This window comes from Geotrypetes seraphini, chromosome 6 (genome assembly GCF_902459505.1).
Source record: "Geotrypetes seraphini chromosome 6, aGeoSer1.1, whole genome shotgun sequence".
In the NCBI taxonomy this organism is placed as follows: domain Eukaryota; kingdom Metazoa; phylum Chordata; class Amphibia; order Gymnophiona; family Dermophiidae; genus Geotrypetes; species Geotrypetes seraphini.
Genome location: NC_047089.1, coordinates 206,896,916 through 207,164,830, shown reverse-complemented (window position 1 = coordinate 207,164,830; position 267,915 = coordinate 206,896,916). Strand labels below are relative to the sequence as shown.

At 42.5% G+C, this 267,915-nt stretch overlaps 2 protein-coding genes across 2 annotated transcripts; both read right to left on the bottom strand.

Annotated features, from left to right (window-relative positions):
- Positions 1-32,929: 32,929 nt before the first annotated feature.
- Positions 32,930-143,618, bottom strand: GMCL1 (germ cell-less 1, spermatogenesis associated). The gene is made up of 16 exons (XM_033949200.1): positions 143,236-143,618; positions 140,057-140,217; positions 138,263-138,386; positions 122,490-122,586; positions 110,022-110,119; positions 100,758-100,870; positions 90,122-90,187; positions 88,548-88,632; positions 81,163-81,253; positions 80,147-80,236; positions 79,702-79,845; positions 54,175-54,244; positions 44,037-44,112; positions 43,604-43,749; positions 41,112-41,199; positions 32,930-33,371 (listed from the first exon to the last, which is right to left on the bottom strand). Exons 2-16 carry the CDS (start codon positions 140,206-140,208, stop codon positions 33,243-33,245), a joined length of 1,569 nt encoding a protein of 522 aa, XP_033805091.1. The 5' UTR covers positions 140,209-140,217; positions 143,236-143,618; the 3' UTR covers positions 32,930-33,242.
- A 9,645-nt stretch (positions 143,619-153,263) lies between these two features.
- ANXA4 (annexin A4) lies at positions 153,264-226,707 on the bottom strand. Its single transcript, XM_033948898.1, has 13 exons — positions 226,593-226,707; positions 207,101-207,145; positions 198,734-198,824; positions 197,094-197,188; positions 189,786-189,899; positions 188,057-188,147; positions 179,932-180,011; positions 179,246-179,302; positions 175,681-175,774; positions 171,801-171,896; positions 170,941-170,999; positions 155,463-155,585; positions 153,264-155,275 (listed from the first exon to the last, which is right to left on the bottom strand). Exons 2-13 carry the CDS (start codon positions 207,101-207,103, stop codon positions 155,255-155,257), a joined length of 924 nt encoding a protein of 307 aa, XP_033804789.1. The 5' UTR covers positions 207,104-207,145; positions 226,593-226,707; the 3' UTR covers positions 153,264-155,254.
- Positions 226,708-267,915: the final 41,208 nt, after the last annotated feature.

Genomic DNA, 267,915 nt, shown 5'->3' with positions numbered 1-267,915 from the left:
GAATGGCGCCAATGTGTTTTTTCACTGTCCCTGTCCCATTCCTGTAAGCTCTGCCTTAACCGCACAAGCCTCGAACATTTATGATTTTACAGTGTTTGAGGCTTGTGCAAATGAGGATGGAGTTTGCAACAATGGGGGAGGGACAGGAAAAGAACTCTCTGGGACGGGACAGTGAGTTCCCACAGGGACAGGGAAAAATGTGTCCCCGTGTCTTCCTGTAGTCTGATCCATGCACCTCCTTCTTATGCTGCTGCTGTAATTGGAAGCCAGTGGCATGCTTCTAGTCACCGACCTCGAGACTTCTCACGCAAGCTCAGTTCCTGAGGAAGTACTTTTTCACAGAGAGAGTGGTAGATGCCTGGAATGCTTCCCGCAGAAGATTGTTGGAAATGAAAATGGTAACACAATTAAAAAGTACATGGGATAAATACAAAGGAATCCTGTATGGAGGGAATGGGACCCAAAACACTTGATTGAGAAGCGAAGCCAGTGCTGGGTAGACATCTACGGTCTGTGCCCTGATCATGGCCGGACAGAGTCAGTTTCAGTAGCTGGAAAACAAGGAAAGATGTCCATGGTCAGTGCTCTGATCGTGGCTAGACAGATAAACCAGTGCCAAGCAGACTTCTAGGGTCTGTGCCTCGATTGTAGCGGGAGAGATTTAGAAGGGCTAGAGTGGGACTTCAATTACACACCAAATCCTGTGCTTCAGCACAGAACTGAGCATCCACTTTTCAGAAACTAGTTTCAGAAAATGAGCTTCTCGCTGAAACACAGCTTGGGTGATGTGTGTAGTCTGATGTTGTCACACCTCAAATATCTACTGTGGCATCACTGTGTTATAAATTCTCTTCTTTATGTAGTGAAAAGTATGGACTTAGTTATCAGTTGGTTGGGGGGGGGGAACGCATTATTAAGGCCCATGCAGTGATCTGACAGTGACAGTTTGTGCTTCCCTTCCCAGGGGGTGTGTAACATTTTTTTTAAAAAATTTATTTCACTCATCACTCACTTGTTGACCCCAGAGCTAAGAGTACAAAAGTATTTCAAAGAAATACTTGGTTTGCTAGGCGCAGATACTATAGGGATTTCCAACTGTTATTACATTCCTCAAAAGAAAAAAATAACATCTGAACAAGAGGTAGATCAAGTAGAAATAGATATAACTGCTTTTTTTAAAGACTCAAAGGATACCATTTCTACTCGGTCTACTTTGTTGTTTATATGTAGTAATGAATCTGATAAAGGACTCATTATGAGAACTTACTTTAAAAATCAGGTGGCAAAGTTTTGTGGAGATATAATACTTATATTTCCTGATGTGGCAAAAGCCACACAATTGAGGAGGAAATCTTTTTTACAGTTGAAATCTAGGGTATTATCTTTGGGAGCTACTTTTTATGTTTAAATCTGTTTATTCGTTTTAAACAACAGCAAGGAAACAGTACATCAAGTGTAGTAGACAGAAAAACTTCTCCCCCCCAACCACCCACCCTTCCAGCCCACCACCCACCCACCCACCCACGGGAACAGTCAATCCAACATCCAACAATCAGTTAAGCAATCTACTACGTACAGAGGGTTGCAAAGTGGAACAAAAGGGCAACCAACAACGAAGATAAAGGGAGCCAGATTTAGAATCCATATCCGCATTGGCCAGACGTTCATAGCCTGCCAATTGAATCATCTGAGTCCGCCACTGTGACACTGTAGGGGTATTTGGTGACAGCCAACTCTGAAGAATAGTCTTGATGCCTATTACTATAGCTTTCCGGGCAAACGCCGCCACACCCGGACGGACCGGGTGCAAGGACAGTTTCAATGTGAAGATAAAGGTGTCCGTAGGTATCCAGGTTCAGTTCCAAAAAGATGCGAGATGCTGACAGATACGAGTCCAATATGCCCGTATGTCCGGACATAGCCAAAACATATGACCCAACGATGCTCTAGGTGCAGTACACTTGAGACATTGATCAGTAGCACAAAGGCGGGCATGGAAAGCTCGAACAAGAGCAAAATAAGCCAGAACCAAAAATTTATAGTATCGTTCTTTCTCCGCTACAGACACCAAAGATTTTGCCCCCAAGGAAACACTCCGTTTAAGTAGATCAGCAGAGACGGAGAAGTGTAAATCTTGAGTCCATTTAACAGCTAACGCATCATAGTCCAGAGTTCCAGCCAATTCTTGCAAAAAACGGTGATGAAAACGTAGAGGGATAGATATCTGGGCCGTTAAACACAGAGCCTCTGACAATTTTTCCTGTATGTCCTCTGTCAGAGCAGATCCAGGCAGGGAATGTACATAATGTTGCAATTGGCTGAAGAGTCACATAGCATCTGAAAGGACTGAATAGATCCATCAGTTTGGAGTACATGATACAAATAAAACAGACCTCTCCCAGACCATCGAGGATGTGCATCCAGCCCCATACCAGGGAGAAAGTCTCCATTGCCAGTAATAGGGAGACAGGGAGTCACATCGGATCGAATAGCCAATTGAGTGCAAAGTTGTTTCCAAACTTTTCTAATGGGAGAGAGTAGAAAATCCCCGTAATGATGTTCCCTAGGCGGTAAGCATTTCACATGAATCAAATAGCTAAAGTGATAGGGAGCAAAAGCTAAACATTCTACCCCCGTAGCAGAAAAATAATTAGTCCCACAGAACCAATCGTTCACATGTCGAAGCTGACAAGCCACATTAAGGCGACCTAAATGTAATAACCCAAGGCCCCCTTGTGCAGTAGGTAAAGATAAAGTGTGAAAAAGAATTCTAGATCGTTTGCCTCCCCATAAATACAGAAGTAAAGAATGACGATGTAGCCGAAAATGACAGTGCAAAAGAAAAAGAGGTAAAGTTTGGAGCAGATAGAGCCATTTAGGAATGACCATCATGTTATATAAGGCTATCTTACCCATCAAAGTCATGCCATGCTTTCAAACAGTGATTAGTCTTAGACAGCATAGGAAGAATGTTAATAGAGTACAGAGTGGTCAAGTCCCTAGGTATAAGGATGCCCAAATAACGAATTGAGGAGGAGGCCCAAACCAAGGGAAAAACTCCCGGCCACGAATCACGGACTGACAGTTATAATGGAAGCACCAGAGATTTCTGGGAGTTAAGTGTTAATCCAGAAAACAAATGAAACTCATCCAAAAGCTCGAGAGCACGGGACAAAGATCTATGTGGGCGAGCTAAAGTAAGCAGTAAATCATCAGCGAAGGCTAACACTCGGAGTTGGGAAGAACCTTCCGGCAACCCGACCAATACATCGTCTCTCTGAATTGTACGAAGAAGGGGTTCCAAATAAAGAAGGAAAAGTAAGGGTGACAGAGGACAGCCCTGACGCATCCCCCGTCCAACTAAAAAGGGACGAGTATGTAATCCATTCACTAAAACCGAAGCCGTCGGTGCACTATACAACGCCCGGAGAGAAGACCAGAACCATCCCCCCACCCCCACATATTCCAAAACTCGAAATAGGTAATGCCAATTAACCTGATCAAACGCTTTGGCAGCGTCCAGACTGGCCAAAATGCCCAAAGTGGATGTGAATTGAGCTCTGGACACCGCCAACAATACCTGTCGAACGTTCACCACCGAATGCCTGCCCTGTACAAACCCAACTTGTGCGTGGGAAATAGAAGGCAACAAAGGAGTCAGACGGTTCGCCAGTAGACGGGCTAAAATTTTTAAATCAACATTAATAAGAGAGATTGGGCGGTAAGATTCGACTTCATCTCTAGGTTTGCCGGGTTTCGGGATCAGAGTAATCGTGGCCTGGTTAGCATGGAGTGGAAACGAGCCCTTCTCCATCGCCTCCACAAAGTAGCCCAGAAGAGGTTCACATACCTGCAGAGATAACATTTTATAGAACTCAACTGGAAACCCATCAGGGCCCGGAGCCGTACAAGAGCGTAAGTTCTTAATCGCCTTCTGGATCTCCGTGCCCTGAATAGGTCTGTTTAATGCTGACCTCTGCAAGGTAGTGAATTGAGGCATGCTAGCGTCTTCTAAATAATCAACAATATCAGGGCCAGTGTAAGAACTAGGGGTAGCGTAGAAGGTAGAAAAATGTCGAAAAAACGCATCCGCAATCTCTGCAGGCTTAGTGTAATAAGAAGCATTAGCCGCCCGAATTCGGGAACTATAACGATCATCTTGCCAATTCTTAGTCAGGGTAGCCAACAATTTACCCGTTCTGTTACCAAAACGATAAAACCGGTACTTTCTATAGAAAAGCGAGCATTTAATCCGATCATGTAATAAAGCATTAAGGGCTACCTGAGTCGAATGAAGCTCTTCCCGTAGGGCCCGAGTAGGATGTTGCAAAAATTTAGCTTTCAGACGGGAATATTGTTTTTCCAAATGGATAATGCCATGCGATATTCTTTTACGTCGGGCTGAAACGTAAGATATAATCGCTCCCCGAAGGACCGCTTTAGCCGTGTCCCAAAAAAGATCTGGGGTGGATTGGTGCTGGCCATTAGTGAGTAAAAATTCATCCCAACAGGTACGCATGTACGTCAAAAAGTCAGGATCAGTATGTAAGTAGGAAGGAAATCGCCACCGGTAAGTCCCCAGTGGAGGAGAGAACCCCAGTGCAAATAGGACAGTGATCAGAAACCTCCAGGGGCCCTATAGTAGCTTCTGCAATTATGGGGAACAAGGATTCAGAAATCAGGAGATAGTCTATGCGAGAAAAAGACCCATGGGCCCGAGACTGATGGGTATAGTCTCTCTCGAAAGGATGAAGGAGTCGCCAAGGGTCCAGCAGACCAAGGGACTTGCAAAGAAAAGGTATACCTTTAGATAACGCACCCGAGGGCGAGGCTGAGGGAGCCGAGCGGTCGAGTGAGGCATCCATCACCTGATTAAGGTCTCCCGCCACAATCAGTGGGAAGGAAGTATCTAAAAGACCCAGGGAGACCAGTGTATCAAAATAAGTCTGAGAATAAGAATTAGGCCCATAAGTAATCAATAATCGAAAGTCAGAACCCTGTAGAGAAACATGTAAAAGTAAATGGCGACCCTGCGGGTCCTGGTGACATACAGTAACAGCACACTTCAACCCCTTGCGGACTAGCAAACAAACCCGTTTCTTTCCTGAAGAGGCATAGAACACCGTCCCCACCCATCCCCACTGCAGTTTCCTATGTTCATCAGCGGCCAATTTAGTTTCTTGCAGACAGGCCAAATCAGCTCAATGATGTTTCAACTGTTGCAATAACTTGGAACGTTTCACCGGTGAGGTAATACCCGAAACATTCCAAGAAACTATACGAAGTGTGTTGTCACCCAGGAGTCCTAGATATACAATACTGACAATACAGTAGAGAGAAAATCCGCACCCAGGTGCCCAGCCTCACCCAAGTGCAGGTTATAAATTGTCCACCCTGTTCAGTATAGGAAAGAAAACAAAAATACAGTGCAAACCATATAAATAGCAACACTCAAAGAAACAAAGTAAGAGACTGTTCCCAACTCGCCCTCCCATCCCCATCCCAATCCCAATCCCCAATAAACTCAAGAAACATATCCCCGCAGGAATATGACAGAGGTCTGTGAAGACACCGAACAGAACCCCAAACCTCCTAGACAAATGTACAATAAACATATTCAGTAGGCTTTAAGACAAAGTAGCAATACAGGGCATAGCCGGTAACCACCAGTCAGGGAGGGTCCTTAGAAGAACCCAGATGCACATTAATGAAATCCTGCGCTTCAGTGGCCCCCGAGAAAGAGTGCCATGTGCCATCGTGCTGAATTTTCAATAAGGCTGGGAACACAAATAAGAACCGTTGTTTAAGTTCTACTAGCCGTGTGCAAAGCGGGTAAAAAGCTTTACGGCGTTCAGTAAGTGCCAGGGAATAATCTTGACTGAGACGAATAACAGAGTCCCGCAATTTCAAGGAATCTTTCTGGAGCCGGTACTGACGTAGAATTTCCATCTTGTGCCTATAGTTTAAGAATTTAGCAATCACCACTCGGGGTCTGGCATCACGGGCAGGCCGCACTCCCAAACGGTGGGCCCTTTCCAGACATAAGGAGCCCGGAGCCACCACATCCGGGAATTCCATCTCGAGCCAACCTTCCAGTTCCATAAGCAAGCGAGCATCCGGAATAGTTTCAGGAACTCCTAGAAAGCGTAAATTGCTACGGCGTGACTGATTTTCAAGGTCATCAAGCTTAGTAGCCTGTTGCTGTACTGTCTCTTGCAGGGCTGCTATATCCATTTCATGAGAGTTGACCGTGTCCTCCGCAGTAGAAACTCGCTGCTCTAATTCTGTGGTGCGGGTTGTGGTTTCAGTCAGCAGATGTTCCAGTCGGGACATTTGGGAAGTTAAAGTGTCCAAATGGGGTCCCAGCACTTGAGCGACCGCCGCTCTGATATCAGCCAACGCTGTGTCTGTGAATTCAGACACAGCCATTCCCGATGCAGCCGCCATTTTGTTTTTCCGAGGCTGCAAGCGTGGTGCGTCGGATCGGGGAAGTTGTTTGCGGGCAGGCTCTTGCGATCGAGTCAGATACCGGTCCATAGGCTCCCGATCCACTCTGCCACAAAATTATTCGATCGGGGCGACTGTGCAGCAAGTTAAAGCCGTGCGTGGAGGAGCGGGGTCCCGGAGCCGATCGAGAGCACGTCTCTAGTGGCTCATAGTGTCACGTGACCTCCGGAGCTACTTTTTATTTAAAATTTCCCTGTAAGTGTATAACTAAGCTCCATGATCAAGAATATATATTTTTTGATGTTAACAAACTGGAACAATTTGTAATCTTGCGGGAACAACAACAATGCTAATGCTTAACTGCTTTTTGTGAGAAGTTAATGAAAATTTAACACCGGTTTATAGAGTATATACATTTTTTTAAATAGGCTTAGGTTTTTGAAAGAAAAATTTTGTAAATAACTCTTTGATTTACCTGAATAATGATGTGTGTTTTTTTTAAAGACGAATGGCCCTCGGCCCTTCACTAAAGTGGGCTAGAGGGATAATGATTGAAATTACTATTTGTTATATTGGGGGGGGGGGGTTCCCTGTAAGTTTCCATTACCTGTTTGCTATTGTGAAAGAATTGTAATAAAAAGTTTAAATTTAAAAAAATAAATAAATTCTTTCACTCACACAATGGTGGACATGATGAGCTGGTTGGGGACCTGCCCAAGAGCCAGAGAAAACAGAACACTGTTTCTGCTGTTCCTTCCTTAATACTGCTACTGGACAAAAATAGAACAGGGACAGGTGGGATCAAGGAAGTGCTCTAACAAGTAATTTACAGAGTTTAATCATATCCTGAGGCTGCCAGACATCCAACAGGCTGGGACCAATATTTCTATCATACATTAATTTACCTTACAAGGTAGTGTAGACAAGATTAAATTTAACAGACATTGACAAACTGGCATCAGGCAGACTAGGAAAAGCTCAGTGGGTTTGAGCTAAAGTTCTTTAAGCTGTTAAAAAAAGATATATCAAGGTCAGTTAATCAAGTAGCTAATGGGAAGACTGCCTGCACCATACTGGTCTTTATCTGCTATCAGTTACTAAGTTAATGAAGCAGAGCCTGGTTATCATAAGGGTCATGAATATCTGTTATATATCTATACATAACTGTCTCCTGCAGGCCCCTTATACTTTCAGGCATTGTTCTTCAGCCGAGTACTCCAGTACCTGAAATCCGTGTACTGGGACTTGTGCCTGTCAAAAAGTGGCTGACTGGTGTCAGAGACAGTTGCTCCCAAAGTGTGTGATAAACCCCTCTTGCATCACATAATTCACCAAAGAACAGACTGTTTCACATCAGCCAGATTTAATAGCATGTACTTGTTAACTCTACTGTTCAAAGTAGCATAGGAACATAAGAACATTGGGTCAGGCCAAAGGTCCATCAAGCTTAGTAGCCCGTTCTTACGGTGGCCAATCCAGGTCCCTAGTACCTGGCCAAACCCAAGGAGTAGCAATATTCCATGCTACCGATCCAGGGCAAGTAGTGGCTTCCTCCATGACTTTCCTCAATAACAGACTATGGAATTTTCCTCCAGGAAATTGTCCAAACCTTTCTTAAAACCAGCTATGCCAGGGCTGCCCAAGTCCAGTCCTCGAGATCTACTAACAGGCCAGGTTTTCAGGATATCCACAAAGAATATGCATGAGAGAGATTTGCCTGCACTGCCTTCTTGGTATGCAAATCTCTCTCATGCATGTTCATTGTGGATATCCTGAAAACCTGGCCTGCCATTAGATCTCAAGGACCGGACTTGGGCAATCCTGAGCTACGCTATCCGCTCTTACCACAACCTCTGGCAATGCATTCCAGAGCTTAACTATTCTCTGAATAAAAAATATTTCCTCCTCTTGGTTTTAAAAGTGTTTCCCTGTAACTTCGAGTGTCCTCCTAGTAGTGTTTCTCAACTTAGTCCTGGAATACCCTCTTGCCAGTCAGGTTTTCAGGATATCCACAATGAATATGCTTGAAAGAAATTTGCATATAATGGAGGCAGTGTATGCAAATCAAGTTTATGAATATTCATTGTGGCTATTAAGAAAACCTGAATGGCAAGGGGGTACTGCAAGACTGGGTTGAGAAACACTAGTTGTGTGTTGACATATATCCTTTGAATAAATCAGGGGTAGGCAATTCCGGTCCTCGAGAGCTGGAGCCAGGTCAGGTTCTCAGGATATCCACAATGAATATGTATGAGATGGATTTGCATGCACTGCCTCCATGCCTCTCATGCATATTTATTGTGGATATCCTGAAAACCTGACCTGGTTCCAGCTCTCGAGGACCAGAATTGCCTACCCCTGGAATAAATTATGTAACATTAGTAGTCTTTTCTCGCTTTTGTTGGGAGCTTGCTCAAGAACAGTTCCAGCATGGTTTATGTTAAATGTTTTTCCTGTTGAAAATTTGTTACTGAAAAATTAACTAATGTCTTTTTCCTTTTTCTCAGACTCCAATTTAAATGCTGCTCTGGAATGCCTCTGAAGCAACACCACAGGTCCAGGATGCCATGGAAGAAAGTCCCAACTTACCAGAAACAAAGAAATGAAAAAGACACTTAAAAATGAAAATCTCTTTTAAGTTCAAAAAAAATTTTTTTTAATAACAAGCATGCCTAACAATATTTGTTTCAAAATGGTAAAAACCATTTAAAAATGCAAAGCCTACCATAGAGATCAGATCATTACAAGTCAAATAGCAATCCATGGAATTTACAGGTTCTATGATCAGCAACATTCAAAAGAGTAATTGCTGGAGAGAATGTCCAATATTATCTCACTAGTCTTTAAGCCCGTTACATTAACGGGCGCCAGAATAAATGTGTGTCTTTCTTTCTTTCTTTCTCTCTCTCTCCTTGGCTGCTTTCTGTCTGTCTGTCTGTCTTTCTTTCGTTATGTCTCTCTCTTTCCTCGGCTGTCCACCACCACCCCTTGCCTGCTCCCCCTGTCTAGCAGCACCTCTTCCCTGCTCCCCCTGTCCAGCAGCACTCTTTACCTGCTCCCCCTGTCCCTCTTCCCTGCTCCCCCTGTCCAGCAGCACTCCTTACCTGATCCTCCTGTCCCTCTCCCCTGCTCCCCCTGCAGCTGGCTTCCTGGTGTCTTTGAACTGCTGATGCTCCTCTTCAAAGCAGCCTGCCACAAACATCAGCAGGCTGCTTTGAAGAGGAGCAGCGGCGGCGGCAGCGGTTGGTGAGTGAGGGCGGGAGGAGGGAGTCGCTGGCGTATCCCCTGCCTCCGTGTTCGAAAATGGAATTTGGCACTGACCCAGAGACCACGGTGGCAGGGATCATGCCTTCCTAAGTGCACATGCGTGCTTAGGCTTTTATTATAGAGGATGTAAAGTGGAGTCTTTACTGATGAGAGGCAGAGGCTGTGAAAGGATGAATCAATGGACAAAAAGTTCAGTCTTAGCAATCCTCCAAATGATAGGGCACTGAAGATGATGAGCACAGCACAGAAGTGGCTGTAATCTAGAGCAGTAGTTCCCAACCCAGCAAATCTTTTATTAATTCTGGAACACAAATATTTTCCCCAGAAGAGATAACAAGGTGAAATTTGGGCTTGCTATTAAAACCACTTTTATTATTACCACAGTAAGGCAGTATATCAAATGCATTACCCATTACTTAATTTTCTGTCCTTCAATCCTGCCAGAACAGTACAAACAAATGGATTTTATCCGGTCAGTAGCCAAGTGCCAAAGCTTAACAATACAGTTCCAACAAATAGAGAATGACACGGTGACAAAATTCATCACCGTTCCCGTCCCCGCGGATAACCGCGGGAAACCATCTTCATGTCATTCTTTAAGGAAAGATGGAATAATCAGAGTATGAATGGGCTCAGCCACTGATCCGCAAGCTTTGCTTTGAAGAATGCTGATGAGAAGGACTGAGGTTGAAATAGACACTAGAAAATGACATGGGATTATTTCCCGCGGTTATCCGTGGGGACGGGAACGGTGATGAATTTTATCACCGTGTCATTCTCTACCAACAAACTCAAAACTCCAATTCAAGGAATACTTACTCCCAAATAAGAACATAAGTATAAGCTTACTGGGTCAGAGCAATGGTCCATCAAGCCCAGTAGCCCTTTCTCACGGTGGCCAATCCAGGTCACTAGAAACTGGCCAAAACCCAAGGAGTAGCAATATTCCATGCTACCAATCCAGGGCAAGCAGTGGCTTCCCCCATGTCTTTCTCAATAACAGCAGCATGACTTTACCCACTGAAAGATTCACTTGGAATTTTTAGGGCAGAGGAGAATAGCACAGTTACTTACCGTAACAGGTGTTATCCAGGGACAGCAGGCAGATATTCTTAACACATGGGTGACGTCACCGACGGAGCCCTCGGTACGGACCTTTTTAACTAGAAGTTTCTAGTTGGCCGCACCGCGCGTGCGCGAGTGCCTTCCCGCCCGACGGAGGAGTGCGTGGTCCCCAGTTAGGATAAGCCAGCTAAGAAGCCAACCCGGGGAGGTGGGTGGGATGTAAGAATATCTGCCTGCTGTCCCTGGATAACACCTGTTACGGTAAGTAACTGTGCTTTATCCCAGGACAAGCAGGCAGCATATTCTTAACACATGGGTGACCTCCAAGCTAACAAAGAGGGAGGTGGGATGGTTGGCCATTAGGAAAATAAATTTTGTAACACAGATTGGCCGAAGTGTCCATCCCGTCTGGAGAACGCATCCAGACAGTAGTGAGTAGTGAACGTGTGAACTGAGGACCAAGTGGCTGCCTTGCAGATTTCCTCGATGTGCAAATCAAAGAAAAAATAAACCCGAAGGTAAAGAAAGAAAAAATAAGGAAAAAAGCGCGAGCGGGAAGGCAAAAAAGTGGTTTCAACGGCCGTTGAAAAAACACACGCGTCTTCTTCGCTCCGCGGAAACGAAGAAACTGGGGACCACGCACTCCTCCGTCGGGCGGGAAGGCACTCGCGCACGCGCGGTGCGGCCAACTAGAAACTTCTAGTTAAAAAGGTCCGTACCGAGGGCTCCGTCGGTGACGTCACCCATGTGTTAAGAATATGCTGCCTGCTTGTCCTGGGATAATTGCATGTTTCCTTACACTAGACTGTTGTTTGGATTCCGGGTCATAATGATGAATCCATAATTCGTCACACATCAAAATTGATGGCAGGAAATCGGGAATACTCTCCGACATTCGAACAGTGTTCTTTTGCACTCTTCAACTCATCATTGCATCTGCTGTGAGATTTCTGGGTACCTGACACATACGAGTCATTTTCAGTTCCTCTCTCATAATATGTTGAACCCATTCAAATGAAAGTTTGCATAAAGTTAGCCTTCTGTCATTTTGCAACATCTCCGTAGCTTTGGCAATTTTGACTTCCGTAACTGCTGTGGATGGCCTCCCAGAACGTGCTTTGTCAGTCACTCGCAAGTTATCCTCTTTGAAGTGGGTCCACCACCAAAATACTGCAGCACAGCTAATTGTTTCACCACCATGTGCTTGCCGTAACATTGCAAGAGTTTCATTATCACTCTTTCCATGTTTAACACAAAATTCAATCACATGCTTCTGGAATATTCTCACAGACACATCTTCCTCATCTGCAATGACAGAATGTATAAAGTTCTTCCTCTCGCTGTGACCCAACAATGAAGACTACGAAAGTCCAACCGCAGGTTCAGAAACATTAATGTATGAGCTTCATAAGAAAAACAGAGGTGGTCTCATTACTTTTCAATCAACCCTTGTACCATTCCCCTCCCTCTCTCTCTTAATGCATTTCCATATATCACTTCTAAATATATTTTGTAGATTTTACACTGTTGCCTGGATCAACTGATCAGCAATATAGTAAGTTCTAAATAAACTTGGAAACTTGAATCCTTCAGCCATATTCTGGAAGTACCTCAAATTCTCTGGTTTTCTGGGAAATCCATTATGATTATGCACACATTAGAGAGGCAGCCTAAGCAAAACTGCCTCCTGCTTATACTAGTATGACTTAAATATCATATAATCCACTCAATTGGAAGGGTACATTTAACATTCATATAATATGTTAATCAGTTATTCTTCAGGGAAAAAGGCCTCAGAGTTGGAGCATTATGCGGAGTCTTTTCATCGACTAGTTACAATCCATGTTTCTGCTCCATAACCCAGTCATTGGCCAAAAACCTGATTTTCTAGTTAGTCATTTTATTATTTGTTTTATATTATTTGTTTTATATTTTTTTATGTTTTTTCTTTTTTCTCAATTACTTAATATTCAATCACTTAGTATATTCAAAAATTTCTATAGTACACCACCCAAACAATACTGAAAAGAACTAACAGGTGATTACTTATCTTAATCAATATCTTTTCCCATATGTGCCATCTAGTAAGCAGCCGGAACCATAACCGGAGCCGACGTGGCCAGCGTTTCGCGGAACATACTTTAATCCGCTGCTTTAGGGCCAATAATTGGGCACAGTAATTTATCTCTACTTTGTTCTGAAAATTACTGACAGAACAAAGTAGAGATAAATTACTGTGCCCAATTATTGTCCCTGAAGCAGCACATTAAAGTATGTTTTTGGCCAATGACTGAATTATGGAGCAAAAACATGGATTGTAATTACACTGATAACACTAGTCAATGAAAAGACTTCGTGTAGTGCTCCAACTCTAAGGCCTTTTTCCCTGAAGAATAACTGATTAACAAATTATATGAATGTTAAATATACTCTCCAATTGAATGGATTATATGATATTTAAATCATACTGGTTATTTATACCAGTGTTCTTCAACCACCGATCTGTGGACCAGTGCCGGTCCACAGAAATTTCCTGCCTGTCCACAGGGCCGGCACATGCATCAGGCCCAAAACAGTGTTCTTCAACTGCCGGTCCATGGTGTGATCGATGCGGCATTATCTTCGAGCCAGCTCCCTCTTCCTCACTGATTCAGTGCACGGGCAGTGGCTCCTACGCATGTCCTGTGTCTGGACCAGAAGCCTTGGCTTCCAGATGAGATGCGGGATGCGCAAGGAGTCACTGCCCACAGCTTTATGCACTGCATCAGTGAGGAAGAGGGAGCCGGTCTGAAGATAACACCGGAGGCGGCATAAAATGGCCAGGCGGGAGCAGGACAAAAGGTAAGGCATAGCATGGAGGGAGGGAGACAACAAAGGTAGGGGGAATTATTTTATTTTTGAATTTAGTGATTAAATTATGTCAATTCTGAGAATTTACATCTGCTGTCAGTGTGCTTTGTGTAGTTTAATTTTGTGGTTAACCATTATGTGCTGTTAATAAGATTATATTGTGTGTATCTATGAAAAATGAATGGAAAAAATAGTGTTACAATTAGTACTATTATGGAGGCAGCGTCTGGGGTGGAGACTGGGTAAAGATGGGCGGGGTCTGGCTCATGACTTAGCCCAGTGTTCTTTAACCGCCGGTCTGCAGACCGATGCCGGTCCACATAATAATTATTTTATTTCTACCGGACATAGGTGTAAAAAGGTTGAAGAACACTGATTTATACCACTCGGGTAGACAGACTTGAGATATCCTGCATATACTAACTAGGGCAGGGTTGAGAACTGCTACTCTAATCCAGTGGTTCCCAACATTGTCCTGGAGGACCACCAGTCCAATCGGGTTTTCAGGCTATTCCTAATGAATATGCATGAGAAAGATTTGCATATAATGGAAGTGACAGGCACGCAAATCTGCACCCTGCATATTCATTAGGGCTAGCCTGAAAATCCGATTGGCCTGGTGGTCCTCCAGGACAGGGTTGGGAATCACTGCTCTAATTCATAAAGCATGAGTTTCTGTGTGTACAAGCAGGGATGCTGAGGCAGATTCAAATCTCATTTCTCACTGCTTCTCCATGTAGTATCATCCCAGTCACTTTCTCTATTTGTACTCCAGTTTAATCCATTTAGGAAGAGCAGCTCAGAAGTGCCTGCCCTGAGCTCTAATGCAGACCTAAATTACAATCAGATGTTGATTTTTTTTTTTTTTTGGTACCATGCTGTAAATGCTTTCCAGTTGGTCAATTTCCCCTCTCAAGCTGATGAGTCAATGCATATATTGAGTAAATCAAACTTGGAATAGAGGTCATTTCAATCAGAGTATACTATATGTGGACACAGTTAAACATTAGTCAAGTGGCTAGTAAGATGAATAAAAAAGCAATTTCATATTAAGCATGAGAATATTTAACAACCACTGCCAAAGTGACACTAAATGCACTCTCAAATGTATTATTTTGTGCCTCAAATGAGTTAGATGGAGAAGCAAGAGAGCCTTGCCTAATCAAAATGCTATCTTAGGGAAACTAAAATCACTTGCAAAGATGAGGGATTTTATTAACCATGTGCTGATTCCCCCCCCCCCCACCCCCCTTTGACAAATTACAGCCTTTTTTCTAAAAAAGAACAGTATTAAACACTGTATTTACCATCACAGCAGCTTCCAAATAAGTCCTTAAGGACTCTCCTACGAGACACATGCCACAGCTGGAGGAGATACTTCCCAGAAGGGGGTGGGGGAGATTTAATAATGGATGTTACAAAAGCTCTGGGCCATGTTAGCACAAATAAAAGATTTAACAGTTTTTCACCACTATCCAATCTAAATCCTGACGCTAATAGTCATTTTCCCTTATCTTGTGCCAGCTCTATTTCCATCCGTCCCTGGCACCTATCCACTTTGCCAGTTCAGGGTTGCTGTCGCTTTTTTACAAGATGTGACTGCCTAGGAAGCATGGGAAATTTTCTTTCAATGCTTCTTTAAAATTCACAGTTTTCCCCCCAGTTCATCAGTCTCTGTTGGGGTTTGAGATTCCCCCCCCCTCAGCACTTAGCCTCATTTCCAAACTGTCTTCATACACTAGAGAAGTAGCAGAGGTTTGCTCAAAAGCAATCATTTCTATCTCATCTTATCATGAACTTTGAAATCTAAAGGAAGAATGTCTGAAAGCAACCAGATTTATCTTATGCTTGATATGTACTAGAATAGTCTCAGCAACAAGACAGCCGGGACTTGTTAGATCTCAGAGGTAAAGCAGGATTAGCCCTGTCTAATGGTTAGACTGAGAGTAACTACAGAAGACTGGAGGGGGGAATGGGAAAATTCTCATAACTAAAATGTGCCTTTAATGTGCTCACTAAACCAGTTCCAGCAGGTTTTAGTGTACATGTATTTTAGCGATGAATTATCAAAGCATCTTACACCGTGGTCTTTTCCAAGTTTTCTAGCAGTCTCCGATACTGCCATGCAAATGTAGTACGAGGTCATTAATGTTAAAATGAACACTCCGAGTGATTCTCTCTAATCACTGAATGATTCCCTATCCTCGTTTGCAGCCAAAATTTTCTGTCAGGTCTGAGCTGTCATAGCCTTACTTTCTGATCAGTGCTTGAGCACTGAGTGGCCCAGGCATTGCCAGGAAAAGTAAGGTTTGACAGCTCAGAGCTCAGTTCCCAGTTCCCCCCCCCCCCCCCTCCCCGCAAATAAAAACAAAAAACAGAGCACAAATTGAAGATCAGCAGAAGAGATGCCCACTTTCTCCCACTGCATTTGCACAATCCCAACTCTACCCCCTCACCACTGCCTCATGCCATTAATCTTACCCGGCCTTCAGCACTGTTCTAAAAAGGACACTTGGATTGAGTGCTTTGTAGAATAATGCTTAGCACATAGTCCAGCACCAACTCTAGACAAGAGGACTTATACAACTATAACCAAGTATGCAATTTGGGTGAAGCCCCCAAATTCTATGAGACTGTGTGTCATTCTTTGGAACACACCTGACCCACCCATGTCCCTCTCATAGCCACTCCTTCTTTGGGGTTGCATGCAAGAGGATTTGAGTACAGATCGTTATAAAATCACACGCAGGCAGATCCATGCACAAATCCAAATTAGAGCCAACATCAATCATTGTTAACCAACTATGATTAATGGCTCATTAACTCATTTATTGGCACAGATCTCATGAGTGCACACACTTTTGGGTGCTCAAATTTGAGTGCCATTTACAGAATGCAGAGGTTAATGTTCAGTTTACTGCATGCTGATTGCACAAATACAGCAAAGCCTCTTATTGCGGCTTTGCACTAGCAGTTAAAATGGTGTAAACCAGATGGGAAGAGCCTAATATAGCTTAGTTAAAGACCCCATGGTCCAGCTATCATAACCTTTAGTGGGTAGATTTCACACCAAGTATAGAGGAGGCAAAGCTACTGGAAAAGTATCCAGCCTATAAAAGTAATATTTCAGACTCTCAATGGCACATTTTCATGATTTTTTTGCCCAAGGGCCTCACTGTCCTCCTCCATCACACAATCAATGTACAGTAAAACCTTGGATTGCAAGTAACTTGGTTTGCAGGTGTTTTGCAAGACAAGCAAAACATTTTATTAAATTTTAACTTGATATACAAGCAATGTCTTGCAATACAAGTACATACAGTATACACGTGTCACATCACCACAACTGAGCCGATGGTTCTTCTCTCTCTGACACTGCAGGACTGTAGTGACTGTTCTAAACAAGCAAAGTCTTGCAGTACGAGTACATACAGTAAACACACATCACATCATCACAACTGAGATGATGGTTCATCTTTCTCTGATGCTAAAGGAATTTAGTGACTGTTCTAAATGAGCAAAGTCTTGAAATACAAGTACATACAATATTTTGTATTAAAGATTTGGGGTTGTGGAATGAATCGTCTGAGTTTCCATTATTTCCTATGGGGAAATTTGCTTTGATATACGAGTGCTTTGGATTACAAGCATGCTTCTGGAACAAATTATGCTCACAAACCAAGGTTTTACTATACTTCTTATAGCACAGAGCCCTTTGGTTCATCCAAGAAATCCATATTATCTGGTTTTTCTTCCTCAAATCTATATTGGTCATGCCATAATCAAACTGGTACTCTAGTATACCTTCTTTGAGTGTAATAATATGAGTCTTCTGGACAGACATTTGGAACAAGCTTAAAGATATTTTTTTATTTTACAACTCCACTGTCATTAAATGTTATTATATACAGTACAAATCCATTGCAATATCATCTTTTGACTGAAGATAAAGCCTTATTTGATTTTTTTAATCACTAAAGCTCTGAAACTAATCGTTGCTCATTTAAAAGACAATTCACATCTTTTCATATACTTGTGGTCAAATTGGGTTTTACTATACAAAAAATATGGGCATTCTTAGTTTTTTAAAATACATTCAGCACACCATTTAGACTCCCCACATTGAGAACTTTGGATTCTTATCTTTCTAACGTGACTTTATATCATTTAGCCCAACTGTTTAACTTGTCATGTCAGATTGCTGTTGTTACACATGATGACTGTTATATAAAGCACCATAAATATAATTGGAAAAATTTATCTATAATGAGATTTCTTCACAGACAGCACACACAGGGTTGACACCATGACTCAAGGAGCCATGGTGTCAACCATGACACAAACTTTCACGGAATTCAGAGATCCATGAACTTTCTGTGCTCTTATGATCTCACAAGTCCTCTTGCTCTGTTAATTATCAAAGCAGGGAAGGTGCATTGTATTGTGTGTCTATCCTGTTACAGGTAAGCGACTTTGCTTTCTCAGCTAACAAACAGGAAGAATCAGTCAAAAGAATGGGGAAGGAATTGGATAGCCGAGATGCACTCTATTTTGATTTGCTTTGGTTTCTGAAAGCAAACTGGATGGGCAAATGTTGCAGGGGTTGACTATTTTGTATTTTGCTGCATTTTGTTTCATTTCAGTGTATGCAAGTTTGCTTACTATGCACTAAAATTCAACAAAGCAATGTTACTTACCGTAACAGTTGTTATCCAGGGACAGCAGGCAGCTATTCTCACTAGTGGGTGATGTCATCCGACAGAGCCCCGATACGGACATCTTGCAAGCATGTCTTGCTTGAAGAAACTCAGAAGTTTCGAGATGCCCGCACCGCGCATGCGCCAGTGCCTTCCCGCCCGATGCTCCGGGCGTGTCTCCTCAGTTCAGGTAGCTAGCAGAGAAGCCAACCCAGGGGAGGTGGGTGGGACGTGAGAATAGCTGCCTGCTGTCCCTGGATAACAACTGTTACGGTAAGTAACATTGCTTTATCCCAGGACAAGCAGGCAGGTATTCTCACTAGTGGGTGACCTCCAAGCTAACCTCAATGGGATGGAGGGAGAGTTGGCAACTTAGGAGAACAAATTTTGTAACACAGTTTGGCCAAACTGCCCATCCCGTCTGGAGAAAGTATCCAGACAATAATGAGAGGTGAACGTATGCACCGAGGACCAAGTGGCAGCCCTACAAATCTCCTCAATCGGTGTCGATCTGAGGAAGGCTACAGAGGCTGCCATCGCTCTGACCCTATGTGCTGTGACCTTACAGGGAAGGGGTAATCCAGCCTAGGCATAGCAGAAAGAGATACAAGCTGCCATCCAGTTGGAGATGGTGCGCTTCGATACAGGTCGTCCCAACTTGTTTGGATCAAAGGAGACAAAAAGTTGAGGAGCAGTTCTGTGTGGTTTGGTGCGATCCAAGTAGAAAGCCAAAGCACGTTTACAGTCCAGAGTGTGAAGAGCTGATTCTCCAGGATGAGAATGAGGCTTTGGAAAGAACACTGGAAGCACAATGGATTGGTTGAGGTGAAATTCAGAGACCACTTTAGGCAGGAATTTCGGGTGAGTGCGGAGGACCACCTTGTCATGATGGAATACTGTGAAAGGTGGGTCCGTCACCAAGGCCTGAAGCTCACTGACCCTACGAGCAGATGTGAGGGCCACCAGAAAAACCACTTTCCAAGTGAGAAACTTTAGCGGAGCCTTGCTCAGAGGCTCAAAAGGAGGTTTCATAAGCTGAGAAAGGACAACATTTAGATCCCAAACCACTGGAGGCGGTTTGAGAGGAGGATTGACATGAAAAAGTCCTTTCATAAATCTGGAAACCACAGGATGAGAAGAGAGAGGTTTCCCTTGTAGAGGCTGATGGAAAGCCGCAATAGCACTCAGGTGGACTCGTATAGATGTCGACTTGAGACCAGACTGAGACAGATGTAAAAGATAGTCCAAAACAGAGGATAGGGAGGCTCGCTGAGGCTCCTTAGAATTGGAAATACACCATGAAGAAAATCTAGTCCATTTTTGGGAGTAGCATTGACGAGTAGCAGGCTTCCTGGAAGCCTCCAAGACATCCCTCACCGCCTGGGAAAACTGGTGCGGAGTTACGTTGAGAGGAACCAAGCTGTCAGGTGGAGAGACTGCAGGTTGGGATGAAGCAGAGACCCCTGATGCTGAGTAAGCAGTGAAGGAAACACTGGAAGTAGGTACGGTTCCCTGCTGCTGAGTTGAAGTAGAAGGGAGAACCAAGGTTGCCTGGGCCACCGAGGAGCTATCAGAATCATGGTGGCATGGTCGGACTTCAGCTTGACCAGAGTCTTTTGAATGAGAGGGAATGGCGGAAACGCATACAGAAAGCGATTCCCCCAATCCAGCAGAAAAGCATCTGTCTCGAGGCGATGAGGAGCGTAGATCCTGGAGCAAAACTGAGGCAGCTTGAAATTGTGGGGAGCCGCAAAGAGGTCTATCTGAGGCGTTCCCCACTGAGCAAAGATCTGATGAAGGGGCTTGGAGTGGAGTGTCCATTCGTGAGGCTGGAGAAGATGACTCAGTTTGTCCGCCAAGATATTGTCCTTCCTCTGAATGTAGACAGCTTTGAGGAAGGTGTTGTGGTGAACCGCCCAATCCCAAACTCTGAGAGCTTCCTGGCAGAGGGAGGCCGAGCCCGTGCCCCCTTGCTTGTTGACATAATACATGGCGACCTGATTGTCGGTGCGAATGAGGACCACCATGTCGTGAAGCAGATGTTGAAAAGCTTGAAGAGCATTGAAGATGGCTCTGAGCTCCAGAAGATTGATTTGATGGAGTCGGTCCGCACAGGTCCAGAATCCCTGAGTGCGAAGCCCATCCAGATGAGCCCCCCAGGCATAGGTCGAGGAATCGGTAGTGAGAACCTTCTGATGAGGAGGAGTGTGAAACAGCAAACCTCTGGATAGATTCGAAGAGGTCATCCACCAAAGTAGAGACTGCCGAAGAGCAGGAGTGACTATGACGTGTCGAGTCAACGGGTCTGACACTTGAGTCTATTGAGAAGCTAGGGTCCACTGAGGAATTCTGAGATGGAGCCTGGCAAAGGGCGTCACATGAACTGTAGAGGCCATGTGGCCCAGGAGGACCATCATGTGTCTCGCTGAGATGGACTGGCGAGAAGATACAGACTGGCAGAGACGAAGAAGAGCATCCATGCGCTGAGGAGGAAGGAATGCTCGAAGCTGGATGGTGTCCAGTACCGCCCCGATGAAGGGAAGGGACTGGGTAGGCTGCAGATGAGATTTGGGAAAATTGATCTCGAAGCCTAGGCTCTGCAGGAAGCAGATCGTGGTCAAGGTCGCCGAAATGACCTTTGGAGCTGACGGGGCCTTGATGAGCCAGTCGTCGAGGTATGGAAATACCTGAAGACCCCTGTTCCGGAGGGCAGCGGCCACCACCACCAGACACTTCATGAAGACTCTGGGAGACGAGGACAGGCCGAATGGAAGCACTCGATACTGCAGATGTAGATGTCCCACCCGAAATCTGAGGAACTTGCGGGAGGCCGGATGAATGGGAATGTGAGTGTAGGCCTCCTTGAAATCCAGAGAGCATAACCAGTCGTTCTGCTCGAGGAGAGGGTAGAGAGAAGCAAGTGTCAGCATGCGAAACCTCTCCTTGACTAGGAATTTGTTGAGGGCCCTGAGGTCCAAAATGGGTCGCAGGTCGCCCGTCTTCTTTGGAACAAGGAAGTACCGGGAGTAAAACCCCTGGTTCAGTTGGTCCGTCGGGACCGGCTCCACGGCACGAAGCCGGAGCAAAGCCTGAGCTTCCTGGAGAAGAAGGGCGGTCTGAGTCAAGTTGAAAGGATACTCTCTTGGAGGGTGGTCCGGAGGGACCCGATGGAAATGAAGAGAGTATCCCTCCTTGATGATAGTAAGGACCCAGAGGTCGGATGTTATGGCCTCCCAGCGATGATAAAAATGATGGAGGCGCCCTCCGATGGGAAAAACAGGGGGAGGCAGAACGAGGTTGGTTATGCCCTCGACGAGACAGTCAAAAAGGCTGAGTGGTCTTAGGGACAGCAGGCGATTGAGACTTAGGCTGACCCTTTTGGGGAGGCTGACGCTTCGTCGGTTGCCTGGCAGGAGGAGTTTGCCTCGGCTGATAACACCTCTGATAAATCAATGGCGGACGAGAAGGTCGAGACTGCTGAGGCTTCGGCTGAAGGATAGATTGGAAGGACTTTTTGTGGTCAGACAACTTCTTCGTGACAGTCTCGATGGATTCGTCAAAAAGATCCGCCCCAGCACACGGGACGTTTGCCAGGCGGTCCTGAAGATTCGGGTCCATATCAATAGTACGCAACCAGGCCAACCGGCGCATCGCCACCGAGCAGGCCGCCGCTCGGGCGGAGAGCTCGAACGCATCATAGGCAGATTGCATTAACTGAAGCCAAAGTTGGGACAGCGAAGCAACCACTTCCTCAAACTCAAACCTAGCCTGGGATTCGATGTATGGTGTGAACTTCCGAAGCACAGGTAGAAAAAAATTCCAAGTAGGCTGCAAAGTGGAAATTGTAATTCAGGACTCGAGACGCCATCATCGAATTCTGATAGATGCGTCGACCAAACTTATCCATGGTTCTGCCCTCGCGGCCCGGAGGCACTGAAGCATAGATCTGGCCAGGATGAGACCGCTTGAGCGAGGATTCGACCAGGAGGGACTGGTGAGAAAGCTGAGGACCCTCGAAGCCTTTATGATGCACCGTGCGGTACCGCGCATCCAATTTGCCAGGGACCACAGGGATAGAGTAAGGAGACTCGAAGCATCGCATGAAGGTCTGGTCGAGGAGCTTGTGCAGGGGAAGCCGCAAGGACTTTGCCGGAGGACGAGGCAAGTGCATGGTATCGAGGTACTCTTTGGAATATCGAGACCCAGCATCGAGAGTAATGTCCATGTCATCCGCCATCTGCCTGAGGAACGATGAAAAGGACAGTTGGTCTGCCGTCGCCGGTCTGCGAGACGGACTAGAAGAAGAAGAGGCTTCAGGCTCCAGAGAGGCCTGCGAGCAACAGGACGAGTAGAAAACCTCGGGGTCCTCGAACTCCGGGCCCGGAGGAGGAGACCCAGTCGAAGCAGCATACCCCAACCGAGGCAATTTCTTCTGTGGCGAGACGGTCGAGTGTCGAGAGGAATGCTTCGAAGAATGTCTGGATCGATGCCCCTCCCGATACCTGGAAGGGGATCGAGCCCGTCTATGAGAAACTGGCTCAGACGCCTCCAAGGAGCAGATTGGACTCGATGCCGTCGATCGCAGAGGCGGCAGAGTTGGAGGCTCCCCCGACGCCGCCCAGGTTTGATAGGGGGTTCGGAAGAACTCGTCCTGCTTCCTGCTATGCCCAGGACTGGGTGGCCCCGAAGGTGGACGCCACACTGAGTCATGGGGCGGAGTAATCGGTTCCAAGGGAGGCAGGTCACTAAACGAGGCTTTCCTCGAGGGGATGGGCTCCAAGGGAGGCATATCACTAAGGGAGGCCCTCCTCGAGGAAATCGGTTCCAAAGGAGGTACAGCGCTAACGGAGGACCTCCTCGAGGACCCGGACACCGCTCGCCGCTCCTCCTCGCCGAGTAACGAGGTAGTGCGGCAAGGAGGAGGAGGAGGGGGCGGTCCGCCCCTCGAAGCCGAAGCTGGAAGGTCACCCTGGATGGTGGCAATCAGCTGAGGCCCCATGGTCTGCATGAGCTCAACGAACTGAGCCTCCAGGATGGACCGCTACGAAGCCGATATGGAGGGATCCGCACCAAAAGGGGGCCCTTCCGCACGGTCTCCGCGCTCCTTGGGTGCTACGTGCTTCTACTTGCCAGTCTTCGGCACCTTGAGCACCACCGGAGGAACTGTCGGGGTCGATACCTGCTCCGAGGAGACGGATGAAGGCACCGGCGCCGAAGGCGGGGCTGAAACCGGTGTGAACGACGCCAGTTTCAGGAGGCCCGAAGCAGCCGGGGAGGCAGAGGGCTTCACAGAAGGAGTCGAAGCACCTGTCGATGTCGAAGCTGCAGGATCCGATGAAGCTTCCATCTTGAACATGGACTCCCACAGCAGACATCTATGCTTAAACGCTCTCGCCGTCAGAGTGGAGCAAGGCCGGCACGATTTCGGGAAGTGATCCGGTCCCAGACACTGTAAGCAGCGTCGATGAGGGTCCGTGAGCGAAATCACGCGCTGGCACTTGCTACACTTTTTAAAACCGGTGATCAGCCGGGACATAGGCCGGAAAAGCTCCGCCGCAAGGTCGAAGGCGCGGGGCCCCAGCCACGCGGCCGACCCGGTATCGGAAGGAAAAATTTTTTTTTTTGAAAAAGAAATCAAAGAAAGAAATAAATGCACAGGAGAGCCAAAAGAACTCAACCCGCGGCAAAAAAGGAGGCAAAAAAAGAGATTCAATGGGCGCAAATTGAAGATAGACTTCTCAGCTACGCGGAAGAAAAATAACTGAGGAGACACGCCCGGAGCATCGGGCGGGAAGGCACTGGTGTATGCGCGGTGCGGGCATCTCGAAACTTCTGAGTTTCTTCAAGCAAGATATGCTTGCAAGATGTCCGTATCGGGGCTCTGTCGGATCACATCACCCACTAGTGAGAATACCTGCCTGCTTGTCCTGGGATAACTTATGTTACAGGTCTAATTTTATTAGTACATGTCAAAATGAAATAGTGCACACTAAAACAAATCAAAATTAACTTTTCAATCTACTGTTGAAACAAGGCAATAAAAACTTTTCTGTATACCCCTATTGACTATTAAATGAAAAGCTTTGTAGAACTGCTTGTCTGAATGCACAATGGGGCTCATTTTCAAAAAAAGATTCTGATTGGTTCAGTCACCTAAGGCCCCTCCCATAGGAGGGACATTAGGTATCTGAACCAATCAGAGTATTAAGCCCCTCCCAGTGCATCCCTCATAGGCCTAGGTGCCCATTAAAGAAATGCTTTTCTTTTTACTCTACCAGCACCTCCAGAACTGTCAGAGATTTTAGAGTGTTAAAAACTGGTGCATTTTGTGTATCATCTGGGCATCAATTGGCGTGCTCATTTTAATATTGATGAGCTTGTTGTAATTCATTTACATACGATTATCAGAGACTGCTACAAACCACAGAAAAGGCGGCAATTTGCCATTTTAGGCATCAATAGCTGAAATACTTTGATACTAAACCAGACAAAACTGGTTTAGCATCGATCATTAAAGGCATGGTGAGTTTTCAGCATATGGGCCTGAATTGGCTCCTGAATTCAATATGGCATCAGTGACCCTAGAGGTAGTCTCATAGTGCTATAACTAAGGGACAATCTACATACAGTAGAAAGAAGTAAAACCTTCTATGGATGTTGGCCCCCTAGCAGGGAACAAGAGTATTGTTAGGTGTCATAGATACCGTTTTGGATTCAAGCACTAACCTGAGCAGCAGAAGGGTCTTCCTGGCACCACATCCCCACCAATACTGTGGGGTGGGGAGAGAATTTCATAAAGGCAGCTTTGAGGGGCGGGGAAATCATATCAGGAGGGTTGGAACTGCCATGGGAGGGGATTGGAGGGGTGAACATAACATCTGGGGGTACACAAACTGGTTTCACTGCCTCAGCCACCTGCAGGTGTTCAGATAAGCCTTCTGAATTTTCTGAGCTCTATGAGAGCAATCCATAGCCGATTCATCCTGCTTGTTGGGGGATTTTCTTTACACCCACTAAACTGTCCTTAGTTCTATGTAAGGAGATTCAGTTGCCTCACTGTATAGTAGCTGGTAACTTTGCCACCGTAAAGAGTTTTACTTCAATATTCCTTATACATGGCTTTAAAGAGAAAGGCTGCTAAATTGCTATTCTTAAATTCACTCTTTTCTTTAGCAGTCTGTATTAAAAGATAAAGAAGTCACAGTCATACACCGATTTAAACTAAAGAAGTCCAAGAAACAAAGAAAACCTGAAAATAGCTCTGTAGCAGAGGCCTAGATTCTCAAAAATTTACGTTAAAAACATGGGTCGCTGTCGCAGCTGTTATAGTAGAGAAGTAAAAAAAAAAAAAAAAAAAAAAGCGAGTCATTCTACAAAAAACGCTCATGCAGTGAAGATTTGCTAAATTTGCATGTGCCCATTGCTGGTGATAAGTGATGGGCACATGCACAGAATAAGTGCAAAAAACCCACCCCCAACAACAAATTGAGCCGCTGAAGTCAAGCAACCCTCCAACCAACAGCAGGAGAGATTCCCACTCTCTCCTGCTGCCAAGCAACACCCTCCCCTCCAACACCTCCTCAGCAGCGGGAGAGATACCCACTTTCTCCCGCTGCAAACACCACCCTGCCCCTGGCAGTGGGAGAGATGCCCACTCTCTCCCACCACCAAGCAACACATCTCCAACACCACCTTGGCAGCAAGAGATGCCCACTCTCTCCCATCGCAAACAACCCCCCCCCTCCAGCAGTGGGAGAGACATTATTGTAAAATTTTAGTCACCTAGAAGTAGTAAGTATAGTTTTTCAAAACTGATAGCTGCAATTCTCGCAGAAGCTCAAGCAGTAGAGCAGCTGTCTCTTTTGATGCAGAGCATGATTTAAGAATGGATTTAAAGTCTCTTCTGTCACCCATAGGCTGGGATTCACCAGTGAAAGTTTTCAAAATCTTTTATGTAAATTATGAGTAGGCAAATTCCTCTGGGTGTGTGTAAGTGGAACTTCTATTGGGATGAGTTCCCAGTACTTTGTGGTGAGCAGCAGTGCTCTAAAAGCACAGGAGAATGGTGAGAGAACCAAGAGGATGATTAAGAAAGGGAACACTGTGGAGAACAATGTGAATGCAATGTGTCTCAGTTGGTGGACCACTGTGGGAGAGAAGGCATGGAGTCTACGATTGTTAATACAGTAACACTGTACAATTTTTCTTAGCAACTGGAGCAGCACTGATGCTGAAGTGTCTGCTCTATGGGTGGCAAAGAATAAGGGTACTGCAGGACTTAGAAAAGGCATGGATCCCTAATTAGGATGTATGTGGTCAGTCAGTAAGCCTTCGGGCTGGATCAAGAGATTTTACAACTCTTAACCCTTTCAGGACCATAAGGATCGTAGGCCAATTTTTGTGGTTTTGACGACATTTTTATGGTAAAAAGGGCTTGTAGATGCCAAAAAATTGATTTTTTTTGTGAAATATCATTATTTTTATTTAAAAAAAATCACACTTCTGGCTTATGGACAGTGTGGCAAGTGAATCTTCTCGTCAATCTAGCAACGATGCTAATGAATGAATGTCGGAACCAGTTTGTTTACATAAAGGCAGTATCATATGGAATCCGTACATATCAAATTTAGAACTGTAGACTATCCCAATCAAAATTTATAGGATTTTAAAGTTATGGGACAAATATGTCCCTTGGTCCTGAAAGGGTTAAATGCCCTGTCCTGTACCCTGTCCCTCCCTCTGGTGGTCGTGGTAAGAAGGGACAGGGCACAGAGAAGGTCTAGTAGCAGGCAGGCCGGCCTAGTGAGTGGCAGGCAGGCAGGGCTCCCCACCCCGAGGCAACTAAGCAAGCAGGCAGGCAGGCCCCTGTACCTTTTTAAAAATCCTGCCGTCCAGCACTGTATGGCAGGAGCTTTCAGAGCTGACACCCAAACTCTCAAAGCAGTGTCAGAACGGAGCACTTTTTAAAAATCCTGCTATCCAGTGCAGTATGGCAGGAGCTTCCAGCGCTCCTGCCCTTCCCTCAGGTGACTCCCAAACTCTCGCAGCAGCGACAGAGTGGAGACGAGGCAGGCGCAAGCTTTTCGCATTCCTTCCTGGTCCCGCTCCGCTGCGGGCTGCCACCAGTTCTCGCGGGACTGAGGGCAGGAACGCAAAAATCTCATACCTGCCTCGTGGTCGACTCTGACGCTGCCACGAGAGTTCGGGAGTCAGCGGAGGGAAGGGCAGGAGTGCTGAAAGCTTGTGCCATACAGCGCTGGACGACAGAATTTCTTAAAAGGTATGGGAGTACAGGGGGGTATTCGCTCCATTATATGCACTCTTATTTCTACCCACTTTTGGGGGGGACAAAAAATGTGTCTTATGGAGCGAAAAATACGGTACTTAGCTAAAGGTTTCCTTTAATTGGTCAATTTTGGAAAACTGCCTGATTTAACACATCCTCTCATTCTGAGTTATCACATTACCATAAGATACACCAGAAGTGATCACGCTAGCTAAAAATTTACTTATTTCCCAAAAGTAGATTCAGCATTTATTTCTCCATTTGTATAATAAATGAATAACTACCAGTACAAAATACAGTATCAGCTTTCACAGCTGTATCTGTTTACATGTGGAGTCCATGTTCGACAGTGATATAACCTCCATTATTTACAAACTGACCTGCACCATGTTTAAATATACAGTAAAAAGTACAGCAGAGGATTTCAAGTTTTAATAATATATCTATGAACACTTCCTATTTATAGCATTTTATCAAGCATATGAGAGTTTATCCTATACTTTTCTGACTACAAACATAAAAAAAGGCTAGATAAACATAAATCCTACCTTTCAAATTTTAAACCGATTTTTACAGAAAACAACATGTATATATACAAACTCTCCTTTAGATTACACATTTGGCTTTGTTGGGTTTGTTTGTTTTATCTAGACTTCTCTCTCATCTTCGGCTGCTGAGTAAAATTCTTGTAACCTCCCTTTGCTGTCGAATTCATCTCAGTATGTATGAAATACAAAGGCACTGATAAGTCCCAAGCTCCCAAACCTAAGTGGGACACAACATTCCTCAGAAGAAAACATGAAACAAAGCAGACATACTAAATTACACACACAAAAAAAAGGCATGTTTTTCAAGACTATAGATTTTGCACTATGCAGGAACATCAGAATTTAAATTTGACTTCATACAGGTTTACTTTTATTTGGGAGAATGTGTCATTGAAGAGTCTTGGAAGAAAAAAAAAAAAAAAAAAAATATATATATATATATATATATATATATATATAAATAAATGTCTTGACAACTTTGACAAGACACTGTAAGAACAAAGTACAAATTCTGGATTACTATTTTATGCATCACAATGCGTTGGGCAACTCATTTGTACAACATTCTGAGACAAATTATTGAATTATTATAACTGGTGTGAATTTTATGTACAGCCAGAGGGGTTGTTATGTTTTGAACTGTGAATACCACACGCTAAAACTGTGCTTTACAGCCTTATTAAATAGAACTAGAGCAACCCAAATGTTCCTCTTCTGGCTTCAGTCAAGTTAAAACAACAACAAGACGACTGAATGATTTGGATGACATTGCATTGTATTAAAATGTTTTTGATAAAATGAAGATAGTTACACCACTAAAACTTGACACAGTGAGAGCTGCTCACTAACAGGTCTGTTCAACTGTTTCGTTGCTATAAGCTCTAGACCTGGAGGTATTACACAAATGGACTCTTTCAGAGACCTCCCTACATAGAACTTCTAGCCAAAATAAATGAATGCTTAATCCTGCAGTATAATAAGCAGCCTACCTCCTTTACAGTCCCAGTTCTACAGATGGAAGCAGATTGAAGAGGGGCTGCTAATCTTGAGGTATTCCAAACAGAAGATAAATAAGAGAGGACTTGAGTGATATGAAGAAACACAGATTATGTTGACCAGGGCAGCAGTAGCATTAACTAAGGGTCAAGGTTGCAAACAAATCCTATTGGTAAGCCAGCTGGAGTTCACTTCACTTGTTGCCTATTGGTTCTTTAATACTGTTTATGGGCATCGCATTATCCACACACCATTTGAACTAATTCAGAAAGCCAGAACAGGGAGTACCTAGAATATTTTCAAGGATGGTAATTAGTAGAGGCTGGATTAAAGCAGTAGGCACTTTCTCCATGAGGGTCAGTTTAGTTAAAGGAAGACAACTTTATAAGGAAATAATGCAACTGTCTGCCATAAGGAGTGGTAATTCTAGAAAACACAACTTTTTTTAAACATAGATGGTCCTTCATAATTTCACTGTGGTACTGTTATCACTGGAACTTTACTTTGAATGTTATTACGAGCATATGTGCACTTTTTGCAGTGCTATCCAGAGATTCTCCAACAAATAATGTAGGGTTTGGCAAAAACACTAGATTTTCCAGTGGATGCTTCCAAACACAATATCTAGGGTTAAGAAATAGTATAAAAACAAATCACAACAGTAAGTACAGTACCTACTAGAAGCCGAGTGAAGCTTCAGCTCATCACAGTTAGAGAACTAATCCTGCAAGGGATTCTGTAAAAGGCCCTTTCTAAGATTAAAAGCTGCGACTTGCTTAAACTGGATACATTATTACTAAGCACAAGATATACACATCTGCATAGCTTTTTGGATTACTGCTCATAAATTAAAATCACCTTCCTATTTATAAAGATGCGTTTTCAAAAGCCAGCTAAAGCAACTTAATTTATGAACCTAAGTTAAGCACCCATTTTCAGAGCCTCTTAGGTATTCACAGTTTGAAATAAAACTAGATACATAAACAATTTTAGATCAAATATTAATTAGATTATGTTAAGATGCCTAAAGCTGCAAATTTGCACTAACCACCAAATTCTGCACACAGCGCCTAAAGTGCATGCCCAACTTAATTGGCTTAATCGGTGCCAATAAGTGCTAATTAACACCTGGAAATTGAAACGAATTGGCATCGATTAGAAGTTCTACACACATGTTAAGACACATTGCGCAAAGTGTTATGGGCTATGTCCAGTGCATGAACCTAAAGGGGGGCATGGCCAGGGGTAGATTGTGGACATTCCTAAAAGTTATGCACCGACCAATAAGTCACCAGAAGCATTTAGGCCTGATTTTCGCTGGACTAAAAAGTATAACACGCACTGGTGTTAAGCATGATTCTATAATGTGCATGCAACTTTTAGAGAATCGAGCTTAGCGCCATACTAGTTGGCATCGAGTTTTTAGGCGCCAGTAGGCACCCTACTGGTACTTAACAAGGCACCCTACTGGTACTTAAGAAAACGCCATTTAAAACATTTAAAAAAAGCTTTAAAAAAAAAAAAAATGTAGGTGACCACAGGCGCCTAAAAAACAAGAACAGCACCAGAATCGCATCTATGGAGGCATTTTATGATGCCTAATGTCACTGTAGGCGTGGCTAACACTGGAAGTGGCATTAGACATTGTAAAGTGCCTCTGTAGGCGCAAGAAACGTAGGCCTTGAAAACCCTGGCCTGCATTTCCAGCGCCTATCTTTTCTCAAGGTGTGATTCTATAAACGGCACCATTGTGTGAATGACACACGCTGTTTTTAAAGGCAGATGACAACAATGGCGCTGTTTATAGAATCTGGGCCTAAGTGCCCAACTTCATTCTCTCCTAACTCTGCCCAAGCTTTAAGTACCTACTAAATACAGGTACTTCAATTAAGGAACTTAAACGTGGGAGATACTTTATTAGGCGCCTAGGTCTTTTAGAGTTCATGAATGAGGAAAACAGAATATAAAGCTGAGGATGCGTTTCTTGAGCTCATTTCTGATCATTTGGTCAGTACTGTTAGATCAGCCTTTCCAATGGGACAAAATCAATTATAGCACCCTACATTACAGTTTCTATAGTCCATTTAAAATGCACATAGGACTAACCAATGTTAAAACAGAATTGGTACACACAGAGCAGTACAGTATATACCACTTTTATATACCAACTTACCACAGGCTCTATATGTAACTTACCTTTGCTAATCTTCTTTCTTGTAAATCTAAATTCTATTCTGGGACCATTGGGTTATTTTTCTGTACCTGCCAGAACTTGTAGGAAGCCTCATATTTCAAAGGCTTAAGCTCCACCCCTCTTTCACTGTCCTCTCAATAACCAGTTTGTTGTAAAGCAGACAGGAACATTGGCAGAGGACAAAAATAAGAGAGGAGGGGGGGGGGGAATGGGGACACTCCCCGACAAATAAATTTAATCTGCTCATAACAAGAAATCCAAAATAGCAATAATGAAAACAACTGAATTGGGTCATTAAACATCAGAAACTGGAATGACAAAAAACAGTGCGAAAAGGAGACTCAGCCTGCACTGTCTTAAGGGGATGCCTGAACTAGGGACCCCCCAAAACTAAGTGTCAAACCCATTCTGATGACATTCTTATAAAGGCTGGTCAAAAACCAGAAATCGAGATTACCAGAATTTGGAAAGGCAGATAATCGGCAAATCAGCAAGAACAGGGCAGTTTCCCAGAATAGAGTGTGAATTTACAAAAAAGAAGATTAGCAAAGGTAAGAACCTAATTTTTTGTTCTTGTACAATCCCACTCTATTCTGGGACTGTTGGGAAGTCCAGAAGAGTCAAGGTGGGACTGATGAGCCTGCTGCCAAAACAGATGCGGGGAACCTCTGTAGTATGAGGGTGAAACCCACAAATGAAAAGACGGAATTTAAAAGAAAATACAGATGAGCAGAAAAAATACAAGCTCCTAAAGTTTGGCTTGTAGGAAAGAAACTGGTTATTGGTCAAGTTATTTTCCTGTCCCTGCCCCATTCCTACAAGCTCTGTCCTCATTTGCACTAGTCTCAAACACTTTAAAATCATAAGTGCTCGAGGCTTGTGCGGTTAAAGCAGAGCTTACAGGAATGGGACAAAACTTCCAGGGACGGGATGGGGAAATTGAGTTCCTGTGGGGAACGAGGAAAAATTTGTTCCCGAGTCATTCTCTAGGGTGGAGCTTAAGTCTCTGAAATATGAGGCTTCCTACAAGTTCTGGCAGGTACAGGAAAATAACCCAATGGTTCCGGAATAGAATGGGATTGTACAAGAACTGATATCAAAAACACTGCAAGAGGAAAACACCCAGGATCATTTTCCAATAGTTTGTTTCATAAGAGGTATGATTAAGATGTGACCACTGTCTGAAATAATCTTGATAGAAACTGAACTGCAAAGAAAAGTAATCCCAACAGGTATTTAGATCAATAGTTATAACTGATAAAAAAAAAACACCACCATGGTAACACACAGGTTTTACCAATAGAAACTTAGCACCAGGTGACTTTTAAAGCTGTTTTTCTTCTTCAACTTCCACATAAAATTTGTGAAAAAAAGGTCTTTACTTGGCTAGAGTCTTTATCCATATTTCTAACAAGTTTCAAATGTATGCAAAAAAAAAAAAAAAAAAGTTTGATATCATTGCTGCATTCATGCTTCATCAGTCTGGCTGCAGTATAAAACTGAAATTAACGCTAGTATATCTGCCCATGCTCATATGCATTTTCTTCTAAAACAAAGGCAAAAATAACTCAGGCCAAAGTATTGCAATGTATATTTACTGATATGTAAGGCCACCTAGAGTTGTGAGTTCTTTTGAGGAATTTTAACCTCTCGGCCAGTGGTCCAGCTCTTCTCAATGTATGTCAAAACCATCAACATGCTCAGAAGAGTTGTCTCCTTATGAGATAATAGAGCAGTAGTCATCCTTGGGAAGCCTATGGACTACCATGACTTTTTGAATTGGCCTCTGATTTATTAGGTTTACTGTAGAAAGAGGAATTATGAAATTAGAGCAGGCAGACAGGGGTTTAAAAAAACAAACACAAAACTGTTGTATTTTCTGCACCCAGTTTTCAGCTGTCTGTATTCTCTGTCTGTCCATTGCTCTCCATTCTCCTTTCTGGTGATGTACACAAGAAATTACAGCAGATATACAAAGGAAAGACTTGAAGTCTGCTATCCAGGTTCATAACTACTTGTTCCTATGAAACAAAGAGAAAGATAAAACAAATGAAATCAACTTGCCAGATGAGTGCATGCTAACAAGATGGTATGCTTGGGGATTGTCCCAAATATATTTAAAAACCTTACAAAGAGAAATTTCATTATATGTACATTTTTCTAGAGTCTCTGGTTGGGAATAAAAATACAGTGGTACCTTGGTTTTTGAGCATAATTCCTTCCAGAAGCATTCTCTTAATCCAAAGTACTCATAGATCAAAGCAAAGTTCCCCATAGAAAAAAATGGCAATGCAGACGAATTGTTCCACAACCAAAAAAGTGCTAAGGAACTGGAAGGACGTGGCGAGGGGTGGCCCAGGGGTGGGTATCTGTCGGGTGCTGGGTGCTGCAGTTTGTAGGTGGCCAGCCGTGCGCAACCATCGGGGTCCCTGTACAGCTGCAGGCAGCGCCACTTCAGGGAGATGCCTCTTCCTTCCGCCAGCCTTCCGCACCACGTTGGAGAACCCCCGAGCCCACGTAGCCGAGCGCCATCCCACATGCACTTTACGTATAAACACATTGATGAGCGTATCAAAAGTTTGCTGGAGTGTTTTGCTCGTCTTGCAAAACACTCGCAAACTGAGGTTTGACTGTATAGGTAACCTAATCCCAACTGAAGCAAAATTCCAAACTACAAAAATCAACACCATAAAAAGGGGATCTTAAGTTAACCATTAAAAAAAGGATAAGCACCTCAATAACAAAATTTTCATTGTTATAATAAGAAAAGCTTATCTGAAAAGTCCAGAGTTAGCCAGAATAATCTTGCAGCTTATCCTATATAATAAAACGCTAGCCGCACATGCGCACTCAACTGCGTGCTTCCGTTTTCCCTGATCTGTGAGATGTAGGTCCGTGGCCTTGCAGGAGTGCGCATGCGGGAGCCCCAGCCTTACTTTCCAGCACCTACCACTCGCCGCCAGCGCTGGACTTCCTGCTCTCCGTGTCGGTTCCTCTCACCAGCCGCACCAGCGTCTGAGAAGGCTTCCGATGCTGGCGGGATCGAGAGGAGCCATGGTGACACCTCGCGGGGCGGGAAGGAAAGCCCAAAACACTCCAGCTGCGAAGGGATGCCGCGGTCCCAACTCAAAACCAGCTGATTCCAGCAGCGTGTGCAGCACTCTACACACGCTGCTTCGGGGCCTTTTACTGCCCTGATTTGCTCTGCCGCGTCTCTGATGATGTCATCAGGGACGTGCAAGAGTAAATCAAGGCAGTAAAAGGCCCCGAAGCAGCGTGTGTAGAGTGCTGTACACGCTGCTGGAATCGGCAGATGGTCGGACCGCGGGAAGGGAAGGGTGGGGGCGGCAAGGGACTAAGGGAGCAGTCAAGACCGAGGGATGGGAAAGGGGGGTAAGGGAAACGCTGCTGCTGTACAGGGAAGTGGTGTGGGGTGGGAGGGAATGCTGGTGCTGCTGTGGCTGCGGCACAGGGAAGGTGGGGATCTAAATGCTGCTGTACAGGGAAGTAGTGGCAGGGAGGGAATGCTACTGCACAGAGACATGGAGGGGGAGGGAATGCTGCTGTGGCTGCTGCACAGGGAAGTGTGGGGGGGAGAGAGACAGATGGATAGAAAGAAAGCTAGACAGCGAAAGGAAAGAAAAGAAGAAAGGCACAGGGGCAGAGAGAGACACAGAAAGACAGACAGACAAAGGGGGCCAGGGAGAGAGATAGACAAAAAGAAAAACAGCGGGAGGGAGAGAGACACAGAAAGAAAGACAGACAGACATATATTCTAGCACCTGTTAATGTAACGGGCTAAAATACTAGTAAGGATATAATCATCTACTTTCCTACTTCAGAAAAGTCATCCTTTTATAAAGTTCAAAACACCACCAAATGTATAAAAAAAATAATACAACTTTCAATTAAACTTGCCTGAGGTAGCTTCAAGAAATGCAGAATGAAATTCAAGGGGAGTCATGCTGGGTAAAGTTCCATCCATGGTGCTCTCCCCATTCAAAGCAGCACATAGGCCGTGCTGGACTTGAAATGTCTATTTAAACTCTCGAAATATTAACCAAACAAGCTTCTATGAAGAGCTCACCAGCTGGCTCTATACAGACAAGCAGCTTTACAGAAAGATGTGTTGATTCTTCAGTATATAAATTTAACCTTTTTCATGTTTTATAAAGATAAATGTTTAAATGCATCATGAAATATAAAAAAAAACTTAAGGGGTTTTTTACTAAGCTGCAGTAAGCTTAAAGGGGCTTATAATGGGGCACATTGAAGCATCCCACGGTAAATTTCAAATGTGCGCACGCTAACCACACACTAAACATTTTTTTCAAATGTTTTGGCTAAAGGGTGTGTGTCTCAGGAATAAGCGTGGGCATTTCTGCACTAATCACTTAGTGTGTCAGCACTGCACATCTTAACTGGTTAGTGTGTGAGCCCCAACCGCCCACAAAATAGGTGGCAGCAAGGCTCGCACACTAAATTGTTGTTAATGTTTAATGGATGTCATTCATTATTTGTTACAAGAGAGAGTGCTTAAATAAAGCTGAAAGCAGTGCTGGATAAATAGACAAACACAAAAAATCTTTTTGCAAGTTTCAAGCAACAATTTAGAAAATAGATTGCATGATATTTGCTGCTCTTTTGCAAGAAAAAGATAACTTTTATGGGGAGATTTTTTAGCCAATGATTGAGTGACACTGTTTGATACAACCTCTTGGATTTCTAAGACTTTTCCTATCCCTTTAAATACGAGCACTAATTTTGTGGATTATGAATATTTGGATACAATGCAATATTTATTTGGATACCTACCACCAATACCTCTTCAAAGTTCACAGCGGTTCACAAACAATAAAGTATCAAATATTAGGTGCTTTGAAAATATCCCTAATAGGCTCACAATCTGACTAAAGCACCTGTATGAACAATAGCACATCAATGGATGGGAACAAGGAGAGCGTGTGGCGTGTGAACAAGGAGAGCGTGTGGCGCAGTGGTTAAAGTGAGGTTGTGGGTTCAAACCCACGCTGCTTCTTGTGACCCTGGGCAAGACACTTAATTCCTCCATTGCCCCAGGTACATTAGATAGATTGTGGGACAGACAGGGAAAAATGCTTGAGTACCTGAATAAATTCATGTAAACCGTTCTGAGCTCTCCTGGGAGAATGGTATAGAAAATTGAATGAATAAATAAATAAATATGAAGATGTAGAGTCCTGAGTGAAATATTAAACAGTGGTTTATTTAGTTGGATCAGAGACCAGACTGGAGTTGCCATTCAACATATTACTAATAACTGGAAAGATCATACTAGGTTGAACTTTAATTTTTGGTGGAATTCATTATGCCACATATATAGAATGGAAAGATCAATAGCGATACAAAATGGAAATTATAATAATTTTATTAAAATTTGGGAGCCATTAACGTCTTTTTGTCATGATTAAATGCCATTTTTCTATTAGTCATACAACAAATAGTAATGGGAGGGGGGAGGGATACAAATATAGGTTTCTTATTATGAATGAAGAGATTTGAGGGAGGGTGGGGAGAGGGTTACATTTGTATGTTTAGATTATAATGATAAGATATGCAAGTGCTCTGATTAATTGTGTTTATTATGATACGTTGTACACTTGATGAAAGTTTTAAAAATGAATAAAGAATTAAAAAAAATAAAAATAAAAAAAAGAGACCAGACGAAAACAGGAAGGTCAAATCCACAAAATAATAACCAACAAACAGTGGAAATGTCCATTTTCAGCTCTCTGTTGAAAGACATGACTCATTAACCATCGTCTTTCAACAGAGAGAACATAAGAACATAAGAACATAAGCAGTGCCTCCGCCGGGTCAGACCATAGGTCCATCCTGCCCAGCAGTCCGCTCCCGCGGCGGCCCAAACAGGTCACGACCTGTCCAAATCACCAGAAGGGGCCCCCATGCCACCTTGGTTTCCTATTGCGTCCTATCTTCCCATCAAAGTCCTAGCCCTCCGGTCTTGCACATGCACGACCTGGTCGGGTTTCTATACTTATTTTCTGGTTAGCTTTCTCAGTATCCCACGATCCCTTTATCCCTCAGGAATCCGTCCAGTCTCTGTTTGAATCCTTGTACCGTACTCTGCCCAATCACGTCCTCTGGTAGCGCATTCCAAGTGTCCACGACCCTTTGGGTGAAAAAAAACTTTCTTGCATTCGTTTTGAACCTATTTCCCTTCAGTTTCTCCGAATGCCCCCTCGTACCTGTTGTCCCCTTCAGCCTGAAGAATCTGTCCCTATCCACCCTCTCTATGCCCCTCATGATCTTGAAGGTCTCTATCATATCTCCCCTGAGCCTCCTTTTTTCCAGAGAGAAGAGCCCCAGCCTATCCAACCTCTCGGCATATGGGCAGTGTTCCAGCCCTCTTACCAGTTTCGTTGCTCTCCTTTGGACTCTGAATATGCAGTGCTGACATCAGACGCACTTTCGAAACACTTATGAGTAGTATTACGAGCTGTTTGCTTGTCTTTTCACGCACATAGATTCATAGCGTTTCTTAGATGATTTGATTGTTACACAATATACTCTGCAACCGATATATTTTGTTGTTTAGGATGCTCCTGAGGCAGGTCAAAGTGGCTGAAACACATGTTGAGCCACTACATTAATAAAAGCAGAAGTTTGAAATTAGCACCTTGATTTTCTTGGACATTTCCACTGTTTGTCTGTTGGTTATTCCACTGTTTGTCTGTTGGATAACATTAGTGCATAGCCATTAATTCAGAAAATGAAAAAGCTGCCATTTTCCAAGCTGCAATAGAAGGGAAAACTAAGTTCATACCGAGGCACTGTTGTAAGCCCTAAGAGAAGAGCTGAGAAATGAAAATGTTTCTCCAACCACAGATACTGCCTGTGAGCAGGAAAGATAGAACATGCAGATAAGCCCCCATCACATCCAGCAAGGCTAGAAATTCCCCCAGCGTCACTGAGGCAATGACTGATTTCAGAGTCTCCATGCACAAGTGCGGCACCTTTAGTGCTGCGTTGACTGACTTTAGGTCCAGAATTGGCTCCAGTCCTCCAAATCTCTTTTGGACCAATTCTCCATCTGGCATGAACTCTATGGTTCGAATATCTAAGAGTCACTTCACTGTTGCTTGGACCCTGACAGCCTTCCCCAGCCGTCCAGCCAGAGAATCCAAGAATAATACCTGCAGCAGGTGAAAGAACTTGAGTTTATAATCTTCTCAAATTATGTCTAACACCCACTGATCTGAGTAAATCTCCGCTCATGCCTTCCAAAATTCAAGATAGTCTCCCCCCATCTGTGGAGTGACAGCTATTGACCTGGCATCACTGCTGTTTCTTGGAAGCTAGAGAGTTAAGGGCATCTGGTACCCCAAACCTCTGCCTAGACCCCTAGAGGACCCTCCTGTGTATTGGCGACCCGGACAACTGCAACAATCAAGATGTCAGCCACAGAAGCCTAAAAGAATGATTGGAAATTCGTTCCAGTCCATAACATGAAGATATCAGCAATATTTCAATGCCACAATTTGATCTTCTCTCAGAAAGGAGAATGTTCAAGCCATTCACGCTCAAAGTTGGACATGTGTAGGTTGGCCACAGAAGAAGCAAAGATGGCTCCTATCACCACTCTGGAGATCTGTAAAAACAATTGATCCTTAAATAAGAAGACATGCTAGTCCTTGAAGAAATATAGAAGTTATGGCATCTGGTCTGGGACAGTCTTCTAAAGCTTGCCAAATGACCATTAAAGATTCATCCTGTGGAATGGACCAACTTGGAGCCACATAGCCTGTACTTGAGCCCCGGAAAAAATTTCCTGGGTGAGCCAAGTACCTGGGTAATGGTCCCCAGAATGTCCTTAAGGGTTAGAGCAGGCTGGCTAGTCAGGTACCCTGAGATCAGAGAGGTCTGCTAGCAACAGACTTCTTCACTGAGAGCCATCCCAGGAGTACTAGGAACCTCTGCAGTACTAAAAATCTCGAAAAGCAGAAACAAAAGCCAAAAAAAATCAGAGCAGATAGATACCTTCTGAACACGCTTGCAGAAGGGAATTCAGTATACTCCAAAGAAAATGATCAATGCCCTTCTGCAAAAACTCGTGGTTTGAGGGAAACTACCCAGCTGTTCAGGACCTCTACACCTGTTGCACTGGAAGGCACCAGTTGAAGTCCAACACCACAGGCTCCACTAAACCTAAAGAAACAGGAGCACACAACTTCAGAAAAGATCAGAAGCAGATGGAAAGCTGTCCACATCTTGTTGAAGATAGAGGACACAACCTGAACTATGTTATTTAGGACAGCTTGCATTCTGGTCAGTCAATATTCTCTGTTTCCACCTGCTGGTACATGTCTCCACCTGCTGGTACGTTTCTGGATTCATCTGGTCTGATGACAAGGAGGAACTGTTTACCTTTTATCAGAAAGTATGTTCTGCAAATTTAGTATGCACATCTTCAGTTATGCAGTGAATCTGGCAGCAAATCACTGGTAGTTATAGTCTATGACATATCAAAGACAACATCAGCAGAGCAGATGAAAAGGATTCCACACTCAATCTTCCTCAGATAAAATAGCCATTAACTCAGATTGTGTCTGAATGGTAAGACTAGAAGACATCATTCCCTGTAGGGTTTGCATATGCTGTTCCATATACAACTGATATGCAATCCCTTACAGATTGCAAGACTCCATGGAAGTCACTGTTCCTAACATGATCTTATAGTTTTTTTTAAAAAAAAGTTTCTGCATATGTTTGTCCTTTTTCATAGCTGATTCAACTACTAGAGAGGTTATATAAAAACAACTGAAATGAATCAATTAACAAATTCTGCAGATCAAGCTGCCAATTGAATGTTTGTCCTCCACAATTTATGAGAGCAGCGCCAATGGATGTTAGCAGGCCTAAATGGCTTACAGATTCATTATCCATGGTGAATTCCCATGCTGTTTAGGCAACATTATTCTCATGCCTAGTCTGAAAAATAAAAGGGATTCATACTCGGCTTTAACTAATTAGCTCCGGTGGTTTCTATTCTTTTTTGACGGAAACTGAAGGAGAAATTGGTAGCCATTCTATAACAGACTATTTGTAGAAGTACGACATTCTACATGGTTTGCAATCATAATTCCGTAAGAATTTTAATACAGATCAGATGGCATATTACACAATTTTGTCTCTTGAGCGCTTTTGATGTTGTGGATCACAAGATGTTATATATTTTAAATATTATTGGTTTAATGGACATGCTGAAAAGGTTTGAGGGTTATCTTACTAAAAGGTTCTATATGGTAAGGATGAGTGGAGGGTTTTTTTTCTGATAAATGGTCTATATTCTGTGGTGTGCCTCAGGGTTTGCTATTGTCCCCCGTTCTTTTTAATGTCTTTTTATCCTCACTTGATTTTGTACTGGAAAGTTATGGTTTTAAAACATATTTACATGGATGACATCACAGTTCCGATCCCAACATGGATTGATGTGTCTGAGATAATACCTAAAATTGAAAACTGCAAGTGATGTATTTAATTCATATGTTTTATAATTTGTACACTTGATGTAAGATGTAAAAATGAACAAAGAATTAAAAAAAAAAAAAAAAACCAACAAAACTGCTTCTCTATAATCAGCAACTGGATGCTTAATTTTAAGCAATAATTTAACAGCGAAGACTAAACTCCTTGTGCTTCCAGCAAAGGAACCAGTAGAACAAGATATGTCTTTCTCTTTAAATAGTGTTAAGTAATACCTGATCTTTCTCAAGAGACAGAATCTGGTATCCACTTGTTCTGCTGCAAATCACTTTCCCATTGCTGTCAAAAGACGCTAGACGTAACCTAGGAATAAAAGAAACCAAACCTCAATTAGAAGCACTAAACAATATTGAATGCTGCATGCATAAGAAAAGTTATTTCCAAACCAAACAATTTGGAATACTTATAAAAGAACAAACCAAACCATCAAGGGGTCAATATTCAGAGCAAGATAACTGGGAAATACAGCTCCCTTCTAGTTAAACTCATGGTTAGCAAGCCACCTGGGGATATTCAACAGCATTTATCTGGATAATTTCCTAAATGTTTTACTATTACGATGTAGCTAGGTAATTGGGACCTGGGTTGGCCACTGTTGGGACAAGATACTGGGCTTGATAGACCTTTGGTCTTTCCAGTATGGCAATTCTTATGTTCTTATAGTGTTGCGGAATATCCCCTCTGACCATGGCAGTGCTATCTGGGTAGCACTTAGGTGGTCTGTGGATATGGTGGAGGTGGCAGTTAACCACACAGCAGAAAAGCTGTCCTTTTTTTTGTTTTTAATTCTTTATTCATTTTATAATTTACATCAAGTGTACAGTAAATATCACACAATTAAAATACAACATGAAATTCTACAACATCATACAACAAGAAGATTTAACCCACACCCCCCTCCCAAATTCATATACAACTAAAATATACCACATGACTATAATAGCTTTTGTCATTCTTACGTATATAATTAGTGGAAAATCCAACCCCCCACCCCCACCCCGAATCCACATGTATATTAAAATTGGGAAAAATGTAAATTATTCATTATAATAATTTAATAATGGCCCCCACACATCCTTAAATTCATTATAGTATCCTTTTTGAACTGCCAACGCTCTTTCCATTTTATACACGTGAGAAACTGAATTCCACCAGAAACAATAATTCAGTCTTTTACAATCCTTCCAATTATATGTTATTTGTTGAATGGCAACTCCTGTCAATATCATCAAAAGCTTGTTATTATTAGCAGATATTTGACATTTAGCTCTCATAGACATGCCAAATAAAATTGTGTCATATGACAATGCTACATGATTTTCTAACAAGCAATTTTATTTGATCCCAAATAGACTGCCAAAAAACCTTAATGAATGGACAATAAAACAATAAATGATCTAAAGTTCCAGCATCGAGATGACAATGCCAACATCTATTAGACTTAGAGCAATCCAATTTTTGTAAACGAACAGGGGTCCAGAGTGCTCTATGCAACAGGAAAAACCATGTTTGCCTCAGAGACGCAGACATTGTACATTTCATCCTCCAAGACCAAATACGTGTCCATTGAGATGCATTAATTTGATGCTTAATCTCAATGCTCCAAATATCTCTAAGTCCAGTCTTTGGTTTCTTATTTAAATATCCAGATAATAATTTATACCACTGCGCAGCCTGGTGAGTTCCTATGAGCGTTGGGAGCAGCGTGGGCCATTCAGCATGGCTCCCTGCGCTAGAAACTGCTAGCGCAGTTTCATAAGAGGGGGTTAGTATATTTTTATATTGGTAGATGTGTTTGTTGTATACCATATATACTCGAATATAAGTCAATTTGAATATAAGTCGAGACCCCCATTTCCCCCCCAAATAGGAGGGAAAATGGCTGGCTCGAATATAAGTCAGGTGGCTTAATATTCAAGTGCACTGTCCTGCCAGGATCTGTACCCAGCCCCCTTCCCTCCATCCTGTCAGGTTCTGCACACAGCCCCCTCCCTGCCAGGCACTGCACACAGCCCCCTTCCTTCCCTCCCTCCCCAACCTGTCCCCCCCTCCCTGCTCTGTTCATCATACTTCCTCTCCAGCTGGAATCCCTTGTGAGAATTCACGGGAGTCATTCAGGAAGCCGCTCAATGCTGAGTAGCAGGGCTAAATTGCGCTCCTACTCAGTACCGCTCAGTGACTGAAGCTGGAACTTGCGGCAGTGAATGACTAGGTTAGCATCGGGGCAGAAGCACGGAAAGCTCACTCCTGCCCACTACACCTCTTGATCACCAGGGATTCCAGCGGCAGAGGAGGTGAGACGGACAGGGCAAGGAGGTGGAACAGGATACAGAGCCTGGTGGCCCAGCAGAGGCCTGCAATAAATCTGGGAGGGGGAGGGTGCTGGCTCTACCCTGAATATAAACCGGGACCCCCATTTTTAGGACAATTTTTGGGCAAAAAATCCCAGTTTATATTCGCATATATACGGTAATAGAAATTGGTGATGCTGTTTTTTTATTGTATAATTTGTGGATTATATGTACATGATTTGTATTTGAACTGGGTTTTTCTGATAGTGAAATACACAATTCTTAAAAAATTAAACAGAAGTATAGAAGATCTTTAGCATAGAGAATATAGAGAAGTATAGAGAGATCTCAATCTATGGTTTTCTAGTTTATTATACAACCAAATCTGTGATAAGCTAACACTTGGTCTCTCCTACCTAAATGCAATGTTTCTCCGTGGCTGCAGACTGACCGATCCACTGCATGGTTGGTTCAGAGTGTTTCGTTTAAAAATGATGTACCGGTTGGTATAAGTAACAAGCAAGTCAAAGCCAAAGTTGAAGCCTGTCCATCTCCAGCAATACTGTAAGTAGATACACATATTCAAGATCAATCAGAACATTAAATTATATTGGCAACAAGAGATATCTTTCTTATTGGATAAAGACATCTTGGAAACATGTTTTTGTCAGACTTGTTTATAGTCTTGAGAGATGTGCGGGGGGAAATAAAATGTATTCAAATCGCCCCCAAATACATAGTAGTAGGTAGACATGCTTATGATAGCCAAGACATCTTATGTTCTTGTGTATGTTATTCCATATTTAGCAGTCTTAACGTTTATATCAAAAGGATGCCTTTAATACTTACGTCACCATCTTTAGTGAGTTTTCTACCACATCTCATGCTGTTCCCTTCAAATTCCTCTTTATTGATTTCCTGAGGCCTGTAGACACAAAATCTAAAATTGGAATCCCTGCTTAACAGATAAGCCCCCCAAACATCCAATGCAAAATAAAATAGGTGCAACAAAAAGAAAAATAACACATCTTAGTACTCTCAACCCCTTCCCTTACCTGCTTTGAATTTTTGTGCCTTTTTTATGTTGTCAACTCTACAACTATATGAATGTAGAGTAGACTCAGTTAACTGGCACCTACATAGAGATTGATAGATACTGGATAAATATAGTTTCTGGTTGCTTGAGAGTTACTATTTAAAAAATACTAATACCATACCCCATACTATGCCACACCATAAACCGTTCCAGACAAACTACTGGACATGTGGTAGGCAAAGCGTGGGCGTACTCAGGTTTACACTTAAATTTCTGCCAGAAATTGATTTTATTTTCATTTTTATTTACATTACTACAGCATTTCTTTCTTTTGTTTGTTTGATTGAGAATTCTGGTTAATTGAGTTCCAGTTAACAGTCTACTGTATTTGATTGTTCAGGGGAGGGGGAAAGAGGGGGTGGGGAGACACTAGTACTTGTGTTGAAAATATAGATAGCCATGAACTTTGCATACCCTCACAACATCCTCAAATTGGCTGAAAACACCCCCTCCCCCTAAGTATATAGGTGCTCATATTCAAAATGATTACCTGGAAAATAATTGTTTAAAATATTAGTTGATTTTAAAAATTTATATACCGCCTATAACTAGGCAGTTTACAAATAACCATATAAGTCACAAATACAAACACAACGCATACAAAAAGATCTCTGTGATGTCACAGACAATCCAGCATAACACAGTCCAGTGACCTGATAACGTGACAGGACTAAACGTCCTAACAAAAATGACCTGTTTAAAAATGGGTGAAATTGGATGCATGGCAAGGGAAGGTTTTCAATTCTTAATAATGGTGAAATTCAACCAATATTTGGTCAAGGGTTTTATGGATATTCTTATGCTGTGATATTCAGCTATAGCATTGAACATTCACTTAGAAGATAGCCAGATATTGGGAGAGTTTGGAGAGAGAATATCTTGGAAAGAAGAGCACCTATAGGCCAGCCAATCGAGGCGCTATAAAGAAGAGTCTGATGAGAGAAGTTAGCCCCTGACGTCATTTTTTGTGGGCCAACTAAGAATAAAAGTCCAGCAGCCCCTGCAATGCAGCCATAAGGTATGGCCAAAGGGGTGTGCCCTAAGGGGCACACCAGGCTCCTAGGTGAGCCCCTTTAGAGCCCCGGTAGGTCCAAAATCTCTGTTTGAACACTGGAACTTAATTAACAGGTATTTTATTTATTTGATGGGGAAATGGAAAGGAAAGGTAAATGTACCCCTTCACCTTGAGGTCCAATGGAGAAACATCTGAACCCATTTAGCAGAGAAGGTCCTGTGTAACATCAGCACTGGATTCTGGGGCTTCCTTGAGTCCAGGAAGTTCCATTCTCCTTCCTCAAAGGGGTTTATCCTAAAATAGTTTTTCCCTTGTTGAGGGATCTGGTTCCCCTTCTCATTCATTTTTTTTAATACAAAGTGTCACAGGAAACATCTTTGAAACCGGTGTGCTTTCGCTTTCATGAATTAGAGATAGTAGGGGAAGAGACTCCAGTGATTTCCATGTTGAATATCTGGAAAGTGGTAAAGAACTGAGACCATGTTGCTGGAACCAGTACAACAGCCCTGATTTTTTTCCTGACAGGTAGTTTCTAAAATAAATGAAGTGGATACTACATTGTCTCAAGTTGGTTAATGGTTGAAGAAAGAGAACTCCAAATTGGAATTTTGTAAGTAACTGGATCATCAGGACCAGTAGCACAACGAGGGAAGATGGCACCCAGGGTGGAGGCACCTGGCATCGCTGCCCCATGTGCCTTCCCCAATGCTCTCTTCCCCGCTGCCCCGATATCGCCGCACCCCCCCTGCTCTTCCCTGCTATCCTCTTTCCTATCTTCACCAGCAGCATGCAGACTAGAAAAGCCACTATTCACGCCAGTTGAGGCTTTCTTCTGATGTCACTTCCTAAACTCATGCACAGGAACTGTTGCCAAAGGAGGGACGAGGTTAGCATGAGCAGCGGGTAGGACAGCCTGCTCGCTGACAGCAAAGTTGTAAAGAGGTATTGGGGGGGATGTTAATGTCAGGGCAATGGGGACAAGCAGGGGGGAGGGAGTGGTGACAAGGAGAGATGTCAGCCTCCGCAGCAGTCTGCATCCCATGCCCATCCTTACTACACCACTGATCAAGCGTAAAAATAGTTTGTTGTTGATTAGGCAGCTGGAAATTTTTAGAAAACCAAGCTAGAGCTCTTAATTTGAAATTTTTGAATTATCCTGTTTGTTCACGGTTATCTACAGAGATACTTCTCTGGAAATATCTTTAAAGAGATATTATGGTTGACTAATATTGACTCAATTCCTGTTTCAACAAGTTATTTGCCAGTTAAGGTAATGCATAAATACCAAATCAGGGTTGGCTCCTGATGTGTCGCCACTAAAAAGTGATTAATTTTCAAATTTAATTCAATTTCTTGAAGCCAGTCAAGATGATATCAAAGGCCACCTTATTGGTCACCTTTTCTTCGAAGAAGGATAAATCTCTTAAAATCTTATTTTAAGAAAAAAGGATTTCCTGTTTTGTTGGAGAGGGGAGTCAAATATTTCCTGTATGTTTCTATGGTACCCAAGCAACATATAAGCAATGTCTTCCATTTAAGTGGTCTAATTAATAGTGTTTATTATGAATTTTTGTACACTTGATGAAAGTTTAAAAATGAATAAAGAATTTAAAAAATAAAAAAATAAAGCTAAACTCTTGCCATCGGGTACTATTTTTTAAAAAATTTCCCTCCAAATGTTTTGTCGCATTTCCTGATTGTAATTATATTTTCTTTGAGCCTGAGCAGTTAGAGAGGTTGCTGATCACAACTCCAGACTACAAAACCCTCCGAAGAAAAAGAAAAACCCTGTTACTCAGGAACTTTGTTCCTTAATAATCCCTGATCCTGTAACTTCCGCATAAGTCACAGACCTATAATTTGTTCCTGATCCTATAATTTACCTGGAAATGTCCAGATTACCTCTTTTGTAATCCGCCTAGAACCGCAAGGTTAAGCCGGAATAAAAGTCACTAATGTAATATAATAAACAAGTTAGTTAATTATAGGCAGAAATTTAATCAGATTCCCTTATAATTAACCCAGGATGTAAATGGATATTTTATCTTAATTTTTAAGTTTTCTTTATTGTCTCCTTATTCTCCCCTGATGTAGCCATTTTGTTTTCCTATACGACTGCCTTGTTGACTTATTCTCCCCCCTTTTTACTAAGCCGTGGTAGATGTTACTACTGTGGCCCGCAGCGCTAAATGCAGCAATACTGCTCCGACACACATAGTAGCACCCACTAAAAACCTGAAAAACGTCCTGATGAATTATCAGCCTTAAAATGCAGAAACAGGTAAAAATAGATGTCTTAGATATAAAGGAACTGCTGTAGTGGCCACTTGTCGTAGTAATATTTATCCAACCTTAAAATATCACTGAAACTGCATTTACGTAAGTGGTCTGGATATTATGCTTTTAATCCTGACAAATACAGTGTTAGAAAGGACGCCTCAGCCCCACCGCAAAAAAATGTTTACATCGCGGGAAGTCTAGTGTGGTGCTTCATCATTGGCTGTCTTTTCCAATTATAATGTTTTTTCTTTGTTTTTGTGATTTTTTTAAGCATACATCGTTCTCCTGTTGCACTTATTAATAGTAATCCAAAAGTTTAAACAGTACTTATGTCAGCCAAACCTGGGGAGCCAGACCCGACATGTTTCGCACATAAAACGTGCTTTCTCAAGGGTCTCCCTAGAAAAATATAGAAAAGGAGCCATAAACATACAATTGTGTACAGCCCCCTCCCTACAGAAAGTTGCAACATTTAAAACCCACTGTAATAGACTCTGTGCGAAACATGTCGGGTCTGGCTCCCCAGGTTTGGCTGAGATAAGTATTGTTTAAACTTTTGGATTACTATTAATAAGTGCAACAGGAGAACGATGTATGCTTAAAAAAAATCACAAAAACAAAGAAAAAACATTATAATTGGAAAAGACAGCCAATGATGAAGCACCACACTAGACTTCCCGCGATGTAAACATTTTTTTGCGGTGGAGCGGTGGGGCTGAGGCGTCCTTTCTAACACTGTATTTGTCAGGATTAAAAGCATAATATCCAGACCACTTACGTAAATGCAGTTTTAGATATAAAGGAAGCATGTCACTGATCATGAGAACTCATGATGAATAACCTAGAAGAGAAGTAGCAAATCCACACAGTCTTGCTTGTTGGAGGTTTCCAGGTCTCGCTGCGGAAACCCTGAGAGAACATCTAACCCAGCTCCACAGAGAGAACATCTTTAAACCTACCAGAGACTTTTTCCATTTTATGGACTTTCACAACAAAACTCAAAATTTCTGACCAACTGACTTTCCCACCAAAAATTCAAATTGGTGGATTGCCCTGTTCCCAAGCATGTCAGTGAACCCACTTTTTACAAAGTCACACTGCAGACTTCAGAGCATACCCTGAAGAAAGCCACAGCATGGTGGCTGAAACACAAAGATGTAGCGAGACCCGGAATCCTGCAACAGACACAATACCAGTTGTGGAAATCCTGAGAGACCACACAGTCTTCTTTATTATTTTTAATAATAGGGTATGCAACTGATAAAAGGAAAGGGGATATCCAAGATGTTTCACTTTACGCCTTACTAACTGTATTGCAGGCATCAATAAATTAAGAATTTGGCATTTTATTGATCAAAACAAAAACCACCTCACCACCATATTTCTTGTTTTGTTGAATATCCTGGCAAGTTCACTAAGCTGATACCAGGGCTTCTGCTTTTTCTACTGTAGGAATAAAATTGTGGAATACTCTTTCTGGTCAACTGTAGCTGTGTGCCAACAGGCTGGGATTCAAAACGTTACTGAAGACTCAACTTTTTGTGACTGCAGGAAGTTGGAACTTGATGGCATTAGAGAGATTCTTCTGTGTTGTTTTATGTTTTGGCCTATAATCTTGTTATTGTGTTTAGCTGCTTGGAAACTGTCTAGTTTTAGGCAGTGTATAAATTTTTAAAATAAATAAATGTTATGGGGCTTCAGTATAAGTAGAATAATTAAAAAAAACAAAAAACTTCACTCATGGATTTTTATGTTTTGTGTCAACTATGATTTGAAGAAAGTTTTGTGACACTCAAAATCCAGATGAAACTTAAATTAAATTTATAAATATTAGGTGCTATCAATTTGTGCTTGAGTCCTAGCAACTTAATGAATTACAGATCTAAAAAGAAATCGGTTTTCTGCTAGTCCAGTAAGGTCCTCCAATATCAACACCATAGTTGTTTTCAACATGTCCAGTCATCTGTATTTAAAAATGCAGGCCATATATTCAACCTCCCATTTCAGCAATCATTACCACTTAATATAGCACACAAAAATGAGTTTCATCCTAACAAAGAGTGACAACTTAATCAGCAATAAAAGAAAGATTATTCCTCCATTTTATTGTTGTGAATAAGCTAGGGTCACAAGATTTTCCATCTTGAAAATCCAGACCCCTAGACCTACCCCCAGGCTCGCCCAGCCCACCCAACCCTGTCCCGGTTCTGCCCCGTCACGCCCCGATCCCACCTCCAAACCCTCCCCCCGCTGCCTGCTCTCATCAGGCAGAACATCCGCGCATGCGTGGATATGACGCAATGACGTCACGTCATCGCGTCATATCCGCACATGCGCAGATGCCCTCCTGCCCAAAGGAAAGCTTTTCAAAACCCGGACAAAGTGAGGATGAAAGTGTAAATTACAGACCTTGAATTCAAACAGAAGGACAGGACAGGAATCTGATCAATGGTATCGGAGTGAAAATGAAGGGAGAGTCAATACTACTAGGTAACTTGCACCTACCAGAAGTGGATTGGAGTATCCCATCTGCAAACCTGGAGAGAAGTAGAAAGATCGTGTGATGCCCCACAAGGAGCTTTGTTGAGGCAAATGGTAATAGAACCTACTAGGGGAGTGGCGACAGACCTCGCTAGGTCCCTCAAAAAGGGCTAGTTTTCCTCTGAAACCTGCTGAGCTTCAAGGACAACTTCTTCTCTGGCCTACAGTCTTTAAAGCGACAGCAGCTTGAAGGTTCCTCTAAACGACGGCCAAGGCTTTTCTTCTGCAAGTTATTGGTATTCTGACTCATCCAAGTCCTTAAGCCAACTTCTCCAGCATCTCTCCAGACAGCTTGCCTTTGAATGTCAACTTAATGCGATAGGTCTCAGAAGGAAATTTAAAATAAAATCTTTCTGTCCCAGAGTGGAGGTGGCAAAAAGAGGCACTGGAAATACCAGACTACATACAAATTCCACCAACAATCCCATTGTTAAAGACGTAACTTTTCTTCACTGATTCTCTTCCCCAATAAAGGTATCGGCCCAGCTGTCTCTGTAAAACTTCTCTGGTATTAAGGCAAATTGTTTTCATGATGGCAGCTTGAAGTCTGCTAAACAAACATACTTTAACAAGTCATTTCTCTGCAGTTTGAAATAAAGAGCTGCACGAGAACGGGGACGACAGGAATCCCGTGGGACCCGCAGGTTCCCCCTTCGGGTCGCAGGGATCCCGTGGGGAAGCTTCCAAGGGTCGTGGGATTCCTGTGGGGCTGGATGTACTCAGCCGCGAGGCTTATCTCCTTACCTGCCCTGCCGCAGCACAGAGCCAAACAGAAGTCTTCCCGATGTCAGCGCTGACGTCAATACTTCAGCTGCTGTAAGAAGGTAATTTAGATTCGCGGCTACAGGGCAGGGAGGTTTGTCGGACTAGGCCTGTTCTGTTGTCAGTTGGGCAGGGAAGCGCCACAAAGGTAAGGGGCAGGGAGGGAGGAAAGGTGGAGTGGAGAGGAAAAGATGCTTAAGGTAAAACTGAGGGGGGGAGAAGGACGCTGAAAGGACTTGGGGAAGACAAAGGGATGGAGAAGGACGCTGAAAGCACATGGGGAAGACGGGGGGGGGGGGGAGAAGGATGCTGAAAGGAAATGGGGAAGACGGGGGGGAGAAGGACGCTGAAAGTACATGGGGAAGACGTGGGGGAGAAGGACGCTAAAAGGACATGGGGAAGACGAGGGGGAGAAGGACGCTGAAAGGACATGGGGAAAACAGAGGGGGGAGATGGATGCTGACAGAACATGGGGAAGGTGGGGGGGGAGAAGGACGCTGAAAGGAAATGGGGAAGAGAGAGTGGGGAGAAGACGCTGGGAGGGAAGAAGACAGAGATGCCAGACTATGGGGGGACCGGAGGGAATAAGATGGGTGCCAGACCAATTTGGAAGGGGGGAGAAAGGGAGAGGCACAGTAACAAAGCAAATGGAAGACGCAGAGAGACAGTGGATGGAAGGAATTGAATGAGAACATGAGGATAGCAGAAACCAGGCAACAAAGGTAGGAAAAAAATTCTATTCCTTTTTTTTTTGCTTTAGGATAAAGTAATATTAGTTGTGTTGATAAAAATTTATAAACATTAGAGGCTCTGGTAGAAACCCGTTTACAAAGTATGTATTCTTCCCAATTACCGTATTTTCACGCATATAACGCGCGCGTTATACACAATTTTACAAACCGTGCATAACCTTGCGCGTTGTACAAATTTTTACATAGTTCCCTCCCCCGACGTCTGATTCACCCCCCCCGCAGGACCGCTCGCACGCACCCGCACCCTGAAGGACCGCTCGCACGCACTCCCATCCGCACCCGCACCCTGAAGGACCGCTCGCACCCCCACAGCCTCCCGACCCCCCCCATCATGTAGACGCTCCTACCGGTGTCCTGCTACTTCCTCTTGGCGGTCCCGGCCCTTCTGTGAGCCCTGCGCCTGCGCTGCTTTCTCTTCCGGCGGTCCCGCCTTTTGAAAGGGCGGGACCACCGGAAGAGGAAGCAGCGCAGGCGCAGGGCTCACAGAAGGGCCGGGACCGCCAAGAGGAAGCAGCAGGACACCGGTAGGAGCGTCTACATGATGGGGGGGGGGGTCGGGAGGCTGTGGGGGTGCGAGCGGTCCTTCAGGGTGGGGGTGCGGGTGGGAGTGCGTGCGAGCGGTCCTTTGGGGTGGGGGTGTGGGTGCATGCGAGCGGTCCTGCGGGGGGGTGAATCGGACGTCGGGGGGGCATCAGGCTTTCAAGGTGGGGACAGGACTTCAAGGGGGAGAGGAGAGTCGGGGCGGGCGAAAGTAGAGTCGGTGTGGCCAGAGGAGAGTCAGGGCGGGCGAAAGGAGAGTCGGGCGGCGACGGGAGAGTCGGGGCAGCATGCGCGGTATACGGGTGTGCGTGGTATACAAAATTTTTTTTTACATATTTTCGGTTTCCCGCGCACTATACCCGTGTGCACGTTTTACACGGGTGCGCATTATCTACGTGAAAATACGTTAATATTTCCAAATTAATAAAGTCTTTTTGCTTATTTGTAAATGGGTTTCTACCAGAGCCTTTAATTCAGTAGCATAATTAAATGAAATAACTATTTCTGTAGTTTATAGGGATGGATGGGGACGGAGGGGATTCCTCGTGGGGACGGGTGGGACTTTGGCAGGGACGGGTGGGATTTCTGTTCCCGCTCAACTCTCTAGTTTGAAACCTGACTTGTCTGAACTCCTAGCCCCTCCAATGACATGCTTCATCTTTACAGTTTCAGGTAACTGTGCATTCTAGCAAAAACCTCCCAAATCCCCTTAACAGAGGATCTACAGAAAAACAGACAATGTCCCATTTAAAGCTTCAAAGCTCACAGAGAAAATAACTAGTTAGTAAAGCTCTCTCTTGAAGGAGTATGGAATTAGCAGCACAAGCAGCTTTTTAACTGCATGGCAAAAGAAAAAGTCAGTAAAATCAGTTTCTGTTCCGAAAGATATTAACAATGAATACTGCATTACCTAAGGCTACTTGTAATATAGTTAAAAATGGTCTTAAACAGACTGAACTTCGTCTAAAAATAAGTTGTAGAGCTACTGACATTCTTAGAATGGAATGACAAAATACTTATTTCTTCAAAATTTGCTTTTCTTCAAATTTTGTAATATCTAGGTAGGTTACAATAAACTTTTAGAATCATACAATTTTCCCACACCTCCCACATTCCCTTCTTACTTCATTCCAGGCCCGATAAAATAACCTAAATTCACTTAAAAAAAGATGGCTGAAAGCACTATAACATTACCAACTTACAATGGGAAGGAGCAAAACGCTGACCTCGCGGATCTAAAACAGCACATCCTTAAAAATTTTCTGGCGTTTATTGACAAGTCCGCCTTTTAGCTTATTCCACTGCTTTCCCTGCACACTCAGCTCTGGCCCCTGGCTCTGCCTTCCCTAATAGCTAAGGAGGAAGGAGGTACACCGTGGCTTTTGCTAATTAGCCTGATCGTCCCTTCCTCCAGATCTCTCCCTCTGCGCTGATTCCAAGAGCCCCCGCGATATGGCACTGTATGGCAAATAGCTGGGGGTTTTTGGGGGGGAGGGGGGTTTAAAAAAATGTGTGCAAGGTCTGCAGTGCATCTGACCTAGCGGACCTCACAGATCTGAACTGCACATCCTTAAAAAACTGAGTTCTGTGCCACTTTTAGTCTCAGCATAGGTTATGGCTCTGACAGACCTCTATAACATTTTAGCGCTGATGGATGGATCCTAATGCTTTTCCCTCCCTATGCTGAGAATAAAAGTGGCACAGACCTCAGGGCAAAAGTTTTGCCGCTTTTTGTCTCAGCATAGGGAGGGAAAAGCATTAGGATCCGTCAGAGCTAAATAGAGGTCTGTCAGAGCCAGAGTCTACAAGTGGCACAGACCTCAGATTTTTAAGGACGTGCGGTTTTAGATCCGCGAGGTCCGTAAGGTCCGCGTTTTACCCCTTCCCACTTACAATAGCTATGCTTTTCTTCCCTCTTCAGTTTCCAAAACTATTTTACCTGGTAATCTATTTCTATTGTCTATTATAACTATTACAATATAAAACCTGTAACATACATACCCTGTATCATTGTCTTGTTCTGCCCTGAGCATGGTAAACCATTGCTGTTTGTAAACAGAGGACAGCCATTCTATAATTTAAAAAGATACATGCTTATAAATGAAGGCTTTGGGGGGTATAGAAAATTTTAAGAAATAAATGAAGGAACCTAAACAGATAAACGGATTGTAAATTTAATCTCAAATGCAGTAAGCCATGACGTTATCAAGTTTTATCCACAATATTTTAAAAGTGCTAAGATTTGCTGAAATGGAGTATAGATCAGTACAAATAGACACACATTTCAGGAAAACTACAGTATTCCTTGGAGATGTGCACTACAAAATATAATACCTACATCCTCACACTAAGAGCATCATAATTTAAATGTAACTTAAGGCTATGTCCCTCTATGATTTGGCTAGCTAGCACCTCTGTTTCCTCCCTAACCCTGCAAAAACTATCCAGAGGCTCCTTGACAGGGTCTCATATAAAGTCAGAACATAAGAACTTAGCAGTCAAAATGTGTTGCATTCAGAAGAAAATCCCAAAAGGATAATGAAAATATCTTTTTAAAAGATTCCCCCCTCCCCATTTGAGGTCTATAGCACTGTATTTTACCATTGCACTGACAGCAAGGTCAACGTATTCTTAAAGCTACTAATTAGAATGACACATAAATTAAGACAAGAAACAAAACACTAGGGAAAAACATAATTGATCCACTGTTTAAATTTCTTTGTATTTGGAACATCCCTAGTCAACAGTCTTGTTACCGGCTATTTTAATTCACAGAGGAGCCATACCCAGGCCATCGATTAACTTGGAAACAATCAAGATTTATAAATACTCGTATGCCTAGTTGTACTTTTGCTTAATTTTACCTAATAAAAATATCTATGATGAGAAAACTTTTTTTTTTTTTTTTACAAATGCCTTAAGTTTTATGTCAGCCTGACAGCATTAAAAACTTTTCATTGTACCATGGCTAATACTAAGACAGATGCCTGGGTTAGCCAGAGATTTCGTTCTCAGCAAGTAGAAACTTCTTTCACCAAAAAGCATAGCTCCATTATTAACGTTAAGAAACAAGCCACAAGCATGAGTTAAACTAAATGAGCTTTATTATACTTGGGATACATCCTGTTGTTCTGCCCAGATTATGTCACAGGGCTAAAATGCTAGAAAATATAGAAGATACCAATTTCTTTGTCATCCTCAGAAAATCAACTGAAAAAAAAAATGAACCCCTGTTAGTATTTTCTCAGTCATTGACATCTATTGTCTTTGCTTTGGTTCTCTACAGCAATGCTTTTCAACCCTCTCTTGAAGGCATACCTAACCAATCAGGTTTTCTAGATTGCAATGAATATGTATGAAAAATGTGCATATACTGGAGAAAGTAAGCCTGAAAACATGGCCAGCTAGGTGCGCTTTCAGGAGACAGAAGAGAAGCATTGCTCTGTGGAATGAACCCCTTTGCCACCTCCAATGCAAATAATAGTGTGGACTCTGCCTGACCACAGATGGATGCAGCAATAATTTAGTATGCTGGAGAGTTTTGTTCACCAAGACTAATTCAAAAAGAAAGGAAGTTTGCTTTAGTTCAACTTGTGGCCACGGCTGATACAAGGGTATCAGGCACCCTAGTTAAACCTCCACCTCCACCCCCTCCCCTCCCCAAAAACAATCATGATCACCACAACACTACCCCTTTCAGAGTTTCTGGGACTGTCCAGATCTAATGTTTAGCTTTGACTGCACCTGCTTTTTGCTGCTCCCTAGAAGCTACTGCCCTAGGTAACTGCCTAGCCCTGCTTAATTGTTGGGCTGGTCCGTCTTGCAGGGGTGATATGATAGAGACGTTTAAATACCTATGTAATGTAAATGCGCATGAGTCGAGTCTCTTTCATTTGAAAGGAAACTCTGCAATGAGAGGGCATAGGATGAAGTTAAGAGGCGATAGGCTCCGGAGTAATCTAAGGAAATACTTTTTTACGGAAAGGGTGGTAGATGCATAGAACAGTCTCCCAGAAGAGGTGGTGGAGACAGAGACTGTATCTATATTTAAGAAAGCCTGGGATAGGCATGTAGGATCTCTCAGAGAGATAAAGAGAGCGAGACCAGAAGGCTTTGAGCATACGCAAATGCTCAAAGCCAGTACAGCCCAGCCCAGAAGGAGGAGGATCTCTGACGCACCGCCCAGCCGCGCCAGAAGAGGAAGGATCTTCGGGCACCGGCACTGGTGCCAAGTCGGGTAAAGGGTGTCATTGACTGCTCGGGGGGGGGGGGGGAAGTAGGATCGCGGTCGGGGGGGATGCCGGATCACTGGGAGGGATGCCGGATCACGGGGGGAGGGCGCTCGTACAGCAAGGCAAGCTCGGTTTACAAGGCACCAAGTTTGCCGAATTTTTTGCTCGTCTTGCAAAACACTCGCAAACTGGTACACTCGTAAACCGAGGTACCACTGTATTTCTATCTGCAACTGTGGGTCCTACTTCTTCCCAGCTGGCCTAACAGTTTTCTCAGCTGCTTTTATACAGGAACTACCAGCTTCGCCCAGGGCAGGATTAATCTCTCAGTGAACCTGAAGGAAACAAGTCTATTGGCCCCCCATCACAATATAAATGTATTTTAAAACTTCCACAAATGGGGTCCCCTATGGTTCTGACTGTAGATTAACACCAACAGAAAAAGAAACAGTAGATAAAAACATCACTCTCCTGCCAAATGGAGGACATAGCAAAGGAGTAGGGAGAATAAAAAGGCTTGTGTGGCAGTGGTGATTGATCCCCATTCCCTTCCATTTCTGCCAGCAACTAACTTTCCAAAACAAACACATGCCCTAGGAACCATTGAAACTAGCATATTTTGAGAGCCCTTTGTAAAACATTGGGACCATAGACAAGTATCTAGTTTGCCTGTGCCTTAATCATGCCCCGACCCCACCCCCATACTCATTTGCCTAGGAGACTGCTACCTTTTCCTATTTGAATGCATAATAGAATGCATATACTAAGGGAAAATGGTGGTCAGACTACGTCTCCCATAGATCTCAAGAGCTATCAATTATGACCTATTACAATATGTAAGATACCATGATTAAATTGCATATACTATTCATGGTTGAAGGAAACTAAGGCTTGAAGTTCAGTTTTTCTTATAATAATCAGTTTCCATGTTTTATTCTTGGGAGACCTAGATTCCATTGGCTCAAACAACAATTCCATAAGATATGACAGCACAGCATTAGGATTCCATGAACTAGAAGCTTCTAGACTGATGGTTCGACACAAAGTTCTCTCATGAATTTAGAAACAAAAGATCTGATTTTAAGCTTAGCACTTAATATGTATATTCGTTAAAATTATCTGTTTAAATGAGTGTTGCTAAATTATGTGGGGGTGATGAAAAGTTCTCAAACCAACCAACTTCCTAAATTCTGAGCATTATTTTTCTAATGTAGCTGGAAAGAGTGTTATTTTATTTTGCAAAGTGCCAATTTGCAGAATTGTAATTCTCTGTTTTGACATTGTTTCAGATCATTGATTGAGCCACGTCAATGAAAAGTGTGGAATTTTCAAGTGAGGAACTCTGAGCCATCATGAAGTTCCTACTCCTACAGAAGAAAACTCCAAACGGCCCCAAATTAATAAATTATTAGAAAATCATGTTGGACTCTCTTATGACACTATATTATTTGGTACAGCAATGAGTTCAGAGTCCGATTTCTGCAAATAATAATAAGTTATTATTAATATTGACGGGGGTTGCCATGCAACAGATTACTCAAAATTGGAAAGATTATACTAAGCTAAATTATACCTTCTGGTGGAATTCAGTTTGCCACATATATAAGATGGAAAAGTTGATTGCGTTACAACAAGGAAATTTTCATAACTTTAAAAAAATATGGGGACCATTGATTTCTTATTCTAGTGATCAGACATCTTAAGCACATGAATAGTTTATACTTGGATAGGGATGGGATATATGTATAATATTGTCAATTAAGTATTGATCATTGGGGGGAGTATTTATTCTTATTCTATAAGATTATATGATTGTAGTTTCAAGTGTTTTGTAAAAATTGATTTAATATGTGTATCTTCACTTGATGTAAGAGATAAAAATGAATAAAGATTTATTAAAAAAAAAAAAAAGAAGAAAACTCCAAATGAAATCCATGAATGTATGAAGCAAACATTAAGTGTAAAATGCCCATCATACTCCAAAGTGAAGAAGTGGTATGCAAACTTTCAGCATGGAGATTGAGACCGAAGACGCAGCAAGGTCTGGGAGGAATCAAGCGGTGTCAACTCCTGAAATTGTTGACCATGTCCATGACCTGATTTTGGCAGATTGGCAAATATCAGCTAAAACAATTGCTGAGACACTACAGATATCCAAGGATGGGTATGCAGCAGCCGTCAACCAAGTGGGTGCCCAAATGTTTGAATGCCGACAAGAAATGGCGTCGAGTGGACACTTTCATAGACAAATTCTGAATCACTTTGTCATAGTTAATTTTATAAAGATCTGCATAATTTGGACAAATATTTACACCCAAATAGCATATAAATCCCTTAGCCCAACTGAAGGGAAGAGATTATTTCAAATGATGGGATCTAGAGGGTCCAAAGAAATACTCAGTATCTCAGACTTACTAACATTTATTTAAAAAACCAAAAATGTGGTACTAACATTTATTTAAAAAACCAAAAATGTGATAGATGTGATCCTCATTGCCTCAGATCATATATATCTTATTGTATATATATGGGACATTTTAAGGTTTTAACTATTTTGTCTCTTCCTCTGTAAACTGCTCTGAACTGCATGTGGTATATAAAAATAAAGTTATTATTATTATATTAAAATTCTTACATAATGTAAACCCTTCATTGTATCATATCTACAATTGTACCAACCACCATATTTTACAGTTCAGCTGAATTCAAATAATGGGCACTGAATGTTAATATACACAACAGAAGAAGCAACATGAAATCAGAGATCAGGTATTTATTTTAGTAGGATTTAACACAGTAGAGAACCAGATTATTTCTATTTGAATTTAAATCACTATTTAGCCGATTAGTGGGATCCAGGATGTTGATCAAGACGGTTGTTTGACGCTGCGCTCCGCATTGCACCGTTATATTACCTTCTCCCAGGTCTTATTACCAGGAGTTGGCCGAGTTCTTGTACTGATCAACTTTTTCTTTTGCTTCGGGGAAGAAGGGAGCTTCGTGGCCAGGACCTCAAGCAGTCGGAAGCTCCAGAAACTTGATCCAGACGATGCTGGACGCTGGAGTATCGTGCCAGTTGCAGGAGACACTCCAGACCTCGGGAGGAATGCCGATTTCATTGGCGAACCTTAGTGTAGATCGAGCTTCTCTTAGCCCGATTCAGAGGCAGGCTCCTCTCCAGCCTGGGAGAAGAAGCACTGCGGAGGGAGAGGCAACCCAGTCTACCCATGGAGAGGGACAGCTGGTGAACCCCGGAGGAGTGGTGGGCAGAGAGTCTTTGAGGAGACATACCCCCCACTGAAGACAGATCAACGATGTTCAATGTAGAAGCTGGTGAGAACATTTCTTCTCTAAAAGAACAGTTTAAGGAGTTAATTAAGCCTACTACAGTCAATTTAGACGACCTGCGGAAAGCAGCTGTAACCATGCACTCCAACCTTAAAAAGGCAGTATCCTTGGTGTATGCCAATTGTGCTTCTATTAGCTCCCAGGTTAATACACATGGGGTAATGTTAAAAGAACACGAAGACATGAAGAACAGATTAAGTCAAATAAAATGCATGGAGTCGGAGATTGCTAAGGAAAGATCTTCCATTCAGAGAAAACTGGAATATATGGAATATAAGCAAAGAAGAAATAATTTAAGCTTGCTGAACAAATTTAAGGATGTGTGTGGGCCATTAATAAATTATTGTAATGAATAGATATCATTTTCTCATGATTAACATAAATGAAAGAATGGGGAGGGGGGGTTTGGATTTCATTATTTGTTATGAAGGGAAGAATTTACTATATTATATGTATTTAATATTAGTATGGTGGAAGGGAAGGGGACAAATTTTATTTACTAAAAATGTTTGTGGAATTTCAAGTGATGTATTAGTCAAATTGTTGTTACTTTCTGTGCACTTGATGTTAAACATAAAATGAATAAAGAATTTAAAATAAAAAAAGATTGCTGAATTTTCCAAAATCTCTGGTAATCGCTTCGATAGTAATGATGCGGAGATATCTGAAAGAGATCCTCCTAATACCAGAGGAAAGTTTGCCACCAATAACTATAGCTCAGTATATCTATATGAGTGGGAAAAAAACAGATTGCCTCTATTCCTAGTGGAGAAGTGGGAACACAGAAGAGTGATTTAAAATTGACAAACTTTTTGGAGAACTCGCTTGAAGTTATAACTGAGAGAACTACTCTTATAGTGACATATGCCTTGGAGTTTGATAGGGATTTAATACTTTGAACTTATTTCAGGCACATGAATAAGTTTTTTGGCTCAACTATTCGTTTATTTCCAGATTTATCAAAGGAGACACAGAAAAGAAGGAAAGATTTCTTGGGTTATGAACTAAGGGTCTTGGCCTTAGGTGCATTATTTGTATTGAAATTTCCTACAGAATGCTGTATTTCCCTTTATTTTTTTTTGAGCCAAAACAATTAGTTAAATTTATTGTGGCCAAAGAAGGGGGGGTGTTGTTGGGGGCTCCTTTTACTAAGCTGCGATAGCGTTTTTAGCGCGTGCAGAATATTAGCGCATGCTAACCCTGCGCTACGCGGCTAGAACTAACACCAGCTCAATGGTGGCATTAGAGTGTGCGGCAATTCTGTACATGCTAAGCCCGCTATCACAGCTTAGTAAAAGGAGCCCTAGGTCTCCTACTTTGTCTTAGTAAGTTTAGATATTTCTTGCTTTGTTTTAATATCTTTGTTCTTGGATCCAATTTGTGAACTAAATAATTAATTAATCTTCCTTTTTTTGTTACCTTATCAATCATATATATGATTGATCTTTATGCAAGTATATTGACTTGTTATTAATTATAATTTGAATAAAAATAAAATAATTCTAAAAAATCACTATTTAGCCAAAGCCGAATAATGTGTTAGGAGCACTATTCAGAGCTGAATCGAATCGAATATGAATACTCCCATTCTACTCCACAGGATCTATAGCCCACACATCTCAGTACTAGATTCTAGGTGGATAACAATTCATAAAATTATAATGCATGTATACAGCAAATATGACACAATTAGAAGTAAAAAGCCTTGAAGACTTTGTAGAAAATACAATAAAATGTGTTTTTATCAACTCTGTAGGATGATCACTTCATAATTTAGCACACAAAGGATTTATCAATTAAGGACTTCAAATGAATATATTTCACCGATGGATAACCCAGTTTTAAAGACAGCTGAAAACGAGAATTAATTTGATTCACTGGAAAAGATAAGTAACTTATCAAGACCTCTGGACCCATACCATGTAGTAATTTGATTATCACCACAACCACTTTAAAATCAATTCTTCTATTGTCAACTAATGTAATTGTGGAAACAGAGTAATTCTGTTGATTTTCTTTGCTTTGAAATATCAGATTATCCTCTGTATTCTAGAGCAGCTGCAATCTGTTCCTTAAAATTCAACACTGTACTACTATATAAAGAATTATAATAAATCCAACTGAGGCAAAACTGCTTGAACCACCGTTCAAACTGTCAGAGAACAAAAGTGGACAAATCATTCATAATTGACATAGTCGGGGAAAAAATCCTTCTTCCCAATTCATTTATCTGATGGCAATCCATAATCCAATATTACCGTATTTCTCTAAAAATAAGATCTACCCCGAAAATAAGCCCTAGCATGATTTTCGGGGTAGATCTTAATATAAGCCCTACCCTAAAAATAAGCCCTAGTCCCTGGATTCGCCATCAACAGTGCTTCCCCCCGCCCCCCCTGCTGTGCAGCCAAGCCCCCGCTGACTCTCCCATCTTTCCATATCTCCCTCCCATCCGAAACCCGCCGTCCCTCTGACCATGAGACCTACTACCTCCGTCCACAGAGCAGCGTCAGTAGCACTCTAAACAGGCTGCTTCATGGCCTTCTCCGGCCGGGGCATTCCCTCTGCCACATCACTGATGATGTCATCAGCAACGCGGCACATCGCAAAGCAACCTGTTTAGAGTGCTGCTGACGCTGCTCTGTGGAGGGAGGTATGTAGTCGGCATGGTTCGGATGGGAGGGAGAGATGGAAGGATAGGATGGTTAGCGGAGGTTCAGTTGCGCGGCAGAGAGAAGGGCTGCTCAAGGGTTCTGCTGCAGCTGCATGGAAGGGAGGGATAGAAGCTGGGCAAGGGTTCTGCTACACGAGGAATGGGAGGGAGGGATAGAAAGATACTGCAGAGGGAAGGCACAAGGGGATGGGTGAGAGGGGAGGAAAGATGCTGCACATGTGGGGGAGAAGAATGGAAAGAGGAAGAATTGGGGTGGAAGAGAGGAAGGGAGAGATGATCATTGTAAATGAAAAAAATTAAAACCTACCCTGAAAATAAGACCTAGTATATTTTTTGGGCCTAAAATTAATATAAAACATTGTCTTATTTTCAGGGAAACACGGTATTCCCAAAACCTTTGATTTATCCTCTAACTAGCAATCCCCCAGAATATAATGAAATTTTCTGTTCAACAAACCCATATAAATTACTAAAACAAACTAAATTGGTTTTTTGTTTATTCAATTTCAAAAAACTATTACACATCCAATCATAAATTAGTTGAAAGGGGGGGCGTGGCTTGGAGCGCGCACGATATGGCAGCTTAACCGCAGCGCTCCTCGTATCCAGGCAACAAACGGAAAAAAATAAAACTTTCACTTTGTTTGAGCGATATAAAAATAACATAAAACAACATCGGAAATGGCAAGTATGAAGCAGGGAAAATCTGAAAAGCCTTCAACATCGGGTATATCAGCAAAAAGAACAAAAGTAACTCCCCTGTCACCATCGAGTGTGCCGTTCCCGATGGAAGCTGAAGAACTCACTGAAAAGTCCGATATTATGACTGAACTGTTCAAAATAAAACTGATGCTGACTGAAAATGCTAATAAAATCTCTGAAGTTAAAGAAGAACTTCTCAACATGAAACAAGAGATTCAAACCGAAAGACAGAGAATGGCAGTGATGGAAGAAAAAATGGAGCAATTTGAATCCTTCACACAAGAATATGATAAAGATAAAAAAGAAGTAGCAGCTTTAAAAAATCAATTGGTGGATATGGAAAACCGAGGAAAAAGAAAGAACATCAGAATTTTAGGTCTGGCTGAAAATATTGAAGGGGGAGATCCTGTACAATTCTTGGAAAATCTCTTACCTAAACTGCTTCAGCTCAATTCAAAATGGCCGTTAGAGATAGAAAGAGCCCACAGAATCCCCATAAGAAAGCCAGTAAACCAGGCTGCTCCAAGACCTTTGATATTCAAGGTATTAAGGTACCAACATGCTCAGGAAATATTAAAAATGGCAAAAGCAAATAAAAACTTAAATTATAAAGGATCAAAACTGATTTTAGTTCCTGATTTTGCTAAATATACTGCAAATATAAGAAAACAATTCCTCACATTCAGACAGCAGTTAAAAGAAAAAGGTTACATATATGGAATATATTATCCGTCCACTATGAGAGTATCCAGCGGAAATAAATCCATATACTTTCAAGATCCTGCAAAACTGAAAGAATTTTTGACACAAGAAGAACCTATGTTTACATAAAAAACAGAATAAAAGGAACAATTCAGCTGAAGAAAGAAGAAAGAAGATGGAAAAAAGGGAAAAATAAAGAAGATTATTAATAAAAAATAAATAAATAAATAAATAAATAAGACATAAGAATTGTTTACTAACTGGAAAGATAATTTATTGATATATTGGATGCAATAATATAATATTATTTTATCAAATTAATTATTAATAAAATATTTGCATCCACATTCATTAATACTAGTGGAAAAAAAAAAAAATTTTTTTAATTATTAAAATATAAATTAATTATAAAATTAAATTATTTATATAAAAATATATTTTAATCAGAATAGATAGTTTATTCAATTATATAAGCATATTAACTTATTATGATTAATGAATAATGAAAATGATTTACAATGCATTTATTATTAATATTATTAAAAGGAAAATTTGTTATATTGAGAATAAGACTTAAAAATGAAATATATTAATTTATTATAAAAACAATATTCTATGTAAGAAGATTGTAATTTTATGAAATATATATAAGATACGAATTTGATTTATTGAAGGGATTAATTAATAAAATAGGTGTCTATTATAAAATTTATATTTAATTCAATTATTTAGTCATATTAACTTATTATGGAAAAATAAGGAATTGATTAATTGATTGGTAGATAATTAATAAAATAGGAATTCATTATAAAATTTATTTATTGATAAAAATGTATAATTTATTCAAGTATTCATTCAAATTAATTCATTATGAAGATGATTATGAGATGATTGAAATGCATTTATTATTAATATTAATATTTTTATAAAAATGGATATATTTAATTTACATGATGAATAACAGATATATAGAGAATAAGAGCTATATTTGTAATATGTTTATTTATTAAGATTATTATATTACATGTATGCATGATATTGAATTTAATTTTATGAATCAACTATATATAATTCTTAGTAATTTTATAAAATTTTATAGATTAAATGGATATAATTTTCAATTATATAAGAGTGGAAGTATAAAGAATGTATTGAATTTAAAGATATGTTTTTAAATAATATAATGAATTATTAGTTGCTTGGGGATGGAGATTTAGGTTTTGCATGACCAATGCGTGTTCCAGATCAGAATATGATAATGGGTGGGGGGGGAGGGAAAATAATGGGTGGGATAGGGGATAAATTTTTATTGAATGTGCTAGGATCTAATCTTGTAAATTATCATATAATATTGGTTAAAACATAATTATTAATTAGATGGATATAAAAATGTATTCGCTGAATGTCAATGGTTTAAATCATCCTATTAAGAAGAAGAAATTATTATCGTTCCTTAAAAATCAAAATGCGGACATTTACTTCATTCAAGAGACGCATCTTTCGGAAATTGAATCAAAAAAATTATCTGGAGGTTGGATTTCTAAATGTTTATTTGCACCGGCTTTAAAGAAAAAAGCTGGAGTGGCTGTTCTAATAAACAAAAAATGTAATGCAGATTTTAAATTAATTAATTATGATCCCTTAGGTAGATGGGTACATATCGAAATGGTTATGGGAAATACAACCCTGAATTTATTCAATTTATATGCTCCTAATACGAATCAAATTGAGTTTTTTAAACAAATTCAACAAATACTTTTACCACTGGCTACATCTAATTTAATAGTAGCAGGGGATTTCAATGCTGTAATGGATCCGATTTTGGATAAAAAACCAAGTAAAGTTATGAAATCATTAGGCTTAGATAATTTGATACTATCTTGTGATTTAGTAGATATATGGCGAATTCTTCATTTTAATGAACAGGAATTTTCTTTTTGTTCTCAGGTCCATAAATCCTTTTCACGAATTGATTATATATTTGTTTCTAATAATATAGCGCAGCGTGTATTAAAAGCAGTAATTGATCCCATTATAATTTCAGATCATGCTGGTGTGTGGATTAATCTTCAAAATTATGATGTTGAAAACTTTGATTCAATTTGGAGATTTAATAATGATTTACTAGCGGATTCAAAATTTATTGAAGATTTTAAAATAAAAATGCAAGAATTTTTTCAATTTAATGAATCAGATACTATAAATGCTGAGATCTTATGGGATGCTTTTAAAGCAACTATGAGAGGAAATATTATTTCATATTCAACATTTATTAATAAACAAAAAAAAAACAATTTCTTGAGATGGGAAAGCAAATTAAATTATTAGAAAATAAATTAATTGAGAAATGGGAAAATAATACATTACAAGAATTATTAAAATTAAAAGTTAAATATAATGAGATTTCTTCTCAAATTGTGAGGAAAGACATTTTCAATAAACAAGTACAATATTATGGAAATTCAAATAAAGCGGGGAAATTATTAGCAAATTTTCTTAAAGTAAAGAAAAGAAAATCTAAGATTATTGCAATTAAAGATACACAAGGTAACACACATACCAACACAAAAGATATTATAACACAATTTCTTGATTTTTACAAAGAATTATACACTTCTAATTCTTATAAAAATAAAGAACAAGACGGATTAACTTTTTTAAATTCATTTATTGGACCAAATATTCCAGATCATATAAAAGGAAGTTTAGAAGAACCTATATCTTTAAAAGAGTTAGAAACAGCATTGAAGTCTCTTAGAGTTGGATCCGCTCCAGGTGGAGATGGGTATACTGTTGAATTTTATAAATTTTTCCAAAATATCATATTACCACATCTGTTAAATTTGTATCAATATCAAATAAAGAATGAAAATATTTCTGGTACTATGGCAGAATCGATAATTATAGTCTTACCAAAACCAAACAAAGATCCTACTCTGGTTTCAAATTACAGGCCTATTTCATTATTGAATGTGGATAATAAATTAATGGCTAAAGTATTAGCATTAAGATTGGCAAAAGCTCTTCCTTTCATTATTGATGTACATCAAACAGGATTTATTGCTAAAAGACATTCATCAAATAATACTAGATTAGCATTCCACTCATTAAATTTAGCAAAAAATATAAATGATCCAGCTTTTTTAATATCTTTAGATGCAGAAAAAGCCTTTGATAGAGTGGAATGGAATTTTATATACCAAGCTTTACAATGGTTTGGTATAGGATCCGGTTTTATTAAAATGATACAGACATTGTATAGCTCTCCTGGAGCAAGATTATATATTAACAATAATTTATCAAATAGATTTAACTTGCATAGGGGAGTTAGACAAGGATGCCCTCTGTCTCCTTTACTTTTTGATATTGTCCTAGAACCTTTATTAATTGCAATAAACAAAACTAGGGAGATAAAGGGAATATCATTTACCAGTTTTGAATTTAAATTATCTGCATATGCAGATGACATATTATTATATTTAAGAGAACCGGAAACTACTATTCCATGTATACTTAATTTAATAGAAAAATATGGTACTTTTTCTGGATATAAAATTAATTGGAACAAATCTGAAATTCTCCCAATCAATGTTCATTGTACCAAAGGATTATTTGATCCATATTCATTTATTTGGAAAGAAGATGGAATTAAATACTTAGGAATTATGATCAAAAATACAATTGAAGATACAGTCAAAGAGAATGAAAAACTTTTATTAAAAAAAATAACAGAAATGTGTGAGCAATGGAATCCGTTACATCTTTCTTGGTGGGGAAGAATTCAAACAATTAAAATGATGATATTGCCTGTGGTTTGTTACCAAATGAGTATGATACCAATATTTTTTCAGGGGTCATTTTATAAAAAACTTAACAATATTCTTACAAAATTTGTTTGGTGTGGGAAAAGACCAAGAATCGCTTTAGTATCATTACAAAGACCAATTATGGAAGGGGGGTAAATTTTCCAAATTTTTATAGGTATCATCAAGCCTATATTTTAAGACAGGGTATGTATTGGATCCTCCCAGATCTTTTAGAAAATGTACCAGATTGGCTGTATTTAGAATGGCGGCTCCTGTTCCCTTTATATCCAGAACAGTTAATAACTATAACAATGCCTAAAAGATATAAAGACCACAGAATTTTATTTGATACTTGGAAAACATTGAGATACATCAGTAATCTGTCACCAGAACCTATTGCTAAATCTCTAAATCAATCAATATGGGTAAACTCCAGGATCAAAATTGGCGGATTTAAAATCGTCTGGAAACAATGGATAAATGCAGGAATAAGAACATTGAATGATGTCATTTCAGAAGGTTCACTGCTTAGTTTTTCACAATTGCAAAATAAATTTGGATTAAATAAAACACAATATTTTAAATGGATGCAATTGAAGCAGGCCATTCAGGTAGGGTTCCCTGAATGGAAAAATCTTAATAATCAATATAGTTTACAGGTTCTATGTTTCCAGGCGGATTTTTTGGGTCACCAAGCCGCAAAATGGTACAAATTGATATACGGATTTTTAAATAAAAAAAAGAAAACAGGTCTTAGGGATATTTGGAGTATTGAGATTGGACAGACAATTTCTGAGTCTCAATGGCCACGATTTTGGTCCTGGAGATTAAGATCTACAAAGTCAGCATCTATGAATCAAACATGGTTGTTCTTATTACATAGAGTGTTCTGGACCCCAACGCGCCTGCAAAAGATAGATAGTACTAGATCTAATAGATGCTGGCATTGTAAATTGGAAATAGGGACGTTAGATCATTTAATTTTTTTCTGTCCCTGTGTAAACGCATTTTGGAATTCAATTTGGCCCCAAATTAATAAGTTACTAGAGAATTATGTAGGACTCTCATATGATACCATATTATTTGGCACTGCAATGAGAACTAAGAGTCCGATTTCAGCAAATAATAACAAGCTATTATTAATATTGACAGGAGTCGCCATGCAACAAATTACTCAAAATTGGAAAGATTATACCAAATTAAATTATACGTTCTGGTGGAATTCTGTCTGTCATATTTATAAAATGGAAAAAGTATTAGCGTTACAACAAGGGAATCTTCTTAATTTCAAGAAAATTTGGCAACCATTGACTAATTATTCTAATGATTAGATTTCTTAGCACATTGATAAAAATTATATATGACTGGGGTGGGATTTGATTAATTATTGGAAACATGTTATATAAAAAGGGAGAGGGATTTATATTTTTATGATAATGTATAATCTTTATCATATTATATTTTAAAAGCTATGATATATTAATGATAGTATACTAGATATGTAATAATTAATTATATTTACTATGATTCAGATGTTGTAAGAATGGAAAATCTATAAATAAAAATTAAAAAAAAAAAAAATAAAAATTAGTTGAAAGGTAATTTGAAGAAGCACATCGTTTTGCCCAAAGTTCTCAAAATAAAAATGTCAGCAGCACAGGATAGCACAAATAATCCTAAACTTACTAATCATTTACCCAAGGTGCTCATGTACAAATTAAAAAGTAGATGCAAAACAGAAGAACCTTGGGGAACTCTACAATTTGCTCTTCAAAAAGACGAACTTGAATTAAGTCTTTAACACAATGATGAATAAAGTTGTTATTGCTGGTATTTGCTGATCCGGTGCAAGGCCTTGAGCATGTGGGCATACTCAAGGCCTGCTGGCTCCTGCCCCCTCCAAGAACCTCAGAGAAGGCAGGCGCTGGCAGGCCTTGATCATGTGGTGTGGGGCCTTGATCAAGGCCCCACACCAGATCAGCATATACCTACAGTAACAGTTTTATTCACTGTTGTAGCATCAGCTGTGTCTCTGTGGCTGTATTTTAAGCCCTTATTAGGTTGTATCTCTATTAAAAATAAAAATTGGGCAATATATGTTCAGTATCACTATCAAAGTAGCAGGTGAAGCTTATTGCTCTGCAGATGTCTCTAGGAAAGTTGTTAGTCTCATTTTATCAGTATCTAAAACTAGATCCAAAGAATCTGGTAACATGCAAGAGAAAAGAGGTTTAGATTTCTGAGGCAAATAATAATCTTCAAAGTAGAAGGGTCAGCTGATTCTGGGATCTTCAATTTCCAATAAATATTTTCTTAGCATTTCCTTTCAAAAATAATTGATACTTTAGGAAAATTTATAAAATGTAAATTTTTATTCCTCAAAATATTTTACATATATTCTAATTTTTTATGTAATACTAGGGCCCTCTTCTATCAAACTGCGATAGCAGCTTTTAGCGCGGGGAGCCACACTGAATGGCCCGCTCAATGAGCATCAGGAGCAGCGCGGGCCAGTCAGCGTGGCTCCCCGCGCTAAAAACTGCTATTGCAGTTTGATAGAAGAGGGCCTAGATTGATCAGAGCAGAATTTTGTTGAGAGATGGATTCCACCTGGGTTACTGTCATCTTCAATTTGTCTTTCAAGATATTTAGCTCTGTTTGGTAAGACTTCAAATTACCCAGGAACATTTGGGGCTCCTTTTACGAAGGTGCGCTACGGGTTTTACCGCACGCACTGAATTAGCGCACGCTATAGCGCGTGCTAGCAGAAAATCTACCACCTGCTCAAAAGGAGGCGGTAGCGGCTAGTGCACGCAGCATTTTAGCGTGTGCTATTCCGCACGTTAAGGCCCTAGCGTGCCTTTGTAAAAGGAGCCCTTGATTTTGCAAGCCTTGTGAATGGTGTAAAAATTTGTTGAGAGGTTTCAGGGTTATTATTACTGTAGATGTGAATAAATTATGACTTGAATTTCTTCCCATTTAACAGCAGAATTTGAGATGAACCAAATTTTTGGCCCTCATTCCAGCTGTCTTGGTTTCAACAGGGTCTTTGTAGACTCTCTCCCCAGGATCACCCAAACTTCTAACCTCAGTTTATATATTTAAATCAACCTTTTTTCCTCCTTTTGGGGGGGGGGCAAAAAGGTCACCTCAATTTATATTTGGATCGTTTTATATTTGAGTATAATATAAGTGTATAATTTTGAGCACCTATTGCTCAGAAACCAAAGAAGTTTCCCCACTGTAAATTGCCAGGTACCAGCCTCACCATGCAGCATCCTATATAATAAAACCCTAGCCGCGCATGCGCACTCTTACCTGCGTGTTCCGTGATCTCTGATCTGTGATGAGTAGGTCTGTGGCGGTAGGAGTGTGCATGCGCGCATATATCGCTCCCTCTCTCTGTGGCCGCCAGGACTGGCCTGCAGCGCTGGACTCCCTGCTCTTCACCTCCTCAAGCAAAAATTAAAAGCTGCGGTGTCGGCTCCTCAACGAGCCGCACCAGCGTTGGAGAAGGCTTCCGACGCTGGTGGGGATCATGAGACGAGCCGCTGCAACACTTTTAAACTTTAAAAAAAATCTTTGGGGGGCGTGGCTTGGACGCGAACGATGACGGTTGGATGAAGAAAGAGCTCCTGTATAAACAAGCTTAAATTTCAGAAAACTACAAAAAAAAAAAACGATATTAATGGTATAACAAATTGAGTTTACCTCTTTGATTAGATGGGAGAGAAAAATTGAAGGGGAAATCGGGAGAAAGAGGTGCCGTTTTCATTTGATATATGAGAAAAGAGGTGTGAAGGGCTGAATCCGTCTCAACGGCAAAAATAGCAAAATCGGGTCCCTGCTGACAGAGCCGGTAAGATCGGGTCTCCGCTGGCAAAAATAACAAAATCGAGTCCCCCAGGCAGAGCCGGAAAGATCGGGTCCCGCTGACAAAGGTGGCAAGATCAGATCCCTGCTGACAGAGCCGGTAAGATCGGGTCTCCGCTGGCAAAAACAGCAAAATCCCCCAGGCAGAACCGGCAAGATTGGGTCCCCCTGGCAGAGACAACAAGTTTTACTATTAAACGTTACCAGGGTGGGCTGGTCCGGGACGCCGTGAGGCCAAGGAGGCTTTCCTTCCCCTCCTCTTTAGCACGATCTCTGGCAGAGAGCAAGAGGAAAGATTTCCCGAAGGTGGGGGTTAACAGACAGTTGCTCGGTGCACCACGACCGCGGCCATCTTGGATCGGAAAAAAAAAATAAATTTTTACAAAGTCTGGGTCTGCCTAATGACAAGGATTAGTTTTTTGAAATGCCTGATGCCTGTTTAAATCAGGGAATGGGCTTTGAAATAGCTGTCCTCAGCTGGAAATGAGGAGAGATCTGCAGTAAAAGATACTTGGCAACGGTTTTTTTTTTTTTTTTTATTTCCTTGCTGCCAACTTCAAAAATAAACTATGAAAGATCACTATAATTGTTAATCTCTCCTACTATAATTCAAGAGATTCAGATATAAGAGACTATAGGTTTTTGGGCTCTGAGGAAGGTCAAATAAAAGGATTGGTAATTTCTTTGACCTGAAGAAAAGTGACATTGAGACAGTTGAGACAGTTGAGAGACACTGAAATACATATACATGCACATTGAAAGATTAAAGTAAACATATTGGATGGAATATTGCTCTCCTCGGCAAAAGCTGCGATTGGGCTTGTAAGAGGAGAGCTAGAACAAGAAGGCTGCAAAATTTTTTCAGGCTAGATGCCAACAAGAGTCTGTAATAGAGCCTAAGACAAATAACTTACAGTTGCTTTAAGAATACTGAAAAAAAAAAGGGGGTGTGGCTTTGTCGAATGGTTGGATAAACGAATAGCTCCTTATAAGCAAATATATTAAAAATATATTAAAAAGAATTACTACTAAATATTTTAAAGAAACTAAAATATATATTGAAATATGACTTCAACTAAACAAAATAAAGCTGACTTAGGAGCTGGAACATCAGGAAGCAATAAGAGGTCGAAACCTGAGCCAGGTACACCCTCTAAAATCCCATTACCAACAGAAAAAAATCTGGATGTTATGGAAGAACTAAGACAAATAAAAGAAATTGTCTTAGATAGTAACAAAAAACTACAAAAAGCAATGGAAGATGCTGCAATCCTAACTAAAAGAGTGGACATTACAGAGAATAGAATTTCAACATTAGAAGATATTACAGAACAATTAAATACAGACATGAATCACAGCAAAATCATATGGAAAGAAATAACAGAGATAAAAAAAAATCTTGAAGACAGCCGGAATCGTGAAAGACGGAATAATTTAAGAATAATCGGATTACCTGAAGGAGTGGAAAAGAATGATCCGATTGCATTTCTTGAAAAATTTCTACCTAAAATATTACCATTGAAATTTAAAACGGAACTGGAAATTGAAAGAGCCCATAGGATTCCAACACAAAGAAATAACACTCAAACAGGTCCAAGAACTTTAATTTTCAAACTTTTAAGACACCAACAAGCAATTGAAATATGCCAATTAGCCAAGGAAATCAAAAATCTTAAATGCCAAGATTCAAAAATATACATTGTTCCGGACTTTGCAAAAGAAACAGCAAAAAGAAGAAAACTATTCTTAGACATGAGACCACAACTAAGATCTCTAGGAGCTAGATTTGGGCTCCTGTACCCGGCAATTATGAAGGTTACCGTTGCTAACAAAACGCAAAACTTTACAGATCCAGAAAAACTACAGGAATTTATAAATCAACTGGAGCAACCTATGACAATCTAAAGAACAATTAATGGGTTCATACTAAAGTCTATTGACGGTTAAAGATAGATCAAAACGGAAAGCAATGGAAAAAGAACACACAAGGATCAAATTAAAGACTTAAACAACTTGCAACATTCTACATAGAAAACAAGAAAACTGAAAAATATAAAAATTCTATTCAGAATAAATAGAATAAACTGAATGGCAGGAACGTAAACGATTAGAAACACATCTCCGAACTCAAATGATGACGAAGAAAGTTTCTTCAACAAACTTAAAAATGTACTGATTGAATCCGAAATTTTGAAAGCGGAGTAATAGTGAGAAAGAAAATCATCCTTCAATCACAAAGAATATTATAAAAAAAAAAAAAAAAAAAAAAAAAAAAAAAAAGATGAAGTGATTGGTTTGTTGTATTTCCGGTTGAAGGTGGTACTTCAGGTTTAAATTTGCGTTTCAGATACATTAAAATGCATTTCAATACGAAATATATGAAAAGAATAAATCTGAAACGCAAATTTTATGTTCTTTTATTTATTAAGTTTAATTTAGTATCCACAATAGTTCAACCTGGGAATCTTCTATGGGAGATAAAAGGAGAGTTTTTGGCACAGGACTTCACTCTTGTCTGCACAGGCCTCAGATACTTTAAAATCATAGATGTCTAGAGAGTATGCTAATGAGACAAAACTTACAAGAACACTGATGGGAATGTTAGCTCCTCTTAATTGACAATTCTCTCGTGAATCATAAGAAAATAATGAATATAAGAGACGAGTGGATTCCTGTGCTGTAAACTCTTGTTACAGTTCTGAGGAAAGAGGCTAAATTGGAAAGCTTTTTAAAATAAATATAATATACCACCTGAAAAGAAATGAATAGTAATTGAAATGTTATTAGATATAATTGATTTAATATAATCATTCTTATGGATTTAAAGATATACAAATACAGAAAATAATCTTTCAATACATAAGAATGAAAAACTTTTTACTTATTCTTATAATTAATAATAAAATAAAAGAAAATATACAAAAATAGGGGAAAAAATGGTAGTACTTTAGATAATTATTAATAGCTTGTGGGAGTTATCTAAATCTAACCTCAACCTGCGTATCCAAGTTTTCGTAATTAATAAGGGGGGGAAGGGAGGGATAAGAGGGATGGGAGGGAATAAAAGGGAAATATATAAGGAAATCATGGGAATAAAGGAAAAAAGAGAAATGAAATACTTAAAACATTGGGAAAATATACATAATTTAATACCTGAAAATTTAAAAATAAATGGATATTAAAATTATGTCTTTAAATGTTAACGGTCTAAATCATATGATAAAAAGGAAAAAAGCACTATCATTTTTAAAAAGGCAAGATGCTGATATATGCCTTATACAAGAGACCCACCTCTCACATATAGAATCTAAAAAGCTAGAAGGAGGCTGGGTCAAACAGTGTTTTTTCTCACCAGCTATAGGGAAAAAGGCAGGTGTTGCTATTTTAATTAACAAAAAATGCTCTGCTTCATTTAAACTAAAAGCTTCAGATATTCATGGAAGATGGATAATGGTGGAAATGAATATGGGAAATACTACCATGACGTTAATCAATATATACGCCCCTAATTCGAACCAAAACGAATTCTTTAAAACTCTTCAACAACTGATCATACCACTGGCTACTTCAAATCTTATAGTAGCAGGGGACTTCAACGCTGTAATAGATCCTTTATTAGATAAAAACCCAGGTAGAGTTATGAAATCTATGGGACTAGATAATTTGATTCAATCTTGCGATTTAATAGATATATGGAGAATACTTCATTTTGATGGTCGGGAATTTTCTTTCTGTTCTCATGTTCACAATTCTTTTTCAAGAATAGATTATATCTTTACTTCAAAACATCTTGCACATCAAGTGACACAAGCAGCCATTGATCCAATTATTCTATCTGATCATGGTGGAGTGTGGATCAAAATTAAAACTACAGATCAAAATAATAACAGACCAATTTGGAAAATAGATAATACAATGTTGGTTGACAAAAATTTTTGTGAAAATCTTCTAACAAAAATGAAAGAATTTTTTCAAATAAATGATAATGATGATATTAACAGAGAAACTTTATGGGATGCCTTTAAGGCAACCATTAGAGGACAAATAATTTCTTATTCGGCTTTTCTAAAAAAACAAATTAAAAAACAATTTTTAATCTTAGAAAAAGAGATAAAAAATTTAGAATCAAAACTTATAGAAAAATGGGAATATTCTATTCAACAAGAATTATTAAAATTAAAAGGTAAATATAATGAGATCTCATCTAAGATGATTAGGAAAGATTTATTTTCTCAACAAACATTGTACTATGGTAATTCAAACAAATCAGGAAGAATATTGGCAAACTATCTTAAAGCGAAAAAAAGAAAAACAAAATTAATAGCAATAAAAGATGAAAATGGAAATACATATACACAAATTGAACCTATATTAAAACAATTCTTAAAATTCTATAAATCTCTTTATTCTTCTGAAAATTATCCAAATAAAGAAAAAGATGGTTTTGAATTTTTAAAAATGTTAGAGGGTCCAAAAATTCCTGAACATATAAAACGAAGTTTGGAAGAACCAATATCACTAAAAGAATTAGAAACAGCTTTGAAGTCCCTTAGAGTTGGATCCGCTCCAGGTGGTGATGGATATACAGTGGAATTTTATAAAACATTTCAAAACTTTTTATTACCCTATTTATTAAATCTCTATCAATATCAACTCAATAAAGGTTGTATTAAAGGCACTATAGCAGAATCTTTGACTATTGTTTTGCCAAAGTCCAATAAAGATCCCACTTTGGTATCAAACTATAGACCAATATCTTTAATAAATGTAGATGGAAAATTATTAGCAAAAATACTTGCGCTAAGATTAGCTAAAGCTCTCCCCCATATAATTGGTATGCATCAAACAGGATTCGTTGCTCAAAGACATTCATCTCACAATACCAGATTAACATTCCATATGTTATATTTAATAAAGAAAATGAATGAACCTACTTTTGCAATTTCATTAGATGCAGAAAAGGCCTTTGATAGAGTAGAATGGCCTTTTATGTATCAAGCAATGGAATGGTTTGGTATAGGTCCTGGATTTATACAAATGATACAAACAATGTATAGCTCCCCTTCTGCTAGACTATATATTAATAATACGTTTTCAGAAAAATTTAATCTACAGAGAGGAGTTAGACAAGGATGTCCCTTATCCCCTTTGCTGTTTGATATTGTTTTAGAACCCTTAATATTAGCTATCCAACAAGCTAAGGAGATACAGGGTATACCTCATTCAGATAAAGAATATAAGATATCTGCTTACGCAGATGATTTATTACTATATCTGAAAAATCCAGAATCCACCATTCCGCATCTACTTGAATTGATCGAGAAATTTGGAAAATTTTCAGGATATAAAATTAATTGGAATAAATCAGAAATTCTTCCACTAAATATACATTGTACAAAAGGTTTATTTGATACATTCCCTTTTGTTTGGAAGGAAGAATATATTAAATACCTTGGAATTTTGATAACAAAAACAGTAGATGAAACAATGAAAATTAATGAAAAATGCTTATTACAAAAAGTAATAGAAATGTGTGAGCAATGGAATCCTTTGCACTTATCTTGGTGGGGAAGAGTACAAACTGTAAAAATGATGATTTTACCGGTAGTATGTTACCAAATGGGGATGATACCAGTTTTCTTTCAAGATTCGTTTTATACAAAAATAAATAGGACTTTGACAAAATTTATATGGCTTAATAAAAAACCAAGAATTGCTCTAGCGTCATTACAAAGACCAATTAAGGAGGGAGGGGTAAATTTTCCCAACTTTTATAGGTATCATCAAGCCTATATCTTACGTCATGGTATGTATTGGATCCTCCCAGAACCCACAGATAATATTCCAGACTGGTTTTGGCTAGAATGGAGGCTTATGTTTCCATTACGTCTTAATCATGTAATTAGTATCAAAATGCCAAGGTTATACAAAGATCATAAAATATTTATGGATACCTGGAAAACTCTAAAATACATAAGTAATCTTACTCAAATTCCAATTAGCAAATCAACCAACCAAACTATATGGCTAAACCCCAAGATCAAAATTGGCGGTTTTAAAGTCATCTGGAAACATTGGATGATAGCAGGCATTCGCACTTTGGATGATGTAATTAAAAATGATAAATTGCTGGAGTTTTCACAATTGCAACAAAAATTTGGTCTCAATAAAACACAATATTTTAAATGGTTGCAATTGAAGCAATCTATTCAGAAAGGGTTCCCTGAATGGAAAGATCTCGCTAAATATCACAGTTTGGAATTCTTATGTTTCCAGATGGACTCAATAGGTCACAAAGCCGCACAGTGGTATAAATTAATATCCGGATATATAAATAAAAAACCAAAAAATGGTCTTAGAGACATTTGGAGCATTGAGATAAAACACCAAATTAGTGCATCTCAATGGCCACGACTTTGGTCTTGGAGGCTAAAATGTACGGTGTCAGCATCTATGAGACAAACTTGGTTTTTTTCTTCTTCATAGAGCTTTTTGGACCCCTACTCGTTTACAAAAAATAGATAGTTCAAGATCTAATAGATGCTGGCACTGTCATATTGAAATTGGGACACTAGATCATCTTTTATTCTTTTGTCCATTTATCCTATCATTCTGGAAATCAATTTGGCCCCAAATTAACAGAATGTTAGAAAATCCAGTAGCCTTGACATATGATACTATATTATTTGGAACAACTATGAGAGCAAAAAGCCAAATTTCATCCAGTAATAACAAACTTTTATTTATTTTAACTGGAATTGCAATACAACAAATTACATTCAATTGGAAACAACATGATAGATTGAACTATATGTTCTGGTGGAATTCGGTATGCCACATATATAAAATGGAACTTGCTATTGCAACACACAAAGGATACATGAATAAATTTAAAAAAATATGGGGACCATTAACCGATTTTTGTAATGAAGGATAATTTTTCCCATAAATAACACTGGAAACATCTAAAGACCGTTAACATGATTTCTCTAATGAACTTTTCCCATGATAAGAAAATTGTAAAGAGGGAAATGGGGTGGGTTTTTCAATTTTGATTATTATATACTAAATTAATATTTAAAGAATATACAATAAAATTGATTTATGTATTATTGGTTGGGAAGGAGGGTGGGACAGGGGATTATTATATTAATGATAAACTTGATATTAATATATGAGTTAGTCAAGTGTGTATTTAAGTTCCTATTGAGTTTATTTGTAACACTTGTTGTAACACAAAAAATGAATAAAGAATTTAAAAATAAAAAAAAAAAAAAAAAAAATCTTTGGCCACAGCAAGCCAGCCCACGGGAAGGGAAGGAGAGCCGACAAAGAAGAGGACTCCAGCCACAGGAACGCAATAAGGGAAGGGAGGGGCATGGAGCAGGCTAGACCGCGGGAAGGGAGAGGGGCCAAATGGAGCAGGCCAGATCGCGGTAAGAGAAGGGAAGGGAGGGTGGGGGAAAATGCTGCTACTGCTGCACAGGGACCTGGAGGGGAAGGGAAATACCACTGCTGCTTCAGCACAGGAAAGTGGAGGGGGGGAAGGAGGGAAATGCACAGGGAAGTGGGGTGGAAATGCTGCTGCACAGGAAAAGGAGGGAAAGAATGACAGACAGACAGCGGGAGGGAGGGAGACAGAAAGAAAGGAAGAAAGACACAGGGGCAGGGAGAGGGACAACAAGATAGACAGAGAAAGGGGGCCAGGGAGAGAGAGAGAGACAGCGGGAGGGAGAAAGACATATATTCTAGCACCTGTTAATGTAATGGGCTTAATGACTAGTTTCATATAAAGGCAATATCCTTTGGTACGTATGTTATCAAAATGATCACCAAAAGTTTCAAATCTTGTGGTAAAGATTTAACAGAAAATTACATTAGTTAACTCTGTGAAAAACTTAAAAATCATTTTCATTACCAGATTGGTTAATTCTTTTTTTCATTAAAAAAAGCTTCTTTACTTCATTAATTCTAAATTTATACTGTCTATATTTATCTTTCCAATCTAGATAAGATTGATTATCCTTTAATTTCCACCATTTCCTTTCTAATCTTCTACATGTTCTTTTAAGTTCTGATATTTTGGTTCAGCCCTAGTTTCTACCTCTTTAGTTTTATATACACAATGGTGTTCTATACAGCATCACAGTATCTGGATTCCCTTACTGTACATCATTAGTATTGATCTCACCTGAAGGAATAACTGCATCCCGTTCAATGATTCTTGCTGATGCCAGGTCACTGACGATATACTGCAACCTTAAGTGTCTAAACACTGCCACGAATGGACTTCCTAGTGCAGAGTCCAGGAATGCCACTTTTTTCTCTTCACACGCTACGGAACATTGGAAGTTTTAACAGAATTCTTACTAACACGTCCTCTGCTGTGTATCCTGAGAAAAGTTTTAAGTGCTACTAAACAGAATAAAAGTTATCCTACAGTCATGGTTCAATAAAAGTTATGGCTATTACATAGGCCATTCCCATCATTATAATGCGTAAGTAGCTCTCTTACAACTCTTACTTTATCAAAATTTGTCACAATAAAGTAAAATTAGAAGGAAGCTTTGCATTTTCACTTTCCTGTGCCCAAGAATACAAGACAAACTTTTATGATTATGAAAGAGCAGATCAACCTGATAATGTTGTAGGTGGTGTGGCTTCCCTGAGTTGCTCTTCCTTGTTGCTATCCATCTGGATGCTGCGAGCCTGTGACAGTTGAAATTCTGAAATAGATGTTTTAACAACTCTAACATATACCACTTCTTTCAACATACAATGTTAAATTCAAATCTACACAGGAGTGGAGGGCTGTATAAGCATAATATATTGAAAAATTATGTTCTTTCATGTATGTAAAACTAAGGCAGGAAAGGAACTCGGCATTTGGGGCAATTTATGTCATCCAGGTGTATGTACCTTATTTAACCAATCTGTAGATCATAAAACTGATTAAAACCAATAAATCTGGCTCAAAACACATATACACAACTCTAAATTAGACAGGGGAGCAGTTGGTTTCTCCCTCCAAGTGCAATCACAATGCTATCCTGGGGTAAACTACCTGTGTAGCATCCCTTTCCCTGGTACAGTTCTCTTTATTATTCCCCTGCCCCCACTTCCTGTGCAAGCTTCTCCCATTGGCAGAATGATGGCCAATATAATGATCAATATAATAGTGGCAGTTCACCTTCCCTATAATTATGCCACAGCTAAGTCTGTTCCAGCTTCTGTCCCTCCTTCATGTGGCTGATACTGCTGCTGCCATCACCACATCCCTTTTGCCATGCATGGGTGGTGGCAGCAGGTACAGTGCAGGATCCTGAGCAGATTTTTCACTTGCTACCCCTTATGGTCAACGCCTGCATGTTTAACAATCCAGAGCAAATCCTGAAATAGGCCATCTCATTATCAAAGATACTCTATCAAGACATGAAGCTTCTTCTAGACAGGAAGAACGTGGTAGGGGATGGAACCAATATAATCTTATCTCTATGCTTTTTCCTTGACAGGTGATGGGGGCAGCAGGCTCACAGCCACCAAATGAGAGTTAAAATCTACAGAAGATATGCAAGCAACTCTAGAAGAGATCCACCTTGAGCGGAATATTTAAGATGACCTTTCAAAAAAAAAAAACAACAATAATTCTTACCTCTTCTGCGTTTAGAAAGCCAGGAATCTGCTTCAGTTAACAGTTGCTTTAGTGATCCAATCCAAGAAGGCACTAACTGGAGAAACATCCACTAGATTTAAAAATAACAAAAATCTTTTATTTTCTGTCCCTATATATTAGCCTTTTGGAATTCGATCTGGGATCAAATAAATTCTTTATTAGATAATCCTGTAGCATTAACTTATGATACTGTGATATTTGGCATATCTATGAGGAAAAAGAGTCAGATATCGGCAAGTAATAACAAACTTTTATTGATTATGACAGGAGTTGCCATGCAACATATTACTACAAATTGGAAAGATCACACAAGACTTAATTTTAATTTCTGGTGGAATTCACTATGTCACATATATAGAATGGAACGTTCAATAGCAATACAAAATGGAAATTATAAAAGGTTTAATGAAATATGGGGGCCATTGACACTGTTTTGTAATGAATAAACACCATTTTCTTAACATTATTTATGATTGGAAGGGAAAGGGGAGGGTTTATATAAATGAAAAAAAATAAAAATAAAAATGTAAAAAAGAAATATGACAAAGATTGATTCAATTAAATAATTGTATGGAAAGGGAGGGGGGAAGAAGGGTTTAGATATATATACCTTTGTTATGATCTTGATAGATTTATCAAGTGATGTTAGTAAATCTATGTATTACTTATATTGTGCACTTGCTGAAAGTTTAAAAATGAATAAAGAATTATAAAAAAAAAAATAAAAATAACAAAAATCTAGAATTCCATTCAAGAGAATGATGAAGAGAAACCATCCTGAGTGATTCAGGTTGTTATAATAAGGTCACCAGATAAATAAATCAAACAGTGGACAGCAAAAGTAGCACTGGGTTCAGAGAGGTTCACCACTAGCCTTCCAGAATCTTGACGCGAGTTTACACTTTTTGCTCTGACAAGTTACAGAACCCATTAGACATATGAAAGCATTTAACCACTATACATGTCTTTTTGCCATTAGGTGGGCAGTTCACTTCACCCCCACCTCCCATATTTGTGCTTCAAATGTGTTTTGCGCTGAAATAAATGTGTCACAAATAGTAGTCATTTCTTAAAACTAAAAAAGGGCTTTTAAAAGAATGTATTCTGGTTTTGGCTTTGATAACAAATTCTCTCATTTTACATTAAAATTTACAAATGGAAAAATGGATACTGATGAGTTTGCATTTTATTGCTACAATCTTATTAGTGCCTGGAGAACATCTTGGCAGCCAAATCTAGATTTTAAAAAAACCAAAACTTTACATTTTTTATTAATTTTAAACAATACAAATCATCACATACAGCTCACAAGGAATACCATCAACAAAGTGAAAACACCAAATAACCACTGAAGAAAACAGTGAAACAACAAAGAAAGCTTGATGCACTATCCCCAATCCCCACTCGCCCCCCACCACCCCCACCTGCGAAGGATAATAACAGGAGCAATTATTCACCCAACCCTTCAGACATGTAATTTTTGAAGAACAATGTTCCAGGTTTTCATTGATTGTGCAGAAGAACCTCTACGTTTAGCCACATATAATTCCATTTTCCCCATCAAAGACAATTTCACCCTCCATTCACTCAGGTCAGGAACCAAGGTCTGCTTCCAATACGCAGCTATTAGACATTTAATCGCTGCCAATCCCAAACGTAATACCTTGGTTTGCCAGCCCATCTCACAAATATTATGAATCCCCGATAAGCAAGTTTGAGGCGTAAGAGCAAGGGAAACCCCCAGGGTGTTCTCCAAGGACCCCAGCATCGCCCGCCAACACGGAACTAACACTGGACACTCCCACCAGATATGCATAAAAGTGCCCATTGCTACCTGACACCTCCAGCACATGGGTGTCACCTGAGGGTACATCTTATGCAACCGTTCAAATGTATAATACCAGCAACTCAATACTTTATATGTATTCTCTTGTATAAGTGCACAGGAAGACGCTTTACCCACCTCTACACAGATGATCTTCCATTCTTTAGAGGTAAAAGTACAGTGTAGATCTCGCTCCCAATGACTATGAAAACCAAAAGTGGGTAATACCCGTCCCTGACTCCCCTCAAGTATTGGTAGATTACAGAAATAGGTCTTGGTACTCTCTGTAATGTTCCTCAAAGGTGCTCCAGTTGCTCAGTTTCAACCGGGGGAATGGTGACCCATCCTCTAGCCACCATAAAGTGTGTTACTTGAAGATATGCCAAATAATCCCCAGCCTGCACCCCCGACTGATGCTGTAGAGCCTCAAATGGTATCAAGGTCCCCAGACATAAATAATCTCTAAATGTACGCAGTCTCAAGGTTTCCCACCGCTTAAAGACAGGGTTAGTTCTACCCACTCCAAATTCTGGTTCATCCCGTAGGGATGCTAAGGTGGAAGTCCCCCTCTCCTCATTGCAGATCTGTTTAGTTTTAGCCCATAATGTAATTAAATGGAGGCTATATGGATTGTCTGTTTCCAATTCCCACTGACGAACCGTCTGAGATGACCAGAGTTTAGCATCCAATCGACCCTGAGAGACAAAAAACTGTTCCAGCTGGACTCCCCATTTATGTGCACTCAAATCCCATTCTAACAACATCCGAAGCTGCGCCGCCTGATAATACCAAAAAAGGTTAGGAACCCCTTTCCCTCCTCAAATTCTATCAACCCATATCACCCACTGGGAAATCTTGGGAGCCTTATCCTGCCAAATAAATTTGTGAAATTCAGCTTGCAGCAATTTAAACGTCCGATGCGGTATGGAGATAGGCAAAGTCTGAAATAGGAATAAAAATCGAGGTAGAATATTCATCTGAAGCACCGCTATTCGCCCCCCCCCCCCCATGAGAGCCAAAACCCCTGCCATAGTTGAAGGTCCAAACGGACCTTCCAAATGGGCGGGCCATAGTTGACTGCATACAACTTGGTGAGCTCCAAGGGCAATATAATCCCCAAATATTTAAGGCGATGAGGAACCCATTTAAAAGGAAACACTCCCTGAAGGGCACTAACCCGAGCAGTCTCCAAAGTAAGATCCATCAATTCAGTCTTATCTAAATTAATCTTAAAACCAGAAGCCCTCCCATATTCCTCAAAAATTTGGAGCAATTGGGGTATAGCCTGTTCCGGCTTCGTCAGATATAAAAGAACATTGTCAGCAAATAATGCTATATGATGGTCCACACCCCCACTTGAATCCCACATCAGAATCGCCAAGGGTTCTATGGTGAGCGCAAAAAGCAGGGGAGACAACGGGCATCTCTGACGGGTGCCCCTTGCGATGGTGAAAAATTCCGTATAAGATCTATTAATACGCAGACAAGCTTGAGGTAAATGATGTAATGCTCGAACCCATGCCCCAAACGACCCCCCGATGCCCATTTTCCCCATCACTGCCCACAGACCCAATCGAAGGCTTTCTCAGCATCTATTGCCATCAAAGCCGCTGGTTCCTTATCCCGTTTCACTTTCCACATCAAGTGCAAAGTACGTCGAATATTATCCCCCACTTGCCTCTGTTGAATAAACCCCGATTGATCCATATGAATTATCTTGGGAAGCATTCTTCCCAATTGCAATGCCAAGACCTTGGCAATGATTTTAGCATCCACATTCAACAGGGAGATGGGTCTATAAGATCCACAAGAGTTCGGGTCTTTTCCAGGTTTCAATAAAATCATAATCCCCACCTCCCCCATGGTTCCAGGCAAAAGACCACCAGACTGAGCCCCATTAACTAAGCAAACCAACAGAGATCCCACCTGGTCTCTAAATTTTGTACAAAAACGATTGGTGTATCCATCTAGACCAGATTTCCCCGGCTTAATTCCCCGAATGACTTCCAATACTTCCCTCAGCGTCTCCGGTTCATTAAGTTGTGCTTCAGGGGACAGGGTTGGCAGCTCTATTTTATCCAAAAACCCCTCCACCACCCCCTCTTCCCTTCCCTCTCCTGACTGATATAGTAGACGATAATAGTCCAAGAAAGCTTCACCAATTGCAGCATCTGTAACATGCAGATTCCCACTCGGATCTTTAATTTGTGTAATAGTATCTCTAGCTTGTTTAATTTTAATATAATGCGCTAATTGGGCACTGCTTTTATTACTATGCTCATAAAAGACAAGACTGATACTGCTCCCGGATATGGTGATAATCTTCCATCTGAAGCTGTGTCAACTCTCCCCGTACCCGGCAGAGGTGAGCCAACGTCTGAGGATCCGGAGAATGCCTATGTGTCAATTCTAGGGAAATCAAACGCTCCCGCAAGTCAAGCTGCTTTCGGGCCCTCAACCGTTTAAATCTAGCTCCCCCCAATTAATAAATACTCCCCTCAGCACCACTTTCAATGCATCCCAGAGGACTCCATCAGATACCTCCCCAGTATCATTAAACTCCAAGTAGGTATCAATAGTACGGAGAACCTCAGTCTCTACCTCCGGTGAGGTAAGTAGTGAGTCATTCGATCTCCAATACCTGGTACCCCTCCCCCCCCCCCGGGACCACCCCCAGACAATTCACTGAGACCGGAGCATGATCTGAGATCTGGATCCCTCCTATCTCAGCCTCCTTTATCGTACTCCATTGATTCCGGTTTACCCAGATCCCATCTATTCGGGTGTAAGTATTTTGAGCATGAGAATAATAGGTATAATTACGTTGAGTCTCGTGGAGGAGGCACCAACAATCCACCAACCCCAAGATACGCATAAGCCCTTTAAAAGACCTGGCATGCCTCCTATGATAACCTGGAATGATCCAGCATCCCATTTGAGAGCACACTGAAATCTACCCCACAAAACACCACTCCCCGTACAAACTGCAACAAAGCAGTCTTCAATTCTCGGTAGAATGATCCCTAGTCAACATTGAGGCCATACACATTCACAATAGTTACATTTTGTCCCTGCAAGGATCTTGCAGTGCAAGGCATCTCCCCTAAGAATCCCGATACACCTGGTCAACAACCAACCCCAACCCTTGGCAAACCAACCCCAACCCTTGGCGCACCAATATAGCTATCCCACCCTTCCTGTTGGTGTGCGGGCCTTGAAGTGTCCATACTTGCTCATAAGACGGATTATTTAACAATGTGGCATCCCTAGGCCTCAAGTGGGTTTCTTGTAACAAACAAAGAATCCAACCCATTCTTTTCATTTCCCTGTGAACAATACTTCTCTTCCCCGGACTATTCAACCCATTAACGTTCCAGCACCCGATCCCGAGTAATTCCTTCTCCTGTCCATGCCCCTGTATCCCCCCCTTTAGTACTCAACAATATCCCCTCCCCTTTCCCCTCCCCCCCACATTTGCTGACCTAGCAAAGTCCAGATCAGCCACTGAGAAAAGATGAAGTCTCTCTCAAAAGGCATCTAACTCCATAACCTTCCCAACAAAGCCAAAGTCACACTCACTGAGTAATAACTCCCTCCCCTCCATACCCAACAGTATAAAAACCCCTTCCAACAACCTGCAGGCCTCCCAATTTCACCCAGACAATCACTCCAGCAATCCCCAGATCAACCATCCCATACCTACAGAACTGTGTCCCCACCAATCAAACCATGGCCTCTCAAACATACCACCCACCAACCTCCCCCCTAATTCAACACACTCAACCCACATCACACTCATTCAGAACCCCAGTCATCAAATACCCCAAACAGCCAAGTCCAAAAGTCTGAATAAATGATAAAAGCGTCTCGACCAGTCTTCCTGGATTACACTAGTAGACCTCCGGTTCCTCCAACCGCTTCTCCACTCTCCAGCAGGGTCGCCTTTTTAGTAGCACGGGTGACTGTACGCCAGGCTTCCATCGATTTGCTGCCTTTCATCAGGGTTCCCAACACCGATGCCGCAGGTAAATTATTACAGTCCAGGTCCTTCAAGGCCAACCAGGCATCTCCCACCGTTTCCACTTTCCGCGATCTTCCGTTCACCATCATCCAAACCCCAAACGGGAACAGCCACCGATAACGGTGTCCCTCCACTCGCAACACCTGAGTAACCTCCCTGAAGGCCCTCCACTTTTGTAGCATGGAGAAAGCCAGGTCCTGAAAAACTCCAACTTCAAAACCATGCCACTGCAAGTGTGGTTTGCGCCGGGCAGCCTGCAGAAGTTTTTCTTTGAGCAAATAGTCTCCGAAACAAGCAATAATGTCTTTGGGGCCCCTCTAAATCTAGATTTAATATTTAAGCGTTTATCTATGAGGGTCATTTCATAAATAATGCACACTATTTTTTTAATTTACATGTTTTATTTTTTTTTTTTCAAGTATTTCTTTTACAATCCTTCAATATAGTCTCCCTGCTTTGCAATGACCGAGTCTCAACGTCCGTGAAGCTTCATTATTCCATCCAAGACACTGTTTTTGTTCAATTGCCAAATGGCTCGGGTACCGGCGGAAGAAAGCTCTTCCAGAGATGCAAAACGATGTCCACGCATAGGTTGTTTCAACTTTAGAAAAAGTTCAAAGTCTGGTGGTCTCATGTCTGGACTGTAGGGAGCATGAAGTAACACCTCCCAGACGTATTTGTGTAGTTTTTCAATGACATTCCCTATATGCGGGCAAGCGTTGTCATGAAGAATGAGCAACTGAGGTTGGGTTTTGTGCATTTTGCGCAAAAAAATCACGATAATACACTGCTGTGACACATGGAACTTTGTCTGTAATGATGATGCCTTCATGATCATAAGCAAAAATCATCATTTGTTTGACTTTTGATTGAGCTCATTGAAAGTTTTTGGTCGTAGGGAAGATGGAACTCTCCATTCATCATTAAAAAACTACGCGAATACAGCTGGGAGGTGTTATCTCATGCTCCTTACAGTCCAGACATGAGTCCACCAGACTTTGACCTTTTTCCAAAGTTGAAACATCCTATGCGTGGACATCGTTTTGCATCTCTGGAAGAGCTTTCTTCCGCCGGTAACTGAGCCATTCGGCAACTGAACAAAACAGTGTCTTGGATGGAATAATGACGCTTCCCGGACGTTGGGACTTGATCATTGCAAAGCAGGGAGACTATATTGAAGGATTGTAAAGAAATACTTGGAAAAAAAATAAAACATGTAAATTTTTTTTTTTTTAATTCTTTATTGATTTTTAATCAAAAACAATGTCATACAAATGAAAGAACAAACATGTAAATTTTAAAAAATAGTGTGCATTATTTATGAAATGGCCCTCGTACTTTAAGCAGATCCATAGGTCTTCACTTTCTAATGAATGGTAAAATACAGAATGCTGTTCTCATTTATGCAAACCCATGAGGCAAGGATTATAGACCAAATACTTCACTTAGCACAGACAAATCACATTATTCCCTTGCACAATTTGTTCAAATTAAGCATTATTGATTTTACTACAGTACCTTCTTAAGAGCAGTGTACACATCCATTTCCACTTGCATCACAAAGAGGTCAGGAGAGCTGATTAGCTGCTTCATCATCTTTATACTGGAATAGAAAGAAGTATATATTCCACATGAAGTGTCACTCTTTCCAATCACAAGTTTTCGTTTTCTGTACCATCATCTTATTTCACCTGTTAGTTTCAAGTCCAGAAGTGTAGCTTATGCTCCCCTGCCAGCAGATGAATGCTGAGGAGAGGGAAAAAAACAAAACAAACCCACAACTCAGAGCAGCTCCATTTGTGTAGAGGGGCAAAAAGCTAGTTCAGGCCGATTCCACTGTTGCTCCCCTAGCTGAGAGACTGTAGGGAGGCGTTCTGACATGCATGTGATACCACTTGCTGAAATATTAACTCAGCTTGCACATTTCCAGCTCTCATGCCTGAGGGAAAGGAAGCAATAACACTGGCCAACACTCATTTTGGTGCCTCAAATGTTAGACCTCTTTCTGGGTATATCTGACCTGCTGATTCCAAAAATGGCACCAGTTTTCTCCTATCAGCTCTAGTTTTTGAGATACAAACATATACAACTCTTCACTCTGCTTGCCAATTTAAAAAAAAAATCAGGATTTTTAATGTAGTATTTAAATTAATATCTTTTAAGCATTACAGAAACATTAAAAATTAAAAGAAAAGTGTACAACATGAAAATCTACTTATTTCATACCAAAAGAACAAGTTTATGATATAAACTTTCCAGTCATTTGACACACAAATAGCTCTTTTGTAAGACTTTCAAAAGTGGGATCTGCCAGGACAATCCCGCATAAGATTCCAACAACAGTCTGCCATCATGTTTGCATCCCATCTTCCTTGGTATCTGGCTTCCATTGTTTTTATGTCTTGGTAAAATCTTTTACCTTGCTCTTCACTTAAGTCACCAAGGTTCTCTGGAAAGTGATCTAAGTGACTGTGCAGATAATGGACTTTAACATTCAAGTTACAGTCAAATTCTAGGAGCCTACTCAACCAAAGGAATCAGTCCAAGAAATATTGCCCTGGGAGCTCAAACAGGAACTTAATCTGCCAGTGGAGAATAGTCTATATACTACTGTCTTTGAGGCCTATTTAACCTACTGTACCAGCACTATCTACTGGAGACAGCCTCAAGTTTTTCTTTTTCTGCTGGTAGGGGAACAAAAGCCACTTGTGTCTTGCACTAGCATGGACAATAAATGATAAGAAAGAATAAATGTGAATGTATCTGGCCCTGAGCACTATAGTGGAAGAGTGTGTGAGTATAGTATGTTATTCCGTCAACATATTAAGAATAAGTCACTATATCCCGCACCTAATTCCCTAGTATAATGTCAATATACCCTGTCCTATGCCAATATAAAAGTATCCTTACTCGTATACCCAGTCCTATATCAAAATAATGTGTATGTACCCTAAATTGTCTGTCTTGAAAACATTGTGAATGTATAGCTGTAACCTGTTCTGGGCTCCTGGGGAGGACGGTCTAGAAATCTAAATAAAATTATTAAAAAATAATAAAAACAATGTTATCATGCAGTTACTAATAATAATTACCTGAGTTCTTTAAAAAGGTCAACACTCTGATGTGTCATCAGATTATTCAGCAGCCACGCCAGACACCTAATTATGAAAGAAAAACTTTTACTAATTGATGACATATGTTTTGATGTAAAAATTTTAAAACAGGAAAAGATTCAAGACTCTTACAGAATTTTTTTAAATCTTATATTTGAAGACAGGTAAGAAGGGATTCTAAATATTTGCCAAACGCCCTTAGTATACATTCACTTATTCACCACTTATTACCCCATAACAACCCAATTATATAGGGTTCCTTTTACAAAGGTGCGCTAGCATTTTTAGTGCATGCACCGGATTAGCACACGCTATCCGAAAAACTACCGTCTGCTCAAGAGGAGGCGGTAGCGGCTAGCGCACGGCATTTTAGTGCGTGCTATTCCGCACGTTAAGGTCCTAACACACCTTTGTAAAAGGAGCCCATAGTGTTTAGGTTTAGAAGTTATATATAAAATACTCAAAACTATTATACAGATCTTTTTTTTCAAAGTCCTTATTCATTTTTAATCTTACATCAAATACACAATATTACATCATTTAAATTTATACACATCACTTGAATTTCTTTCTATTATTATCTTAAATACATAAATTTATTCCCTCTACACCTACCCTTCCCACAAATATTTTAATCATAAAATTCGTATAAATATTACATTCTTATCAAATGATTAAACCTTAAATAGAACTTTATACCACCCTCCCTCCCCTGTATTATAAATGTACTTTCAATAGAAAAATGTCATCTAATCATTGCAATAAGTTGTTAATGGCCCCCAGATCTTTTTAAAATTATTATAATTTCCTGTTTGCATAGCAATTGTTCTTTCCATTTTGTAAATATGGCACAGATCTTTAAAACTAAACATAGTTAGTTAATTAGACCATATGATGGAAAAGTGGTATAGAGAAAACTGAATTTAAATCATGAACATTTCTACTCAATCAGCACTAACCCCCCCCCCATCCCCTTTACAAAAGTGTAGCATGGTTTTTAGCGCCGGACACAGCTGTAACAGCTCCTATGTTACTGCCGCAGCCAGTGCTAAAATATGCACTATGCTTTGGTAAGGGGGAGGGGTGGAGTAAATGCTTTAATCCATGAATAGACAAAAAAACCCGAGTTACTCTACCAGTTTAAATTTTACTGTTACGGAAAACAGGCCTGGTAGACTGCTGGCAAGGATAATGAAAACCTGACAATGTTCTACCTTTGTTACTTCCCTTGTTAATGGTACTGGTGAACTGAAACATTGTAAAGGGGTATTGCTAAAATGTTTTATGACTATTTTCAAAATATGCACAAAGAGCCATCATCCAATTCAGGGCCATCATTAGATGATTATCTAGAGGGGTTTGCTCAAGCCGACATCAGACCACGTGCTTGTCTTAAATGCTCCTTTACGAGCAAAGGAATTACAATTGGTAGTAAAATTATTGCCTAATGCAACAGATCCAGATCCTGATATGTTCTCCTTAGAATTTTACATAAGAACATAAGAATTGCCGCTGCTGGGTCAGACCAATGGTCCATCATGACCAGCAGTTCGCTCTCACGGTGGCCCCTAGGTCAAAGACCAGCGCCCTAACCGAGACCAGCCCTACCTGCGTACATTCCAATTCCGCAGGAATTCATCTAACTTAGTCTTGAATCCCTGGAGGGTGTTTTCCCCAATAAATTTCTATTTCCCCAATTATGTGATCCACTCCTATCATTATGAAACTGTGATCACCGAGTGTAATTTCCCATTGGGAGCTAATTTGGCTTTAAATTACCCTGCTTCCAAAATCTGGTAAAGATGTACAGCAACCAGAATCATATCAGCCAATATCCTTGTTAAATGTTGACCTAAAGATTTTGTCTCATGTTTTGGCAGATTGTTTGGCACTGTTCTTGTCTAAATAAAATTTGTCAACAAGTGGTAGGGTTTGTCAAAGGTCGTCAATCTGTAGTCAATGTGTGCAAGGTATTGATGTCATAGTAACAGAGTAAATGACAGCAGATAAAGACCCGAATGGTCCATCCAGTCTGCCCAACCTGATTCAATTTAAATTTTTAAATTTTTTTTCTTAGCTATTTCTGGGCAAGAATCCAAAGCTCTACCCGGTACTGTGCTTGGGTTCCAACTGCCGAAATCTCTGTTAAAACCTACTCCAGCCCATCTACACCCTCTCAGCCACTGAAGCCCTCCCCAGTCCATCCCTCACCAAACGGCCATACACAGACACAGACCATGCAAGTCTGCCCAGTACTGGCCTTAGTTCAATATTTAATATTATTTTCTGATTCTAGATCCTCTGTGTTCATCCCACGCTTCTTTGAACTTAGTCACAGTTTTACTCTCTACCACCTCTCTCGGGAGCGCATTCCAGGCATCCACCACCCTCTCCGTAAAATAGAATTTCCTAACATTGCCTTTGAATCTACCACCCCTCAACCTCAAATTATGACCTCTGGTTTTACCATTTTCCTTTCTCTGGAAAAGATTTTGTTCTACGTTAATACCCTTCAAGTATTTGAACGTCTGAATCATATCTCCCCTGTCCCTCCTTTCCTCTAGGGTATACATATTCAGGGCTTCCAGTCTCTCCTCATACGTCTTCTGGCACAAGCCCTCCTATCATTTTCGTCACCCTCCTCTGGACCGCTTCAAGTCTTCTTATGTCCTTCGCCAAATACAGTCTCCAAAACTGAACACAATACTTCAAGTGGGGCCTCACCAATGACCTGTACAGGGGCATCAACACCTTCTTCCTTCTACTGGCTACGCCTCTCTTTATACAGCCCAGCATCCTTCTGGCAGCAGCCACTGCCTTGACACACTGTTTTGTCACCTTTAGATCTTCGGACACTATCATCCCAAGGTCTCTCTCCCCGTCTGTGCATATCAGCTTCTCACCTCCCAGCATATACGGTTCCTTCCGATTATTAATCCCCAAATGCATTACTCTGCATTTCTTTGCATTGAATTTTAGTTGCCAGGCATTATACCATTCCTCTAACTTTTGCAGATCCTTTTTCATATTTTCCACTCCCTCTTCGGTGTCTACTCTGTTACAAATCTTGGTATCATCTGCAAAAAGGCACACTTTTCCTTCTAACCCTTCAGCAATGTCACTCTTGGTTCCAGCAATGTTGGTGAGCCTCAATACTGAAAAGGCATTCAACAAGGTTGATTGGAGGTATCCATTTACAATACTAAAGTATGTGGAATTCTCAGGCTGTTATATGCAGGTCATTAATGCATTATACCATAATCCGGAAGCTGCCATCTTGGTTAATAGGCAGGTCATATCCTGCTTCCCATTCTGGAGAGTCACTCTCTATTACACGATACCCAGTCGGGTTTTCGCTCTCGGTATAGTACAGAAACTGTACTTGCTGTAATTTTGGATTTTCTCCATAATCTTTTCAGTAAAGGCAGTTGTGCCCTTATTTTGCAATTTGATTTGAGTTGTGCATTCGATCTGGTTGATCATTCCAAACTTTTAGAATGCCTCGATGTGTTTGAGATTCAAAATAAGGTACTTTACTTGGTTCCAAGGTTTTTGAAGTCACATACCTACCAAGTCCAAATGGACAATGTCTGTTCTGAAGAGTGGAAAAACCCATGTGGTGTTCCTCAGGGTTCACCACTCTCTCCCCTTCTATTCAATGTTTATCTTTCTTCTTTGGTTAGAAGACTAAGCAATTTGGGAGTAAAGCTTTTCAGCTATGCTGATGACATTACAGTTATAATTCCTTATCTATTTCGGCTCTCTAACATTATTCATATCATTGCCGAAGTAACAGAACTGATTGAGGGTTGGATGTTGGACTTCAGATTAAAATTAAATTCTGAAAAGACCAAGTTTTTCTTTGCCTCACCTCAGCAGAATATATTAGAAGACCCTCTCACTATCAAGAATACACAATATCCTGTTTGTGCCTCGGTCAAAATTTTGTGAGTTATGTTTGACCAGAATTTGTCCATCCAGAGTCATATAATATAATATGGAAATTGCATTCTATTAGAGCTCATTTTGACATAATGGCATTCAAATTACTAGCTCAATCGCTAGTGTTAGGACATCTGGATTGCTGTAACATCGTTTATTTGGACAGGACAAAAAAACGACTCTCTCTAGGCTGTGAGTTATACAAAATACCGTGGTTAGACTTATCTTTGGTTTGAAGAAATATGACCATTTAACTCCCTTCTATTGTGAATTGCATTGGTTGTCTGTTGAGGAACGTATTATTTTTAAGTTGGGCTGTATCTATCATAAAGTCATGTTGGGTCAAGCTCCATCTTATTTGATCAAATCATTCTCTTTTGATACTCAAACACATTCTCGTAAAGCTCATGCTTTTTTTGTTTATCCATCAGTGAAAGGTTGTAAGTTCAAAAGATTCCATGTATGCATGCTTTCATATCAGGCTGCTCGCTGGGATAAAGAATTCAAACAATTACCATGTTTCCCCGAAAATAAGACCTACTCCAAGATTCAAATTAGCGGATTCAAGGTCATCTGGAAGTATCGGATACGTATTTTGGATGATGTTATTTCTAATGGTAAACCGCTTGATTTTTCACAGTTGCAACATAAATATGGTCTTAATAAATCACAAAGCTTCAGATGGTTGCAACTGAAGCAGGCCATTCAGGCGGGGTTCCCTAAATGGAAAAATCTTAACAATCAATATAGTTTGGAGTTCTTATGCTTTCAGGTGGACTTCCTGGGACACCAGGCTGCACAGTGGTATAAATTGATAAACGGATTAGTAAAAAAAGAGATATTTGGAGCATTGAGATTAAGCATCAAATTTCTGCATCTCAATGACTACGAATTTGGTCTTGGAGGATGAGATCCACCATCTATGAGACAAACTTGTTTTTTTCTTCTGCATAGAGCTTTTTGGACCCCAGTTAGATTACAAAAGTTGAATAGCTCTAAGACTAATAGATGCTAATAGCTCTAAGACTAATAGAGGCATTGTTACCTTGAAGTAGGGACTCTAGATCATTTATTATTCTATTGTCCCTTTATTTTAGCCTTTTGGAAATCAATTTGGGGTCAAATAAATTGTCTATTGGAGAATCCTGTGGCATTATCGTATGATACAGTTCTTTTTTTTTTTTAATTCTTTATTCATTTTACATCTTACAATAAGTGTATCATAAAATAACATTTAAACTTATACAATATCACTTGATTCTCTATCAATTTAACTTAAATCATAATATTTAAACCCTCCCTCCCTCCCAACCCTACTAATTCATATGTAGTACATATATCATATAATATATTATATATTCTGTTCTATTAATCTAATCATTTAATATCAAATCAGAAATCCCACCCCCCATACTTTGCAATTATACCTATTAGGGAAAAATGATAATCCAATAATTACTCATTACAATATTCTATTAATGGCCTCCAAACCTCCTGAAGTTATTAAAATTACCTTTCTGCAAGGCTAACATTCTTTCCATCTTGTACATATGACATAATGAATTCTACCAAAAACTATAATTTAATCTATTCCAATTTTTCAAATTAAATGTAATCTGCTGAATGGCAACTCCTGTCATAATAAGTAATAGCTTATTATTCTTTGCAGAAATTTGACTTTTCTTCCTCATTGACATTCCAAATAATATAGTATCATAGGATAGAGCCACAGGATTTTCCAACAAACAATTTATTTGGCCCCAAATCGATTTCCAAAAAGCCAAAATGAATGGACAATAGAACAATAAATGATCTAAAGTCCCCGCTTCGATACATATGATACAGTTCTATATAGTATGTCAATGAGAACACAGAGCCAAATTTCATCAAAAAATAACAGACTTTTATTGATAATGACAGGGGTCGCCATACAACATATCACAACTAATTGGAAGAATTGGAGTAGACTCAATTACTGTTTTTGGTGGAACTCATTGTGCCACATTTATAAAATGGAAAGAATAATAGCTATACAAAAAGGGAATTATAATACATTTAAAGAGATCTGGGGGCCATTGACAAACTACTGTAATGATTAGATACCATTTTCCATTAAAAGTACATTTCTAAATGAGGGGTGGGGTGGGGATTCTAAATTCTATTAAGTGTTTATTGCATTTGAAAAGAATACTTATATATTTGATTGCACATGTTATGTGAGGGGGGAGGGAAGAGATTAAATCTTATATATTAATGTTAAAATGATAGAAATTCAAGTGATGTATTCAATTTCAAATATGTCAATTATTTAAACACTTGATGTCAGATGTAAAAATGAATAAAGAATTAAAAAAAAACCAAAAAAAAACAACCTACTCCAAAAATAAGCCCTAGCATGATTTTCGGGGTAGGTCTTAATATAAGCCGTACCCTCAAAAGTAAGCCCTAGTCGTCGGCAGCAGCTGTGCTCCCCCTCCCCCCCCCCGACCCATCTCTCCCTAACATCCGAACCGCAAGACTGAAATAAATACTTTATAACAAACTGGCAGCGTCGGCAGCAATCTAGACAGGCTGATTCGCGGCCTTCTATCTTTCAGGCATTCCTCTGCCCTGTATCGGTAGCATGGAGTATTGCTACTCCTTGGGTTTTAGCCAGGTACTAGTGACCTGGATTGGCCACCGTGAGAACGGGCTACTGGGCTTGATGGATCATTGGTCTAACCCAGTAAGACTATTCTTATGTTCTTATGTCCTTTCTCCACTTTTGTCCATCCAGGGAATCCTCATTTATTGCCTGGTCTGATGTCGGTCTCTTTTCATAATTTATTTAATTCGTTTTCTATCCCATTGTCCCCAGAGAGCTCAGAACAGGTTACAGTACAAGATTACAATACAAGTTTTTATCCTAACTTGACACATACTAGGGGTCTGATATTAATATACATAAACTACAGTTATCCAGCATCCACCAATCCCCATGGGTGCCAGATAACTGAGATTCTACTATACTCTTATTGCGTTGGCTGAATTCTAAACCACTTGTGTTGCAGCAGTGGACAGCCACTATGATCCAACTCTTACAAATGGAAAGGCAAATGGGTTCTGAAATGGACTCGCCAAGTGGGAGAATTCTGCAGTCTATGTGGGAACCCTTTTGTAATTTATTGACACCTACTGCATGGTACCATTTAGAGCAGTGCCTCTCAAACATTTTTAGCTCTGGAACACTAAATGGAGCAAATGTTTTTCGCAGCACATTATAATTGCAATTATAAAATTGCAAAACCAACAAAAATTTATATATATATATATATATATATATATATATATATATATATATATATATATATATATCTTTATTCATTTTAAATATTACATCAAGTGTATAGAAAAATCAACAATCAATATACAACATCACTTGAAACTCTACCAATTCTCAAAAAGAAGATTTAACCCCAACCCACTCTCCAAAATTGTATTCAAGCAAATACATCCTACATAATATAATAACATATACCATTTGTTCTATAATTTGTTATTAGACTTCAAAACCCAACCCCCCACCCTCCAACAATATATATAGTAAGTAGGGAAAAATGCAAATTAAAGAATGACTTTTTTATCTTGCCGGAGTATTACAGCGTCAGACGTCCCACAGCCGACTTGGATCACTGTTTGTGAGTTACAATATCTTCAAGGGTTGAATGAACTGCACTATCCTAACCAAAGAGCAGAGAATCGAAGCTGGAAGATCTGTGAGCTGTTGAATGTAATGAACAGTAATCTAGAAAATCGAGAAATGCTTCTCTCTGCTTTAAAAAGTGATCCCAGGGCTGATGTGCAAAGCTCGATGATGGCGGTTGCCCAGCTGAAACAGCTAAAGCTCTAGAGACGATAACATTGATGACTGAGGGAAATAAAATCAAGTCCTTCCTGACTTTTGTCCTATTATGTATATTATTTCTATTTCTTTTTATTTCTTTTGTATATTTTTCATTGAAAAAATTTTCCTAGAATTCTATTGCTTAACTGTTTTTCATTCCATTCTATTCATATGCCGTCCTCTACCTTTTCTTTTCTCCTCACTTCAAATGTTTATTTCCTTTCTATATTTCTATATTTGATTAATTTTTAAAATTATTTTCTATTTAATTAGTTTCTTTCTATTACTTTATTATTTTGGTATGTACATTTTGTTTTTCAACAGTATGATATTGAGAGTTCTATGTATTCTTGTTAGGATGCTTTATATCTCATTTCCGCTATCTTTATTTTCTTATCTACTATTTGCTAATTTTGTTTGTCCTTGGTACTTTAGTTAGATTGTGACTAGCCTTCGGGACAGTAAGGGAATTTCAAAGTACCAATTCTTTATTTAATTCATCTTATTTTATTGTATCCTTTATTGTATATTTAATGTATTTTTCTCTGTAAACCGCTTAGAACTTAACGGATTTAGCGGTATATAAGAAATAAATAACATAACATAACATTATAATAACTTATTAATGGCCCCCACACATCCTTAAATTTATTAAAATATCCTTTTTGAACTGCTAATGCTCGTTCCATTTTATACAAGTGACACACCGAGTACCACCAAAAACAGTAGTTTAATCTTTTACAATCTTTCCAGTTATACGTTATTTGTTGAATGGCAACACCTGTTAAAATCATTAAAAGTTTATTATTATTAGAGGATACACGATTTTCCAGCATATAATTTATTTGATTCCAAAATGACTGCCAAAAGGCTTTAATAAATGGACAAAAACAATAAATGATCTAAAGTACCATCCTCGAGATGACAATGCCAACATCTATTAGACTTAGAGCAATCCAATTTTTGTAAACGAACAGAAAAAACCACGTTTGTCTCAGATGCAGATATTGTACATTTCATCCTCCAGGACCAAATACGTGGCCATTGAGATGCATTAATTTGATGCTTAATCTCAATGCTCTAAATATCTCTAAGTCCAATTTCTGGTTTCTTATTCAAATAGCCAGATAATAATTTATACCACTGCGCGGCTCTTCATCAGGAGGGGTCACTATTTAAAATTGTTAAAACAAATAAACATCAACTTTATTTAGATTAATTCACGTTATCATTCTTAAATAATATTACTTCACCATATTCTAAATTACACTTCCCAAATAAACTTAAAATTTTAAATAGTGACTTCTCCTGATGAAGAGCCGAAACTCGAGTCGGGGGGGCCCATGAATTTTAATTCGGTGGTCTAGGCACAGCAGCACTTTTTGAGCACAGCACTGCACGTTGAGAAACTGTGGTTATTGAATTGAATTCCCAACCCGATGGAGTTTTCAGATAAGTTCATTTATATTTTTTCATGTTAAGGGCTGGGCAAGGGACAGTAAAGGCAATGATGGTCCCTATAGTAACCACAGTCAAGTGTTATCATCTAACTAATGGTTATGAGGTCCGAGCACTTTACTACTTAATGAGAAAATTATATTTATACAAAGAGCTGTGATGCATTGGTTATACTGTTGTATGTTCATCACAGACTTTTTCATTCAATATCTCCCTTTATTTATGAAGGTATAGCAACTCCTGTCATAATAAGTAAAAGCTTATTATTTTTTGAAGATATTTGGCTCTTAGCCCTCATTGACATGCCAAATAATACTGTATCTATGATAATGCCACCGGATTTTCTAACAAGCAATTTATTTGGCCCCATATTGATTTCCAAAAAGCTAAAATAAATGGACAATAGAATAATAAATGATCTAAAGTCCCTGCTTCAAGATGACAATGCCAACATCTAATAGACTTAGAGCTATCTAATTTTTGTAAACGAACAGGAGTCCAGAATGCTCTATGTAACAGAAAAAACCAAGTTTGTCTCATAGATGCAGACACTGTGCACCTCAATCTCCAAGACCAAATTCGTGGCCATTGAGATGCAGTAATCTGATGCTTAATCTCAATGCTCCAAATGTCCCTAAGACCAGTTTTTGGTTTTTTTATTCATAAATCCAGATATCAATTTATACCACTGTGTGGCCTGATGTCTCAGGAAGTCCACCTGAAAGCATAAGAACTCTAAACTATATTGATTATTAAGATTTTTCCACCATGCCTGAATGGCCTGCTTCAGTTGCAACCATCTAAAACTTTGTGATTTACCAAGACCAAATTTATGCTGCAACTGTGAAAAGTCAAGCAGCTTACCATTAAATATAACATCGTATGCTGGATCTCTAAGGGAAAGGAGGAGACAGCAGATGGCATGGTTGGACAGACTAGAAAGGCCATATGGCCTTTATCTGCCTTCAGTTTTCTATGTTATGTAGTCATTTGTTGAACTTGTAACAAATAGCACTGTCTACTCTTCCTGCAAATCTCAGCTGCTTAGCACATCTGTTTGTATAGACAGGGAGGGAATGGGAATGTTTGGGACCAAATTACTGTGTGCATTGACTTGTATTGTATTGACTTGTATTGTTCTTGTCATGTTCAAGTTATTTATTTCTTCATTAAGAGATATTTGGTTAATAAATATATATTTTAATAAAAACTATGAACATTTGACTATGCAACACTATAGCACCTAATTATTTCCCTGGAAAACCATTTTTGTAAATTTAAAAAAGTGATAAAAAAAAGAAGACAATATCATTAGAACAATCCGATTCTTACTTTTTCTTCACAGAGTCTAGTCCATAGGTCCCTGCTGCAGTGTGATAGCAACAAACTGTTTTCACACTGATGGTTTCCTTCATCGTCTCACCACATTGCTGTATTAAACCATCCTATAATCAAATGAACAAAAGCAATAACAGCAAATTATTCAAAAACTACTGCTTTGCCAAAGGGGATCTATGTTAGCCCTATCTTCTTAAATAAAAAAAGGGCTGAACCATTATGGTGCAATACCACTCATGAACAGCAAAATAAAGAAAATCCATGCCAAAAAAATCATCTGGTGCTGAACTAGTTCTTACACACACACTCACACAAAACCAGATCCAAAATGGATTACCTGTAGCAAACAAAAAGCATTAAAAGGGATATGGACATCATATGTTATTTGACACATTTCCAAAATATATTCAACTAGTCTTTAAGCCTGTTACATTAATGGGTGCTAGAGTAGATGTCTGTCTGTCTGGGTTTTATTTTTTCTTTGTCTCTCTCTCCTTGCACACTGTCTGTCTGTCATTTTTTTTGTCTGTGTCTCTCCCTATGACCTTAGTGCCCTCAGTGTATCCTTCCTATGTCCTTAGTGCCCCTTCCTATGTCCTTAGTGCCCCTAGTTCCTCCTTCCCATGTCCTTAGTACCCCTTCCTACGCCTTAGTGCCCCCAGTGCCTCCTTCCCGTGTCCTTAGTGCCCCCAGTGCCTCCTTCCCGTATCCTTAGTGCCCTCAGTGTCCCTTTCTATGTCCTTAGTGCCCCCAGTGCCTCCTTCCTATGTCCTCATCATTATCTTCCAGACTTTGTCCCACCCCCACCCCCGATGCCACCTGCCTGCCTGCCGCCCATCCCCCTGAGCAGCATGTTTCCATTTAAACCCCCATCCCCCGATGCCAGCCTGCCTGCCTCCCATCCCCCTGAGCAGCATGTTTCCATTTAACCCCCCCCTGCCAGCCTGCCTGCCTGCTTTCCATCCCCCTGAGCAGCATGTTTCCATTTAAACTCCCCCCACCCTCCCCCTGATGCCAGCCTGCCTCCCATCCCCCTGAGCAGCATGTTTCCATTTAAACCCTCCCTCCCCCCCATGCCAGCCTGGCTGCCTGCCTCCCATCCCCTTGAGCAACATGTATCCATTTAACCCCCACCCGGCACACCTGAAACCCCCGTTGACCCTCCCACCGCTAGATAGCTGACAAACCTCCCAGCTCCAGCAGTGTCCGAAGCACAGTAAACACGCTGCTTCGTGGTCTTCTACTTATCTAATTTCCTCTGCCGTGTCTCCGATGATGTCATCAGGGACGCGGCAGAGGAAATTAGGCCAGTAGAAGAACGTGAAGCAGCGTGTTTACTCTGCCTCGGATGCTGCTGGAGCTGGGAGGTTTGTGTTCATTTCGCGGTGGGTCGGCTGGGAGGGTCAATGGGGGTTTTTGGTGTGCCAGGTAGGGTCGGCGGCGGGGGGGAGGGGGAGTCGCGGCATGTTACTGGTGTGCCGGGTAGGGTCGGCGGCAGGGGGGGAGTCGCAGCGTGTTACCTGTCGCTGGTCCTTAGACGCGCACATGCGTACTCTTACCTGCCACAGCCCGACAGATTAGGGATTAGGGAACACAGGGTAAGAGTGCGCATGCATTCTTAGCATTTTATTATATAGGATGTTATAACTAAATGAACTCCAAATCAACTCTTCGTTTATAAATATTCCCTCCCTTTTACAAAACCTTAACAGCGGTTTTTAGCACAGGCTGGCACACTGAATGCTCTGCGTTGCTCCCAACACTCAAGAGTTCCTATGAGCCTTGGGAGCAGCGCAGAGCATTCAGCACACCGGCCTGCACTAAAAACCGCTTTTTTTTATATTCTTTATTCATTTTTAAAACTTCAATTGTGCACAAAAGATGATGAATTTACATAAATTAATATCATTACAGCACAATATACTTAATAGAATAAAGACAAAACTTATTTTTCCCACCCATTTTCAATTTACAAACATCTCATAAAATACTTGTAATCAACCTTCTATATTTCTTAACAAATACCAAAACATATCCCCCCTCCCCGGATGTGCATGTTTTCCCCAAATTATACAAATAAATCAATCTTTACAATATTTAGTTAATGGTTCCCAAACTTCCATAATTTTTTTTATAATAACCCTTCTGAATGTCCATAAACTTTTCCATTTTAAAGATATAACATAGGGATTCCCACTAGAATGAATAATTTAATCTATCCCAATTTTTCCAATTCTTTAAAATAAGCTGCATGGCAACTCATAGAAACATAGAAGATGACGGCAGAAAAGGGCTACAGTCCATCAAGTCTGCCCACTCTGCTTACCCACCCCCTGTCTATGCCCTAATGACCCAATTTCCTTATCTTGACCCTCGTAGGGATCCCACATGGGTATCCCATTTATTCTTAAAGTCTGGCACGCTGTCTGCCTCGATCACCTGCACTGGAAGCTTGTTCCAATGATCAACCACTCTCTCTGTGAAGAAATACTTTCTGGTGTCGCCATGAAATTTTCCGCCCCTGAGTTTGAGCGGGTGCCCTCTTGTGGCCGAGGGTCCATTGAGAAAGAAAATATCATCTTCCACTTCGACACGTCCCGTGAGGTACTTAAATGTTTCGATCACGTCTCCCCTCTTCCTACGTTCCTCAAGAGTGTAGAGCTGCAATTTGTTCAGTCTCTCTTCGTACGAGAGACCCTTGAGCCCCGAGATCATCCTGGTGGCCGTCCGTTGAACCGATTCAATTCTGCGCACATCTTTACTGTAATGTGGCCTCCAGAATTGCACACAGTACTCCAGATGAGGTCTCACCATGGCCCTGTACAACGGCATTATGACTTCAGGCTTTCGGCTGACGAAACTTCTATTGATACAACCCAATATCTGCCTTGCCTTAGATGAAGCCTTCTCCACTTGATTGGCAGTTTTCATGTCTGCACTGATGATTACTCTTAAATCTCGTTCTGCTGAAGTCCTAGTTAAAGTTTCTCCGTTCAAGAAGTACGTCCTGCATGGATTTCCGCTTCCGAGGTGCATGACCTTACATTTCTTAGCATTGAAGCCTAGCTGCCAGGTTGAGGACCAACTTTCCAATGTAAGCAGGTCCTGCGCCATATAATTCTGTAAACTGCATTCACTTACTATATTACATAGTTTGGCGTCATCGGCGAATAGTGTCATTTTACCTTGAAGCCCTTGAGTCAGATCCCCTATGAATATGTTGAAAAGGAGTGGACCCAGGACCGAGCCCTGCGGCACTCCACTGGTCACCTCCGATGTTTTAGAGAGGGTACCATTAACCACCACCCTCTGAAGTCTGCCACTCAGCCAATCATTGACCCATGCAGTTAGTGTCTCTCCTAACCCCATCGATTCCATCTTGCTTAGCAGCCTGCGGTGTGGGACACTGTCAAAAGCTTTCCTGAAGTCCAGGTACACGACGTCCAAAGACTCTCCCAAGTCCAACTTTCTTGTTACCCAGTCAAAGAAGCTGATGAGATTGGATTGGCAGGACCTACCCTTGGTGAATCCATGCTGACTGGGATCCCGAAGATTCCCTTCATTCAAGATCGTGTCCAATTTGCTTTTAATTAGTGTTTCCATGAGTTTGCACACTATTGATGTGAGACTCACCGGTCTATAATTCGCAGCCTCTGCCCTGCAACCCTTTTTATGCAGAGGAACAACATTAGCTAATTTCCAGTCCAGGGGAACTTTCCCCTTACTTAGGGAGAGATTGAATAGCTCAGCCAACGGTTTCGCCAGGACATCGCTCAATTCTCTGAGCATTCTTGGGTGCAAATTGTCTGGTCCCATGGCTTTGTTCACCTTGAGTCTTGCCAGTTCACTGTAAACTTCACCTGGTGTGAACTCAAAATTCTGAAACGGGACTTCTGTGCTTTGTGTTGCCTTCAACTGGGGACCATGTCCCGGTGCTTCACAGGTGAAGACTGAGCAGAAGTATTCATTCAGTAGTTCGGCTTTATCGGAATCTGCTTCCACGTAACTTCCGTCCGGTCTTCTAAGGCGTACTATCCCGCCTGTGTTCCTTTTTCTGTCACTAATATACCTGAAGAAGGATTTGTCCCCCTTTTTAATGTTTTTTGCCAGAATTTCTTCCACTAGAAGTTTTGCCTCCCTATCTGCCATTTTGACCGCTGTAGACCTGGTCCTATATTCTACTTTTGCCTCTCTTTTCTCCGTGCGCTTGTAGGAGAGAAACGCTTTTTTCTTCTCCTTAATGAGGTGCGAGATCTCCGCGGTGAACCACTGGGGTTTATTGTTTCTTTGTCGTTTATTTACTGATTTTATGAAGCGGCTAGTTGCTTCATGTATGGTTGATTTCAGTGTTAACCACTTAGCTTCTACATCATCGGTCTCCGCTTGGTCCTGCAGCGTCTGATGGACGAAATCTCCCATGCGTGCGAAGTCTGTGCCCCGGAAATTGAGTACCTTTGTTTTCGTGTTTGATCTAGGGAAGCCTTTCCTAAGGTTGAACCATACTATATTGTGGTCGCTGGAGGCTAGCGTATCTCCTACTGAGACCTCTGAAACGCTTTCCCCGTTGGTGAGTACCAGGTCGAGGATCGCCTGGGCCCTAGTGGGCTCCGTTACCATTTGTTTGAGACGTGCTCCCTTTATGGAGGTTAAGAGCCTCCTGCTACCGCTGGTTGTCGCTGAAAATGAGTTCCAGTCTGCATCAGGCATATTGAAGTCCCCTAGCAGTACGGCTTCTCCTCGTAGAGTGATATTCTCTATGTCTTCAATTAATTCTGCGTCCATGTCTTCCAGTTGTCTTGGGGGTCTGTAAACCACACCTAGATACAGGCATTTTTCTCTGCCTCTTGCCAAGTTTACCCAGAGGGACTCCCCGGTGTACTTGACATCTGTGATCCTGGTGGTTTTGATGTCCTCTTTAATGTATAGAGCTACCCCCCTCCTAACCTGCCCTCTCTGTCCTGACGAAGTAGATTGTAGCCCGGTATAGCCATATCCCACCCATGTGAGTCCGTGAACCAAGTTTCAGATATTGCCACCACATCTAGGTCGGCATTCCTTATTTCAGCCTCCAATTCTAGAATTTTGTTACCTAAACTGTGTGCATTGACATACATGGCCCTCCATATCTTGTGTTTGCTAAGTCCCTGTGAGGCGTATCCTACCCGAGTCGGTGTGACTCCCAAAGAACTGTTTGCAATGTGGGTACTTACCTTGGACATGGAAGCGGAGTTTCGACTCACCTCATCAGGATAATTCCTTTCTGCACTAATATGTGAATGGGTACCCTCCCCCGACTTACCTAGTTTAAAGCCCTGTGAAGCAGGCGGGCTAGTCGGTGTCCGAAGACGTTCTTACCCCTACTGGTCAGATGGAGTCCGTCTGGTCCCTGAAGTCCTTGTAGCGCTTCCCCATGGTTTAGGAATCCGAAGTTCATATCCCGGCACCATCCCTGTAGCCACTCGTTCGTCCTCAGGATACGTTCATCTCTGGCTCTTCCCTTGCCTCTAACTGGGAGGATCGATGAGAAAACCTCCTGCGCTCCTGTCTGCTTCAGCCTCTCACCCAGTGCTCCAAAGTCTCTGGTGATGGTCTCCGGTGTGTTCCTGGCAGTGTCGTTGGTTCCTATGTGGACAAGAAGCATAGGAAAGTGGTCTCGGGGCGTGAGTAGTCTATCCAGACTGGCGGTGACATCTCTTATCCTGGCTCCAGGCAGACAGCAGACCTCCCTAGATTTCATATCCGGTCTGCAAATTGGTCCCTCGGTGCCCCTCAGCATGGAATCCCGATGACTATTACTCTGCGCTTCTTTGGGGGGAGCTGGTCAGTTGTCCCTGGAGATGGAGCTGGGTGTTGGGCCTGCTCCTGTTCCTGCTCCTGTTCCTCATCGGCAGTTCCTTCCTGAAGAATCTGGAATCTGTTCCGCAGGACGAGTTGAGGGGTTGATGTATAGCTGCCCTGTTTGTAAGAAGAAGGAGAAGATGAAGAGATTGAAAAAGGGGGGGTGGGGTCTCCTATGTTTGCCCGTGGAGGAGGTCACCAGCTGCCAGGAGTCAGTGCCGCTAGCCATTTCCTGTATCCCAATTGTTGGTTTCAAAGCTGATGATTTGGGTGTCTCGAAGATGGACTTGTCATGGGCCTGCTCAGTGATTTGGGACAGCTCCTGGACGACTCCGTCGATGTAGGCCTCGTCCTCTCGGATGCTTCTCAGGCGTATCACCTCCTCCCTGAGGCTCCTTAGTTCCTGCATGAGATCTCCATCCAGCTGCGCAGCCTCCTCTGTCTGTGTAGAGACTGTAGTGTAGCGCTGGGGGATGGTCTCAGTCTGCACAGAGACCTCTGTCCACCGTCCTGGGTCTTCCTCCTTCTGCACGCAGTCCGTAGTCGCTTCCTGGATCCCCATAGCGACTGGAATACTGGTCTTGATTGTAGACTTCGCGCTTCTTGTCCTCCCTGCCATTGCTGAGTTGTAATTGAGGTCTGCCTGTCAGTAAGGAAGAGAATTAGGAAAATTAGAAAAATCTGTCTGTGAGCAGGTGTGAGATTTTGAAAGTTAGGGTGTCTGAGAGTTGGAAGATTGGGGTATCTAGTGCTTGAAAGATAAGGGTGTCTGAGAGACTGAGAGTTTGAGATGTCTGAGAGGGTTGCTGTCTGTGAGTTAGTATGAGAGCCTGTACGATTAGGGTGAAGGGATAGTGTGTTTGAGAGGTCCGCTTGTTGCCCTAAGGTATCGTTGTCTTATGTAGTTTGGCTCTTCTTAAGGCTCTTCGCAAAGGCGCTCTCGCTAAGGCGAGCGCCTTTGCCGCTCGCCTTCGCCGCGCGCCGAACAGCTGCGCGCCGTTGGCTCGTCCCCTTTTATGGGGGGAGTTTGGCTGGTGATGTCAGGGGTGGGCGGAGTTAGCTCTCGCCTCTTCCCCTGCTAGCACCGCCTTCTCTGCTCCTCTCTCTGCTTCTTCCTGCTAGCACACTCTCCGCTCACTGTTCTGCCATGTGCTCAGAACTCTGCTACCATGTGCTCAGGACTAGCACAGCTCCTACAGTCTCCCTTCGGCTGGCCTTGCACTGTGAACTCTCTGCTGTTGGCTCGTCCCCTTTTAAGGGGGGAGTTTGGCTGGTGATGTCAGGGGTGGGCGGAGTTAGCTCTCGCCTCTTCCCCTGCTAGCACCGCCTTCTCTGCTCCTCTCTCTGCTTCTTCCTGCTAGCACACTCTCCGCTCACTGTTCTGCCATGTGCTCAGAACTCTGCTACCATGTGCTCAGGACTAGGCACAGCTCCTACAGTCTCCCTTCGGCTGGCCTTGCACTCCCGTCATTCTAAACAAAAGTTTGTTATTTTTTGCCAAATTTGACTTTTTGCCCTCAAAGATGTTCCAAATAAAATGGTATCATACGATAGTGCCACTGGATTTTCTAATAAATTATTAACCCTATCCCAAATTGATCTCCAGAATTTTAGTATCAAAGGACAATAGTATAGTAAATGATCTAACATCCCAACTTCCAGATGACAAATAGATTTAGAACTAATTACTCTATGCAAACGAACTGGAGTCCAAAATACTCTATGTAATAAGAAAAAACATGTTTGTCTCATAGATGCAGACATTGTACATCTCATCCTCCAAGACCAAATTCGTGGCCATTGAGACGCAGTAATTTGATGCTTTATCTCAGTGCTCCAAAATGTCACGCAGACCAGTTTTTGGTTTCTTATTCAAAAATCCAGATATTAATTTATATCACTGAGCGGCCTGGTGACCAAGGAAGTCTACCTGAAACATAAGACTGGCAAGCTATTTTGAACCTCCAATTTTTTCCATTCAGGGAACCCTTCCGAATGGCCTGCTTCAACTGCAACCATCTATAATTTTGTGTTTTATTAAGACAAAATTTGCGTTGCAATTGAGAAAAATCAAGCAGCTTACCATCAGAAATAACATCATCTAAAATGCGTATGCCTCCAATCATCCAATATTTCCAGATGACCTTATATCCGCCAATTCTAATCTTGGAGTTAAGCCATATAGTCTGAGATGTAGATTTATTTATAGGAATAGGTGTTAAATTATCTACAAATTTTATAGTTTCCCAAGTATCTACTAAAATTCTATTGTCCTTATATAATCTAGGCATCTTAATACTCATATGACATAATCTCAGTGGTGACAAGAGTTTCCATTCCAACCACAACTAATCAGGCAGAGTTTCCATGAGCTCAGGGAGGATCCAATACATACCCTGCCGCATAATATAGGCTTGATGATACTTAAAGAAATTTGGAAAGTTTACCCCACCCTCCGCAAATGATTTTTGTAGAGATACTAGAGCAATTCTTGCTTTTTTCCCTAGCCAAATAAATTTAGTAAGAATACTATTTAACTTTTTATAAAAGGATCTCTGAAAATATACTGGCAACATTCCCATTTGGTAACAAACTACAGGCAAAATCATCATTTTAACTGTATGGTCTCTCCCCCACCAAGATAAATGTAAAGGGTTCCATTGCTCACACATTTCTGTGACCTTCAACAATAATTTCTTTTTGTTAATTTTAATTGACTCATCCAACGTCACTGTCCCCTGTCCCTGTCCTATTCCTGTAAGCTCTGCCTTAAATGCACAAGCCTTAAACACTTATTATTGTGCAGATGAGGATGGAACTTGCAGGATTGGGGCAGGGACAGGAAAAGAACATGCAGGGACGGGAAAATGAGTTCCTACAGGGACGGGGTCTCTGTGTCATTCTCTAATTCACAGTTCCTGGGGAGAGAAGAAAATCCTAAACATCATTTGGTAGGAAACCTACAGTTCAGCCTAAAGGTACAGTGCTCTACCTGACTACAAATAAAGTTGCGGTCTTATAACCACAGGCCAAAAAACTGTCACTGATATGCCTGGAAAAATAAAAACATTAGGTAGTTGTGAATTAATGCTTTTAGCACTGTTAAATTTAGTAAAGGCAGATTCAAACTGAGCTGGAAACTCACAGCAGCAAACAGGGACTTTCAAGCCTTACTCCACGCCATAAAAATTCCAACATTTTTGTAGATGAAAATCTTCACAAATGTGCTGATATGGCACTGAACAAAAGATTTGATGCAAATGTGTTACAAAATTTTCACTAGCAGATTAATGTGCAGGAAAAAAAAAAGGATATTTCTAAAATGTTTCTGAAAAATACAAGGGGGTACGCATTTATCCTAAAAGAAATAAGCTACCAATGGAACATCATCCTTTCAAGTCAGACATTTCTTATACTCACCAACTGCAGCATGCAGGCTGCAGCGAGGATGGAAATAACTCTGCTGGGCTTTATCAAAACATCATCACGATAAAGGGAACCAAATGCTACCTGGAGAGCTAAGTGCAACAAGTTAAAGAACACTTTAAAAAGATACCACAAAATGTAACAAATACACATACACATTCACTACCAGTTTTATATTTAGCCTTTCAAAGAAATAATGGCATTAAATGCAAACCTTCAAGAAAAATATTCATAGAATGTGTTAACATTTATCTGTTATTGATATGTACAAGTACCAAAAATTAATGCTGCTTACCTTTAACTGGATTCCCCATAGACAGAATAATAAGTTATACACACAAGGATCATCTCATTCATGACATTAGCACAGGCTCTCTCAGAGCTCAAAGTTACTAGGACAGGGTTATCCAACTTCGGTCGAGGGACTCAATCCATCGGGTTTTCAGGATTTCCCCAATGAACTTGCAGATCTATTTGCATGCACTGCTTCAACTATATGCAAACAGATCTCATGCATATTGATTTGGAAAATCTTGAACACCTGACATGGCGAGGGTTAAGGCTGAACGCCCCTAGACTAGAATCTTTTCTAAGAATGATGATGAATTTCTGCATCTCTGCCATTCATAGATTCCCTCAGTCTATGCCAGATCAGAGAGGCAGAAGAGATTGTATTCATATGACTTGTTGTCTATGAAGAAAATGAGAAAAAACTCAAAGTAGGTCGCAAAATGAAAGCTGTAATTCAGGACTCGAGAAGCCATCATCGAGTTCTGGTAGATGTGCCTGCCAAATCTGTCCATGGTTTTGCCCTCCCGGCCAGGAGGAGTGGAGGCATAGACCTGGGAGGGATGAGACCACTTCAGGGAGGATACAACCAAGAGGGACTGGTGAGAGAGCTGCGCCCCGTCAAAGCCCTTATGGTGCACCATGCGGTACCTAGCATCCAACTTCCCTGGGACCGCAGGGATGGAGTATGGAGTCTCGAAGCATCTCATGAAAGTCTGGTCCAGAAGCTTATGTAGAGGCAGACGGAGAGACTCAGCAGGAGGTTGGGGAAGATGCATCGTCTCCAGATATTCCTTAAAAACTTGGAACCCGAATCCAGGATGATGTCCAGATCCACCGCCATCTGCCTCAGGAAGGACGAGAATGACAACTGGTCCGCCAGGGCCGGGCCTTGAGACGGGCTCAAAGAAGATGAGGCGGCCTGGTCCGCCGAGGCCGAGGACCGGCAAGGGGAGAACGAACCCCCGCAGTCCTCGAGTTCTGGCATAGGAGGAGGAGGCGAGTACTCCGGTGAAAACTCCCGAAAAGGTTGCTTTCGACGAGGCGAGGCGTGCCTCGATGAATGCCTCGATCGACGACCGGAGCTGTGTCGAGAAGCAGGCCTCGAGCGTCGAGGCGAGCGAAGCCCAGATGAGGCAGCCACCGAGTAGATGGGACTGGAGGCTGTGGATCGAAGCAGCAGAGGCTGAGACGAAGCCCCCCGAGGCGCTCCCCAAGGCTCGAGGCTCGGCATCGAGGAGGAAATCTCCGATCCAGGCAAGCCATGCATCGAGGGTATCGGTTCCAAAGGTGGCAAGGCCAAAGACTCTGCTCCTTGCAAGGCATGCCCCGAAGCCAGACCAGACACTCACCGAGACTCTGCTCCCAGCAGCGAGAGTGTGCGCCGAGGAGGTACCGGAGGCGGCTCGACCTCGCGGGAGGCTTCCGCGTGCCCAGGCTGGATCTGGGAGAGAAGCGTCAGCCCAATCTTAGTAAAGAGCTCGACAAATCGCTTCTCCATTATGGCATGGAACGAAGCCGGCAAAGAGGGATCCGCATCAGCAATGGGACCTCCCGCACGGACATCGCTACTCGGCCGCCAGGGGGCTTGGACTTAGAAGCCTTGGGCACCTTGAGCACCACTGGAGGAATGGGAGGCTGTGCTACCTGACCCGAGGAGATAGCGGAAGGCACCACAGCAGGCGTCGGAGTCGTAGCCGGCACAAACGAGGCAGGCTTGAGCAGACTCGAGGCCGAAGATGTTGAAGCGGAAGTCGAAGGCGTGGCGCTCTGCAATGAGGGCAGCTCCGGGAACGCCTCCATGCTAAACAGCACCTCCCACAAAATACAGCGACGCTTAAACGCACGTGCTGTAAGTGTGGAGCAATGCCGGCACGATTTCGGAAGATGCTGAGGCCCCAGACACTGAAAACAGCGTCGATAAGGGTCCGTCAACGAAATTGCGCGCTGGCACTTGACACACTTTTTAAAACCGGTAACAGGCCGGGACATAGGCCGAAAAAGCTCTGCCGCAAGATCAAAGCCGCGGGGCCGCGGCCATGCGGCCTGCCCGTTTGAACGATCGAAAGAAATTTTTTTTTTTTTTTTTAAACAAGAAAACACAACGTGAGCCAATGATAATGAGCCCAAAAAAACCTCAAAACCACGGACACAGAAGGAACTTCACGCAGAGAGTTTCGAAGACAAACATCTCAGCTCTGTGGAAGAGAAAGAACTGAGGAGACACGCCCGGTGCATCGGGCGGGAAGGCACTCACGAATGTGCGGTGTGGGCAACTCGAAACTTCTATGCTTGTGAGATGTCCGCATCGGGGCTCTGTTGGATGACGTCACCCCACTAGTGAGAATACCTGCCTGCTTGTCCTGGGATAAAATGGGTTTCCAGGACAGCACAGAATTATACCAGCTTTTATTCTCTGGAAATTTTTTGTTTTATTATAAATGCTTAGGAGTTCTCTCTGCAATTTTTATTCAAGCACTAGTCTTTAAGCCCGTTACATTAACGGGTGCTAGAATAGATGTATGTGTATGTCTTTCTTTCTTTCTTTCTCTCTTTCCCCTTGGCCGCTTTCTGTCTCTCTCTTTCCTTGGCTGTCAACCATCACCCCTTGCCTATTCCACCTGTCCAGCAGTAGGCCTTCTCCCTTCCTTTTACCTCCCCCTGTCCAGCAGCACTCCTTACCTGCTCCCTCTGTGCAGCAGCACTTCTTACCTGCTCCCCTGTTCCTCTTCCCTGCTCTCCCTGTCCAGCAGCACTCCTTCTTTTCTCCCCCTGACCCTCTTCCCTGCTCCCCCTGGCCAGCAGCACTCCTTATTTTCTCCCCCTGACCCTCTTCCCTGCTCCCCCTGTCCAGCAGCACTCCTTACCTGCTCCCCCTGTCCAGCATGCGGCTCCTCTTCTTTAAAACAGCCTACCGGCTGTAACGAACCTCGCAGGCCGCTCTGAGGCACGGTTGACATGGCCACTGTATGGTTGGGGTTTTTTTACTGTCTCTGTCTTTTTAATTGGCTACTGTATGTGTGCCTTTTTTTCCCATCTATCTCCTTGGCTGTTGTTTGGTTGTTTGCCATTTGTTTCCTGTGTCTCTCTCTGTCCTCTGTGTTTTGTAATTTTTTCAATCTGTCTCTTTAGCCCCATGTCCTTCTGTGAGTGTCTGTGTGTCTCTGTCCTTGTCCACTGTTGTTTGTTTGTTTTTTTAAATATCTGTTTAGCTCCTGATCCCCTCTGTTTCCATGGCAACCCTGAGATTGTGGCCCACGGCGTAGACGCTCGCCGCCTCCCCCCTCTCTCCTGGCGCTTGCAGTCCTGTCCCACTGGCATAGCGGGGGCTCCGCCGTTTTTGCAGCCTCAGATCCGGTGCTTCGGTCAGCCATCTAAGCCCTGTGTGCATCATCGGCCTGGAGGAGCTGATCGGGGTGTTGCTCCCGTCCCCACCATCTATGCGTGCCGTGCGTTAGGCCGCCAGTCCCGCCTCCTTTTTCTTCAGTTTGTATCTCCCTCTTCCGCTTCTCCAACCCCCTGCCAGTCCAGCGCGTCTCTCCCCGTCTCCTCCCTGTGCGCGCACGGTCGCTCTCAGGCCTCCGCACCCCACCATCCTAATATCAAACTCATACCTGAGGCCGGCCACCATCACCACCACCACCACTTCCTCAGCTCGCTCGGCTTCGATACCCTGTCCCCTCTGACGCGCCAGGGGCGCGCATGCGCACTCGTATTTTCGCGACGGATCAGGGAACACTTTTTTTAGTGCGCATGTGCGGCCTATCATTTTATTATATTAGATAATACTGTATACACATACACACACGTCAATTTACAGCTCCCAGTGATATAGCTGCTCTAAATCCAGAGGCTTTAAATAGAGTCCTAAGCATGTGCAAATATTACTACACTCCTGACCATCCTTTTCTTACAACAGTCAATGAAAAGCCAGATATATGGAGGCCTACAGAGGATGGCAGGAGGATTAGTATGGCTACTGTCCCCTGCTGTCCATGGAAACTCCATTACAGATAAGCAATCTCACCTTCTCTCTGGACAAAGAAAAGATATACACTCACACATATATGAGTAATTTGCAATTATAGGCGTTTGGAGGTCAGGATAAATAAGTTTTAACATACAGATTGTCCAAAAACACTGTCCCGAGAGAAGATGAAACAGTGTTTGATAGAGATATGAACATATGATTAAGTCACCATTCTATAAAATGTTCACCATGGATGCTGATCTCAAGTTAGCAATAGCAATATGTCAACCAAAGAATAGGATAGTCAATGTGGTAAGCAGGCCATAGGGAGATGGCCTGTTTTGTCACTCTGACCATTTAGATTATTAGGATCAAGACAAAAAGCTAAAAACATTTTGCATGCTATGAATGTTCTTTAGGGAAGGAAGAGCTCATCCGCAGAGAGCAGCAAACAGTTTGGAGAACAGTGGCAGAATGAGAGTTTGGTTCCTATGGAACTGACACTACCTTTTTGGGTGCATAGTACTAAAAGGGTAAAGGGTATAGAACTTGATATACCACTTTTTCTGTGTGGTCACAATCAAAGTGGATTACATATTTTAGACAGGTACTTATTTTGTACCTGGGGCAATGAAATACGTATTAAGTGACTTGCCCAGAGTCGCTACTTGGTTGGGAAAAAAACTACATGTAAAGTGGATAATAGATAAGTGTTTGACATTCATTTACTCTTCTAGTGGAAATACTGGCTGTCAAATAATTTTCCAAGATAGGTATTTAAGGCTAGCCTGTCCTAAATGCTTAAAGGGGGATTGAGTTAGCTGAGAATCATGTTGAAATCTCAAACTATTTCATGAGGATGCTTTTGTGTGTCAGAGGCCCTACATGAATCTTGTTCCAACAGGATGCAAAGATACCACTGCACCATTGACTTGCTTGTAATAAGCTGCAATAGTGAAGAAATGAAAATATACAGAATTAGCCTTCAGACTTGACTTAGAAAAGTGCCAGATATAGATAAGGTAGTATGGCATAGGACAGATCGAGGTATTCTGAAACTCAGCATACCAACTGGAAAAGCATGTCTATTTTGAACAGTAAGACTTCCTAATAGCAGATTTTTTTTTTTTTTTGCGATTATGAAGACCTCAAAGATTTATCAGTTTCCCAAGCTAATTCACATGCCTTTCAATATCCATGCTGTTAAAAACCAGGGCATTTAGATTGGAGTGCAGGAAACTGCTGATCTACTGACTCAAGGAGAAGCCCTGGATTGTTAAGAGCCTATGCTAAAAGTGGTAGCCATGGGAACCAGATCTGTCAAGGCCAAAGGAGACCATGAGAATGACTGAAGTTTTACCATGTAATAATGTCTGAATGATTATGTATATAAGAACGGAAATTTATAAACAAGACCATGGTTCCAAGAAACTGCTAACATATCACAGGTTAATAGAACAATCAAACCTTTCTTATTCTGCTGAGAAGAAAACAAGTCTACCACTGGCATACTCCAATGGTTGAATATGTTCCAAACCAGGAAGTCACTGCAGGACAATTCATGAGGGTTTAGTTGGCAGCTTAAGTTTGTAGGGTGGTTGGGAGTGACAGAACGATACAATGTTGGGGGTTTAGCTCCATGGCAAATCACTAGATTCCATATCGTCACTGCTTCCCAGAAAAAAAGAGCTAGAAACTCTGAAGGGGGTGGCCCCTCAGAGATTAGAAGGAATGTGCCATCAGTGCAAAGGTAGTTTTCCCCTCTAGTGTGACGCAATTCTTGTCCACATCCAAACTGTGAAAACTAGGGACTCTGACGTGATGCAAGAGGGTGCTCTGCTCTAGCCAGATTGTCATTTGGGAAACTTCTGATGGAAAGATTCAGGAGAGATGAGGACCCTGTTGGTCTTGGCCAATAAGGGGCTACAAAAAACATAATCCTCAGTCTTATCAGAGCTTCAGCATAGTTTTTGCCATGAAGATCGGGTTTTGTGATCTGTTTCACAATAATCAATTGGGCAATTCTTAGCCCTCCGAGGATCATAATCAACGGATAATGAAATAAATACTATGGGCTCCTTTTATTAAGGTGCACTAGCGTTTTTAGCGCATGCAGGATATTACCGCGCGCTACGCGGCTAGAACTAACGCCAGCTCAGAATAGCAAAACAGCAAGATTTTCTTGTTTATATAAATTTTACAAGTAAATATCACAGAGTAGAGGACAAAGGTAAAGAGGATGGGACTGGATAAACGGAGCAATGAAGTATTAAGTATTGCCCAGAGTAGCAAGGAGCTATAGTGGGAATTGAACACGCAACCTCAGGGAGCTGAGGCAGCTACTCTAAACACTAGGCCACTCCTCCACTCCAAGATGCACTATAACTCTTTAATACATTGCACAGAAACAAAGATAACCAGAACTAAAGCATTCTCATTCTCCTCCCCAACCCCAAGCCTCTCTTGTACATCTTGGCCCTGATTCAATAAATTTGGTGGCTAGATTGGTGGCACTTAGCCAATTATTTTGCACAAAACAAATTTTTTTTTAATTGGCTTAAATGGTGTGAAATGGAGCATACATTTGCAACACAAAAAGGATATATTGATAAGTTCAAGAAGATTTGGGGACCATTATCAGATTTTTGTAATGATTGATATAATTTTTCCCATAATAAGATAATGGTTAAAGGAGGGGAGGGAAGGGTGGGTTTTATTCTCTTTATCATAAAATATAAATAAATTATCATAATAGTTGTTATATTATATGCAACTAACAAAATAAGGGGAGGGAAAAGGATTCATAATTAAATAATAATTCGGTTTAAATTTCTTTATTCATTTTTTCATATTACAACAAGTGTATCAGAAAAATATATATAATCTTATAAACACACATTCATGAATACTTTAAGTACAATATATCATATTTATATTCATATTTTTATAATGTTTTAGATAATATATAAATCATTTAATATGTATGACAAATATAAATAAAATAACCCCCCCCAAACCCTCCCTTCATATTTTAGAAACTCTAACCTAATACTTAAAAATACATTAAGCACAGTTACTTACCGTAACAGGTGTTATCCAGGGACAGCAGGCAGATATTCTTGACTGATGGGTGACGGCACTGACGGAGTCCCGGTACAGACAATTTTAGAGTGATTGCACTCTAAGAACTTGGAAAGTTCTAGCAGGCCGCACCGCGCACGCGACAGAGGCGCGCGGTCCCCAGTTAGGATAAGCCAGCTAAGAAGCCAACCCAGGGAGGTGGGTGGGACGCAAGAATATCTGCCTGCTGTCCCTGGATAACACCTGTTACGGTAAGTAACTGTGCTTTATCCCAGGACAAGCAGGCAGCATATTCTTGACTGATGGGTGACCTCCAAGCTAACAAAAAGAGGGATGGAGGGAAGGTTGGCCATTAGGAAAACAAATTTTGCAAAACAGATTGGCCGAAGTGTCCATCCCGTCTGGAGAATGCATCCAGACAATAGTGAGATGTAAAAGTGAGATGCATTAATTTGATGCTTAATCTCAATGCTCCAAATGTCTCTAAGACCATGTTTTGGTTTTTTATTTACAAATCCAGATATTAATTTATACCACATTGTAGCCTGGTGACCAGTAGAAGCCACCTGAAAGCATAAGAATTCTAGGCTATAATTGTTAAGATTTTTCCATTCAGGGAACCCCGCCTGAATGGCCTGCTTCAATTGCAACCATCTAAAATATTGTGATTTATTTAAACCAAATTTATGTTGCAATTGTGAAAAGTCAAGCAGTTTACCATTAGTTATTACATCCTCTAAAGTACGTATTCCTGCCAACATCCAATGCTTCCAAATGATTTTAAAACCCCCTATTTTGATCTTGGGGTTTAACCAAATTGTTTGAATTGTTGATTTATTTATTGAAATAGGAGTCAGACTACTTATATACCTTAAAGTTTTCCAGGTATCAACAAATATTTTATGATCTTTATATAACCTTGGCATTTTGATACTAACAACGTGACCAAGACGCAATGGAAACATAAGTCTCCACTCTAACCAGAACCAATCTGGAATATCGTCAATGGGCTCTGGGAGGATCCAATACATACCTTGTCGCAAAATATAGGCTTGATGGTACTATAAAAGTTTGGAAAATTTACCCCCGCCCTCCACAATAGGCCTTTGCAAAGACACTAAAGCAATTCTAGGAATTTTTCCCAGCTAAATAAAATTGGTCTATTTATTTTTTTATAAAAAGATCCCTGAAAAAAAATAGGTATCATACCCATCTGGTAACAAACTACAGGTAAAATCATCATTTTAACAGTTTGTACTCTCCCCCACCAAGATAAATGTAAAGGATTCCAATGCTCACACATTTCTGTTACTTTTTGTAATAAATTTTTTTCATTAATTTTCATTGTATCATCCACTGTTTTTGCAATCCGAATTCCTAAGTATTTAATACCGTCCTCCTTCCAAATGAAAGAAAATGGATCAAATAAACCTTTTGTACAATGTACAATTAGTGGAAGAACTTCTTATTTATTCCAATTTATCTTGTAACCGGAAAATTTTCCAAATTTTTCAATTAACTCAAGTAAACATGGAATGGTACTTTCTGGATTCCTCAAATAAAGCAAGATATCATCCGCATATGCCGATAATTTATATTCCCTATCTGAACGGGGAATACCTTGTATCTCCTTTACCTGCTGAATAGCTAACAACAAGGGTTCCAAAACAATATCAAAAAGCAAAGGAGATAGTGGACAACCCTGTCTAACTCCTCTCTGCAGATTAAAACGTTCTGAAAATGTATTATTAATATATAATCTAGCAGTAGGGGAGCTATACAACGTTTTAATTATTTGTATAAATCCTGAACCTATACAAAACCAGTCCATTGCCTGATACATGAATGTCTATTCCACTCGATCAAAGGCCTTCTCTGCATCCAAAGAAAAAGAAAAGGCCGGATCTTTCATGGCTTTTGTCAAATATAACATATGAAAAGCCAGTCTAGTATTATGAGAAGAAAGTCTTTGAGCAACGAATCCTGTTTGATGCATACCTATAATGAAAGGGAGAGCTTTAGCCAATCTTAAAGCTAATGTCTTAGCTAAAAGTTTATCATCTACATTGATTAAGGAAATAGGCCTATAATTTGAAACCAAAGTGGGATCTTTATTTGGCTTGGGCAAAACTATGGTTAAAGATTCTGCCATAGTGCCTGTAATACAACCCTTAGTTAGTTGAGTCTGGTATAAATTTAATAAATAAGGTAATAGGGTATTTTGAAAAGATTTATAGAACTCTACTGTATATACATCACCACCTGGAGCGGATCCTACTCGAAGGGATTTCAAAGCTATTCCTAATTCTTTTAGTGATATTGGCTCTTCTAAACTTCTTTTTATATGCTCGGGAACCTTAGGACCCTCTAATACTTTCAAAAACTCTAAACCATCTTTTTCTTTATCTAAATAAGTCTCAGAAGAATAGAGAGATCTATAAAATTGTAAAAACTGTTTTCAAATAGATTCATTTTGAATGTGTATATCACCAAGTTCATCTTTAATGGCAACTATTTTTGTCTTTCTTTTTTTAGCTTTTAAATAATTTGCCAATATTCTTCCCGACTTATTTGAGTTTCCATAATATAAAGCTTGCTGAGAGAATAAATCTTTCCTAATCAATTTAGATGAAATCTCATGAAATTTTCCTTTAAATTTCAAAAGTTCTTGTTGCGTAGAATAATCCCATTTTTCTATTAGTTTTGATTCCAAAATTTTAATTTCTTTTATGTTTTCAAGCAGACTTCCTAGGACATCAAGCCGCATTGTGGTATAAATTAATATCTGGATATATGAATAAAAAGCCAAAAAATGGTCTAAGAGATATTTGGAGCATTGAGATTAAGCATCAAATTAATGCATCTCAATGGCCACTAATTTGGTCTTGGAGAATAAGATGTACAGTGTCAGCATCTATGAGACAAACTTGGTTCTTTTTATTACATAGAGCTTTTTGGACCCCTACACGCTTGCAAAAATTAGACAGTTCTAAGTCCAATAAATGCTGGCACTGTAATCTAGAACCAGGGACTTTGGATCACTTATTATATCATTGTCCCTATATTAAAAGTTTTTGGAATTCAATTTGGCCACAAATTAATAAATTGATGGAAAATCATATAGCTATATCATATGATACAGTATTATTTGGAATGATGATGAGGAAAAAAAGTCAAATTTCACCAGAAAATAACAAGCTTTTATTAATTATGACAGGGGTTGCCATTCAGCATATAACCAATAATTGGAAAAATTATAACAACCTAAATTATACATTTTGGTGGAATACAATATGTCATATATTTAAAATGGAAAGAACGATAGCAATACAAAGAGGGACATATACTAAATTTATAAAAATATGGGGGCCATTGACAAAATACTGCAATCAATAAATAGTATGATTTTTCTTCTTCTTTTCTTCGTTTAAATATCTTTTTTATGACACACATAGAGGGGGGGTAATGAAAATAATTTCTACATAATATGTTATAATATGTTATACAATACGTAATGTATGAATGAAAAGTAATAGAAGGGTGGAGGGAGGGATAGGTGATAAAAATATATTTAGAATATGATATATTAGATATAAAGTGATATTCTGTATTCATCAATTTTTTTAATATTTTGTACATTTTATGTAAAATTTGAAAATTAAAAATAATATATGAAAAGTAATAGAAGGGTGGGGGGAGGGAGAGGGAGAAAAATATATTTAGAAATATGATGTATTAGATATAAAAGTGATATTCTGTATTCATCAATTGTATTTTAGTATTTTGTACACTTTATGTAAAATTTGAAAATAAAAAATAATAAGGAAAAAAAAAAAAAAAGAAAACTGTTTCTGAATCTGTTTTTTAAGATGAGCTGAATAAGAAATGAATTGACCTCTCATGGTCACCTTAAAGGCATCCCATAAAGTTTCCATAGAGACTTCATCTGTATCATTAAGTTGAAAGTATTCCTTTATTTTTACTAACATAATTTCATAAAAATTTGGTTCAGCAAGCAATGTATTATCAAATCTCCACACAGGTCTATTTATATCTTGTTTAACGCCCTTAAATTCAATCCACACACCACCATGGTCTGATAAAATAATTGGATCTATGGCAGCCTGCGTAACTTGATGTACTAATTGATTTGAAACAGAAATGTAATCTATTCTAGAAAAAGATTTATGAACATGAGAACAGAAAGAAAATTCCCGGCCATCAAAATGAAGTATACGCCAAATATCTTTCAAATCACAAGATTATACAAAATTATCTAATCCCAAAGACTTTATAAATCATTATATTTTATATGATGTCTAAAATTATAATAAGGACAATATAAGATATGTTGTATATAAATATGTTATGAAGATATCAAGTGTATTTTTGAGATAATTGTATGAAAGGTTATAACACACTTGTTGTTATATGAAAAAATCAATAAAAATGTTAAAACAAAAAAATGGTGTGATAATTGAAAACACTATTAAAACCTAATTTAAAAATAACTAAACCATTAAAGTTCCACGAGGTAATCACATCCTGAGCTATCCCAAGCAGTAGCGCAGGCCAGTTAGGTAGGTGCCCTGTGAAAGGGTTCTCCCCACCCCCCAGCCACAGTCCCCTGAACCAGAGACTGCATCTGATCCCAGGCAGAGCTGTCCCAGAGACCCAGGAAACCTCTAGAGCCCCTTGAAGCCTCAAACTTTGGATTAAAAACCAGAAAATAATAAAATCAATTGCAGAGCAGAAGAAAAGACCTTCTCAACTCACTTGCAGAAGGAAAAAATTGAGGAGATGGGGCACACTACCCACTGACACAAGCAGGCAGAGCTGAAAAGCTGTAATGATTACTTCTGCAAAACTCAGGGGTAGAAGTGAATAACCCTTTAGTCAAGACATGTTCCTTTTGCACTGGAAAAAGAGTTCTAGATCTGGGGTAAATAGGTGGCTGCTTATCTTTATAAACTATGCCGAACATTAACACCTTAAAGAGTGCTTTAACTAGGTGCCCCCTTATAAAATTACCTCCATACTGTTTAATTTGAGCACTCTATATTTTAAAGAATCATGTTAATTTAAACATACATAAAGAGCACATCTCCCATTTCTTTGCTTACCTTCTGGATCAATATTGTTGTCTGGGATCTCCAGTTCTATAATGCTCATGCTGGACTCCTTCCAAGAGCCGCTAAACATACTGGAAAAGTAGCCAGACTACAAAAAGCAAAAGCAGACTGCTAAAAAATAAGAAAATACATGTGGGATCAATGGAGTACTATTAAAACCTTTGACCAAAGAAAATAACTCCACTGTACTGTTTTATTCTTAAGCACACTATTATTGAACAAAATGAAAGGAAGGAAAAAAAGCTTCAGATATAAAATGGCTGAATAAGTGCTATCATTGGTCTGAAACTTTACTTCTATGGGCTACTTAAATGATTTTACATAAAAAGGCAGGGTTTTTTTTTTAATTTTATCTATCACACTTCTTCAAAATAATAGGAACAAAAACTTAGCAGAAGGAAGTTAACAGAGCTCTGTAAAGCGTGAAGGCAAACTGTGTTTCAAATCATAAGATAACATAAAAATGTACACTTCTCCCTCCGTATTTGCGGTTTCAGCAATCGCGGTTTCGATTATTCGCGGTTTTTAGCTTGCTGGCTCCTCCCCCAAATTACATCAGCTTGCATACAGAAATCGCTGATTCCAAGCGTTTACAGAGAAAATTGCTGATTCCTAACACTTTCTTCACTGTGTTTTGCTTCTCCTTCAGGAACAGGCCCGGTCTCCCACCATGTTATTCACGATGGTTTTGAATAGAAAACAGCGAACAACATACGAAAAAGTTATTCGCAGTTTTTCTGTATTTGCAGATCTGTTAATCCCCTATCACAACAAATACGGAGGGAGAAGTGTATTTATATACCGCAGTACCTTAGGAGTTCTATGTGGTTTACAAAACAAAACAAACAGTGACAATAAAAACAAATGACCTAGAAATGACAAACTTTTTTTAAAATAAGTAGTTTTTCAATAATTTCCTGAACTGCTGGTAAGAGAGAGCGAACTAACAGATTTGCAAATTATATCACAAGAAGCTGCCTGAAAAGATAGGTCTTGAATAAACAACCCTTTACCAATAGAAAAGCAAACAAATTACACATCTTGGGCATTGTGAATTAATGAATAAAAAATGATTCACAAGATAATCAGGTGCTAACTATGTAAGACTTTATATCAGGGGTGCCCACACATTTTGGGCTTGCGAGATACTTTTAAAATGACCAAGTCAAAATGATCTACCAACAATAAAATTTTAAAAAAACACAAAGCACACTGTATGCAGAGAAAATGTTAATTATCATTGATATTCTGCGGGTTTTCAAAGAGGTCAAGGCAGATGACTTTATGCAATGTCACCTCAGGAACAACTATACAAAAACAGAGACAAATATACCCCCTTCCTTTTTACTAAACCATGATAGTGGTTTTTAGCGCTGGGAGCTGTGCTGAATGCCCCGCACTGCTTTCAACGCTCATAGGCTCCCTGCGCTAATAACTGCTATTGCGGTTTAGTAAAAGGGGGCCATAGTGCAAAATATAGACAGCAGATATAAATTCTCAAAACGGACACATTTTGATCGCTAAATTGAAAATAGAATCATTTTTCCTACCTTTGTTGTCTGGTGATTTCATGAGTTTCTGGTTGCACTTTATTCTTCTGACTGTGCATCCAATATTTCTTCTCTTCTTTCAGCCTGCTGTATAATTCCAGACCTCATTCCCTCTGCAAACTTTTTCTACCTCTCCCCCTGCCCCTTCCCCTTTCTTTCTTTCTTTCTTTCTCCCTGCCCCTCTTTCTTTCTCTCACCATGCCCCCTTTCTTTCTGTCTTCCTATCCCCCCTTTCTTTCTTTTTCCCTTCTTTCTTTCTGTCTCCCTGTTCCCCCTTCTTTCTATTTCCCTGCCTGCTCCCAAGCCACTGCCACCGCTATCGGGGAACAGGCCTCCAAACCACTACCACCGCCATCAGGGAACAGGCCTCCAAATCACCACCACCACCGCCACCCCAAGCTCTTCCTGCTTTCCCACACAGAACCATCGGGCCGACCAGATTTCCTCTCCCCAACATCATTTCTGAAGTCGGAGAGGAAGTTCCGGGCCAGCCAGGCAGCGATTGGCTGGCCTAGAACTTCCTCTCCGATGTCAGAATTGACGTCGGGTGGGGGAAGTTGGTTGGCACATCGCTTCTGTGTCCAGAAGCAAGTAGAATGCGAAGGCAACGCGATCGACTCGCATTGCCTTCGTGATCTACCGGTCAATCGTGATTGACCTTTTGGGCCCCCCTGCTTTATATCATATACAACCAAACTTAAACCTGACTGGCAGTCTTTGGTAATAAGGTGTGGTATGATCTGATTTTTTTCTGATTGAAAATTAATCGGACCGCCATGTTTTGTATGATGCAGAGTCTATGAAGATTTTTCTGATAACCCGCTAAGTAAACTATATTACAGTAATCCAAAATACTTAGAACCAATGACTATACCAATAGTCTAAAAGAAGGAACATCAAAATATGCTCTAATAATAGTCCGTAATTTCCACAACATATAGAAACTTTTCCTTACTAAAGCATCTGTATTTAAATTCATTGTTTTGCCAACAGTAACAAGACATATGAAGTCTTGCTTGATCCCAGTGTCAATGGTTGCATTATATAATAAGCAATCATTTTGCAAAGTCAATTGTTGGAAATACATTGCCATAATGTATGCAGCAAAAGGTTCCATTTGCACATCATTAATGATTATTGATATGGACTTTTAGCGACATATTGTCTGGATTCTTATATCAATAAATTGTTATCCATAAAACGACTCCTGAGACATCCAGAGACTTTATTCCACCTTTTTGGCTTTTAAAACTAAATACCAATCACAAACCTTTGAAAACACCCCAGAAGAGGGTATGCCTAATGGGGCCGCAGTATGAATATGAGGGGGAACGGTGGGGGGCGATAACTCGGAGCAATCCACAATAATAAATTTGACTATATGAATTTTGACTACTGCCCAAGAAGATATCTTACGAACTAGGATTAGGTTTCATTCCAACTACTTATTATGATCCATTTCGGATTAAGGCAGCTTTTTTAAAAAATTTATCCTTGTACACTTGATGTTGAAAATAAAATGAATAAAGATTAAAAAAAAAAAAAAAAATTTATCCGAAAATTACAATTGAGGGTGTATTTCCAGCTCAATCCTCCCACTATTGACATCTCTATAAGAAAACCAACAAGTAACTGGTTATCACCAAGTAACAGTCACCCTATAATGACTTTTCAAGAGTTGGTGTTGGGGGATCTCAAAAGGGGAGAATTAGAGGCTCCTTCCAGATACACTCCAGGGAATCTTACTAATGATCAACGGAAGGCATTGATAGAACTTATTGAGTGGAAAGATATTTTGATTTTGAAAGCTGACAAAGGAGAAGCTACAGTTTTGCAATTGAAGGAACAGTATAACAGAGAAGCATATAGACAACTTTCAGATCAGCAAACTTATCAAAATCTGGAGGATGACCCGAAGGCACAATTACAAATGAGAATAAAAATGGGATGCTCACAAAAAAAGCAGCAGCTTTTTTAATGGAAAAACATCCCAGCACCCCAAAAATTTATTTTGTGCCCAAGGTAAATAAGGATATTCGAGAACCTCCGGGAAGACCTATAGTTTCCACAAAATGATCTGTGTTGGAGCCCCTATCTCAATTTCTTGATCATTTTCTCCAACCGTTAACAACTAAAATCCCTTCATTTATAAAGGACTCCTCACATTTTATTACCATCTTACAAGGATCAGAAATATCTTCTGAACCTAACATATTGGCCACCCTAGATGTAATCTCTCTGTATACCATGATACCTCAACAAGCGGCATTGGACATCATAAAATACCATCTGGATATCAGAGAAGGTGAACCGTGAATAAAAACTGAATTCTTGATTGAACTGGGGGAATTGGTAATCCAGTCAAATTACTTTTGGTTTTCAGGAAGATACTATGTACAAACACAGGGAGTGGCCATGGAGGCAACTCTGGCCACCTCGGTGGCAACACTATCTTGCAAGAATGGATGAGACTTTTAATACATCTGCTGGAAAAGTTTAGGGAAGTGTTGATATGGAAACGGTTCCTGGATGACATTTTTTTCATCTGGAAGGATACTGAAGAATCTTTGAAGGAATTTGTGCAGGATTTAACTTTATTGGACCCACAGATAAAATTTACTTTATCGTACCATAGTTACAAATTAGAGTTTTTGGACCTCACCATCACTCGAGAACATGACTGTCTAAAAACCACATTATATCGCAAGCCTGTGGAGAGAAACACATTGCTACGTTTTCATAGCCATCACCCTTACAGATTAAAATTTAACCTACCAATGGGACAGTTCCTGCGATTAAGGAGAATCTGTACAGAAGAGTTTTTGGCTCATCAAAAATACTGGAGGCGCATATTCGTCAGAGGGGTTACTCTAGGAAATCAATTTGAAGAGTTTTTTTTGAGGGTGAAATATGCCAACCGTGAGTTATTGTTAGCTCCAAGACCACAACCTCAAATGGAACAATCTCCCCAAGTCGATAGTAGAATGGTATGTGTTATACCATTTTATGATAAATCTAATAATCTGGTAGCTAGTATGAAAAAACTCTGACATGTGTTGCAAATTATTCCTGGCCTTTTTGAAGAATTCCCCACTATTGCACATAACAGAAGCAATAATCTTGAAGAACAGCTGGCGAGATATAGATATGATGGAGGGGATGTAGAACAAGAAGGAGATAAAAACCATGTGAAATGTGGGAACTGTCAGTGGTGCGCTAGTACAATTGAGGGAGATGAATGGCAACCCCCGGACCGGGATATTATAATAAAATCAAAAACTAGGACAACATGTAAATCTCACAATGTGATATATAGTATAATTTGTCCTTGTAGACTGATATATATAGGGAGAACAAAATGCCCGGTCCATATTAGGCTTAATGAGCATAAATCCCGACTCACGAACAACATTATGGAAGCACCGCTTGTCCAACACTGGCAACAGAAAACTCATGGGTCTAAGGATATTCAATGGCGGGTGATAGTTCATGTAAAAGAAGGGTGGGAGGGAGGTTATTACGAACGCAGATTAAATTTTTGTGAACGCTGGATCTTTACCCTAAATAGGGTAGACCCATGGGGTTTAAACCAGGAAATAGATAGGATGTCATTGATTTAGTTCCTGATTCGCTAATACTGTCCCTGACGTCAGTGATATGGGAGGTTTATAATTAGAACAAAAAAAACACCACAGCCATCTTTGTTCAGAAGTTATTATGAATCGTGATGGTGCAAAAATAGAAGGGGTAACTATTTAACTAATAAATGATATTTGGTGGCGTAGTTAACCTTAAGAGGAGATTATAATCAAGTAAAGCTTTTATTAACTTGAAGTTATTTATTGTACGGGACTTTTCTTTATACAGTCTTCGGGTGAAACATGTCAGAATGACAGGTCCCTTCCCGATATGAGCAACAAAGAAAAACTTAACAAAAGATAAGACGCAACACTGAAGGCATCGGCGCAATGCACCACAGCCTCTAGGAAAGCAAACAGAATGCTGGGTATCATTAAGAAGGGTATTACGACCAGGACGAAGGAAGTTATCATGCCGCTGTATCGTGCAATGGTACGGCCGCATCTGGAGTACTGTGTCCAGTACTGGTCACCATACCTCAAGAAAGACATGGCGGTACTTGAGGGAGTACAAAGAAGAGCAACCAAACTGATAAAGGGAATGGAAAATCTCCCATATACCGACAGATTGAAGCAGTTGGGACTTTTCTCCCTGGAGAAGCGAAGACTTAGAGGAGACATGATAGAAACCTTCAAGATCCTGAAGGGCATAGAAAAAGTAGACAGGGACAGATTTTTCAAATTAAGGGGCACCACAAGCACAAGGGGGCATTGGGGGAAATTGAAAGGGGACAGGTTTAGAACAAACGCTAGGAAGTACTTTTTCACTCAGAGGATGGTAGATACATGGAACGCGCTTCCAGAGGCTGTTGTAGACAAGAAAACACTAAATGGTTTCAAAGAAGGTTTGGATAGATTCCTGGAAGAAAAAGGGATTGGGGGGTATAGATAAGTATAGACCATTGCTCAGGCAATGGGCCTGATGGGCCGCAGCGGGAGCGGACTGCTGAGCAGGATGGACCTATGGTCTGCCTCAGCGGAGGCAACTTCTTATGTTCTTATTTATATGAATTAGCACAAAGCACAAAAGACACTAAAGCACTTTATAGAAAATATTACAAACGGGTCTAATGAGGAGCCAGTGCCAAAATAGTATTTTAGCCATTTTAGTGGCTAATACTGGCACTTCTGAAGACCTAAGAAGAAAAGAAAAAGATAGTTTTAATTTTTATAAAATACTGTTTACTGTATGGTTCATTGATGAATGACAGTATTAAAACTCTGGCTGCAAGATAATAACAGGAAGATCAAGCAGAGGAGTCAAACTGTCCCAGAGTAACTAATGCAAAAATATTTAAAGAACTAGAACTTCAGCGAAGGCTTAGCTGCAGGATCTGCTGACAGCAAAACAGAAAAGTGAAGCTCAGCACTACTATGAAAAGAGTCACACTACAGTGGCCCTTATTTCCTTAGCTCAGAGAAATAAAGAAATTGAGAACTAGTGCTATTTAACAACAAAACAGGAACCCAAATGCAAAGAGTCACAAGAACCCATTGTCAATCTGAAATAGCTGAAGGAAGCAGCCCGTCCAGAGAACATTGCCTGGTGAATGAATTGGGAGAAATAAGGAAATATCCATATTAGAGAATTACACAGGGAAAAAAAAATCTGTCCCCGTCACTGCCATTCCCTTCACCGCCCCTTCACCGTCCCCGCAACAGCCATACAAGCCTCAGTACTACAATATTTAGCTTATTCCTTCCTTATAAATCAAAGTTCTGGCTGCTGAACTGGAGAAAAAGGCGTTCAGCTGGCAAGGCTTTGTTTATAAATTTTTATCAACACAACTAATTTACTACTTTATCCTAAAGCAAAAAAAAAAAAAAAGGAAAAAGAAATAGAAATAGAAATAGAAATAGAATTTATTTTTTCTACCTTTGTTGTCTGGTTTCTGCTTTCCTCATCTTATTCAATTCCTTCCATCCACTGTCTCTCTTCTCTCTGCGTCTTCCATTTGCTCTGTTACTACGCCTCTCCCTTTCCCCCCCCCCTCCAAATTGGTCTGGCACCCATCTTCTTCCCTCCGCTCCATCCTTAGTCTGGCATCTCTGTCTTCTTCCCTGCCAGTATTTTATCCTCACTCTCTCTTCCCTTCAGCATCTTCTCCCCACTCTCTCTTCCCCATGTCCCTTCAGCATCTTCTCCCCACTCTCTCTTCCCCATGTCCCTTCAGCATCTTCTCCCCACTCTGTCTTCCCCATTTCCCTTCAGCGTCTGTTCCTCTCCACCCCACCTTTCCTCCCTTTCTCCCTCCCTACCCCTTACCTTCGTGGTACTTTCACCCCCCTCCCCCACAGCGAGAACACCTCTTAGCCGCATCCGCCATGCACCCCCCCTCCCCCGGGACAACAGGCCCAGTCCGACAGTACCAACAAACCTCCCTGCCCTTTACCTTCATGGCTGACAATTTCTAAACTGCCTTCTTACAGCAGCCGGAGCGTTGAATTTGCATATGGCTGCAGGAAAGGTCGTCTCTGATGCAACTTCCGGCCCCCTTAGTCAGTCATTGGATTGAACAACAGCACTCCATTGAGGAATTACAATACACTGTCCTTATGTGTGCTCATAAAAAATCTGGAAACATTACTCAACATCTTCTTTATTTAGAGCAGAAGTTTATATTTCAATGGCATACCTTGGCCCCAGCAGGATTAAACAATGATATTGAATGGTTTCAACTTTAATCTTTCACTCATGATGTAATGAGTGATGATGTAATAGGTAGTAAGGGGAGTGTATTTAAAGCGTGGCCTGCTGGGAAGTTCCTCTTGTCAGCAGTGCGTGTGTGAGCAGTATGGAGTGTTTGTGCCGGTAAGTTGCAGAGAGAGTGTTTATATTGAGTATTTCAAAATGTATTGTTTATTAAGTTAGCAAGCTGTGTGGTGTAGTGTTGATTTGAGTCATCTTGTAATTGTAGTACCCCTCCTGAAGAAGCCAGCGGGTGAAACCTAGGTTGGGGGGTCGGTATTGTGAATAAACGGAGGAGCCCGGAGCAGTTATGTGTATCATCCACACCATTCAAAGTTAAATTGCTGTCAAATTTATTATTTTATTTTCTTCAAGTTTATGTGCTGTTATTTAGTCTTTGTTTGGTGGAGGAGACTGTGAACAACAATGATGGTCTCCTTAATAGCTGCTCCGTGAACTTGTTTCACCGGACCTCAGCTGTGGGTCTGAGTGTTCACTTAACCACATCAACTTGTGTTGTAATTTGTGCTTGAAGTAAAACAAAGGTGATTAGTACAACAGTGATTTATAAGTATCACCTTGGATAAAAATATTCCCTTGCTGTTTTTTGACTTTATTTTTATGGACATAACATCTGTGTCTATAGGTCTACCTATGTTCATTTTTTTTTCTGTTGGTAACAAATAAGGCCAATCAGGACCTTAGGCTCCTACCTCTGTATCCTTGGATATAGAGGGAGGAGCCCAAGGCCTTAGGGAGGGGCCTTAGATGTCAGTCAATCAGGGCTAGGCCTCTCCCCATGCATCCCAGGATGCACCAGGAAGGGGGAAGGCCTGTCATTTTAGAGTGGCGGGCCTGGAGGAGAGACTGGGCATTCCTCCTGCTGTAATCTATTTTTAAGGTATTGGGGAGGTTTGGGGGGGTGGGTTCAGGGGCATCTGGCAGGAGGATGGCAGGAGGCATCTGGTGACAGGAGGCATCCCTCCTGTCGACTTTTTTTGGGTTTTTTAGGAAAGAGAGCGGAGGGGTCAGTTGAGGGGGAGGGGGTCAGTGTGGGAGGTATTAGTTCGCAGTGGAAGGAGGGAGTGAGCATCCCTCCTGTCAATTTGGGGAAGGGGAAGGTCAGTGTGGGGATGGTTCATTGCGGCAGGAGTGATGGGTATCCTTCCTGCCAATTTTTTCATAACAGGAGTCGTTCGGTGGGATGGTGCATCAGCAGAGGGGGGGGGGCTTTTTTCTTTTTATGAGGCAGATATTGTGTGTGTAACACACAAACATCATCTGTGCTTTTTTTTTTTTTTAAAGCCCCAGCAGCTGAGTGGCAGGAAGCTGCTTTGGGGCTTCCCCTGCTACTCAGCTGTTCGGACTTCCCCAAACCGGATCTGCGCATGTGTGGAAGTCACTCTGAGAGCGACTGGTGGGACGGGATTATGATGAACCTCCATACAAATCATGGAAACTTGTTGGAACATTAATCACAATTGGAAAAAAAAAAAAAATTGGCCAACAGCAACTCACAGTCTTAGTGACCATGTTTAGTGCATCTAGCCCTAGTCCCAGTAACTTCCAACCCTCTCTTATGTCCAGTTCTCTCCCCCCCCTCCTATTGCTTTGCTGATTCCATCACTGGGTTTCACATTGTTTATATAGAGAGACGATGTTCAGTTACTAACTCTTCTCGACACCCCTTCCTCTGATTGCATCTCTCTTTTAAAAACTTACTACAATTGCTACTATAAATGAGCTAAAACTGAACCTGACCATACCCTTGCACTATTAAGGGCATTAGATCATCCCAAAAGATTTCTGTTAAAGTCTTAGGTGTGCGCCTTGACAGAAATATGTACTTTGCTTTAAAAACAAAATAGCAGCTCTTTACTACACTGGAGATGTGGGGATCAGACTCGTGCTGCTTGCTATCTGCTAGATCAATGGGCTCTATTGACCCTCATTCTTGCCCTCACTGGAAAATCATTCGACCTGCAGCAACTGCTTGTACCAAAGCCTGAAATCTTCCCAAATGAAAAAGCTACAAAACCTTTAAAACATGTCAAACTACTGTTTAGCACCTCTACTCCAGGAACACCACACAATTGCCTACAGCAGGGGTGTCCAATGTCGGTCCTCGAGGGCCGCAATCCAGTCGGGTTTTCAGGATTTCCCCAATGAATATGCATGAGATCTATTAGCATACAATGAAAGCAGTGCATGCAAATAGACCTCATGTATATTCATTGGGGAAATCCTGAAAATCCGACTGGACTGCGGCCCTCGAGGACCGACATTGGACACCCCTGGCCTACAACATCCTATTCAAGGCCTCATTATCATACACCAAGTATTCTATACAGGACTGCCTACCTTTCTCTCTAATCTACTAGCCACCCCCCAACCTTGTGCCTCAGCCAATTCTCTGGTCTTCTCAACTTTTCATTATTCCCTCATACAGAACTATTTGTTTCAACTAGATTAGAACCTCTTGCTGGGGCATAATAAGATATTCAAATTGGTTTGGGGTCCATGGACTTCTTTTGTAGATTTGTTATAGTTGCCCTTTATCTTTATTTTCCATTGTATTGCATCCACACATCCAGGGGGTTGGGAGGGGAGGTATATCTTTTGTTTTGGTATTATTCCTGATGGTAATGATGGATGGGGGAGGGAAATTTTATCTTTTGTATAGATTCTGATTGTTTATAAGTGCTTATTTGATGATTATTATTTATATGTAAATTGTATTGCACTTTTGTTGGCATTAAAAACTAAATAAAGTTTAAAAAAAGAACCTCTTGCTTCAATGGTCTGGTCATCTCTGTAGAACAGTTCACCCTTATAAATAAGAATCATGATTTAAGTTTAAGTAATAATCTGGAAATGTTTGCTCAAAAGTAGTAGGTTCTCTAGGAAGTTTTAGTCTCCCTGCTCTCTAAAACGTCGAGACAAGTGTAGTGTGATATGGCAATGATCTACATTTAATCTGATTTTTCCTTCATCCCTTATGACCCCAGTATACAGTCCGATTGTAATGTAGGCTCTTTTGTCTCTCTCCGTTTTTTCTTGTTTGGCTACTTTGTTCCTCCATCCTATACTTTAGTAACTATTGTAAACCACCTAGGTTCTACGAGATACATGGTATATCAAATAAAAATGGAAAAATATGAAGGACAGAGTGATATTCTAGTGGTATAAGAGGGAAACTTCTAATTAGTTTGAATTTGGCCATCCACCACTGTAGCACAGCCCAAAGTGAAACTGGTAACTGGATTTCAGTAGAACGAAGGTGGGTTCATTAATTCCACTGGAATAATATATTGTATTTACAGTGATACATGAAAGGAATTCAAGTGTATGTTTTATGTGATCTTTTAAAATTTCTATGTTACACTTGTTGATATATGAAAATGAATAAAAAATTTAAAACAAAAAAATTCCACTGGAATCTGAGATTTCACTGTGGCCTTCTCATTTTCACATGACATGGACCGCAGTTGCCATGATTCAAATCTGCAAGTAGGCTCTGGCCACAATATAGCCCTAAAACTAAATCTTCTGGACATGATGCATTAGTTTTTGTAAAGGTCACAGGATAGCTCCCATGAATGAACATTAACTGCAGGATAAAGTATTGAAGTTTTTTTAAATTCATTTTCAAAACGTCAATTGTGCATAAAAGATGATGCATTTACAAAAAATATTAACATTACAGCACAATAAACTTAATAGAATAAAAACAAGACTTATTTTCCCCCACCCACTTTCCAATTAACCAACACCTCATAAAAATATCTGTAAACAACCTATATATATCTCTTAACCAATGTCAAAATATACCCCACCTCTCCGGATGTGCATGTTTTCCTCGTTTATATAAATAAATCAATCCTTACAATATTTAGTTAATGGTTCCCAAACTTCCATAATTTTTTTATAATATCCCTCATATTAGGAAGTATTGAGTTTAATGATAAAACCTAGGCTCATGAAGTGATTGTATTTTTTCGTCTCCAAGGACAAGAGCCAGATGTTCCAAGAAAACTGCTAAATGCCAATTATCAAGGTATGGAAAGACTTGCTGCCCCTTCCTGTGCAGGTGAAAAGCCACTACCATAAAGGTATTTAGTAAAATTGGGGACTGAAGAGAACCAAAAGGAAGGACTTTGTACATGTAATGACTGGCATGTAGAAGGAATAAAAAGGTATTTACTGCAGCTGGGATGAATCAGGACATGCACAAAAGCATCATTAATGGATGCTAGGGTCCACCTTGGGGGTCAGTGCTCAAGATAAAGATCTGGGTGTCATCGTGGACAATATGCTAAAATCTTTCACCCAATGTGTGGCGGCGGCCAAGAAAGCAAACAAGATACTAGGAATTATTAGAAAAGGGATGGTGGGAAGTTTGTATACTGCATCATCTCCACAATCGTAGAGCTTGGCACGCTTTACAGGAAATGGTATAGAGAAGGAACTCCAATGAGGGTTACAGGACAGTATAGAGAAAGTTTAGAGGGACTTAGAATAACAAAGAGGAGGAAATATTACATTTTTGAGAATAGCCAAGTTTTCAGATGTTTTCGGAAAAGTTGGAAGGCGCCCAGATTCCGAAGTGGGGTAGAAAGGTTATTCCAGAGCTCTGTGATTCTGAAGGAGAGGGATGTCCCTAGTTTTCCTGCATGGGATATGCCTTTTAATGAGGGGAAAGATAGTTTGAATTTTTGGGTAGATCTGGTGATGTTAGGATTCGAGGAATTCCAAGATAATGGGATAAGGGGAGAAAGAATGACGTGTAGGATCTTGAAAGTTAGGCAAGCGCATTTATAGTGGACCCTAGAGACTACTGGAAGCCAGTGAAGTTTGGACAGGAGTGGGGAGACATGGTCAAATTTACTTTTTGCGAAGATTAGTTTAGCCGCAATATTCTGAATCCACTGAAGTCTTTGAAGGCTTTTCTTTGTTAGACTTAAGTAGATGGAGTTACAATAGTCCAATCTGGAAAGGATGATGGATTGTACAAGGACAGTAAAGTGTTGTTGATGGAAGCAGGATCTCGCTTTCCTTAGCATGTGAAGGCTGAAAAAGCCTTTTTTAACCAAGAAATTCAGGTGGTCATTGAAGGATAGTGCAGAGTCAATGATGATGCCCAGAACTTTGCTAGAGAACTCAAGCTGCAGTGTGGTGCCAGAGGACAGTGAGATGAGGGTGGGTAGCTGATCTAATTTTGGGCCGAGCCAAAGTAGTTTTGTTTTGGACTCGTTCAGTTTCATTTGTATGGTGAGGGCCCAGGATTGGAGGTTTGTTATACATTAAGATATGTTCTCAGAGAGGTCGGTGAGGTTCGAGTCAGTCTCGAGGAGGATAAGGATGTCATCAGCATAAGTGTAAAGTGTTTCCAGGGGGAAAAGATGGAGGAGTTTCAGGGAGGACATATAGATGTTGAAGAGAATAGGGGATAGAGTTGAGCCCTGCGGGACTCCACAAATTGGTTTCCAAGGAGAGGGTGAGGTGCCATTCATATTAACAGTGTAAGAGCGGGAGCATAAGAATTTCGAGAACCAGTCTAAGACTGTAGAGTTAATGCCAATCTCAGAAAGTTGGAAAATAAGAATATCATGATGGACGTCAAATGCTGCAGAAAGGTCGAATTGTAGAAGAACAGCAAACTTATTACGAGAATGAAGTTGTTGAATCTTTGAGATTAATGAGGCCAATAGGGATTCAGTGCTGAAGTTGGGTCTAAAGCCATATTGGTAAGGAAGATCTGGGTGTCATTGTAGATCATACACTGGAATCTTCTGCCCAGTGTGCAGTGGCAGCCAAGTGAGCAATTGGGATGCTAGGAATTATTGGGAAATAGAAGGTTAATGGGACCGTGAATGATGTAGTGCCTCCATATCACTCCATAATGTGACATCACCTTGAGTATTGTGTTCAGTTCTGGTCACCATACTTCAAAAAAAAGATATAGCGGGTTAGAAAAGGTTCAAATAATAAAGAAGATGAAACTCTTCTCATATGATGAAATGCTAAGGTTAGGGGTCTTCAGTTAGGAAGAGAGAAGGCTGAGGGAAGAAAACCTGAGTGGTATAGATTGGGTAAAAGTTAAATCTATTATTTTTACTCTTTCAAAAAGTACAAAGACTAGAGCAGTGATTCCCAACCCTGTCCTGGAGGAACACCAGGCCAATCGGGTTTTCAGGCTAGCCCTAATGAATATGCATGAGAGAGATTTGCATATGATGGAAGTGATAGGCATGCAAATTTGCTTCATGCACATTCATTAGGGCTAGCCTGAAAACCCGATTGGCCTGGTGTTCCTCCAGGACAGGGTTGGGAACCACTGGACTAGAGGACACTCAAAGTTACATGGAAATACTTTTCAAACAAAAAGGAGGAAATATTTTTTCACTCAATGAATAGTTAACATTCTGGAACTCTATGCTGGAGGATGTAGTTACAGCGGCTGGAACTTAAAAGAAGTTTGGACAAGTTCCTGGAGGAAAAGTCCATAGTGTGCTATTGAGACATGACATGGAGGAAGCCACTGCTTGCCCTGGGATTGGCAGCATGGAATGGTGCTACTATTTGGATTTCTGACAGGTATTTGCGACTTGGATTGGCCACTGCTGGAAACAGGATACTGGGCTAGATGGATCATTGGTCTAACCCAGTATGGCTATTCTTTAAGTTTTTATCTCTCTGGAAAACTAGGGTTAATGAAGTAACCCAAGATATGGCCTTAACACAGTATGTGACAACAGATAAAGACCTATCCAGTCTGCCCATTAGTTTTACCCATTAAAAATACATGATTAAATTAACTTGTCTCTTCTTTGGTATTTCTGGGTCATAGATTGTAAAGTCCACCTGGTAGTGTCCTAGGTTCCAAATGCTGAAGTTGCCATCGAAGCTCACTCCAGCCTATTCAATCATCTGAATTTCATCATATAAGCCCCAAATCATTCATTTCATGAAAAAGTAGGACTTAAGAGAAGCAGCAGACAATTATTAGGACATAACATGAGGATAAATCAAAAAGTAAAGGCAAAATAGATTTAACGACTTTAATAGAAGTAACTGTGAGCAATTGAACATATCACTTTTCCACATAGTTCCCATGCGAGACAACACATTTGTTGTATTGTTAAACTATCTTTTTCATTCCTGCAGAGAGGTTTATCGGCTGCTCCCGAAGCCAGACGAGTACCGTTTTTTTTTTTTTTTACCTCATCATGCTGTTGTTGTTTTTGCTCTCTGGGTCACAGTGATGCACCCATGTCTCATTGCTGGTGACAATTCTCTCCAGAATACTTGGATCTTCTTCATATCGTCTCAGGCACTGGGTTGCAACCTCCACATTAAGCAGTTTGGGAACCCATCGTGTGCAGACTTTCCTGTATTCCCAAATCATCATGCATTATGGCAAATACAGATCAATAGCTGATATCCAAATTAACAGCCTATTGAGACACTTTTATCCATCGTTTTTCTCTAATCAAGGCATCTGCCCAGTCAATATGCTCTTGTAATGCTCGATGTTGATGGGCGACCAGAATGATCTTCAACAGTTATACCTGTTCTTCCCGCTTTAAACCTTTTATTGATTCATGGTGCTATGTCCATACTGAGTCAATATCCGATAGTGAATTTCTACAGGTTTCACTCCCTCTTCCCAAAGAAAGCACGTTATTCTTCAATGGTGCAATCTTGCAATGGAGTGTCCATGTTTCTGACTGCGTGGCTGCCACACGACTAAAGGCCAAGCGATGCACTGTGCGTGGATGAACTATGAAACAGCCAATTTACACTAGCTCTGTTCCAGTTATTGTATAATTTAACAATCGCCTTTAAATTTTTGATTCGACCTCGTAAAAACAAAGTAAGGCTTACCTGACACAAATAAATCTTGTGCAAGCTCCATTCCTGTCCCAGAGCACAAATCTTGATATCGCTATTCTCTCCATTCAGAAAAAGGGTCTGATAAATGTATCTGGAGGTACTCTTCAGTTTCTTCCTGGAAACAAATGGTGAATTGTTACACACAAAATATACAAAAGAATTAAGAACTTTTTGTATAGCACGAAATATAGTACAGTCTTCAAGAATGACTTAAGAATAAAATAAAAGGTTTCACATAGGCCCAATGTAATGAGAATAATAATAATAATACAATTCTCCCTCCGTATCTGCAGGGGTTAGGTGCAGAGTCAGACCGCAAAGTATTAAAAATCACGAATAACTTTTTGGCCGGCTCTGACCCACCCCTGCCTCTCTCCTGCGTCCCTGGAACCTTTTCACAAATTTTTTGCCAGAGAAAGTTAATAATTCCCTGTCTCTGAGCTTGTTAAATATTCGATTTTAATTAATGCTTCACTACTGTACTTTTAAACAAATCTGGATATGAACCTTCTGAAAATGATTTACTGTATCAATCAATACTGCTGCCAGGAGGATGTCTGCCCACCCTCGCCTCCCTTCTGCATCCCCAGAACCTTAACTGGTGGTCTAGTGGTGAAGCGGGGCAGAATGGCTGCCGCGAGTTCCCGTTGTAGTCTCACGTATGGGTGACGTCACCGATGGAGCCCCAGTACGGACCACTTTAAATGTGCATCGCCACTTTAAGAGTTTAGAAAGTTTGCGATAGCCCGCACTGCGCATGAGTAAGTGCCCTCCCGCCCGACATAGGTGCATGGACCCCCCAAAAACATTGCCGGCAGGAGGGACACACAGTCCCTCCTGCTGGACACCCCCCACCCCCGAAATCTAGGCGGCCACCGGCCCACCATCCCCTAGCCCAGTCGGACCCCCTTCCCAGTCCAGCCAGACTCCCCCTTCCTTTTTTAGTTGGACGGATGCTTCTTCTGGCCAGCCAGCAGGCCCGCCTTTACCCAAATGGCAGACCTTCCCCTTCCCGGTGCATCATAGGATGAACCGGGGAGGGGCCTACCTTTCGGGGGTGGGGGGTGACTGGCAGGAGTGATTGGGCATCCCTCCTGCCGGCGATGTTTTCAGGATTCATGGGGGGGGTCCGGAAGGAGGGACTGGGCATCCATCCTGCCGGCGATATTTTTTGGGAGGTCCTTGATTCTCTAACCCATGTTTATGACAGACGTCGGTTAGAGAATTGTGGTATTAGGCGAAGGACTGGTCCCTCCTACGCCTAAAAGGTCTTGTTTTGGGTGTTTGGGCAGGAGGGAATATGTTATAAAGACAGACGTAGTGGCAGTCTGGACGATTAAACACCTGGACATAGAAGTAGGCCATTCTCGAAAAAAAAAGTCCAAAATGTGGCTTTTTTTCAAGCATGGGCATTTTGCTACTGCTGACTTTGTGTGACTAGCACCTTAGACAAAAAAAATAACTTAGACTTTTTTTTTTTTTTTATAATTATGCCCCTCCACATGTATATTTAGGTGGAAAATCTTTCCTCCACTCTGGCACCATTCTCTTAATGCCCTGGTAGTTATACAGATTTTCAGCAGCACTATCCATATAGTGCCATTGTAAATCCATAGATTTGGGACCTATATATTTAGCAGCAGCAGCCAATAAACATCTAAGTCTCTTTGAAAACAAACCCAAACATTTTTAGAAATCACTCTTTTAGAGCAACCAACCATTTTGGTAAGTCTTACTTATAAATACACTCAGTAAGCACTGACTGGAAGTAAATAGCTGAAGTACCTTCTCGGGGTGTTGAGTAACTTCTCCTGCTCTTCATCAGTGTCACTGTCACACTGACAGTCTGAGTTTCTCCTCCTCTTCCTACATTCACAGCTTCCTTTTGTCGCCTGCACTCTCTCTCCGTTGATCAGTCTACTACTCCAAGAACCCATTATTGAATTCTAGTTAAGAAAAATAACGTGTTTTTACATTTTGCAATTTTGGTTTCAGTTAAAAAAAAGATGAAAAAGCTACCGGTAGGTTTCAAATTTTATGGTACCCTACAACCTTACTATCATGACACAAACCTCCTCTTTTACAAAGGTACGTTATGCTTTTTAGCGCGTGGTAAATATTATCAGGCGCTAAATGCTAATGCGTGCATATTATCCTATAGACGAGTTAGCAGTTAGCGCACCCTAAACACATGCTAAAACGCTTATCGCAGTTTTGTAAGAGGGCCAAAGTGATGATAAAATAACAGAACCATCTTTGTCTAGGTATAAATTTGCCCTATCAAAAAATAATGACATTTCTATTTTCCCATAAAAAATACATGTGAATTTTGATACTCTATAATAAAATAAATTTACCAAATTATAAGAAAAATGCAGTTTATTGTATGACATTCCATTCAGTTTCTTATTAGGCCTGCACAGACTCTAAGACCTTATGCTATCAATAAAGAGACACACCACTAATGCTTTTGTAATAAGAATGTGCTGCCCTAGCCAAAAAGAGAGAAAATTGTATATGATTGTAACAAGAAACAGCAAGAGCTTAATTTTTGTTTCACCATAGTGGTCATTCTTAATTATGTCAAAGGGTGCTATAGAAAGCTAAGAACAAATTAAACCAAACCATGCAAGTTGTAAAGTAGCTGAAGAACATACAAAAAGTTTTTGCACTTTCATATTTTCACAGGAAAAGGTTGGGGCAGGAGAAGTGGCAAGAGGGCATGTCATGTGACTAGTCAGGCAAGCCGGCTCACTTTGCAGGTAGCAATGTAATGGCCATTCAGAGTGGGTTCCCTGACTGGCAGAATCTTAAAAATCATTATAATTTGCAAGTCCTATGCTTCCAGACAGATTTGCTTGGGCATCAGGCTGCCCGGTGGTATAAATTAATTTCTGAATTTTTGAATAAGAAACCAAAAAATAGTCTTAGGGACATTTGGAGCATCGAGATAAAGCAATATATTTCTGCATCTCGATGGCCACAAATTTGAACTTGGAGGATGAGATTTACAGCGTCAGCATCTATGAGACAAACATGATTTTTCTTGTTACATAGATCTTTTTGGACCCCTTTTCATTTACAAAAGTTAGATAGTTCTAAATCTAATGGATGCTGGCATTGTCATCTTGATATAGGGACACTGGATCATCTGCTGTTCTATTGTCCTTTGATACTCAAATTTTGGAAGTCGATATGGGGACAGATTAATGCTATACTTGAGGCATCAATCCCATTGACATATGAGGCAGTCATATGTGGGACGATATTTCATCTGAAGCCCTCATTGGACAGATATAAAGGTCGGCTTTTCCTTATTATGACCAGGGTAGCCATACAAATGCTTACTCTCAATTGGAAGACTGGGATCGCCTTAACTTGGGCAAATTTATGTTTAAGGTATAGATTTGAAAAGATGAATGCGGATATGCTGGGGCATACTAAGAGATTCAAGTTAATTTGGGGCCCTTTGACGTCTTTAATGGATTCATTATAGTTGTCTTTTCCTTTATTTCTGTTGGTATAATGCACACACACCCAGGGGGAGGGAGGGGGTATTTCTTTTGTATGGTTCTATTTCCTTATGAAATGTTGGTTGGGTGGGTTTTTTTTAATGTTGTATGGATTTTGATTGTTTATAAATGCATTTTTGATTAATATTATTTGTATAGATACTTTATTGCATTTTTGTTAGCTTTAAAAACTCAATAAAGTTAAAAAAAAAAAAGATATTTAATAGTGTTTAAAAAAATAAACACGCAGAAACTTTTTGAAGATTCCTTGGACTATGCAAGAAAAAAAATATGGACACGGCAGAGGAAGTACAATCAGACACACACTAGAGTTGACAGTGGAGTGAGAAAGCAGAATTTGTAGGGTGATAGAAGGGTATCAAGAGTGAAAACTAACCCCCTGTTTTACTAAAGTGTGCCATGAATTTTACTATGCGCTAAACGCTAATGCGTCCACAGACTAACATGCAAGCGTTAGCGTTTAGTGTGTGGTTAGTGCATGCTAAAATGCTTGGCACACCTTAGTAAAAGGAGCAGTAAGTCATTAAAAATAAATAAAAGACAGGAGCACCAAGCCAATGAAAACATAGAACTGGAATCTATAAAACCAGACCTGCCTAGAAAGAACAAATATATTTATCCTCTAGATTTTCTCTCTGTGTAACAAATGAAATTGTTCTTGGTTCTATAGGTATACAGATTTTTTTTTTCAGTTGCCAACTGCTTTCATATAGGTACGTTTAAATAGCAGAAATGCACAAAGAAACGTTGTGCTTCTAAGTCCATTTATTTCAACAAAGTGAAAGCAACTGGGGAACACACATGCAAGCACATAGGCTACCACAAATCATCAACTGAAACTCTGTTATCTATGTACGGTAATGAGGCAATATGTTTTAAATGGTATAGAAATACCACCGGGGTGCGATTTTCACATTTATTCTAATATCAATTTCGATAGCCTAGAGACATGGTCCTGTCTGAACACATTCCCAGTTTTTACTAGGAGCTTAAAGGATAGTCAATCATCCACCCCCAAAAGATTATGGGATTTTTTTAAAATCCTTCTCTTTGTCTCAAAACTATTAGCCAAGAAAAGTTCCACTGCACATGTTTGGGGGGGGGGGGGGGGTGTTAATGTCCTAAACCCACTGAGGCTACGATTATATTATGATAATTGCTCAAACTGGAGGATTAAATCTCCTGATAAACAGAATGTGTTCGATTGTAGGCTATACATTATTTTCAATCTTGCTGGTTAGTTTCTGCCAATAACGTCACAAGAGGTTACTATGATACGTGTCCCGAGGAGTGCAGTTTGATTTTGAATCCTGCAGGCTCCTTCAATAAAAACGTTGTTGGGTGGAAAGTGTTAAGTGTTGCAGGGAAGTGTACCCTGCTATGCTATGCTACGCTCCACAACGAGAAAGCAGAGCCGTGAAGGGAACCCACCGGTCCTGGCCGCCATGGAGAGAGCAGCCTGCTTGCTCCCGGCGCTCTTAATCATCAAGCATCATGCAGAAGGGGCGAAGTGCACCGAATCGCCGCTGCCGCTAAGGTCGCTTTCCGATGCCGGCGACCACCGCTGCTTGCTCTTTCCCTCTACCCCTGATGCTCCCGGCCGCCTCTCTCCGTCTCCTTAGTCTACTCCTCTTTCGTTCCTGTTGTCTCTAGATCCCCTCCTGCTCCGGCCGTTGGCGGCCGCTTTTGGTTTTCAACTCTCCATCCGTTTTCTTCCCGTCGTTTTCGGCTGTTTCCGGCCAGTTCCGGCACGAAGTTCGGGCTTAGAAGACTCCAGGACCACACCTCCCTCTTCGTCGCGTCATCACGCTCGCTCGCTCTCTCTCTCTATGGCCCAAACAGAAACCAGACGTCGCCATACCCGTCGCGATAGACCACGCCCACTGCATCACCTTCATAGGCTACGCCCCCTTGACCTTTCACTGCACCGCCTAGCTCTAGCCCTAGGACCCATCATAAACTGCCCTCTTGCTTTCGTCATCTGAAAGCCTTCCGAGTCCGCCCCCGTCCAGCCCTTCCCATGTGTCAAATATCTGCTGTTCTAAACTAGTCTAATGTTTACGGTGATTTCGTTAACCCCACCTTGTGACACTATTTAAGAGCAGGGAGGACATTCCAATGCCACTTTAGCGCTTTGTGAGGTTGGGAAGTTATTTAACGCTTCAGTGACTCGGATATAAACAAATTACATACTGTCTGGTGACAGAAAGTACAGTACGCAAATGTAAACTTACAAAAGGCATAATCCAAAATCCCTTTCCTCGGGCTGCTAAACTTGGGCTACTATGGTTAATGGTTAGCTTTATTTGATATACCGCCTTTCCTCCACAGATATCGAAGTGGTTTTTACAATACAGTACAATGAACAGTAAGCAGGTACTCTAAATAAGTGTTTCTCAACCTTTTCAAGCCGAGTACCCCCTAAACCAGTGGTCTCAAACTCAAACCCTTTGCAGGGCCACATTTTGGATTTGTAGGTACTTGGAGGGCCACAGAAAAATAAATAATTTTGCATGAGGTAAAACTCTTTATATTTTATAAATCTCCCCACCCCACGAAGGCCTGCATATTCCCCCCCCCCCTTTTTTTTTTTTTTGCAGCATCCTCCAGCTTCCCCCTCTGGCCTCCTGATCTTAGTTTCAGCTAATTACCGCAGCCTGCAGAGAGGATCGCTGGCAGGGCCGGATTAATCAATAGGCCCAGTAGGCACATGCCTAGGGCCCGAAACTGCGAGGGGGGCCCGCTGAAGGAAGACAACTCACCTTGCTATTTTTCCAAATAGCAATGACCCCCCCCCCAGCAACGGCAATGGGTCCCCCCTCCTGCAGCAATGGCAATGCCCCCCCCCCCTCTGCAGTAACAGCAGCAGCCCCCTCCCCCCCCCCGCAGCAATGACAACGGGGCTGGATCTGTTACTGGAAGGTTACATTACATTACATTACATTAGGGATTTCTATTCCGCCATTACCTTGCGGTTCAAGGCGGATTACAAAAGGTTAATTTAAAAACAGAGTTACAATGATTAGCTAGAGAGGTAGGTTGTAGATCTTATAGACATTTAGCGGGTTGTTGAGGGTGAGGTGGTTTGTAGTAGAGTTGATAGGTGGTCAAAGTGGAGGTTCTTTTGTTATTAATTAGTGCAGTAATGGGTAGATCGAGCATCAGTTTTAGTGTTACTAAGAGGTCGTGATGTTATTGCTGCTTCAGGAATTTCTTGAAAAGTGTGGTCTTTATTTCCTTTCTGAATGTCCTATAGTCTGGGCTGGTCCATCCTCCTCAGATGTCACTTACTTGCTCTGCAAGAAGTGACGTCGGAGAGGGATGGACCGGTAGAAGCAGTCATCGCGGGACTTTCCTGTAATAGATTCGGCCGCATTGCTGTGCTGCGGGGGGGGGGGGGGCGTTGCCGTTGCTGCAGGGGGGGCCTGTTGCTGCAGGGGGGCCCGTTGCTGCTGGAGGGGTGTTGCCGTGGGGGGAGGTATCCCGTTGCGGGCACAGCCAGCAGCTGCAATGTTTGGAGGGGGAGGGAGAAAGAAGCATGGAAGTGTGATGGAGGGAGAGAAAGGGGGCAGAGTGGTGTGGAAGGAGAGAAAGGGGCTAATGGAATTGGTGTGCAGGGGAAGGGGAGAGATATAAGGGAAAGGATCCTGGATGGAATTGGGTTGGAGGGAGAGAAAGGGGGCAGATGCTGATGGAAGTGGGAGGAAGGGAGAGGACAGAATGAAATGCCCTACCATTGGGGTGTGGGAGAGGAGAGAGATGCCAGACCATTGGAGTGGGAAAGAGAAGATGATGGATGCCACACCAAGGTGGGGGGGGGGGAGGAAGAAGAGATGGAAGGGATAGGCAGACAATTTTTGGAAGAGGCACAGAAGGACAGAAGATGAAAAGAAGAGAGTGACAAGAAGATGAGGAGAGCAGAAACCAGAGAAGACAAAGGTAGAAAAAAATTTCTATTGGTGGTTTTATTTAACCTTTGTCTAGGTATTTCGATTTTATCCCCCTTTTACAAAACTGTAGAGCATTTTTTAGCGCTGGCCATGGCTAAAAACCATACTACAGTTTTGTAAAAGCGGGAGAGGTTAGTTTGTGATTCCATATTCCATATTAGGCAAAGGTGTTTTCTTTGTTCTGTTTGTATGAAAGACATGGTTTTTTTTTGTTAGCGTTGACTAGCCTTGTTTGGCAAAATGCATCAGGCATGGTTCTTGGGAGCAACTTGAATTAACCTGATTGGAATCTTCTTATTTTTCTGCCAATCTTCTTTTGTTTCATGATGGATTCTTTGGTGGACTGCTTGCCTTGTTGTTTCATTGCAAGTTAACATACATGGAGTGGAACGTACTAGAGGAGTTACAAATTTAATTGTTTATACATAGTAACATAGTAGATGACGGCAGATAAAGACCCGAATGGGCCAAATGTATTTGGGTGTCTAGGGGCCCTCAAATAATTAATCCTGCCCTGATCGCTGGTGCTATAGCATACCTTGCAGGCTGCCATCGGCCTCCACAGCACATTCCCTCTGCCATGGTCCTGCCCCTCTGACATCAGGGGCAGGATCGCGGCAGAGGGAACGTGCTGCTGAAGACAACGGCAACCTGCAACGATTGCTACAGCACCGACAATCCTCTTTGCAGGCTGCGGTAATTATCTGAAGGTAAGAGCGGGAGACAAGGGGGGAAGCCGAAGTACACTGCAAAGAGCGGGGAGCACTAGTATAGGCAGCACTAGTACAGACCAAGGGCCACAAAATAGTACCTGACAGGCCGCATGTGGCCTCCTGGGCCACGAGTTTGAGACCACTGCCCTAAACCTAACAAATACCAACAGAGTACCCTCGCCCAAACTCTACCCCTGATTCCACCCCATAATAATAATACTAATTGTAATGCAATTTGTTCCATCCATTTTTCATATACACACAATATAATCTTATTAATACACTAGTTTTTTTAGCCCGTTACATTAATGGGTGCTAGAATAGATGTGTAGACTTAGGCATTTCTTTCTGTATGTCTGTCTTTCTTTCTCTCTCCCTGCCCCCTTTCTTTCTGTCTCTCTCCCTGGCCCCCTGTCTGTCTGTCTTTCTTTCTGAGGGAGGGAATGAGGTCTGGAGGAGAGGAAGCATACAGACTGAAAGAAGGGAAGAAAGATTGAATGCACAGACAAAAGAAATGCAACCAGAGACTCATGAAATCACCAGACAACAAAGATAGGAAAAATGATTTTATTTTAAATTTAGTGATCAAAATGTGTCTGAATTTATATCTGCTGCCTATATTTTGCACTACGGCCCTTTTACTAAACTGCAATAGCGGTTTTTAGTGTAGGGAGCCTATGAGCGTCGAGAGCAGCGCTGGGCATTCAGTGCAGCTCCCTGCGCTAAAAACTGCTATTGTGGTTTATTAAAAAGGGAGGGGGGTATAGTTGTCTATTTTTGCCTTGACCTCTTTGAAAAAACCTCAGAAATAGGAATGATAATTAACATTTTCTCTGCGTACAGTGTGCTTTGTGGGGTTGTTTTTTTATTTTATTGTTGGTAGATCATTTTGACTTGGTCATTTTAAAAGTAGCTTGCAAGCCCAAAAAGGGGAAGGAAATGGGTAAAACGCAGACCTCACAGACCTGACTGACCTCACGGATCTAAACTCGCACAGCCTTAAAAATCTGAGGTCCGTGTCCGTGCCACTTGTAGTTTCTGTCTCTGACAGACCTTGATGAGATTTTAACGCTGACGGATCCGTCTCAGCATAAGGAGGGAAAAGTATTAGGATCCGTCAGCCCTAAAATCTCATCGAGGTCTGTCAGAGCCAGAGACTAGTGCTGGAGCAGCAAAGCAGAAGCCAATAGAGTGGGGACATAGGTTTCGGACATGCGTTATGCAAAAAAAGTCTCCAAACGTTGCTGGGTGCTGCCGGAGTTCAGTCTGAGGATCGTAGATATGAGGCACAGCCTCGGCTGCTTTCCTTCCTCTGAATTGCTCGATGTACCCCTCTGCTCTGCCTTTCTTGGAGAAGGGGTAAAACGCGGGCCTCAAGATCTCGATGAGATTTTAGCGCCGACGGATCCTAATACTTTTCCCTCCCTATGCTGAGACAGATCTGTCGGCGCTAAAATCTCATCGAGGTCTGTCAGAGACAGAAACTACAAGTAACATGGACACGGACCTCAGATTTTTAAGGCTGTGTGGGGTCAGGTCCGTGAGGTCCGCATTTTACCCCTTCCCCCAAAAAAGTGTGGGCACCCCTGGTCTACAAAAACACCGAAATCCTTTTCTTGGGCACTAACCCCCAAGGTGGACCCTGGTAACTGTGATTTAGGTTATTATTCTCAATGTGCATCACTTTGCATTTGTCCACATTAAATTTCATCTGCCACATGAACGCCCAGTCTTCCAGTTTCATAAGGTCTGCCTGCAATTTCTCACAATCTGCATGCATTTTAACAACTTTGAACAGTTTAGTGTATCTTCAAATTTAATCTCCTCACTCATCATTCCAATTTCCAGATCATTTATAAATAAGTTAAATAGCACTGGTGCCAGTACAGATCCCTGCGGCACTCCACTGTTTACTCGCCTCCATTTAGAAAAATGACCATTTAACTCTACCCTCTGTTTTCTATCCGATAACCAATTCCTAATCCACAACTGAACTTTGTCACCTATCCCATGACTCTTCATGAGTCTCAGGAGCCTCTCATGAGGTACTTTGTCAAAAGCTTTCTGAAAATCTAGATACACTACATCAACCAGTTCACCTTTATCCACACCTTCAAAGAAAATCAAGCTAATTGGTGAGGCAAGATCTTTGTCAGCTGAACCCATGCTGACTCTGTCTTATTAAATCATGTTTCTCTTGGGATGCTAGGGGACAAATTTGGCGCAGTTGCATCCCAGAGGGAGGAGTGCTATACTTAATGAGCTCTCATAAATCATTTAGGGAATAATTCAGGAGGATCCTTGTTCCATAGCATTTCATTAAGAGAGGAGGGGGAAGGGTTGGTGGTGGGGATTTGCTGTAGGGTGGAATTGGGAGAGGAGGGATAGCATAGCAAGTTCAGGTTGAGGGGGCTGGTTCAAGATGGTAGGGCTTGGTTGGGTTTTGTTCAAGGAGGGGGGGAGGAGATGCTGCTTCTGATCTGATTCAGCTCAATGGAGGGCTTTCTACTCCCTTTTTTTTTAATCCTCCCCCCCTTTAGTTTTCTGTTTTTTATGGTATTGTTTGCTCTTGTTGTGCCAGATTCCTTTCATGCCTGGTCTGGTTGGGTTCAGTTGGATGTGAGGGGGGGAGGGGCTGTGAGTGTGTTTGTATTTGCTCTTTGTTTTAAACAATATCAAAATTTGATGGCAATGGTGTGCTGTGTACTGTTTATTGTATAGTTGTGTGCAGTCATCAATAAAAATTGTTTAAACATAAATCATGTTTGTCAATGTGTTCCACAATTTTATTTTTTATAGTTGTTTCTACCATTTTGCCTGGCACTGAAGTCAGGTTTACCAGTCTGTAATTTACTGGATCTCCCCTGGAACCCTTTTTACAAATCAGCATAACAATGGCTACCCTCCTGGTACTACAGACGATTTTAGGGACGGGTTACAGATCACTAATAGCAGGACAGCAATTTCAGATTTGAGTTCTTTTAGTATCCTAGATGTACATCATTCGGTCCAGATGATTTATCACTTTTTAACTTGTTGATTTGGTTTAGTACGTTTTCCAGATTCACCGAGATTTCTTTCAGTTCCTCCGCATCATCACCCTGGAAAACCATTTCTAGTTTAGGTATATCTCTTACATCTTCTTCCATAAAAACCGAAGCAAAGAATCCATTCAGTTTCTCCGCTATGGTCTTACCCTTCCTGAGCGCCCCTTTTGCTCCTTGATCATCCAATGGTACCACAGATTCCCTCACAGGTTGGCAGGGCACCTTCACCACAACACCAAGTGACTCCAGCCCATCAGTTATTAGTACTTGAGATGTTAGGACCAGGATATATGCTATATTAAACCTGTAGAAATAAATACAGTGCCTCCCACCACTGCAGGGGTTCTCAACCCAAAACTCCAGCCAGTTATGTTTTCAGGATGCCCAGTCAATATGTATGAGATAGATATGCATCCAAACTAAACTACCTCACGTTTCATAAGAAGCTAAAGACTTACATCTTCGACTCCATACTGTACACTCTTACTGATAATTAACTCTCAGACCCAACTTGGTACCCCCTATCTCAATGGTACCTGTACTATGCAACCTATAAAGCTCAAGACTATTAACTACCTCTGTACTCTAACTGAACAATTCCTGTCTCCCCATAGAACTGTATCTTCTCCTATTTTGTTTGCAATGTACCAATTTGTATACCCATAATTTCAAAATGTAAATCGCCCTGAATCTGTTTGGACATAGTGTGACTCAGAAATTCCAGATTAGATACAAAGGAGGCAAGCATACATTTCTCATTGTGGGTAGCCTAAAAACCTGACTGGCCAGCTGTGTCCCAAGGACCAGGTGGAGGGCTCCCTACACTAGTGTCATGATTTTGATCATTGAAAGATACCCTACCTTAGTTTTGGAAGTAGATTAAACTGAAAGCCTTAACCAGCCTTCACTGCTGCACCATTTCTGAGCCACATAAACGTTCATAGAAGGTAGGCCTCTATTTCTTATGATTTAATAAAGATGTCTCAGGTCCCTTCCTCTATCTCTCACAGTGTATTTCTATACCCTTGTAAGTCACAGACTAGGAGAGTGGACTGCTTATAAATGAGATCTCTGTTCAAGGTCGGAGAGGGTTTTTTTTTAACATTTTTAAAATGCAGTGGTTTTATGTCAAGATCTTGTTACCTTTCACTAGTAAAGCAAGAAACAACAACGAAGGTGACCTTTGGTGTCAGTCGCTTTATTGTATAAGACTTGCAACGATTGTGTTTCAGCCAAAAAGGCCTGCCTCAGGAGTCTGAATGCTGATTGAAAAGTAATTATTAGGAAATGTCTCGAGCAATCAATTCCTGTGATGTAGTGTGACATTATTTGTATTATAGTCAGCCTAAATAGCCCTTACCAACCTGTTTTGCCACCTCATCCCAGCCACTGCTTCAGTGACCCCTGCTGGTGGTGCTGAAAAGTCCTGAAGGCTTCACTCCGATTCTAGACCTACAACAATATTTCCATGGTGACTTCAAAACTCCTCAGTTCCATTAAGCTAATACAAGGACCTTTCACCAGTAAGCATTATGTTCTTTAATATCTTTTACACATAAAAAATTACTTTAGAACAAATTCTAACACACTTTTGGTAAGTACAGTATTGCCTACCTCTAAATGAATAAACAGAACTTGATTAATTAGCTTAATGTGGGTCAGGTGTTAGCATTAGGCTTGAAAAATGTTACAAGCCAGAGAAATGAGGTCTCTACTTCATCATTAAGGAAATTCAATGAGGCAGCCCATTGCAAACCCACTCTTAGAAAATAATCACTTCCTGGAGCTTGAGTACAAAGCAGACTGTCACAAATATAATATGGTATAATTGGCAGAATCTATGTCTTCTTAAATGTCATCTCTTCATTCTTAACAGTAGTAGGGCAATGAATGGACTGTCTTCTCCTCCTACATCGTGCACTAAAATAGCTTACGATTAACTACCTACACAGAATTTCTCCACACAGTAGCAGGTGGCTATAAACACACAAGTCTGACCAAATGTTAAAATCTGAAGCCATAGTATATGCCATGTGAAACAAATTTACTGTCAGTGTGAGGCAGCAATAAGAGCCCAAGAATTGTTCTAACCACCTCTTCACTGGGCAGTTAATCAGACAACCTTTGGAGGGTAATTAGAGGCTGGATGTCAACCAGATTACTACCCACCCTCCCAAACACACACACACACCCCACCAGCACCAGAAAACTACCAAGCAGCATTTTAATTTCATCCCAGGTTGAAGATCAGCATTTTTCCCCTTATATTTTCCAGATGCCAATTTTTTAGTTTTATTATTTTATTATTGAGCTGTCTGTGGTATGAGAAGTGCCAAATTCCTCCTACTGCCACTTCACTGAGACATCCACCCGGCAGAAGGGATGCTGGAACCCTCCACCCTGCAAAGTCATCAGCAGGAGGGACTGGGTATCCCACATCTAAAAGGTCTTGTTCTGGGATGCACTGGAAGTGGCCTAAGATTCTGATTGGCCAGATCCTTTAGGCTACTCCCATTCCTCCGGTCAGCCAACTAAAAAAGGTATTGATGGGGTACAGGTGGACTTGTGGGGGGGGGGTCAGAGGCATGCCTTTTGGGGGTGGGGTTCCAGCAGGAGGGTTAGGCATCCTTCCTGCCAGGTGGATGTCTCAGCGAGGTGGTGGCAGGAGAAATTCAACACTCTTACTGCTGTGGACATTCGGGGGGGAGGGGGACGGCTTCGGGGGTTCCAGCAGGAGAGACTGGGCATCCCTCCTGTTGGGAGTCTTCTTGGGAGAGAGACGGGTTCCCTGCTGCGGCCACTAAACTGATTGCGGCAAGGAGATTCCCTGGACGTGATCAGCTCAGCGGCAACCCAACCTATACAGAATCTGGTCCTTAGACCTGGTTTTACATCGTCTAAGTCACAACATATAAGTTCCATCCAGCCTCAAAAAACTTTTTGATTATATCCCTTCAGTACGAATAAGGGGTCCTTTTACTAAGGCACGCTAGCCATTTTAACACAAGCTAATGCGTCCATTATAGTCTATGGACACGTTAGTGTTTAGCGCGTGCTAATATTTAGTACGCATTAAAACAGCTAGCGCACCTTAGTAACATCACTTCTAAGTCTAGGTTGGCCCAGGTCCCGCCCAAATCCCGCCTTCACCACTCCTTCAAAAATGCCCCTTTCAGCTCTAGGCGCAGTGGCATTCAGATATGTCTAAAAACCCATTTTGATTATCGGCACTTGGACAGGGTTTTAGACGTATTTTTGTTTTGATTATGAACCCCTAAGTATATAGCTCTCAATGGAGACTGTTTTTTAAAATGCTTTTTTACCAAAAAACTTTTCAAACTACCCTCGTATTCTTTTAGTTTGTCAAGATATTAAAATATTAAGTGGCTGTGACTGTTGAGGACCAGTGCCCACAGCCTCACTCACAATGCTACAAGCTGAAAAGGCAATTGTTGTTCACTTCAAATGGTTCTAGTACTCACTATGAAGGTTGATACAACAGAACAAGAAACTAACTGCGGGATTTTTAGAAAATCAACTAAAACTGGAGGCTCCCTGCAAAATGATCCAACCACCCCTGCCTAAAAGGCAGTCCGAAAAGACAAGCTTCTGGAGGATCTGCATGCTTGTCTGAGGCAGAAAATCTTCTCGAACCCAGCTGCTGTATGAAACCGATGCAGGCAGGCACTTGTCAGGATTGTGAGTTCAGCCTGTGGGAGACATTGGGAGGGTCTGAAAATTGACTTCTGGGTAATTTCTGGGGCCAGGATTTAGGTCCCCCATCTCCAAAAACCCCTTTTCTGAAGAAAACAGCAGAAGAATTTAAATGGCTCCGCACACAGAAGAATCCAAGTCACAGGCAGGCGCTAATAGGCAGGAAATCTGTGGCAGCCTTAGATCAAGAAGAGGACCCAACACTGTGTAGACTTTTTAAACCGTTGGCTTTAATGAAATCCTCATAGTTTCCTTACAGCTCACACTTCTGTTAAGCAGTTCTAAGACCCATTACACATATTTTTCTTTCATCTGTATATCACTGTTATGTTGAAATAGCATTGGGATGCGCCAGAGGGCCCTTTAAGGGGTACCAGGGCCATGTCCAAATTATATTTCATGGCTTCAGCTTTTCAGCAGCTGTTTACACAATCTAAGGTGAATTCATTAGTAGCGTACTTGCTCTAGATGCCATTACCCTGGACAACGGAAGCGCATCACAGCTTACACTGGTGGCTCTGAGTGGAGATGCTATCCAAGGGAGTGCCTCTTTGCTTCCCATCTTGGGCAATACTGATGCTAGATGCCAGTCTGTTCAGCAGGGGAGGTCATTGCAATGGGCAGCCAGTTCAGGACCACTGGTTACCCGCCCAGAGACAATGGTCAATGAACAGATTGGAACTCCAGAATCAATTCATCTAGCACTGGAGGCAATTCTGGAATGCCAGGTAATCAGGGTCTTATCAGACAATGCCACAGAGGTGACTTACTTCAGACAGGGAGGCACCAAGAGTGCTCTATTGTAGCTGGAAGTTCAGTTCCATTGGGAAGAAGCCTACCTGCCAGTCATAATGGCGGCTCATTTAGCAGAAGTGAGCAATGGCTAGGTCAACTATCTCAGTCACCAGACCACAGCTCCAGAGGGCATTCAACAGTATTTTTGAAACGCTGGGTGCAGCCGACTTTTGATCTGAAGAAAGTCTCTTAGTATTTTAGCCAAAGATTCAAGCCAGGAAGAGTTGGTATGGACACCTTAGTACAACCTTGGCCCACATAGGGGCTTCTATATGTGTTTCTCCCATGGCCGATAGACTGGTTCATTCAAAGAATAACAGAACAGCACGGTTGGGTAGTTTTCATGGCACAAGACTGGCCTCGATGGCCCTGGTATGTGGATCCAGTTCAGCTGCAGCAAGACAGGTGGAACAGCCCCATCCAGACCTTCTGTCACAGGGGGCCAATTACATTGGAAAGTCTGAATTGCTTTAGACTCATGGCATGGTTCTTGAGTGTGCAGCTCTAGAGCGCAAAGATTATTCAGAGATGAAGACAAACAAGGGTAGACATGAATAGAGACCACGGTTCTACATCCCAACAGAAGATGTCTTATGTTTCTGTGAGGTGGAAGAAGCTGTTGAGCCAAAGAATAGGTACTAAGGAAACCTCCTACACCCTAAATTGACAGTTTAGAATTGCTGGGTTTAAAACCCACATTCTGATTTTCTAGTGAAGCTGAATAAGGCACTGTGCAAACTAAGGAAGTCTGAGATGGTGCAAGGGTATAAATGTTGTGTGCTCTTTCCTTCTTGACAATATAAGCCTGACTTTCAGAAGAATTAGGCTATCATATATATTATATATATGTAAAATCAACTGTCTTTAACTAAGGCCCTCTTTTACAAAGGTGTGCTAAATCAACACATGTGCTAACCGCTAAAGCGTTAGCATGTACTAAAAAGCATAGCGCACCTTTGTAAAAGAGGGGGTAAGTTTTGGGGTTTTTTTAAACTGAAGATTAGCACATATCAGCTGCAGGCCTATAAGAATAAAATGGGTCCTGTAGCAGACAATACAGGCTAATGTTTAGTAAAAGAGCTCCTGAACTAAGCTAATAAAAAAAACCCAACTTTGCTAACATCTAAGAACATTCATTTAAAAAACACATTAGAATGAACCCATTCCTAATATCTTCCGTCCACTGTCACTTTTAATCTTCTCCTCCACAGATCTTAAGAAGGATTTTTTTTTAATCTCCTGAACAGTCGCCCTGTTAACGAAAAAAGGGCAGAATATCAGTTCATGAATTGTTAGACAAATGAAAAAAAATCTGACAAAAAAATATTTCAGGAAATTATAATGTAACAGAATGCACCATCTACTAAGATGAATGACTAATGTTGACTCCAGCCAGTGAGCTTCCAAACTTCAACCTCAGCAATAACAGCCTGCCTTACCTTGATGAAGGAGGCGAGAGATTTCCCATACTTCTTTTTGAAATGTTCACGGATAAGCAACAAATCAATTTCACTGCGTGAAACCATCACACGAATCAGAGTGCTGTCGTCTGTACCTAAACCCTGCATGAAATACATTTCCAAAATCATTACATGACATAGTACCCCAAAACCCCGAATCCATAGCAATCCTATCTCTAACACTGTTGTGCTCTGTACAATTCCTGCATTTCTAGGATGCATCATTCTGACCAATGTAAAAGCATCTGATAGCATGAAATGCCAGTCATCCCAACCCTCACACCACCCCAAAATACAGACTTTATATTTTGTTGCCATGCAAACAAGGATTATCCTGAATAACGTTTAGACAATAGCTAATTAATGAGGCTATTAAGGGCTTTATTTTTGTGACCAAGGGATGGATAGAAAATTCTAGGGGGCAGAATGCCTTTTTGTGCTGGTATAGGGACAAAATCTTTCACCCTTTACCTCAAGAAAACAGATAAAAGGAATTCATGAGCTGACAAACCTTTTCACAGGATAGTTCTGGTTTTCTTACTGAATATTTAAATGGAAATCTGTATTAAGCCAGACAGCATGTCACAGGAATGCAATGACCCATTCCCTAAATGTCAGACATTAGGCAGGTCCTTGTGAGAAATACAGTAGACTGTGGTGGGGAGGCCCTCAATACTGTATGGAAAGGATTCATCATATAAGGATTTTGTCCTATGTGCTTTGCAGCTTATTATTAATGACAGCATTCATAGCAGAAATACCCTAACAGGGTGCCAACCAGATAACACACACAGAAGGCAATGGCAGCATAATCAGTTTGAGCATCAGCAACGCATATCACAGAAGTTTGCAGGGCTGCTTCTGTTCTATTTTATTTGGATATGCTCACAGTTTTCAGTAGTAGCTCAAGGTGAATGATATTCAGGTACGCTAGGAATATCCCTATCCCTAAAGGGCTCACAGTCTGATTTTGTATCCCATGCAATGGAGGTTTAAGTGAATTGTCCAAGATCATAAGGAATACCAGTTTTGAACTAGGTTCCCTGGACGTCAATCCCTCTCCACTCCACTCTACCTCAAGAAAATAAAGATGGGGAAGGTAGGTACAGGCTACAGAGACAAAAAACCAGTCAGATAAAAATTTAATGGACAGCCTCATGTGCCTTTAGAAAACAGGCTTACAATAGGCATCCTGTAATAAATTAACCCTGTAATGAGCAGAGAACTTCCTGCTTATTGCTCTGAGGTTGAGTGCAATAGGCATTCTCCCTTCCTGGTAGAGAGCAGCATTAGAGGCACACAGGCACAAACCTGCTTATTAGAAAACAGCAATTAAAAATGACTTGGGACCCTACTAGTATCTAGATTCCTCATCTCTAGGTGTTCTGCCCCTGGCAGTTTCATACTAGTTTATGATATAGCTCTAAGATGTGTTTAATGTTATTCTCATTTTTTAGAATTGCAGTGCTACAGTCATTTCATGCTATGGTGTGTGAGCAAAGCATTGTGTGCAATGGAGTCTCGTGCACGAGGCAGCCGCTCTTGCTTACCTGTTCTCCTAAGACCTCCTCACCTTTTCTCTCATCTAAGCTTGAGTCCTTTGTCTCACTGCTGTACTTCCTGGTCACCTCTACAACTTTTGCACTGATGGGTCTGCAAAGATATGACCTCTCTCTGCTACTGTACCTGTTGCTAAGCTCTGTCCCTATTGGTCTCTTCTCTCCCCTAGCCTTATGGGTATTCCCCGAGAACCCTTTGTCTCAGGGGTCAGTCACACTTTAGTCTGAAACGCACATGACTCTAGTCCCCGAACAAAGGACCAGTCTTTTTACCCGACGTTCTCTGACCCCACACATGAATCATTCAGCATTTCATCTCTGGAACATGAAATACCTTACTGTCTAACTATTCTCTCACCTCTGCCACAAAGGAGAAATTAGGTTCGTACCTGCAAATTTTCTTTCTTTCTGTTAGCTTGTAGACTGGTATAGTTCTTACGAATGGGTAATATGCCTCACTGCTACCAGCAGGTGGAGATAGAGATCAAACTTGTATATCAGTATAGCATGCCCCTTTTGCTACTCCAATTTTCTGAATAGCCAAGCAGAACCTAGGAAATTTCTTAACTGAAAAACAGTAAATGACACTCCAAACAAGAGTGTAAGAAAACAATAAACATCTTTAAACAACTGTTGGAACATGTATAGAACTCGATCCTGGAAGTAAAACATCGCCACAGCTCACCAGCTAAGCTAGCTGAGCCATCTCTGTTGTTCTTAATTCTCCCCAGCTCTAGATAAAAACTAGAACCCGCAGAAAAATTCAAAATCTGCCCACAAGCAAAAACCCGCAAACACCCACAAAGAGACAGGGTGGGGGGACTATACCAGTCCACAAGCTAACAGAAAGAAAATTAACAGGTAAGAACCTAATTTCTCCTTTTGTATCGCTTGGTAGACTTACGAATGGGACATACCAAAGCAGTATCCATCAAAGGTGAGATCCCCAAAGGGCTGACACCAGAACACATTCACTGAATACCGCGTCCCAATGTGTGTGAACTTCCACACGGTAGTGTCTGACAAAGGAATGCAAAAAAGATCAAACTGCAGCCTTGCAAATATCCTCTGGAAGCACTAGAGAAGAGTCAGCCCAAGAAGCTGCCTGACCCCTAGTGGAATGAGACTTGAGAAAGTCGGGAACAGGCTTCTTCAGAAGATAAGTGGAAACAATAATCTCCTTGATCCAGCACACAATAGTAGCCTTAGAAGCGCCATCCCCCTTACGAGGACCCTCTAGAAGGACAAAGAGTTGATCCGATTTCCTGATCTCCTGGGTCCTCTGCACATAAGAGCGCAGCTGTCTGTGCTCAGAAGGGCCCAACTCCGGGAGGACTACAGATTGAATGACATAAAAAGGAGAAACCACTTTTGGCAGAAAGGAAGGAAGAGGCCTCAAGACAACTCGCTCCCTAAGAAGGGAGCCCTACAAGAGAAAGCCTGCAGCTCAGAAACACGTCTAGCTGAAGTAATGGCCACCAAGAAGACTGCCTTAAGAGTAACGCCCTTCAAAGAGCAGTCGCCCAACGGTTCAAAAGGAGGGCGCACCAGAACGGCCAGAACCAGATTCAGCAACTTGGCCGCCTGCAAGAAGTGAATCACATCAGGAATGGCAGTCAAACGCTGACCTTTCAAGAACCCCCGAAAGGCTGACAAGGCCGCAAGCTGAACCCGGAGAGAAGACCAAGCCAGTTCCCTATCCAGGCCATCCTGCAAGAACTCTAAGATGTTAGGCAGGGAAGTGCAAAAAAAAAAAAAGACCACTCCACACACATCACACCACTCCTCAAATAGACGCCAAACCCTCACATAAGCCAGAGAGGTAGAAAGCCTCCTGGACACCAAGATCGTTGAGATCACTTTATCTGAATACCCCTTCTTACCTAGACGACCCCTTTCAAGAGCCAAGCCTTAAGACAAAAGGGACCCGGATCGAACAATGGAATGGGACCCAGAGTTAGAAAGATGTCCAAGAGAGGCAGAGGAAGAGGATCCGCCACCAGATGCCTCACCAGATCCGCGTACCACAGTTAGAGGTCAATCTGGAGCCACCAGAACCATGAGGCCCAGATGGCGAATTATGCGGAGAAGAACTCTGCTCACTAATGGCCACAGAGGGAACACATACAACAGCCCCTCCGTTGGCCATGGTTGAACCAGAGCATCCAGGCCCTCGGCCTGACCGTCTCTGCGGCAACTGAAGAAGCGGGGTGTTTTGGCGTTGACACTTGTGGCTATCAGGTCCTTGAGGGGCTGACCCCAAGACTGCCCTATCAACTGAAAGGCCATGGGGCTTAGACACCACTCTCCGGGATTTAGCACATGACGACTTAGGAAGTCCACCTGAACATTCTCCACTCCAGCTATGTGGGATGCCGAGATATCCTGAAGGTGCGACTCCGCCCAGACCATGAGCAGAATCGCCTCCCTGCGCCAAAGTGCTCCTGGTGCCCCCCTGATGATTGACATAGGCCACCGCTGTGGCATTGTCCGACAGAACCCTGACTGACTTGCCCATCCGAAAGAACTGGAAGGCTAGCAATGCCAGACGGATGGCTCTAGTCTCCAAAACATTGATCGACCAAGAAGCCTCCTCCGTGTACCAGGTGCCCTGAGCTGAGTGACCTAGACACTGAGCCCCCCCCAACCGAGAAGACTGGCATCCATGAGCAGCAGCATCCACTGCGGCTGATCCAGACTCGCCCCTTGTACAAGATGGGGGGTCTGAAGCCACCAGCGAAGACTGCCCCGAGCTAACCCGGAAGCAGAACAGGGTGATCCAGACTAACTCTGAGGTGACCACCTCCGAAGAAGAGCATACTGAAGAGGATGCATGTGGGCCCGGGACCACCTCACTACATCGAGGGAGGCCGCCATCAACCCCAAGACTTGGAGGAAATCCTGCGCACGAGGACACCGGGACGCCATAAGCAGGTGAATCTGAGATTGCAATTTGCTCATCCAGGACTCCGGAAGGAACACCTTCCCCAAAGAGGTGTTGAACAGGACCCCAAGATATTCCAGGTGCCAAGATGGAGACAACCAGCTCTTTGCAAGGTTGACTACCCATCGCAGCGACTGCAGAAACTCCACCACCCAAGCCATGACCCGTGTGCTCTCCTGGAATGACTTGGCTCGAATCAACCAGTCGTCCAGGTAAGGATGAACAAGAATGCCCTCTTTGTGCAACGTGGCCAGACCAAAAGGGAAGTGCAAAGAACTGACAGTGTTGCCCCAAGATCGCAAAACGCAGGAAGAGAGACCCAAATAGGAATGTGGAAGTAGGCCTTGGTCAGATCGAGAGAGGTCAGAAACTCCCCCGGCTGAACCACCAGAATCACAGACCGCAGAGTTTCCATGAGGAAGGAAGGCACGTGAAGAGCCCGGTTGACCCCCTTCAAATCCAGGATGAGTCGAAAGGTCCCTTCTTTCTTTGGCACCAAAGTAAATAGAGTACCAACCTGCACCCCACGCCTGCGGGGGAATTGGAACCACCACTTGGAGGTCCAACAGTCTTTGTTGTGGGACAGTAAAGAGCAATGATGATCCTACAACCACCATAATTTGTAGTTATCACAGACGTATTTGGTTATGGGTCTGAGCACTTTACATTTATAATTTGATATAAGTTTGAATAGTATTAGAGCTGTGAGTATTGAAGTTCATCATTATTAATCCTCATAGATTATCATATAAATCTCCCTAGTAAAGTATTACGAGCTATACAGTACATGACCATCTCTAGACATAGGTGACTAAAGTCTCCAAAAACAAATTAGGTTTGAAAGAATTCTGCTAGAGTAAACAATTTGTAATACAACAGTCTCAACTAGAGAGCTGCACGGGAACGTGCCCGCCCCCTAAGGTCGTGGGGATCCTGTGGGGACGCCCCTCGTGCTCTCGGGGATCCCGCGGGGTTCAATGCCACGAGGCTCATCTGATTTTCCTACCTGCCCTGCTGCGAGGCTCGTCTTCCATTTCCTGCCTGCCCTGCTGCAGCACACATAGCCAATCGGAAGTCTTCCCCAATGTTAGCGCTGACGTCGGAGGGAGGGCTTAAGCAAAGCCCTCCCTTCCTCCGACATCAGCGCTGACATCGGGAAGACTTCCGGTCGGCTGTGTGCGGCAGGGCAGGTAGGGAAAAGGCAGTAGGTACCAAAGGGGGGGGAGGTATGGACCGGGTGCAGCCATGGGGGGGGGAGTGTGCACAGCCGGTCAGGTCCCCTTTTGTGGTGCTTCCCCCGACTGACCGACCGACAACAGGCCCGGCCGACAAATCTCCCTGCCCTGTAGTCGTGAATCTAAATTACCTTCTTACAGCAGCTTCAATACTCTAGCTGCTGTAAGAAGGTAATATAGATTTGCGGCTACAAGGCAGGGAGGTTTGTCGGACCGGGCCTATTCTGTTGTCGGTCGGGTGGGGAAGCACCACAAAGGTAAGGGGCAGGGAGGGAGAAAGGGAGGAACGGTGGAGTGGAGAAGAAAAGACGCTTAAGGGACATGGGGGAAGACGGAGGGAGTGGAGAAGAAAAGACGCTTAAGGGACATGGGGGGAAGACGGAGGGGGTGGAGAAGAAAAGACGCTGAAGGGACATGGGGGGAAGACGGAGGGGGTGGAGAAGAAAAGACGCTGAAGGGACATGGGGGGAAGACGGAGGGGGTGGAGAAGAAAAGACGCTGAAGGGACATGGGGGGAAGACGGAGGGGGTGGAGAAGAAAAGACGCTGAAGGGACATGGAGAAGACAGGGGGGGAGAGAAGGATGCTGAAAGGAAATGGGGAAGAGAGAGTGAAGAGAAGACGCTTGCAGGGAAGAAGACAGAGATGCCAGACTATGGGGGGAGCGGAGGGAAAAAGATGGGTGCCAGACCAATTTGGAAGGGGGGAGAAAGAGAGAGGCACAGTAACTGAGAAAATGGAAGATGCAGAGAGAAGAGAGACAGTGGATGGAAGGAATTGAATGAGAACATGAGGAAAGCAGAAACCAGGCAACAAAGGTAGGAAAAAAATTCTTATTTTTTTTTTTGCTTCAGGATAATAATAATAACTTTATTCTTCTATACCGCCACAATCTTGCAACTTCTAGGCGGTTTACAGTAAGGAGAGCTGGATACACAGCGACATACAGGAGAGCTGGATATACAGCGAAATACAAAATGCAGATATATAGAGGAAATACAGAGAGCAGAGACCTTAAGAGGCAATAGTACAGAAATGCAATTTGCTGAGCAAAATATAAGATATACATTTTGGTAGGTAATTTCCGATAGGACCTGTTTGGAATAAATGGCAACGTAGAATTAAGACAAGATGAAGATAACATATTATATTTATAACAGTGCAGTAAATTTAGGTGGATTATGGAGGGGGAGAGGGGGGAGATCGGGTCAATTGTTTAGGTATTTCTGGAACAGGTATGTTTTTAGGCGTTTCTAAATTTTCCGTAAGTAGTGGGCGAGAGTAGTTGGTCTAGGTCTTTGCCCCATAGGGCTGCTTGGTGAGAGAGAAGGTGTTCATGGTGTTTTTTCATTTTGCAGCCTCTGACTGGAGGGGAAATGAGTTTTGAGTGTGTGTTTCTCTTGAGTTTGTTATTAGAAAATGAGAAAAGGTCCATTATGTACTTGGGGGTAAGGCCGTATAGTACTTTGTAGCAGAGGCAGGCAAATTTAAACCTTACTCGGGCTTCCATTGGTAGCCAATGCAGTTGACAATAGTAGGGTGTCACATGGTCAAATTTCTTCAGCCCGAAGATAAGTCTGACCGTTGCATTTTGCATTATTTGGAGACGTCTCATATTTTTTGATGAGATTGCTAGGTAGGCGATGTTGCAATAGTCAAGTTGACTCAGTATGAGGGATTGCACTAGGATTCTGAATGTTGACGTATCGAAGTATGATTTAATGGTTCTGAGCTTCCAGAGAGTAAGAAAACCCTTTTTGAATAGGGAATCCACTTGTTCCTTCATTGTTAGGCATTGGTCTAGAATTATGCCTAATATCTTCATGGTGGGCTGGATAGGGTAGTTGAGTTGAGTGATGGACTCACTGAAGTGATTTTGCAGACTAGAAGCTCTGTGTGCTGTACAAAGGTAATTTTAAAGCATCTTCCCATGCAAATAGAAGCAATTTTGTGTGCAGATTACATAATGGGTAAAAAGAGATTATGTACCTACCTTGGTAAGCTCTTTTCCAGTAGATAGGTGAGACATTCTAGACAATAGGGTCACTTCCCCATAGCCGCGTGCCGCTGCAGACGGAATCCACTCCGGACCCCCCACCCTGCCTTTGTTGCACGTCACTGGGCTCTCCAGCTCCACCTTCAGTTCGTACCCAAGCACATAGAGCCACCCAACATATGTGAAGTAGAGACACCTGTAGCAATAGGCGTAAACAAATTGTTCTATTTAAAAAGTATCTAAACAGTACCATTAATCGCCAATACAGGCTTAAAAGGAGCTCAGAAATGAATCCCCAATAAAATGAAACATATATACAAATTCTTCCTAGCCCTCAAGGGCTGGCAGGCATCCAAAAATCAGCTCGGAGAAGCATAAACAGACTGAAAACTAAGCAGACGCAGGAAGGACAGGGCAGGAGTCTAGAATGTCACACCTATTTACTGGAAAAGAGCTTACCAGGGTAAGTACATAATCTCTTTTTCCAGTGCAATAGGTGAAATGTTTTAGACAGTAGGAACTAGTGCTGTCTGATTTCCAATTCGAATCGATTCACATCGGGTGAATCAATTCAAATCGATTCTTTTTTCCAAAAATCGGCCTCCCGATTCGGTGACTGAGTCACTGGCCAAGGATAACATGACCGATACCAATACAATTTGCTCTGAGCACTAAATTACCCAAAACAGGGACGAAATTACATTGAATTAAATATTATAACATGGGGAGAGCAGAGCAAACACTCCTGCAGGTACGAGGAAAGAGATGAAGGTGGAGCTAGAGAGCCCGGTGAAGCACAACCGAGGCAGAGTGAAAAATCCGGAGTGGACTCCCTCTGCAGCAGCACGCGGCCACGGGAAAACAACCCTATCGTCTAGAATCTCTCACCTATTACACTGGAAATGGTATTTCAAAAAGCTATTCACATTTTGAGATCCTCAGGATGCAAAGATTTCAAGAGGATGTGGTATGGATGGTTTGAGGAGGGTAAAAATTTATACACATAATCCCCATCTTACAATGGGCTGGAGAAATAAGGGCTAAAGGAAAAGATATCCAAGTTTATTTTCAAAGTTTATTTACAGTTTGATAGACCGACCATCAGCAGGTATCTGGTTGGTTTACAATATTAAAATAAGAGTTTAAAATATTTTAAAATAAAATGGGGTGTACGTCGACAGGACAAAGACAACGGGAAGAGGGGGTTGATACAGAAGGTGCTGAGGGAAGGGAGAGTTCAAAAAAGACATTGAAGTTAAAAAAAAAAAAAAAAAAAAAAGGTTAAAAGGATGGGGAGAGGAAGGAACAAGCATGGAGGGGTGGTCACTTCTTAAAAGCGGTTCTTAATAAATGCAGAAAAGGGCTGGAGAAAGGTCTGACTTGTATTTTGGTAGGCGTCTTAGAATAGAAAGGTTTTATGTTTAATTTTGAATTTGTCAAGGCAGTTTTCAAGGAGAAGGTGTGACGGCATGGCGTTCCAGAGGGAAAAGCGGTTACAATCAAAGCGGTTTACAAACTATATACAGGCATTTATTTTTTATCTGGAGCAATTGGGGGGGGGGGGGTTAAAAGTGACTTGCCCCCAGTTACAAGGAGCTGTAGTGGTTCCTCTGGTTCTCAGACCACAGCACAACCATTAACCCCACAGTGACTCCTTGTGATCTTGGCCATGGACATATTTGCAAATGACTGCTCTCGCTGAATCTGCCAGCAAATGCCCAAGCCCTCCTGCACATCCTCATGTGCATTTTACAAGTGGCTCTGTGTTGCTCAAATAGAGGGGGAACCGAGAATAACCTGATCTGAACTCCTCAGCTTCAATAAACGAGCTTTTAGACACGTCACAGGCTGGCGTAGCCATTCTGCGTATACCTAGATTGGGTGGGAAAAGACCTACATTTGAAGGTAAATGCATTCTTGTAACACATAAGTATACAAATGAATGCTTGCTTGTTCTAACCCACATTTCTCATTTATTTCTCTTTCTTTTCCATAATCATTAATTTTCCCTATTCAATTTCTCTTCCTCTCCTGTTTTAATTTTTGATACAGTTTGTCATCGTTCCTTCGAATTCTCCATGTCTTTCTAAATACATATTTCCTTCACGCCAGGTGACGTGCCTAAAAGACTTCACTACCTCTATTCCATATTTTGTAGTCTTGTAAACTTTCCACTCCCTTTTCATAAGACACAAGTGTTTAAGATGAAAAAAGGTTGTAGGATCAGCCAGAATTTTAAATTCCATCCGTTAATATTTAAATTGTTGGAGCAAAGATGGATGTTATTTCTTCCCAAGTGGATTGATGATCGCTTATGAACTCGTCCGTTTTTATTCCTTGGCTCTTCTTGCTTTGAAACATCCCAGGAAGCTGACCTCCTCCATCTTTCCCTCCCCATCACTGAATCACCGTTTTCCTCCCTCTTTGCCAAAATGTGCCAGTCTGTATGAAATGTCACTTCTCTCAGTTAACGCCTTGATCGATGGGGGAATAGGAAGAAGGGTCTACGATGCTGTTGTCCTGTGTCCCCCCCCAGCAGGAGACCAGCTAGCCCCGCTGGTGACAATCGAGTGAAATGTTTTGTTGAGATCAGGAAACACAAGTCAATAGTAATGCTGAAGCGCTGGGACCTTCTATGCACGGACTGCAGTTCCCAGGAGACGTGTTTGTGTGCGTGCATATGTGGAAAGAGGTAGGAAGCTGAGGGGAGGGGGCTGAATCAAATGGAAAAAACAAATGCCGAAATGTATCTGGACTGAAAAAAAAAAGGTTGCATGAGAGGTGATTACTAAACAAAACAAGGAGGAGACGAGGTCTCAGATAATCACTGCGATTAAACGTACAGAAAGAACAGAGTGCGGCTTGGAAAATGAGTGCTCCTGTTCTAGTTGAGTTGAATAAAGTAATCCTTAGCTGAATCAGACCCAAACCGTGCGCCCAGATTTCTCAGACGTTCACAAAGCACTATGAATCTTTTCTTTCTCCGTTACACTTGTTTACTGAGATCCAGAAAAATCATACTGTACAAGGGGCTCGTTGTAAAATCTCTACCACATGCAAATATCGCAACACCTGCAGCACAACAGGCCAGGGATATCGGGAACCAACAGATCGTGTAGCCATCGAACCATGTGCATTCTAAGGTGGAAAAGGTCTCTCTGGTTTAAAACCTAGCAGCTTTGGCAACAACATTTCCAAGAACTTAACTGCCTTCTGCACTTTTCTGGATCCTCAGGATACACAGATTGTTTTGTCGTGCTTATAGCACCTTTGATAGTGGAGTACAGTGGAACCTTGGTTTACGAGCATAATTTGTTCCAGAAGCATGCTCGTAAACCAATTTACTCGTATATGAAAGTGAATTTCCCCATAGAAAGTAAGGGAAACTCGCTTGATTCGTTCCACTTCCCATTCCCCCCCAGCCACTGGCGCTGCTCCACCCCACCCCACCACATCCCTAAAAGACCCCCCCACCCCCGTGAACCGGCAGTATATTAGTTGTGTTGATAAAAATTTATAAACATTAGAGGCTCTGGTAGAAACCCGTTTACAAAGTATGTATTCTTCCCAATTAATATTTCCAAATTAATAAAGTCTTTTTGCTTATTTTTTAAATGGGTTTCTACCAGATCCTTTAATTCAGTAGCATAATTAACTGAAATAACTATTTCTGAAGTTTATAGGGACTGGTGGGGACGGAGGGGATTCCTCGCGGGGACGGAGGGGATTCCTCGCGGGGACGGGTAGAGACGGAGGGATTCCTCGCAGGGATGGGTGGGAGTCCTCACGGGGATGGGTGGGACTTTGGCGGGGACGGATGGGATTTCTGTCCCCGCGCAACTCTAGTCTCAACCCCATCCTTGTATATGGAAAATAATAATAATAAAAAAAAAAAGTTACAGAAATTCAAACAAGTAATTTTTTCCAGATGGCTTATGGGCCCATGACTTAAAAAAATTAATCCATTCTCAACATTTTAGATCTGCTACTTTAGTCCCCCTTTTACAAAGCTGCGGTAGAGGTTTCTACTGTGGGCCAGTGAGGTAAATGCTCCAACGCTCATAGTAATTCTATGAGCGTTGGAGCATTTTCCTCACCAGCCTGAAGTAGAAACCTCTACCGCAGCTTTGTAAAAGCCAGCATTAAGTCATTTTTCCCCAGAAAGTCACATGTTTAGTTTCATTTATTAAAATCTTTATATGCCACCCTTCAGGGGAAATCAGAGAAAGAAAAACTACAAACACATTCATGAGACAGGGACAGCACAGCCGGAAAATAGCATGAAAACAAAGACAGTTCTAGTCTAATTGCTCATGCTGAATCTTGAGAGAGAAGGAATGCAAAGGCTTGAGAAAATAGATTGTCCTTAAGTAAGGCAGCTCCCCTCGAAGTTCTGGTGGAAGGGCATTTCAGAGGGAGGGAGCAATATAAAGAAAGATAGAATGACTAAGCGTGAACAATGAACAGGAGGAAGATCAAGTGTAAGGTTCTCTTGGGGATGTATGGAGGAATGAGAGCCAAGAGCAGTATATAAATTAAATTAAAATTATTTGGATTTATAATCATGCCTTTATCAGCTGTTGCTGAAGACAAATTACATTCGGGTACAGTCGGTATTTTCCTGCTTCTGGAGGGCTCACAATTAGAGAATGACACGGTGACAAAATTCATCGTTCCCGTCCCCGCGGATAACCGCGGGAAACCATCTTCATGTCAATTTTTAAGGAGAGAGGGAAGAATCAGAGTATGAATGGCCACAACCACTGACCCGCAAGCTTTGCTTTGAAGAATGCTGGTGTAGAAGGACTGAGGTTGAAATAGACACTAGAAAATGACATGGGATTATTTCCCGTGGTTATCCGCGGGGACGGGAACGTTGATGAATTTTGTTACCGTGTCATTCTCTACTCACAATCTAAGGGGTCCTTTTATTAAGGCACATTAGTGCGTCTTAGCGCACGCTAAATGCTAATGTGTGCATTATATTCTATGGACACGTTAGCATTCAGCGCACACTAGTGCGCATTAGTAAAAGGACCCCTAAGTTTGTACCTAAGGCAATGAAGGGTTAAGTGACTTGACTAAGGTCACAAGGAGCCAAAGTGGGATTTGAACTGGGCTTCCCTGGTTCTCAGCCCACTGCTCTCCACTAGAGAGTTGCGCGGAGACAGAAATCCCACCCGTCCCCGTGAGGAATCCCACCCGTCCCCACCCATCCCCGCGAGGAATCCCCTCCGTCCCCGCCCGTCCCTATAAACTTCAGAAATAGTTATTTCATTTAATTATGCTACTGAATTAAAGGATCTGGTAGAAACCCATTTACAAATAAGCAAAAAGACTTTATTAATTTGGAAATATTAATTGAGAAGAATACATACTTTGTAAACGGGTTTCTACCAAAGCCTCTAATGTTTATAAATTTTTATCAACACAACTAATATACTATTTTATCCTTAAGCAAAAAAAAAAAAAAAAAAAGAAATAGAATTCTTTTCCTACCTTTGTTGCCTGGTTTCTGCTTTCCTCATGTTCTCATTCAATTCCTTCCATCCACTATCTCTCTTCCTTCTGCGTCTTCCATTTGCTCTGTTACTGTGCCTCTCCCTTTTTCCCCCCTTCCAAATTGTTCTGGCACCCATCTTCTTCCCTCCGCTCCCCCCATAGTCTGGCATCTCTGTCTTCTTCCCTGCCAGCGTCTTTTCCCCACTCTCTCTTCCCCATTTCCTTTCAGCGTCCTTCTCCCCCCCCATCTTCCACATGTGCTTTCAGTGTCCTTCTCCCCCCTCTGTCTTCCCCATGTCCTTTCAGCATCCTTCTCCCTCTCTGTCTTAACCATGGCCTTTCAGTGTCCTCCTCCACCCCCCCCCCCCCGGTCTTCCCCATATCCTTTCAGCGTCCTTCTCCACTCCCCGTCTTCCCCATGTCCTGTCAGCGTCCTTCTCCCTCCTCTGTCTTCCACAAGTGCTTTCAGTGTCCTCCCCCCGTCTTCCCCATGTCCTGTCAGCGTCCTTCTCCCCCCTCTGTCTTCCACAAGTGCTTTCAGTGTCCTCCCCCACTGTCTTCCCCATGTCCTGTCAGCGTCCTTCTCCACTCCTGTCGTCTTCCCCAGTGCTTTCAGTGTCCTTCTCCCCCCTCGGGTGCAGCACAGCCGGCCAGGTCCCCTTACTTTTGTGGCGCTTCCCCGACCGACCGACCAACAACAGCCCCGGTCCGACAAACCTCCCTGCCCTTAACCGCGAATCTAAATTACCTTCTTACAGCTGCTGTAAGAAGGTAATTTAGATTCGCAGCTACAGGGCAGGGAGGATTGTCGGACTGGGGCTGTTGTCGGTCGGTCGGGGAAGCGCCACAAAAGTAAGTGGACCTGGCCGGCTGTGCTGCACCCGGGGCGGACCGCCCCCCTCCCTTGGTAGCCACTTGAGCCGTAAGGCTACTCTCCTTCTCCTTACCTGCCCTGCCTGCAGCACAGAGACGAACGGAAGTCTTCCCGACGTCAGCGCTGACGTCGGGAAGACTTCCGTTCGGCTCTGTGCTGCAAGCAGAGCAGGTAGGGAGAAGAAGAGCCGCGCGACTGAGTACATCCAGCCCCGCAGGAACCCCGCGACCCTCGGAGGCATCCCCACGGGATCCCCGTGACCCTAGGGGGCATCCCCACGGGATCCTCGTGACCCGAAGGAGGAACCCGCGGGTCCCACGGGATTCCCATCGTCTCCGTTCCCGTGCAGCTCTCTACTCTCCACTCCTACTACTAATCATTTCTATAGCGTTGCTAAACATATGCAGCACTTTAATGTAAAATCCAACCCTGCTCCATAGAGCTTATAATCTAATTAAAACAGACAAATACGGGTTAGAGAACTTCACACAGAAGGAATTATAAAACAGACATAGGATCCCGAACAGTTTCTTACTCAGACCCAAAAGATTTCAGAGGGAGCATATATCAAGATTGTGGGTGTTGCTAGTATGTTTTGCTTTCCTATTTTATTAATGAAAATCTTTTTCACTGGTTTTTAATATAGAATTGTATACCATTTGTATCTGCTTGCCAGAATTAGCAGTATAGCAAGTTTTCAATAAACCAAACACTAGCATAATAATAATAATAACAACTATTTTTCTATACCGCCATAGTCAGGCGACTTCTAGGCGGTTTACATTGTAAGAGGGCTGGACATTCAGCGAATAACAAAAGGTCTTAATACAAACCAATAAGTCTACATGCAATACAATACAATACAGTACAGTACAATACAGTGAGTCTAAATACAATACAATAAGACTAGATACAATACCATGCAATGTGTCTAATACAATATAATAGTCTAATGGGAAACTAACGTGCTAATTGGAGTTCTATGGGTAATGAATACCTGAATACTTTAGAGCTTACATATGAGTAGGAGTTCTATAAGTAGAGGATATCTGAATAGATGAACATAGGTAGAGCAGGGGGAAGCCCAGTTGCACATCTGAGATATCAGATTCCAGTTTCCTCTCTGGTGCTTGAAAGGTATATGGGGAGGGAAATGAACTTTAAAAAGTGCACTTCTTCAGCAGCAAAAGAATGGCTTCCATAGGTCCTATTGTGTAGCCCAGCAGGTTGCCAATTCCACAACTGGAAACTAAGTTATATTTGTGACAAGATGGCCAAAGATAGTGCCTTATAATACATTCAGTAAGCCCAGATAGGCTTAATTATAAAAAATGCAACACTTTTTTACCTTCATAGATTTGTATAGTCTGGAAGCAAAATATTCAGGAATACTCTTTATGCACTCCACTGTGAGAAAACACAATTCACATAGGACATTAAATGAATAAGACATTATAACAAAATGGTTAATCAGCTCAAATTATGTCTCCAGAGTGGAGCAATCAGCAACCCAATGCACAACCTACAAAAAGATGTATGTTCTAAGTCAGTGGTCTCAAACTCAAACCCTTTGCAGGGCCACATTTTGGATTTGTAGGTACTTGGAGGGCTGCAGAAAAACCAGTTAATGTCTTATTAAAGAAATGACAATTTTGCATGAGGTAAAACTCTTTATAGTTTATAAATCTTTCCTTTTGGCTAAGTCTTAATAATAACATTGTAATTTATAGCCAAAGAGACATATGATCAAGAAACTGTTTTATTTTACTTTTGTGGATTATGATAAACATACCGAGGGCCTCAAAATAGTACCTGGCAAGCCGAATGTGGCCCCTGGGCCATGAGTTTGACACCACTGTTCTAAGTGGTGCATAAGCAAATGCTGCCTCCATCCCATCCTGCTACATTAAGGCTAGGACACTGTCTAGAGTGGCTTACTGCACACACACACCACCCTCACAAGAAGGCACATCAGTCAATCACACACTTGGATGGTATCACCTGTGCAAATAGTATGAGAATTGAAAAACATGAATAACTCTACTCTTACACAGGCTCTACAGGTTGCAAAATTTATATGCAGTGAACACACACAAAAATCAACCAAGACCATTCTTCTCCAGCCTCAGACATATGCATTTGGCAATTTTGGCTATAATGACGGGTTCTGAATTCATCCCTTCCCCCCACTACCACAAACACACTAACCAATAGCCAGAAGAGCATCTTCAAAGCTTCCCGACATCTCAGATTTTATACTGTCTTCAATCTTCTTCTTAGCAATCTTTTGGTATTCTTCAAAAACTGAGTGGAAGAAAACAGAAAAAATATGAAATGGGCCTTTCAATACAAAAATCACATGAAGAAAGAAAGTTCTCATTTCCACAGATTTAATAGGAAAAAAATGCCAAGATTGAGATATTCACATATCTGTAAGCAGGGCCAGCCTTGACACTTACAGGGCCCTGTACAAACCACTTTGGTGGGCCCCCAACCCTCTGCCCACAGTTTGGCATCTTTCCCTTTCTCAAGCCTCCATCTACTCATATTTTAAAATTTGTTGCTCTGTTTTTAGATGTTGCTGGCAGCAGCAGCAGCAATCTACATATGCTGTCATTGGCCTGCTCAGAAGCCTTCCCTCTGACCCTTCCTGTCCCCTGTGATGCAACTTCCAGTTTCTGCAGAGGCAGAACAGGTCAAGAGGGAAAGCTCTGGAGGAGGACACAGGGACACTGCCAAAGCTAGCAACATCTAAAAGGCAAAGTAAAACAAATTTGAAGATAGAGGGGGGATTTATTGAGGGAAGAGATGCTGAACTGTGTGGATGTGGGTATAGCCAAGGGACAGATGCTTCTGGGAGGAGAATAGCAGCAGTGACTAAGAAATCCATGAGAGATTTCTTGCCATGGGGGAGTCCCTAGGAGCAAAGGACATTGGGAAGCTGCCTCTGTTGTATCTGCTTAAGGCTGACTGTCAATAAGGAGACAGAACAGAAAATTTAAAATTAAAGTTAAACTGGTAAGAGAAAGTCGTCTGAAAAAGGAGAGTGGAAGGCTGGTACCTCCAAGAAAGAGTGGAAGGTTGGTACCGCCATGAAAAAAGCTTTGCTATATCTATCATAACTCAAGTGAAATCTGCAGAGATGTTAAGTTACTTAGGTCCAGGTGGGAGATTTTTGAACAATCCTGGATTTCTGACCACCCCAACCTGGTGTATTAATCTCCCAGTGGTAACCGATCTCTCCCAACTCCACCCCCAATCCGCTAAGTTAAAGTGACAATTAGGAATTAAGGCCATTCCTAATCCTAACAGAGCAGCAGGTATAAGGAGTAGCTTAGTGGTCAATTTACATGCATTTTAATTTAATGATTTAATAAAAAGGCCTCTTTTCTTTGCTATTTCTGAGCCATAGACTTTAGAAATCCACCAGGCACCATCCTTGGCTTCCAACTACTGGAGTTGCTGTCAAAGCTCACTCCAGCCACCTATCCAAACCATCTCATCATTTGCAGGATTCAGACCATGAAAGTCTTCCAGCACCATCCTCGTGTTCCAAATTGCTGGGACTCCCATCAAAGCCATTCCTAAATCGAGTCTGCCTGGTACCGGCCTTAATTCTTCAATTTATACCATTCATATTCTAATTAGAGACTGAAGAGGACCAAGGTGTAACTCCTACTTTTAATGCTTTTTATTTCTGTACAAATACGTGAGGCCTCCTGGAACACAGAAATATCTATTGTACCTGAATATATAAGACATCTGCAAGCGTGATAGGGTTACCTTTAAGAAAAGTGTTTTAACTGTTCCTGGAGGACTCACGTATCTGTATTTGGGTCCTGTTGTTTAAAGCAGTGGTCCCCAACCCTGTCCTGGAGGACCACCAGCAAGTCGGATTTTTGGGATAGCCCTAATGAATATGCATGTGAGAGATTTGCATATAATAGATGTGACTGGCATGTAAATCTGCTCCATGCATATTCATTAGGGCTATCCTGAAACCTGACTGGCTGATGCCAAATATTTTTGTGCCTGCTTTTTTTTTTAACATTCATATTTTAGACTTTTCATTTGTGGAAAATGGCTGTTTTGGACGTTTTCAGTACAAGAATGTCCTCCTTGTACTGAGGAGGAGAGTAAACAGTGGAGTGCCGCAGGGATCTGTACTGGGACCAGTGCTATTTAACTTATTTATAAATGATCTGAAAATTGGAACGGCGAGCGAGGTAATTAAATTTTCAGATGACACTAAACTCTTCAAAGTTTTTAAAACGCATGCATATTGCAAAAAAATTGCAGGTAGACCTTATGAAATGGAAGACTGGGCATTCAAGTGGCAAATGAAATTTAATGTGGACAAATGCAAAGTGATGCACATTGGGAAGAATAACCCAAATCACAATTACCAGACGCTAGGGTCCACCTTGGGGGTTAGTGTCCAAGAAAAGGATCTGGGTGTCATTCTAGACAATACGATGAAATCTTTCGCCCAATGTGCGGCAGCAGCCAAACGAAGCTAGGAATTATCAAAAAAAGGATGGTAAATAAGACTAAGAATGTTATAATGCCTTTGTATTGCTCCATGGTATGATCTCACCTGGAGTATTCCATTCATTTCTGGTCTCCTTATCTCAAGAAAGATATAGCGGCACTAGAAAAGGTTCAAAGAAGAGCAACCAAGATGATAAAAGGGATGCAACTCCTCTTATTTGAAGAAAGACTAAAATGTTTAGGGCTCTTTAGCTTGGAAAAGAGATAGCTGAGGGGACACACAATGAAGTTACAGGAAAATACATTTAAAACCAATAGGAGGAAATTTTTTTTCACTCAGAGAATAGTTAAGCTCTGGAACGCATTGCCAGAGGTTGTGGTAAGAGCGGATAGCGTAGCTGGTTTTAATAAAGGTTTGGACAAGTTCCTGGAGGAAAAGTCCATAGTCTGGTATTAAGAAAGACATGGGGGAAGCCACTGCTTGCCCTGTATCGGTAGCATGGAATATTGCTACTCCTTGGGTTTTGGCCAGGTTCTAGTGACCTGGATTTGCCATCGTGAGAATGGGCTACTGGGCTTGATGGACCATTGATCTGACCCAGTAAGGCTATTCTTAAGTTCTTATGAACTCCTGTCATATGAGGAAAAACTAAAAAGGTTAGGGCTTTTCAGCTTGGAAAAAGATGGCTGAGGGGAGATATGATTGAAGTCTACAAAATCCTGAGAGGAGTAGAATGGGTACAAGTGGATTGATCTTTCACTCCATCAAAAATTACAAAGACTAGGGGACACTCGAAGTTACATGGCAAGAAAGGATAGTGTAACTGGTTTTAAGAAGGGTTTGGACAATTTCCTGGAGGAAAAGTCCATAGTCTGTTATTGAGAAAGACATGGGGCAAGCCGCTGCTTCCCCTGGATCAGTAGCATGGAATCCACAAATCAGAATCTGCACTGTCCCTCAATCAAGGAACTTTACTATACCTGTAACACCATCATCTCTGCCACAGCCCCTGCCCTATGGAATTCCATGCCATCTAACCTCCGCCTTGAAGAATTTCCCGACAAATTTAAAATCAAACTCAAAACCTTTTTATTTCAAGATGCTTACCACAATACAAGCTAAAATCTATTCCCCTTTACATTAACGATGAACCCGAACCGCTTTTAAGAAGCGACCTCCCCTCTCCTTTCATTCATCCCCTTCCCCTCCTTACCTCCCTTTAAATTTTATTTTTCTTCGATGTAATTTTGCCTACTGTATCAAATCATCCTAGTCTAGTCTAACAACTATGTAATTTACGTATTGCCACCTTTTATTTTCTTTTATATATTTTTTAAATAGTTAGTATTATAAACCGACCAGATACTTGTTAATGGTCGGTATATCAAATAGTAAATAAAATTTGGAAACTTGGTACTCTTTGGGTTTTGGCCAGATACTAGTGACCTGGATTGAGAACCATGAGAATAGGCTCCTGGGCTTGATGAACTGTTGGTCTGACCCAGTAAGGCTATTCTTATGTTTTCAAGTTAAGATTTTAATCCAATTCTTTGGATCCTAGATCAGACAAATTCTCCTTCTCATCCTAAGACTCACCCCTGAGCAAGTGATTCCGGTTTCTTGTACATAGGATCGTCAGGAATTTCACCTCATCCGTCCCCCACTTCTGCTCACCAGCTTGGTACAATTCCTAAGACCAGATCAAAAAAAATTACAGTATTAAAACTCTAGTTATATCAATATAAAAATATGACACACACCCCCCTATCCATTCAGATTTTGCTCTCTTTATGGTGTTCCAAGATGTGAATTCACAGATGCAGAAAAAATTTCCAAGATTGTAGTACTCTCCTCCCCCTTTGAACAAAGGCCTAATTAGATTCAGCTTGTCTCTCGAGGATATGCATTCTGTTTTGTTGTTGGTTTTTGGGGAGGGGGGTGATTGGTTAGTTCATAGGTGCAGCATTTTGTTTAGCTTTTTAAATCTCCTGTGTTTAAGTCTCCTATAAGTTTCTTATCCTAAGCTGGTGCAGTTTTTGTTAATCTCTTATTGGTCCTACAGTTCTGAAGAGAAATTAAGTCTAAACCTCATTTCTCTTCAAAACTATAAGACCAATCCGAGATTAACAACCAGCCAGAACACTGAAAGTGGATCAGATCTAGAAGGTGGTAAAACAGAAACAACAGATTCTAAAGGGTTTTTGACCGTCTCTTTATAGCAAGGGTGTCCAACCTTTGTCCTTGAGGGCTGCAACCATGTTGGGTTTTCAGGATTTCTCCCAATGAATATGCACGAGATCTGCATGTATTGCCTCCACTGTATGCAAATAGATCTTGTGCATATTCATTGGAGAAAATCCTGAAAACCCAACAGAGCAAGGGCAAGGTTGGACACCCCTAGTCTGTAGTGTCCCATTCAATCTCCCATCACTAAATTACCTCCCAGGAAGCAAGGATAAAAAGTACATCCTTGTTTCCCTTGAGATGTTTTTGAATTATGAAGGGTTGGAGGGAAGCAAGGGAGAAGACATCTGCCCAAACCACAGACACCAGTATATAGTATAGATTAGAGAATGACACAGGGACAAATTTTTCCCTGGCCCGCAAGAACCTAATTTCCCCGTCCTGTCCCCGCCTTATTGCTGTAAGCTCTACCTTAAACCGCACAAACCTCAAAGAGTTAGGATTTTAAAGTGTTTGAGGCATGTGCAGATGAGAACAGAGCTTGCAGGAATGGGGCAGAGACAGGAAAAGAACTGGCTGGGATGGGACGGGAAAATGAGTTCCTGTGGAGATGGGGAAAAATTTGTCACCATGTCATCCTCTAGTATAGATGAAGGCAGATAAACACCAAAATGAAATGGCCTATCTGCCCAATAATACCTTCATTTAGACTAGAGTTTAGGAGAGAACACAGTCTTGCCAATACGTCACCACCACAGAGACTGTGGCCAATCTCACAAAAAAACAAAACAAACCCTACAACAGAAAACAAAGGAGGTAGTTATACCACTGCCAGTAAAGCCCAGAGGGGAATCTATGCTTTGCCACCATAGGAATTCTTGCTTACAAATGAACAGCAGGTAATATATACGTTCAGAAAGAAAAGGCTGTGGTATTTTTTTCTTTGGTTATCATCACAGATACCACTGCATTGTGCATTCATCTTTCCTCCTCTTATCTTCTACGTTACTGGCACAGACAGTAACTCTGCCAGGCTGCTAACAGTCTAGCACTGAAGAGAGTTTATTTACTGAAGTGTTCACCTTTCTAACCATTTTTAACTACACAGAACTATTCCTTAGCACTGGTATTTTTTCATGAAAGCTGAACGGACAGAGGAACTGTTGAGTGCCTCATTGCTCATTATATGTATCATCCGTCACAGATGAAATCTACTTCCAGGTTTGGCTTCAATACAGCACTCATCAGCCAAAACATTTAATGCAACGAACTGGTGGCAAGTTCCCTGCTCAAGCAAACATACAGTCTGAAATAGGGGGATTTAAAAAGGCTCCACTTTAGATCACAAAACTGGTGGAAAGCAGGATTGGAACTTTAGTTCCAAGTCCAACACCCTGCCTGGCTTTGTTCAGCCAAGATCATTTGGTTTCATAGCCACTGGTGACATAGCCTAGGGAGATTAGCAGGATGAATTTCAGGACGTTAATATTTGATATTGACTGAGGCCAATATTAATAATTACATTACATTAGGGATTTCTAGTCCGCCATTACCTTGCGGTTCAAGGCAGATTACAAATAGATTGTCAGGACATTAGAAGTATTTAGGGAGTAGTTTGTACATTTCGTTGAGTTTCTAAGGATTACATCTGAATTGTCATGATATTAGAAGTACATATGGAGTAGTTGCAGGTGATTCTTGGGACATTTCTGATTGAGTTAGTTTGGTTTTATGTGTTTTTTGAATAGAAGGGTTTTTATTTCTTTTTTGAAGGTTTTGTAGTCTGTGATCGAGGTCAATAGGTTGTAGAGTTGGAGGCCGTGTGTTGCAGCTCGAGTGGCTAGGAGGTTGTCGTACAGTTTTTTTCTTTTGACATTTTTGGTTGGAGGGTGTGTGAATGGTGCTTGGGTTCTCCTATGTCTGGTTGAGGTGGATTGAATTAGTCGGTTGTTCCAATAGGCTGAGCTGTCTCCGTTTATTACTTTAAATAGTAGGCAGCAAAATTTGTAGTGTACTCTTGCTTGTATTGGGAGCCAATGTGAGTCGTGGTATGCCTCTGATGTGGTCGAATTGCTTCAGTGAGTAGACCAGTCTTAGGGCTGTGTTCTGTATTGTTTGTAGTTGTTTTATCATGGTTGCTGTGCAGGGAGATATATGTTGCAGTAGTCTATGAGACCTAGGATTAGGGATTGCACCAAGAGTTGGAATTGTTTTCTGTCGAAGAATTTTCTGACTTGCCTCAGGTTTCTCATGACTGCAAATTATTTTTTTATTGTTTTGTTGATTTGTGGCTGTTTTGTACAGTTTATATACCACAGGACCGTAAAGTTCTATGCGGTTTACAATAGTTAAAAATACTACAAATTGAGTAAAACTTACAAAGTTAAAAACTAGTAACTAAAAACCTTAAAGATCAGTTATTGTATAAGATTTTGCAAATCAGCTACCTAAGTGCTTCAAGAACAAATATGATTTTAGGTGTCTCCTAAATTCCTCATAAGTATTACATTACATTAGTGATTTCTATTCCGCCATTACCTTGCGGGTTCAAGGCGGATTACATAGGAGTTGTCAGGATGTTACAAGAATTGTAACATTACATAAGAATTGTCGTAGGAATTACATAAGGATTGTCAAGAACTTAAGGTGATGCCTGTTGGGTAATTAGAAACATATTAGATTAGATATAGGTAGAGAGTGGTTAAGTGGAGTTTGGGAAGGAACTGGTCGTGTTAAATAGGTTTTATGTATTTTTTGAAGAGTAGGGTTTTAGTTTCTTTTTTGAAGGTTTGGTCATCTGTGGTCGAAGATAGCAGATTGGTGATTTGTGTGTTTAGTAAGCAAAAGCAATTTTTCAAAATCTTTACCCCATATTGCTGCACAATATACTCCCACCCTGTACAGAAATATACAGTTCTGCAGCAAAGGAGGGGGGGAGGGACTGACAAACAAACAGGAGAACACCCAGAACAGAGACCTGAGCATCCTTTTTTGCCAAAGACTCATCCACATTAGTTCCTTGATCCCTGCCTCCCTGCAGAAAAGAAAGAACATGTCAAGCATCACAAAAGATAGAAAGATATAAAAACTGAAAGACAGCATAAGTCAAGACTACCCCAAGATCTCCCACCCACTCCCAATTATTTTACAGGCAGCCACAATTATGCCAGATAATCTGTAGTTACTTGGAAGGAATCCTGGCTTGTAACTGGGCTATAGAAGCGTTAAATATTCCACCAGCTCTCATGTTAAACATCCGTGCTGGCTACAATCTATCCAGCCCTCAGAACCACTTAAGCAAATGAGAGTAGTGTGTGTCTTGAATACTGAGGACACGGCCTGACCCACACTTTCAAGTCTCTTCAAAGGGTCTAGAAGGAATGCTTCATAAGTCAGTTAATTTGTTTAGATGACTGATATTTTCTTTCAGTCATGCCCATGTGCTCTCAGTACTGTAAAGGTAGGACACAAAGGCTATGTACAGCCTTGGCTAAATTAGCTCTTAAGTTCTTGTATTCTTTTCAGCTACTGCAGGTTACAAGACCTTGTCTGGCACCTTGAGGCACCACAGTGCAATTCTTACATCAGAAAAAAAGGCAAAAAAAACAAGAAGAAAATAACAGGTTTCAACAAGAGAACCAACCGGCTTGAATTTATACTTACCGCTGCCAAGGATACCAGCACTCTCTGGAACATGAATGATGTATCTGAACAAATATCATCTTCTAGAGATTTTCCATATTCTATAAAGAAGCAGAATTAGCCCCATATTTAATCAAATCATATAATGGAAGTTTTAGCAGATTCTGTGAAGAGATAAACTATGAAGACAGCCCTGGTGAATTTCTAGTAGAATCCATCTCCCTGTGCCCCATAGAGGTGCCACGCTATATCCACAGACCCTGCTGTAAAAAGCAGCCAGGCTAATACCGTCTGAGGTCTCAAACTATCTATGCTGCAGAGTATATAATGGTGGGTTTAGAGTTGGCAGGCTTAATGAGTCACTCATATTTTAGTAGGGCCATCTTTGTCTTAATCTGTCCTAACCTGAGGAAGGGGGTTTTAGCTGCCCAAAGCTAGCAAAGTACCTTATATGCATTTGTTTAAAATCGATAAAACTTTGTACAGTGACTGGTACAAGTTGGTATGCCATGCAATGCACAGAACTGTAATTATTCTGTAAGTTGCAAATGTTACTTGGCAACATGCCCATGGCCTTTCCAATATACACCTCATTTGCAGTTACATGCCAAGGGGGAATTCTATACATGGTACTCAAAAATCGACATTCAGCATTATTCTATGAAGGGTGCTCCGAGATGATAGCTCTTATAGAATAGCTCTTGGAGCAAATTTTAGCGCCTAAAGTTGAATACAGCAAAACCTTGGTTTGCGAGCATAATTCGTTCTAAAACCATGCTTGAAATCCAAAACACCTCAAATCAAAGGGAATTTTCCCTTAGGAAATAATGGAAACTGACGATTTGTTCTACAACCCAAAAACTTTAATACAAAATACTGTATGTACTCGTACTGCAAGACTTTGCTTGTTTAGAACAGTCACTACAGTCCTGCAGTGTCAGAGAGAGAAGAACCATCGGCTCAGTTGTGGTGATGCAATACGAGTACATACAGTATACACGTGTCACATCACCACAACTGAGCCGATGGTTCTTCTCTCTCTGACACTGCAGGACTGTAGTGACTGTTCTAAACAAGCAATGTCTTGCAATACGAGTACATACAGTATACACGTGTCACAAGACATTGCTTGTATATCAAGTTAAAATTTAATCAAATGTTTTGCTTGTCTTGCAAAACACTTGCAAACCAAGTTACTTGCAATCCAAGGTTTTACTGTATTGGTATTTACACCAGCTGAAACCTGTGGAGAGAGGAGAGAGAATTACAAGACTGAGGACTAGTTTATATTTTTAATTTTGGCTTGCTGAATAGTAGCAACTAAAGTGTTTAAACATAAACACATTGACCGCCTTTGCTGAAAATCTGGTCCCTGGTCTTCTTTTCATCCGCTCTCTACAACCAGTTATACAGGGTAGAAAAGTTATTTTCTTGGGCGAGATGCCGTCTAATATATGCAGGTGAATCCCCCGATGCAGGTCCATTGACTGAAACACTTCTAGAGGGTCAGTATATTAGCTGTACCTGAGCATCAGGAGAATAATTTGAGCAGCGCTGGAGTCCTTGGGGACAATTAAGTTAAGTTTCACATGTTATTTATTTTTCTTTTAGAGTCCATTGCAGTGAAAGTTGATATTGATATATATATAAAAAAGTTAGAAACATAAATGATGGCAGAAAAGGGCCACGCCCATCAAGTCTGCCCACTCTAATGACCCACCCCCTAACTTCTTCCCCTAAGAGATCCCACATGCCTATCCCATTTTTTCTTAAAATCTGGCACCCTACTTGCCTCAATTACCTGCAGTGGAAGATCATTCCAATGATCAACCACCCTTTCAGTGAAGAAATACTTCCTGGTGTCGCCATGAAATTTCCCGCCCATGATTTTCAGCGGATGCCCTCTTGTGGCCATGGGTCCTTTAAGAAAAAAGATATCATCTTCCACCTCGATACGGCCCGTGATATATTTGAACGTCTCAATCATGTCTTCCCTCTCTCTCTACGTTCGAGTGAGTATAGCTGCAATTTACTCAGCCTTTCCTTGAGTCCTGAGACCATCCTGGTGGCCATTCGCTGAACTGATTCAGCTCTCAGTACATCCTTTTGGTAATGTGACCTCCAGAATTGTACACAATATTCCAGATGAGGTCTCACCATGGATCTGTACAACAGCATTATGACTTCGGGCTTCCAGCTGATGAAACTTCTATGGATACAACCTATCATTTGTCTAGCCTTGGATGAAGCTTTCTCCACTTGATTGGCAGTTTTCATGTCTTCACTAATGATCACTCCTAAGTCTCGTTCTGCTGCAGTCCTAGCTAAGGTCTCACCATTTAGGGTGAAAGTTCTGCACGGATTTCTGCTGCCAAGGTGCATGACCTTGCACTTTTTGGCATTGAAGCTTAGTTGCCAAGTCGAGGACCAATGTTCCAGTAAGAGTAGGTCCCGCGTCATACTGTCGGGCAATGTGCTTTTGCCTACTATGTTGCATAGTTTGGCGTCATCGGCAAATAATTGTGTGAAGAAAGGATAGGGTGGGAGGAGAATCAAATGATAAAACAAATTTTGAGACTGGTGAAGTGGATACTGAAATAACAGTGTGCTATAAGAAACCCTATGATTCTGATCCAATTTAAGTTCTGATGTTTCTCTCCATCTCCTTTGCATATAAATATGCTTTTTGGGGTTTTGAGATGTTCTACAGAAAAATTTATTAGAAGAAATATTTGCTAATGGGTAATATTTTCCAAAATGGGTACTAAAACCTTTCTGATTCTATATCATAGAAAATAAAAAGGATTTCTACGATATAGAATCAGGGAGGTTTTAGTACCCATTTTGAAGAAGTTATAGAGGGGCATAATCAAAAGAAACATCTAAGTCCGTTTTGGGCCTAAGTCGCCCAAAGTCGGACATGGGAAAAGATCCATTTTCAAAAAATACGTCCAACATTAAAAAAAAAAAAAATTTGTCCAACTGTCTGATCGCCAAGAGTGCTAAGTTGTCCATCTTTATACCCCATTTTCGACCAAAAAAGACCTTTTGGGCGTGGGAGAGGCCAGAAAAGTGATGGACTGGACACCCAGACATGGCACCAGAGTAGTGGGGTACCTAACAGGGCACTGCTGTGAACTTCACAAAAAGGGTCCCACAAACATCTCACTACAGCTCCCTTATAGGTCATGGTGAGCCCCCCAAAACACCCCCAGAATCTATTAGACCCACCTATCTACCACCCCAATAGCCCTTATTGCTGCAGGAGCCAATAATATGGCAATACATAAGGGTTTTGGGGATTTTGGGTGGTGCACAGTTTCACCATGAATGCAGCGATTAGAGTGGCTTATGGGCCTGGGTCTCCATGGTTCACTAACCCACCCCCAAGACCTCTTAAGCCACCTCTGTGCAGCTCTACTAGGCTTTCCTATGCCAGGCTGATGGTCTGTAAAGTTGTTATGATTTTTATGGGGTGGGGGGGGGTCAGATCACTGGACAGTGTGTGGAGGTCTGTACTTTGTGTTTGCAGTACTTATCTGGTCACTTTAGATACCTTCTTGTGACTTAGACCTGATTTTAGATGGCCTAAGTCACAATGTCCAGGTTCTGTCTAGGCAGTGTTCTAAAACTTTTGGTTATACATGCAGTACGACTAAGTCTAAGACGGCTCACGTCTCGCCTGAATCCCGCCCTCAATACTCCTCCTGACATGCCTCTTTTAGCTCTGGTCTCAGCAGCACTGTGAAGGCCTAGGTCGTTTTTAAATACGTCTAAAACCCGGTTCAATTATCGGCACTTGGATGACTTGTCTTTTAGATCGTCCAAGTGCCGATTTAGGCTGGTTTTTAGACATTTTTCTGTTTCGATTATGAGCTCCACAGTATTTAATGCTACCTCATTTTCTGTGATGGTTATATTTGGGGTACACGAAAATGTTTTGGGTGCATTTTGCAAAAACTTCCTAGTCATTTTTAGTATTCTATAAGCAGGCACACAGGTGCCCTGTGATGCATATATTTTATAAACTATGTGCATAACTAGGATACCCTCTTTGCAGTTAGGTGCTACCTTATAGAATAATCATACTGCTTTTGAAATGCATAACTGGTGTCATCTTCTAGGCGTTACTATATAGAATTTCCCAGGTTTATATAAAATAGCTGCCATTTTAAAAGTGAATTGAACATGTTTTGTATTTCCACATTAGATAACAAGTCATGAAAGCATTATAACTGTAGGGGTGTTTCCTTATTTGCACCTGAAGGTTAGGCCTCTCTGACATCAAGCCTGAACCATTATCTGCAAGAAATCTTTCCAGCATGAACTTTGCAAGAAGAGAGAAAGAAGAACACATCTTTGCTGTTTCTGCCTGATGCATTCTGGGTATGTACCAGAATGGTATTCTAGTCAAGGACATCCATCTATGCCTTCATGCTTAGACTGTGTGATTCTTGTGGGAGTTATACTCCTATCCTGTTCTTATCTGTCTAACAGCGCCTGTGTCTCCTAGCCTGTATGAGACCTTACACAGAAAGGATAGTCATCTAAGATCTGTTTCTGGATTGGTCCGAGGAAGTCATCTGACGAGGTCCAAGTGAAAAGTTGCTAATTATAATTAGTCTGTGTCGGGATGCGAGGGAGCTCCCATCTTACCACAGGTATTCTCTATGCATCTATATCTTAATAATAAAAACCTGAACAATTACCTCGTGTGACTCGCTGCCTGAGAGAGAGTGAATCGGACCTTAAACAGCTCTGAATTCCATCATTTCAAGGAAACTTGGCTGCCAATAAATTATAGCCTTACCAGTGGCTGACAAACACGTGTGCCTGTAACCAAAGGATTTTCTACGTCTACTAAGCTGTAAAGAAACGATTTCCATTTCACCTAATTTTCGGCGGAGGCCTAATCAGATGGTGAGAATAAGGAACTTATTATCTTATCAGCTGGGGTTAGATAAGTGCATCCGATTGTGATATAGGATAAGGTTTAGAAAGCTACCTTGGTGATAACTGTAATCAATTGCTGCTAATCAGGAATTATTATTATTATAAGGAATTGTTTAATGTGTGTAAGAATTAGTTTTACTTAGTTATCTAACAAGTGTATTGTGATAATTATGTACTGAGTTTCATATATGTAAATCAGATATTTTGTGAACAATATTTAGATATTACTGCTGGCTTGTGAATTATATTTTTCTATTTTCATAATAAAAGTATTTCTCATTAGCCTGGGTCTTGTGTCGTATAAATAGACAAAGAAATTTGGACCTGGCAGAGTTTATGGTTTTCCCTAGACAAAACTAACAGACACGTAACTTGTTTATGTAACTTATTAGTGTACCATAAAACCTCGCTACGTAACCAAGGATTTTTTGAAGTTACTATGGCTACCTTTTATCAGTTATGTTTAGATAAAAGCAAAAGCCTCTTGGGGAGCAGTTTTACCGGGCTGGAGGAGAGTTGAGGGGTGTCCCGTTGCTGGTCCCGGGTGTACAGCGGCGGTTTCCTCTTCCTGGTCGGTGGCGCTGACAGGCAATCACAGAGACGGACCCCTGACGTCACTGGGTCCGTCTCCGACAGCGTAAAAGCACCCGCTGCTGCGGTTGCGGCCGCAGCCGCGCGGCTGCAGGGCGTGGCCGAAGGGGCGTGCCACGTAGAGTCCGGGAGCCGGCAGTGGGAAATTTATTTGGGACATATAGACCCGGATTGGATCCTGCTCCCCATTATTGGATCTAAGAAGTCTATTCCATATCTGCTGCAGTGAGGACGTCGTTGAAGTCTTTTCTCTTTTTTTTTTAATAATGCCGAAAAGACGAGGAAGGAACACCGGAGGAGCCTCCCGGCGACCCTTAACCCCAGTGGTTACCATTGATGATTTTCTCCGACGCCTACAACGGGAACAAGAAGGGTCGGGTGCTAGCTCGTTGGGGACACTGCCGGAGAGTAGTGCGGTGGGTTCCCCTGAGCATGATGTCACTCTTAGCCCCGACGTTAGGACGCCACCCCTCCAACCGACGCCGCAAGATGCCAGCTCCCCACGGGACCAGAATCTACCTGAGGAGGTGGTTTCTTCTGTGTCCACAGAGGCTAGTATGGAGGGCTCGCTGAATATGACAACGGGACTTGCGATCGGGACAACAGAGGTTGGAGGAATACAAGACGTCACTGAGGTAAAGCTAATTCCAGAACATTTAGATACTACACCATTACAACTTTTCTCACCTACAAAACCTCCTACAGTCACACTCGAAGCATTATGGGACTTGGTAGTAAACTTGGGGAATTCCTTAAATCCTCAAATAAAAAGTTTGGATAAAGAATTAAAAGAACAAAAGGAAGAAATAAAAGTTTTAAAGCAGGATATGTCACAATTTAAAACAGAGACACAAAATACAAATAAGGAGTTAATGCTACTGAAACAAAATCAAGATATGTTGGTTAAAGATAATATATTACTCAGGAAGAAGCTGGAAGTGCAGGAGAATAATGGTCGAATAAATAACTTGAGATTTATAAATTTTCCAAGAATCCTGTCAACTTCTCCTAGAGAAATGGTGAAAAGATATTTTATGGAAATTTTGGAAATTCCTGAAAACTCCTTACCTCCTCTTACAAGAGTGTATTACCTACCTGCTAAGCCCCAACTCAAAGAAGAAGATAAAATTGAGGAACCCCGGGAGAGGTCATTGGACATTTCGGCTATACTGGAACAATCAGATAGAGAATTGGCTGTTCCAGCTACTCTCTTGTTGTCTGTTGCTTTGGCTCCAGACAAGGATTGGATATTAAAACTTTTCTTTAAAAATAGATCCAAAGACTTCCTGGGACAGCACATTCAGATTTTTCCTGATGTCTCTAGAGAGACTCAAAAAAGAAGGAAAGAATTTTTAATTCTAAAACCTGGTGTGACTCAAATAGGGGGTATGTTCTTTTTGAGATATCCATGTAAATGTGTAGTTAGATATCTATCATTGAAGTATATATTTACAGAGCCATCTCAACTGATTAGCTTTCTCTCAATGAAACGCCTAGAAAAAGGAATAACAACAACGTCCATGGAAAGTTAGTTTCCTGCACTTTAGTCAGATAAGGATTTTTCCTAATTAATTAATTTGAATTATATATGTTCTACTCTTAATTATGGATCCAATAAAATTGAGGACTAGTGTGAGATTAGCTAGGTTAGTATTTTCTTGTAGTAATATTAATTTTGCAATTTTAGTTTAATATGTTGTTTGATCTCACTTTACTGTACAAGATGTATATGCTTGAAATATTGTAAAATTTTATAAATAAATAAAAGAAAAAAAAAAAAAAAAGAAAAAAAAGCAAAAGCCTCTATTTAGTTATTTTATCAAATTGGACAAAGCTCACTACAAGGAAATGTCCATTATTCAGAGTGATTTTGTTTATTGGGATTTATTAGCCACCTTTTCATGAAGAGTTTCACCCAAAGCTGTTTACAACACATTTTTTTCTTCTTCTTCTTCCTTCATTCCCTGCACCCAGTTGTGTTAACCTTATATATTTTTCTATCTTATATTGTAGTTGTTCTTTTTTCCTTCATGTTCTTGTTCATTTTCCCTCCAGGGAATGTCATTTTGTGTACTTGTTTTGTAATTTATATATTTGTATTGGTTTTACCTGTATTTTATATATACTTGTAATTCGCCTAGGTGGCCAGTCCATCACTTTGCTGGCCCCTCCCATGTCCAAAAGGTCTTGTTCTAGGCGTTTGGGCTTGGATGATTTTTTGGACGTGAATGTAGTATAAAGATAGACGTACTAGCAGTCTGGATAATCAAATGGCTGGACGCAGAAGTAGACTATTTTCGGGGGGAAAAAAGAAGATTTTGGACATGTTTTCGAGGATGGACTTTGACACTGCCGCCTTTGGGCGACTAGCGTCCTAGGCCCAAAACAGACTTAGACATTTGTTTTGATTATGCTCCTCCACATAGATAAATATATTCAGGCCACATTTGGAAATCCCCCTAATTAGAGTCTTCTCAACAGAAAAGCCTTAGTTGGTGAAAAAAACAAAATAAAACAAAACACCCCAAAACTGTTTGTAGGGATACCAAAGCACCTGACAAAATCAGGAGAGGAACCCAGAAAACTGATTTTTAATACATACCAATTTTATAGGTCTCATTTATCCTCCGCATTTCTTCAGCAGAGCGAGAAGCCAAAATTTCAATCAGGCATCCTTCATCGGTCCCTGCCCCCTAAAAAGACAAAAGGCATATCCTTCAGTGCTAAAGAACCAACAGCAAAAGCATCTGAAACCCCAAAATTGTGTATCAAATTAGATGCAACCAGGGTAAGGAGAGACAGAAGAGGAAGGAGAGGTGATTTTTCAACAATTCACCCCAGATCCAATTAAAAAAAACAAACATTCTCAATAATTTCAGAGATGAGCTGCTCCACTATAAACAGGGACCATTTTTTAAACAGCAGCTTAAAAAAATACCAGCCCCCTCCCCATTCACTTCCAGTCCCCACATAATTCAGAATCAGATTTATGTCTCAGCCAAAGGTTTCTAGGCCTTAGTCAGTGAATAGTGTTAATTTTGTTTTTTGGTTTGTTTGTTTAACTAAACAGAAACTTCAGTCCAGATTTCCTGATTTAGGCAAGCCTATCAGTCAATTTCTAACACAGGGCAGAAGTGTTTTTCCTTTTAATTTGAATTAAGTTAGGTTTAGGGAAAAAAGAGAAAGAAAGATTAAAGGCAGGTGAAATAAGATACCAAGAAAGCTCTTGGAAGAGAGTACACTGAAGAAAATAAAAAGTTTTTGAGACTGCAAAAAGCTACTAGAGTTTTTATCTGTGCTCTGACACACAGAAAACCATAAATCTTGCTAGTTGATAGTATTTGGTATAAGATAAAAAGTTACATAAATTACTGTTTTGAGTAGAATTTAATATTTTAACTGACTGTAAAGTTATAGTAAATTAGTATGTAGAAAACTGGCCAGTAGGATTCACTGTCATTTTTAAATTGTAACGCTTATATCTAACTATTTCTCCTGTTTTTGGCATTGCCTATATGGAAGAAGGCTTTATTTCTGTATCCTGCTTTACTGAGTGAAGGCCCTGACTCAGACCTCAGTGACCATGATGTCTCTCTCTTAGGAGAGTGGGTTACACTTAGGCGAAATATACAGAATTTGGGGGAAGTCTGCATAACAAAATGTATACAGTTACACAATTTTATAAAAGCCCTTTTCTCTATATATACTGTAGATAAAAATCACCCTCATAATGGGTAACCAGCACTAAAATATTTTTAAATAGTTGTCCAAATTAACATTGCACTCACACAGACTCCAAACAACTAGACAGGTCTAAATGTCTGATATCACATCTAACTTGTACACAGTTATCCAACAGACCAATTTCAGAGAGGTACTTTAAACACTGAAAAAATAAAATTTACACATTTCCTAGAGGGCTTCTTGATAGTTGCTCAAAGGCACTCTCCTTTTGCAGAGGGCGGTTCATGGAATATTGTCTTAAGTAATGTGGCAGCAGAGACTTTCTTAACAGGGAAGACAAAGACCCAGAAAACAGATCACTCAATGAGACCCTTTGACAAACGTCCACAAGACTCACTCCAGCAGAAATTACTCATGCCATCACTATTCTTTTCCCTGATTTAACAGTGCACATTTAAATTAGGATAATTTCACTCCTTTCTTAGAAACACATATTATGAAGCCTGCAATAAACTTATGAGGGTCTGATGTTTGCAATGAGCCTGTACAAGAGCTCTCAAGATCACCCCTTCCTCAGGAGAATAGATTTCTGAGAGGCACCAGAAATAGCAATGGGGATGACCACACTCAGAAGAGTGACAACAAACCTTCATGGCTTTTTTCAGCTCCCGAACATCATACATCGTGGATGACATCATTAGTCCTATAATCACATCCTCAAAGTTTCCACTCAGTTCAGACTTCAGATCTTTGTTCAAGTCCTGAAATATAATAGCATATTTAAATATAATAGCATATTTAAATATAATATAATATCATATTTATAATAGCATATTATATAATATAATTTGCATATTTAATATAATATATATTAATATATTAGCATATTTAAATATTATTAATATATTAAATATAATAGCATATTTAATTATTAATTATTAATAGCATATTATTATTAATATATTAAATATAATAGCATATTTAAAGAAACTATACAGTGATATCAGTATAATGTAAACATATGCAAACTACAGTCACAATAAGATTCCTTGAGCACAAGAAGACGAAGTCACTTATTCCAAGCCAAGAATGACTGCGATATGAGATGAAAAACTTTGGTTCCAGTTATAAAGTCCTTTTTTTTTTTAAGCGTTTAGCTTTCCAGTGGTAGGTCAAGGTGCATTATATACAGGAACTCAGGTCCCCAAAAAACATAGGCCTAGATTCACTAAGGGCATGGATCGGATCCGATCCATGAGGGATCCAATCCGTGAGGGATCCGATCCATGTCTGGGGGGCTGATTCACGAATCAACCTCATGCAAATGAGAGCGATCGGAATCATGCCCCCAACCGCCTGCCCAGATCGCTCTATAGCGATCCCAACCGCATGCGCAAACCATGCTAAATTTTACTTTTAAAAATTTTTTTCGTAAGCCCATAGTTTTAACCCGCTTTAAAACTGCGGGCTTGAACAGCGGGGAAGGGCAAGAGAGTCTGGGAGAATCGGGCAGGAGATTCGGGGCAGAGCAGGGCGCAGGAGAATCGCGGCTTCGAGGCAGAGAGCAGGAGATTTGGGGCAGAGAGCAGGATATGCAGTTGGAAACCACTGAACAACTGGTCCCCAGCAGTTGCTTGTTTGCTGATCGGCCAGTCCAGTCGGTGGTGGGTGGTTTTTTTTTTTTGGTTTTTTTTTTAGTGAATTGCTACCTGCCTACATTTGAATGCCGTTCCCCCTCATTTGCATGCATGGATAGGAGGATGATCGGGACAGAGGTTAGCGAATCGGGTTGGCGGGAAATCAGGTCGCAAAGGGGGGGTCTCTAAGTGGTCGGTGGGCTTAGTGAATCTAGCCCTTACAATCTTACGTCTGTACCTGTGGGGGAGAGTTAAATGACTTAACTTTCCTTTGTGGCCTTGGGTAATAGGATTTGAACTCTGTTCTCCCTGGTTCATACCTTTATTTGCTCTAACCACCTGACTACTTTACCACCCCAATGAACTGACTGCACTGTTCCCCCCCCCTTTTAATTTTAATTTAATTCTTATATACCACTAATAACCGTGAGGTTTCTAAGCGGTGTACAAAAATGATGCATTAAGATACAATAAATAAAAATAAATAAGATAGGTACTTGGAAATTCCCTAACTGTCCCAAAGGCTCACAATCTAACTAAAGTACCTGAAGAAACAATTTATGAAAAGTAAAAATAAAAATATAAAAACAGAGGTAGAGATAGAAATAGAAATGAATATTCTAATGAGTAATGAATAAATAAGTTAAAGATAGAATTAAAGTAAATAAAAATAGAGATAAAAATAAGTGTATAGAGAGAAATAAAAATAAAATATATTCCAAAAAAAAAAAAAAAAGAGCATTAAGATTCCAAAAAAAAAAGAGCATTAAGATTCCAAAAAAGAGAGCATTAAGATCTGTCAGATATCAGAGCTCTGCGGCCATGTTTTGGCTTTGATCACCATCTAGCTGTGCACATCTTTCATACAACTACTACTAATCACTTATATAGTGTTGAAAGGCATACACAGCACTGTACATTCTGACATTTAGACGGTCCCTGTTCGGAAGAGCTTACAATCAAACTTGGACAGACAGACATGACATATAGGGTTGGGGATGCAGAACCCAAAGTGAGAGGAGTTGTAGTCAAAAGTTGACTACAATGCAGTGCTACAACAACAATGACAAGGAAACCAAGCAGAAAGCATAGTTGTGAATACCGGGGCGAATGAATGGGTCACTGAGGCTGTGTCGGGATCTGAAGTGTTTTTAAAAAATCTTTGAAAACTCACTTTGAGGCATTTTTCTAAACTGGCAGCCCTCTGATGTTGAAATTGTACAAATGATTAGGCTGTTAATGAGTTTATGGTTCTGTCTTTTTACTTTGCATGTAGGTTAAGCGGAATAGAAATTTTTAAAATAAATAAATTAGGGCCCAGCAGATATAACAGGGTAGCAGAAGGATGCCTGAATTTAATGCCTGCAAGGCTCACCACAGATCCTGCAACACTACGAGATGTTTTCGAGTCCCTAGCAATGCTGATGATCCAGGTGAAATAAACTAAACTAAACTAAACTAAACCTTGGGTTTATATACCGCACCATCTCCACGAATGCGGAGCTCGGCACGGTTTACAGGAAGAAGGATGAGAGAGGAACTACAGAGTTAGGTGTAAAGGGGGAAGGTGAGAGGCCTAAGAGGGGGGAAGTGTTACAGTTTTGAGAATAGCCAGGTTTTTAGGTGTTTGCGGAAGAGTTGGAGGGAGCTTGAGGTTCGGAGTGGGGAGGTGAGGTTATTCCAGATCTCAGTGATTCTAAAGGGGAGGGATGACCCAAGTTTGCCTGCATGGGAAATACCTTTTATGGAAGGGAAGGATAGTTTAAAAATTTGGGAGGATCTGGAGGAAGTAGGGGTTGGGGAGTTCCAGGATAGAGGGATAATGGCAGGAAGGATGCCATGTAGGATCTTGTAGGCCAGACACGCACATTTGAAGTGGATCCTGGGGATTACTGGGAGCCAATGGAGCTTAGACAGGAGTGGTGAGACGTGATCAAATTTGCTTTTCGCGAAAACAAGCTTAGCTGCGGCGTTCTGAATCCGCTGAAGTCTGTGGAGGCTTTTCTTGGTTAGGCTGAGGTAGATAGAATTGCAATAATCCAATCTGGAGAGGATGATGGATTGTACTAGGACTGCGAAGTGTTTTTGGTGAAAATAGGGTCTGACTTTCCTTAGCATGTGAAGGCTGAAGAAGCATTTCTTCACCAGGGATTGGAGATGTTCATTGAAGGATAGAGAAGAGTCTAAGGTGACACCCAGAACTTTGCTTGAGAACTCGAGCTGTAATGGGGGGCCGGAGGACAATGGGATGGAGGAAGGTAGATGGTCTAATTTTGGGCCGAGCCAAAGGAGTTTTGTTTTGGACTCGTTTAGTTTCATATGCATTGTGAATGCCCAGGATTGGAGGTTCTTTATGCATGAGGATATGTTCGTGGAGAGGTTAGTGAGGTTCGAGTCGGTCTCAAGGAGGACGAGGATGTCATCAGCGTAAGTGTAAAGAGTTTCAAGGGGGGATAGTTGGAGTAGTTTCAGGGAGGACATGTAAATGTTAAAGAGGATTGGGGAGAGGGGTGAGCCTTGTGGGACACCACAAGTCGGGGTCCAGGGGGAGGATGAGGTGCCGCTCATGTTAACCATGTAAGAGCGGGAGCGCAAGAATTTGGAAAACCAATCAAGAACTATGGATTAATAATGCCTATCTCGGAGAGTTGGAAAATTAGAATGTCGTGGTGGACAACGTCAAAAGCTGCGGAGAGGTCGAATTATAGAAGGACAGCAAACTTGTTACGAGAATGCAGTTGCTGAACCTTAGAGATTAGAGAGGCCAATAGGGATTCAGTGCAGAAGTTGGGTCTGAAGCCATATTGGTAAGGTAAGAGGATGGAGAATCTTTCTAAGTAGGAAGAGAGCTGGGTAGATATGATAGACTCGAGCAGTTTGGTGAGGAGAGGGATATTTGCTATTGGACGGTAGTTGGATGGTATGGAGGGGTCTAGGTCAGCTTTTTTCAGTAAAGGGGTCAATGCGATGTGTCCCATTTCAGTGGAGAATAGGCCTGATAATAGGGCAGAATTTATGAGTTTGGTAAGAGATGTGATGGCCTATGCAGGGATTTTCTCAAATAGGTAGGAGGGAAATGGGTCCAGGATGCAGTTGAAATAAGAGTATATGAGCCTTGGCAGCCCTAAACTAGAGCAGAGTTCTCTCAGGGGCTAATGCTGAAAACATGGTAGAGTGGGCTCAGTGTGTAGCTTCTACCGAGAAGCTAGCAAAGAAAGACTGCAGTACATTGTAAGCAGTGTGCACGCTCATTGCAACATGCCACCATTCGTCAGTGCTTGGAAAAGCAATTGGCTCATGAGCTGACAGGTAGAGTTCCGTCTCTGGCAGTATTCAAGTCCAAATTTTAAAAAAATCGCCTCTTTGAGAGTGTTATCAACTCCTAACTCTTCTCACCTTGGGTTCTGCATCCCCAACTCTCTATATCATGTCCTTCAGCGCTATAAAAGTTTTAAATAGTAGTAGTAGTAGTAGGGTGATAAAACCTAATGCCACCCCTTACCTGACACCCCTACCCAAAATATTTACAAAAAAAATTCCCTAATGACTTATTGGTACCCACACCTTCTCCCACCCCTTGTCCATCTTCAATTGCATTAAAAAAAATCCCTTATGTCTAGTGGCAGCCACCATCCCTGACCCCTTCCTCAAGCCCCCCAAATCGCAAAAGCTCTGTACCTTTTGAGGCAGGAAAAGTGCCTATTCACTCCTATCTTGGGGCCACATCTTTCAAAATGACAGTGTCTGATCTCCTGCGCCGCATCCTGGTACACCGAGTGCTGCTTGTACTTATAGTAGTTTTCTGCATTTGGCCCCTCAACATGGGATCCTTTGTGTTGGGTTTCCAATTATCAATGTGCTAATGCCTCCATTTTGACTTAGTCACACTGAATCACTATCCAGGTTAAATAATCAGATTACTTTCGCTATATCTGAGCCAAAAAAACTACAGAAATTTGCTAGATAAAATTTGGCTGGAAACTACTGCTATCTTATTATATCTTTTAAATTATAAGAGCAGGAGAACAAAGACCAGAGGGCAAATTCTAAGATAAGTGGGTGAATCATTTAATAACTGGCACATGGCTGTTCGGGAAGAGAGATTTGGATCAGCTGCAGACAATGTCACATGAAAAAAAATGTCAGACCAGATAAAAGCTAAAGATAAATGCATGCAATTCAATTAATCAAAAACTCTGCATTCTAGCCCGTTTCCTATAATTGTGAATGGCAGGGTAATTAAAGGAGCATATGACTTCCTCAGGGATGAGTGTTGGGCGTGTGAAAATCATGAACACAAGTATGGATAAAAATGGTTTCTGAAAAAAAAATTCCACCAGGACAGATAGGGAAAATAAGAATTGCCGCTGCTGGGTCAGACCACCTACCTTATGTTTATGACCAGCCAGAGGCTGGCCCGCCTTCTCTCGAATGGCAGGCCTGTCCCTTCCCAGTGCATCATGAGATGCACCTGGGAGGGGCCTTAGACCCTGATTGGCCCAGGTACTTAAGGCCCTTCACTTAGGAGGAGCCTTAGGCACCTGGGCCATCCGGAATCTTAGGCCCTCTTGCAGAGAATTCTGGGATGCACTGGGAGTGGCCTAAGATTCCGATTGGACAGATCCCTTAGGCCACCCCCCATGCTGGCCTACATTTCAGGCACCTACTGCAGGCATAGGGAAGCACCTAAGGCCACTTCCAGGTGAAGCCATGTCTAACCTTAGGTGAGCTTAGGCAGGCTTACACGCCTCCTTAGGCTCCTGCAGGCGCCTATAATGTAGGTGGCTTACCTCAGGCTGGTTTTTTGTTGTTTTTTTTTTAAACATGTGTCCTGATTGGCTGGTTATGCAGCAGTAGGCTGCCTACAATTGGGACGTCGTTTATAGAATTTTCACCATAGTATTTGGGTGGACATAATTAGTTGTCCCATGATGGGTTTTTTTTTCTCTTCTTTTTTATATGGGAATAACTCTATTCACTAAGCCCATCGATCAAGTCCTGACCACTTAGCAACCCCTTTACGACCCTAACCCAATTCACTAACCTTTCTCCCGATCCAATTTCGATCCGCACTTACAAATGAGGGGGAAGGGCATCCAAAAGTAGGAAGGCAGCGATTCACAAAATTTCAGGAACACCAACTGGGCTACCCGATCAAAAATAAAAAAGCGACTGCTGAGGACATAAGAACATAAGCAGTGCCTCCGCCGGGTCAGACCATAGGTCCATCCTGCCCAGCAGTCCACTCCCACGGCGGCCCAAACAGGTAACGACCTGTCTGAATCACCAGAAGGGGCTCCCTTGCCCCCTTGGTTTCTCATTGAAGTCCTATCTTCCCATCGAAGTCCTAACCCTCCGGTCTTGCACATGCACGGACCAGTCGCTTGTGCAAAAACCCTGCTCTCTGCCACGATTTTGCTTCTCCTGCTCTCTGCCCCGACTCCGTGATTTTGACCCATGGTGCAGCCCTGCTTTCAACCCACGAGTTAAAACCATGGATTCGCAAAGGTTTCCAGCTCTTCCTTCGCTGCGAGCATGAGCAGACCATCTACAGGTAAAGAAGATGCTCAAGGATCGCTCTCCAGTGATCCGTGCGGTTGGTGGGAGGCGTATCTCATTTGCATTGCCCCCATTTGTGAATCAGCCAGACTGCCTCGGATCGGGCAGGTTAGTGAATCTAGGCCTAAGATTGAACATTGATAAAAGAAAGAACATTGACGAAAGAAAAAAAAAAAGTACATACATAAAATAAATTTAGTACAAAGGGTGTTTTCAATTTTAAAAAATGGGGGAGGATTTTCTGACCAATGATGGCTCAAAATTTGTGAACAGTACATGAATGCTATTTGGCTTCGCCGTTCTGTTTCACTGAGCCCTTTTCCTCCACCCAAGATCTTTGCTAGTCCCTATTTGTTCAATGCACTTATAATATTGGAGCTCATTATCTATTTTTATTTCTTTGGAGTTTCACATGTTTTTTGGGTGGTGATTTTCTATATTTCAACAGTAAGACCAGTAGCCAGGATTTAATCCTTTGAATGGAAAATGGTTGAATTGTGGCACAAAAAAACCCAAAAAAACAAACACACAATTCTGAAAAGCTCCAATTTAAAAATTAGGGAGGGACACTTTAAGCAGCAGCCCCTATCCAAACCAGCAGGAGTAGCACTGCTCTAGTTTGGCTTAATCACTGAAGGTTTCACCAAGAAAAACAGGTTAAAAAAAAAAACCCCAAACACTTTTTGCTTTCAATCTCAGCTTGGTTCTGCATCACATCATTGAAGATTTCAGTTATACCAAACTCTGGCATGAACCTACCCTGCCGATTGAAGTTTTGTAAGCAATGTTGATTTCCTGGCGCTGTGATATACTCCTGTTGACTAGGACATCGATGATCGCATCTTCATCTGTACCTGAAGAACAGCAGAGATTTGACAGGTCACCCATTTCTACAGCTAGACGTATACAATGCTGTACACATATGCAGGTACTTTCTGTCCCTAGTGGGCTCACAATGTAAGAAGGGCTTTTTTCCACCTAAAACACAGTCTTTTGCCAAGTTTAAATCAGCAATGTATGATTTAAAGCTTGCTTGTATTTCTGAATTGATTGAATTTGCACTCTATCCCCGTTTATAACAGGGACGATTAATGTTGTTTAGACATGTCTATGTTATATGTGATAATCGTAGGGAAACAAGATTTTATGTGTGCGATATGGAAACCGCATAGTTGTATGCGGTATATAAATTTTTTAAATAAATAAATAACTCAGGATCTACTTGTTTAGGGAAGCTTTCGGTGAAGGATTAGTTTGACGTGCCTCTGCCAGAGGAATACCCTCTACCTACTTATTGTCTGGCTGAATTTGTGCATGGCCCCTTTTTTGATTATTACAACTGTCCTATCTTCAAATGGTGGTCTCTTCCTTTCTTTTATTTTTATTGAATAGTAAACCATTCTGTTGCGTTTGTCATGAAGAGTGGTGTAGCTAGCCTAGAGAAAATAAAGTTCATGCTTCATGGATTTTTTTTTCCCAGTCCCTCTGTGTGTGTCTGTGACTAAAAGTGTAGAGAAGAGGCAAAGGCAGTTAAAGGAGCAAGTCCTTAACTGCTACAGTGCAGTGTATCAGTCTTTCTGTGCTAGAAGTTGAACTGCTTCTTCAGTGAAAAAGCACTGGGTCATTTTGGATGAGGAGTGTATTTCCCTGGAACTTCCAGTCCAGTCTGCCCCATTTTCCAAGTCTTTTCAAAGGTTTTTGCCTCTATCCCATCAAATGTTCAGAGTTAATTTGCCCCCTGAAAGATAGTGGATGTTGAAAATTAAATATAAGGGGTTGAGACTAAAATCCACACAGGGAACTAACAGCAGCTTTTGACATTAAACCTATGGCAAATACACATAGGATTCCATGACTTTGCCTTCACACGGGGGTAGGGGGGGCTTGAGAGCCTAGGCCCCTCTGCTTTCATGGCTGGTATGGATGCTGAGCCCTGCCAGCCAAAGTTGTCTCCTGTCCGAATTGCACCTGTAACAGCACTTATTTCAGCAGGCAAACTTCGGCTGCATAATGCAGACTTTCATGTATGCTCAGTTCAGGTAAGTATGTGCTGGAGTCTTGGCATTAACAGCTGACCATGTGCCTGCTGAATTAAGTGCTGCCACAGACACAGCTCAGGCAAGAGACATCTTCAGCTGGTGAGGGTGACAAACCCCGCCAGAAAGGTAATATTTTATTGCAATGGGCAGCCACAGCTGCTGGGGGGGAGGAATAAATGGACTTCTGGCCACACACCCTGTGGAACAGTACCATTTGAGCACAGAAACCATTATTCTAATAATATGATTTCCATATCACCAATATTTCCAGAGTTTAAACCCTGTTTCAAAACCAATGCAATGGCTCGGGAAATATTTAAACGTGAGTAGGTCTCCTTATGCTGTTGGTCCTATACTTACCAAGACCCTTCATAGCCTTCCTCAGTTTTTGTGCATCTTCAGTGGCATTGAAGCCAGAATAAGGCTTGATGGTGCCACCTTTAATGCCAGCCTAGACACCAATAGCAGAAGATCTAATTACCACAGACATCACTGACAAATTCTACCTCACTGCTGCATCACTTAGGTCCCTAGATGAAGTAAAGAATCAAACCCCACCTCTACCCCCTTCACAAAATGAACAATATGACAGAAGCAAAGCAAGAAAAGAGAATACAATGAGACTGTGGCATGCAAGAAATTAAACAAGGAAGTGATCGGATGGTTGTCTGAAAACCACCTCTCTTTAGGCCAGCTGGTTACTTGATCCTCCCACCCCTACCCCAAAGAAGGCACCTGCAACAGGATGCCTACAAGTAGCCAAAACTCAAGAATAAAGAAGAAAACCTCATGTAACCAGAAAAGAAATTGTGCTTCAATTTACTCAAAGTCCCATTACCCAAACTTAGGCTTGGTCTTTATTGCTGAACCCTTCTTATAGACCTTTGCCAAAGTCAGGCTTCCACATTCAAAACTTTTTTTTAATGTTGTGCTTTAAATACGACTTTAAAAAAAAAAAAAGAGTCCATTGTTTGTAAAGTTGATTCCATTAAGTTTTACAATATCATACTGTTCTTACGAGGTTTATAAACAGCTATCAGCATCTTTATTGGGATACAGTTCAACCGAGCTTTTAGTATGCAAACTGAGCTCTTTTGATGCTGGTTAGTTTTACTATATTTGATTTACTGCTTTCTTTCCCCATGTGTCTGTTAGTTTGTATGACTTTATTTATTATTTTGTATGATAATGTGTTAAATTTATGTATCCTTTTATAATTAATCTGATGTATCTATTTTTTATCTGTAAATCGCTTAGCAAATTAAATTAAGCGATTCAATAAGTCAAAAATAAACTTGAAACTTGCATAACATGATGACCTGAAAAACATCAAGCACTGATTGTACAGCTATCTTTCCTGAATAAATGACCTGTTTTACATTCTGTAAGTCAATTATAACTGGGAAGGTTTGTTGCTGTTAGGGCCATTAGTCCGAGACTGGTTACTGCTGGATTTTGTTATGTTTTCACTGTGTTTGTTCTATATGCATTTTTTCTTTTAAAATTACTATTATGGGATGTTTTCTTCCTACTTAGAACTACAAATGGTATGGGTAAGAAAGTTTTCAAATGTAACAGACTGGAAATTGGGTTGTTTTTTTTTGGTTTTTTTTTAAATAAGCAAACAACCACCCAACCCTCAAGACTTGGTTTTTCCCAATAAATTGACAGGATGAGATAGATATGGGCTTCTCAAGCCAACTGACTTTAGATATATACAAGTCTAGTTATGGAAGAAAGGTGAGAGATATTCCTGGTCAAATAATGCTACCACAACTGATAATGTGTCCTTTTACTATGTTGCAGTAAGTACGGTACTATTCCTAGTGCAGCAAAAGGAGAAATTAGGTTCTTACCTGCTAATTTACTTTCTTTTAGCTTCTCCAGACCAGTAGAGGTTAACTTTACGAATGGGTATATATCTAATCATGACCAGCAGGTGGAGACTGAAAACAAAACTTTGGGACAGTATATCCTAGCCCCTCCTCTCTATTTCCCTCAGTCTGCCGAATAGCCAAGCAGAACCAAGAACTGGAAAACAACAGAGAGAAAAAACAATACTCCGAAAGGAGTAACAAATAACATACCCAAAATGCTGTTGGAAAATGCAGAGGAGAAATTCCCGAAGGAAGAATGTCCCCACAGCTCGCCAGCTAAGCCAGCCGAGCCACAGCCGCTGTTCTTCAATTCTCCCCGGCCCTAGAAAAATACTAGAACCCGCAGCAAAAACCAAAAACTGCCCGCGCAACAGCCCCAACAACAACAACAACAGACAGGGTGGGGACCTCTACTGGTCTGGAGAAGCTAAAAGAAAGTAAATTAGCAGGTAAGAACCTAATTTCTCCTTCTTTAGCACTCTCCAGACCAGTAGAGGTTAACTTTACGAATGGGACGTACCAAAGCAGTCCCTCTCACGGGCGGGACCCCCGAAGGGCCGATACCAGTACACGCTCACCGAACACCGCGTCCCGACGCGCCTGCACATCAACCCGATAATGACGAACAAAGGAATGCAAGGAGGACCAAACCGCAGCCTTACAAATATCCACTGGAGGCACGAGCGACGACTCAGCCCAAGAAGCCGCCTGACCCCGAGTGGAATGAGCCTTGAGAAACTCCGGAACAGGCTGCTGTTTCAGAAGATAAGCGGAAGCAATCGTCTCCTTGATCCAGCGCGCAATAGTAGACTTAGAAGCGCCAGCTCCCCGACGAGGACCCGCCAGGAGGACAAAGAGATGATCGGACTTCCGGAATTCCTGGGTCTGCTGCACATAAGAGCGAAGGACCCGACCGACATCCAACTTGCGCAGCTGCCGTTGCTCAGAAGAGCCCTCCCGACCACCCAAGACCGGGAGAACCACCGATTGATTGACATGAAAAGGAGAAACAACCTTCGGCAGAAAGGAAGGAACAGGCCGCAAGACGACCCGCTCCCTAGAAAACTCCAAGAAGGGAGCCCTACAAGAGAAAGCCTGCAGCTCAGAAACACGCCTAGCAGAAGTAATGGCCACCAAAAAGACCGCCTTCAAAGTAAGGTCCTTCAAAGAACAGTCGTCCAAGGGCTCGAAAGGCGGACGCACCTAAACAGAGAGAACCAGATTAAGATCCCAAGAGGGAACCGAGGGCCGTAGGGGAGGCCTAAGCAACTTGGCCGCCCGCAAAAACCGAATCACATCAGGAAGAGCCGATAAACGCTGACCTGACACCAACCCTCGAAAAGCCGACAGGGCCGCAAGATGAACCCGGAGAGAAGACCAAGCCAGGCCTCTATCCAGGCCATCCTGCAAGAACTCCAGAATGTTAGGCAGAGAAGCGCGAAAAGAGGTCACTCCCCGCGCCCGACACCATTCCTCAAAGAGACGCCAAACCCGCACATAAGCCCGAGAGGTAGAAAGCCTCCGGGACCCCAACAGTGTAGAGATCACCTTGTCTGAATATCCCTTCTTGCTAAGGCGACCCCTTTCAAGAGCCACGCCGTAAGACAGAAGGGAGACGGGTCGAACATGGGAATGGGACCCTGCATCAGAAGGTCGTCCGAGAGAGGCAGAGGAAGAGGATCCGCTACCAGGTGCCTCACCAGATCCGCATACCACGGACGGCGAGGCCAATCCGGCGCCACCAGCACCACCAAACCCGGATGGTGAACAATGCGAAGAAGCACTCTGCCCACCAGCGGCCAAGGAGGGAACACATACAACAGCCCCTCCGTTGGCCACTGCTGGACCAGAGCATCCAGACCCTCGGCCATCCGTCCCTGCGACGACTGAAGAAGCGGGGCACTTTGGCGTTGCCACCCGTGGCCATCAGGTCCATCAGGGGCTGCCCCCAAGCCTGCACTATCAACTGAAACGCCTCGGCGCCGAGACACCACTCTCCTGGATCTAGGAAGTGACGACTGAGGAAGTCTGCCTGAACATTTTCTACTCCGGCTATATGAGAGGCCGAGAGGTCCAGCAGATGGGATTCCGCCCAAACCATGAGCAGAGCCGCCTCCTGCGCCACCTGAGTGCTCTTGGTGCCCCCCTGACGATTGACATAAGCCACCGCCGTGGCATTGTCCGACAGCACTCTGACCGACTTGCCCAGCAACAGGGAGTGGAAAGCCAACAGCGCCAGACGGACCGCTCTGGTCTCCAACACGTTGATCGACCAGGCGGCCTCCTCCGCGGACCAGGTGCCCTGAGCTGAGTGACCCAAACACTGAGCCCCCCAACCCAGGAGACTCGCATCCGTCAGGAGCACCGTCCACTGCGGGAGATCCAGACCCACCCCCTGAACTAGGTGAGGGGTCTGGAGCCACCAACGCAGACTGCAGCGCGCCAAGCCTCGCAGGGGAACCGGAACATCCATCCCGTGCCTCTGGGGAGACCACCTCCGGAGCAGAGCATACTGGAGAGGACGCATGTGGGCCCGCGCCCACCTCACCACGTCCAGGGACGCCGCCATCGACCCCAAGACCTGGAGGAAATCTCGCGCCCGAGGACACCGGGACGCCAAAAGCAGGCGAATCTGAGATTGCAATTTGCTCACCCGGCCCTCTGGGAGGAAGACCTTCCCCAAGGAGGTGTCGAACAGCACCCCTAGGTACTCCAGACGCTGAGCCGGGACCAACCGACTCTTGGAAAGGTTGACCACCCAGCCCAGCGACCGGAGAAACTCCACCACCCGAGCAGTAACCCGGGAGCTTTCCTGCCACGACTTTGCCCGAATTAACCAGTCGTCCAGGTAGGGGTGTACCAGGATGCCCTACGACCGCAAGGCTGCCGCGACGACCACCATCACCTTGGTGAACGTCCGAGGAGCCGTGGCCAGCCCAAAGGGAAGCGCACAGAACTGAAAGTGCCGACCCAAGATCGCAAAGCGCAGGAAACGCTGATGAGAGGCCCGAATGGGAACATGCAAGTAGGCCTCCGTCAGATCGAGAGAAGTGAGAAACTCCCCCGGCTGAACCGCCAGAATGACCGACCGCAGAGTTTCCATACGGAAAGAGGGAATCTTGAGAGCCCTGTTGACCCCTTTTAAATCGAGGATGGGCCGAAAGGTCCCCTCCTTCTTGGGCACCACAAAGTAAATGGAGTACCTGCCCGTGCCCCACTCCGGAGGGGGCACCGGAACAACTGCCCTGAGATCTAGCAAGCGCTGAAGGGTCTGGCGAAAAGCATGCGTCTTCCCCGGAGTCTGACACGGAGAAGCGAGGAAAAAATCCGGCAGAGAGCGGGCGAACTCCAGGGCATAACCGTCCCGCACCACCTCCAGGACCCACTGATCGGACGTGATCTCGGCCCATTTGGGGAAAAATTCGCGCAGCCGGGCCCCCACCGGAACCAAAGGGGGCGCCGGCAAGGCATCATTGTGCAGGACGGGAAGCGGGGGAACCGGCAGAGGGATTCCCTGCCCCCCGACGGGCCCCCCGAAAGGGCTGCATGCGCTGGAAGAACCGACCCCGGGAAAATCCCGGAGACTGGAAAGAAGCAGCCCCACGCCCAGGGCGATACTTGCGAAAATCCCGCAAACGCCCCCGGGCCGCACCCCCCCGAGACGCCGGGCGGGCACGGTCCTCCGGCAGACGGGGAACTTTCGAGTCCGACAGAGTCTGAATCAACTTATCCAAGTCCTCTCCAAACAAAAACGACCCCCGAAAGGGAAATTTAGTAAGCTTAGCTTTGGACGCAGCATCCGCCGCCCAAGCGCGCAGCCACAACACACGCCTTGCGGCCACGCCAAAAGCCATAGACTTAGCCGAGATCCGCACCAAGTCATATAGAGCATCTGAGAGGAATGAGGCCGCCATCTCAATCTTCGCAACCTCCTGATCCACCAGAGACCAGTCGTCAGACTCTCGATCCAAGACCCGCTCCGCCCACCGAAACACGGCGCGAGCGACCAGTCCCCCACAAATAGCCGCCTGGACCCCAAAGGCAGAGACCTGAAAATTTTGCTTAAGGATGCTCTCCAATTTGCGCTCCTCAGGGTCCCGCAAGGCAGAACCGCCCTCAACAGGCACGGTATGCCGCATGGAAATTGCCGAGACCACCGCATCCACGACTGGCGAAGCTAACGTAGCCCGATCCCCTTCAGGAATGGGATACAGGCGAGCCATGCTGCGCGCCAGCCGAAACGGCGTCTCCGGCGTTTTCCACTGCTCCAGAATAATATCCCGAATATTCTGATGCATAGGAAAAGAGCGGGAAACGGAACGGATCCCCCGTAACAGGGGGTCCCCCACACGCGGAGTCTCCGGCGGCGTGTCCTCAAAACGCAAAACCGAAGAAACCTGTTGAATAAGGTCAGGCAGCTCATCTTTCTGAAAAAGGCGCACCACGGACGCCTCGTCACTGGAGAACGGGAAATCCGACAACCCGCCGCCAGCTTCCGTCCCCTCCAGAGAGTCCTGGAACTCCTCAGAAGGGTCCAGGTCCTCCTCCAGACCGACCCGTTCCTCCGACCACAAATTCTCATCCCACGACACCCGCGGACGCTTGGACAAGGGAGGCGGCGGAGGGGACGTCACGCCAGACGAAAGAGGCAAAGCCGCAGGGAGCGCGGAGGAAAACCCACCCCCCGAAACCCCCTGGGCGCAACCGGGACCCCCAGCCGCCTGAAAATAGGCTCTGCATAAAGAAAAGAAAAATTCAGGAGAAAAACCCCCCGAGGGTCCCAAGGGACTCCCTGCCACAGCAGGGGACCCAGCAGAACCTTGCCCCTGCATAGTCAAAACAGGGGGAAGGTCACCTGAGGTGGAAGACAAAATGGAGGGGCCAGACAGAGAAGATGGCGGTTTTCCCGCCAAAAAAGCTCCCTCCATAGCCTGAAGCGGCTGAGAAACCTGAATAGTCTCAGCCGCTAAAGCAGGCAAGCCGGCATCAGCTGTCAAAAAATCAGCTGAGAGGGAATCCTCTAAAACCCGACCGTCGGCGGTTTGGGGAATCCCTCCGTGGGCGGACGGAGAAGACCGGGCTTCCCCACCGTTCCCTGCCGACTCGCGAGGCACCATCGGCGGGGAGCTCTGGGCGCCTGCAGCCGCTGCCGACGGAGCTCCTCCACCGCACCGGCCTGAACACCGCTTGCACAGGCCGGCCGCGAGTGCCTCGCGTCTGGAGCACAATGAGCACTTTTTCCCTTTAGAAGTGCTCATTGCTCCATACGCGACCTAGCTGCAAAAAAGTGCCGGTTAGTTGAAAAAATACAGTAAAATACAGTTTTCTTAAAGGGATACAACCCTCCAGACCAGCACTACCTCAGGATTTTTTTTTTTTTTTTTTACAGAACAGACTCCACAGGCTCTCAAAGCAATATGCCTTGCTTGATTTAGGGGGCAAGGCTTACTGCTGAGGCTCCTCTAAAAAAATGTGGGGAGGTGGAGGAAGTGGGGGGAGGGACCCCGCTCGTGACCCGCCGGGTTTGACACCCCCGAGGTCGGACGAACCCCCAAACAGAGTCCGGCTAAAAACAGGGACAATAAACCCCCTAAACAAATTCCAACAGCCCTACCAAGGGAGATGGGTACAGATCACTCAACACCTGCTGGAGACTGAAAGAAGACTGAGGGAAATAGAGAGGAGGGGCTAGGATATACTGTCCCAAAGTTTTGTTTTCAGTCTCCACCTGCTGGTCATGATTAGATATATACCCATTCGTAAAGTTAACCTCTACTGGTCTGGAGAGTGCTAAAGAAGAGGGCTTATTGCGCATCCTGGGGTAAAATTTGCATGTGCGCACACTACCCACACACTAAAAATAGTTTTAGCACTGGGGGTGTGGCTGGGGCCAGAAAGTGGGCATGTTCTGCACTAATCTGTTAACATAATGGATGGCAGTAGGAGCTCATGTGCTAATGGCCACATGCTAATACGAAAAGTAGCACATGGCTATTAATAATGGAATTAGAAAAATTTAGGCCCTCTTTTACTAAGCTGCGGTAGAGGTTTCTACCGCAGCGCTAAATGCTCACTAGAATTCTATGAGCATCGGAGCATTTAGCGCCATGGGCCTGTGTGGAGCTGTGTAAATAATAAATAAAAAGCACAATCTCTGATGTTAGCAAATTTTGCTTTGGAAACTGCTGTGTTGGGTCAGAAGCTTTTACCGCAACTTAATTTTAAAAAAAAAAAGAGGGCCTTAGCATTTTACCCCTGTGGTTATAACCGTTCACAGCGTGCAGGAATGACCTTTGTAAGGACACGTTAAGGTCAAGTTTTTTTAACTACAGGTTGGCAAAAGGACCCCTAAACGTCAAAATCATTAAGATGTTTAAGATACTTTTAGTTGTATAAATTTGCTTCCACATCACTTGAGTTGACTTTGGACCAATAGCAGCAATTCTCAAATCAAAGGGGGGGGGGGAGCATATTCCGTTTATTACTGGAGATTATACTCGTATATAGACACACACAAGCATTTTTGTTTCCTTTATGTCTGTTAGCATTACAAATCTCTTAATTTTGGAAGTCCTCTGATGCTATCCACTGTTAGGATAAAAGGCAATAAACAGATGTCCTACTTGTAAGATCATCTTTATAACATGACCTGGAGATACCCAATCCATTCTTTGCTATAGAAACATTTAGCAAGGATTAATATCTAACCATCCATCTGGCAGTGATAAGCTCAAATACAAGGGAGCATCAGTGCTTTGGGTAGCTAAGCAAATACCCTCCCTTCTGTACCTATGCCCTCCTTCCTCATCCTTGATCCACCCTGTACCAGGAGAAACAAGCACTCACTCACCATTGCCACTAGTATCCAGTTAATAATAAGCTTCTGGCTTCTGAACTGCAAAAAAAAAAAAAAAAAAAGTGCAATAAAATATCATTAAGAAAAGTAATTAATAGGACACTAAACCACATGGCATTTACACCTCAAACCTGAAAAATCCTGATGTCATTCTTTTGTTCGAGACTCACTGAAAGATTCAGCGGACACTGCTTTTGCTTTGCATCTTGCTGAGACTCAAGAGCACATTTATAATCAAGATGCCATTGTCCCAGGGCAACAAGAACACTGTTCAAGTCAGAGGCAGCCAGGGTGGGGGGATACCTGCCTCTGAACAGTGACCGCCCCTCCTCCCCACCACCCTCTAGCAGTGACTGCGAATGCCAGGTACTAGAATTTGGCGTTTGTTTTACTGTTTACAGAAGTTTAAATATTATTTAACTACTACAGAAGGGGTAATGAATAAAGACCTTGAAAGAAAGAAAGAAAGAGGGAGAAAAAAGAGAAAGATTCTTTTTACAGCTTAATTCAATACATTCTGTATCTCCCCATTAATTAAAGCAATTTGAATTAACTTTTCTAGGGAGGTTTTGGGGTATGAACACTCTCCCCCCCCCAATTCAAGCAGGGCTGTGGAGTCTGGCTGACATTAGATAAATACAAGTATAAAATCATAAAATTTAACAAATTTTTATTCTGAAGTTAGAGTTGGTACATTTTTATTAACTCTTGACGTCACCTAAAATTGCTTCAGAGTACAACTCCATAGCTCTACATTTAAGTTTACATTTTCCTCAATAATGCCTTTTAGGATCCTACAATCCAAATTAGAGTAGAATTTTTTGTTTTAATTTTTATCTGCAATGATTTTACTGAACAAAATGCTCTTGCTCAGGCAGGGGAGGGGTTAATGTTCTGGCAGCTTGAGTGCCCACTCACTGAAGTTTCAGACTTTGGCAGGGGGAGGGGGGGATGAAGTGGTTCTGTGCTGCTGCCAAACACTAGTTCCATGATGAAGCAACACTGTCATACCATGGCTTGCCTTCCTGTTCTTGGGAAGTACTCTATATGCCAAAACCAAACTACCTCTGCTCTGCCAATACCCAGAGCGGAAAAGAACACAAGTTTTAGTCAATTCTGAATCTGGAAAAATAGGTTAATAGGCATTTTTAAGTGGTTTTGCAGTACAGAATGACACGGTGACAATATTCATCACCATTCCCGTGTATGCAGATAACCATCTCCATGACATTTTTAAGAAGAGGGGGAGAATCAGAGTATGAATGGACACAACCACTGACCCTCAAGCCTTGCTTTGAAGAATGCTGGTTTAGAAGAACTGAGATTGAGATAGACACTAAAGAATGACAGGGGATGGTTTCCCGCAGTTATCCATGGGAACAAGAACGGTGCAGAACAGGGCAGGATACTATTCAGTTCATGAGGTTATAGTCCATAAAAGAAATGTAGCTTTTTCTGTAACAGCAGAACTACCCTCGGTTTTTCTTGTTCTGCTCAAGGTGGATCCACTCTATGCAAATGAAGGAGAATATCATCCGCCCTGCACATGTGCCTCGAGCCGTTCTAACTTCCCCACCATCTCATGAATGCGGTCTTCCTGTGCCAATATGCGCTTCTCAGCCTGTTGTATTCTCACCACGTGGCCAGCCATGCCCTACTTGATATTTTCCTTGGCAGCATGAAGTTTTGCTAGCTTGTCGTCAAGGAGTTGGGATACGTTGCACCTAGAAACCTGCACAAGATCTGTTTTATACAGATCTGGTGGGGTGTCCGATGTGGAAGCTGCCATTTTAGCAATAGGAGACGCATTCTTGTCTTTGCCAGTGCGGGCCAGTCTAATCAGCATGCCGGTCACAAATAAACCCCGCAAAGCCAGTCAAGAGTCCAGAATGCAAACCATGGTGTGTTGTATTCACAAAGTGGCGTCTAAAGGTTTTCAAACTTATAACATTACAGCTGAAAAAATTGATTGAAGGAGGTCAGGGAACGGAGCTCAGCCAACAAGCATCCGTTCAGGCTTGTACCATCACGTGACACCCCCCCACCACCACCACCGGCAATGGAGGATTAAGTGACTTGTCTAGGGTCACAAGGAGCAGTGCTGGGAAATGATCCCACCTCCTCATGGTGCTGAGGAAGCAGCAATACCTCTAGGTCACTCCTCACCACCTTATTCATCCATCCTGGACTAGTACAGTATTTGGAATCTGTTCATGTGGGTGCTAAAGATGACCAAAGCAGGACAGCAGGAAGCTCATTAAACCTCACACTCAGGGGAAAGGCAATTATCCCCACACTCTCTCTAGGGTGTAGCAGAAGGAAAGGAAAGATTTCATCCAATAACTTAGTCTTTAAAATCCACTAGGAAACTAAAACTGGCTGGAGAGAGAAGCAAGTATTTTTCCAGCTAGTACAAGTTGTATCATGTGTCCTGTAGAATATTATTTTGAAAACAAAGGCAAGGTGGGGTGTTTTTTTTGGGGGGGGGTTACAAGGAAGCAACAGCCTATCAGAAAGAGATACTTGCGTTCATAGAATGTGCCACTATTTCTTACTGGTCTCTTTCAGATTTTGCTTTGCAATACATAGCTCTGCCTCTTGTATTACCTCCAGACCACATTAATGCCAAAATATTGTCAGTAAGGTAAGTTTTCATGATATATCCCTTTTCAAGGCAACAAAGGTACTTAAAGGAGCAGCAGTGTAAGCAGTCAAAATACTTTTCCAAAGGCCTATAACACATGGTAATCTGACTCTCCCCCTACTCTGCACCTGGACTAACTCATCGCACACCCTGTAATTTAGACCAGTTCCTCATATCTTATTCAAATTGTTCATTCAACTTATTCTTATTCAACTGTTCCCTCCCATCTGCCATATTCACAACCTATCCATTTCCACTGCAACAGTCCCCGATGCCTTCAAACATGTGGTGGTTTAAGGCGCTTCTCAAAAAAACTGTATCCCCAACTGCCCATCCAACTATCGCCCTGTCTCCCTTCTTCCGCTCGAATCCAAGCTACTCGAGCGTGCTGTTCTGTTGCTGCCTTGACTTCCTTTCATCTCAACAGATTCTTGATCTTCTACATCAGGCTTTCGCCCCCAATGCTCCAGAGTCCACCCTCACCAAAGTCTGCAGTGACCCGTTCATGGCCATATCCAAGGGCCTTTACTCAATACTCATCCTTCTTGACCTGCCTGCTGCCTTTGAAACTGTTAATCACAGCTTACCGTATTTTCGCGGATATAACGCGCGCGTTATACGTGATTTTACGTACCGCGCATACCCCTCGCGCGTTATATGCCTGAGCGCGGTATACAAAAGTTTTTAAACATAGTTCCCACCCCGCCCGACGCCCGATTCACCCCCCCAGCAGGACCGCTCGCACCCCCACCCCGAACGACCGCTCGCACGCGCTCCCACCCACACCCGCATCCACGATCGGAGCAAGAGGGAGCCCAAGCCCTCTTGCCCGGCCGACTCCCCGACGTCCGATACATCCCCCCCCCGGCAGGACCACTCGCACCCTCACCCCGAAGGACCGCCGACTCCCCAACAATATCGGGCCAGGAGGGAGCCCAAACCCTCCTGGCCACGGCGACCCCCTAACCCCACCCCGCACTACATTACGGGCAGGAGGGATCCCAGGCCCTCCTGCCCTCGACGCAAACCCCCCTCCCTCCAACGACCGCCCCCCCCAAGAACCTCCGACCGCCCCCCCAGCCGACCCGCGACCCCCCTGGCCGACCCCCACGACCCCCCCACCCCCCTTCCCCGTACCTTTGGAAGTTGGCCGGACAGACGGGAGCCAAACCCGCCTGTCCGGCAGGCAGCCAACGAAGGAATGAGGCCGGATTGGCCCATCCGTCCTAAAGCTCCGCCTACTGGTGGGGCCTAAGGCGCGTGGGCCAATCAGAATAGGCCCTGGAGCCTTAGGTCCCACCTGGGGGCGCAGCCTGAGGCACATGGGCCAAACCCGACCATGTGTCTCAGGCCGCGCCCCCAGGTGGGACCTAAGGCTCCAGGGCCTATTCTGATTGGCCCACGCGCCTTAGGCCCCACCAGTAGGCGGAGCTTTAGGACTGATGGGCCAATCCGGCCTCATTCCTTCGTTGGCTGCCTGCCGGACAGGCGGGTTTGGCTCCCGTCTGTCCGGCCAACTTCCAAAGGTACGGGGAAGGGGGGTGGGGGGGTCGTGGGGGTCGGCCAGGGGGGTCGCGGGTCGGCTGGGGGGGAGGGGGGTTTGCGTCGAGGGCAGGAGGGCCTGGGATCCCTCCTGCCCGTAATGTAGTGCGGGGTGGGGTTAGGGGGTCGCCGTGGCCAGGAGGATTTGGGCTCCCTCCTGGCCCAATATTGTCGGGGAGTCGGCGGTCCTTCGGGGTGGGGGTGCGAGTGGTCCTGCCGAGGGGGGAGAAGAATCGGACGTCGAGGGGGGGCATCAGGCTTTCAGGATGGGGACAGGACTTCAAGGGGGGACAGGCAGACCTTCAAGGGGGACAGGACTTCAAGGGGGGACAGGCAGACCTTCAAGGGGGGACAGGCAGACCTTCAAGGGGGGACAGGACTTCAAGGGGGACAGGCACGGAGAGGCGGGGCAGTGCACCGAAAGTCAGGGCGGGTGAACGGTGAGTCGGGGCAACCAGAGGAGAGTCGGGGCAGTGCACCGAAAGTCAGGGTGAGTCGGGGCAACCAGATGAGAGTCGGGGAGGGCGAAAGGAGAGTCGGGGTGGCCAGAGGAGAGTCGGGGAGAGCGAAAGGAGAGTCGGGGTGGCCAGAGGAGAGTCGGGCAGCATGCGCGTTATATGCCTGAGCGCGGTATAGAAAAGTTTTTGTACATATCATCGTGATTTCTGCGCGCTATACCCCTGTGCGCGTTTTACAATGGTGCGCGTTATATCCGCGAAAATACGGTACTCCTCGATATGCTGTCCTCGCTTGGATTCCGCAAATCTGTCTTCTCCTGGTTTGTCTCCTACTTCTCCCATCACAGTTTTAGTATTTAAGGTATTTATAAACCGCCTATCAAGGTGGTTTACAATCGGGTACTCAAGCATTTTCCCTATCTGTCCTGGTGGGCTCTCAATCTAATGTACCTGGGGCAATGGAGGATTGAGTGACTTGTCCAGGGTCACAAGGAACAGCACAAGGTTTGAACCCCCAATCTCAGGGGGCATTCATACTGCCATCTTTGGATCTTTGAGACGCTGTCAGTGTCCGATTTAAAGTGTGATCGGTTTTGCTACACCCTGAGGCAGCTTTATAGTGAAACGCTGGCCACCGTTGGTGTACCGATCTTGAAGAAAGAAAGATAAGTTGTTCTCTTCTATCTTACACATAATTTTCAAAGCAATTGGAGATTAGCACATTGAACCATTTTTACTAGGAGGTTTTTAGCCAGTGAAGTGACCACTCAAACACCGTTATTCTACCATTGTGGAGGTGGGCGGGCACCTGTCTGAGGCTTTTTTTCCTCCATTAAGACTGGTTTATATGCTTATGTTCCAATATTAACACAATACCCTTTTTTGATTTTCCATTTTTGTGAAAGTGTATTGTTGATTATCAGTGGTTTTCACATATCCGAGTCATTTTTGCTATATTTTAATGTACTCCAGTGCAACATTTTTGGGATCTGTTATTGCGAGCTCTCTCCTCTCTCTGGAAATGCAGAGTGAAGTTGGAGGCAAATGTCCTTTTTGATGTTTTCTCTCTGCAATCTTCCACTTCGAAAGGCTACCCTGCTTTTCTTCAACGGGCGATGCTTCAAGGAAAAAAAGACTATTTTGTTGCTTTGGCTGGAGCAGCAGGCACCTGCTCTTCACCTATGGAGACAACACATGAACACTGCTGAAAATGGAGCGTACTCAGCTCCGAATTCTGGAATCTGCAGCAGGCCGGCAGTTCCTGAGTATCTGGGGACCCTTCTGGAATTCCTTTTCTCCTGTGGCAAGGAGTAGACTTATGAACTTCTGAGCTGCTGTACCTGTCACAGGCTGTAATTCATGTTCTTGCCTTTTCCTCTCATATTTTCTTCTCTCGTTTTTTGTTTTTTACTTTCTTCTTTGTTTTCTTGTCTTGGGATAAGGGGGGCGGATGGGGTGGGTAGGGTTTGGGGTTAGAGGTTGATATTGCAAAAAGTTTAAGCTTGCTCTTTCCTGGTTGTGATGTGCTTTCTTTGTATTGCTGGTTCATGCATTGATGTGTTGCTTTCTGTTGCTCAATAAACATTATTTAAACATAAAAATGAAAACTGCCAGTCAGGTGCATGTATCTGGACTTCTCAGAAATGGGACTTTCCTCTCCACTATGTCCACAACTTGATCACCGTCTCATAGCTCTCAACAAGAGAGACTGTTTCGTCGACTCTTTTGGCTGCTTCAGAGGAAAAATTCAAACATCCTTCGTGCACAGCACCACATCTAACAGCAATCATTGACCTAGGGGCCACCGCATGAGCGGACTGCTGGGCACAATGGACCGCTGTTCTGACCCAGCAGCTGCAATTCTTTTGTCCTTAAAAAAAGTAAATTATTGCATAACACAACAGAAAAAGAATAAATATTTATCCTAATAGATGTTTCCTAAATATCTGTTTAACTCAGTTGAAAGAGTGGTACTTTTCAAGAGTCTATGCAGGGACCACTGCTTTTTAACATTTTTAAATGATCAAGAGATACTACTACTGCTTATTTCTATAGCGCTGCCAGATGTACACAGTGGTGGACATTGAAACATGTCAGAGAGAATCTCTGCTTGAAAAAGCTTAGAATCTTTTCAAAACAGAAACAGGACAAATTGGGGTTAGGGAATTTCTCACAGAAGGAATGATAAAACAGACATGGGTACTACAAGTGCATAAGAGATGGGAATAACTAAGCAAGGTAAACACCGCTCCCCCCTTTTTACAAAACTGTAGCACAGTTTGTAGTGCCGGCCATAGCAGTAACCGCTCTGATGCTAATAGGAATTGTATGAGCTTCAGGGCTGTTACCGCCATGACCGGCGCTAAAAACGCTAGCGCAGTTTTGTAAAAAAAAAAAAAAAAAAAAGTGGGGGGAGCTAAATTTGCAGATGATAAGTTATTCAAAGTTGTTAATCACAAGACAATTGTGAAAAATTGCAAGAGGACCTCACAAGATTGGGAGCCTGTGCATCAAATGACAGATGGCATATAATGTGAAAAAGTGCAAAGTGATGCATGTAGGAAAGAGGAAATAAACTATAGCTACATGGTATAAGGTTCCACATTAGGAGTTTCAGAAAAAGGATATAGGTATTATCATTGACAATATGTTGAAACTTTCTGCTCAGTGTGCACCGGCAGCTAAGAAAGCAAATAGAATGTTTGGTATTATTAGGAAAGGAATGGAAAACAAAACTTATGACTATTATAATGCCTTTGTATTGAGCCAAGTTATGGCCTAATATCAAATCCTGTGTGCAATTATGATCACTTCATCTCAAAATAGATATAGCAGAAGTAGAAAAAGTACAGAAAAGCATGATGAAAATGATAAAGGGGATGGGACAACTAGAGGAAAGGCTAAAGAAGCCAGGGCTGTCCAGCTTGGAGAAACGATAGAAGTCTATAAAATACTGAGTGGAGTAGAAATGGTACATGTGAATCACTTGTTTACTCATTTCTAAAAATAAAAAGGACTGGGGGGCCCACAATGAAGCTACTAAGTAGTAAATTTAAAACAAAATCAGAGAAAATATTTCTTCACTCAATATGTAATTAAGCTCTGGAATTCATTATCAGATAATATGGTAAAACCAGTTAGCTTAGCAGGGTTTTAAAAAGGGTTGGACAACTTCCTAAATGTCCATAAACTTTATTAAGATGGACTTGGGAAAATCTACTTTTTTCTAGACAGCAGCATAAAATCTGTTTTACTTTTTTGGTATATTGTCAGAATCTTGTAACCTGATTGGGCACTGTTGCGAACACGATACTGGGCTTCAGGGTCCTTTGGTCTGTCCCATTCCAGTTTCAATAGGAATATAGGAGACATGATAGTTAAGTCAATGGATGAGATAATTGAAAAAAACAGATTCACAGATACAGGGAAACATTGGAGCTTAAAAAACAAACTGGATTTCAATTTCCAGTTCCTATCGATTAAAATTAAAATTGGGGACTACTGAAAAGTAGTGACAGTGTTTCAGTGCAAGAAGACCACTCCAGTGACTATGTCCCAGTGATGAATGCAAGGCCTAGGGTGCTATGTGCAGTACGCCAGTATTATCCTTGGTTTCCAGAAATCGTCACAAGCATTTTCTGCTTGGTTTTTCCTTATTTATCTTTGTTGAAGCTTGACAATACCTTTGTTAGTTGACATCACGCCAATTTTTATTGGCGTTTGAGGCTCTTAAGACTCCTGAGGCAGGCCAGTTGGCCGAAACATGTGCATATCGGGTCATTGAGTCGTTGGATGAACAAAGGTTTTTACACTATCAGATGAGTTGGCGGACACTTTTATTAGTTTGGACAATTTCATTCTATCTTTTGCGCATTTATATTTGTGGTTTTGTTTTCCCCTGTTTGGTTCCTCCCTTGTTGATATACAGCACACACATACATACATACACACATATATATATATATATACACACTATTTAATGAAAGCCCTGTTTCATACATAGAAAAATTATTCCCTGTACGTAGAACTATATGAAGTTAACCCCTATTTGGAGTAGCGCTGCCTGATTTGTCAATTCAAATCAACTCATTACAGCGAATCTATTGGAATCAATTGGTCTCACCGATTCAGTGCCCCCCTCCACCCCCCACCACCACTACCTGCAAGACCTGACATACTTCTGGGCCTCTGATGATGCAGCAGAGGGAAGCCCAGTAGAGCAGAAAGCAGCTTGTTCAGAGCGCTGCTTCTGCCAGCCAGCCACTGCCACTGCTGAAGCTGCTTTTGGAGACCCAGAGGTATGTTAGGCCTCACTGGGGGGGGGGAGGGGTTGAAAAGCTGCTGCATGGGGGGGTGTAAGAAAGATGGCTGCTACACTGGGGGGAAAGAGGAAAAATTGTTGGACATGGGGTGGAGGAGAGGAAGGGAGAGATGAAACAAAGAGGTAGAAAGGGGTGAGGGAGAAATTCTGCATATGATGGAGGGGCGGGAGACATATGAAGAAGAGAGAGGGGGAAATGTTGAACATAGGATGGAGGGCAAAGAGAGATGGTGCATGGGGAGAGAAAGAAATTCTGTATATGATAATGGAGGGGTGGAAGGGAAAGAGGGGAAGAGTGAAATGTTGGATATGGCAGTAGAAGGCAAAGTACAGAAATGGTCCCATGATAGGAAGTGACATCAGAAGAGAGCGGCTCATGCTGACAAACATTTACCGAGGTACAGAACCCATCAGTTTTCAATTAGTTTTGGCAACATCTACTTGTTTTAACCCTTTGTTTGGCATTGTTACTAAGAAGCAACATGTGTCTTCTATGGCTCTTAAGGGAGATCTGCATCCCCAAATGCCTGTTACTTGGCACTGTTGCTCTCATTCTACATCAAGTTACGCAAAGCAGCTGTTTCACCATCTGCCAATTAAAGGGTTAAATACATTCAGACAGAATTGCTGACTTCAGAGGCACCTGGGTTATCATCAGAGCAGAGCAAAGACCTTTAGGACACTGTGTTTTGGTTATTTATGTCAAATGCTAGCGAGCAACAGGTCGACATTCAGCTCTAGTCACCCAGAGGTCACTCACCTAATCCTCTCCAATCCTCTCCAGATAGTGTGGCGTTCAAGGAGCCAGTCTAACCTAGATCAGCAGAGCCCCCTAAATTACAAAAGTTTAGGGAGGGGCGATAGAAGAAAGACACCTTGAGATTGTGTGTTCTGATCATCCCTTCAAAAAGGATAGAGCAGAATTAGAAAAGGTTCAGAGAAGGACAGCAGATAAAGGGAATAGGATACCTCCTTTATGAAATAAGCTAAAGGAACATTCTAGACCTCGTCATTATGGTATATGTAGGAAAGATTTAACCCTTTAATTGGCAGATGGTGAAATGGCTGCTTTACGTAGCTTGATGCTGAACGAGAGCAATAATGCCAAGTAACAGGCATTTGGAGATGCAGATTTCCCAAAAGAGTATGGATACCAGACATCTGGATTTCCCCAGACATTTCTTCCTATTCGAGGACATGTCTGGGGAGTCTGGACAGCTTTTCAAAACCCAGCACTTTGTCCGGTTTTAAAAAGATTCCAGCTAGAAGTGACATCGGGACGGCATCTGCGGATGCAACCTGGTGACATCACACACATGCGCGCATGTGTATGATGTCACCGCGTCACACCGGCGCATGTGTAGCTGCCCTCCTGACAAGCAAACAGGTTGATGGGGGCGGGGCATGACTCAGGCGGAACGGGTCAGGGTCGGGTGGAACTGGATGGGTCATGTGGTCATGGGTCTAAATTTTCAGCCGGGAAAATCTGGTAACCCTTCATAAGAGCCATAGAAAACATGTTGCTTCTGAGCAACAATGCCAAATAAAGAGTTAAAAACATTTTTATTTCAAAAATTTTTGTTGTTGGGACTAGCTGCTGTTGGCTTTTGTTAATTATCTAGGAACATACAGCTGTACATCCTTAGAAATGACCCAGTTTTCTTCATCGTTACCCACATAAAACCTGAATAAAGGAAGCTGAAGGTTATAAAACTCATAAGATAAGATAAACTTGGAGAACAGATGTCAGAGAATGCGACAGATATTTGAAAATCATGACTGGGATGGAACAGCTATCTAAGGACCTCTTTTAAACATCTGTCACAGCAAATGCATCAAAGCCCATTCAATTCCTATGGGCTTTGGTATATTTCCTGCAGCAGATTCACTACCGTGGCTTTGTAAAAGGGGCACTCGGCTGTCAAACACATAAGAACATAATAGTCTTACTGGGTCAGACCAATGGTCCATCTAATCCACTAGCCCATCCTCACGGTAGCCAATCCAGGTCACTAATATCTGGCAAAACTCCAAAAAGTATCAATATTCCAAGCTACTGATCCAGAGCAAGCAGTGGCTTCCCTCCCCTATGTCTGTCTCAATACCAGAATACTGTATAGTCTTTTCATCCAGGAACTTGTCCAAACCTTTCTTAAAACCAGATCTGTTAACCGCTCTTACCAGAACCTCCTGCGATGTGTTCCAGACCTTAACTATTCTCAGAGTGAAAAAATATTTCCTTCTGTTGGTTTTAAAAGTATTTCCCTGTAACTTCATCGAGTGTCCCCTAGTCTGTCATTTTTGACAGAGTGGAAAAAAAAAAATTGATCCACTTGTACCTGTTCTACACCACTCAGGATTTTGTAGACTCAATCATATCTCAACTCAACCATCTCTTTTCAAAGCTGAAGAGCCCTAACCTTTTTAGCCTTTCCTCATACGAAAGGAGTTCCATCCCCTTTACTATATTGGTTGCTCTTCTTTGAACCTTTTCTAGTTCCGCTATATCTTTCTTGAGATAAGGTGACCAGAATTGAACGCAATACTCAAGGTGAGGTCGCAACATGAAACGATACAGAGGCATTATAACATTTTTAAGTCTTGTTAATCATCCCTTTTAAAATAATTTCTAGCATTTTGTTTGCTGTTTTGACTGCCACCACACATTGAGCAGAAGGTTTCATCATATTGTCTACAATAACACCCAGATCTATTTCTTGGGCACTAACCTTCAATGTGGGCCTTAGCATCTGGTAACTACGATTTGGGTTAGTCTTCCCAATGTGCATCACTGCGTTTGTCCACATTAAATTTCATCTGCCATTTGAACGCCCAGTCTTTCAATTTTCTAAAGTCTGCCTGCATTTAACTATTTTTGAAAAGTTTAATGTCATCTGTAAATTTAATCACCTCACTCGTCGTTCCAATTTCAAGATCATTTATAAATATGTTAAATAGCACCAGTTCAGATCTCTGCTACACTCCACTGTTTGTGCTCCTGCACTGAAAAAAATGGCCATTTTATCCTACCCTGTTTTATATCCAATAACCAATTCCTAATCCACAACTGAACTTTTCCTCCTATCCCATGACTCTAATTTTCTCAAAAGCTTTCTGAAAAACTAGATACAGTGCTCCCCCGGTCATTTGCGGTCGGCGATTCATGGTCCGTCATTCACGGTATTTTCCGACCGTGAATGACTGGGCAGGAGAGAGCAGCCGGAGCACCAGCGAGTGAAGGAAATCACTCGCGGTATGCTCCGACCGCCTCTTCCTGCACTAAAGTCGGGCCTCACCAATCAGGAGGCCCGACTTTAGTACAGGAAGAGGCGCTCCGGCTGCTCTCTCCTGTCTCACCCCGCTAAAAAACGTATTCATGGTTTTTCAGCATTCGCAGGGGTTCCTGAAACGGAACCCCCGTGAATATCAGGGGAGTACTGTATACTATATCAAATGGCTTACTTTTATCCACACGTTTATTCACACCTTCAAAGACGTCCAGCAAATTGGTGAGGCAAAATCTCCTTCGGCTGAACCCATACTGACTCTGTCCCATTAAATCATGTTTGTAGAGGATTACTGTCCTAAAACCAATTACCAGGAAATTGAAAACAAAGCCTAGAAAGTGGTTTTTTTCAAGGAGCACACAATTAAGCTCTGGAATTTACCAGAGAATGGGCTAGAACTAGATTCACTAAGACCATAGATCGGATCCGATCCGAACCATGGCAGGGGGGATGATTCATGAAGCGCCCTCATGCAAATGAGGATGTTCGGAATCATGTCCCCAACCGACAGCCCAGATCGATCTCATAGAAACATAGAAGATGACGGCAGAAAAGGGCTATAGCCCATCAAGTCTGCCCACCCTACTGTCCCTTCCTCTTAAGTCTATACCTAGTGACTATTTATTCAGATTGACTCTCTTAGGGATCCCCTATAGGCATCCCATTTATTTTTAAAGTCCCATTTATTCTTAAAGTCCACACTATGCAGGTCTCGATCATCCCATCAAGTCTGCTGACCCATCCTCTTAAGTCTATACCCAGCGACTGATGTTCCAGCTCGACCCTCGTAGGGATCCCACATAGGTATCCCATTTATTCTTAAAGTCCAGCACGCTGCTATCCTCGATCACCTGCACTGGAAGCTCATTCCAACGGTCAACCACTCTTTCTGTGAAGAAGTACTTCCTGATGTCGCCATGAAATTTCCCGCCCCTGAGTTTGAGCGGATGCCCTCTGGTGGCAGAGGGTCCCCTGAGAAAGAAGATATCTTTCACCTCGATACGTCCTGTGATGTATTTAAATGTCTCAATCATGTCTCCCCTCTCCCTACATTCTTCTAGAGTGTAGAGCTGTAGTTTGTTTAGTCTCTCCTCGTACGAGAGACCTTTGAGACCCGAGATCCTCCTGGTGGCCATCCGTTGAACCGACTCAATTCTAAGCACATCTTTACGGTAATGTGGCCTCCAGAATTGTACACAGTATTCCAGATGAGGTCTCACCATGGTTCTGTACAATGGCATTATGACTTCAGGCTTCTTGCTGACAAAGCTTCTACTGATACATCCCATCATCTGCCTTGTTTTAGATGAAGCCTTCTCCACTTGATTGGCAGTTTTCATGTCTGCACTGATGATTACTCCTAGGTCTCGTTCCGCCTAGTTAAAGTTTCTCCATTCAAGGTGTAATTTCTGAATGGATTACTGCTACCGAGGTACATAACCTTACATTTCCCAGCATTGAAGCCCAGCTGCCAGGTCGAGGACCATCTTTCCAATGTAAGCAGGTCCTGTGCCATACTATCCTGTAAATTACATTCACTTACTGTATTGCATAGTTTAGCGTCGTCGGCGAATAATGTTATTTTACCCTGAAGCCCCTGAGTCAGATCCCCTATGAATATGTTGAAAAGGAGTGGGCCCAGGACTGAACCCTGCGGTACTCCGCTGGTCACCTCCGATGTTTTAGAGAGGGTACCGTTAACCATTACCCTTTGAAGTCTTCCACTTAGCCAATCATTGACCCAAGTAGTTAGTGTTTCTCCTAACCCCATCGATTTCATTTTGCTCAACAGCCTGCGGTGTGGGACGCTATCAAATGCTTTACTGAAATCCAGGTACACGATGTCCATAGACTCTCCCAAGTCTAGCTTCCTTGTCACCCAGTCAAAGAAGTTGATGAGATTAGATTGGCAGGACCTACCCTTGGTGAATCCATGTTGATTGGGATCCCGTAGATTCCCCTCATACAGGATCGTGTCTAATTTGCGTTTAATTAAAGTTTCCATGAGTTTACACACTATTGATGTGTAATCAGAGATTGAAGAGTATCGCCAGGACATCGCACACAACTCTTTGAGCACTCTTGGGTGCAAATTGTCTGGTCCCATGGCTTTTTTTACCTTTAGTCTTGACAGTTCGCTGTAAACTTCACCTGGTGTAAACTCAAAATTCTGAAACGGGTCGTCCGCACTTGACTTAGCCTCTAACTGAGAACCATGTCCTGGTGCCTCGCAAGTGAAGACCGAGCAGAAGTATTCGTTCAGTAGTTCAGCTTTATCTGAATCTGCTTCCACGTAATTCCCATCCGGTTTGCTAAGGCGTACTATCCCGTCTGTGTTCTTTTTCCTATCACTAATATACCTGAAGAAGGATTTGTCCCCCTTCTTAATGTTCTTTGCTAGAGTTTCTTCCACACGAAGTTTGGCCTCCCTAATTGCTGTTTTGACCACTGTAGATCTGGTCCTATATTCCATGATAGCTTCTCTTGTTTCCGTACGCTTGTAGGAAATAAATGCTTTTTTCTTCTCCTTAACAAGGTGCGAGATCTCTGCGGTGAACCATTGGGGTTCATTGTTTCTTTGTCGTTTATTTACTGATTTTATGAAGTGGCTAGTTGCTTCATGTATGGTTGATTTCAGTGTTAACCACTTAGCTTCTACATCATCGGTCTCCACTTGGTCCTGCAGCGTCCGATAGACGAAATCTCCCATGTGTGCGAAGTCTGTGCCACGGAAATTGAGTACCTTTGTTTTCGTGTTTGATCTAGGGAAGCCTTTCCTAAGATTGAACCATACTATGTTGTGGTCGCTGGAGACTAGCGTATCTCCTACTGAGACCTCTGAGACGCTTTCCCCGTTGGTGAGTACCAGGTCGAGGATTGCCTGGGCCCTAGTGGGTTCCATTACCATTTGTTTGAGACGGGCTCCCTTTATGGAGTTTAATAGCCTCCTACTAGCGCTGGTTGTCGCTGAAAGTGTGCTCCAGTCTGCATCAGGCATATTGAAGTCCCCAAGTAGTACAGTGTCTCCCCTTAGAGTGATATTCTCAATGTCTAGGGGGTCTGTATACCACACCAAGATACAGGCACTTTTCTCTGCCTCTTGCCAGGTTTACCCAGAGGGATTCCCCTGTGTATTTGACATCTGTAATCCTGATGGTTTTGATGTCCTCTTTAATATATAATGCTACCCCACCACCTAACCTGCCCTCTCTGTCCCGACGAAGTAAGTTGTAACCCGGTATAGCCATATCCCACCCATGAGAGTCTGTTAGCCAAGTTTTGGATATCGCTGCCACGTCTAGGTCTGCATTCCTTATTTCAGTCTCTAATTCTAGAATTTTATTACCTAAACTGTGTGCATTAACATACATAGCCCTCCACTCTTTATGTTTGCTAAATCCCTTTGATACTTTTTCTACCCGAGTTGGTATGACCCCTAGAGAACTGTTTGCAGTGTGGGTACTTACCTCGGAGCTTTGACTCATCTCATCAGGATAGTTCCTTACTGCGCTGGTATGTGAGTGGGTACCCTCCCCGACTTACCTAGTTTAAAGCCCTGCGAAGCAGGCGGACTAGTCGGTGTCCGAAGACGTACTTACCTCTACTGGTCAGATGGAGTCCGTCTGGTCCCTGAAGTCCCTGTAGCGCCTCTCCATGGTTCAGGAATCCGAAGTTCATATCCCGGCACCATCCCTGTAGCCACTCGTTAGTCCTCAGGATATGCTCGTCCCTGGCTCTCCCCTTGCCTCTAACTGGGAGGATAAAGGAGAAGACCACCTGCGCTCCGGTCTGCTTCAGCCTCTCGCCCAGGGCTCTAAAGTCTCTGGTGATGTTCTCCGGGGTGTTCCTTGCAGTGTCGTTTGTCCCCACATGGACGAGAAGCATGGGAAAGTTGTCCTGGGGTTTGAGTAGTCTATCAAGACAGGTGGTGACATCCTGTACTCTGGCTCCAGGCAGACAGCAGACCTCCCTCGAATCCATATCCGGTCTGCGATCCCGACGCATGCCCAGACCATCTGTAGATGGTCTGCGCGTGCGCTGGCCCTCTGTGCCCGGTAGAGAAAAAGAACTTTTTAAAAAAATCTTTGACGAGCCCGTGGTTTTAACCCACTTTAAACCTGTTGGTTAAATCACGGGCTCGCACTGCGGGGAAGGCAAGGAGAGTAAGGGCAGAAGCAGAGTGGTGATCGGGGCAGACAAAGAACTAGAAAATCAGGAGTGGGGAGAGAGCAGGAGAGTTGGGGCAGAGAGCAGGCGATGCAGTCAAAAAGACGTGAGCGACTGGCCCCAGCAGTCGTTTGTTTTGGGATTGGCCAGCCCAGTCAGTGTGCCTCTTTTTTTAGTGAATCGCTGCCTGCCTATATTTGCATGCTGATCAGAGGTGAATCGGGTCGGAGGAAAATCAGGTCGCAAAGGGGTCGCTAAGTGGTCGGGACTTGATCGGTGGGCTTAGTGAATCTAGCCCAATGTGGTCAAGGTGACAAACAATGGGATTCAAAAAAAAACTAAACAAGTTCCTGGAGGAGCAGTCCACAAAAAATTAACACTGGCTTTTACTGAACTGAAGTACAGCTTTTTTACCATGGGTCAGTGAGGTAAATTCTCTCTCATTTATAAGAATTGACTGAGTTATTATAATTCCCTTTTTGCAACGCTATTGCTCTTTCCATCTTATAAATATGACATAATGAATTCCACCAGAATGTGTAATTAAGATTATTGTAATTTTTCCAGTTATTGGTAATATGTTGAATGGTAACCCCTGTCATAATTAATAAAAGTTTATTGTTGTGTGATGATATTTGACTCTTTTTTCTCATAACCATTCCAAATAAAACAGTATCATAGGAAAGCGCAACATGGTTTTCCAAAAAAGAATTTACTTGAGTCCAAATTGAATTCCAAAATAACTTAATACAGGGACAATAATAAAGTAGATGATCCAATGTCCCTGGTTCCAGATTACAGTGCCAGCATCTATTAGATTTAGAGCTATCTAACTTTTGTAAATGAACAGGGGTCCAAAACGCTCTATGCAACAAAAAGAACCAAGTTTGCTTCGTAAAGATTTGGGAGCCATTGGAAAAGTATTATAATGAATAGGCATCATTTTTCTTCCTTTTTTAGATTTATTATATGCACACTCAGGGGGGAGGGAGGATTTAGGAAGGAAATTTTTATAACTATGTTTATAATAATAGTATAATATATTTTATATAGAATAACTGATGAAGGGTGGGTGGGTAGGGTTTTATCATTAATGGTCTATTATATTTTATATGTTAGTTTTTAAAGTGCTATATTGGAATCAATTTATGATATATTTATGTGCACTTCTTGTTTGATTTAAAAATGAATAAAGAATTTATATAAAAAAAAGAATTGACTGAGCATTGGAGCATTTACCCTGCTGGCCCACTGTAAAAAGCTCTACCGCAGTTTAGTAAAAGAGGCCTAAGCAGATGTTTTTTGGGAGAGCCACTGCTCATCTCTAGAAATGAACTAGGAGACCTGCAGATGACTTGTGACTTAGACTGTCAGACAGGATGCTGAACTCAATGGATCTTAGCCTGACTCAGCAGAGGTACTTATTTTCCAAATACAGTAAAACCTTGGATTGCAAGTAACTTGGTTTGCAAGTGTTTTACAAGACAAGCAAAACATTTGATTAAAATTTAACTTGATATACAAGCAATGTCTTGCAATATGAGTACATACACGTGTCACATCACCACAACTGAGCCGATGGTTCTCTTTTCGACGCTGCAGGAGTGTAGTGACTATTCTAAATGAGCGAGGTCTTGCAATACAAGTACATATAGTATTAAAGTTTTGGGGTTGTGGAACAAATCATCTGCGTTTCCTATGGGGAAGTTCGCTTTGACATACTAGTGCTTTGCATTACAAGCATGCTTCTGGAACGAATTATGCTCACAAACTAAGGTTTGACTGTACAGTACAAGAGATTTACTAAGATACAGTGTGAGCTAAGTTAAGGCAATATTCCAGAGGTGTATTAAGGAACCCTGCATTATGGAAAGGGAAAAATAACGTACCATCAAAATTATTTTTCCATAATTTGGGACATCACCTATTTGCCTTTCTGTATCGTTTGCCTGCTCTGGGGATTTCTAAAGCAAGAAAAAGAAATGTGTTTTCCTGCTTTAGATGGGAAAATTAAATTAATGGAAATACAATGGGGGGGGGGAGGGGAGGCAAAAGTTTTCTGTTACTTTGATCCCTTTAGCTAAATCAAACTGAAGCTACCGGAAGAAATTACTGACGCTTCAGCGCCATCCTTCAGGAACACAGCTGAGGTTCAACAAATCTACTTTAGGGAGACACACCACGGACATTTTACTGTACAACTATGAGCAGCAACACAACAGTCCTGATTTTCTGCCAGTCCTGGAGTGGTGAGGCAAATGCAGTGCTCCCCTCCCTATATATCTGGTCCTAGCTAGCATTACATTAAGGCACATTTCAAAAGGAGCACCACACTCATTCTTAAGAAAGTCCTGCACTTCCTAAACTTTAGAAGGCAACAACTGAGCATATTTTCTGAACAAAATAACTCAAAGAACCTAAATCACAGCCACCTTTTTTGCTATAATTTCAAATTCTCTTCCGGAAAGATAACAAACCTGAGTGGTGCTCCTACACAAAAGAGCCGAAAAGGTGGCAAAGGAAAAAAAGTAAATAATGAAATATGAACCAACCGCAAATCACTGCTATTAAACTCTAATCTAAGACGCTCCAGTGGGCCGGGGTGACATTTTTTCATGCAAGAAAGAAAAGTCCATTTGTGCAGGAAGCGCAACCAAACTCCTCCACGTCTAACTTTTAAAGGTTCCTTAAACGATACCCCCTTCCCCCTATGACTAAGCGTGCACAGAGCTGGGAGGGCAATGCCAGCAGGGCAGAGCCCTAAAGGGCCCCACGGGAGCCACCTGGACTGGAACAGAGCGGGCACGGAGAGAGGAAAGAGCTCCAGCACAGATGTGTTTCCACCAACGAAAAGTGCCAAACCGCTGGGTGTCTCGGTCTCCCTTGGCCGAGCCCCACTCTGGCCAAACCCCCCGCCCTGAAGCTGCAGTGCAAGTTACAGCAGGGCAGTGGCGCGAGGGCTTACCCCAGCCGGTGCGCGCGGTCTCACGGGACCTTCCCTCTCCCCCCCCTCACCCGAGCTCCTGGGAGTGACAGGGACTTCCCAGGGCGGACGGATTGCTCCTACCTGAAGCGACTCCGTCTGTGATCGGTAGTGGGAGGAAAAGATGAGGCGGCTCTATAAGTGCTCCTTCTGCTTCCTTGTGACAGGACGGGGCGGTGCCAGCACCCAGGGAAAGTTGGGATATGGCGCGAGAAAGGTGGAGGGAGTATAGCTAGAGTAGGGCGTGTCAGTTGTAGGGGGTAGAAATTTTTTTTTTCTTCAGATTATTGGTGACATTATGCAATTTGACATGCTGATTCTAAAAACTATCTTAAGAAACTGCTTTAAGGGAGTCTAACCTACATCAAATCACAGTTGAAATATGTAGAACTTAAGGAACATTTGTTTGGAACGTGTAAATAGTCTGAACTACATCTGGAGCCATATAATTGTCTTAAAAATGTCATTGATACAGTTCATGTAGTGCTATTTAACAAAAGCCAGCAAAGAGGCCATATCTTGTTTGCTTCTGTTTCGGCCCTGACGGGGTACAATATAAATTGGTATTGGAGGCAATGGTGTAAATACTGTATTTTTCGGTCCATAAGACACACTTTTTCCAAAAAGGGTGTGCATCTTCTGGAACGAAGATGATAACTTCCCCTCCCCCCGTTACCTTTTTAAAACACCGCCCGCCCCGCAGTTCCTTTTTAAGCGCCCCTTAAACCTGGTGGTCCAGCCGTCTGTCTGCGCTGCTGCCTGGGCCCGCCCCGCTTTCAGAATGACTGTGTCAATTCTCGCAAGGATGGGGGACAGGGTGCAGAGCCTGGCAGGGAGTGGGGGAGGCTGGGTGCACAATTTGGTTCAGAATGTTTTTTTTCTTGTTTACCTCCTCTAAATCTGGGGTGCGTTTTATGGTGCGAAAAATACGTAGTTCCTCTCTTCAGACCCACAGTCACATATCTGAAGAAGGATAGCTCCTAAACAACAATTTAACCTTGTTTTGTCAGCTTAACCTACAAAACTGGTGTGGTGTTCATCATGCCCAAATGTGACTTGTAGGAAATAAGAAAATTGTCAGCTGATCCTCAGCTCATTATATCTCTCCCACCCCTTGACCACTAGCTAATTGCTTTTGAAGTAGCACCAAGATGGACCGCAGAGTTAGTACCAGAATAAAGTGATGCTAAGAGAATGCTGGTTGTTTTGTCTGTCCTCACTTAGATATGGCTATGGAGAATTCATTTCTGGAATAATCCCAGGTATGGTATGTGCTGTCCTCATGTATCTCGGATCTGGAATCTTGAATTTTGCCAGGAGTGGGTAGTTCACCTGCTATTTCTTTTAATTTATAAAGAGTACACCTTGAACCCTAAGTAGAAGTCTGCTGTAATAGTTATTGAGCAATCTTAAGAGTGTTCTGGAAATTTATATTTGCATTAATTCCACTGTTTTAGTGGTCATTACAATATGGGCATAGGGAGATGCACAACTTACTCCTGGCGGAATTCTATGAGTGCAGAATTTGTGCAAAATTCCTCACCCCCTTAGGATGCATAGAATTGGTGCCCCGAGGCGCGGTAGAAACATCTACCCTGTTTCCCCGATGATAAGGCAGGGCCATCAAATAAGACAGCCCCCTCTTTTTAGAAAAAAATGTAAAATAAGCCACCCACCGATACCTGCGCTTACCCGAATTGGGTGGTACGGTGGGTGACTCCGTGTGGTCCCTCCGTTTACCGTATTTGCCTCCATGGCTGCGTGCCACGCCTCGTCATGAAGTGAACATAAGAACATAAGAACTGCCATCTCCGGATCAGACCCATGGTCCATCAAGTCCGGCGATCCGCACACGCGGAGGCCCAGTCAGGTATACACCTGATGTAGTTTTAGTCACCCATATCCCTCTATGCCTCTCATAAAGGGATATGGGAGGAAGTGACAGGACTGCAGCGCGCGCACGTGACTCCGCGCAAGGAAACACAGGCAGCTTCCCTCATCCCTCCCTAACAGAGACTGCAGGAGTTTGTTCACGGCCAGAACATCCAAAAGTGAGACACGCAGACAGGTTTCTTTTGCTGTGAGCAATACCACTTACTGTATATAAAGTCTGTTTAAAATGCATACGGTATATAAACAATGGTTTCACATTGTCAAGTCCCCTCTGATGCTGCACTACAGAATAATCTCTTTACTGTGTTTCCCTGATGGAGAACATTGGGGACATTAAATGGTACAATATATTGTATGATGGATAAAGCTGGCCATACACGGTACGATTTTTCGGCCGACCGATTCTTCAGCCGACCGTTTTCTTCCTCCAACGAACGCATTGCGAACGTACCTATCGCGAACGTAATAAAATTCTGTTTTTTTTCAACAATAACTGTGTACTGTAGTCTTCTTCATGGGTAAATAAGGCATCCCCCCGAAAATAAGCCCTAGAGCATATTTTGGCCTTCCAAAAAAAATAAGACAGTGTCTTACCATCGGGGAAACAGGGTATCACAGCTTTGTAAAAGAAGACCTTTTTTATGTTTATTTTTGAGGGAGCATGGCATGGCATGGGAGGAAAGTGAGCATTCCTGTGCTAACCAGCTAGCGCAGAGGTGAGCTACCTCGATCTTGAAATCCCAGCTGGGTTGTAGCCCTCAAGGACTGAGATTGCTCACTTCTGAGCTAGCACATGGATATTACCAGGTACTAACCAGTTAGCGCACAGTTAAGGTGAGAGCCCTTACCACATCCTAAATAGGCAGCAGTAAGTGTTCCCACAGTAATTATTTTTTAATGGCCAACTTCCAAAATCTCCATCAAAACCTATTCCAGCCCATCTACACCCTTCTAGCCATTGAATCCCTCTCCAGCCCATCCTCCCCCAAATGGCCATATACAGATTGTGCAAGTCTGCCCAGTACTGGCCTTAGTTCAATATTTAATATTATTTTCTGATTCTAGATCCTCTGTGTTCATCCCACGCTTCTTTCAACTCCTTCACCGTTTTCTTCTCCACTACCTCTCTCGGGAGCGCATTCCAGGCATCCACCACCCTCTCCGTAAAGTAGAATTTCCTATCACTACATGTATAACCTATCACCACATGTAAAGCCTGATACCGCATGTTTAACCTGTCACCACATGCATAGCCTATCTCCGCATGTTTAACCTGTCACCGACTACCAACACCCACACAATTACCGATATTACCCTCCACTACCCGATACGACTTACTTCCCTTTACACCTCACACAACATGGCAATTTTTAACAAACATCAACTACTCCTAGGAATATTGTACCTAATCTGTCTAGATGCTGGAGCAATGAAGACAAATCCCCTCAACCTATTCACACTTATCCCTCTTGGCACAGACCAGCCAAACTAACCAAATCAACAAACTCCCCCCAACTCCAAAAAAAACTTCCAGAACAAGGCCCACTTCTAATCCCAATTTATTACGTGTGGTAAACCGCTAACACGGCTTCATAAAAGGAGCCCTTAGTGTGGATGCTGGCCCAGTATGGTAGCCTTTTGTTGGGTCACTTCCACACTTTCTATCTCCTTTTGAATACACAGCCTCCAAGACTGGACAAAACATTCTAGATGAGGCATTAATAATTCTTATCCAGCAATTGTTGCTCCTGGTGGAATTCACATGTGAGATACCGGTTCACATAAACAACTGGGTTTAAGCTGGAACAGGAGGAGGAAGTGACCCATTGTGCAGCGGTTCACTTCCTCCTCTACTGCCCATATCTGTACTGAATTCTATGCATCCCAAGGGGGTGAGGAATTTTGCACAAATTCTGCACTCATAGAATTCCACCAGGAGTAAGTTGTGCATCTCCCTATGCCCATATTGTAATGACCACTAAAACAGTGGAATTAATGCAAACCCCGCAAACCATACAGAAACAAGACCAATAACAGAAACCTAAAAAATCTAACATACTCTGAAACTCCAACCCCAACCAGCTACGATAACATTAAAAGATACTATCTGATACCCGCTCTGTGAGAAACATAGCACACATAATATATGACTGGATATTACAAACACAACTGAATTTTCTGTTCCTGACAGAAACATGGTTGGTGTCTGACACAGACGCTATCATGAAAGAAATACTACCACAGGGATACAAAATACCCCCACTATCAAGAATTGGAAAAAAGGAGGTAGCCTAGCGATTATACTAAAAGAACCCTTTAACTACACCAAGACAGATTCCAAAACTTCAGAAAACCTAGAAATACTAACTTGCAAAATCACTAATGCTCAATTAGAAGACTCACTGACAACAACTTTATTTTATATCCCACCCAAAAAGTGGTCAAACGCCAGAGAAGAATTCTTTGAATTCCTAACCGTTAATACCCTAAAAGGCCTATACAATCTACTACTAGGGAACATAAACATTCACATAGAACAAAAGGGAAAGCCAGAAGTAACCAAAATTGCCAACTTCCTAATGTCACTCGACTTCCCTATTCCAGACAGAGAGATAACCCATGAAAAAGGCCACAAACTTGACATAGTTACCTTCTCTCAAAAAGAAATCCTAGACCCCAAAATACAATATTATACAGGGTCCTGAGAAAAATGCATCTGGTCGGACCACCATATTGGCAATTTCCACTTACACTGGCAAAAACAGAATTCCCAGCCGAAACACAAAAGCAAAAACACAAAAACAATAACCAGCCGAAGTACTATAAACCCAATTGAATTCTGGGCCCACTATAAGCTTCGCCCTACAACCAATGAAATACTGGAATTTCCTACAAGATGGAAAAAGTTCAGTAAAGAACTCTTAGACCAAATAGCTCCTTACCAAACATACAAAAAGAAAGATAGATCACCAAATGAATGGTTTGACTCAGAATTACTAACCAATAAACAGGAACTATGAAAGCGGGAGAGAATCTGGAAAATAACGAACAAAGAAACAGATAAGACAACCTGGAAACAAAAAATGAAAACATACAAAAATATGATCAGAGAAAAACGCACAAAACACTACGCACAAAAAATAGGCACAGAAAAAATAAACAGCAAAGAATTGTTCAAACTAGTAAAAACACTAACAGAGACAAGAATCCTGAAAAAGGACAATGAGAGCACCCCATCTGCCCAAGCCCTAGCCAACTTTTTAAAAAACAAAATCACAGACCTAAGAGCAACTCTACCCACATCCACAAACGATATCCTCCACTATCTCGAACCCCACGACCAGAATACCAGAGCAGACATGATCTGGGACCACTTCGAATTCCCAAATCGGCATCAGTTCCTAAATTTATTCAACAAATACAACAAATCAAACTGCCTACTCGACGAATGTCCCCCTAAAATCATGACAATTGCCCCACTAGAATTCAAAATGGAACTATTCACTTGGCTAACAACGGCCCTTACAAACGGAATACTAAACAAAGACATGGGTCATATACTGATTACCGTACACCATTCCCCTCTTCACAAAACTACAGGAAGGATTGGTCAACCTCCAACTAGTAAACTACCTAGACAAATTTAACATCCTCAGCGAACATCAATCAGGTTTCAGGAAAGGATATAGCACAGGAACAGTCATAGCCTCCATACTAAACCACCTCTATGATCTTTTCAGCAAAGGCAAAAGCGCACTGATTCTGCAACTAGACCTTAGCAGTGCGTTCGACCTAGTAGACCACAAAATCATGCTACTATGCCTTGATGCAATGGGAATCTCAGGAAAGGTAAAGAAATGGTTCCAAGAATTCCTAACAAACAGATCCTACCGAGTAACCAGCAATGGAAATCACTCCAACCCATGGAAAAATCCATCAGGGGTACCCCAAGGCTCCTCTCTATCACCTACATTATTTAACATCTACATAGCATCCTTAGGTCACCGACTACAAAAATTAAACTTAAAGCACTGGGGGGGGCGTGGCCGTGCAGAGCACAGGGAAGACTTGTTCTCTCTGAGCTCTGAAGTTCTCCCTCCAAATCAGCCCTTTTGAACTAAATTCTTCGAGCGGATTTACCCAAGCGCTAGACCACTGCTGCCCTCGGGTCTATGGACAAATATGTGCTCAAAAACAGCACTGAGATGGCAACAAAAAGTGGCAGGAAGGAGCGGGAACGGCTGAAATCGGGCCCAGGGCCTGATGGCAAGATGGCAGGCCAGGTAGAGGCACCAGACCTCGTGGGTGAGGATATGGGGTCACGGCTCACGGATGCCGTGGTCCTAGCTCTGGGTTCCCGGCTTGATAAAGTTCAGGAATCATTGGAGACGCTTTCTGCTTCTGTGGCTGATTTTAACACACGAGTGACTGAGGTGGAACACCGTGTGGGCACCGCGGAGGACGCGATTACCCAGGTGCAGGAGGAGCTACGCCAGCTTAAAAGCACGGTGGTGAGTGCCACCGACAAACTGGACGATTTGGAGAACCGCTCCAGGCGCAATAATTTGCGTCTGGTGGGTATCCCAGAAACTATTTCGGATGCGGATCTCCTGCCTGCCCTGGAGAAATGGCTAGCTGAGGAATTACTGGTTTCCCCTGCTTTTGGCCCGCTTCGCATTGAGAGGGCCCATAGACTGGGCAGGAAGCAGGAGGGGATGGTAAAACCACGAGTGGTGATAGTTCGTATATTGAATTTTGCCATAAAAGATCTGCTCCTTAAAAATTTCCGTCAGCGAAAAGATCTTCAGTTTCAAAACCATCGTATCCTGCTTTTTCAAGATTACTCAGCACAGGTGGCTGCTCTTCGACGAGGCTTTTCGCCAATCAGCACTGCCCTCACGGAGAAGAAGATTTGATTCACATTGCAATTCCCTGCTAAGCTCCGGGTTATCCACAATGGCACACTGGTGGTGTTTGAAACATGTGCGGCGGCCAGAACCCAGCTGACCACGTGGTTCCCTGACCTGATGCCGGGAGCTTGATCAGCCTTTTTTGCCTCTGCGGAGGGTATGCACATTTGACTCGGAGACCCTGGAGAGTGAGAGAGACTTCTACTTGGGGAATCCGGTTTGGGACCTGGACTATGTTTACTTGTTCCAGTTTATGCAGGTTTGATGTGACATTTTTGTCTTGCTGCTGCTGCAGCGGTTTGCCATCTTATTGACATTTTTATTTCTTTATTTCTGCTCCCCTGCTTGAATTGACTATGTATCCTCTACACTGACACGGACTCAGTGGGGGTGGGGAACTGTTTTTTGATATATACTGTTATATTTCAAACATTGTCTTTAATTTCTTTCCTTCTTGGAAGCTTGGGCTCTGTTTTTCAGGGGCTGTGAGGGGGGGCTTCTGGCCACATGGAGTCCTTCTTGGTGTGGTGGTTTTTGGTTTGTTGGGGGAGTTGGGTGGGAGGAGGGAGTGGGGAGTTCAGGAGGGGGGGGGGGGGGGAGGCTCCTGACCTGTGTGTATGTTGTTGATTCATGTGAGGAAGTGATGTGGAGACTGGGCTGCTGGGGGATGGGCTGGGACTCTCGGCAGCTGTTTTGTGCTCTTTTTCTCTTTTGGTATATCTGGTTCTTTTTTCTTTCTTATGCCTATTAAGAAGGGTTTGAGGTGTGTGTCATGGAATGTATCTGGTATCAATTCTCCTATCAAGAAAACTAAGATCTTGCAGTGCCTAGCCAGACATCAGGCTGATGTAGCTGGACTGCAGGAGACTAAGCTCACTGAACGGGAACATGGTAAATTGTGTCAATCCTGGGTGGGGCAGTGTTACTCGGCTTCCTCCTCAAAAGCCAAGGCTGGGGTGGCACTGTTGATCCGCAAATCGGTGTCTTTTACTGCATCTAGGGTCCTCTCAGATCCAGAGGGACACTATGTTATTGCCCAGGGTTCTCTTAATCAGCGTCCTGTAATTTTGATGTCCGTATACGCACCCAACAGTGCACAGCGGTCCTTTTATAGGACACTGTTGGGGGTACTGCTGTCTGTACCACAAATCCATGAGTCTCAGAAAATCTTTTGGGGGGATTTTAACTCTATACTAGATCCGCTCTAAGGGATCAACTCACACCTCCGGTAGGTCCGATAATGGGCTTGCCACTTGGTTGGAGGCTTTGGGATCTAGTGGATGTCTGGCGGACCCTACACCCAGGGGAGCGGGATTTCACTCATACGTCTAAAGTGCATAATTCCTCCTCTAGAATAGATTATATTTTCCTCTCGCGCTCCTCCTTTTATGCGGTTCATGCGGCTGAGATTGGAGTACTGGCTCTCTCGGATCATACCATGGTGTGGATGGACATCAGCTTCTCGGCTGGCGCCCTGGGGGGAGGGAAGCACTGGCGATTCCTGATAGCACTTTATTTGGACCCGGACTTTAAATCTTACTTGGAGCAGCAGTGGCGGGACTATGTGGAATTTAATGGGGACCATGGGGATAATGGAACTTTGTTTTGGGAGGCTGCCAAGGCAGTGCTCCGAGGGGCTGTGATAGCTTACTGCGCATGACGTAAGAAAATGCTGGCGGAAAAAATCTTGGTTCTTGAACGCAAGGTGCGGGATAGTAGACTTTTGGTCCTTCAGAATCCTACCCTGTCTCATAAACATGCTTTTCAGACGGCCCAGTCAGCACTCCATGCACTTCTTCATGAGAGAGCCCACAAATCCCTTTTCTATTATAAGTACCGACTACACCGTTTTGGTAATAAGCCAGGTAGAATGTTGGCCCAGATGACTAAGGTGAGGCAGGGTGCCAATTTGATTACCTCGCTTAAAGATGATGGGGGAAGGTTGGTCACGGATCAGTCTCAGATGGAACAGCTATTTGTCACCTTTTATAGCTCTCTATATACTGCGTAAGTAGTAGGTCGGGAATCTCAGATTCGGGCATTTTTGGAATCTTTGCCCTTACCAAAACTATCAGCGACGGACTCGGAGGTCTTGGCTTCCCCTATAACCCGAGAGGAGGTGCTGGGTGTTCTCAAGCATCTACCTCTTTGTAAATCTCCAGGCCCTGATGGCTTTGGGGGGGAATTCTATCGTCTTCTTCAGGGGTATGTGGCTGATCCTTTACGGGCTACTTTGAAAGCGCTGCGGAGGTAGGGTAGTTTCTTCTTGGAGCAAACCGAGCGCTGATTACTGTATTGCCTAAACCGGGAAAAGACCCCTTGCTTGTGGGATCCTATAGACCTATTTCGCTTATTAATGTTGATATAAAAATTTTAGCTCGGGTTCTGGCTAACCGTTTGGCCCAGTTTGTTCCCTCTTTGGTGGGTGCAGATCAGGTAGGTTTTGTGTGGGGGCGCTTAGCAGGTCATAATGTTAGGAAGCTCATCCTTGCTTTGGCCCATTGTGTTTCTCGGCAGCAACCACCGCTGGCTATTAGTTTTGACTCCGAAAAAGCCTTTCATAGAGTAGAGTGGGCTTTTTTATTCCCCTTGTTGCGATATTATGGGTTGGAGGGTTTCTTTATGAGAGCTCTTGGGGCCCTTTATTCCCACCCAGTTGCGGCCGTATTGGTTAATGGGGTAGCTTCTCCGGACTTTGTGCTCCAGCGGGGCACTCGCCAGAGCTGCCCCTTGTCCCCTCTGCTTTATATATTGTTTTTGGTGCCTTTGTTGATTTCCCTTCGATGCCATCCTCAGATAGCTGGAGTAGAGCTTGGGAATTCCTCTTTGCGTTGCATGGCTTTTGCCAATGATATTATGGTAATGTTGACTGACCCAGTTTCAGGCCTCCCTAGATTATTGGAGATGTTTCACCGGTTTGGGGAAATCTCGGGCCTAAAACTCAATGTGTCTAAATCGGAGGCGCTTCCTCTTCATATTAGTATCTCGCATGCGTGGGCTGATTTCCCGCTTCGGGAAGCCCCACAGCAGGTAAAATATCTGGGGGTTCTGATACCGTCATCCCTCACGCGACTCTATGAGATCAATGTGAAGCCCCTGCTCCGGAGCACGGTTGAGCTTCTCCGCTTGTGGGGTGATTTGCCGGTATCCCTTTTGGGGCGTATATTTTTGTACAATATGATGATTGTCCCTCAGTGGCTTTATCTATTTCAAACTCTTCCGCTGTGGTTGCGGACCAGGGACTTAGCTCTGTTGTATAGTGCTTTGAGGGCTTTCTTGTGGCGTGGGCACCGGCCTCGGCTATCTCTTCGTATTTTGATGTTGCCTGAGTCGCAGGGGGGATTTGGACTGCTAGACATTCGTGCCTATAATCTGGCTTGTGGGACTAGATTGATTTGGGACTGGTGTATGGAGAGCTCCTCTTTTTTAATGATTTCTGTGGACAGGGATTTTCTACACCCTATCTCTGGTTTGTTTTTGTTACATGCTCCAGCTGCCCAGTTGGACTCTGTCTACCGGGGACATGTCGTTTGGTCTTATATGAGACACATTTGGAAATTACTTTGTAAGCATTTGGGCATTAACTCTAACATAACTCCTCTTCTATCACTGGTGGGTAATTTGCATTTTAAACCGGGCAGTAACAGCAAGGTGTTTAGGATTTGGCATGCACATGGAGTTCGTAGAATAGGGGATACTCTCTCCAATGGGGGCGATCTCCTTTCTTCTGCCAAATTGGGGTCGCTGTATGGGCTGGATAGGGTGGACGCTTTCGGCTACTTCCAGCTCCAACATTATGTCCGCAGCTTCTCTGGGGATCGGTTGAGCGGATCTGTGGCATGGGATCTTAGGAGGTGTTTGGCGTTGGGGGAGTTCACGGCTCCACATCTTCGCTATTATGTTGATGCTCTGGGCCTCCCCCTACAGACCGAATGGGCTGATTGGTTGGCAGGGGCATGGAGTGCTGACTTAGGCTGCATAGTTCCATCTGCATTGATCTCTCGCTGCTTTGTCCATTTGTGCACCATATCATGTAACATGTTACATAGGGAACAAGAATATAAATTCCTTCACAGGGCTTTTATCTCCCCTCACAGAGCACACCGGGCCGGTATTGCAGCTCATGCGGGGTGCCCCAAATGTCCCGTAAATCCTGCTTCCCTGGGGCATATGTTTTGGGAGTGCCCCTCTGTGCGAGCCTTTTGGCAGCGTGTTTGGATCTTCTTGTCCTCCTTGGTTCATGGGCTCCCGAGCTGTAACCCCTGTGTAGCTCTTTTTTACCAGGAGGCGGAGCTTCATGGTTGCACTGTTGGGCAGCGGCAGTTGATTTCTAAGGCCCTTTTGCTGGCTAAGAAAGCCATTTTGACTTTTTGGCGAGAGCCACATGCTCTCTCTTTCTCTCGATGGCAGGGGTCTCTTTATGACTTAGCTCTCTTGGAAAGACGGGCTGCGGGCACTCGGGATGAACGAAGGTGGTCTCGATTTCAGGATGTATGGGAGGAGTATTGGCTGTCCCTTCCCCATCGCGAGAGGAGTCTATTATTGAACTGTTAGCATCTACTGGGGTCTTCTGTCCTCTTCTGTACTCTCCCTCTTCAGACTCATTCTTACTTAGATTCTCTTATGGGGTTCATTTCTCTTTCTCTTTATTTTTTCCTCTTCTTCTTCCCTTTTTGACCTAGTTTTCCTCCCCATTTTGTCTATTTTTTGTCTATTTTGTGTATTTCGTATATATATTTCACAGGTCGGGAGTAGGGGCGGGTGGGGGGGGTTGGGGGGGTTTGGATCCGGTTTTCTACGGTGTATTCTAATGTATGCTATAGTATTGGGGTGGTACAATATGTCCTGGGGGGGTTTCCGAGGGTTTTACATGGAAAATTGTATTGAGCACCTCTTGTTCCTAAGACATCTGATCTTGGTTGTGTTTATGACCTTTGCTCTCTGTATGCCCGGTAGGGCGTTTTTTTCTGGATTGCTGGATGTCACTTTACTCTGTTATGTTATGTGTGTACTGGTTTGCTCAATAAATAAATATTATATATATAAAAAAAAACTTAAAGCACTACATATACGCAGACATATCCATCCTAATCCCCTTAAATGACATCTCAACTGAAACTATTGACAACCTCTCACACACTATGATAGAAATTGAAAAATGGACCACCAACTTCAAACTGAAACTAAACACAGAGAAAACAAAAGTCTTCTTGGCAAGCCCCAATGACAAAATAACGAGAACATCATTAAAAATAAACGACCATGAATATCCGATTTCCAAAACCATAAAAATTCTGGGTATCACACTAGACACACACTTGACCATAGCTGACCACACAAACTTAACAGTGAAGAAATGCTTTTATACACTGTGGAAGCTAAGGACTATTAAAAAAATACTTTGACACAACATCCTTCAGGTTACTGGTGCAATCGCTGATCCTATTCACCCTGGACTACTGCAACATTGTCTACCTGGGTATCCCACAAAAAACAATAAAGAAACTGAGATTATTGCAAAACACTGCAGTTCGCTTAATTTTCGGACTGAGAAAAAAAGACCACATTAGCCCATACTACAAAAAACTGCACTGGCTACCAATGGAAGCGTGAATACAGTTCTAATTTGCATGCATCTGCTTCACACAAATCTGGGGCCTAGCACCTTCCTACCTGCAAACACACTTCACTCTACACAACCCCACACGAACAACCAGAAACAAAAACATCTTCGCCTATCCTAAAATCATTGGCTGCAAATACAAATCCTTCCTTGACAGAACCTTAATGTTCCAAGCTAACAGGCAACAATCCTAGCTGGGAAACTACATAAATAAAACCAGACAGACCTACAACGCATTCTGAAAATTAATCAAAACCACTCTGTTTGACATATTCATCACCTAAACAGACTGACCATCGCTGACTACACATTTCCCCCCTACAAACCCGAAGCAATCTCTCAGGCAATTCCAACCCCTCTCACTTTCCCTCCCCTTCCAACCCCTCTTACATTCCCTCCCCTTACTACCCTTATTCTTCTGTAACATTCCCCTCATGCATTTGTAATTCACTGAATGTCCAGCCTTCCTTCGATGTGAATCGCTTAGAAGTCGTCTGACTATGGCAGTATAGAAAAATAAAGTTATTATTATTAACATTGCTCTTGAATCTACCACCCCTCCATCTCAAATTATGTCTTCTGGCTTTACCATTTTCCTTTCTCTGGAAAATATTTTGTTCTACGTTAATACCTTTCAAGTATTTGAACGTCTGAATCATATCTCCCCTGTCCCTCCTTTCCTCTAGGGCAGTGTTTTTCAACCTTTTTTGGGCAAAGGCACACTTGTTTCATGAAAAAAATCACGAGGCACACCACCATTAGAAAATGTTAAAAAATTTAACTCTCTGCCTATATTGACTATATATAAAGTAATTCTCTTGAATAGGAATCAAATAAACACAAAGAAAGTATTTTATAATTACTTTATTACGAAATAAAAATTATAAAATACTTTATTCAGTGCGAAACCTGGGCCTGTTTGGCTGAACACAAAGCTGATATTCTGGCTGGAATCGAAGAAAGACACACACGTAGCTCTTCGTCAACAGCTCTCAGTCTCTCTCTGTATTTGGTTTTTATAGCATACAAAAATAGACAAATATACCCTCCATCCTTTTTATTAAACCACAATAGCAGTTTTTAGCGCAGGGAGCTGCGCTGAATGTCCAGCGCTGCTCTTGACGCTCATAGGCTCCCTGCGCTAAAAACCACTATTGCGGTTTAGTAAAAGGTGACCATATTGTAAAATATAGACAGCAGATATAAATTCAGAACTGTGCATAGTAAGTGAAGGGAAGTTTTCATCTCTGGGAATTTACCCAGTTAACTATTAAGTTATTTGGGCAAATTCCTTTGAAAACTGTGGTAATACTGCCTCCACTTTGCTAAATTTAAAATAAAATAATTTTTCCTACCTTGTCTGGTGATTTCTGGTTGCACTTTCTTCTTCTGACTGTGCATCCAATCTTTCTTCCCTTCTATCAGCCTGTATGCTTTCTCTCCTCCACACCTCATTCCCTCCCCCAACTTTTTCTTCCTCTCTCCCTGACCTTTCTTTCTTTTTTTCTGTTTCTCTTCTTTCCTTCTGTTTCCCTGCCTGCCCCCTTTCTTTCTTTCTCCCTGCCGTTCCCCAAGCCACTGCCGCTGCCGCTGCCGCTGCCATCGGGGAACAGGACCCACCAATGGATAACAGGCCCCAAAGCCGACGCCGACGCATGCTCTCCCTGACGTTAATTCTGCAATCGGAGAGGAAGTTCCGCCCAGCCAGGCAGCGATTGGCTGGCCCGAACTTCCTCTCCGACTGCAGAACTGACGTCGGGGAGAAGAAGACTTGTCGGCTCGATAGATTAGATCGCCAAGACAAAGTGAGTCCTGGGTGATCGACTCACTTTGCCTTGGCGAGCTACTGGCGCCCCTGCCTCGAGCCCCCTGTCAGCTCCGGGCCCGGCGGCCCTGCGGCACACCAGGCAACATCTCGCGGCACACTAGTGTGCCGCGGAACAGCGGTTGAAAAACACTGCTCTAGGGTATACATATTCAGGCGCAAGCCTCTTATCATTTTCGTCGCCCTCCTCTGGACCACTTCAAGTCTTCTTACGTCCTTCACCAGATACGGTCTCCAAATCTGAACACAATACTCCAAGTGGGGCCTCACCAATGACCTGTAAAGAGGCATCAACACCTTCTTCCTTCTACTGGCTACGCCTCTCTTTATACAGCCCAGCATCCTTCTGGCAGCAGCCACCGCCTTGTCACACTGTTTTTTCGCCTTTAGATCTTCGGACACTATCACCCCAAGGTCCCTCTCCCCGTCCATATCAGCTTCTCACCTCCCAGCATATACGGTTCCTTCCAATTATTAATCCCCAAATGCATTAGTCTGCATTTCTTTGCATTGAATTTTAGTTGCCAGGCATTAGACCATTCCTCTAACTTTTTCAGATCCTTTTTCATATTTTCCACTCTCTCTTCGGTGTCTACTCTGTTACAAATCTTGGTATCATCTGCAAAAAGGCACACTTTTCCTTCTAACCCTTCCGCAATGTCACTCACAAACATATTGAATAGGGAGGAGGGGTTTCCACAAAATTTACCTACCACAAAAACCTACCACAAAATTTACTCTGGCTAGTTGGGAGGAGGTGAAGGGAAAACTCCTAAAAGATAAATGATACACTCAGGTCTAATGCCCATAGGTTTTAATAAAGAGTTCTTCCAGGCTCTATATACGGGGATTTTGCAGGATGGGGGGAAGTTGGGTTAAGCAGGTTGGAACAATTCTTGATCCCTAGGGAGTGATGAGGGAATTCTCAGAATTGAAAAATGAATATGGATTGTAAAAAACAGACTTTGAGCACTATTTACAGCTGAGAAGCTATCTAAGGAGAGACAATGTCAGAAAGGATTTAAGGATAAAACCTCACTAGAATGAATAGAATACATGTTAAAAGCTCGAGGTGAAAAGGAAATGATCTCAAAATTGTATAATTGACTATTTGAACCAAGTGGTAATAAAATGGCTTTTATGAGGGGGTGGGAATTGGATTTAGGGAAGGAGTTCTCTTGGGAGGAATGATTAGAATTTTTCTCCAGGCGAAATGAATAAGAACATCAGTCCAATTTCAGGAAATGGGATGTGAAATTTTTTTACAGGATGAATATAATCCAAATTCAGAGGGAAAAATGGTACTATCAAGGAGAGGGGACATGTTGAAGAGTCTATGGGACTCCTGATGCAGGCTGAAACATGACTCATGGTGAGTCATTTGAACTTTTATCATACCAATAAAGCCAGAATGGTGATTGTTTCCACTGGTTTGGTGTCTACTCTGTCTCTTCTGTTGCTCATATCGTATGTAAGGAAATATTTTGTTCTTTATTGAGGACTGTCTGGGTGCCCAGCTGGTTTTTGAAAAATGGGGGGAGTCTGTCCAAGTTTAGCCAGCACTCCCAACTCCTCTGCCTGTTTCTTCAGGCCCCTCCCTCCTCCGATGCTGCTTCCTCTTCTGATCTCTCTCTCCTGACTCCCTCTCCTACTTTCTCCCCAGCTGGCTGCTGTAATTTAATCTTTGGGAAGCTGGCAGCAGCAACAATGAGTGAGCCCGCTACCACGGGCCTGCCCTGGAAACCTCCTCTCTGCAGCAACTTCCTGTTCTCGCATAGGTAGGACTTGCAGAGAGGTGCTTCCAGGGCAGGCCAGCAGTAGCAAGCTTACCTCACCGGCTGCCCAAAGATTAAATTACAGTATGGAGGGAGGGAGAAAGGAAGGTAGGGAAGGAAGGCTGGAAAAACAGCATGGAGGGAGAGAAGGTTGATTGGAGAAGCATTATAGAAAGGAGAGAGTACAGGAGAATAGAGCACGGAGTAAGGTAGTGCTAGATGGGTGGGGATAGACAGAAATAGCAAGAGAGGAGGTTGGAAGGAGAGAGAGCGGCACCCATGGGGGTGGGAAGGTTTGGATGGAGATAGAGAAAGAAAGCACACACGTGGGGGGGGGGAAGGAGAAAGAGAGAGAGAAGCACCCTGTGGAGGAGGATTGGAGGAAAAGAGAGAGAGAGAAAGAAGCACTAAAAGGGTACAGAAGATGAAGGACCAAGGAAATAGGTGGAGTGTGGTAGAGAGTTGCACGGGGACAGAAATCCCACCCAGGATCCTCTCTGTCCCCACCTGTCCCCACCAGGATCCTCTCCGTCCCCACCCATTCCTGCAAGGAATTACCTCCATCCCCACCTGTCCACATAAAAAGCAGCAATTACTTCTACCAGGATCATCAATTCCAGTTTCTTTTGTGTTTGCGCTGCTGTTTTCCTTGTGGAATCTCTTTGGTGAAACCCTTTTTTTGTTTTCTGTTCAGGTAATTAACTTATAAACCCCCTCTTTTACTAAGGCTGATATGTCCATTATATTATATGGACAAACCCTGCTTCCAAAGCCTTCTATCCCCGTGGGAGTCCCATTGGCTAGAGGGGGGTCCCCGTGGGAGTCCCGTGGACCAGAGGGGGGGTCCCCGAGGGAGTCCCGTGGATTAAGGAGGGATTCCCACGATCCCCGTTCCCGTGCAAACCTCTAGAGTGTGGGTGGGGTCATGTGTCCTCTTCACAAATATGTAGGGTTGCCAGATTTTCCTTTTGGAAAATCCGGACCCCCTAGCCCCGCTCCCTGGCCCATCCTAATCCCACCCATTTCTGCACCCAAGCCCATCCTAGTTTTGTTCCCCGCTGCCTGTCTTGTTGGGCAGGGAGGAAGTCCGCGCATGCATGGATGCTATGTGATGACGTCAAAACAAGGACATGACATGTCCGGGGAAATCCAGATGTCTGGTAGCCCTACAAATATGGTAACCCTAGATATGATAGAAATGTTTAAATACCTATGTGCACAACAGACACCCAAAATGGGGAAGACTGCAAATAAGCATGAACAATTCTCCAAAACCATAATGATACACTCAGGTAGGATCTTTACGGAGAAGCTAAGTACTCTTGTTCCTTTTGATTTTGTTTGTGTTTGAGCCAGCCCGGGTGATTTTGTACGCTCCTCGACCCCCGGATAGGGAATAGAGATAGCTCAACCAATTCACTGCATTTTAGTGATTTTTTCATTTATTATTGCACTTCACTTTTAGTACTTTTAGCACATTTGTGCACTAGTAAATTTAGGTGGGAAAACCAGGGATGTTTCACAAGTAATACCCTTTCTGGGTTTTGATTGTGGCAGCTGGTGTTTAGGGACTTGTTCCCATAGCAAGCTGTGAGACTGAGGGTTTTCCACTCACACTAACAAGTATTAGTTTTAGGCCGTTTTTTTGGTTCAGCTGCCTCTACCCTTCATCCTGTTTCTGGGTCAGGGGAGACTTTTTGTAAATACCTATGTGGCATAAATACTCATAAGACCAGTCTCTTTCAACTGAAAGGAAATTTCAGAGTCAGAGGGCATAGGATGAAGTTAAGAGGTGATAGGCTCAGGACTAATGTAAGGAAATACTTTTTACAGAAAGGATGGTAGATGCATGGTATAATCTTCTGGTAGAGATGATGGAGACAAAGCCTGTGTCTGAATTCAAGAAAGCGTGGAACAGGCATGTGGGATCTCTTAGGGAGAGGAGGAAACAGTGGATGCTGCGGATAGGCAGACAGGATGGGCCATTTGGCCTTTATCCATCATGTTTCTAAGTTATTTATGGTGCCATCCAGTGGTAATAAAAAGCAAATGTGAAACAGCCTGATTTCCACTTGTGAACCTGTCATTTGAAAGTAATTATTGTTACTTACCTGTAACATAGGTTCTGGACAGCAGGACAAGTCAACCACTAGAAATATACTGCAATGAAACCACAAGAGGCAGTCAGGACAAGCAAAGGTACAAATGAAGAAAGCATTAGAAACTAAAGTGAGGTGGCGACTGAAAGAAGAAGGAAATGCAGAGGTGTGGTTGTAAGACACATATGAAAAGGGAAAAAGTGTGGAAGACAACAAGGATTCAGGGCTGGTGCAAGGATGCTAAATACCCTAGGCATTCTTGCCTAGGGTTATATTTGCAAAGAGGACACAAAAATAAAAATGGTTGCTACCTTTGCTAAAAAAAGTATTTAATCATAGCAAATGTGTAACTGATTTTTAATTAATGAATACACATCAAACAGTGACTGACTTAGCAGAAGACAATAATCTTTTCATAAAAATCTGGATTTGAGATTGAGCCCAAGAGCAGATATACGTCAAAATCTGTGTCTAGCTTCTAAGATAGTTGTGAAAGAAAGTCTTTGCATTACATATGCTTAAAGTTGTACTATACAAACAAAATTCTTTTGACAGATTTAACCAGCAGGGAAACAGAGAGATCAACAATACATTTCTTTCTCTTTAGCACCCCCATGTGTCCAGACTAGGTAAAAGGCCTTATTGCTGCTCCTGCCACCTGCAGTAGCAGTAATATAATTTAAACAGGAAATAAGTGAGGTACAGACTCAGAGCCTTTGAGAGAGTCTAACCAGTCCTGCTCCCATGCAAACAGGAAGTCTATATTAGAGAAGGCAGGACTAACTGGACTTTTAGGAGTGTGACATGCATGGGTTCAGAGGCCCCAGAGGATTAGATGTCTGGGAAAACCCAGACATGTCCTCCTTTTAAAGGATTGTCTGGGTGCTTGGAGCGATTTCCAAAACCTGGCAGTTTGCCTGGGTTTTGGAAGGCCCCAAGCTCGGGGCCACATCTGGAGGCCTCAGTGCATGTGTGGATCTCAATGCGATAACATTACACGCATGCACGCATGGATGTGATATCATCGTGGTGACATCTGTGCATGCACAGATATCTTCCAGGCACAGCCCTGAGCTTAGGGAAGAAGACATGAGGTTCATGAAGGGGCTCAGGTGGAATGGGGGGGACTGGGGGCAGAATTGGGCAGGGCCAGGTGTCCTCTTTTTTAAAGAGGAAATCTGATAATCCTAGTCCTGTGTCATGCTTCTTTCCTCTTTTATTGTCATTGCTACCATCATCAGAATCAGGGAGATGTAGCAGCAGTGCACTGTTGATGATGCAGGGGTGGGAGATTGGAGGTCACCACTGCAAGGGCTTTTTCAGGGGCACTTTCTGTTGCCCCTCAAAGTTTTGGTATGCTAGAAGACCACCTGGTTTGCCTAATGGTAGCATCAGCCCTGCAAGAAAAGCAGAATTACTCAGCACATGTTCTATTCAGTGTTTGACAAAAAAGTAGTCGAGGGGTACAACAGATACTACTTAATTTAGAACCTGATTATATACGGTAGTAGGATGCTTATGTAAAAACAAAAAGGCATCTATTTTAAGCCTATTTACTAAAGGCAACATAGGCACGTGTGCATTTAGGCTCATAGATCCAGCTCCAGTAAACATACATTTTCACCTGCCCTGAAAAAGGTGGCACTCTAAGATTCTATAAATGGCACCTAGATTTGAGCGCGCTGCTCAGATGTGCACACTACTTAATTGGCTAATAAGCCATTAGCCATCAATAAGGTAAAAATCTTTTTTAAATTTATTTATTTATTCAATTTTCTATACTGTTCTCCCAGGGGAGCTCAGAACAGTTTACATGAATTTATTCAGGTACTCAAGCATTTTTCCTTACCTGATAATTTTATTTCCTTTAGTCTTAGCAGATGAATCCAGAGACTAGTAGGATTACATCCATCAACCAGCAGGTGGAGATAGAGAGCACTGAGTTTCCCTCAGGTATATCTTGGATGCACAGCCTCCTGGCCAACCAGTATAGGTCTTCGCAAAGCAGTTGAAATAAAGCACATAAAAGGCATGAAACATATGAGACATATGTAACTTTCCCTCACATGCACTACCCGAACCACTGATGCTTTAAAATCGAGAATGCAATTTCAGCCGAAAAGCATGTCCATACCGCACCTGAGAGCAAAAAACTCTGCAACAGGGTGAGGCTCTGGATTCATCTGCTGTGACTAAAGGAAAGAAAATTATCAGGAAAGGACATAATTTTACCTTCCTTGTCATCAACAGCAGATGAATCCAGAGACTAGTGGGATGTATCAAAGCAGTCCAAAATGTAGGGAGAGAAATAAACAAGCGAATTTGAAATCCCCTGTCCCCAAATCCTGCCCTGTAGTACACATACAAGGAGATATGAAATTCCAGAGAGTATGTATCCCATGATCATACAGAGGCTAATCCCCATAGCACATATGAGCAGGAGCAATCCTCACCTGAGATCATCCTGTTGCAGAATTCACAGCTACAGTGCCCTTCCACAAATAGAATGAGTGCAAAGCAGCCTCCTATTGTGACCACCAGACCCCAAATAACCTCCTGTGGCATGAAACCATCATGTCTGGCAATGGTCCTTAGCTGTTGGCAAAACTCATGAGCACCGCCACAGACCAGATCCTCTCTCCTCGCAAGGTTCTAGGGCATCAAGCCTGGAAACATGACAAGCGAAGATTACCCCTCTAACTGCAGCCCTCTCAAAGCACAAAATCCATAGAGCTCCCACAGGAGGCAAACTGCTGACCAAAGTCAAGAAGAATGCCACGAAGTGACAAGTACCTTTCCCAGAGTCCCAAGGAGAAACCGTGGCAACCTCAGGCACTGCGGTAGCTTATCCAACTTCCAGTCCACTCTTCCGCATGTATGAACCAAGAAGGAGTGGAAAGAATAAACTCTGATCAAGAGAGAAAGAGCTGTAAACTAATCCTAGCTACAGCTGTCAGCCGGCCGGGCTAAACAAGGTACACTAGGCCATAAGCGAACTGGCGCCCCAGTCAAGGCTAACCCCCTGCCCGTGCGGCGGCGACTGGGGCCGGCTGGTCAATGGCGGCAAAGGCAGCACTGCCAGAGGTGTCATCCCTCCTCTGAGAGGAGAAAGACTTATGGCTGTGGTGATGACAGCTGCAGTGACGCTGCCCCCCATGAGCTGCGGCAGGAGAGAAGGGTCTCGGCTGACTGCCCTCAGGGCCTTCTACTGCACGCTGCTGCCTGACCTAATGCAACCAGTAGACTCCGGCAAACCACAGCCACCATGACACCACACTCACCCATACCCTCACAGCCAACCCAGACTGGTGCAGGGAGCAGGAAGCAGCATTGCGAAACATACACCCACCCCACCCAAAGACAGGGAGGGAGGGAACGGAGTAACCAACCATGACTGCGTGCAACTAAGGCCGAAGCCTCAGCTTCCCTATGCGGGAAAGCAGCAAAAAAACTCCTCCTACTGGTGCCTCGCCGAAGAGAACGGCGACCTCAGTAGCTCCACACCCACAGAACGAGTGAGCTTATGGGATTTAGTTATCCAGGTTCTTCAGGGGGGAAGGGGAAGGGACCTTGAAGAGCCAAGGTGTTGCCCCCCACAGTTGGCACCGTACAGCCAACATCCCGCAGCTCAACTGAGGCCTAAGCCATAGGAATAGTCCTCAATTGAGGTCTAAGTCACTGGAATAGATCTCAACCGAGGCCTAAGCCACAGGAATATTTCTCACTGAGGCCTAAACCACAGTAATATCTCTCCTCTGAGGCCTAAGCCATAGTAATATTTCTCCTCTGAGGCCTAAGCCCCAGGAATATTTCTCCTCTGAGGCCTAAGCCACAGGAATATCTCTCAACTGAGGCCTAAGCCACAGGAATATTTCTCCTCTGAGGCCTAAGCCACAGGAATTTTTCTCATCTGAGGCCTAAGCCATATGAATATTTCTCAACTGAGGCTTAAGCCACAGGATTATATCTCCTCTGAGGCCTAAGCCACAGGAATATCTCTCCTCTGAGGCCTAAGCCACAGGAACATTTCTCAATTGAGGCCTAAGCCACAGGAATATTTCTCTTTTCTGATCCACAAAACTGAAGCAGGTGGCTGCCAAGCCTGGCTCGAAATCCACCACAAAATCCAGGAGCTGCGAGGAACTCATCCATCAGCCTGCTGGAGATAGAATATACTGGTTGGCTATGCATCGAAGATATACCTTAGGGCAGTGATTCCCAACCCTGTCCTGGAGGAACACCAGGCCAATCGGGTTTTCAGGCTAGCCCTAATGAATATGCATGAGAGAGATTTGCATATGATGGAAGTGATAGGCATGCAAATTTGCTTCATGCATATTCATTAGGGCTAGCCTGAAAACCCAATTGGCCTGGTGTTCCTCCAGGACAGGGTTGGGAACCACTGCCTTAGGGCAACTTAGTTTTCTCTGTCTCCACCTGCTGGTTGATGGCCATAATCCCACTAGTCTCTGGATTCATCTCCTATTGATGACAAGGAATTGGATGCTAACAACCTGATGTTGACATTAATTGGCACCAATTAAAATTTGTGCATGCATCTGGCTGTGCACTGTTGTATAACACTAGGAACCTAAATCCTAAGCAAACATCCCTAAAGGGGTGTAACCATGAGAAGGGTATGGATGGGTCAAGGCATTCCAAGAAGTTGTACATAGTGTTTTTGAATAATAGGTCTCCACAAACAAGTTGGGTGCCAGGATTTATACCAGGTTTCAGCAGGCATAATTCTGGTGCCCAGAGCTGGGCACAGAAATGGTGCTAAGGGCCATTCTATAAAGGCTGCATGCCCTTTACATAATGGCATTAAAAGCGGCCGCTGATTGTGTGTCAATCATGCATTGGCGCCAGTTTCAGAATTGCGCTTGAATGAAAGAATCTGAAAAACTTGAATGTAGAATTCTAAATTGGTGTTTACATGATAAACTAGTTCAATATAATAAATAGCAATTGTGCTCAGGCATCTTCTCTTCCAGCAACTGTTGAAAGAACAGTATGAAGAGGTAAGTAATATAGTCATGCCTGCAGTGAGAAGGTCATAAGAGCAGCCATACTGGGTCAGACCAATGGCCTATCTCGGCTTATCTAGGCTAGTCTCTTGTTTCCAACAGTAGCCAATCCAGTACCTGACAGAAACCCAAATATTAGCAACGTTCCATGCTACTGATCCATGGAAAGCAGTGGCTTCCCCCATGTCTGTCTCAATAGCAGACTATGAACTTTTCCTCCAGGAACTTGTCCAACCCTTTCTTAAACCTAGCTATGCTAACCGCTGTAACCACCTCCTCTGGCAACAAGTTCCAGAGCTTAACTATTCTTTGAGTAATAAAAATATTTCCTGCTGTTCCTCGAGGGGGGATGAATGGGTGGGATGCAATAGTTGTATGGCTATGTTTCTGTTTACATGTGTTTGAGTTATCTGTATTGCTTTTGAAATTTAATAAAAATGATTTAAACATAAAAAATATTTCCTCCTATTTGTTTTAAAAGTATTCCCATGTAAGTGTCCCCTGGTTTTTATACTTTTGGAAAGGGTGAAAAATTGATCCACTCTTACCTGTTCTACACCATTCAGAATTTTGTAAACCTCAGTCATAACCCCCTTAGCTGAAGAGCTTCAACCTCTTTAGTCTTTCCTCATACGAGAGGAGTTCTATCCCCTTTATCATTTTGGATGCTCTTCTTTGAACCTTTTCTAACTCCACTATATCTTTCTTGAGATATGGTGACCAAAACTATGCGCAATACTTAAGGTGATGACTCACATGGAGCAATACAGAGGCATTATAATATTCCTGGGCTTATTTACCATCCTTTTCCTAATAATTCCTAGCATCCTTTTTGCTTTTTTGCCGCATCTGCACACTGGGCAGATTTCAACGTAGTGTCTACAATGACACCCAGATCTTTTTCTTAAGTACTGACTTCTAACGAGGCAACTATGATTTGGATTATTCTTCCAGATGTTCAGCACTTTGCATTTGTCCAAATTAAATTTCAACTGCCATTTGGATGCCCAGTCTTCCAATTTCCTACGGTCTTCCTGCAATTTTTCACAGTCCTCATGTATGCATTTTGACAACATTGAATAGTTTTGTGTCATCTACAGATTTAATCACCTCACTTGTCATTCCAGTTTGGTCACATTGGTATGGTTACAGCGAGTCTGTTCTGCAAGCTATGTTTTGCAATGAAGAAGAACAGGAGAGAGAAGATGCAGTGAAGAAGATCAGAGGTGAGGGAGATGAGAAGACACAGCTTGGAAACAGCAGGATGAGACCCAGGAAAACACCATCCATCAACACAGAGGCAACTACACTCACCCAATTCCTTGACTGGAGATCCGGAGTCTCTGACCCTCAGTACTATGATTACAGTAGAGATCAAGGCATTTCTGAGCAAGCCCATGGTGGTTCCAGACTAGAGGTCTGCATGGGAACGGAGATTGCGGGAATCCCTCCTAACCCACAGGACTCCCACAGGGACCCCCCTCTGACCCACGGGACTCCCACGGGGACCCCCCCTTCTAGCCAACGGGACTCTTACGGGGATGGAAGGCTTTGGAAGCAGGGTTCGTCCATATAATATAATGGACACATCGGCCTTAGTAAAAGAGGGGGTTTATAAGTTAATTACCTGAACAGAAAACAAAAAAAGGTTCCACCAAAGAGATTCCACAAGGAAAACAGCAGCGCAAACACAAAAGAAACTGTGGAATTGATGATCCTGTCAGAAGTAATTGCTGCTTTTTATGGGGACGGGCGGGGATGGAGGTAATTCCTTGCAGGGATGGGTGAGGACGGAGAGGATCCTGGCGGGGACAGGTGGGGATGGGTGGGATTTCTGCCCCCCACAACTCTCTATTCCAGACTATCCATCACATACCTTGTCCATGGAAAATGTGTAAAAATGACAACTGAGGCTGCTGATCATGTGTATAATCGAGAGAGGAGGGACCATTATATTTGAGGTCAGATAGTTAGCAGGGAGTTCATGAGCCAAAACAGAAGCAAACAAGATGTGGCCTCTTTGCTGGATTTTATCAATCTAATCTAAATCATAGACTTATATACTGAGTCATCTCCTAGAATTAGGGGCTCGACTTGGTTTACATAGCAAGATTACAAAAGAAGAGTGAATAGCTTAATTCGGCAAACAAAGATATCTGTTAACACTAATTGGAATTAGTGCCTAAGAATCGTTGAAATAGCTCGGTTTTCAAAGATTTGCTGAAAATCTGAAAGGAGAAACAAGTTCTTATATAAGATGGAAATTCATTCCATATTGCTGTAAATAAATCTGGAAAGGAACGAGAAATTTTGCTAACATATTTTATTTCTTTCAAAGATGGAAAAGAGAGCTTACGTATATGGAAGGTTCTTGAACCTGGTAATCTCAAGGCGCTTAAAGATAAAGAAATTAAAGGCATGAAGGGTCTGTGTAAGATTTTAAAATACCATACAGACGAATGTAAATTGAACTCTCAATCGAAAGGGGAGCCAGTGAAGTGTCCTCAAAAGAGGGACACATAATCAAACTTCTTTTTTCCAAAGATCAACTTGGCTGCAGTATTCTGGACCAACTGTAGTCGTTTTACATTTCCTCTACTCAATCCTACATAGACAGAGTTGCAATAATCCAACTGTGCCAGAATGAAATACTAGTGCAAACACCTAAAAAAATCATTATGATGTGCTATTCTAACAGAGGAAAAAAGACCTCAACATCCCCAGTGTCTCATTATGAAATTAAGATAGCTGATTCGGGATTGGGGTATATCATCATTGGTCAAAACAACCTCTGCATATTTATTTGAATATCACACTTATAATAAGTTTTCTTTATCTTTTTTCTATTCTCTGTGATATAAATTGGTTTTTTTTTTCTTTTTTACATAATCATTGTAAGTCTACTGGGTTTGCTGATATATGTCAACGGCTGATATCATTTTCAACTTAAGGCTCCTTTTACGAAGCCACGTTAGCGGCTTTATCGCACACACCTTTTTAGCGCGCGCTAACCCCCACGCTAGCTTAAAAACTACCGCCTGCTCAAGAGGAGGCGGTAGTGGCTAGCGCGACCGGAAAATTAGCGCACGCTATTACGTGCATTAAACTGCTAACGCGGCTTCATAAAAGGAGCCCCTAGTGTGAATCACTGGCACATTCCAATTGATGGCAATAGTTTATATCTCTTGCTTTCCGAGCTAAAATGCCAACAAACAGATCAAAGTACCGATACTACAAGCACTTATCTTTAACTTCCAATGGAGGCCAGTCCATTTCGCTTATCGGTGGCTTCTTCAGGGAAAGTGCTGTGTTGTTGAAAACAATTAGTTCGTGCCATGTAAATTTTTTACAATTTTACCAGCGTAGCTTTTTGCCAATCCCGAATCAGTTGTCTTAATTTCATAATGAAACACTGGGGATGTTGAAGTCTTTTCTCCTCTGTTAAAATAGCATGTTGTAATGATTTGGGGGGAATTTATTTAATAAGATTAAATTAATTACATAAATGACATTTTAAAGACAATTATGTGGTTACAGATGTAGTTCAGGCAGTGGCGTACCTAGCATATGTGACACCCGGGGCTCATCATTTTTTGACACCCCCCCATCTATATGAAAAATATGATTTTTAGTAACAATCTACATATCGCACAACAAGTGTACCTAGGAAAAGGCAGCATCTTAAACACTGCAGTGAGCACTAGAACACCAACACATACATTGTAAAACTAAACAAACCAGATCCTGCACAGTTAATTGATCCAGTACAGTCGATGGGAGACTGTAGGAGCTGTGCCTAGTCCAGTGCAAGGCCAGCCGAAGGGAGACTGTAGGAGCTGTGCCTAGTCCAGTGCAAGGCCAGCCGAAGGGAGACTGTAGGAGCTGTGCCTAGTCCTGAGCACATGGTAGCAGAGTTCTGAGCACATGGCAGAACAGTGAGCGGAGAGTGTGCTAGCAGGAAGAAGCAGAGAGAGGAGCAGAGAAGGCGGTGTTAGCAGGGGAAGAGGCGAGAGCTAACTCCGCCCACCCCTGACATCACCAGCCAAACTCCCCCCATAAAAGGGGACGAGCCAACAGCAGAGAGTTCACAGTGCAAGGCCAGCCGAAGGGAGACTGTAGGAGCTGTGCCTAGTCCTGAGCACATGGTAGCAGAGTTCTGAGCACATGGCAGAACAGTGAGCGGAGAGTGTGCTAGCAGGAAGAAGCAGAGAGAGGAGCAGAGAAGGCGGTGTTAGCAGGGGAAGAGGCGAGAGCTAACTCCGCCCACCCCTGACATCACCAGCCAAACTCCCCCCATAAAAGGGGACGAGCCAACAGCAGAGAGTTCACAGTGCAAGGCCAGCCGAAGGGAGACTGTAGGAGCTGTGCCTAGTCCTGAGCACATGGTAGCAGAGTTCTGAGCACATGGCAGAACAGTGAGCAGAGAGTGTGCTAGCAGGAAGAAGCAGAGAGAGGAGCAGAGAAGGCGGTGCTAGCAGGGGAAGAGGCGAGAGCTAACTCCGCCCACCCCTGACATCACCAGCCAAACTCCCCCCATAAAAGGGGACGAGCCAACAGCAGAGAGTTCACAGTGCAAGGCCAGCCGAAGGGAGACTGTAGGAGCTGTGCCTAGTCCTGAGCACATGGTAGCAGAGTTCTGAGCACATGGCAGAACAGTGAGCAGAGAGTGTGCTAGCAGGAAGAAGCAGAGAGAGGAGCAGAGAAGGCGGTGCTAGCAGGGGAAGAGGCGAGAGCTAACTCCGCCCACCCCTGACATCACCAGCCAAACTCCCCCCATAAAAGGGGACGAGCCAACGGCGCGCAGCCGTTCGGCGCGCGGCGAAGGCAAGCGGCAAAGGCGCTCGCCTTAGCGAGAGCGCCTTTTCGAAGAGCCTTAAGAAGAGCCAAACTACATAAGACAACGATACCTTAGGGCAACAAGCGGACCTCTCAAAAACACTATCCCTTCACCCTAATCGTACAGGCTCTCATACTAACTCACAGACAGTAACCCTCTCAGACATCTCAAACTCTCAGTCTCTCAGACACCCTTATCTTTCAAGCACTAGATACCCCAATCTTCCAACTCTCAGACACCCTAACTTTCAAAATCTCACACCTGCTCACAGACAGATTTTTCTAATTTTCCTAATTCTCTTCCTTACTGACAGGCAGACCTCAATTACAACTCAGCAATGGCAGGGAGGACAAGAAGCGCGAAGTCTACAATCAAGACCAGTATTCCAGTCGCTATGGGGATCCAGGAAGCGACCACGGACTGCGTGCAGAAGGAGGAAGACTCAGGACGGTGGACAGAGGTCTCTGTACAGACCGAGACCATCCCCCAGCGCTACACTACAGTCTCTACACAGACAGAGGAGGCTGCGCAGCTGGATGGAGATCTCATGCAGGAACTAAGGAGCCTCAGGGAGGAGGTGATACGCCTGAGAAGCATCCGAGAGGACGAGGCCTACATCGACGGAGTCGTCCAGGAGCTGTCCCAAATCACCGAGCAGGCCCATGACAAGTCCATCCTCGAGACACCCAAATCATCAGCTTTGAAACCAACAATTGGGATACAGGAAATGGCTAGTGGCACTGACTCCTGGCAGCTGGTGACCTCCTCCACGGGCAAACATAGGAGACCCCCCCCCCCTTTTTCAATCTCTTCATCTTCTCCTTCTTCTTACAAACAGGGCAGCTATACATCAACCCCTCAACTCGTCCTGCGGAACAGATTCCAGATTCTTCAGGAAGGAACTGCCTATGAGGAACAGGAGCAGGAACAGGAGCAGGCCCAACACCCAGCTCCATCTCCAGGGACAACTGACCGGCTCCCCCCAAAGAAGCGCAGAGTAATAGTCATCGGGGATTCCATGCTGAGGGGCACCGAGGGACCAATTTGCAGACCGGATATGCAATCTAGGGAGGTCTGCTGTCTGCCTGGAGCCAGGATACGAGATGTCACCGCCAGTCTGGATAGACTACTCACGCCCCGAGACCACTTTCCTATGCTTCTTGTCCACATAGGAACCAACGACACTGCCAGGAACACACCGGAGACCATCACCAGAGACTTTGGAGCACTGGGTGAGAGGCTGAAGCAGACAGGAGCGCAGGTGGTTTTCTCATCGATCCTCCCAGTTAGAGGCAAGGGAAGAGCCAGAGATGAACGTATCCTGAGGACGAACGAGTGGCTACAGGGATGGTGCCGGGACATGAACTTCGGATTCCTAAACCATGGGGAAGCGCTACAAGGACTTCAGGGACCAGACGGACTCCATCTGACCAGTAGGGGTAAGAATGTCTTCGGACACCGACTAGCCCGCCTGCTTCACAGGGCTTTAAACTAGGTAAGTCGGGGGAGGGTACCCATTCACATATTAGTGCAGAAAGGAATTATCCTGATGAGGTGAGTCGAAACTCCGCTTCCATGTCCAAGGTAAGTACCCACATTGTAAACAGTTCTTTGGGAGTCACACCGACTCGGGTAGGATACGCCTCACAGGGACTTAGCAAACACAAGATATGGAGGGCCATGTATGTCAATGCACACAGTTTAGGTAACAAAATTCTAGAATTGGAGGCTGAAATAAGGAATGCCGACCTAGATGTGGTGGCAATATCTGAAACTTGGTTCACGGACTCACATGGGTGGGATATGGCTATACCGGGCTACAATCTACTTTGTCAGGACAGAGAGGGCAGGTTAGGAGGGGGGGTAGCTCTATACATTAAAGAGGACATCAAAACCACCAGGATCACAGATGTAAAGTACACCGGGGAGTCCCTCTGGGTAAACCTGGCAAGAGGCAGAGAAAAATGCCTGTATCTAGGTGTGGTTTACAGACCCCCAAGACAACTGGAAGACATGGACGCAGAATTAATTGAAGACATAGAGAATATCACTCTACGAGGAGAAGCTGTACTGCTAGGGGACTTCAATATGCCTGATGCAGACTGGAACTCATTTTCAGCAACAACCAGCGGTAGCAGGAGGCTCTTAACCTCCATAAAGGGAGCATGTCTCAAACAAATGGTAACGGAGCCCACTAGGGCCCAGGCGATCCTCGACCTGGTACTCACCAACGGGGAAAGCGTTTCAGAGGTCTCAGTAGGAGATACGCTAGCCTCCAGCGACCACAATATAGTATGGTTCAACCTTAGGAAAGGCTTCCCTAGATCAAACACGAAAACAAAGGTACTCAATTTCCGGGGCATAGACTTCACACGCATGGGAGATTTCGTCCATCAGACGCTGCAGGACCAAGCGGAGACCGATGATGTAGAAGCTAAGTGGTTAACACTGAAATCAACCATACATGAAGCAACTAGCCGCTTCATAAAATCAGTAAATAAACGACAAAGAAACAATAAACCCCAATGGTTCACCGCGGAGATCTCGCACCTCATTAAGGAGAAGAAAAAAGCGTTTCTCTCCTACAAGCGCACGGAGAAAAGAGAAGCAAAAGTAGAATATAGGACCAGGTCTACAGCGGTCAAAATGGCAGTTAGGGAGGCAAAACTTCGAGTGGAAGAAATTCTGGCAAAAAACATTAAAAAGGGGGACAAATCCTTCTTCAGGTATATTAGTGACAGAAAAAGGAACACAGGCGGGATAGTACGCCTTAGAAGACCGGACGGAAGTTACGTGGAAGCAGATTCCGATAAAGCCGAACTACTGAATGAATACTTCTGCTCAGTCTTCACCTGTGAGGCACCGGGACACGGTCCCCAGGCAACACAAGCACAGAAGACCCGTTTCAGAATTTTGAGTTCACACCAGGTGAAGTTTACAGTGAACTGGCAAGACTCAAGGTGAACAAAGCCATGGGACCAGACAATTTGCACCCAAGAATGCTCAGAGAATTGAGCGATGTCCTGGCGAAACCGTTGGCTGAGCTATTCAATCTCTCCCTAAGTAAGGGGAAAGTTCCCCTGGACTGGAAATTAGCTAATGTCGTTCCTCTGCATAAAAAGGGTTGCAGGGCAGAGGCTGCGAATTATAGACCGGTGAGTCTCACATCAATAGAAACATAGAAATAGAAATAGACAGCAGATAAGGGCCCACGGCCCATCTAGTCTGCCCACCTTAATGTCCCTCCCCTACCTTTGCCCTGTGAATAGATCCCATGTGCCGATCCCATTTGGCCTTAAAATCAGGCACGCTGCTGGCCTCAATCACCTGTAGTGGAAGACTATTCCAGCGATCAACCACTCTTTCAGTGAAAAAGAATTTCCTGTTGTCACCTCGTAGTTTCCCGCCCCTGATTTTCAACGGATGCCCTCTTGTTGTCGTGGGACCCTTGAAAAAGAAGATATCTTCCTCCGCCTCGATGCAGCCCGTAAGATACTTGAACGTCTCGATCATGTCCCCCCTCTCTCTGCGCTCCTCGAGCGAGTATTGCTGTAATTTGTCAAGCCGTTTTTCGTATGGTAGATCCTTGAGTCCCGAGACCATCCGGATGGCCATTCTTTGCACCGACTCCAGTCTCAGCACATCCTTGCGATAATGCGGCCTCCAGAATTGCACACAGTATTCCAGGTGGGGCCTCACCATGGATCTATACAATGGCATAATGACTTCCGCCTTACGACTGACGAAACCCCTTCGTATGCAGCCCATGATTTGTCTTGCCTTGGACGAAGCCTGCTCCACTTGATTGGCAGACTTCATGTCCTCACTGACGATTACCCCCAAGTCTCGTTCTGCTACCGTTTTTGCTAGGATCTCGCCATTAAGGGTATAAGACTTGCATGGATTCTGGCTGCCCAGGTGCATAACTTTGCATTTTTTGGCATTGAAGTTGAGTTGCCATGTCCTAGACCATCGCTCCAGTAGGAGTAGGTCGTGCATCATGTTGTCGGGCACTGAATCTTCGTCTGTTGTGCATTTGCCCACTACATTACTCAGTTTGGCGTCATCGGCGAATAATGTTATTTTACCTCGAAGCCCTTCTGCCAAGTCTCTTATAAAGATGTTGAATAAGATTGGGCCCAAGACTGAGCCCTGTGGTACTCCACTAATCACCTCCGTCATTTCGGAGGGGGTGCCGTTCACCACCACCCTTTGGAGCCTACCTCCAAGCCAGCTCCCAACCCATTTCGTCAATGTGTTACCTAATCCTATAGAACTCATCTTGCTCAGTAACCTGCGGTGTGGTACGCTATCGAATGCTTTGCTAAAGTCCAGGTATACGATGTCCAGGGACTCCCCAATATCCAGCTTCCCCGTTACCCAGTCAAAGAAGCTGATCAGGTTGGATTGGCAGGATCTCCCCTTAGTAAATCCATGTTGTCGGGGATCCCGTAGATTCTCCTCATCCAGGATCTTATCTAATTGGTGTTTGATTAGAGTTTCCATTAGTTTGCTCACTATCGATGTTAGACTCACTGGTCTGTAGTTTGCTGTCTCCATCTTTGAGCCTTTCTTGTGGAGTGGAATGACGTTAGCCGTCCTCCAGTCCAACGGGACGCTGCCTGTACTAAGGGAGAGGTTGAAGAGCGCGGACAGTGGCTCCGCCAAGACATCACTCAGCTCCCTAAGCACCCTGGGGTGCAGGTTGTCCGGCCCCATTGCTTTGTTAACCTTGAGCTTTGACAGCTCACCGTAGACACTGCTGGGCGTAAACTCAAAGTTACTAAACGGGTCAACTGAGCCAACCCTTTTCTGTAGCTGAGGGCCGAGCCCTGGCGCTTCTCGGGTGAAGACTGAGCAGAAGTATTCATTTAATAGTTGGGCTTTTTCCAAATCCTTTTCCACATAGTCTCCGTCTGGTTTCCTAAGACGTACAATCCCGCCTGAGTTTTTTCTTCTATCACTGATATACCTGAAGAAGGATTTATCTCCCTTCTGGATGTTCTTTGCTAGAGACTCCTCCATGAGGAATTTAGCCTCCCTGACTGCTGTTTTGACGGCTTTTGATTTGGCCAGGTAGTCTGCTCTAGAGTCCTGCTTCCCTGATTGTTTGTAAGAGATGAATGCTTTTTTCTTCTCCTTGATCAGGTCTGAGATCTCCGCAGTAAACCACTTTGGCTTATTGTTCCTTCGCCGTTTACTTACTGATTTTACATAGCGGTTTGTTGCTTCTTGTATGGTTGCTTTCAAAGTCAACCACATGTCTTCCACGTTATCAGTTTCTTCTTGGCTTTGTAGCGCCTGGTGTGCAAACTCATGGAAACACTAATTAAAAGCAAATTGGACACGATCTTGAATGAAGGGAATCTTCGGGATCCCAGTCAGCATGGATTCACCAAGGGTAGGTCCTGCCAATCCAATCTCATCAGCTTCTTTGACTGGGTAACAAGAAAGTTGGACTTGGGAGAGTCTTTGGACGTCGTGTACCTGGACTTCAGGAAAGCTTTTGACAGTGTCCCACACTGCAGGCTGCTAAGCAAGATGGAATCGATGGGGTTAGGAGAGACACTAACTGCATGGGTCAATGATTGGCTGAGTGGCAGACTTCAGAGGGTGGTGGTTAATGGTACCCTCTCTAAAACATCGGAGGTGACCAGTGGAGTGCCGCAGGGCTCGGTCCTGGGTCCACTCCTTTTCAACATATTCATAGGGGATCTGACTCAAGGGCTTCAAGGTAAAATGACACTATTCGCCGATGACGCCAAACTATGTAATATAGTAAGTGAATGCAGTTTACAGAATTATATGGCGCAGGACCTGCTTACATTGGAAAGTTGGTCCTCAACCTGGCAGCTAGGCTTCAATGCTAAGAAATGTAAGGTCATGCACCTCGGAAGCGGAAATCCATGCAGGACGTACTTCTTGAACGGAGAAACTTTAACTAGGACTTCAGCAGAATGAGATTTAGGAGTAATCATCAGTGCAGACATGAAAACTGCCAATCAAGTGGAGAAGGCTTCATCTAAGGCAAGGCAGATATTGGGTTGTATCAATAGAAGTTTCGTCAGCCGAAAGCCTGAAGTCATAATGCCGTTGTACAGGGCCATGGTGAGACCTCATCTGGAATACTGTGTGCAATTCTGGAGGCCACATTACAGTAAAGATGTGCGCAGAATTGAATCGGTTCAACGGACGGCCACCAGGATGATCTCGGGGCCCAAGGGTCTCTCGTACGAAGAGAGACTGAACAAATTGCAGCTCTACACTCTTGAGGAACGTAGGAAGAGGGGAGACATGATCGAAACATTTAAGTACCTCACGGGACGTGTCGAAGTGGAAGATGATATTTTCTTTCTCAAAGGACCCTCGGCCACAAGAGGGCACCCGCTCAAACTCAGGGGCGGAAAATTTCATGGCGACACCAGAAAGTATTTCTTCACAGAGAGAGTGGTTGATCATTGGAACAAGCTTCCAGTGCAGGTGATCGAGGCAGACAGCGTGCCAGACTTTAAGAATAAATGGGATACCCATGTGGGATCCCTAAGAGGGTCAAGATAAGGAAATTGGGTCATTAGGGCATAGACAGGGGGTGGGTAAGCAGAGTGTGCAGACTTGATGGGCTGTAGCCCTTTTCTGCCGTCATCTTCTATGTTTCTATGATGCTATCAGAAAGCCATGTCCCTTTCATACACCCAGACAGATACACCTTTGCCCAATATGGAATAATCACAAACTAAAAATAGAAATATGTAGACAAAAGTTAAACTGAACTGCCAAGAAACCAGACTCTGCATACAATGCAACACCACAACACCACAAAAACAGTAATACATGTCCTCTAATACTATGCAAAATATAAAGACAGTAGATGTAAATTTGAAAAACTGATACATAACAATCACCACTTTATAAATTAACAAATAAAAATAAAACAAATAATGAGAAATATGAAAATACCATTTTATTGGACTAATCCCCGTAAGCTCGGTCCTCATCCCCACAAACCACCTGATTCCATCCACACAAGCCTTGAATTGTTTTATATTGAACTTATATATTAAAGTATAAAAAGAAACAATATTCTGTACAATTGTCAATTTATAAATCAGCGTCTTCTCTCCACTCTCTCTTCCCCATTTCCCTTCAGCGTCCTCAGCCCACTCTCTCTCCACTTTCCTTCAGCGCACACACATAAAAACAAGCAAGTAATTTTATATCATTTTCATTCTATTTATTCATAGAAATTAAAGTCTAAATAATGCCAGTCACATAACAAAACATGATTTTACAAAAATAATTCCCTGCAGTCAAGCCTGCAAGGATTACTAGATGTCTTTCAGCAGTTCCCTCTCTCCCTCCCCGTTACCTTCGAGGCCAAGTCAAAATGATCTACCAACAATAAAATTTTAAAAACACAAAGCACATTATACGCAGAGAAAATGTTAATTATCATTTATATTCCACGGGTTTTCAAAGAGGTCAAGGCAGATGACTTTATGCAATGTCACCTCAGTAACAACTATACAAAAATAGACAAATATACCCCCTCCCTTTTTATTAAACCGCGATAGGGTTTTTTAGCGCAGGGAGCTACGCTGAATGCCCCACGCTGCTCTCGATGCTCCCTGCACTAAAAACTGCTATTGCAGTTTAGTAAAAGGGGCCCATAGTGCAAAATATAGACAGCATATATAAATTCTCAAAATGGACACATTTTGATCACTAAATTGAAAATAAAATCATTTTTCCTACCTTTGTTTGGTAATTTCATCAGTCTCTGGTTGCACTTTATTCTTCTGACTGTGCATCCAATATTTCTTCCCTTCTTTCAGCCTCCTGTATGCTTCATCTCCTCCAGACTTCATTCCCTCCCCCAACTTTTTCTTTGTTTCATCCTGTCCCCTTCTTTCTTTCTCTCTCCATGCCCCCTTTCTTTCTGTATGTCTGTCTTTCTCTCTCTCTTCGTGACCCATTTCTTTCACCCTGCCCCCTTCTTTCTTTCTCTCTCTATGCCCCTTTTCTTTCTCTATGTCTGTCTTTCTCTTTCCCCATGCCCCATTTTTTTCTTTCACCCTGCCTCCTTTCTTTCTTTCTTTCTGGATCTCTGTTCCCCCCTTGCTTTCTTTCTGGCTCCCTGGCTCCCCCCCCCCTTTCTTTCTTTCTTTCTCCCTTCCCTCCCCCAAGCCACCGCCGCTACCACCACCATGCTGCCACCACCGCCGGGGAAAGGCTGCCACTGGCCATCAGAAACAGACCGGCGCCGAATTCGCCCTCCTTCTTTTCCCGTGGGCCGACCAACTCTGGCTGCCTGACGTCAATTCTAACGTCGGAAAGGACGTTCTGGGCCAGCCAATCGCAGCCTGGCTGGTCCGGAACGTCCTCTCCAACGTCAGAATTGACGTCGGATGGCTAGAGTTGCTCGGCTCGGGGAAGAGAAGCAGCAGGGAGGGAGAATTCGGCGCTGGCTTCTTTCTGATGACGGCAAAGGCAGCCTTTCCCCTGCGGCAGCCTATTCCCCAGTAAGTGGCCAGCTGAACACCCCCTCGGACCTTGCACCTGGGGCGGACCACCCCCCCTTGGTACGCCACTGAGTTCAGGCTATTTGTATGTTAAAATATTACTTACCCCCTCTCCTTTTACAAAACCATAGCACGGTTTTTAGCATCGGCCAAGGTGGCAACAGCTCCGATGCTTATATGAGGTTAGTTTCTACATATTTCAACTGTGATTTGAGTAGAAAGGAGATAGTGGATGCTGCAGAGGGGCAGATTGAATGGGCTATTTAGCCTTTATCTACCATCATTTTTCTATGTAAGTCTCACTTTAAGCAGTTTGTGAAGATAGCTTTAGATTCAGCATGCAAAACTGCATAATTTAGTCCTTAGTAGTTTGTAAAGTTTGAAAAAATAAACACACATAAAAAATAAATAACCAAAAAACCAAAAATAAAATTGACATGCTTTAATAGCTACATAAGAAGTCCATTTACTTCATATAACCCATCTAGGCACCCATGTGCCTTTACAAAATAGTCTCCTAGAACTAACTCCAACAGCATGCAAATCCCCATCCAAATTCACAATTGCTCTGAAAAAAAGAGTAACTATGTGCATGTGCTCTATGTGGGTAATTTTATAAAGATTTTCCCATACACATAACAGGCCTCTGATAAAATTGCACAACTGAATGTGCCCATATAAATATGTATGGCAAGATTGCACTTATCTATGTGTACATCATTTGTAGGTGATCCTGGGGACATCCAAAATGACTGTTGTTATTGACGTAGCAGAACGAGAGCTAAGCCTCATTGAAAAATACAATACTTTTTTAAAGTTGTTCTTAAGTCAGATTTGTATATAACTCAGAACTTGTAGATTTTAAGATTCTTGCTGCTTACCTCTGTTCCCAGCTGACAAAAGGGTCGACTGTCCTTCTCTAGTGTTCCCTCTAAGGTACAGCATGCACAATTACACACTGTTCTTAATGTGTCCAAGATATAAAATTTGCTACAAGAGAAGTCTATGCCACTGGCAGTACTGCTCAGTGAAACCATTGAAGCCACAACCGCATTCTTAAGTTCGAGTCGTACTTAAGTTGGGCGTCTGTAACTAGGGGACTGCCTGTATTTAGATTTTTAATTTTGACTTTTCTGACAGGGTAGGACAATTAGTAGATGTAGAACAACTAGGTACGACAATTAGTAGGAAGACAATTGGTAGGCTGAAAATTGGTAGGAAGATCCTACTAATTGTTGTCACCTATAAATTGTCTTCCTACCAACTGTCGGGATCCCATTTCAGGAAGTAATCAAAGGTGGCATAACAGTAATGGCCACTGAGTGTCACTCTAAGGCACATAATCAAGGATCTGTGCCTGAAGACTATGAGAAAAGACTTGAAGGCTTAACTATTGTATACTCTGTGTTAGAGAACAGATGGGGACATCTGTTAAAGGTGGGCTATAAATAAATAAACTATAAACTATATGACACAGGGGATGAGGTAGAAAAGTGCCCTCAGGCTTTGTGCAGGGTTAGCATGACATTAGCACACAATTTTGTGGACAAATTTTGCAGAAAGTGCTTTTTTCTGCATAACCTAACACTGCACAATACACTTGAAAAAAATGATAATAAGGCTAATTCACTATTCAGGCAGATGTAGAGAAGTAAAAGCCTGAGCACAATGCCAGGCTTTAATGCCTATCCTTAGTAAGTATAAAAACCTGAAACTTGGCTATGTAGATTTGAGGTAAAGTGTGGCTCTTCATCTCAAAACACAGATCTCCCTGAACCCACCACCAACTCCAAAGATGACCCCCAAATCCACACCCTGGCTCATTCAACCCCCTCAACATCCCCCCAAAAGTATCTGGTGGTCTAGTGGACCAAAATCCACCTCTGCCCCTCCTTCTGAACCCGTTTGTATACTTTTAATGCAGGAGCAATGCCTACTTGCGCCTGCTTCTGCCCCCTTATTTGATAGAATGACCCTAAGTAGTGCATCCCAGGATACACTGCTTAGGGTCAGACACTGCCATTTTGAAAGATGGTAGCGTGAAGTCAGGAATGAGTGGGCATCATTTCTATTTTCTAACTTAAAGGTAAAGGGGGTCTGGTAGGCTCAGGGCTGAATCCATGTCCATTAGATCTCCAGGGAATTTGGGGAGGTTATCAAAGGGGCATATGGGGAGTCATCTCTGAGGGTGGGGATCAGGGAGTCATATCTCTGGTCAATGGTTGGGGAATCAGGTAGTTCACTGGACTTTGAGGGGTTTTGGGGGAGATCAGGGTGCCTACTAGAATATCATGCATTTGGGGGAGGGAGGGAACTCAGAGGGAGACAGTGATTTTTTAATGACTCCCCTCCTATCAGTGAGTGAGCCAATCACCATTCATAAACTGACAGAGAAACAGTTTAGGCTTTCTTGCAGCAAATGCCTGTATAGTAACATAGTAAATAACGGCAGATAAAGACCTGAATGGTCCATCCAGTCTGCCCATTAATTATACCCATTAAAAATATATGATTAAATTAACTTGTCTCTTCTTTGGTATTTCTAGGTCATAGCCTGTAAAGTCCACCTGGTATTGTCTTAGGTTCCAAATGTTGAAATTGCCATCCAAGCTCACTCCAGTCTATCCAACCATCATGTTTACAGGATATCTATCATAAATTCTATTCAAAAAATCTTCATGTTCCAAGTTAGTGGAGTTCCCATTGATGCCCTCCCCAGCCCATTCTACACCAAATCACCACATATGGGACACAGACCATGCAAGTCTGTCCAGTACCAGCCTTAGCTCTTTAATTTACATCCTTTGTTTTCTAATTAGAGATCCGCTATGTTTATCCCATGCTTTTTTGAATTCCATCACTGTTTTCCTTTCCACCATTTCCCTCGAGAGGGCATGCCAGGCATCTACCACCCTCTTCGTTAAAAATAATTTCCTAACATTGTTCCTGAGTCTTCCTCCCCACAACCTCAAATTATGCCCTCTAGTTTTACCATTTTCTCTTCTCTGGAAAAGATTTGGTTCAATATTAATACATTTCAAGTATTTAAATGTCTTTATCGTATATCCCCTGTCCCTCTTCTCCTCCAGAGTATACATATTTGATCTTCCAGTCTCCTCTTATACTTCTTTAAACCCCGTACCATTTTCGTCACCTTCCTCTGTTTTTATAACCTTCACCAGATATGGCCTCCAAAACTGAACACAATACTCTAAGTGTGGCCTCACCAATGATCTATATAGGGTCTTCAATACCTCTTCTTCTGCTGGTCATTCCTCTTTCTATACAGCCTAGCATCCTTCTGGCTATGTTACTATAGTGGTACTTGTTATTTGTTTTTCTCTGACAGTGCACTTTATGATGGCGCATTAATTTACACGCTATTTGCTTATTGCTTTGAGGAGCTAATATTTTGTATTAGACTCATATTAGGCTGCTGTGCACAAAGAGTCAGTGCACAGGTCTAATGCAAAATTATCGCACTGACCTATCAGCCATTTAAATATTTGAAAGGCATTAGCGAAAGTAGTATAATGGGTACACTGCATGTCAAAATGATTGACAGCTGTCAAGATAAAGATCGACCAATCAGCATTCATTTCTGGGTTGAACCATGCACACTCTTCATCCACACTATACCCACTCTCTACCCAGAGCACACCCACTTTCACCCAAGCCTGCCCATGCCCTGCCCACACCACACCCATATTCACCCAAGTCCTGCCCACCCCCACCCAGACCCCGCCCACTCCCTGCCCATGTCCCACTCACTCCCATAGGAATGAATGATGGTAGCTCCGCCCATGCCCCACCCCTGCCTATGTCACCAGAAATGCACTTCCTGAGATGTCATCTGAAATGGGTGTGTCTGATCCCAGAAATGTGCTTTCTGATTATGTCAGTAGAAATAGGTGTGCTGTGGGTTTGGTTGGAGAATGGGTGTGGTGTGGGTGTAGTTTAACCCAGAAGTGAACACTGATTGGTCAATTCCTCTCTTGACAGCTGTCAATCATTTTGACACAAGGCGTACCCATTATACTACTAGCGAATAAATGAATCTTTTCCAGCTACAGAAAAATTGTATGAGACGAAATAAAGCTGAAAGGAGGAAAATTTAAAAACAAAATCAGGAAATATTTTTTCATAGAAAGGGTAGTGGGTGGTAGGAATGCCCTCCAAGTGGTGGTGGTAAAGGCAAAAACAGCAATGGAATTAAAAAAAAGTGGGGGATAAATATAGCAAGAGGATGGAATTAAAATACAGAGCATTCCTGCTCAAAGCATTTCCGCATAAATGACTCTCCCACCTTAAAAAAACAAAGATGGTTAATTGGCACAAAGTGGCAGTTACAACTAGATGGGCCTTGCTGGTCTTAAATGCCATCATTTACTGTATTATTAAGTAAGAGGAGCCATTGGTTTCTTTTGGGGGGCAATACCTCTAAATGGGTCATCTTTGTGCATATCATGAGAGGTATGACTTTCACTCCTACATCAGGTTATGCTGGAGAGGACTGCAGTCTCTGATTTACTACTAATACAGGTGGCAACAACACTAGCTCCTATGATTTATTTTGCTGGATGCACTAGGTTTATTTTTTCACTAGTTCAAAGGGGTTAGTTTGTTGTGTTCTAGCCAGTTACACATAAAAATAAGTTCAAAGGCTAACAGCATGTGCTGAGGTGGCAGTTTGTCTTCTAAGCAGTTTGCTAAGAAAATAAGGTCAAAGAGTAAAAGCATCTTTTTCATTTCTTCCTTGCCAGGGTTGGAATCTCACCCCAAATTGTCCGACCAAGCTGGTCCAGACTCCAGTCTTGTAATTTCTCACTTGCAGATCCCGATTTGCGTCATTCAAATCGCTAACAAAAACAGGAACTACATATGCCACAGAGCTAAAAC

Excerpts from the sequence above, each read along its gene's own strand:
- GMCL1 (XM_033949200.1), bottom strand. The coding sequence starts at position 140,208 with ATGGGTTCTTGGAGTAGTAGACTGATCAACGGAGAGAGAGTGCAGGCG. Across the intron at positions 138,387-140,056 it reads TTACTCAACACCCCGAGAAG|GAAGAAACTGAAGAGTACCT; the intron begins GTACTTCAGCTA and ends ATTTGTTTCCAG. Across the intron at positions 88,633-90,121 it reads GACCTTTTTAAAGAACTCAG|TATAAAGATGATGAAGCAGC; the intron begins GTAATTATTATT and ends TTTCTATTCCAG.
- ANXA4 (XM_033948898.1), bottom strand. Across the intron at positions 171,897-175,680 it reads CCGGAATCACTTGCTCAGGG|TTTTTGAAGAATACCAAAAG; the intron begins GTGAGTCTTAGG and ends TCTTCCACTCAG. Across the intron at positions 155,586-170,940 it reads GACTATACAAATCTATGAAG|GGTTTAGGTACAGACGACAG; the intron begins GTAAAAAAGTGT and ends TATTTCATGCAG.